Source organism: Anabrus simplex, chromosome 1, assembly GCF_040414725.1.
Source record: "Anabrus simplex isolate iqAnaSimp1 chromosome 1, ASM4041472v1, whole genome shotgun sequence".
In the NCBI taxonomy this organism is placed as follows: Eukaryota; Metazoa; Arthropoda; class Insecta; order Orthoptera; family Tettigoniidae; genus Anabrus; species Anabrus simplex.
Window position 1 is genome coordinate 1,193,326,602 of NC_090265.1, and position 288,358 is coordinate 1,193,614,959.

At 39.7% G+C, this 288,358-nt stretch overlaps 2 protein-coding genes and 1 non-coding gene across 3 annotated transcripts; 1 reads left to right on the plus strand and 2 right to left on the minus strand.

Moving 5' to 3' along the window:
• Nucleotides 1-5,812: 5,812 nt before the first annotated feature.
• Nucleotides 5,813-116,474, minus strand: Surf4 (Surfeit locus protein 4). The gene is made up of 6 exons (XM_067137542.2): nucleotides 116,328-116,474; nucleotides 115,843-116,106; nucleotides 115,113-115,245; nucleotides 67,093-67,187; nucleotides 66,829-67,008; nucleotides 5,813-22,451 (listed from the first exon to the last, which is right to left on the minus strand). The coding sequence occupies exons 1-6, from the start codon at nucleotides 116,376-116,378 to the stop codon at nucleotides 22,365-22,367; spliced, it is 810 nt and encodes a 269-aa protein (XP_066993643.1). The 5' UTR covers nucleotides 116,379-116,474; the 3' UTR covers nucleotides 5,813-22,364.
• A 140-nt stretch (nucleotides 116,475-116,614) lies between these two features.
• On the plus strand, nucleotides 116,615-139,643 carry ubl (Ubiquitin-like protein 5). The gene is made up of 3 exons (XM_067137543.2): nucleotides 116,615-117,169; nucleotides 117,469-117,667; nucleotides 139,388-139,643. Exons 2-3 carry the CDS (start codon nucleotides 117,490-117,492, stop codon nucleotides 139,429-139,431), a joined length of 222 nt encoding a protein of 73 aa, XP_066993644.1. The 5' UTR covers nucleotides 116,615-117,169; nucleotides 117,469-117,489; the 3' UTR covers nucleotides 139,432-139,643.
• Nucleotides 139,644-221,849: 82,206 nt separating this feature from the next.
• Nucleotides 221,850-221,969, minus strand: LOC136858875 (5S ribosomal RNA). The gene has a single exon (XR_011017744.1). It is a non-coding gene; the product is annotated as a 5S ribosomal RNA (ribosomal RNA).
• Nucleotides 221,970-288,358: the final 66,389 nt, after the last annotated feature.

Genomic DNA, 288,358 nt, shown 5'->3' on the forward strand with positions numbered 1-288,358 from the left:
CGTTATCAGACCTCACATTCAATAACATATGACCACTGCTTGTGTTTATCGATCTTTTGGTAACGAAGGAAACAATTCCGTACAATTCGCGTCATAATTAGGTACCGGTACTTCGATATATGACGGTGCAATTTGAAATTGTGACTAGTTGTACGCGACAACTTGAAGACAATGTCCGAAACGCAACGTAAGTCGTTGATGTCGGTTATTGTTAAGAGATGTCACATAGCAAAGCCCACTGTGTTGCTTATTCAAAAGAAGTAAATTACATCGGCAGAAATACTTCTGGGATGATCCGGCACTTACAAACGCATAATATCAACGAAGAAGTATAGTCACAGAATACCTCCGGCCCGGTCTGAATCACAAGAAACTACTCTGCCGACAACGATTGTGAGGCATCCAGGTAAGTTAACATCCTAATAACAGTTATTAACAAATTATACGGGTTATTCAGCTAAGAAGTCCACCTGACATAACTCGTGAACAATTTAAGATACTGGCATTCTGTATTCACTTTCGTTAATGGTAGTAAGGAGCTCATAGTTCAATATGCAGTGCTTTCCTAGGCTTTTGACAAAATTTATCGTCAAATACGTTTCGATATGAGAACTGCTGATGGTAACTATCAAGCTTACACTCGTAGTTACTGGAACGTTGCACAGCTCGCAGAATACGAGAATCGGTCTAGAGAGAGTTGCGTCGCCCATCACCCCTGCTGAAAGAATTGGAGCAAAGTCGGGCATTTTCGATTACACGTTCCACTCATGTGTAATGGGGGGTGCATATGTTGTAAAGTACATCTAGCCGTCTCAGGTTCGAATAATGCACGCCTCTAGTATCCAAGTAGGTGTGCATCCTATCTACAGTTAGCCTATTCACAAATTATGCATGGTTATTCAGCTAAGAAGTCCACCCCAAATAAGTCGTGAACATTTTCTTGCTATTTGCTTTACGTCGCACCGACACAGATATGTCTTACGGCGACGATGGGATAGGAAAGGCCTAGGAATTGGAAGGAAGCGGCCGTGGCCTAATTAAGGTACAGCCTCGGCATTTTCTAGGTGTGAAAATGGGAAACCACGGAAAACCATCTTCAGAGTTGCCGACAGTGGGGCTCGAACCCACTATCTCCCGATTACTGGATACTGGCCGCACTTACGCGACTGCAGCTATCGAGCTCGGTGTGAGCAATTTAAGATACTGACATTCTGTTTTCACTTTCGTTAATGGTATTGAGGGGTTCATAGTTGAACATGCAGTACTTTTCCTGGCTTTTAACAAAATGTATTGGCTCACACGTTTTCATATGAGAACGTTATTTCACGCAATAACATACTACCAAATTTACAGTCGTAGTTACTGGTAGGTACGTCGCACAGCTTGCACTACAGGAGGATCGGTCTCTTCGAGAATCTCGAGAGTCTCGAGCGAGAGCGTTGCCCATCACTAATGTCAAGTACCACATCCACTGATGAAACAGAGGAACCTGCTCCTGGTTTCCAACTACCCTTCGCTACCCGAAAACCTCTCAACCGACTGCACACCATGGCATCGAGGGAAGTGACACTACCTAGAAGATGATGCTACGTGCCAATGTGGATAAATCCAAGATGAAGAACATTAGTCTGTATGAATCTGAGTAGAAAATGCTCTCATGATCTCCTTTCATCCAATGACTAAGCTCTATATGTTGCAAAATACTGGCAGGACACAGTTTAACTATCATGCCAGATGATGTACCGTACTGTAATGTAACTTCATCCATTGTTTATTGGATACATTAAGTTTGAAAAATACTTGAACACCACAAATTTCCATGTTGGTTGACTGTTGTTTCATGTGAACTGACAAAAATTTGCTAGCCGAACTCCTTGGCAATATCAATATACAGCAAGTAGACACCAAATCATATAGCTTACAGTCACGAAGTATAATCAGCTGCATCTAATTATTTTTTATTTCAGCCATATAACCAGTTTACACGACACAAGATGTAATGCATCACTGTGCAAAGAACTCTTGAATATGCATTGTAGGACACAGCTTCAACTTTTAAATATTTAGGACGCCATAGTACATAATGGTTGCAATATTATTTTATGGTAAATTGGTGCTCACTCTCTATTTCTGATACGATTCATACGTACTCGCAGCACTTGCTTCTTATACATTACTATGAAGTACAGTAAAAGGAAGTATGAAATATTTTACTAAACGTGTTATCTTCCTTGACTTATAACGAAAAGACAAATCCTGTTCCTGAAGTAGACAGAGCAGTCAAATAAAAACAAGTCACCTGTAAAAAAGCAAGGAACGATATTTTGTGCCTCAAAAGTAATCACCAGAACTGTTAAGACATTTATCCCACTAGGTGACAAGATTGTCAATCTCACAATTCTTGAAAACATCGACAGGTTTTAGACGAACCACATGTGTACTTAGGCACACCTCATTGTCCGATGAAAACTGATGTCCACGACACACTCCCTCTCTCTCTCTCTTCAGCTCAAGCAAGAGGCCATAATCAACGAATGCACTGTAAAGACACGATACAGAAACTGAGGCATGCTAACCAAACGCTTCACGACGACACGACACCCGCTCCCACAATGAAAACTATGCGAGAAATACATTTCACAAATTTTGGTAGGAAACTATTCAACAACCATCCTAAAGCTCAGACCTCTGAGGACATTGGTTTATGACATACGACGACGTGTGACTGTTACATTCAATAAATTTCATTAGTGATGGGCAGTCTGAGATGAGGTCTCGAGATTTCTCGAGACTAGCGCAGTCATTATTTCTCGCGAGAAATTTCGAGAGCGTTGTCGCCACAATGTGCGGCGAGCAGCGTGTCGTAGGCCTGGAGGTAGTCGGAGCTGAATGTTGTTTGTTCCGAATATGCGAATAGCCAACCACGGGCCTTCTCATTTTCGTACATACGTGTCAACAAGCGACTAGGGCGTTCATTTACACCGAGGTCTATTTTGACGAAGTATAACATAATTATAAACGATACGCAATCGGGCATTGTATGCACTGGTAGGTACACGAATGAGTGGTTCAAGTACAGAACATGACGGCTACTGTAGGTACACGTAACTGGATACTAGAGGCGTGCATTATTCGAACTCGAGACGAGGCAAGATGCGCCTTGCTGCATATGCAACCACCATTACGCATGAGTGGAATGTGCAATCTAGATTGCTATAGTCGAATTGTACGCGGCAACTTGAAGACGATGTCCGAAACGCAACGTAAGTCGTGGATGTCGGTTATTTTTAAGAGATGTCACATAACACAGCCCACTGTGTTGCTTATTCAAAAGAAGTGAAATACATCGGCAGAAATACTTCGTGTATGATCCGGCACTTACAAACGCATAATATCAATGAAGAGGAATCGTCACAGAACACCTCCGGCCCGGTCTGAATCACAAGAAACTACCCTGCCGACGATTGTGAGGCATCCAGGTAGGATTGCATCCTAATAACAATTATTAACAAATTATACAGTTTATTCAGCTAAGAAGTCCACCTGACATAACTCGTGAACAGTTTAAGATACTGGCATTCTGTATTCACTTTCGTTAATGGTAAGGAGCTCATAGTTCAACATGCAGTACTTTCATAGGATTTTGACCAAATTTATCGTCACACACGTTTCCATGTGAGAACTGCTGATGATAACTATCAAGCTTACACTCGTAGTACTGGGACGTCGCACAGCTCGCAGCACACGAGAATCGGTCTCGAGAGCGTTGCCCATCACCCGTGTTACACGTTCCACTCATATGTAACGGGATTGCGTATGTAGCAAAGCACATCTTCCCCGTCTCAGGTTCGAATAATGCACGCCTCTAGTATCCAAGTAGGTGTACATCCTATCTACAGTTATTCACAAATTATGCATTGTTATTCATCTAACATGTCCACCCCAAATAACTCGTGAACAGATACTGACATTCTGTTTCCACTTTAGTTAATGGTATTAAGGGGTTCATAGTTGAACATGCAGTACTTTTCCAGGCTTTTGACAAAATGTATTGCTCACACGTTTTCATAAGAGAACGTTATTTCACGCAATAACCGCCAATGATATACTATTAAGTTTACAGTCGTAGTTACTGGTACGTCGCACAGCTTGCGCTACAGGATCGGTCTCGGGATTCTCGCGAGAGCGTTGCTCATCACTAAATTTCATGACTAGGTAAAGATGTACCATCGACAGCCTGCCGGCTTTTTCAAGAATGGGATGACCATCTCATCACCCAGTGGAATAAATGTCTAAACAGTTCGGGTGATTGCTTTTAAGATATGAAATGTTCTTCTATACTTTCTGACAAGTGACCCATATTCATTTGACTGCCCCTTATATGCAAGCCTAATACATTTTTTTCTGTATGCCCAACTGAATTTATTTAGCAGGTGTGCACTTCTTTCTTTCCCTAATCTCTCTTCCATCATCTCGCTGAAATTTTTCTTGGATTCTTCAGCCTACTTTTCTTTTTGTCTTGGTTTTGTTGACTAGTGTTACGAACGTATATTTGTCCTGAACATTTACACCTGTTAATTTTTTTTTTTTAAGAACTAATTTTTGAATCTGTTAATTTCAATATGGAACGAATTATGATGCAGTATTCCTGGGGGTCTCTTTCAATTTCAGTTAGCTAATTGTTGACTTTCAATGAGAGGGTAAGGTTGAGAATTCTTTTGGTCAGTCTATCATTCACTCTGCAAATGGGACAGCAGAATTCCAGTTGCTTTTTTCTGAGTGCTCACTTTTTACAATCTCGGTTTATAACCTGATGTTTTTATTCCACCTAATCCAATCAAGGAAATAAGTTTGTTGCAAGTCCAAAGCCAAAATTACTTACAATAGGCTTTATTCATCCAAGTTAACCTGCCTGGTGGCCATGATCGTGAATGTATAGAGTCCATATGGTCTGACATCATGGTTAGTTGGTTCAAGTCCTGCTGGTATTTAAAAAAAATTCACCACTTGAATGTTGGCTGACTGGGTAAAGGTGGTGGTATACAATTTCTAATCACTACACTGCATGCCAAAGGCCTAGATTCAATTCCAAATCTTTCCACAATGTTCATATAGAGTGAAGCCATATGACGCTGTTGATGGCAATTTGTCCATCGGATGGGGGCGTAAAGGTTTGAGCAGACCCTTTGGTCTTAGTCAATACAAGTCGACTACATGCCGACATGGGTTTCACCCTCGCCCTACCTCATTATCATCCCACGCCCATGGGCGTCAAATAGAAAGACCTACATCAGGTGAACTGAACACTTCTTGGACATTCCTGGCACTAAGAGCCATGTGGTAAGTAAGTAAGTAAGTAAGTAAGTAAGTAAGTAAGTAAGTAAGTAAGATCCACAATATCATGATCACGACCACAGGACCTTCAATTTTACATGGAATCCAAACTACAGGGATGTGGCTTTTCATTTCCAAAATCCCAAACACACATTGGCCAAGACAGAATTTTGAAATAAACAGCTGATGTATAAATTATATGTTCATATAATCTTTTGTAGTATGTCAACTAGATCCTATAGTATTTTAGTCATTTTGCAGAAATGAGCAAACTGGCTCATTTGCATATTATTAACAAACATTTAAACAAGTGCTTCTTGTATTTTTTTTTTTTTGTATTTACATGTATATATTTAAGCTTCTGATATGATAAATCAACGTTTTGAGGATGAACCAATAGGAAACGGATGAATGTGTTGAAGTGAGGTAGAGAAGGGAATTTGATATCTGTATGATCACTTTGTTTTTTAATAGTGAATTGTTATTTTAAGGAATTTATTCAGTTATGTCAAGGAGCAACCTTCACCTTCATGAAAAATTAATTAATGCTAACATGACAGAACCAAATGTGGAAAACATCTTCACTCTGTGTCTACACTTGTGAACAGATATACACATGCACTCCTTTCAGAAACTTAACAAGTGATGCAAAACTTCTTTCATTTAACATGCATGGGAGAGCAAGACTATCCCCTGAATTAAATGTACAAGTCATTCTTGGTCCAGAATGAGTTAAATTAAGACTACCATTTTGCTATGATCTATCCCGTGTACAAGTTCAGTTAATTTGATATATTTTCACAAAAACAGAGCCATGTTAAAATTATATGAACTTCACACGAACAACAAGCATGCTTTTCACTTTGCATATTCAACAGGGAATAAAATCTCTCTCACTGATTGATAATATAACAACTGAGGCTTCATTTGGACTGCATAAGGATTATTTCAAGAAATCAACAACAATCAAATTTTATAAAATATACAGGGTTCAATAAACAGACAAATACATTTAGATTGTTTCAAGAACTTCAACCAACAAATTTTTTAAAAAACATTTAGAGTGAAATTGAAGTTTGCTGGTAAAATAGACATAAAAACGTATGAATGGTGAGATAAAAAAATTCACCACAGGGAATGGGACAGCAGTGCATCATTACATGCTAACACACATTTTCTGTTCACAGTTACCATAAAGGAATTTTCACAACATTTTACGAGATTTTGCAAGAATACAACCTATTTTCAAAAATATCACTTTTTACTACAATGTCATGAAATACATGTCCAACAAAACTTATTTGAGTTCAATGAATATGAATGATTTATATATATACACACACTAGTATGAACACAACTGCAGTGTTTGGGAATGTTTTGTTTCTCATGGGATGTTTATTATTTTGAGATGTAACATGTTTTACACGGCTCCTTTTCAAAATTATTCTGTAAATATTATATCCATACTACATAATGTACTCTCTCAATAGAAGCCAACACCATGCAAAGACATAACCTGAAGGCAAACTTAAAGACATAACCAAGCATTTGCAATGCTTTTTAAAACTAGAACATTATTATTTTCTGAATTTCCATAGGCCTATATTGTGTACCATTTAAATTAAGTTCTCAAAATGTTGCAAAGCCATACAACAGAACTGGAGCAAGATACCAAGGTGAACAGTTATACTGGCCATTTTTTAAGATAGAATATAACATAGCACAGATCCAATCTACCATGAAAACTAGCTAAAGTTTTAAAATAATTCCTTCATGTAATATTCAGGTGGAGTACTTAAATTTAAAAAAATCAGAAATTACATCCAGAAGTAGAATGGTCCTATCCAGACCAACTCTCAATGGCTATTATGATAATTTTGTGTTGTGTGCAATAAGACTTGTAAATGGTTTAAAGAACTATTATTCAAATATTAGTTATTACATTACAATACATTGTATATTTCTGTTGTCTAGATATATCAATTTTGTATTGGAGTTACTTCCCAATAAATCCATCAACATTACATTGAGAGGGAATTAAAATATTTAGGAAACTTTCAATCAGAGAGCACAACTCAAATGGCCATTTGTTACTCAGAGTTCTTAGTATTAAAAACTTTCACAACAACGTAGGCCCTATGCGTGCAACAGAAGATATTATACAAAAACTGGTAACACAATGAGCAAATACAGCACCCTAGAATTCTATCAATATACTTCTTTTTATGAGATTTGTAAAGTTATGCTGAGGAAAAAGTACAATTCTTTTCTGTGACTCAGTAGGTACCTCTCACAAGGAATGATCAAAATTCAAGAGATTCCTCATTAATAGAACTGAAATCTTATTGTGCAGAGAACTTAGTCTTACTATATACAAATTATTAATATTACACGTAAGTTGGTACTTTGAGAAAAAATAGGAGAAATATAAAGCTTAATTACAGAATAGAGAGAACACTAAGAATGCTAGTCCTTTTGGATGTCTACTTCTTTCCTATGTGCCCAAGAGAAATAGACATTTCCTCATCTCTAGTTTCCACACCTTTGATTCCATTGATGAGGACCCAAAGATGTCTATTTCTACAATCTGAGAGGAGGAACAGACACACAGGACAAGTTGAAAGCAACATAGTACAGGGTTATTCAAAAGGACTGTCAGGGTTTCATGATATTATTTTAGAAACAATGGAAAACAGTATTATTGTTGCAGTGATGGTTAGACAAACTCTCAAAGTTTTGTTCTGCATCAATTATAGTGACATCAGTTACCATCAGATAGCAGCTAAAGCAGTATTTATAAAATTGCAGTCAGTGGTAAGGAGAAACTGTTTTGTACTCTTGAATATCATCAATATCGGTCTGTTACCATAGTACAGCACCATTTTCGGAACTAAAAACAGGAAGGACCCTTCCTCCGACAACTCTGTTCGCAGATGGTATGTTCAATTTGTGGACACAGGTTATTTGTTTACAGGAAAAAGCAGTGGGTGTGCTGCTGTGTCAGAAACGTGAGTGAATCGTGTCAGGACTGCTTATATCTGTAGCCCTAAGAAATAGAAAGCAGTGGGTGTCCTGCTGTGTCAGAAGCGCGAGTGAATCAGATCACGAGCACTTATATCTGTAGCCCTAAGAAATAGACTACAAGAGGCAGGAGGGAACTGAATGTACCTCAAAACACATTATGGCACATGTTACGAAGGAGCCTGAAGATAAAGCCATATTACTTACAGTTGTGTCAAGCTTTAACAGGTAATGACAAAGTCCTGATTCGAATTTTTGCTTCGCACTGCAAAAAAGTTGTGAAGACGGTGATGGTTTCCATAACAGACTAGTTTTCAGGAATGAAGTAGTGGAAAGGTGAAAATACAAAAAGTTTGAATTTGGGGAGCAACAAACTCCCGTTGTTACGTGGAACGTGTGCGACTCCTCAAAGGTGAATGGGTTCTGTGCCGTTTCGAAGACGAAGGTCTGCTGGCCCGTTTTTCTTCAATGAACAGACAGTATCAGAGCTGATTTGCCTGGACATGCTTATAAAATGGCTGTTACCCTAGCTGAGTGACGACAGGGACGATTTATACTGCACAGTACGGTGCACCACCTCATTTCCACAGGGAGATCAGAGTGTTTTTAAACCAAGAACTGCCATAATGATGGATCGGACGTGGAACAGATTGTGATCAGATGCTCCTAACCTGGCGACCACGTTCACCATATTAAACACCATATGATTTCTTCCTGTGGCAATACGTTAAAGATCAAGTGTTTGTTCCTGAACATAACCGCTGACATGTTGGGGAGTGTGTGGGAAGAGATGGACTCTCCAGTAGATGAGTGTAGAGTGACAAAATGGGGACATATTGAGCATTTTTAATTTATGTAGAACAAAAAAAAAGGCTCAAGGGTAGATAAAGAACAATCAAAGGCATTTATGTTGGCAATTGGGCTACAGTCAGAATTGATGGCAGAATGAGTTCTTGGTTCAGGGGTCTTACGGGGGTTAGACAAGGCTGTAATCTTTCACCTTCATTGTTCGCAGTTTACCTGGATCATCTGCTGAAAGGTATACAGTAGCAGAGAGGGATTCGGTTAGGTGGAAATGTAAGCAGTACGGCCTATGCTGACGACTTGGTCTTAATGGCAGATTGTGCCGAAAGTCAGTAGTCCAATATCTCGCAACTTGAAAATAGATATGGTATGAAAATTAGCCTTTCAAAGACTAAACTGATGTCAGTAGGTAAGAAATTCAACAGAATTGAATGTCAGATTGGTGATACAAAGCTGGAACAGGTAGATAATTTCAAGTATTTAGGATGCGAGTTCTCCCAGGATGGTAATATAGTGACATTGTATGAAGGTGCAGTAAAGCTAATGCGTGAGCTTGCAATTGCGATCAACAGTATTCTGTAAGAAGGAAGTCAGCTTCTGGACGAAACTATCTTTACATCAGTCTGTTTTCAGACCAACTCTACTTACGGACGCGAAAGCTGGGAGGACTCAGGATATCGTACTCGTAAGTTAGAAGTAACAGACATGAAAGTAGCGAGAATGATTGCTGGTACAAACAGGTGGGAACAATGGCAGGAGGGTACTCAGAATGAGGAGATAAAGGCTAAGTTAGGAAAGAACTCTATGAAGCACTATGCATAAACTGGTTTCGGTGATGGGGTCATGTGAGATGAATAGGTTACCTAGGAGGATAATGGACTGTTCTGGAGGGTAAGAGAAGTAGAGGGAGACCAAGATGACGATGGTTAGACTCAGTTTCTAACGATTTAAAGATAAGAGATATAGAACTAAATGAGGCCACAGAACTAGTTGCAAATAGAGGATTGTGGAATGCTGAAAGGCATAACTGTCTATAATGTATGTATGTATGTATGTATGTATGTAAAAAACAAAAAACACGTTATGAGTTACAGTACACAATAAAACAAGATTTGTATTTGTATGTCAATTGGACTGTGTACTATGAATTTTTGAAACCCCCGACAATCATTTTGAATAACTATACATACAGTAGAGATGAATTATGAGATGGCAATTATCTCTCGTTTTCCTCTCATGAATATTGGAGGAATAAAAGCCTATATAATCTTTCTGGCTAACACAAAGGAAGACCTGAACAGGTGCACATTCTTGCAAACATTGTCCTGAGAGCTCTACTTAGATGTCTTGAAGAGGAGGCATATTTCAGTGAACACTCCATGTGAGTTGAAGATAGAAACAACAGGACTTACGGATTGTAGAGGAATCCCTACACTACCAAAACATTGACCAAGAAAGTGAATGCAGTGAATTTTACTCTTGGAAACAAAACTGATTATTGAAGGTGTACTGTGTATTCTGGTACAAGTCCTTGTGCACACAACACCGACTATAATGTACTGACAAGATTATGAAAGTGCTACTAGTGGTCAAAAATACCAAGCTAGAGCTGTGTAAATATTGCCATAAGATTAGCTCAAATGGGATGATAATATTGCATTTATTTTTGGGGATAAAAAGTAAGTGTTCATATACGAATCTCCAAATTGAATTTCCAGAAATGCTATAAAACTATTTTTAGCCTTACACAGGCAGAAGTATGTGTATATATAATCTACTTTTCTTTTACTCAGGGCAGAAACATACTGTACGTTCCATTCAAATTTTATGGCTTTACTAGCAAAGGAGGTACACAAATATACTCATACATAGCAGAAGCTAATCCTTACACTGTGTTGATATGGGAAATCTCCTTCGTATCTTGCAATGTCTTTTCTCCTGTTTGTGGCAGTGCATAATACATTGCACAACTCAGTTTTTGCGTGTGTATGCTTATTACTAGGGCATTTTGCCTATTTACCCGTTTTATTCCTTTGATCTGAAAGATGTGCTTTTAAGTTGAAAACCTGTTTCATGCTGAGAATCTAAAACTGTAATTTTATAGTGCCTATAAATGCCTATTTGATACATTAGTGTCTGTTTTAGGCCGTTGACACCTAAAACTGCCCTTTTCAGATAATTTGTCCTCTTTTCACCACATTCTCTTAGTACTCGCAATCATACTGAAATTTAATGTATACGTTTCGAGAGCTTGGCACTTCCTGCAAACTGGTATGCAATTTGAAACCTTGCACCAAGAAAGGATGAACTTGCTCACTGATCTAGGTATATTTATAATGGTTTCTTTTTATAAGTTGCTGTACGTCGCACCGACACAGATAGGTCTTTTGGCAACGATGGGACTGGAGAGGACTAGGAGTATGAAGGAAGCGGCCGTGGCCTTAATTGAGGTACAGCCCCAGCATTTGCCTGGCGTGAAAATGGGAAACCACGGAAAACCATCTTCCGCTGCCGACAGTGGGGTACGAACCCACTATTTCCCGAATACTGGATACCGGCTGCACGTAAGAGATTGAAGCTATCGAGCTCAGTAATGGTTGTTTGAGCACAACTCAGGTCATTCCATATTTATTTGTACTTCTGTGCACATCCACTGCAGGAAACTGGAGGTGAAAATGGCAAAGTAGAGAAGTTTTAGAAGTGTGTTATTGAAGCAATAGATTGCCACCGATTCATCCTTTTCCACAGATGGAAGAATAATTTCCTGCCAGGCTTCTAAAGTAAGTTTAACACTTTGTTTAGTTATTCTTTTATTATTATTTCATTCTCAATTAAGTGAATCATTACAAGGACGCCATTGTTTTAGATTAGATACCAAAATATATCACTTAGAACAATACAGACATTCATGCACCAGAAAATTATTTACTCCCATCCTATGAATATGTATTAATACATTAACTTAGGTAAATAGGCTCATTTTTTTTAGAACATTACTGATTTTTCTGTTACTTCGATCACAATATTTGTTGTGTGGAGGGTGTCTTAGATGGAGTACTGTAAGTATACTAGGAATTAAAATAGAAGTGTTATAGTAATAATCAAATTTTCTCATCTAGTACCTTTTTTCTTTAATTTTTCATAAATTTTATGTAATTTATTGAATTTTGAGTGCTTTTATGGTGCATACTTGTTGAATTTATAGTCCTTTTTAAGAGTCTATTTCTTGAGTTTTCAGTGCCGTTTTAAAAACATTTTTGGAGCCTATAAATCTGCACCCTACTTACTATTGTGGTTTTCTGGTGAAATGGCATTGCAAGAAAGGATTGTTGATATCAATATGGTGTCAATATTGGACGTAACAGATGAAGTACTTGATTATAGTATATGTGAATCTGAAGAATAAAATTCTTTCTCCAGCTCATATGAGAGCAATAACCACACAAGTGATACTGACAGCAACAGAGCAGATGGGACGAAAGTAGTAGCAACCCTGGACCCATGATTATTATTCCCATTTGTATTATTAACCAAGAGTCAATGTTGCCATCAAACTTTTATACTGCAACACACCCTTAACATTTTTATTTATTTGTGTGCAGCATGGGTTCAACTGATTAGACTATTTTTTGACTAATTTTTCCACTTTTTGAAGAATGGGACAGAAAGAAACCAAAACAATGAAAGTAGCTTTCTGTACACATATTTCATAATGTATTAATGTGTACTACACAAAGCGGCTGCATTATGGCTATGGAACAGAACTCTGCATTCGGGTGATGCGTGTGTTCCAACCCGACCGATGGCTGTCGTGAGAATTGTTTTCTTCGGTTTCCCATTTTCACTTTCAGGTAAATGCTGCAACAGTTCCTATTCATCGGTCACAGGAGTTTCCTTCCATGTTTCACTCACCACAATTCATTTCATCTTTCATTAGTGCCTCAACTGAGGTTGGCATCGGAAATGGCATCGGGCTATAAAAATATGCCATATAAATTCATCTTAGTTCATCCCTGACCCTGTATCAGGAAACAGAACTAAGGGGTAGACATACAATGGACTAACATGTACTTAAGCTAACCACTATCAGATCATGTATTGTACTTTGTGACATTTTTTCAGTGAAAAAAATGTGACATTTATTTTGTCCTCAAATCACTTCAAAGTTTGATTTCCACTCTAAATAAGGTATGTGGTTTATTTAGAAGTATATTCTGCATGGAATTTTTATTTTACAAATTTTTTGCTGTCTATGGCCACGAATTATTATTGCCCGTGAATGGTTAATACACATTCTGTATATTCAAGTATTTTCCTTTGTAAATGTTCTCTACAATTTATAAGCTATTAAGACAGAATGAGAAAATTTCCTTACATTTTAAGAGTATAATTTTTGTTTTTGATGTGCATGATTTTGTTGCTTTGTTCTTCCAAACTTAATGTTAAAAAAAAAATCTTTAATACAATTCACACACATGAAAAAGCACTTAATTTCATTCATTCAGATAAGACAGGGAATCAGCCTTAATAATCAAAATCCACAACCTGTTTTCAGTTTCACCCAGGTCAGGAACGGAATGAATGAATGAATGAAGTCCCCATCTTGTGGTGAGGGTAGGAACTGTGCCGGCTGCCAAAGTCTGTCACACTCCTCTGCGACAATGATTAAAGACTGACAGATTAAATGAAATGATGGTGTTGCTGGAATGAAAGATGACAGGAAAACCTGGAGTACCTGGAAAAATCCTATCCTGACTCCGCTTGGTCCAGCACAAATCTCACACGGAGTGACCGGAAACCCTGGAACCTAGCGGTGAGAGGCTGGCGTGCTGCTGCCTGAACCACGGAAGGTGCAACCTTAATAATAATATATCTTATAATTGTCTAGTTCCCCCTTCTTTTGCGATTCAACAGGTCTGTTACAGAATACTGAAATTAAGACATATTATGGGAATATTATATAGGCAGATGGTAAACAGAGCACAGTAGAGAGCCACAATTGACTTGAGTGGTAAGTTAGCAAGGATAACATGCCTTGAAGTTAATAATGATTAATGGCAAACATTTCAAATAATAGTAAAACAATGGGACAAAGAGGATTCTTATGCAATCTGAACAGTTGGTAATTAACAGAAACATAGTGTTAGGGTATTTAGGACCTAAAAATAGCCCAAATATGCAGGCAAATATGCTGTTAAAAATAGCTAAATATGGCCCAAAAATGAAAAAAGTGACTAAACATATGTACTTCCAATGAATATTTTTGCAATTAGTTATTTTATATTAAAGAGAGAATTCATTATACATTCCACTACTTCAGTGAATTTCCTTACTAGCTCTTTGACTTAATTCCACTAGACAATCACAAATTCATTTTCAATCATTAAACTGTGGTCAGTGCCAAAAATATTTTAAATTAAATATTGCAGCCTTATAGAATGGTAGCTGGCCCCCCCACAGTGTAGGGGTAGCATGCCTGCCTCTTACCCAGATGCGCCGGGTTCGATTCCCGGCCAGGTCAGGGATTTTAACCTGGACCTGAGGGCTGGTTCGAGGTCCACTCAGCCTACTCGATTAGAATTGAGGAGCTATCTGATGGTAAGATAGCGGCCCCGGTCTAGAAAGCCAAAAATAACGGCCGAGAGGATTCGTCGTGCTGACTACACGAGACCTCGCAATCTGCAGGCCTTCGGGCTGAGCACCAGTCGCTAAGTAGGCCAAGGCCCTTCAAGGGCTGTAGTGCCATGGGGTTTGGGGTTTGGTTCTTACAGAATGGTGACAGAGACCATATTGCTGCAATATCAATGAAAACCGTATTAGTTATCAGAATTAAGAATGCACCGACAGTCGTTATAGGCACAAAATATATAATTCACATAAAACAGAAAAAAGTACATGCCTTGTATTTTCCATTCATCTCAGAATTTTTGTATCTAGCAGTGCTGCTATGCTGATGGACATTAAAATGCTTATAGCACTTTAGCTTTGCAGAAAAGGATTTTTCTTTTGGTAGAGAAGCATTCCTACTCCAACTATTTAACAAAATTTAAATTTCTTAATTTAACACTTTCACTACACTTTTTTAAAGTAATCCTTATGTCAGCTCTAACGCTGTTAATACAACTAGGAAACTTTGAAAATTGTCCCTGTGGAAATTTTTAAGGTGAGGGGAGAAAGGTAATTTAGACGCTACCTGAAGTGATCATGAGCCACAAGTGCTAATACAGATAAAAATATAAGTTTTTTTTTTTTTGCTATTTGCTTTACGTTGCACCGACACAAATAGGTCTTATGGCGACGATGGGATAGGAAAGGCCTAGGAGTGGGAAGGAAGCGGCCGTGTCCTTCATTAAGGTACAGCCCCAGCATTTGCCTGGTGTGAAAATGGGAAACCACTGAAAACCATCTTCAGGGCTGCCAACAGTGGGGTTTGAGCCCATTATCTCCAGGATGCAAGTTCACAGCCACGTGGCCCTAACCACACGGCTAACTTGCCCAGTAAGATAAGCCCTTGTAGTATTTCCTTGTCTCACAACAAGGGTGACATTCCAATAGACGTAAATACCTGCACTGCAAGTCTTAATTTAATGTTACTTGATTTACGTCCCACTAACTACTATTTTAAGGTCTTCGGAGACGCCGAGGTGCCGGAATTTAGTCCTGCAGGAGTTCTTTTACGTGCCAGTAAATCTACCGACACGGGGCTGTCGTATTTGAGCACCTTCAAATACCACCGGACTGAGCCAGGATCGAACCTGCCAAGTTGGGGTTAGAAGCACTGCAAGTCTTACTCTAAAGGAAGTTATTCTAAAACTAGTGATGTAAACAGAGAGAGATACAATAAGCATGAACTATTCACCTTTGAGGCCTGAGCTTCAGGTTTCGATTGCAATGCCACAAACACAGTTACACAGGCAACATTGGACATCACATTCGAAGTACAGTACATTTTCCTGTGCAAAATATAACCAGAATATGACCTTAACTATTAAAATGACAAAAATATGACCTAACAATAAAATAAATGGTAAAATATGCATTTATATGCCATAAAATAAGGCTAAATATGATCAGAAACATCCAATTCATGCTTAATTCTAACAAATAGCCAAAAAGGAAGACAGGAAAACAATATGACAATTTCCATAAATATAAACCCTATTCATAAAACATAGTTAACAGTTATTCATTTTATATTACTGAGCCCATGATACATCTCAAAATAAATAATGTACTGTTAGATATTTGTTTTTAAACCACGCCTGTTACATCAGTTTTTAAATCTACTAACTGATACAGTGAAACTCCTCCTTATGGACACTCTTCAAATAAGGAGAGATCTTTATACTGTAACTGAAATAATTATAAAATCAACTCCTGTTGATGGACACTCGTATGTACACAGACAGCTGTTGTCGAGAGTCCCAAAGTTTGCTTCATCTTCTTACTATGAACAGAACTGGGATTGAGACATAATACAGTGTTCAAAAGATGGGAAAAGAAACGTTTTGAGGACTGTACAGAAATGTACTGAAATGGCAAGAAGAAAATAACTAGTACTCTACCTGCTAGCCCTCCAGACTGTTAGAAGGAAGCAGGTGAATAAAGTAAATTTTAGAATGTTGTCTGATGGGTCTGAAGTCCAGTTTAGGTAATCAGTTCAACACCTGTAACTTTATTTTTCTTTTCACTCACTTGTCAGTTGTTTTGTCTTGAAAGTTATGGTATCCAAACAAAAAGGTTTAGCAATCCGTGAAAAAGTTGAAGTTATCAAGCGACAGTTATTCACAAGTTAATACTGTAAATTTAAAATATTAAACAACTTATTTTAGGCCTAGAATAAAATTGCAGAATACTTTACTTTCCTTTGACCTCTTCTCATCCAAAGTTTTGAAGCAGTCTTACTGTAATCAGAATACACCCATTAGTGCTCATCAGCAACTAAAGTTTCCAAGTGATATTTCATGGTTTAGTGATAAAAGAAAATAGTTGGCAGCATAGGATTTGACCTTAACACTAACAATAGGACCCCTACTACCTGAATTTGAAACTTATTTATTTTTCATAAATTATATCAACAATTTATGGATGGCAAATGAAGAAAGGGCACAGCAGTGTTCCCATCTCCAATGGTTAAATATATACTGTATATATAAAATATATTGTTGATCCAGGCCTTGGTGAGCAATTCTTTAGCTATTGTGCATTAGTGATACTTGCCAACGATTACAGAGGCTCAAACATGTAATTTTTATCATCCCTAGAGACAGAGATGCTTAATATCCTTATTTGCTTATTTAGAAGTCTACAGAAGTGAAGTAACACGCAAAGTAACAAATTTATGGAATACTGTGGTGTACAAAAGCACTGTCTACAACAGTGGCAGCTTAAGTTGCAAGGGAACACTAAGAATATCAAATCTGCAGAGTTTTTAGTACGTAAGACCTTCAATGGAAACAGGTAGCACTTGTGTGTGTGTTCTTTTTCTTTCACAGTTATTGGTGTGATGTTCTTCACAGGTTAACATACACTTCCATCCAGAGGGTTTAAATAGAGTGAATCAGACATGCCGAAAGCACTACAAAGAAAACTGAACATACCTTCATCAGGTCAATAACTATGAAAATACCAGAGAAGATTGCACGTTCGAAATTCAATTTCTTGAATACTGTATTTCATTCAAGATACTAAGGCCTGGTATTACCGATTAAATAATAGATGATAGTGCTTGTTTAAAGGCACCTAACATCTAGGTCATTGGCCCTGATGAAATAATTGATTAAAGAACTGATGGAAGTACCAATTCATTCACAGCAAGCCAATAAGGTTTGGCTACAAACTATCGTTGGATCCTTCTGGTTATGTACTGCACGCAGAATCTTGCTGTGGCATGTCTACTCAACTTCCAAACGCTATCTTAGGTCAGAGTGGTGATGTCCTAGGTTTGTTAAGATTACACAGACCCAGTTCCTAGGATTAAGGCATACTTTGATAATTTGTTTACCACCGTGTCTTTCCTGGCATTGCTTTTGCTTACTTGTGCCAGGCTCCTCACTGTCATCTATCCTATCCAACCTCCCTTGGTCAACTCTTGTTCTTTTTTAACCCCAATGCTATTTTGTTTGCGAGGGCTAGGGAGTCTTTCATTTTCACGTCCTTCGTGGGCCTTATCTTTCTTTAGCCGATACCTTCATTTTTCGAAGTGTCGGATCCCTTCCATTTTATATAGAGGATGGCTGCCTAGTTGTGCTTCCTCTTAAAACAGTAATCACCACCACCACCTCTCTCCTGCAGGAGGGCCCCGCGGTGTAGGGGTAGTGTGCCTGCCTCTTACCTGAAGGCCCCGGGTTCGATTCCCGGCCAGATCAGAGACTTTTATCTGGACCTGAGAGCTGGTTCGAGGTCCACTCAGCCTATGTGATTACAACTGAGGAGCTATCTGACGGTGAGATGGCGACCCTGGTCTAGAAAGTAAAAAATAACAGCTGAGAGGATATGTCGTTCTGACCACATGACATCTCAATCCGCAGGCTTTTGGGCTGAGCAGCGGTCGCTTGGTAGGCCATGGTCTTTCGGGGCTGTTGTGGCATGGTATTTTTTCTCTCCGCCAGGAGCCAAAGAGGAAATAGAAAAAACTGAAAATTCCGAGAAAACAGGTGCCAATTAAATGTGCACTTTCTGGACAAGAAGGCTTGGAGAAGGAAGTCCTAATGTGAAACTTGCACATAGTCAACCAAAAACTCCTTGATGGTAACATAAAATGGCAACAATGATGTCATGGTTGCCTCCTAATTGCAACTGTATGAAGCATACAAACTTTTTTTTTTTTTGTAGAGGTACTCGCAAATGCTGTCAACTGATGTTTCCTGTGTACACAGATGGCTCTTGTATTGCAGATATTAGCCCATTAACACCGCTGGACTTCTGTTGAAAGTGTGCTGTATGTATTCTGAAATCTTTTGGAACACTGCAGCAAACTTCAAGTATCTGACCAGCATTTGTATACTTACTAATATTAAATGACTGATATAAGATGAGAAGGGAACATCCGAGTACAGGTGCATAGAGAGCAAGGGAAGTTGCACAACTTACTTGTGTGAAATGTGACACACCTCAAAATCCAAACAGATGTTTCACAGCATTCCACACATACCATTGCTGTGGATGTGAGATAATATGTGAACTGGAATATGACAGACATCCACCTCCTGCTCCACTTTCCCTTATAGGCTGTAGTTTAAAGTCAGAGGTCAATTACAAATAGTAATAAGTTTCTCTCCTTGTGATTACAAAGAAATAGCATCCCCTATCCCCCCCATTTCTAACTACGTATGTTTTTCTTGGCAACTGAATTGCTAGTCAAAAATAATACTTTAAGAATAATTTTTTTCTCTTCAGATTTTCAGTATAGACCTTTTATTGGGACCCAGAGAAACCTCATCTTCCTTGTCATCTTCTTTGTATCCTTCCAGTAAGATGAGTACGATGTTTATGAATGATGTCTCCATTTTGCTCTTCTTATACTTCTTATTACAGTTTCTCAATTTTTTTCTCTAGTTTCAAGATCATCTTTGATCTGATCCAGCCACCTCTTTCTGGGTCCTCAATTGGTCTTTTCCCCTGTACATTCCTATCCATACATTTTTTTTCCTAATTAAGGATGACTAATGGGTTCAAGTAAATAATTTCATTTAAAGGGTGAAGGTATACATACTGCACGTTATAAATTTACAGTTAGACTGGGCAATCTCCTTTCCAATAAAGGACACTTCCAGATGTGGACAAATTTTTACATCTCTTCCATGTCTGCAAATGAGAGGTTTCACTGTATTTGTTTTGTTGCAATGCAAATTTCATTCACAAAATACACCATACTGGTTTTAAAGATCTGGACATGTTATCCTTCTTAAAAAATAGCAACTGCAGTAGCACTAGAAAATAAATTGTTTCTGTACACATTCATCTCATCCACATGCATGAAATCAATCAACATAACAAAGATTAAAATAAAACCTGTGTGAACTGGATATAAACTTGAGCTTGACTTTATTTCTTAAGACTATATGGATCATGGAACTAGGATAAAATAAAATGATACGGGGTTCCATTAAATTAGGAGTAATTTTCAATATGGCATACTTACATTACTGGGTTCCCCAATAACTTTAATATATTAAAAATGATTTTATCCTCGTAAGAAGAGTAGGCTACTTTGAAATACACACTCCACATGTGTATACTACACATAGTTTTTTGAAAGATAATACAAATCTGAAGAACTAATTCATGGAAGAGAATTCTTATCAACAATTGAAGTTTATTATGTATTACCTTCAAAAATAAAAAATTTAAAAAAGCCAGTAAACTCTTATCCAGACAGGAAGAACTATACTTGGCTAATAAACCTTGAATGACACACTTGTCTGATAAGTCACACATTCAAAAATCAAGCACTGTAATCCTTTACCACAAAACAACAATGAGGAATGAGTCAAACCTTAACACTGATAAATATTGGATAAAATATTTAGCATTGCATTGCATTAAAAAGGAAGAGACTCCTGTCCAGAAAGATTGCACATCAGGTCAGGTCAAAATAATTCACATGGTAGAAGAGAGGTATGTATTCTAAAGATGATTTAATTCAGATTTGAAGTCATCTTACTGCATAGGCTGAAACCAACAGAAATTTGCCCTGAGCAATTTTGAAGGTGATTGTCACCTATATCTTCTGGGAATAAAAGCACATTACACACTTCAAAATCAAGCACCTCATTCAGAACTACCACATACCATAAGAAGTTCATATATAATTCATCTTGCAGTTGGTCGAACAGATTTCCTATAACTGGCAGTTATCAATTTTACCAACACTCAGCTAATCAGCCATTAGTATTATTACTTACAAAATTAAAGGTTTACAAAAATAAAAAATCTGTTTATAAATATATGTAAATATATCTTGTCAAATTACAGTTTTAAGCACAGTTGTACAATATTCTCAACAGAGAACATCAAGGTTCATTACTTTCCATTCATTCAAGTCACTCAAATATTTAAACACAACAGGCCTCTGCTCTTGCCTACTTTGACTTGACTATCCTACCACTATACCATTTAAATTCTATTTATGCTCAGTGATCTTAAAAATACAGATTTGTATGTACAAACAGCCCTACAACTCTTCATGAAAATTAATCACATAAATTGACAATTTGGTCAGCAGTCTGAAAATTGAAATGAAATATTCCTCTTTCAATATAAGTACATCATAAGAGAGCACTTAATTTATGTTAAAAACTCTCAAATTGAGAATATCTATATTACAAATAGATCTGCACATATAAAATCTATTAAAACTGTCTCTTATTCATTTTGATAGTTATAACTAGGACAAATGTATTTCTGTAAGTGCTATATTTCAAGAGGTTAGGAAAAGTTTTTATATTAAATAACCAGGCACTAAATACACATCAAAACATATTCAGTGTATGCTATAAAAACTGTACATATAAGCATAATTTTCATAATAATATTAGAGAAGAGAGTCAATAAATGAACTCTGCAGTAACTTTTCAAATCAGTACATAAATGAAAATAATTGTGCAAGTAGCTTTTATGTACATAACATTCAGTTCAAGACTAGATCAGCATCTCCTCCTCTTCCACCAACTGCTAGATGAATAGCTCAGTCCACTACATTTCCCAAGAACCCAGTTACTGATTTCATTCACAATTTGTTTCCAATAAAATGCTACCAAACTTTATTTGAAAATGTTATAAATTGTAACAATGTAACATTCTCTTTTACACTGCTACTTCATGCTAAAATGTAAACTGCAAAAAGGAAGAAACTTTAAAACTAGTTTAATTAAACAAGTGGATTAAAATATTTTTCATAGTTCCTCAAAAAACAATATCCAAATCAACAAACCTGAACTCTTAAAAGACCATAAAAGAACCATACTGAATGCTTTCATACACAGTACAAAAAGACAGTCTCCAATTTTATTTTAATGTCTCAAGTAAGATAAAATATTGTACTAGTGACCCTCTGAAATCATCAAAATGAACTTCGTTTATCATAACTTCAGTTTCTACTATTTTACACTCGTGTGTCATCAGAATATCTTCATGAAAAGAGTCCCACACGAATAAGTAGACACGATAAAAAGTCTATGCTTAGATTTTTGCAGCAGACCCTTTTACCACTTCTTTTTATGTTCGTCCATGGAAACTCCTCCTGGACCCAGGTAAACAATCATCAATAAGCCACCAATAACAGACAGTGTCTGGAAAATAAACATACATTAATAGACTCCACAGATATCTAAATTTGAAACACACAGAAATACACTTAAGATAAGAAATAAAATATGGACCTCTTCTTTAACTAACATGCTCATTCTTCAGCCTTCTCCTACAATTAAGGTAAATAAAGACTGATCTCATTTTGACCCTTTGAAACAACTGCCATCAACAATACCAGCAAGAAATAATCTTAGCTCTTCATGTTCTAATACTTCCGGAATCCACCAGTGCAAAAAACCACCTCGCCATGAGACACAATAAAATTCACATGTATCTACGCCAGATCTATGCTTAGCAGATGGCTTTTGATCAGCATTTTCGTGGTCCAAGATACCCAACATCATTAATGATTTGTTCTCGGGATATCGAGCAGGATATTTTGTAAAATATCAAGAATAAAGATTAAGCCCAGCATTAGATAAAAAAGTTTTACTCATTGGAACAAATACTTTTCAGAAAACTACAGTAGTTGCCAATCTGCCCTCTTTTCTAACAGCTAAATTCGTTAATAACTGTATGTTGATTCTGAGACTTTTTGAAGAATTCTAAATCCAAGAAAATTTCACTGCCCGTTACACATGGGAGTAGACAGTCATGGTAAACAACAGGGCACTCCTTAGTTTATAACTGCATGGCTACTCAAATTTCTTGTATGTCCCATTTCAATATTTATTAGTTTTTGATGCTGTATAACCATAACGCAGCAAATAAATGATTTGGTATACATGTTCTTTTGGCAAATCTTGGTTTAGATGTGCACACTGAGTCCATTAAAAAAATGAAATGTCGTATGGCTTTTAGTGCCGGGATATCCCAGGACGGGTTTGCCTCGCCAGGTGCAGGTCTTTCTATTTGACGCCAGTAGGCGACCTGCGCGTCGCGATGAGGATAAAATGATGATAACACATACACCCAGCCCCGTGCCATTGGAATTAACCAATTAAGGTTAAAATCCCCGACCCGGCCGAGAATCGAACCCGGGACCCTCTGAACCGAAGGCCAGTACGCTGATCGTTCAGCCAACGAGTCGGACTGAGTCCATTGCACTTCATGAAGCAGTTACATCAGGTCCAGAATACCCAAAATTGGCAATAATGAATTCTTCTAGGGATACAGAACAAAGATCTTTGCAAAATTATAGAAATAAAGGCAGGTCAATTCATATCATGCACCATAACACCAATATTGAGCCCAGCATTAAATACAAAATCTCTACACACTGGAACTCCTTTAAAATCACAAATATTATACTCACAGGCTAACTTTACTATGTGTAGTATGTGTACCATTTTGGCTGAAATAGAAATTCAGATGGCTCATGGTGTGGGTTACTGTAGTCACGTCCTAGTTCGTGAACCATGGGCAACGGCTGAATGGCCTAGTAAGTGGTCCTGAGAGTCGGGATACCAGCTGCTATGGAATGGGAGTAGGCATCTCGGACATATTCTGAGTCATGGCCTTCCATTTACTCAGGCGGCTAGGACTATACAATTCACAGATAGTCCCTAGATAGATAGATTCTAACTTTTTCATCATCAGGTTCTATTGGTTCCAACTTGGATTGGGAATTTTCCTCACACTACAGCAAGAATGCAGTATATTATAAGAATGTCGCAATCAATCACTACTGATCTGCATTTAGGGCAGTCACCCAGGTGGCAGATTCCCTATCTGTTGTTTTCCTAGCATTTTCTTAAATGATCGCAAAGAAATTGGAAAATTATTGAACATCTCCCTTGGTAAGTTATTCCAATCCCTAACTCCCCTTCCTATAAATGAATATTTGCCCCAATTTGTCCTCTTGAATTCCAACTTTATCTTCATATTGTGATCTTTCCTACTTTTAAAGACACCGCTCAAACTTATTGTCTACTGATGTCCTCCCACGCCATCTCTCCACTGACAGCTCGGAACAACATACCTCTTATAATTTGCATACAATTAGTATATTTTTTATTTTTCTATTCCACCTTTGCAATACAATTGATTTTGTGTTGTTAGAAGTTCACATTGCTTCAACACTACATTAAAAGGGACATGTTTCTCTTGGTTTCAAGCATCCTCAGCCTTTGTAATGTATCTCAAGGTTAAGACCTGTCATTGTTAATTTGCTTATAACTAATTTGTACTTGATTATGATTCTAAAACCTAAATGGTAAAATACATAAACATAGGCATTTTTAAACACAATGGACAGTTTAACAATTTAAATGACAGTGCTAAAATTGGGACACTCGTTAATTCTAATAACATTGACGTCCAAAACACAGTAATATGTTCACAATAACAAGGTTTGGCTAAAATTCTAAAGTTCTTAAAGAAAAAAAAAAAAAAGAAAAAAAATTTGTTAGTTGACTTATTGTATTAAAATTTGAGCCGTAAATTCCATTAAAACTCAATAGTGTCTAAAGCTTAAAATCTAAAATGCATTGGAAATCTTCTGCTTCATGTGTTGAATTGAGGCATGCTTCTGTAATCTATTAGTTGTAGACAGTGAAATGCAACTATTAGTCGTTTCCTCGAACTAGTCTTGATTTGACGAGCAGATTTTACATGGGAAGTAGATCGTTTTTATGAGAGCTTAGTCAAAAGGGACGTCAATCCGAGAATCTTGAGGTGTTTATATTTTCTTTTTTTACAATATTTAAATGTTGGTGTGTCCCTTTGACTGCTACTACAATGCCCCGTGGTACTTGTTACATTATGGTGACTGCTTGCTTCTTAAAATAAATTACAAAGGCTGAGGATGCTTGAAACCAAGCAAAACATGTCCCTTTTAATGTAGTGTTGTAGCAATGTGAACTTCTAACAACACAAAATCAATCGTATTGAACAGGTGGAATAGAAAAATAAAAAATATACAAATTTGTATGCAAATTATAGCAAATTTCAATACGGGTCTAAACATGAGATTAGTTACATGTAACATACCACTTAATCGAGCAGTTCGTCTCCTTTCTCCCATGCACAGTGCGTAATTTCAGGAATCTAGCCGGCCAAAAATCGTATTTCAGAAACTAATGGACCAATTTACATAAAACTTAGTATGTAACTGCTATTATTGGAGATAATTAATGTGTGGCCAATCAAGTACAAAGAACAAATTACTACGCCAGGAATAGAATTAGTAATCTTTGTAATTTTATTCACTTTTCGTTATAGATTTAAGAAATGAAATAGATGTTAATAGTGGGACATGCTGTTTAGAATGTTTAAAAACATATACAGGAATACATGTACTTGCCAAACATTTTAGTCATTAGATGCCGTTACATCAGATTCGCTAACATCACTGTCATTATCTCCTTCGGCAGAACCAGATACAGGAGGCTCAGACAGTAAGTTGAGTACTTCTCGTGAAAGCGGAATCAACTTCCTCCTCCTTGATTTCCCTTAGCTGGTAATATAAGGGTCCGATGATATAAGCAGCCTATGGAAAAGGTCAGTATTTGTGTCTTTCTGGAAGGTTTTCCATTATCTTTATTCCTGGTCTCCTGGGCTTCCTCGAAGAGTTGTCCAATAGGTATAACACAGTGCCTAATGACCTCCTCTCCATGAACCAAGAGTTTTTGCAAAGTTACAGGCATGTAGTACGATTTGTATTTTTGTAGGTATAATTGTATAGTTTCCTTTGCGTACATGCCAAATGTCACTTTATCACTGGCATACCCACACGAAAGAGTTTCTAAGATGGCACGTAGATGGTTTAATAAATTTATATCTACTTCAGTAATATCTGCAGAATTGGAAGCCTCTCTGAAGAATCTTCTAGCAGTTTCCATCATTGGTGTTGCCAGCACTTTGCTTCGGATATCAACCAATAGACGCGTTTCCTCCCTGAACTTCTGTAGTGAAGTCATCTACAGTATTTATTTAATGCGTGTGTATTTTAGGCTTTAAATCAGTGCGTAAATGTATTGTGTTGAGTGAGAGTTATGCGATGAGCCTACGTGTGTGCATTAATACTGTGATCTTTTGTAGTCATCTGCAGTATTTATTGCATCCGTTTTCTAGCTTTTATTGTCTGGATAAATTTATTAAATGCAATTAAATACATCCCCCGCCCCTCGAGCCCATAAAATTATTTGTCTATTTTCTCTCGCAATTTTCCTTATATTTCAGTGCTGAGGTTTCTTATGTGCCGTAGTTTACCTCTGATTCTGTACAAATCAAAAGTGGCCCCTGTAAACCCCACGTCCCCTTTAGTTCATAAAATTTGTAGCTTAGTTTCTTCAGCCTTTTGTCTTGAACTTACATACTGAATTTCACAAATTTATGTGCCGCCGTCTATGGACTCATGATCGGAGCTCGAGGCACAATCCCTAAATTTCTTGTACAGCTATGAGATTCTCTCGGTCTCAGCCAGACAAGACTTCACGACATCGCTATCGCCGCAATACGAGGTTCTGTGACCATACTTCACAATCATCTACATAACATCTGAAGAACCACATTTGCAAATTTATTCCTGAGCCTTGTGGTGTTTTTTCTACCTGGTACACTAGCAAAGTCAACAGTAACTTAGAAAACAAAATACTGTGTAGTCGACATACTTTGTCCTTGTGGCAGCCTCCGCATGGGGAAGTTGTAATAATAATTATTTTATTTTATCTATAACAGTTCATCAATCCACCATTTTACATGTACATTATCGCATCACATACACAGTTCATTCTTTTAAATTTCATTTCCACAATGTAACCCTGTCTTAGGACTTCAGCAAATCCATAAGTGTATCTTAGTTAAGCTGATGATGACCCATATAGAGTCTAAACTAGTCCCTTGATAACATATTGTAACGTATTTATAGACATTGCAATTACTGTACAGTATTGAGTAGGTGGAATAAACTTTGTAAATCATATGTAGTCCCTAATCTGTTAGAACAGAGATCCTCATTTGATGATGATGATGATGATGATGCATGTAGTTTAAAGGGCCTAACATCAAGATCATCGGCCCCTAATGGTACAAAATGAAATAGCAACAAAAATTCAAAATCATCCACTGACCAAAATAAGAAAATGTCATGAAGAATGAATGGATGGACACGAACCCAAAAAAACAAAACAAAAAACAATAATCAAACAAAAAACCAGTGGATCCGATGCAAAAAAAAGGTCATAAATAATATTACTGACCAAGGGACCACTTATAAAGCATAATCCTGAATCGAGGATGCTTGATGTGTAAAGGGGTCCAAAATGCATGTCTACGGCCCCACAGAATGGTACATATCGCAAGTAAAGTAGAACCACGGTATTTGTCATGTTAGGGTACTAATCAAAAGTAGCAAAGACTCACGGTGTTCCACACAAGATGGAACTACTCACAAGTATTGTACTTCGTATAGGTAACGCAAACCTATGGCGTTTCCCACACAATGGCGCCACAAAAAGCCAACACAAGCCGATGAGGTTCCTCACCTAGGTGTACTAGTCACTGGTGCCGGTATTCCCGTGGTGTTCCTCACATAGTGGGTACTAATCACAGGCAACGCAGACCCACGGTGTCACACATATAGTGGTACAACTCACAGGCAACGCCCAGACCCACGGTGTTGCTCACATTTGGTACGACGCACGGGTATTCGAAAACCTCAGGCCAGGCTCGTGGCTGCTAATAATCACAAACCTATTTCGTACCTAATATACTGGTACTGCTCGCAAGTACAGGCAATCTATGGTGTTCCCCTCGTGATGGTACGAATCAAAAGTAGTTTCATGGTTCTAATTCAATCATCCCCTGGTCGCCCCTTTTAGTCGCCTCTGATGACAGGCAGGGGATACCGTGGGTGTATTATTCGTCTGCGCCCCCCACCCACAGGGGGTAAAGAGAGAGAGAAAAGAAGAAGAGAGAAGGGATCCGTCACTTTGAAAGATGAAGTAACGGACGAAGAAAGGCAAGGGCCGCGAAGGTCGTGAAAATGAAAGACTCCCTAAGCCTCGAATGCTCTAATACCGTTGGGGTCAGAAAGAACAAGAGTTGACCAAGGGAGGTCGGACAGGATAGATGAAAGTGAGGAGCCTGGCACAAGTAAGTGGAAGCAATGCCAAGACTCGGCTAAGGGCCCCGTGGTCGCCAATCCACACTCCCAAGTTGAGAGGCCCTTCGGCCCCTTTTAGTCACCTCTTACGACAGGCAGGGGATACCGTGGGTGTATTCTTCATCTGCATCCCCCACTCCCAGGGGGTAGTGTGTTTGGTTCGCGAGAGGTATTTTATCTCCCTCAAGTCCGCCGGCAAGCCGGTTAGGACCGCCCTATCCGCCACCTGGGACGCGCCACGTGGGAGTATCACCTCTCCCCCTGCTATGCCAGTGTAGTTGGTTCGTGGGATCCTCATTTGGACTATACAAGTGCACATGCATAAAGAAAGCAAACAAACTGATATTACACAAACTGTTGGCACTTGAAACTTCGTTGTTGAGTGTATAAAATTAACTGTAATTTACATTTATAGTGATGGATTTCGATCTGTCTTAATATGTTCATAACATTCATATCTGGTTCATACCATTTAAATGACAAACAACAGATATTTATGTCTAATGTTGGCAGTAATGTTTGAGGAATTTATGTTATAGGTTAATTACGAAGGCTGTTTTTTTCTTTTCAATTTTCAATCATGCATCAAAGTAAAGAAGATAGTCGGGAGCCACGTCTGTGCGTAGTGTGACTGCGCAATATTCCCTCTACAATCTCTGCCACTAAGTTTCAATGTGCCACTTAGCTACTGCCAATTCAACATGGCCGCTAAGATCGATACTTCCACCAAGTATGAGTTGCAAAGTGTGATACATTTTCTGTACGCAGAAGGATGTAGCACTGCTGAAATCCATCGCAGAATGAGTGTAGTGTATGGTGAAAACCATATGAGTGATGGTAGTGTACGGGAATGGTGTCAGATTTTTTTTCTAGTGGCTTTACGTAGCACCGATACAGATAGGTCTTATGGCGACGATGGGATATGAAAGGCCTAGGAGTTGGAAGGAAGCGGCCATGGCCTTAATTAAGGTACAGCCCCAGCATTTGCCTGGTGTGAAAATGGGAAACTACAGAAAACCATCTTCAGGGCTGCCGACAGTGGGATTCAAACCCACTATCCCGGATGCAAGCTCACAGCCGCATACCCCTAACCGCAAGGCCAACTCGCCCGGTTATCGGAAATTTAAAGAAGGGCGAACAGACATATATGACGAAGTTGGGCAAGGATGCAAGTCACGTGTAGCTACTGTACCCATGGTTGAGCGCATTGATGAGTCTGTCCGCGAAAAATGGAGGTTTACGATCAGTGAACTTTCCACAGCAATTCCAGACATTTCAAGATCTTCTCTGTACACAATTGTGATTCAACACTTCGTATACCAGAAACATTGTTCACGTAGGGTCCCAACAATGTTGTCTGACAATCACAAAACTCTGTGAATGGCATCAGACGTAATGTTTCTCATGTGATACCATAGTGAACGGGAAGAGTTTTTAAAGTCTATTGTTACTGGCAATGAAACTTGGGTCCTGTATGACACTCCAGAAACCAAAGAACAGTATAAGCAGTGGATGCATCCTTCTTCTCCAAACAAGCCGAAAAAGAAAACTTTTAAACAACAGGAAAACAATGGCAATCGCTTTTTGGGACCATAAAGATGTCTTTAGGGTGGACTTTATAGAGCAGGGGACAACAAGAACAAAGGAAGTTTATTGTGAAACTTAACATCACCTCCGCAGAGTGATTCACCAACCGGTGTGGTTTTGATCCACGATGATGTTCGACCACACTGTGCTTAAATGATGAAAGACCTTTTCAAACAATTCAAGTGGGAAGTTTTCGACCATCTACTGTATAGTCCAGACATTGTATATAGAGATCTTTATTAAAGGGTGACATTGTAAGCAAGAGTTGGATTTTCTCCAGATTTACAGTTTTCCAACCTTAATCTCTATGGACAAAACAGAAAGAACACAAAATCAAATGAAGAAAAAATATAAAACATTATAAGGTTACAATACGGACTAAAAAAAAATGAAATTCTTAAATTTAAAAGTCTAGCTGCTCCATGCTGTGACCTACCTCACCGTACTAAGATCTTGCTGATTCACCCCTTTCCTTCCTATAACCTGCTGAGCCACATGCCTCCATTCCTCCTTTCTTCTTACTACCTAGAAACCCAATATCGACAACACAAGATATTTAACCATCCAAAAACCACTATTCCAGAATCCTACATACACTGTCTTACTTATTTAATTTCATGTCCAACTGTCTCATTAGCATTCTCAAATGACCACTTCTTTTAATTTCTGTACACAATTTCTTCACTGCACTAAAATACCAATTCAGATTCCCTACCCTATTCCATTCTTTCATCACCCACCCAATAATTTTCTGACCACTACTCTGTTTTGATAGTTCTTGCTGATTTACACTCAATATTTTCACTCTCACTTTTTCTGTTTCTTTACATCTTCCTAGCAAGTGCAGGTCTTTATTCACTTCTCCACACAAACATAATTATCTTTATTTCTAATCCATCCCTTATTTTTATATAAGCCCAAAATTCACCACAGTAAACCTCCTCTCATAGCTCGCTCTATCCACATTACCGATACTTATCCTTGATGGACTTATACTATTAAATATACTTAGGGATGCTCTCTTCCTACATTCTTCCATCTGTTGTAGAGCTGTATCCCCTTTACCCGCATTAAAGTCATTCTTCTTCTACTACCTCTTTTATTCCAGACCGCATGCCATATGTATCCCACACTCAACCTCTCCACGTACATTTTGATCTTCGCCAACCAGTCCCAGCATACATACTTTTCAGCTGTTGCTGATAAAGCCGATTGTAGCACTGTACCCCCCCCCCCCCCAATCTCTTTAATCTCATCCAATAATTAAGTATGCCCTTCACATATTCCACTTCTATATACTCCCCACAAATTACTATCGCCCCCACATTTGCTGTACACTGCGGGAGTCGCATCAACGTCTTACTAAATTTACAAGTAATCTGGTTTAGCATATTTCTTCCTTCATCTAGACCCCATAGTTCAGCTCCATAAGGTACTCTGATCAACACTTAAGTCTTGAATGCCATCCTTTGAATACTAACATTTACACCCGGGTACTTGGACGCCAAAATCTTAACTGAGAGAGCTGCCATCCCCTTCCATTTCGCTCTCTTAATATGTTCCTCCCATACCCCTTTTTTGTTTTTAAGCACTCCTAGATATTCCAACTTTTCTACCTCTTCAATCATCTCCCCCTGGACCAACCATTTACTCTCCTCCACTCTTGACCTGTTCTTTCGAACTACCAACACCTTCGACTTATTACAGTTGATTTTTAGGGACCACTTACTTGCATATTCAGAAACCACACTTAAACTTCTCTGAAAACCCCACCCTGTTAAGGTCAATAAGATCACATCAGCAAAAATCAATCCTGGGAGCGCTTATCGTTTACAACCTGAGATGACCAGTTATTCTCTCCGTGACCTTGCAGAATGTCATTTATAAATAATAAAAATAAAATTGGCGATATTTTACAGTTCTGTTTTAATCCCATCTTACATTCAATCCAATTGCTTACTAAATTTTCTTCCAGTTTAATACAACAATTTTTATTGTATATAGAACTTGTGAAAATTTAGATTTTATAGTTCCACCTTTACAATACTGTAATTGTCTTTATTAAAAAGACTACATTAAATTACACTCGTGAAACATGTTTCGTCCTCTTATAGGACATCTTCAGTCACAAATACAAATACATAACATAAAAAATAAGGCGAGGACACGTTAAAATAAGTAAGTGCAAAGTCTTTGTATCCTGTGACGCGGCGTGATAGCATCTTGTCAATCTTCAATGTTAAAATGGTGCAGCGTGAACACGATATGAAACATGAAGTCCAATTAAAATCGTACGTTAAAACTGTTGTTCAAAACAACGAATTGTCAATTATAAAACACCGTAAGTGGCTATGCGAATAAAATTATGTGCATATTGTACATAAAACAGTGTTGTGATGATGCCACATTATAATAGCTTTCTTGATTAGGAGGTGGAGTTATACTGATGCAAGTTGAACCTGATCGTGTGTTGACAATAGGGGCCTAAAAAAGAAAAAATATGAATGAACTGAAGAATAAAATTCCGTTAAAATGTGAACTAAGTGCCCATCCAGTCACTCACCTCCTTGCCCGTCCTATGTCGACCACTCCACCTCAAGTGCTAAGGCTAACTGTGCGACGTCCTCGAAGGTCGTTGAGGACTGACTGTGAGGGGAGGTCGAGAGGAGTTTGACGTAAGGGGAGAGGTGTGAGGTAACGTATTACTCACGCGCCTTCATGAAAAGAATTTATTGATAAACTCCTCGAAAAGTATATTGATGTCCTCCGATATCTCATTAAGATTATAAATCGGGTTACATTTTTGATCAATATTTATAAAGATGTTTTCTAAAATATTCAGTAGATCTCCTTTCTTACATAAACGGAGAATTTGAAGGTCTTGTTGCATGCCCGTGAATGTATGTATGGTATCGTCCATATGAGAACCGAATGCTGAGAATCTGCCATACTTTGACGCATTAACATGTTCATTATAACTTATGTTAAAATTGTGGCCTGTCTGTCCAATATAACTGGCGGGACACTGCTGGCACTTTAATCTGTAAACACCTGATTTCTGAAATTTGCTATTGCCATTATTGATAGTGTGTTGATTGAAGAAAAGATGAGCATTGTTATTGGTTGTTTTAAAAGAAACTTTCATATTAAGTTCCTTGAAAACATTCGTGATTTCGTATATTTTACTGTGACTACAAGTAAAAAGGGCGTAACTATCTTCTTTCTTTTTGGTATCCTTGGTTAATGTGGAAAATGATTTTTTCTCAACTTTGTTAATAATTTTATCCACAAATTGCCTGTTGAACCCGTTTCTTTTTGTTATAAAATAAATAGTATCCAATTCATTTTTATGATCTGCTTCTGACATGGGTATATTATAAGCTCTATAAATCATACTGTAAAAGGAGGTCCTCTTATGTGCTGCCGGGTGTACGGAATTTTGTTTAATTACGTTTGCCGTTTGAGTAGGTTTCCTAAATATTTTAAACTCAAGTTTATTAGAGTCATTAATAATTGTAATGTCAAGAAAGTTTAATGCTTTATTATTTTCACTTTCAAAAGAAAATTTAATCTGTGAATCCATATTGTTTAATTGTTCTAATACCTCCTGTCCATTAGTAATGCTATGGTCAATTATTGTAAACGTATCATCTACGTATCTCAACCAGCTTATTATTCTTTTAATGTTGTTGATTTTGCTATTTTCAAGAAAATACATATAAATTTCCGCCACAATTCCCAAAGCTGGGGCCCCCGTAGGAAGACCTTCTTGTTTATATATTTGGCCATTGAAAGTAAAGTAATTATTAGCAACGACGAATTCCAAAATATTAATAAAATCGGGTATCTCTTGCCTACTCAAATTACTGTATTTAAGTAGATTATTCTTTACAAGATTTATAGTTCTTGATACTGGAATATTCGAGAACATATTTTTGACGTCAAATGAATACATCTTATGGTTCGATTGTATGTTTAAATCTTTAATACGATCGCAAAATTCTTTGTAATTCTTAATAGACCTATTACCCTCAAATCTATAATGTTTTTAAAAAAATTGTGTATAAATCTAGAAGTCATATATAGGGCTATTTCTGAAATTAATGATTGATCTTATAGGTATATTCTCTTTATGCACCTTCAGTAGTGCCATAGCCGTCGGAATACCCGAGTTCATATTAATAAGTTTTTGGGACTCCCTTTCATTAAGGATGAAAGAAGATTGTTTAAGAAGTGTCTTTAAGTTTCTCTGAATGATATTCGTTGGGTCTTTTTTTTATAATTTTGAACGAATTCTCTGCGAAAAAAGTTTCGGTTTTCGGTATGTATGATTCTTTATTCATAATGACCGTCTCCTTCCCCTTGTTCGCCTTAGTCACAATCAAACCATTCTCTTTAATTTTCTGTTTCAATGAAGCTTTTTTTTTTTTTTGCTAGGGGCTTTACGTCACACCGACACAGATAGGTCTTATGGCGACGATGGGACAGGAAAGGTCTAGGAGTTGGAAGGAAGCGGCCGTGGCCTTAATTAAGGTACAGCCCCAGCATTTGCCTGGTGTGAAAATGGGAAACCACGGAAAACCATCTTCAGGGCTGCCGATAGTGGGATTCGAACCTGCTATCTCCCAGATGCAAGCTCACAGCCGCGCGCCTCTACGCACACGGCCAACTCGCCCGGTTTCAATGAAGCTATTGTTTGGTTATGATGTGTAGAAACTCTATCTTTGTTATTATTTATTAAATTATAAAGTTTTCCTCTATATTAAATCTAGTCTGTTTGGTTCTCTATTGGTAACTTTTGTATTGCACTTTAAGCTTCCGCCGTGATCGTGATCGCGTCTAAGTTTAAATTGAACGGGCCAATTAAATTTGGGACCTTTCCCTATAACACTTATTTCAGACTTATCAAAACAAGTCTCTGAAAGATTAATAACCGGCTCTTGAAATACAGGAATGGTTGAATGAGTCTGATTATTATGACCTTAGACGAGGGAGAATCAGTCTCAGTTCTCTTACTACTATGCCTAAGTGCATTAGTTTTTTTGACTAACTTGTTCTATTTATCTACAAGTAGGTATGTGATTTTATCATTTACATAATTTTCAAATGAACTCCATTCTAATGGGGCAATGGAGGCAGACGCGATGAGATGGGCCTTGTATAACTGAGTGTTAAGTAATGCTTTTTTCCTATAAAGAAATTTAATTTCGTTCCTGATCCATAGAATGTTGGATTTATCTTGTGTCTTTCTATGCCAGTATGACAATACATTGTTGTTTTGAACAGATTTCAAAAAATTACGGACGAATCCCTCCTTGAGACAGTTGTTCAGGAATAGAATGTCCTTACTTATTTTCGCAATTTTGGTCTTAAGATTTAAATATTTGTTAGCTCTACATGCCTGGTTGGCATCAACATTGCACGTTATAAATTTCATATTAGAGCTCGTATTCTCAAAGTATCAACTTGAGAAAATTTAGATTTTATAATTCCACCTTTACAATACTGTAATTGTCTTTATTAAAAAGACTACATTAAATTACACTCGTGAAACATGTTTCGTCCTTTTATAGGACATCTTCAGTCACAAATACAAATACATAACATTAAAAATAAGGCGAGGACACATTAAAATAAGTGCAAAGTCTTTGTATCCTGTGACGTGGCGTGATAGTGTCTTGTCAATCTTCAATGTTAAAATGGTGCAGCATGAACATGATATGAAGCATGAAGTCCAATTAAAATCATATGTTAAAACTGTTGTTCAAAACAACGAATTATCAATTGTCATTGTAATTTAATGTAGTCTTTTTAATAAAGACTATTACAGTATTGTAAAGGTGGAATTATAAAATCTAAATTTTCACAAGTTGATGCTTTGACAATACAGGCTCTAATATGAAATTTATAACGTGCAAAATTGTATATAGACTCAATCACTCAGATAATCTTTCCTGAAAACCCCACCCTTCCTAATCTTTCTAACGTGCTTTTGCTCACTGTATCAAAAACCTTTTCAAAATCAATGGCGGCTAGATATTCTTTACCTCCTTCCTTATTCAGATATTTGTCCAGGATCATCTTGACTGTCATATTATCTATCACCCTTCTACCCTTTCTAAAACCACCCTGAAAAATTGACAGTATGGACTGTGTTTTTGCCCAAACTCTCAGTCTGTTTGCTAATACACCTGTATAAATTTTACTCAAAGAGTCCAGTGAAGTTATTCCTCTATAGTTACTCGGGAGATTCCTCTCACATTTCCTTTTGTAAATTGGGCATATGACCCCACTATGCCACTCTTTTGGAATTAATATTTAGAAATTTCATGATCCGTATTGAAGTGGGATTACAATAATTGAAATTAAAAGGGTTCCTCCTATTCAATACAAAGATATTTATTAACATGAATGAATCACATATCGTTTACATGAGATACTAGTTTCGGCACCAAACTGTGTGCCATCATCAGCCAACAAGTCAAATCGGGCAAACACAATATAACCTTAAAACAACTTTAAATAAACTATAACACCTGCATGGATGAATATGAAATAAAATATGGTACATGGTGAATCATAATTTCAAATCTTTTGGAAACCTACCACGCTTGAAAATCTTGTTGAATAATTTTACTATGCCCACTATCATCTGACTATATTTCCCTACTTCTGTCCAAAATAAGTTATTGATACCACTGCTTCCTCCAGCTGACTTGACTTTAAGTTTTTCTATTACCCCTATTACCCCCTCTTCTGACATTTCTTTAACAAGCTCATATACGAGGATTGGGGCAAAAGTCATGGCAACTATTTTTTTCTTGTAGATATGTGAACGGATCACAAATGTATATGTGCCATGTGAAAGTTCTGCAGTCATAGTGTGTATGCAGAACAATAGATGGGTCTGTGATAGCTGGTCATAGCGCAGCAAAGGGTTGTGAAATTAGTCAGTTGGTGAGTGTAGTGTGAGATGGAAGTAACCCATGTTGAGCAGCGCACTTACATTAAAACAGCTGTTCTCCAAGGGAGAAATGCGATGGAATGTCACAGTGAATTAGTGGAAGCCCTTGGGAATAATGCCCTACAATACCGTGCAGTAGCACGGTGGGTAGGAAAGTTTCAGCCAGGATGTGTGTCAACCAGTGATGAGCAACGCCTGGACGACCTGTCAGTGTGCGGACCGACGTGGCATGTGCCGGCATCGAGCAGCTCCTGGATGAAGACAGACGATGGACACTACTGGAGTTACAGAGGGAAAGTGGCATCGAGAAATGCACCGTCCACAGATTGCTTAATGAGCTGCAACTGCGCAAAATCGCATCGCGGTGGGTACCGCATGCACTGACGGAAGTTCAAAGGTGGGTGCGCTATGCAATATGCTCTGACCACCTTGCACCCTGGCAACAGGACAGCTATCAATTCTTTTCACGAATAATCGCCATCGATGAATTTTGGGCCAGGGCATATGAACCAGAACAAACGTCAGTCCGCGGAGTGGCAACATGCTGAATCACAAAGGAGGCAGAAGGTCCGTCAGAATCCTTCCCCAGTCAATTTGATGGTGATAGTCGTGTATGACGTCAGGGGCATCATTGTTTGCCACTTTGTTCCACATGGCAGAACAGTGACCGCTCAGGACTACAGGGACTTCCTGGTGCGACAGGTACGACAGGTACGACGTGACGTTCGGCAGAAACGTCCGGATCTTGTGGACAGTGCAATAATCCAGCACGACAATGCAAAACAGCATAAAGCAGAGTGTGTAGGACAGCTACTGCGACGTTGAGGATGGGAAGAATTGGAGCACCCACCGTACTCTCCCGACATTTCACCCTGTGACTTTGATCTCATTCGAAAGATTAAGGAACCACTACGTGGTAGGTGGTTTGCAACACGAGAGGACATTGCTAATGCTGTGCGCCAACAGGTGACCCAATTCACACATGGTGGGCAAATACTGAGCCAGATGGTATTCAGCGCCTCCCACATCGTTGGCAGCGTGTGGTGTGAGTAGCAGGGGACTACTTTGAGGGTCTTTAGGCCCAGGTTTGTCATGTCAACTTTATGTGTACTGTGTTGTCATTCTTTCACACCGGGAAGGCCATATTGCCCTGTATAATACCGCAACAAATTAGTGTATTATGATATTTCAGTGCTATTCATTGTACACACATGTAGTTAAAACCTTGTCCTTTCATCTGTATATGTCACATTTTCAAACCAGACTGGTACCTTCACGAAAAAAAAATAGCTGCCATGACTTTTGCCCCCAACCCTCGCATCTGTATATCCACTTCCCCTCTCTATGACCATCTCCCCCCTCCGTATCTTTCCATCTATCCGTCCCTCCTAATAATTCTCAGTAGTAGTTCACCCATGATTCATAGTCAATATTCGGTTTGTCAACCCTATTCCCCCCCCCGCATTATTAATTTTATTTAGTCTGTCCCACACTCTTTCAGGTTGCTTCATCTTACACTCCCTGTTTATTGCCTCTGCTTGTTCTCTAAGCCATAATTTCTTCCTCTCAGCAATTTTAAGCTTGTATTCTTTTCTTAATTAACAAAACTCTTCTCTTTTTGCACTCCCTCCGTGCTTTCTATATTCTTTTAGAGACGTCATAATTATTTTCCTCATTTCCTTACTCTCTTTATTGTACCACCCATCTTCCCCTCCTATCTTTCTTTTCTTACATCTAGCTGTCTGAGTTACCCTCTTAATTGGGTATTCAATTAATTCCAGTGCTCTGTCAACATTGTCTTCCCTCAACACTACCTCCCATCCACACGTAATTAATTGCAGTTCATTTTCTATAAGAACATCTAAATCCCACTTTACATTTTCTGACCTTTTATATTTAATATATCTTCTACCCTTCTCAACATTCCTCTTTCTCTCCTTCCTTTTCCTCTCTCTCACTTCTTTCCATCTTCACCCAAACCGGGGCATGATGGGGTTCAACCCAGTCCCCTATTTCTAATTCTCTCCAGCATGTCTTCTGAGTTAATTATTAAAACTATAACACTTCCACTCAGCGATGTAATATACGTCAGCTTCCCTTTCCTATCCCCTCCCCACCAGACGTTCAAAATATAGAATTTGCCTGCGGCACATAATTCTAAGAGTTTTAACCCATAACTATTCCTTTCTTTATCTTTGCTACATCTTATTCCCATCATCAACTTATCGTCTTTGCTGTATGTTGGACAAAGGTCACCTATCCTAGCGTTCCAATCACCGAATAGTAACATTCCATCTTCTTCATATTTTCCCCCAATGACACTAATAAAAAAAAAAAAAAAAATAAATAATAAAAAAAAAAAAGTCATTACCGTATGAGGAACCCTTGGGTGGCAATATAGAAAAGCCAAGTACACCTTCTTTTCTCTTCCTTTCTGATTCCCCATATTAAACCTGACCCAGACCACCTCTTCCATCTACATTTTCAATGTCTTCAACTAATTCACTAATTATACTATAATCTATCAGCTTCATGTCCGTATTGATAATTTTAGTACACAAGTATGAAGGATGAGTTGTCCACCTAATCAATACTTTATTTTACAAAGTGTCTAGAATTTTTACATTAAAAGACAGTACCAGTTTCGACCTGCAAATAGGTCATCGTCACCTGCTGATGAACCTGCTTAATAGCGATTGTGCAGAATAAAACACTACTAAAATTAAACAAGATTGCCACTATTCTAATAAAATACATAATGTTATGTTATTTACATATGGTACAATAAAGGGCTTTGACTTGCTAGAGTTTTATGAATGCCACACTTTCCAAAAACAGTATTGCTAAAAGGTTAAAAATAGGTTACTGTTATTAGAGTGCAGTGAGTGTAGTGTAATTCACTAATTCCTTCCTTTATTAAGACAACTATACCCACTGGCATCCTACCCTTGGTCCGGTCTTTCATTTTTAATTTGTACTTGACCACAAACCCCCTCCATGTTAACACCTTCCCTATTTGTAACCATGTCTCTAAAAGTGCTACAATATCAAAAGCTTTCTACTAATTTTATTACTTCTTCATTACCTACCTTACTTAACAATCCTTCAATATTTACAAATCCTATTTTCCAATCTAGTCATAACCTATCCTCCCCTACATCACCACTCCCCCGCACCTTATTTTTACTCCCCTCTGCCATATAACTTTATTTATTTTTATTATTATGGCCATCTCGCTTTCCACTTCCATTCCATCTTTTTTGGACATTTTGTGACGCACTTTGCCTGCCTTTTTCTCCAAACCTTTAGTTTTCTTTTCCCGCAGGTCCCTTAAACTCAGACTTCTCTCTCTGCTCAAGGCCTCTCTTCCTTTTGCTTCTTCTCCCGCACCTTAACCTTTTCCATGTATGTGGGTACTTGCAGATTCTTCAGTTTCTCCCAGCACCAAAACTTCTCTTTTCTGTTCCTGAGCTACACTGGACTCTCCTCTGCTATGCACCCACCTCTTGCCTTGTCATGGACCCTCTGTTCGCTCTGCAACCTTCCTTTCACCTTACCTCGTCACCATGCACTCTTCCTGTTTAAGCTTTTCATCCATTTCCTGAGCAACTATCCACGTTCTCACCCATCTACCATTTGCACAACCAGCTGTTGGCCCCTGATGTATGCTCTCAGTCCTTGGTGCCTGGCTTTCACTAGATGTCTCCTCAGAATTTTAAAGCTCTTACTACCTTCACTCACCAAATCTCTTTCCACCCATACTTTCTCACCTTGTAAATTCCCAGCATTTCTCACCACAATATCAGCCGTCAAGGTAGATAACGCTGCTTGTTGTTTTAAGGGGCCTAACATCGAAGGTCATCGGCCCTAAGGTAGATAACCTGACGTTAACTGGCCTATGACTTCTCACTTTGCCTACCCATTCAACGTCGTCAATGTCCACTTCACCGAAGTTCATCTTCATTTTGTTTTGTATCACTTTCCCACTTTGTATACTATGTCCACATTATTCTCCTTTGCTCCTTCTTGGACACCATATATAAATTATACATTTCTTTGTACGTTCTTGACTACTGATTGCTTCCTCTTTCTTCAGATTGACCTACTCTTCCAGATTTGTTATTTTCTTCCTCATTACTTCCCAGCTTGGAGATTGTCGCACCCATTTTTTCTTAAATACACCTCTTCATGTCATCAAACTCTTTTGATTGATCCTGTATTTTTTCCTTAATTTGGTCCATTTGACACGTTTCTTTAACCACCTCCTTACTGGTTTCGAAATCACCCCAACTGATGTTCCACTTGTATTCAGGCTGGGATTCAATTCCACGCCCCCAACAACTAGTAAAACTGCAACCACACCTGCCACCAATACCACCTCTCTCATACTTTCCAAATCACCCTTGCACTCCATTCTCCCTGTTTCTTTTCAAACTCCTCTGCCATCTTCCAACTGTGACTCAATATTGCTCCACTGAAATCATGTCTCAGAACTCACCACTCAGCACATCCACTTTCACTGCTTGCTTAAGCTAGACTGCGGTCCAGACCTCGTACCTAGTGATTTTAACCTCTTTCGAGAATTGAAGGCAGGGACAGACGGACTATGCCTCGCCACCACCGAAGAACTTCAAGAGGCTGTCCAGATGCACCTGTCCTCACTGGCGGCAGACATCTTTGCAGAGGGCATGGAAAGCTGGTGACCCGATACGACAAATGTCCAAATAGTTTTGGCAATTATGAAGAAAAAAAAAAAAATATGTAACTACTAAACTTTCAGTAATAAAATATTTTTAAGTCAATGTGTCTTTTTTTTATAGCCCATCAGAGGTTGAAGAAAAAACCAGCCCTCATACAGTGATTTTCTCCCATTGAAACCTTACAAAGGGCAATTCAATATGTTGAGTGGTATTTGTAAAAAAAGAAAGGCAATTTAACTCCATCAAAAATTATCATAGCTATGAGAGTTTAAAGTGCATGTTACATTAAAATACTCAAAGTTTAAATACTGTGTTTATGTTCCTGCATCCAGTAATGGCCGGCCATTTAAATTCACCGACTCTGAAAAGTTAATATATGGAACCGTTAAAGTTTATTACAATGGAATTGCCAGGGTTTCTCTTATTTTGTAGCCTAATACCCAACCACTTGACATGAGCAGTCCCAATTCTAGCAGTCACCGTAAAAAAATAAAATTGTGTGCGACTATTTCTAGCCGGTGCAGCCCTTGTAAGGCAGACCCTCCGATGAGGGTGGGCGGCATCTGCCATGTGTAGGTAACTGTGTGTTATTGTGGAGGAGGATAGTTTTGTGTGTGGTGTGCGAGTTGCAGGGATGTTAGGGACAGCACAAACACCCAGCCCCCGAGCCACTGGAATTAACCAATGAATGTTAAAATCCCGACCCGGCCAGGAATCGAACCCGGGGCCCCTCTGAACCGAAGGCCAGTACGCTGACTATTCAGCCTATGAGTCGGACAGCTGTCACCATCATGTAAGTTTACGGCCATAGGTTTGAATTAATCCCTACAGCATATTTCTTTTAAGAATCACTCTCATAACTTTTCACCACGTTTCACAAAATCATCCGATTGTTTTTGTGTTATTTCATTAAGAATTTCACCAATAACAATTTCGAAGTAGAATTTTGTTTCCCTACCAACCTCTGACTACAATTTAAGGCGACACTCCAGAGATAAAAATAGATATTTTAGTCATTTTGGTAAAAAAAATGTTAACTGAAATAGAAAGGATTGAGTTTCTTGTCACAAAGTTATGCTGCTGAATTCAAACAATTTATCACTGTAATAATGCTTTGTTTGCCAATTGTAATTTTACATTTAAATCCAATTTTTCTCCCATAATATTCTGCCAAATGTAACAAAATTTATATAGTATATGTATCAAAGCTATATTAAGAAACATGTGTATGGAATTTTTGATCGCAGAATTTTTTCAAGGAGTAGGGATTTTTTAAGTCAAAAATTTTAGAACATAAAAATTACACAAACTTTAGTACGATATATCTCCTTATATACATTTGTACAGAAAAATTGATATGTAGTGTTTTTAAAAGAAGTATTATCTACCTAATTATGAATATACATTTACACGTTAATTACATTCCTTGAAAAAAATATGGAATTAAAAATTCCAAAAGAAAAAATATTTCGGAAAAACCATTAATTCCATGTGAAACAAATGTTCGTGATATCTCTACTTTTATGTAAGTGACATTCCCACAAAGTTTCGTGAAAATCCATGAATTAGGTAAAAAATATCTTTATCTCCGGAGTGTCGCCTTAAACATTCCATTAACCGATGTTCAAGAACGAAGTATGGGCTTTCGTAATAGGTAGAGTGATAGGTGAAATTAATCACATGTAATATTGTTAAAGCCATACCTTTGGAAATTGTAATAGTGATGAGGTTATATTGAAATAATTGTACTAAATATAGTACTGTGTATTGAAGCATCGGTCTCTCACTACTCCTCATAACCTCTACAACAGAGTCCATTATTCTCCTAGGTAACCTATCCTCCTCCATTCGTCTCACATGACCCCACCACCTAAGCCGGTTTATGCATACAGCTTCCATAGAGTTCATTCTTAACTTAGCCTCTATCTCGTCGATCCGAGTACCCTCCTGCCATTGTTCCCAAATGGTTGTACCAGCAATCATTCTCGCTACTTTCATGTCTGTTACTTCTAACTTATGAACAGGATATCCTGAGTCAAACCAGCTTTCGCTCCCATAAAGCAAAGCTGGTCTGAAAACAGACTGATGTAAAGATAGTTTTGTTCAGAAGCTGACTTCCTTCTTACAGAACACTGTTGATCGCAACTGCAAGCTCACTGCATTAGCTTTACTACGCCTTGATTCAATCTCACCATCCTGGGAGAACGAACAACCTAAATACTTAAAATTATCTACCTGTTCCAACTTTGTATCACCAATCTGACATTCTATTCTGTTGAATTTCTTAACTAATGACATCAATTTAGTCTTCGAGAGGCTAATTTTCATACCATACTCATTGCACCTATTTTCAAGTTCCAAGATATTAGACTGCAGGCATTCAGCACAATCTGCCATTAAGACCAAGTCATCAGCATAGGCCAGACTGCTTACTACATTTCCATCTCACCGTATCCATCCCTGCCACTTTATACCTTTCAGCACATGATCCATGTAAATTATGAATAGCAAAGGTGAAAGATTACAGCCTTGTCTAACCCCTTTAAGTACCATGAACTAAGAACTCATTCTACCATCAATTCTCACTGCAGCCCAATAGTCAACATAAATGCCTTTGATTGATTTCTATAATATACCCTTAATTCCATAGTCCCCCACTATGGCGAACATGTTTTCCCCTCGGTATCCTGTCAAAATGCTTTCTGTAGATCTACGAAACAAACACAACTGTCTATTCCTCTTGAAACATTTTTCAATTACATGGCACATACCGTAAATCTGATCCTGACAGCCCTTCTGTGGTCTGAAACCACACTGGTTTTCATCCAACTTCCTCTCAATTACTGATCGCACCCTGCCTTCCAAGAGGCCAATGAATACTTTGCATGGTATACTAATCAATGATATACCTAGATAGTCGTTGCAATCCTTCCTGTTCCCTTGCTTATAGATAGGTGCAATTATTGCTTATGTCCAATCTGAAGGTACCTTACCAACACTCCATGCTAATTTACTACTCTATGAAGCCATTTCATCCCTGCCTTTCCCACTGTACTTAACCACTTCAGGTCTAATTTCATCTATTCCTGCTGCTTTATGACAATGAAGTTTATTTACCATCCTTTCCACTTCCTCAAGCGTAATTTCACCAACATCATGTTCTTCCTCCCCTTGGTTGTTCGCGACACCGCCAGGAATATTTCCTTTTACGTTGAGAAGATTTTCAAAATATTCCCTCCACCACTCCAGTGATTCCCTGGGATCTATGAGTTTACCAGAAATACCCAAAACACTGTTCATTTCATTTTTCCCTCCCTTCCTAAGATGATTTATTTCTGTCCAGAAAGGTTTACCTACTGCATGACCTAGCCTTTCCAGGTTATTACCAAAATCTTCCCACGACTTCTTTTAGGATTCAACAACTATTTGTTTCGCTCTGTTTCTTTCATCTTCATACAATTCCCTGTCTGCATCGGCCCTTGTTTGGAGCCATTTCTGATAAGCCTTCTTATGACGTTTACAAACTGCTCTCACCAAGGGCCCCCATACCCGGGGGCAAGGGGGGTTGCGGCCCCCCTCTACCTCTCAGGGAAAGGCAAAATTCTAACGTAGTCAGGTATTTTTTTTTAAGAAAATGATTTAAAAGTCAGTATTACGGAGAAGCGGTACTACCGCATCCCACCAACAGGCAGAGGATAACGTGGGTGTTATTCTACTATGGAATACAGGTCACCATTCAACTTCCAAAATATTAAAAATACTACACACTCCTAGGTCTAGGCCCCCCTCTAAAAACTGTCATATGGGCGCCCATGGCTCTCACTTCATCATTCCACCAATATGTTAGCTTTTTCGCATCTTTACACACACTTTTAGGTTAAGTCAATATTCCACCTTTACAATACCATAAGTTTATTGTCTATTTATTTAAACAACATTATTAACTATGACGGGACATGTTTCGTCTAACTTGTAGACATCATCAGCCATAAGCACAAAAAAGACAAGGACAGAACAACACATTAAAATAAATCGGGTTGCCGAACACGTCAACCAAAATAGGGAGTATGTTCCAGATTGTTCCAAGTACGAACATTCAAAAGCTGTTGATGAACAAAATTAAAATCATACACGTAAAACGATACAGTAAAGCTTGTTGTTATTGTTCTTCTTGTGGGTGCCGTGGACATGCAGCATTCAGGTGCGTCGGCAAAAGTTGATAATGAAGTGCATAATGTTATTTGTAGCAGAAAAAAGACGATCAACGAGCGTGTGTAGGGAATCCAGTGAGAAGATTTAAAGAACGTCATATTGGTGCAAGGTTGACATTTTTTAATTAAAACTAGGTGGAATATCAGATCGTATGACGTACATAAAAATACAGTGGACGGCCCTAGAATGAGAATAAAGATTATTATAAAAATTTTAAAAAATTGAAATTAAGCAAGTTTTAACGATATAAAAACAAAAGAATGAAAAAAGGAAGATTGTGGCACATCTGATTACTTGCGTTCTCGCTTCTCAAAGAGTAATTAGCTTAGCATGGTGGTTTTTTTTTTCGGTTGACTGAGGATGAACTATGGAGGACGTGTGTGATGGGAGCCGGTGTGAAGGGAAATTAGGGGAAGTTCGGAATCAATAGACGGGGAGTGATCAAGTCAAAAAAAAAAACACATGCTAAGCTAATTACTCTTTGAGAAGCGAGAACGCAAGTAATCAGATGTGCCACAATCTTCCGTTTTCCATTCTTTCGTTTTTATATCGTAAAAGCTTGCTTAATTTCAAATTTTTTCAATTTTTAAAATAATCTTTATTCTCATTCTAGGGCCATCCACTGTATTTTTACGTACGTCATACGATCTGATATTCCACCTAGTTTTAATAAGAAATGTCAACTTTGCACCAATATGACGTTCTTTACATCTTCTCTCTGGATTCCCTACACATGCTCGTTGATCATCTTTTTTCTGCTACAAATAACATTATACACTTCATTATCAACTTTTGCCGACGCACCTGAATGCTGCATGTCGACGGCACCCACAAGAAGAACTTTAACAAGAAGCTTTACTGTATCGTTTTACGTGTATGATTTTAATTTTGTTCATCAACAGCTTTTGAATGTTCGTACTTGGAACAATCTGGAACATACACCCTATTTTGGTTGACGTGTTCGGCAACCCGATTTATTTTAATGTGTTGTTCTGTCCTTGTCTTTTTTGTGCTTATGGCTGATGATGTCTACAAGTTAGACGAAACATGTCCCGTCATAGTTAATAATGTTGCTTAAATAGACAAATAGGCATGAAGATCGGAGCGTCTGAAGAAGTACTGGGAGGACCGCAAAGCCCGAACAATCCCTTCAAAGAGACCTGAACGACGGACTGACTAAAGTGATCCTATGTGGTCATAAAAGAAGAAGAAGAAGAAGAAGAAAATAAACTTATGGTATTGTAAAGGTGGAATATTGACTTAACCTAAAAGTATATGTACGACATTACGGACTTTACGATGAAATTTATTTTATGTAATCCTTATACACAGTCGTTCCTAGGCATTCCCTTGGTGTTTCTGCTACAACATCCCTGTATGCCACCCATTCTCTTTCTATATCCTGAACCTGCTTACTGTCCACTGTTCGAAACTTTACACTAATCATATCCATGTTCTTCTAATTTCCTCATCCTGGAATTTCTACCCTTATTCGCGTGGAGACAGATTTCACTTTCTCTATCCTAGGTGTGCACACTGCTCATTCCAATCAGTACCTCAGAGTAGGGATTGAATAGCTCGAATGCTATGATGAACCAGAGGAATGGCATGCTAAAGAAGAAAGTTATTCAACTCCCCTGCTACATCCTGCCAATATTCAGGCAGGCTGTTACACTCAGTACGAATGGGTGAGTTAGCCGTGTGGTTAGGGGCACGCAGCTGTGAGTTTGCATCCGGGAGATAATTGATTCGAACCCCATTGTCGGCAGCCCTGAAGATGGCATTCCGTGGTTTCCAATTTTCACACCAGGTGAATGCTTGGGCTGTACCTTAAGGCCAACGCCGCTTCCTTCACACTCCTAGCCCTTTCCTATCCCCTCGTTGCCATAAGACGTATCTGTGTTGGTGCAATGTAAAGCAAATTTTAAAAACTCGTTACGCAGCAGTAATCCTATCTATCGGTGATGAGTGGCAACAGAAGACAAAAAGCACATCACAACAAACAATGGTCAATGTAATGTTATTATTGATTAGTTTTATGAGCTTTCTATATTGTAGGCCTTCACATTTAGTTTTCTTTCAACCCTGTGATATTAGTGTCTCTTATAAAATTATTTATAGCGTAGACTGTAGTTCCTTATTCTCCGACTTTACATACAGAATTTCATAAAATTCAGTTAACCCACGTTCTCGTGATTCGGCGTTGATATGAACTTAGTAACAAAAATCCAAATTCATTAATATCTCTTTGATCATAGTCGGTACAGCAACAATGTATAAGAAATAAATGATCGGAAATTTACGGCTATATAAGCTTAGTTATATGGTATTTACCGATACGACCACTAATAACATAAATATTTGAGAATTATTTTTCAAGTCTTCCCCTAAACTACCATTTCACTCAGCGTTAATAAAATTATTTATGGCCTAAACTGTAGCGACTTATTTCCCAACTTTGTCCACTGATTTTCTTTAAGCTACGACCACTAATAAATATTTGAGAATTAAATTTGGGCCTTCCCCTAAACTACCACTTCACTGTGTGAATACAATTATTTATCTCCTTTTTTATAGCCACTTATTTTCTGACTTTGTATACCGATTTTCATTAAAACACGATCACTAATAAAAAATATTTGCGAATAAAATTTTAAGCCTTCCCCTAAACTACCATTTCTTTCAGAGTGAATAAGATTATAGTTTATATTGTAGTGACTTATTTTACAACTTTACATACCGGTTTTCATTAAGATAGGACCACTAATAACAAATATTTGACAATTAAATTTTAAGCCTTCCCCTAAACTACCATTTCTCTCAGCGTGAAAAAGATTATTTATGGCCTAGATTGTAGCGACTTATTTCCAGACTTTACATACCGATTTTCATTAAATTCTCTTCAACCGTTTTCTCGTGATGCGTGTACGTACATACATGCATACAGACAGCAGACAGACAGAAATTATGGAAAATTAAAAAATGCATTTTCTTGTTACTATGGACATGACTGACAAAGAAATACCATCCTTTTTTAAATTTTGAGCAATGTACAGACAAAACTCTTATTTTATATATATAGATGGATCTCGTACCCCTAGCCTCCCATGTGTGGCGGTAAAGAGCCCTATGTTTGAAGAATGTTCTCGTAATTGCTAAACCCATTAGAACTCCAGCAAACACTTCCCATTCCCATTAGCTTCCATAACTTCCCCACATTTACCAATCACCCTTTCGTATCCTTCAGTTCTATTTCCAACTCTTGCATTGAAATCGCCCATTAGCACTATCCTATCCTTGCTGTTGACCCTGACTACGTCACTTAATGCTTCACAGAACTGGTCAACTTCATCCCCATCTGCACCCTCACATGGTGAATACACTGAGACAATTCTCGTCCTAATTCCTTCAACTGCCAAATCTACCCACATCATTCGCTCATTTATGCGCCTAACAGAAATGATGTCGCATGCAATAGTATTCCTGATAAACAGTCCTACACCTTACTCTGCCCTATCCTTTTTAACACCCGCCAAGTACACTTTATAATCTCTTACCACTTCCTTGTTATCTCCCTTTACCCAAATATCACTTACTCCTAGCACATCCAGATGCATCCTCTTTGCTGACTCGGCCAGTTCTACTTTTTCTTCCATAATGCCCCATTAAATACGGATAGCTCCCCATCAAATTCCATTTCGTTCGCTAAGTTTTCCCAAGGAGTCCCTTGCCTGTCAAATGATAGTGGGACTCCATTACTCCCATACGTCTGAGGCTTGCTTAAAATGTTCTGAGCTCTTTACATTCATGAAGCAGGATGCTATCCTACTTACACATAGTCCAAATGTGGATCTCTCCTCTAACAGTTACGGGACCACCGGTGGATTGTATAGTCCTAGCCGCCTGAGCACAAGGGGGGCCACGACTCAAAACATGTCCGAGATGCCCACTCAATTTTAACTAGTATCCCAACACTCAGGACCACTTACTACGCCACTCAGCCGTTGTCCATGGTTCAGAACTAGGACGTGACTACAGTAACTTACACCATGAACCATGATTATTATTATTATTATTTATTATCTGTTTAAAATGCCGCTGGTTCTTTGACTGTGCTGTAATCTATTCAGGAAAGACAAGGCATGAGTGTAGAGTTTTTATCGTTTGGGACTACATGTCCCTAGTATCTATTTTGTAGCGTGTCCTTGTGTTCAGGAACTAGAACCATTATTGAGACTGGTTGGGTTTCAAAGTTGGGTAACCTTACTGCCTTTCAACTGTTATCATGGTGCTTTCGTCACTGCTCTTTACCTTTTCCCGCATATCGGAGTTCGCCTTCTCAAATGTTTTTCCACCAATAAGAAAAGTCATGATATTCTGGAAAGATTTGCCAGTCTCCTATATAAACTGAGTCCTTTTTGAGCCAACTGTTTAACTATCATGGATCGTTGAGTGTGCTATGTAATGGGAGGTCTCCCTTGGAGAGACGTAATGGTGGGGGCTGACAGACTGGTGTATGAAGGCAGCAATAATTTAAGGTATGGCAGAATTTAACTATGTGAACTCTCTGTATGTGAAGATAGGGAAGATCCCAGCATACCCATTTAGCATGTAACTGTTAGGCTGTCCAGCTTTCTTAAATTTTAGTGTAGGGTTTTCTCTTTCCAAACTGAAATTAAATGTTGGTTTCTATTGCCAGTCTTCAAACTTTGCAAAATTATTCCCTAATGAGAACTACTTAAAATATAAGGAAGCATGAGTGGTTACACTTGTTTCCCTTCTTTCTACTTCATTTTTGGATGACCAAGTTCTTTTTTTACTCCATGTTAATTTATTATCCTATTTTTGGCCTTTATATTTTCCACACTTACTCACTTTGTAGCATGGCTTAGCCTCGGTATCAGCGGGCCTTATGCCCAGTTATGTGTTTTACAGTTAAACTTTTGAAGTACTTGGTTTTTGCCTCGGGTCTCATTTTTGTTCTCGGACTTATGAGTATATTCTTCCCCCCCCCCCCCCTCCTTTTTCATGGCCGTGTAGTGTGGGCCTTCTTGCCCTGTTCACTATGGATCTTCTAATCCTTTTGTATGTGGCTTCCCTAACAAAGAGGGTACCGAAAGTAGTGATTCATTTTGAGGGTATAATGCCCCTTCTGCTTCAGGAGTCTGGTGTCCGGCAATTGTGATCAATGTACCTTACTGGGCTGATTATGGGGGTTTGTAAAATCAAATTTAAATTGAACTCTTGGGTTCGAGACCCGTTTGATGTAAAGTTATTGTAGAAGCTACGGCTTCTTTCATGATAGGGTACTGACTATACTTAATAAATCCTGTACAGGCTAGTTTCCTCCTCTAAATGTAAAATGTACGACACTGCTGGGTCAGAAAACTGACTGCATCAGTTGAAATGGGAGTTCTCCTCCCCTAAAATTGTAATGTTTTTGAGCTTTCGTACCCGCCTATTATAAAAACCTCCTGAGCTTACGAGCTCTCTGTTTATAACGTTTTGAGTTTCTCAGCTCTCTGTAATGCACTCTTTGTAATTCAAGTGTGGTTGATGTTTGAACGTTTCTTATATGGGAAAACAAAAAAAAAAAAAAAAAAAAAAATACAATATTTCTCAAATTTTGTAAGCAATAATAAACTCTTAGAGGGCAGAATTTAATATATTAAATCCCATTACAGGTTGCCAGGGAGTGAAATTTAATATTTTAAATGGTCAAAGATCCAGATCCAGTGTTACCGGTGGACATAGTAAAAAAAAAAAAGCTCAACAGACGGCAGTAAACGACACTTACAGGTCTCCCTGAAATGGGAATCCTCTAATAGAGTTGCGTTATCACCCAGCTAGCTTTTCAGAAGCTCTGAGAGGCTATCATATTCAGTCAAGCACGCGTCGCAAGTTTTGAGACGATGTTTTTGCGATTTAAACAGCTATTTTGCAACATTTTTAGTAAGAAGAGATTCAGTGAGCAATAGATTGCTTCAATTTTAGACTATGGATGTAGATGAAAGTGATTTTTCATTTGAAGAGCCCAAAAAACAGAAATTGAAGTAGTGAGTGTTCTCAGTGAAAAAGTGGCTCAAGCGACACAGAGAACAAAACAGCTGATGAAAGAACTGACATGATTTACTTGGATCCAAGACCTTCCAGTACCATTCTGATATATAATATTACAGAAATATATAAATTGAAAGCCCACCTTAGTCAATACACAAATGTTAATTAGAAAAAAACAATTAGCAACACATGTTTTGGCCCTTTTAGGCCTTTTTCAGTCTTGAAAAGAATATAAAGTTTGTAGAAAAGGATCTAGAGAAAACACTACATTAAAAGTATATATAAAAAGTTATTGAAGGGTCATGCTGTGTTATATTGTAAGAAACAAAACATTACCAAAAAACATAAATATGAAAATACAAAATACTTGTTCTTGAAGTCTTGTAGAAATATCAACTGTATCAGAATATCGTGTTGCTATCGAGCTCGCTCCCTCCAGGGGTTTCATGTACTGAATGATTGAGCTTTGAACGACTGTGTGAAAGATCTTGCTTTATTTGGTACTTTCTTTTATTAATAATTTCATACTCTTGTGTACTCGTACATTTTTTTCCCCTTTTGCTTTGACATTGTGATGTCAAGCACCCCAGAGCGGCATAAGCATTCTTTATCCTATTCCTTGCACTTTTTCCTATTTTGACGCCATGTCAGCCCCGCTCTACCTACGCTTTACACCTAGGTTTGGACAAACATCCTTTGGGATTTGATTATGTTTTAATGGCGTGGTTACAAGGGTGATTTCGAGAGGGAGAAATTGATTAAAGTGAAATTCCCTCTGATAATCGGGAGGCTCCACTGAATAAAGATCTCTGAAGTTGCACCATTAACCTAGATGTACCTTTTCCTTCACTATGTCCTTTCTACTCTGCATGTGTATGTCACTGAAACGTGTTTATGGGCTATGGGCCATTTTTTAAAAACATATATATGAAGGTAATTCCATTAGTCATGGCAACTATGGTATATGAAGAAACCATTTTGTAGAAGGTGCTTTGCAAACAGGGCGGATATCATCATGGTATACAGTAACAGGTGGCACACATTGATGGCAATGCCGATGGCATTCAATGCCTTCCCCATCGTTGGCAACGCTGTGTGGATCCACTGTGAAGACTATTTTGAAAGACAGTAGTTGAGTTTGATTTTGATTCATTTTTGTTCCATTTGTACTCGTACACAATAAATTTACACACAGTTTCAATGTGCGTTTCATTTCAGCCTTTGCCGTGACCTCCCATACTGGAACCCTACTTTATGTTGGCATTCAGATAGACACTGCTTTACCAATTATAATCATTATAAAATATCAAAGCCATTTTGACAGTGCTGATATAATTATTTTATTATTATTATTGATATTATTGATATTGATATTATTATTGATATATACAGTCGTATCAGCACACCCGTTTTAAAAACCAGTTCAATGCACATCATGGAATTACCATGTTGTTGCATTATCGCAAGATATATCACGGTTGCCATGACTTATGGAATGACCCTCATATATCGATGATTAAATTACTGGTCACTTTTCTTTGTTTAATTTAATGTGTATGAATTGTTTTCCCTTCTTTAATAAATCATTGTGGCCTCAGCTTATCGTTCTATGAAGTACAATAGTTTGTTGATGCCTAGTATAGGTCCTCAGAGCCTGGATCCAGACAGTATTTCCATCTGTTCTAAGCCAACAATCGCAGCTGTATATTATATACTATTAGGTAGCTGGGTATGTGGTACAGCGCACTTATTTGAAGGCTCGAGTGTCGAGCCTGTCACACTGACGACAGACATCGGGATCCAAACCCCATCATAGTGCCAGTGGAACTTCAAAACCATCAGTGATGACATGGGAACGCACAATCCTACTTTCAGGAAGACAGCAGCTTCCCAGCCTTAACATTAAGTCGACGTGTGAAGGTGTGAACCTTTGGTGTGCAGCTAGTGAAATGTATGTAATGAGTGGTTAAGCCATCATTAGGCCATGCTAAAAGGAGAAAAATGTTCCACCTTTTCAATACAATAACACTGTTGCACGAATCAATGTAGCAACATATTTAATTTATTAAGGGACCGGTTTTGACATCTGTCCATGTCATCATCAGCCTACACAAAAATGGCAAGAAGTCAACACAATTGTAACACTTATGACTTTTCTTGAAGTGTCATAAGTGTTACAATTGTGTTCGACTTCTTGCCATTTTTGTGTAGGCTGATGACATGGACAGATGTCAAAACCGGTCCCTTAATAAATTAAATATGTTGCTACATTGATTTGTGCAACAGTGTTATTGTACTGAAAAGGTGGAACATTTTTCTCTTTTTAGCATTGTAAGTATTAGTTCAATACGGATCAATGATGAAGTTTTTAACTTTAAATCATTAGGCCATGTCCGGAGGATGGCCTGATCACAACACTCCAACAAAGAGGAGTACTCTCTGACAAATTATTAGCATAATCCCATACAGTTCCCTTATATGATGGTTTAATTTTAACATAAATAATTCTCCTCTAATGCCAAGAAACATTTTAATGTTAGTTTTGCTTGTATAGAATGAGATGCGTGAATCTCAAAGGGTGGAAATTTTTAGTATTCCATTTTTCCAGGAGTGAATAAATAGCTAATTCATTATTTTATTTCATTTCCTTAGCATTCTGTATTGCTTTTATTCGCGTTACAGATGTACGATAGTTATTTGTTTGATGAAACACTAATAAGGTAGGAGGAACAAGATAGTAGTCTGATGGGTAGGTTATGTATTTTGAGCGAGATGAAAAGACCTTCCTTTAAACATGATATTTAATTATGACAGAGTAGAACAGTAGGGTGTTTCACTTATAACTGTAAATTGTATGGAACTACGTACACTACACCTAATGGTAAGGGATGTTTTATTCATGAAGAGAGAAGAATGAACTGATCGAGGTACGAACATGCACTAGTAGAGAGCATGTACGCAATGTTTTACAATAGATTTCCTTTGGTAGGAGTCTTCAAAGTTATTTTTAAGAGCATATTTTATTAGTATGGATTACAAGTTCATGTGCGTGTATTTGACGGGAGGCATGCAGTAATTACATACCACAAACTTAATAATGTTTCCGTATTGTCACTGTAAAGTTTATAAGAGAGTTCACAGAAGTCCCATCTTACAATACAAACATCAATTGAGGATTCACTTGCCTTGGTGCGGTAATAATATAATAGTACATAAATTAGCGCTAACGTTATGAACACTAATAAAATGCAAGTCCCATGCCAGTAATAAAAAGAGCGCTGATCAAACATACCGGTACACTTTATTTGATATTTCAGCGTTGCTCTCAGCCGATGCGGAATCTTCACATTCAGAGGAGTGTGATTCTCTGTTGTTCCATAAGTCCTCATCTTCGAGACCATCCAGCAAGTTGGATATTCCCGTTTTCCTGAAGCTCTTCATAACCATTTCACATGGAATTAAATTCCAACTTCTTATTATCCACTGGCACATTCGTTCTAAAGAAGGACGTCACATCTTGCCACTTGGAGTGAATGTGTTTTTGCCCACTGCTCTCCATTCCTTATAAAAACGCTGGATATGATCCTTAAAACGTTTGTTAATTGACACATCTAGAGATTTTAGAACAGATGTCAGTGCACCGAGAATTACTACCACATGTGTTCTACCTTCGAGAAGAGAGTCCTTGCTTCTTGCCTGAGATATCCCCTAAAGCCGTCAACTACTAACATTTATGGTAGGCGAAGTAGAGCACCAGGGCAGCTTTTCCAGGCAGTTTTTACCCAGTCTTTAATTAGATTGCTGTCCATCCAGCCCTTTACTTGCATGTGGACATGTATCCCATGTGAAAAATGACATTTTGGCATTGTCTTTCTCTTGAAGATAACATACAGTGGAAGTTTTCTTCTATCTGCAGTAATTGCAAGCATGGCGGTGCATCGTTTTTCTGTGCCTAATGTCTTTATTAATACACTTGAAGTTCCTTTCTCTTGCAATGCTGTATTCCTTGGTATTTCAAAAAACACCAGCGTTTGGTATGCATTGCCAATTTGCAACAATAAATACAAATTGTGTTCCCGCTGTCTAATTAAAGTCTAATTAACTACTTGTGCTCCTCGTGTTGTATGTGTGTCTCCGCATCTGCGGGGCATTGGGAGGGGAGGCAAACGAGGGCAGCGCTCTAGCGAATGACGTGATTCTTGGAGGGGAATGTTCAGAATTTGTGTGGAGGGGTGTTTGTATATTCGTATATTGACTATTATTGTTATTCAGGATAAAATTGTTTGTTTTGTACTATTGAGTTTGAATGTTTGTATTAACTGCGGAATTTGTTCTATTAATGGGTTTTTTATTTCTATTTCGTCGTTCAGGTTTTTATCTTTATTGAAGTATTTGTCTAGGTAAATATGTATGTATTCTAGCTCTTTCATTAATTTCCCTTTATCGACCCTTCTGATTATTTTTAAATCCCTTTCTATTGTAAAATGGTGTCCTTTTTCTTGCATATGATTAATAATTTTGGGATATTCAACAACTTCAACAGATTATAAATGTATTTATATCTGACTAACTTGTAACATTGTATTTCAAATTTAGAACAAAGTTTTTAAAGTTTCAAACACTACAAATAGTGATATTGTTTTAATAAGATGATGTAATAGATAATGTTTTATATTCAAAAGAATTTTAATAGTTATTATGATTAAGTCTGTTAGCAGTTAAACAATAAGTTGCAAATTATTAGAATAATGTTACTGATTTTAACCTTGTTAAAAATGTGTATAGCTGAAGATGTTCAATAATTGAACGAATTATGTCCTATGTTTTTAATAATTTAGCAATAAAATAAGGATGAGATCCTAATTTTATAATTGCTTTCAAAGCATTGAATAGGTGGAAATCAAAGTTTTATTGTTCTACTTTAAGTGACTTTCAATACGGAAAAATGAGGATAGTATCCTGCAAAGAGATGTTCTTCATAGTACAATTTTATTTCGCCTTATCCATCTGTGTACCCAGCCACGGGTTGCTTTGAAATCTGCTCTGGGTATACTTTTCCATGCAGCAATTTCATGTGCATGATATTGAAGCATTTCATGTGATACCCAAGTTCCATTATTTCTTAATTCTTCGACGTACATTACGAGCTCATTATCTGTCTCAGGATATTTTCCACGCCTTGGACCTTTGAAGGATCACATACTTTTCTTACCACTACGTAGGGCCGCCTCCTCAGCTGTATAGTTGTTATATTTCTCCATGCTAACTGATGAACTGTAACACGGACACTTAGCACACTAAGACAATGTACCGTGTACTGCCTATTTACGAAAACTTGCGGTGCTGTTTCTTAACACACTACTACACAGAACAAATTACAGCATGTATCCATGTAGCACCATCTTACTGTGCTCTAAAAACAGAACTACTGATCACAAAGCACAGACCAAGGTATAACTCCAATCATGAGGATTGGAATGTAGTTTCACTCAAGGTCAGACTAGACTATGGCGGGTGGTGACGTCAGAGGGTAACTTCACTGCTTTCAGCGCTCAAGCTAAGATGCTGAGTAGCCTACAGTTTGAGACAGTGACAATTAAGCGGGCAAAATGAAAATCCTAATAATTACTCATCAAACTCGGGGGTGCAAAAATTATGCAACTAAATATGGTAATAAGGAATGATAGGGATGCTAGCATCCTTCCTACCAGAGTGTCCACCTGTATGGAAAACCAGTGAAACCGGGAAATGTCAAGGAATTCAGAAAAATCTGGAAATTCGTTCTACAGCCATATAAAATGGACATACCATATTTATCCACATAATAGAAGCAGATTTTTTCCAGTTTTTATAACATTAATGTCGGCCATGTCCTTTATGCAAGAAAAAATTTTGTAAAGAAAAATTAATAAACATTTTTAAAACGGAGCCTCCATGGCTCAGGCAGCAGCGCGCCGGCCTCTCACCGCTGGGTTCCGTGGTTCAAATCCCGGTCACTCCATGTGAGATTTATGCTGGACAAAGAGGTGGGACAGGTTTTTCTCCAGGTACTCCGGTTTTCCCTGTCATAATTCATTCCAGCAACGCTCTTCAATAGCATCAAATTTTATCTGTCATTCATTAATCATTGCCCCAGAGAACAGCGACAGGCTTTGGCAGCCAGCACAATTCCTATCCTCACCGCTAGATGAGGGCTTTATTCATTCCATTCCTGACCCGGTCGAATGACAGGCTGTGGATTTTCAACAGATAGCATCAATAGCTATGAGGATAGCCTATAGTAAGCAGTAGCGACTACAATCGATCGAGTTTGTAATGTTTTGATCTGCTTACTACTGAATATTCTGTGTTGTTGGAGAATGGCGAGCTTGATTAATTATACGGCGTTCGTAGATTTTCTAATCACTTAAATGCGATACATAGCTTCCACCACAAAATAAGTGCATGGACAAAATTCCACAACCCAACGGATGACGTGTGTTTGTTCATTGCGTAATGATGTGTGCGATAGTTATTAGGTTATGAAATGTAAAAAAGAAAAAAAAAATGCTGACTGAATTCAGCAAGTGTGAAATTCACTAAAACTTAATACTCAGATGAGTTCTTGTTATTGTTGTTATTATTATTATTATTATTATTATTATTATTATTATTATTATTATTATTAACTGCGCTGACATACGCGAGGCTTGTGTAAATGTGTAGTGCAGTGCGACACCGTTCGGGACGTGCCATGTTGAGTTTCTAACCTATCTTTCCCGTGGAGGGTTCAGAAGTCTCGACTAGTAGTTTGTAATATCTTGCATGTGTGATTTTGAAAATATAGAACAAGATTTGAAATGAAGTTGTACGCATAAACCGTCTTCGGTGGTGGGGTCATGTGAGGTGAATGGAGGAAGATAGGTTACCTAGGAGAATAATGGACTCTGTTATGGAGGGTAAGAGAAGTAGAGGGAGACCAAGACGACGATGGTTAGACTCGGTTTCTAACGATTTAAAGGTGCCACAGCACTAGTCGCAATTACAGGATAGTAAATTCACAGAAGCTGTCTGTGGATTTCGGTACTGTTTGCCATCAGCTTTCGATTATATTTACTGCGATTATGGAACCAGGCGCAGGAAATTATTTGCAATGTTAGAGAGTATTTCAAGAGGGAGAAAAAGATAACTGCGCGCTTTAATTGCCTGTTGCCAAAGCAGTTCAAAGAACAGCGGATGCAACCAAGATTAATAGGAACACAGTCATAAGCATAGGGAAGGAAAAGTACTTTGCCGAGGGACAGCGGGGCCGTCCAAAGTTGAAACACCAGGGAAGAAGAATAAGACTAAATCGGTAACTGAATTATATTCTTTTCAACAGGATGCAATTCACTGGCATCTTTACGCCTGTTACCATAGAAAGAAAACACCCTAGTCTTGAGAAACTGTTTCGTTCACTGAACGATAGCGATGTTTTTAGTGGGAGCAAATCTTCCTTTAGAAAATTAATTAAAAATCTGGGTTTAAGGTACAGGAAGGTTAACAGGCAAAGATTGCTGATGAAGAGAACTAATACTGTGATGTGGCGGGGCAGATTTCTGAGGTAGAGACTGAGAATTTTGATTCTATTGTATGGCTGGACGAAACTTGGGTTAATATGCTTCTCATTACCAGGGCAAAGGCTGGACATATGATTCAACAGAGAGCACTATGCCAGCACCTGTTTGAAAGAGGGACAGAATCATAGAGATTCACGCCAGTACTGCGCAAGGTTTTGTGCCAATCTATTGTATGTGTTCCGGTTGAAGAAAACTGGAGATTACTACAAGGAAATTAATAGTGGCATACTCCAAAAATGGTTTGAGGGAAGACTGCTAAGCAACTTTCTTGAAAAGAGCATAATAACTATGGACCATTCCCCCTACCACTCAGTCATTCTTGACAAAGCACCAACAATGGCGCCTGGAAAGAATGAGTTGAGTGGTTGAAGGAACACTATTTTGGTTTGCAATGACATGAGGAAGGGGGATCTCATGCATCTTGTGAGACAAAACAAGCCCCAGTGGGCCCAGTTTATGTGGTGGATGAAATAGCCAGGAGGCATAAGCGTATTGTAGTTTACCTTCCACTGTACCATTGTCATTTCAATGCCACAGAACTGATGTAGACCCAAGTGAAGGATTATATAGCTGCAAATAAAAGACTCTTCACAATTTCGGAAGTTGAAAGACTTCTTTTGGAAGCTACAGGTAAGTGCAGAAGACTGGAACAAGGTTGTGAGAGACAAAATACGAGATAAGTAAATCTTGGGAGAAGGAAAGCATCACAGACGATGTTGAAGACTTATCTCGTTAGGGTCAAGCGAGAGTGAAACCTCAATGGATGATGACAATGCTGATAGTGACCTAAAAACAAGTGGTGTACTCCCTTTGTAGGATTTTTTTTCCTTCCTTAGGAGAAATTGAATATATCAGCAACACTAGCTCTTCTAGATGGTGAAAAGAAACTTCATTTAATTTTCTTGCGTTTTATCTATTCGAGCAATGACCTATTTTTATCTTGAAGCCTTATCGTAAATGTGTAAGGCTCCTCATCTACTGGAAGCGACTACGCGCGATTACGGGATGAGGTGACTACATGCGTACTAGTGCGACTGATCCCACTGCATAGAGTTAAACAAAACCACGTCCACTGCAAGTGACCTCGAGCGGCCAACTTCACGCGACTACAGCTGACAACAGGTGACAAGTGACTGATCCCCCTCGAATGGGATTTGCTGCTTGTAGTCACCAGTACACTATGGTTCTTACAAGCACTTTGTCGTCTCCCGTCGTCATACACAACATTCTTCTTCTTCCTCATTATTATTATTATTATTATTATTATTAAAAACACCCCCATGAAAGATAAACACTATCATTCTCAACACATACAACACAAGCTATGGGTGAATGTTACACAGGAAGTGGGTATTGATAATGGTATATATGTCAACCCCTCAGTCTCCTTTCATGATGTGGGGTCGGGGATGAAGCGAGATGAATTTACATGGCGTGTTTTACGGCTAGATCCCTTCTCGATGCCAACCGCAGTTGAGGAGCTAACGAAAATGATATAATGATGAATGAAACTGGATAAGGAGATGAAAGGAATCGGTTGTGGCCTATGAATAGGAACTGTCCCGGCATTTGCCTGCAAGTGATAAAGGGGAAACCACAGAAAATCATTCTCAGGACACACAACAGTGGGGTCGAACCCACGCCACTCTCGGATGCAGAGCTTGGCTCTCCAGCCGTAGAGCATTGAGACGCGTGACCACACCGCTCATTGGGCATTTATAACGGTAAGTAGTCTTATTAAATGGTTATTTATAATATATGTATAATTTCAGTAACATGCTGTAATTGATCCACATCAGCGTAGCTCTTCTGCTGAACAAACGAAATTGGGGCCTCCAGCAAATAACACCAAATGGCATAAGCGAAGGAAAACGAACGATTAAAAAAACTGATGAACTAAAAATTCCTTGAAATAAAGAGAGAAAAGTTACAGTTACTTGTCGAAAGTGCCTTTAAAGATGAGAGCGATTACCAATTTTTGGTAAGCCTTCTTCCTATATGAAGAAGTTTCCTGATAAACTGGCTGTGAGAAATAAGCTCCAACATGTTTTAAAGAATGGGATGAATAATGTCGAACTTCTCTGCACATGCCGTCTTGTACAAATACATACGATCTCCGCCATCCTGAACCATCAAAATAAACCAGAAACAAGCCCACCCAACGACACTCTTGAAGTGGAATTTGGCCCTGTGGATGGTTGGCTTATGACAATTGTTTGGTAACTTTTCAGGGGCGTCCTAACAAACATGTATGTGATGTATGTTGTGGAGTTACGAGCATTTCTTGAGGATTATAAAATTTAAAAAAAAAGGAAAATGGTAGAAAACAACACGACATTTTCAAAATTTTACAATTTGCTTTACATCGCATCATTCAGATAGGTCTTATGGCGACGATGGAAAAGGAAAGGGCTAGGAGTGGGAAGGAAGTGGCCGTGCTCTTAAATACAGTCCAAGCATTTGCCTGGTGTGAAAATAGGAAACCATGAAAAACCATCTTCAGGGCTGCCGAGAGTGGGCTTCGAACACAACGACGTACAGTGACCGTTGAGATTAGAAATAAAGGTTTTATATTTCTGTTTAACTCTTCTTACGTGGATCTTACTGACGGATGTGTACTTTCCTTATTTTTGTATGTTGCACTGATGTCTTAAATTACATACTTAATTCAACCTTAGATTCTTTTAAAATTCAAAGCTTTTAAAAAATATTCATATCGCTTGCTATCAATTCTCAGTTAAGCGTTTCAAAGGCGTTATTGTCTCTTTGAAGCGTGGCATTTTGGCTGTTCTTGGTCTATTGCATTCAGAACGTAGTTTCTGAATTTTTCTGGATGCATCCCATAATAATCAAAGAACTTCTCTGTTCAAATCTTCGAACAGATGGTGGAATCTCCCATTGGCTTCCTTTTAGCTAGTGTCAGGGGCGTAGCTAAGGAGAGGTTACTGGGGTGTGGGGGGGGGGGGGGGGTTAGACCCCCCCATGGTAGTTTTACAAAAGAAAATAAATGGAAACTGACAAACAAGTGAAAGTCAACTTAAAGTGTTGGCTCTGTTGAATCTATTTTCTAAGAAGCCTCGAAAGTTGGATTTTAGATTGTAATCTGAACATACCATTTGCTGAAAAACTGTTGACCTTGATCGTATTGTTCTTGTTCTGTATTTTAATGTAAGATTTTGTAATGTACTGCAATCTGAATATCAACATTATTAGTGTCCTTAGCCAAGTCATACATGCGCACACCACACACCTACAAGCACCTTCATTATGTTCTGTCATTATTTTGTAACTATGAACAATCCCCCCTGTCCAGCTCCATAGTTAAATGGTTAGCGTGCTGACGGTTGGTCACAGGGGTCCCGGGTTGGATTCCCGGTAGGGTCGGGAATTTTAATGAGGCGTTGTAATTAATGAATAAACCTGAAATCTGTGTACATCTTCGTATATCTACGTAATATATTTGGCCTTTTCGTATGTGTTGTTGGACCATTTGCACGGCACATTTGACACTCCTATGTTGGAAGCATAGTGTATTCAACTGCCTGAAATGTGTACATTAACACTATCTATGTACGCGCAGTGGAACTTGTGTTGAGTTTGAACGCTGTTAGATAGCGCCTGACTCTCTGAACTGTCTGCGGCTGCGCCGAGTGCTCTAAAAACGACTGTCTGTTTGCATTTTGAACTCGCTTGAGCATGACGCTGAGACCTGGATCTCTCATGCCAGCTGGCGTATTCAACATGCCTAGTTCAGGCATTGGGTGAAAAATATTCTGTATCCCTTTCAGGGATTGGGAATTGTAAATAATGTGTATAACATTAGTGTATAAGATGAATATGGTGAGGTATTTGTTTTAAGGTGTAGTGTTGTCTTGTGGGTGATAGTGATTGTTCGGTTGCTTAATTCATTATGGATTATTTGGTAATGTAACTTTCTTCATTTCTGTAAGTACCGTCTCTCTTTATTTGTGGATATGTTTTTTCTAAATTTTGTATGCGCCTCGTAGCTTGGAGTTCATATTTTTGTGAGCCGTAATTTATGTTCGTTCATTTCTGTTATGTGGACTTTGGAGCCGTTGCATGTGCATTGTGATGTCCGCTGAACTCTTTGTGTGTTTTGATTGTTTCCCATTTTATTTTTTATCTTATTTAGTTTTATTCTGCTTAATTTGTGTGTGTTTCTAGTGATGTTCCCTTCATGCTGGTGTTTTCATTTGATTTATTGCTGCCCATACTTGTAAATTCTGCCGGTGTGTGACATTAAATTTTATTGTGACATCTTGTTCTATTTATTTTCATTATTTTAACTCATTGCGGACCGTGGACGGCGTAAGACGTTTAAGCTTGCTCCTATGCTGTGGGCCGTGGACGGCGTAAGACGTTTAATGTTCCGCGCGAAGCAATGCTGTTTATATTCGTCATCTATGCATTCTTACACCTTAGTCAGCGTTACTGGTTGTAGCAGGAAGTTGGTTGACCTTTTTGAGATAACCCTGGCGTTGAGTGGGCTCATATTTATCTTAGCTGTTTTAGCGGGAATATCTTAGCACTTCCTCGCGCGTCAAGACGGTACTTGAGATTCCAATGCAGTGCGTGTCATTCTTACCGAGTGTAGTATAATGGCTTATAAAACAAAGTTTATTACGGAAGATTAATTATTAGATATTGTTCACAATGATTATTCTGGTGATGACCTTTTTACTGAAATAGACTCAGATAGTGAAAGTGAGAGTGACGAGGAAATTCCGATTCCCGAATCCCATAGGCCTATAAAGGAAAGTGAAGTGCCTGATACATATCATCCTAGTTAGTGTCCACCTGTTCCATCGTTTAGAGAGAATTCAGGTATAAACATTCAAACAGAAAATGAGCAGGATATTTTGAGTTAGGTGAGTATTTTCATGAATGACGAAATTTATCAGTATGTGTGTGAGCAAACCAATCTATGCGCGAGTCAAGTGATAGGCGCGGCGCCCCGGCCTTTCACGAAGAATTCTTTCATGCAATCATGCAAACCGATTATTCCAAAATTCTGATATAAAAATGTACTGGACCGAAGACTCTGTTTTTCATACCCCGATATTTTCTAAAACAATGTTCCGAACATGCTTCCTTTATATTCTTTCCTTTCTTCACTACAGTGACAGTAATCATTATGCCAAAAGTACAGATAGGCTGTATAAAATTAGACGTATTTTGGAACCTGTGACACCAGATATCACACCCTAAATATTTACTAGAGTTTAGCACAAAGTATATGTTTCTAACATTTATAGTTCAGGAGTAATGGTAAATTTTATTAAGTAATGCATGTCAAGAGGGCCAGGCATGGAAATGGCTGGTCCAGGCATTCAAGTGTCCCGCTCAGAAGCAGGTACTGAACGTGTTAATACGGGTTAGTTCTCCTCGGTAACTGTACATTTTGAATTGTGCACCAAACAATCTCTGTTGACACTCATTTTCCAAAATAATAATAATAATAATTATTATTATTATTAAAAGTAATTTAAAGTAGATGGTTATATTTTGGGCTATTTGGTGACAGTAAATTTCTGTATTATTCATTTTACGTGTAGTGCTTCTGTAGAATGTAAGGACATTGTTAATGGAGGGTTTTAATAACGTTTGCGTTCTCATTCTTGCATTGTTGAGTCAGCTTATCTCCTCAAACCGTGTCTGTCTGCCATTGTTTATTATCTGCCCTTATCTTTTCCTGGTCGTTACGTAACTGTTGTATTGTTATTATCATCTTATCACGTGCAGAGTCTGCCTCTGGATGCTGTTGCGTACGGATCTCTCAATTGTTGTTGCTCTCTTATAAGTGTGTATTTGAGTATGCGATTACTAACATTTTGGAATTACCTGACCGGTTCTCTCTTGAAGTGTACGGCATATGATCGATGACTTCTCGTTTTTGTTTGTGGTTTTATATTGGTGATGCTAAATTTTACTATGCTATTCGGTTCTATTTCTGGGGTATGCTATGTGACTGATATTTTTCGTCAGTGATGTCTTGGTGATTGATTCGCGCGACGCATTTTGCTTTTATCTTCTACTGATACGCGTTCGGTGTAGTGAACCCTCCATTAAGAATGGGCCTTAGACAATTTATTTATTTTAAGTGTAGATAGCAGTTTATATGATATATTTTAGGTTTATTCAAGGAGCTCCTTTTTATTTTAGTTAGGTCGCTAGGATTAGTATTTGGTTTTAAAAATTTATATATTTTTTAAAATTTTCTACTATTTACATAAATAAATTATTTATTTATTCAAATTAAGAGATGGTATATTTATTTGTTAAAAACCTCACCTCAGAACTCATCATCCATCTCGCAGAAACTTTAATGATCTTAATAACTTGACAACGCCTACTACAGAAACTCGCACAGACCTGTACAGAGTACAGACGTCAACTGACAGCCGCGCGAAGTTGCTTGCAGTGGACGAACCCCAGTCACGTGTCATCGCATAAATCAAAGTGGCTTGCAGTCGCCTCATCTCGCAATCACGTGTACCCGCTTCCAGTGGACGAGCAGCCTTATGCATTATTGTTCATCTTATGTATCTTATGTATGTTGCTACAAAGAATAATTGGTTTTGGACTTATATTACGAGTATATACATTTCCGTTCGTGTTGTCTGTCGTGAATTAGCTGTTTATGTTCGTAACAATTTGGCAACACCGCCTGACTGCTGGTTAACTATCAAGTCAAAACTCAAAGACGGAACTATAATCATTAGTAATGTTTCAAGTTTTAAACTGTTAAAAACTGGACTGTTTTGATTATGTTTAGGATTATCAGTATTTCTGCAAAACTTTCTGGTGCCATGAGGGTTGTGTGATTTAATTGCTTTAAAATGTCTTTCACCTTGTTTTATATTCAGCATTTACTTTTAACATTTCGCTATAACTAATGTGTAACACCATAAACATGGGTAACACACCATTTCCTCAACTACACACAGAAAATATGATAAATTGCTCATTTCACTGAAAGTTCAAAACATAATTATTGAATCAAATTTTTAGGACATAGTTAAATTTACTACTTACAGTTAGTTACAGAGATTCTGGATAAGAAAATGAACTAAGAATGAGTTAAATTGACACGCCGTAATGAGATGTGTTATTGGATATTTTTTGAAGGTATCAGAATTTATAGTTGCAAGCAAATCTACCGGTACTCACCTGGAAGAAGTCATACTTGAGAAAATCTCTAAGAGGTTTATATGAGGGAATGTTCCACCAAGCGTTGTGGTACAAGTTGAGACCACTCAGTAACAACACCAGTATCAGGGCACTCAGCTTTGTCTTATAACCAACAGTCACAAGGACCATAAGAATAGATCCCAGGATATCTTGTAGGATCTGGAACAATCATGCTTACATGTAATACATTTACTAACATGCATGCTGCATTGTATAAATTAGGTGAATAAAGATGATAATTACCTGTAAGGAGATTTCAAATCTTAGGAGAGTAATAAACATAAACGCCAAAAGAATTCTCCCTGTTAGCTGTAAATAATTCTTGGGTTTGTTATCACCTGCAAACAAAAGTCACACAAAAAGAGTTAGACTTAATTTATAAATTTACAATTGAACACAAAAAATGCTTTCCTATCTGCCACTGGTATACATTAAACAATCAGAACAAAATACTGGATAAGTAACAAGATAATTTAAAACTGATATGAAAACCAATAATATTGAAGAGGAAAAATTAGAACATTAATTACGCAACCACCACCACTTACTTTTAACATTTCGCTGTAACTAATGTGTAACACCATAAACATGGGTAACATACCATTCCCTCAGATACACTTTGAAAAAATGATAAATTGCTTATTCCACTGAAAGTTCAAAACATAATTTTTGAATCTAAGTTTTACGACGATTACAAGAACGTATATTCAAAAAAGAAATTTTACAACGAAAGAAGAATAAAGAAAAGTACAAAAATCAAGAAAACTGACATTTTAGGAAAAGTGTAACATATTTCAAAGCCAGAAATAAGTACAAAATTTGTAGAAAATAACTTAAAATAATCCCTTGCAAGTAGTCACAACATAATTATGCAGTCAGTTAAAAATTTATCTAAAATTTACAAAATATTGCATTAGAAGTAGTGTACTGTTGTGTCCATCCCAGATTCAAAGGCGGTGTTGTGTCCGTCCCAGATTCAAGCTCAGGACAACCATGTCTTCCGAGGATCGAACCCGTGGTCAGGAATGTAGGAGGAATGATGTCGCTGAGTTATGACTAGGTATTAATGGGAGAATATATATATATACACCTATGTAGGGTAATAGTTGACACACGATGAGTGTGCATATTATTAAAGGATAATTTGATATAAAATTTATGTTAGAATTCAAAATATTTTAAAATATGGGAGAAGTATTGAGTCTGAAAGAAGGTAACGAGCAGTCCAGTTGTGCAAGAGGGTGACATGGCTTGGTCAAACAACAGCTAGTCATGTGAACGGTGAGTAACCGCACCTACCTGTAACACAAGGGTATAGATCGCCTTCTAGAAGTTACGAGTCACGTTGAAAGAACATGGGGGTTTTAGCCCTCTAATTGGTGGAACTCAGTTCCAACGTAGTGGAGAGTTTCTACTCCCTTCGAGAACCTCGGGTGTGACCGGTGGTAACTGACCACAAACCGCTGAAGTGGGTATTTAATGTTCAAGATCCATCATCCAGATCGATTAAGTACCAATTAAAATTAGCGGAGTATGATTTCGATGATTATGATATAGTGTACAAAGAAGGCAAGCATAATGGCAACGTGGATGCCTTGAATAGGATTCCAGTTTGGATTTATGCACCTGAGCAGGAGGTGCGAATGGTTAGGTCTGGTGATTTCACCCAGGGGACAGGTTACAAGAAGCGAAATGCCAGAGGGACACAAGTTCTACCCGCCAGTCCAGGTGATAATGTGCAAACGCGGAGACTCAGCTCTGAATCCGAGGACGCTTTGGCAGAGGTGACAGAGCCTGAGAGTGAGAATGAGGTAGTTAATGAATGGAAGGAGTCACCTGAGCAGGCTAAGAATGCTAGCACAGGGTAACGGAACAGGAAAAGTTAGAAATTATCAAAGAGTGTCACAAGTCGCTAGTGTCAGGCCACCAGGGCACTGCGAGACCTTCTGGCCGGATGAAGGATGGCTGGATCCAGTGGGATGGGATGCAAAAGGACATAGAAAAGTATATTCACTCATGCCCGTTGTGTCAAAAGAATAAGATTACCAGGCCAGAAGTACTAGTACAGTGTTTGAAAAGGTCGCCATAGATGTAGTTGGCCCTATGATTGTAACCGTGGCAGAGAGCAAATATGTAAAGACCAACTGTCTAAATACCTAGTTGCAAGTGCCATGCTGGACCAAAGTGCCAAAACTATAGCATGAAGTCTGATTAATAATGTGATTAGTATTTTTGGCATACCAAGTACTACAGTATATTGATAGATCAGGATGAAAACCTTATGGCTGATGTTTTTAAGAAAATATCCTGTGCTTTAAAAATATGGCGGGGATTGTGGGGGGGAGGTGTGGTGTTATCTTTCACTCAGGAGTGCACACTTCACAGGACACAATTCTGTGCTCCATGCAGATAAGCTTGTTGGAACTGCAGCATGATGTCTTGAGTTTTCCTGTCCTTTTTCCAAGGGCAAACTTCACAGCGACTGGAATTTCTCAGTTGTTTCTTGGGGGAAGGTTCAACTTCAATACCACTGATGCGTTTCACTGCTGCCTTCAGATGAGCCCAAGATGCTATATGTGCTTTTATGAGCTGCACACCTAATTATCTGAGAAAAAGTCTTCTAACTATTGTATTCTCTAGTCCAGTATTGTTCCTGTTACAAATAATAAAAGCATTAATAGCTGCAACAATTAGCATTCCAAAAAACTGTAAGTGGCCAGCGTTTACACTTTCTAGATACAGTACATGTTCCACTGAGCTTGTCAACGACATCAATTCCGCCCTTATTTAAACTGCAATCAGTGATCATGACAGGTTTCAATTGAACCCCACTTTCAGGATCTATTCTGTTGTCATGATTCATTGTCGAGGTGATCACAACTACTTTTCCCGGCTTTGGAACATAACTTATGGACATGTCCTTAGAAAATGCAACGAGGCTAAATATTTCTCTTTGTGCTTTTTGTCTGTCAGTTGCCCTGGCAGATCCCGCTTACTAAGGCGCATAGTTCCACTGCAAGTGAGATTGTGTTCCTTCAGCAAGTCCTTAGCGAGAGGAACACTCATAAATCAGTTGTCTAAAATTTGTTCTGTCCACTGCCATTGATGGGAGCAATTAACAGTTTCATTACATCAGCTGCAGAATTTGATACACGATATGGTCCTTCTGACTGTACGCCAACATACACTTCCATATTACAAGAGTATAACCACCGAGTCTGCTAGTCCAAAAATCTTAATACCATATCATGCAGGCTTACTCTTTATGTACTCCCGGAATAGACATTTTCCTCGAAAAGGTTCAAACTTTTCATCACACATTACATATTCTGAAGGGGAGAATCCATGCTGAAAATTCTTGACGACCATTTCAAAAACATCTCTTATGGGAGCTAGTTTATCCACCTTTCTTCGCTCTTCACGAGTTTATATTGTCGAATCGCAAGCACCTTAGTGGGAAGTGAAATCTATTTATTCCCATAGATGCAGGAAATAATTCAACTCTACTGCCATCATTACTCCACAGTTCTTTGGTGTTCAAATTACTTGATCTTATCACACCGGCAAAATAGAGCAGTCCCAGCAAGGGTTTCAATTCATCTCTGTTAGTGCATCTCAAACTCATGCGTACTTTCCGCTGAGAGAGCTTGTGTAGATATTGGTGCATGTAACAATGGTGTCAAGAATATAATCATCTATCATACATGATCAGGCATCAATGGGTGTTTTTACTGCCTTAGCTGCGGTTTTCACTGTTGGCAGACGTGTAATGACAATATTTCCGGCTCTCATTCTAACAATTTGTGGTGAGGATGTTTCTTCCACACAGAACCATCCTTTCCTTTGTAAATATCCATCCTCTGAAGTAGAGGTAAATCATCTCCCCCCTCTTTCACTGGCTAAATCTTTGCTTTCACACTCTTGTTCAGTTTCTGTATCATGCTCACTTTCATTTCGAACATCCTCTTCTTCATCATCACTACTGTCATCTGGAATTAAATCTTCATCACTATCTATAGCGTCAAATAGATTCCTTATTCTCTCCTGGCCTTGCTCAAAGCTATCCATTCTGTACTGATTTCTGCTCGTAAAATATTGTTCATACTGAAAATAAAATAAAATTCCTACTCAGAACTGAAGTCCACATTTTTACTACAGTAACACTACCACACCGTACCTAAATAAACTGCAGAGAAGAAAACACAATGGTGGACATTTACTTACCGTAACAAAGACAAGCACGCGAAGAGAATGCCTGTACTTCACCTTGGAGTGACTGCAACTCAAGGTGATGACCAGCAAGTACTTTGGCTATTATGGACAACCCGGATTGGTAAAATAGCTTAAATGTCAGACATTCACTATTTTTGAACGAGTATTGTGAAATTTGGCGAGAATTTGGCACTTTGTGAAAGAGGAATATTAAACTTTTCATAGGAAAGAGCAGTTTTGGCACCAATGGACAATCCCAAATTTCTCTGTTCTTAATTTTTGTGAAAAAAAACAAAAAACAAACTGAACTATTCTGGAATGCCTCTGCCAGTTCATATGAAATTTCTTATTTTTGCACACTTTTTATGTATTTCATGCACTTTTAGACATATTTTTAAAGTAATTCAGCACGGAGGGTTCTGGTAGTCTCTTACAATATTAGCAGCGAAAAGGTTAATAACAGGTCAACAATAGTCAGTAAATAAATATTAAATTATAATTTACAGAAATCACCAGTAATTCATATCTCAGCAAGAATAACAAACCTAGGCAAGAAAGGCAGCTTTGAAATCAAATTTAAATTTAACTCTCGAGCACTCACGCTGGCGCACTGAGTGCGCCACATTTAAATAAACGGATGTCCAATGACGCACCAACAATCTGCTGACCTGTGTTGTTAGGTATTCCTACAGTACAGTTTTAGCTATCTGTGTGAAAAGTCAAATAAATATTTCTCCAACAGAAGCGAATTAAACTGCGTTTTAAGTTCACCGTGTCACAAATGGCGCACTCAGTGCGCCATGCGCGTCATCATGTAAGTATATTTTTATTTACAAATTACTTCTGTATTCACTAGAATTGTCTTGCATTAGTTTTCTGTGGACTGTTTGTTGATTTCTACGTGAGTCTCCAATAATCGTTCTGTTCATTTAGGGCTGCAAGATATCTGTCAAGTCCACAGCTGAACTGGTTATTGAATGATCCTGATTTTGACAAAGCAGATGACTGTGAAAATGAGGAAACAATTTCCAGTGAGCATAACTCAGAAAATGAACAGAATTATGACTTGGGGACAAGTGATGAAAGTTCTGGTAAAGTTGTGTTAGCCAAAAGTGATTGATTCATAGGAAGAGAAAGATTGTGTATGGAAGAAACAATGTTCTAGTGGATCCTCTAAGACTAAAGAAAAAAATATTGTCAAAATAATTCCAGGACCAAAGGGTGAAGCTCGGGGTGTAACAAGTGAACTGTCTCCTTTTCACAAAATTGACTTCACGAATTTGTAGATAGCTACCAGGTTGGGATAACAATATTATATTGTAATGTAATTAGAGAAGTAAAATAAAGACTAATATTATGAAAAATATTTCAAGAATTAATTGATGAACGATAAAATACAGAATATAGGCTCTGAATTTACTTAACTTCGATGAAAACATTAACATACTTAATGGAGCACTCAGTGCACCACGCGAGTGCTCGAGTGATGAGAAAGAACGCGAGCGCTCGAGGGTTAAACAATGAAATCCTACAACAGTTTAAACAAAGTTCAGTTAATACTGACATGAATCTAACAGTTGCACTTATCAACTGTGTACTGTCTTGTTGGCCATGTTAGCATTATACCAGTCTGGACCAGAACATGTTGTTTCAGTCATCAGTCCATTGACTGGTTTGATGCAGCTCTCCATGCCACCCTATCCTGTGCTAACCTTTTCATTTCTATGTAACTGCTGCATTCTACATCTGCTCTAATCTGCTTGTCATATCCATACCTTGGTCTACCCCTACAGTTCTTACCACCTACACTTCCCTCAAAAACCAACTGAACAAGTCCTGGGTGTCTTAAGATGTGTCCTATCATTCTATTCTTCTCGTCAAATTTAGCCAAATCGATCTCCTCTCACTAATTCAAATCAGCATCTCTTCATTCGTGATTCTATCTACCCATTTCTCCTTAAACATTCTTCAGTAACACCACATTTCATAAGCTTCTATTCTCTTTCTTTCTGAGCTAGTTATCGTCCCATGTTACACTTCCATACAATGCCATGCTCCAGATGGAAGTCTCCAAAAACATCTTTCTAATTCTTATCTCAATATTTGAAGGGAGCAAATTTCTTTTCTTAAGAAAGGCCTTCTTTGCTTGTGCAAATCTGCATTTTATGTCCTCTTACTTCTGCCATCATTAGTTATTTTACTACCCAACTAAAAATGATTTCCTCTCCTTGGATTGTGACTCCCTTTCCAAATACCTCTTTGATTTCCTTTACTGCCTGTTCTATATAAACAGTGAAAGGAAGGGGGGACAAACTGCAACCTTGCCTCAATCCTTTCTGGATTGCTGCTTCTTTTTCAAAGTCCTCGATTCTTATCACTGCAGACTGATTTTTATATATAAAGATTGTAGATAATTCTTCGTTCTCGCTATCTGATCCTGATCACCTTCAGAATCTCAAATAGCTTGGTCCGATCAACATTATCAAATCGATGGCCTAGATTGAATACCTCGTATCTCAAAAAGTTCTTCCTATCCATTATTTCCCTTAAGACTGGTCACGCCTCCCAGCCACACATGAATATGCAGTCCATCAGAACAATGTTCGTTGGGTTTCTTTTCCTATGCTCACGTGTAAAGGAAAATGAACCTTATAAAAATTATACTCTAGGAGTTAGTAAATATGTCACGCAGACATACTTTCTTATAGTTCGGTACGGTAAGGTCCATTTTCCTTCACACGTCGGCATTGGAATAAAGAACACAACGAACATTGTTCTGATGGACTGCATATTCATGTGTGGCTGGGAGGCATGACCAGTCTTAAGGCAAATAATTGCTAGGAAGAACTTTGTGAGATACGAGGTTTTCATTCTAGGCCATCGAAATGCCTTTTCAAGATCTACGAACGCCATGTATGTGGACTTGTCCTTCTTAATTTGATTCTCTAAGATCAGACGTAAAGTCAGGATTGCTTCACGTGTTCCTACATTTCTTCTGAAGCCGAACTGATCTTCGGCCAAATCAGTTTCAACCTGTCTTTCCATTCTTCTGTAAATAATGCATGTTAAAATTCAAGGTGCAATTTATCAAAACAAATGGCATCATTTTTCTATGTGCCGTCTGAGAAGTAAATATTGCAATCGATGGCAGGCATCAATGAAATAGAGTAAACCAGAACATCCAGTACAGTAAACATCTAAAGAACACAACTTCGCAAGTCAAAACCTAAGCAAACTACTCTGATACACGCCTTTGCTTCAGGACCTGAAAAGCAGCGGTCATTGCAAGAGTTCTTTGCAGATCTTGCCGTGGCATTAGTCAGTCAGGAATTCCACTCCACAAGGTAAAAAATCCTGCATTCAAATCATTCCTTGAGAAGTACACACAAAAGTCAACACCAGATGAGAGCACTCTGAGGAAAAATTACATACAGCCAATTTATGAGAAAGTCTTCAAGAAAATAAAACATTAAGTAGGATTCATTTTAGATTAAACTACTGATGAGCTGCAAAGATATATTTTGAATGTGCTGGTATTTCCATTATCTGGTGAATGGGTGAAACGTATGCTTTTTTAAATATACCAACTCGAGAAGATAAAGGCCTGCACAATAATGCAATCGTTCAATGGCTCGTGTATAAACCTGTGGCCAGATAGCATACAATACAAAAGATTCAGTCTTGTGGTGATTGATCAATCATGCTACATGCTATCAGCTTTCCAACAATTGAAAGGTAGGATGATGCTTGTTGTTTAAAAGGGCCTAACACAGAGGTCATCGACCCCTAATTGTATGAAATGAGACGAAATGTTAAGACAAATTAAAAGTCCAAAATCCTCCACTCACCAGAATTCGAAGGGTGAGGACGAAGAATGAATGAATGAATGGATATGTATTTAAAACGATCAGTGAAACCGGCCCACAATAGCTCACATGCACAGAAGCTGGCACAAAACAGTAGTATTACTGACCAAGGGACTGCTTCTATAGCACGATGCTGAACTGATTATGCTTATAGTCGAAACGGGTCCAAAATCCAGGTCATCGGCCCCTCATATTGGTACTTGTCGCTAGGAAAGTATAACCATGCTATTTGTCATTTAGCGGTACTAATCAAAAGTAGCATAGACTCGCGGTATTCCACACATTATGGTACTATTCACAGGTAGTGTAATGCGCACATGTAACACAGACCTATGGTGTTTCGCACATTGCGGCGCTATTTACTGTACAGGCAACGCAAACCTATGACGCTCCTCACATAAGTGGACTAACCACAGGGACCCGGAACTATCCCGTGGTAGTCCTCACATAGTGGGAACTAAGCAAAGGCAAGGCAGAACCATGGGGTCGCTCATCCCATGGTGTTGCTCATATAGGGGTACGAATCACAGGTACTGTAAGACCCTCATTCTGATTCACAGGCAGTCGCTACTAATCACAAACCTATTGCGTACCTAACATAGTGGTATTACGTACGCACAAGTAAATGCGACCCATGGTGTTCCCTGCGTGATGGTACTAATTACAAGTAGTCTCATGGTTCTAATTCGATCATCCCTTGGTCGCCCCTTACGACAGGCAGGGGATACCACGGGTGTATTATACATGTGCGTCCCATACCCGCAGGGCTTCTGAAAGGTATGTACCTCAACCTCAGCCATGTGACAGGTATTGCACACGGACTATACTGTGTTTGTGAATGTATCAGGGAGAATTACAGCAGGGTAATTGACTTCATCGCTACTCTGAACAAGATTCTCTTAAACGTTCCCAGTCAAGTTTTGTATCAAGAAGTGACTGGGCTCCACACTTCCGTGTCACCACAAGGAGGGGTACTTAGATAAGATGCACAGTTTTCTTGTGCAAAAACTTTGATAAAATCAAATGCTTCGTATGTGTCCTAGACACAATGGACACAGCGGTCATCAAGCAGACCCCACAATTACTCAACAACAAAGACGTAGTGTTGGAACTATTTTCAGTGCATGGCTACAAGTATTTGCTTGATGTGATTGTATGGAGAAGAAGGAAGAGTGAAAGAAGTTGTTAAGTGTTAGAGACAACCTTAATGGATTTGCTAAAGACAAATTCGAACAAAATTTGAAGAACAATCCAACTTGCAACTTTGCAAGTGTAGGAACTGTGGGTGTGGCGAGGCATTGAGGGGTATGAGGGAAGAGTTGGAGAGTTTGAGGGAGACAATTAGGATTCTCCCAGAAGACAGGAAGGAAGATAGGACTCCCTCAAACAATGTACAGGTTACAGTAGGTGTACAAGAGGGAGGGGAAGGAAAGGGGGAAACTGTAGAAGACAGGTGGTCCAATGTTCTAAGGGGAAGGAGACTGCAGGCTAAGGGCTCTATTCACGATCAGAACTCAGGATAGGTGTCTGTGAGAAATCGGTATGAGCCACTCCCGGTATAGCAACAGAGGGAAGATGAGGAACAGGGAACTGTTGCCGAGATGTGTGGAAGTAGGAGGAAGGGAAAAGGTAGGAAAGGAAAATGTAGAGTAGAGGATAGGAAAAGACAGGTGGAACAGGGTCATGGGAGGGAGAAAAGGGAGGAGGAAGTAGCTTCTGCAGCTATCAGGAAAGATAGGGCTGACCATGAGGGGAGGGGATCAAACGCAGTGGGTAGGGTTGAGGCTCTGGTCATGGGAGATTCCATTGTTAGACACGTGGGGAAAGTGTGTGGAGGAAAGGGAACCAGGGTGGAGTGTTATCCAGGAATTAGGTTGAGGCAGATGTTGAGGAAAGTAGAAGAGAAGGAAGAGGGAAAGGAGAAGGTGGTAGTGTTTCACGATGGTACCAACAACGTGACAAGCTGGTTTAATTACCAACATAGTTTGGGATGTGTGAGATTTGGTAAATGCAGCACGGGTGAAGTTTAAGGAAGCGGAGATTATCATTGGAATACTGTGTAGGAGGGATACTGACTTGAGGGTGATTGGGGATTTAAATGAGACTATGGAGTGGGTATGTTGGAAACTGGGAGTGAAATTTCTACATCCTAATGGGTGGGTAGGAGATAGGGATCTGCACTTAGATGGCCTTCACTTAAACCGCAGTGGTACATGTAAGTTAGGAAATTAGTTTGGAAGGGTAATAGGGAGGTACATTCAGGGAAACGGGGTGGTCTAGGGAGCGGTGATATGGGTATAGAGATCTGGAAGTCATGTAGGGATGACATAAAAATGTTAGAGCTCAACTGTATAAGTATTATAAAGAAAGGAATAGAATTAATTTAATAGATATATACTTACCAGATATTGTAATAGAAGTTGAATCATGGCTGAGAAATGATATAATGGATGAAGAAATATTCTCACGGAACTGGACTGTGTATCGTAGAGATAGGATAGAAATGGTGGGAGGGGGAGTATTTATTCTGGTGAAAGAAGAATTTGAAAGCTACAAAAAAAGTTTAAAGATGACAAACATGAAATTCTAGGTGTAAGGCTGACTTCTAAAAATAATAGGCAACTTGATATTTTGGAGTGTACAGACCGGGAAAGTGTGGCTCTGACACGGATTCAGAATTATTTTATAAGACAAGCAGCTATGTGTGAAACGATAAGGAAAGGAACGTGATTGTAGCAGGTAATCTCAATTTACCAAATGTCAATTGGGAAGGTAATGCGAACAACAGGAAGCATGACCAACAAATGGCAAATAACCTAATATGGAAAGAACAGCTGATTCAGAAAGTGATGGAACCAACTAGAGGGAAAAATATTCCAGACGTGGTGCTGGTAAAACAAGATGAGCTCTATAGAGAAACCAAAGTACTGGATGGTATTAGTGATCATGAAGCAGTTTTTGTCATAGTTAAAAATAAATGTGATAGAAAGGAAGGTCTTAAAAGTAGGACTATTAGGCAGTACCATATGGCTGATAAAGCAGGCATGAGGCAGTTTTTAAAAAGTAACTATGATCAGTGGTAAACTGTAAATAGAACTGTAAACAGACTCTGGGATGGGTTTAAAGCAACTGTTGAGGAATGTGGAAAAAGGTTTGTACCTTTAAAGGTGGTTTGAAAAGTCTGTGCAAAATCCGAGAGATGGCACCACAGGCGCGTATCGTGGTCATCTTTAGTTAGTAGCATCTCTTGAATGAACGCACACCAAGTTTCAGCCATATTGGTCTATTTCTTTGTGTTTGGCATTCGTGTGAATCAAGGATGTTGAGTGATTTTCAAGAAATGGACGAAAAATAATTTTGTGCGGTGATTAAACATTACTTTATGAAAGGCAAAACACCTCAGGAGACTAAAGAAAAGCTTGATAAACATTACGGTGACTCTGCACCTTCGATTAGAACAGTTTATAAGTGGTTTCAAAATGGACACAAGTGACGCTGAACGTTCTGGATGGCCTATGGAGGTTACGAATCCAGAAATCATTGATCAAATCCATGATATGGTGATGGATGACAGAAGAGTTAAGGTGCGTGAGATTGCTAGTGCTGTGGGCATCTCGACTGAACGGGGACATAATATTTTGCATAAACATTTGAACATGAGAAAGCTATCCGCAAGATGGGTGCCGCGATTGCTCATGCTTGACCAAAAACAGAATCGTGTGAAGTGTGCCAGGATGGTTTGCAGCTGTTCCAGAAGAATCCGGAGGACTTGAAGCACCGTTTCGTCCCTGTGGATGAAACCTGGATACATTACTATACTCCTGAGACCAAACAACAATCTAAACAATGGGTTACCAAGGGGGAATCTGCACCAAAACAGGCAAAGACCACTCCTTCGGCCGGAAAGGTTATGGCGACTGTCTTTTGGGATTCGCAATGGATAATCCTCATCGACTATCTGGAAAAGGGTAAAACTATTACAGGTGCATATTATTCATTGTTATTGGACCGTTTGAAAATCGAGCTGCAAGATAAACTCCCGCGATTGGCCCACAACAAACTAGAACATCATTGGGCGAAGTGTATAAGCCTAAAAGGAGACTATGTCGAAAAGTAAAAAAGGTTTACCACAAACATGTAAGTAGTTTTTATTTTTGCACGGACTTTTCAAACGCTCCTCGTAATATAGAGAAATAAAGAGACTAAGAAGGGTGTGCAGACTGGAAAGAAATGGCTGTGGAAGTAAGAAGAAATTGAAGAAACTTACTAGGAAATTGAATCTAGCAAAGAAGGATAACATGATGGCAAGCATAACTGGCAGTCATACAAATTTTAGTGAAAAATGGAAGGGTATCTATAGGTACTTTAAGACAGAAACAGGTTCCAAGAAGGACATTCCGGGAATAATTATGATAATGCTTGCTGTTTAAAGGGGCCTAAAAATCGAGGTCGTCGGTCCCTAATGCTACGAAATGAGACGTAACTGAATGACAAATTAAAAGTGCTAAATCCTCCACTGACAAGAATTCAAAACGTGAGGATGAAGAATGAACGGATAGATATGAATTTAAAACAATCAGTGGATCCAACCCACAATGTCTCGCATTCACAGAAACTGACGTGATACAATAGTATTACTGACCAAGGAACTGTGTCTATAGCAGAATACTGAATCGATGATGCTTTTAGTCTAAAGGGGTCCAAAATCCAAGTCGTCGGTCCCTCATAATGGTACGTATCGCTAGGAAAGTAGAACCATGGTATATGCCATGCTGCGGTACTAATAAAAAGCGTAGACTCGCGGCATTCCACACAGTATTGTACTACTCACAGGTAATGAAATTCGCACATGGAATACAGTCCTAGGGTGTTTCGCACATTGTGGCGGCATTTAAGGCAACGCAAACCTATGGTGTTATCACAAACGTGTACTAACCACAGGGACCCGCACTATCCCGTGCTGTTCACCATAGAGTGGGGTACTAATCATAGGCAAACCAGAACCATGGTGTTGCTCACCCGTGGTGTCTCTCCTAAAGTGGTACTAATCACAGGTATTGTAGAAGCTGGCAACGCACTCTGTTGCTACTAACCACAAACCTATTTGGTACCTAACATAGTGGTACTGCGTGCAAGTAAAAGCGAAGCCTGGTGTTCCCTGTGTGGTGGTACTAATCACAAGTAGTTTCATGGTTCTAATACAATCATCCCTTGGTCGCCCCTTACGACAGACAGGGGACACCGTGGGTGTATTCCTTGTCTGCGTCCCCCACCCACAGGGGATAGGAATAATTAATGAACAAGGGGAGTGTTATGTGAGGATCTTCCAAAATTTACATATAACAATGACATTTACAATAAGATACAAAAGTTGAAAACTAGAAAAGCGGCTGGAATTGATAAGATGTCTGGGGATATACTAAAGACAATGGGTTGGGATATAGTACCATATCTGAAGTACTTATTCGATTATTGTTTGATTGAAGGAGCTACACCAAATGTATGGAGAGATACTATAGTAGACCCTGTGTATAAAGGAAAGGGTGATAGACATAAAGCTGAAAATTACATACAATTTTATTTGAACCATTTTAATTAGAACTATTACGTAGTTTTATTGGAAGAAGTTTTAGTCTCTGACTAGATAGTTTTAGTATGATAACTGACAGTGTTCCATTAGCATGTTTTTATTAATGTATCAATATTCACATTCTATGTACCAAATTTTAGTAATTAGCTAATCTTTTAGCTTCTCTTGTAATATTATATGTACTTTTGAAATTTATATTTTAGGCTGAAGATGCCCCTAAATTAAGGGTGAAACATGTCCCAATTATGTGTTATTGAGTTTATGTAACTACAATACCTGGAAATAAAGTATTGAATAGGTGGATTAGTGAACACCTTTATTATTTTTGAACTGTAAATTTTCAATAGGGCCAATAATGAGGTTTATAACATGTAATAAGTGGTATGTTCCGAGCGGTCAGCGGAGAGAGGGTGTGGAATGACATTAATAGAGGAATGAGTTAGAGTGGCATCTTTAAAAGTAAGAAAGATCACAATATGATGATGAAGTTGGAATTCAAGAGACAAATTGGGGCAAATATTCATTTACAGGAAGGAGAGTTAGGGATTGGAATAATTTACCAAGGGAGATTTCAATAAATTTCCAATTTCTTTGAAATCATTTAAAAAAAGGCTAGGAAAATGACAGATAGGGAATCTGCCACCTGGGCGACTGCCCTAAATACATATCAGTATTGATTGATTGACTGAACTCCCTTTACAAGTGCTGACAATACTGTATTTACTTGCGTATTAGATCTCTCCTTTCCTCACTTTTACAGCCAAAATAGTAAAGGGGGTCCAATATGGGGTAACCTCAAATTTTGTGCAGTGAACACATTACTTCTTGGCTACAGACAGCTATAAATTGTACATGTAAACATTCTACACTCTTCTTTAACAAACCTATGAATGTATTTGAGTTATATTGGCTATTTTTGTTGGAAGGCAGTATTTCTAAATGTAAAAAGTCAAATGGTGAACACAAATTTTAGGTCTACATATAAAATAAATATAATCCGTTTTAGTTACTCATATCACGTCATTCCTTTAATCTCATTAATTCCTCTGATGAAGTCGACGTCAGGAAGGGCATATGGTAATAAAAACTTGCTACAAAAATTTGTCTCGCTTCATACTCGACCCCGCAGAGAAAAGGGATAAGGGTTTCGTATTATATTATGCAATATCGATACAAAATAACTCAATAGCCAGTTATTTGTCTCTGTCAGTTGAGCAGTAGGCCCACCACACAGTAAACCTGATCACTGCTTTCATTTGAATTGTCTTGCATGCCAACTTCCCTGTTACCGGTGTGTCGTCATTCCAAGCGACGTCATCTTTACTCTCATCTCGTGTCAGCCATGCAATGCGATCAAAAGAGAGAGCATTCGAGGCCCCGTCTTTTTTAACTTTTAAAAATAACTTTGTTCCTGACTATAGAGTCGAAACTGAGTGAAGCTGTTCCAAAATTGTTTCTGGAGATGGTCTCTGATATTCCCAGCTGGTGTATGTGTAGCAGAAGCCACTCCTGAATAAAGCCGTGTTGTTGAAAGTGTGCCAAACCACCAGCTGGTAACTAGTGTATTTCCGAATGAAATACATAGTGATTGGAAGCATTCTTTTGAGAACTGCGGCTGTTGAAAGCCAAGCCTTTATTTTTAAGTATATTTCATGCTTGCTGTCTACATTTATCACATGAGGATTTATGTAAACGGCTGTACATGAGATAAGAGAGACAGCATTTTTTAGGTTAGGTATGATATCGCCTGGATAGTGCCAAAAGTTCAATGACAGAAGGAATAAAAATAAATAACAGGAACGTTTGCCACATTTATGGATATCTACAGGTGTGGCGTTTATGTATTTTATTATCATAATGTTGAATTTTGTATGTTCATTGTCTCACATTTGTTTACCCTAGTATGTTTTGTTTGGCGCCTCCGAAAATCGTTGAAAGCGTGGACATAAAAAAATCTATATTATTATTTTGTTTGGTATGTTGGCAAGTAAAACAACTGTGATTGGATTGTTTTTTCCACGTTTCAAACCTACTACTCTCCCCCCCCCCCCCTGCCCCCCCCCCCAAAAAAAACTATACTGGGCCAAGTTACGAGATTTTAAAATCTCTGGCAATACAGTACCGGGAATCAAACTCAAGCTTACGAGAAAAGCAGCTACAGTAATTGTGTTAACTGTTATGCTGATGGACATTCTTAACTACAAAACACAGACATATACACATGACTGATGTATGCTTGAAATGTGCAGGTCGGTCACAAAACTATTCACTTATCTGTGCGACATCATCAGAGCTGCAGTAGGCCTACGCTACAAAGGCAGACATTTCTTAACTACGAAACACAGATGTACTGGATGACTTTGATGTGTTTTCATTGTGTGGGTTGTACGGAAAAAGCTATTAAAAAATTTGGGTGATGTCATCAGAGCTGCATAAGGCTTGTAGCCGCTACGAAGCAGAATAGTTGTTCTTCTCCAATGAATTACATCGGGGGTTCTTGTATGCGAGATTTATTTTTTTCATTTTCTTCGTCTCGAAAAGCCAAGGAGGGCGGAGGGGTCTAATACACGAGTAAATACGGTATATGCTCCATTGGTTTCTATACTTGTTTAGTGCAGTTTCTCTCTATACAAGGACGGTTTGAAAAGTTCTCGGAATCACCGTTAGATGTCAGTGCTAGAGCAACGAGGTTCCGGCGCAATAATCGCACATCCTTTGTGAGTGAACACGTGGTGCATCAGTGCTCAAGCTGCAGGAGTGTGGTAGTGACGACTCTTTGTTGTTCCCGCGTAGTGATTTGTAACAATGGAAAAAACTGAGATTAGAGCAGTGATTAAATACTTAATAAAGAAAGGTATGAAAGCAAAGGAAATTCATGTCGACTTTCAGAACACACTGAGGGACTCTGCTCCTTCATTTTCAACTGTTGCCAAGTGGACCAGCGAGTTTAAATTTGGTCGGGAGAGCTTGGATGATGATCCGCGTAGTGGACGGCCAAAAAGTGTTACGACCCCAGAATTTATCGCAAAAGTGCATAAAATGGTCATGGAGGATTGTCGACTGAAAGTGCGGGAGATTGCTGAAGCTGTAGGGATGTCTTCTGAACAGGTACAGTATATTTTAACCGAAGAATTGGGTATGAAAAAATTATCCACAAGATGGGTGCCGCGGCTCTTGACATTGCACAGTAAACGCACCAGATTGGAAATGTCCGAACAAAGTGTGGCCCGTTTTCAGTGTAACCAACAAGATGTTTTGCGTCTGTTTGTGACTACAGATGAAACTTGGGTCCACTACTATACCCCAGAGACAAAACAGCAGTCAAAGCAGTGGAAACATGCTGATTCACCACCACCTAAGAAAGCAAAGGCAGTGCGTTCGGCCGGAAAGGTCATGGCCTCAGTTTTCTGGGATCCAAAAGGCATTCTGCTGATAGATTATCTTCCTACTGGCCAAACAATTACGGAGCAATACTATGCAAACCTCCTAGACCAACTACAGGAAAAGATACGCGAAACAAGGCCTGGTTTGGCAAGGAAAAAGGTCATCTTTCATCAGGACAACGCTCCGCCACACACAAGTGTTATTGCCATGGCAAAACTTCATGAACTGGGGTACGAATTGTTGCCACATCCATCTTATTCACCTGATTTGTCACCATCAGACTTTCATCTATTCCCCAAGCTGAAAATTTTCCTCGGTGGACAGAGATTTTCTACAAGGGAAGAACCGACAGCCGAACTGGAGAGATATTTTGCAGGCCTGGAGGAATCTCATTTTCGAGATGGGATCAAGGCATTGGAACATCGCTGGACCAAATGCATTAGTCTATAGGGAGACTACGTTGAAAAATAAAAGCAGTTCCACCGAGGTAAGATACTTAATTCTAGTACATTCCGAGAACTTTTCAAACCACCTATGTATAAGGATCTACTGAGGTCAATAAGCCAGAGATTTACTGTCAAAAACATTAAATTGCTGTGTATAATCCAATAAAACTAGTTTATTAACTAGTAAATGGAATACAGAAAGTGCACGTAACTGGTTTAAACCTTAACAAAGGGATTTCAACAACACCTTTTTTGCACCTTTTTGTGTGCATTTTGAACCCTCTTTCCCCCTTTTCTGATCATACTTTCCACTTGAAAAACTTTTCCCTACTGATTATCATGTTCATTTTGTAATAAGGTGTTAAAATTCATGAAAAAGACCCAGTTCACTGCCCGGGTGCATGTTAAAATATGGCAGTGTTGAAAGTATTAACATGTTCCTGGTAACAAATAAAAAAACTTCGGCCAGTTTGCTCAACATATGAAGCTGGACATTTGGGTACATGTCAATTTGTAAACACCGGAGTTAGAAAATTTGTTAAGTTTGTCCTTAGTACAGCGATGATTAAAAAATAATTTGGAAGTATTATCGTTTTAAAGGCTAAGTTAATTTTGTGTTTTTCTAGAACGTCTGTTACCTGGAAAATGTTATTGTTAAATGATTTAAGGTGTTGGCTATTTATCTCATCATGAGAGTCCCCTGATTTTGTCTTTGACTTGAACACTGATAGTGCTCCAGGAACAAAACCTTCCACACTGCCAGCATGAACCATAATACATCTCTGCCTAGCACTACCAGATGTTAAAACACCGGCAGTGTCATCATCCTGCCAGCACTTTTTAATCGTATAGGTTGAGTGGATATAAGTTTTGTCGAGATACATGACTGGCTTTTCTTTTCTCCTTATCTGTCATTTGCCCGCAGAATTCTTAGATAACATGACCGCTTGATTGCACGTTATAAATTTCATATTAGAGCCCGTAATGTCAAAGTATCAACTTGTGTAAAGGTGGAATTATAAAATCTAAATTTTCACAAGTTGATGACCGCTTGAACACGCCACTTCATTCCATAAGCATTTTTTTCTTTTCTTCTGGCAATTTTAAAACCGAAAACCGATCGAATGCACTGTTTGCCTAAGATGTTCCTTGCTTCCTCTGTATTCAATATCTTTTTGCAGCAATGCACGCAAATTTTTTAAAGTCGGAACCTCCTTCACCGTATAAGATTCATATATTTTTCTCCAAATAATACATTTGCTCCAGTACAATGCATTTATTAACATTTCGTTTCTTACCCAGGGTGCTTAATTTTATTTCACTCTCCCGGGACACAACTCCTTTCTAATTTTCTTTATAAATATTACCGACTTGCTGGTTGCTTCTGAACCTCACGTTGTTGCTTGCAAAACTGGGAAGCCAAAAGAATGTCTCACTTTCTCTGAATTGCAAAAAGCTGTAACATTTGCCACAATTTCTCTCCCTTGACTATGAACAATTTTATCCTTGCTGCCGGAAGTGGATATTGTGATAAATGATCACTAAAACAGATTCCTTTAACAAAATCAGTCATCACACGCACTTATGCTGCTGTCACATTTGCTTTTCACACCGAACAAGGAAAACAAGCAAGAGATACTGGAGATATCGAGGTATGTACAAATTATATTGGAAAAGTATTCGCATGTGCACACCAGGGCAGTTCAGTGTTGCACACTGCCAGTTCTTAACAAGAGTGCACAGCAGATGAGCCAGAATGCTCGCCTTATGGAACTTTACTACGTGAATGCTTGTTGTGGAATGTGCATAGCGTAATATCTGGCAGCACTGCATGCAACTAACTCCTATTGGTTTGTGCTGCGCAGTGGTGTGGAAGACACACCAATTGTGGGAACAAGTAACAGTGAATCTTGTAACAATTAAGGCTGAAGGGCGAAGCGAGGCCACCAGTTTCCCATATTTTACGGGTCCTCAGTTAAATCTGCTGGGCTGTAGTCGTAGAGAAGGAACACTCATTCTTGAAATAATAAAATACACTTACAATGTGTTTACATGATCCTCCTCCTCCTGCAGGACATGGGTATTCTCCACTTAAAGCATTGTGCTCTGAATCAATCTACACAAATTCAAATAAAAATTAGAAGTTTCATATTTACTTACTACAAGTATATGGAATGGATAATAAAAGTATGCACAATTATACAGTTGCTTGGAATTTTTCTCTGTACGGTGGTAGTGTCACAAATGTTTGCCATATTACATTTACAGAAATACCTGATACATCATCTCGTCTTATTTCCTTCACTTCACATGTCCACTTGTGCACAATTTTTCACCCTTAGAAAGTGATGCAAAGCCAAATTTTGTACTTTTGACGGGTAAAAATTCACATTCAGTGTTCAGATCCATGATTTCAAAGTCACTCCAGAAATCCTCAGTAGTCTCATAACCCATTTATGCCTAGTGATGCATTATTGCAACATTTTATTACAAGTTTCAACCAGGTAGGAAATGCTATTTTATTAAGATGTTCACTCAGCTGTGTTTAGTAGTTGAAAAACAGTTGTCTTCCAGATCACATCAACAATTTTGACAAAGAGGCAGTTCGTTGTTGTCAGTGGGCACCTTTGTTATATGGTACATTTTTTCTGAGTGTAATGTGTGCAACATGTCCAATCAAAGGTTTGTATACAGCTTCTCAATTAAAGGAAGTCGGTTTTAAGTGTTATACCAATTTAAAATATGGAAGATGACTTCTAATGTACCACTGTTGTTTTACAGACACTTTCTGCACAACTGGCAATTATGAACATTGTGTTTTTGCAACACTAGGCACATGGGGTTCCACAGAATTCAGATGTAAGTATAAAATTTTGTTTCTGAATGGGTGCAGGGAAGGTAGAGTATATATTCATTGTGATGTAATTCAGGCTTCTCTATGCAGAGATTCTGTCCCATGGAATGATGTAGGTGGTATACTATATTGAAGGAAGTTGATGACAAAGTGATCAGTGATGTCAGTGAGCTAGACATTTATATTGAGCTTTTTTTTATTTTAATAATGATGAACTGAGCTCTCATATTGTGAAACAGTGTTCTATGGGATGCAAAAAGGCTGCCAGTCTCTTACATTGTGTACGGATGAGTTGAAAACATTCTTAGGAATTCTCATTGTTAGTGGATATTTGCCAGCACCAAGGAGACGAATGTATTGGAACAAATTGCCGGACACTAACAAGGAGCCAATTAGCATGAGAAGATTTCGCTTTGAAGAAATTATGCGATATCTTCACTTAAATGATGATTTTCTTGACAAAAATGACCGAATACGTAAAGTAAGGCCAAAAACAAGCTGGGAGTTGTTCATCCTGCTGCACATCTCACCTTGAGAGAACAAACCAACAGTAGTAGAGTTGAGACATGTTAGAGCTGTACATCTTGCTACGCATCTCGCCGTTGACCAGGAATCAAACTGGTTTGATATTTCAGGATGCAGATGCCTGGAACTCGCATTGTGGTTGGTTGTCACAAGGTCCCACAACAACAGCAATAGCTACAGCACCGGTACAAAAATATAGACAAGGAAGAAGTTACCACCAATAATCTATATTCAACCATATCCAAAACCAAGACTTCAACATCTGCTTCTAACTCTTGAAAACAAATTTACAGCAGAGCCAAATATTATCTCTATCCACAATACTGGACCATTTAATGACTTGGGTTTTATAATAAGCATACATGAAGATATCTTTTATAGTCAAATAGGACATTCTCAAGAACCTACACCACTGTTATGAGCTCAAAATCAATCAACATAAACATAGGCACACAAGACCCTAACGAGGAAGTCTGGAGAAGGAATACGCAAGACATGAACTTTAAATTCACCATGTGTTTTGTTTTCAGTGTTTTTAATGTGTTTAATGTGCACGTACAATTAGTTTTAAGCTTAGGTTAAGTTTTTTACTACCACATTTTAATCTCAAAAACAATTTTAATCTCACGGAATCACAAATGAAATGACGATAATATCCAACTCATCCCCATTAGACATCCAGATGTGCTAATGGATGACATCTTTTTAGATTAGTAACACAAACCAATGCCTAATAGATGTAATACTATGATTTGTCAGCTGATGATAACCAACAGAGTCGAAACCAGTACTGAAGTAAATCTACATTTACAATAAACAGTACTGACAGGTGGAATTTATTTCTTATCCATATATGTATCGTCCCTTCTATGCGATGACACATTGCTATTATACTGATGGCCATGTTGTGTCGTTAACACTGCACCCGTGGATAAGATGTGATTAATAAGCAATACTTTCTGTGAAACTGCTAAATGGAATTAGCGTCACAAATTGTACCATAATAGATGCGTTCAAGATAAATGTTATCGATGATGATGCTTGTTGTTTAAAGGGGCCTAACATCGAAGGTCATCGGCCCCGATAAATGTTGAAAAGAGGTTGTAGCCAACTGTAGTGCCACAGGTAACAATGATGAATAGTTCTCTATATTGGCTTGCATTTATTTTGATCTGTTTACTCATGCACGCAATTAAGGAAAAATGAAATTAGAAATCAAGTGAAAATTTAAATTACACATAATATAATTCATTTATCAGCTGTAATGACAATCTATTACACTCTGTAATTTCTACAATACATACATCAAGCTTTTTCAAAATATTAGAATAATTAATTATTACGTATTTGGTCTTAGTACCAGATGAGTGGGCAGTGGGGTTAGGGGCGCGCAGCTGTGAGCTTGCATCCGGCAGATAGTGGGTTCGAACCCCAATGTTGGCAGCTCTGCCGATGGTTTCCCGTGGTATCCCATTTTTACACCAGGCGAATGCTGGAACTGTACCTTAAGGCCACGGCCGCTTCCTTTCCTATCTCATTGTCGCCATAAGACCCATCAGTGTCGGTGTGATGTAAAACAAATTATTTGGTCTCAGTAATAATGCCAAACATGGAAACTTTGAAATACCTGTGAAAGGTACAGTATATTTAGAAATTCATGAAAATTGCACCTGATTATTGTAACTTTTCCTTAACAGGAAATAATAAACTCATGAAATTAAATTAATGAACATCCGAACTCTGACATCACTCTGGAGGATGGGATCTCTGCAATGCCATTTGTTTATTCTCTCTGTTAATTACTTTATTATGGAGAAATCAAATAGCTTTAACAATAGCTTCTGCATTTCCAGAATATTTCTGTTGCTTTGTGCAATATTCTTTCAGGGACAGAATACCAAAGTTGCATTCCACCGCTTTTTGCGCCACCAACAGTTTCTTATTAAATAGCATTTTCTCTTCATCTAGATGTTTAGGAGCATGTGATTTCAACAAATTCTCATATTCAAACGTGTAAGAAATTCTTCAGCAGGGATATTTAGTGCGAGCTTTTCCATTAATTTGTAAATTACTTATCTCCAGAAAGTTTCACCATCACTCTGTTTTCTATATGCTCCGATTTCATATTTTGCTGTGTGACTAAATATTATTACTCAATGTATTAAATGGCGGGAAGAGTGACAAGGAGAAATGCATCAGTATGTTGTGTTGAAGCAAGATGCGTGGTGCATGGTGAGATGCTCGGCAAGATGAACAAGATGTATTGATTAGGTGGTCTAATAAATAACTTACTGTTATTATTTCAACCAAGATGAACAATTCCAACATATTTTTGGTCCAAGACCTTATCTTGAACATCAGAAGGTGGTTTCCTTAAAGAATGCTTAAAGAAACGTCTAGTGGCCAAATTTGTAAAGCAGATTCAAAAAGAGCAAACGCCATCCTTGCAGCACTAAGACCCAAAACAGAGTGAATAAAATTTGGCTAAAAAACAAAATCAAGTTTTTGCACATAAAGAAAGCATTTCTTAATACACAATTATATAAAGCACACTTGAACGCCCCTTTGCCACTGGCCCCTCTAGAATGGAATTCCTTTCAGATCCACATCCAAAATAAAATGGAAACCATCTTGATTACTAAACAAAAGGTGTTAGAGAGAAAGCTAGCACATCTCAAAGGTCCTTCTGACGAAAACACGGCTCTTACTCCTAACAAAAATAAAGTACAGACGTTACAAAACTAAGTTCCACGTGCATGCACAATGTCCAGCCAAATCTTTAGCACGCGGAGATCTGAAATTTTTTACGAAATTGGATGGAAGGGGATCCAAATGCACCTCAAAGCCGGATTTTTCATTTTCACGTTCATGGGGGAGTTATGACTGAAAAACCGGCTGAAAACATGCACACGGATGTGATAATCCTATGTGCTGTCACCAGGATTAAATGTATAGATCCACTGTAGCTAGGCAATGTACATAAGAGAGGTATTCCATGTCAATGAGCCATTTTAAGTCCATGGCAGTCCGACTCGTTGGCTGAACGGTCAGCGTACTGGCCTTCGGTTCAGAGAGTCCCGGGTTCGATTCCTGGCCGGGTCGGGTATTTTAAACTTAATTGGTTAATTCCAATGGCACAGGGACTGGGTGTATGGGTTGCCTTCATCATCATTTCATCCTAATCATGACGCGCAGGTTGCCTACGGGCGTCAAATAGAAAGACCTGCACCTGGCGAGCCGAACCCATCCTGGGATATCCTGGCACTAAAAGCCATACGACATTTCATTTCAGTCCATGGCAAAGGAAGCCATTTTCGGTCCCGAAACCATATACCAGCAATGAAACCTGAACCATAGTTTCCTTTAACTAACTCAATCTTATATTTTATTACTTTATTTAGAGGAAAATATAAAACATAAGATAGATAATAATAAACAAGGAAAAGAGTAATAATTATGGTATATCAGTCAAGGTGCCATTATATATTTTTTTGCTAGTGGCTTTATGTCTCACCGACACAGACAGGTCTTATGATGACTATGGGATAAGAAAGGGCTAGGAGTGGGAAGGAAGTGGCCATGGCCTTAAGGTACAGCGTCAGCATTTGCCTAGTGTGCAAATGGGAAACCATCTTCAGGGCTGCCGACAGTGGGATTCGAACCCACTATCTCCCGGATGCAAGCTCAGCTGCGTGCCCCTAACCACACGGCCATTATAAATTCAGAGCACAGGAAGCCATTTGGCATCATTGATACGAGGAGTCACATTCTGTCCGGGATATACAGAAATGTCTTTCTGCATGTATATGTGCAATGCTCAGCCAAATCCATGGCATGCAGAAATCTCAAATTTTTAACATACGCGGGCACAGCATTTCAATGACCAGGGATGGCTGTGTCAAATATTAATTCTTGCTCCAAGAAATGAAGCTGTCAACATCAGCAAGCAACGTTTATAAGAATTATCCCATGTTCTACAAATTTACAAGTCTATTGACATGACATGTAATACAAATGAGTCTCATCTGCACAACAGAGCTTTTGAACAACTGAGTCATTTGGAGTACCCTCGACTCTCTTGGAGTGGATGATTATGGCATGGATTCTCCTCAGGAATATGAATCCTCATTCCCGCTGCAATGGAACACGACTCTCAGTCAAGAAACTCATGCCTAATATTACTGAAGCCACCATCATGACTGGACATGCCGCGAGCGAAGTAGCAATCATTCCTGGATTCAAATCATCCCTTCGGATATACAGTTTCAATTTAGACGTCTGCAGTTTCCCCGTTCACTTTAGTTTCGCCATGTGCATCAAGAAGGCATGGTCAACTATACATGAGTTGTTCAAGAGTGGAAAGGCAAACACACTATACATCTTTGCTCCAAATGGAATGACACTTAATATTCTTTATCCGGAAGGTCTATAAAGAAAAAAATAGTTAAAAAAAATATATTATGTCTTTTATATTATTTGTACCATCCTCGAACTCGGTATCTTAAGCACTGAAAGTAACAATATAATGTAAGATAAAATAATTCAATTCATGTAAAACAGTGTGTTAATTTTTTATTTTGCTTTTAAATAATAGTTAAAAAACACCTAACGGACGAATTAATAAACACAGGTGAAGCTGCGGGTACATATTAGTAACCCAGCTAAAAGAAATGGATGAACAGCTGAGTTTATCTACTCAGGAAGTGCGTCCGCTGCCGGAAGAGCAAGGAATCTGCAAATCAGCTATGAGCGTGCATTCTGCTAACGTAAAATCAGATGATAAAGGTGACCTTCGCACTATATGGCAGACAAACGGAAGAGGACAGACGGATGAACTGGCAATGGAGGGGGACAGATGACCAGTTGACCGTTGAGTAGACTACTCTAGGGCCTAGTGGATCTTCAGAGGACAGAAGAAAGACACTGGTGGCTAGATGGAACACTGAGTTTAAAAGACTTCTGGGCTAAGAAGAGCAAAGGACAGGAAGACAATTTGGACAAAGAAATTATTAGACCAGAAGGTAATATTTTAGAATTGGAGAAAGAGAGAGTAACTAGAAGTAAGACTAGTAACTTGACAAAGGATAAAAGTAAGATATAATTAGTAAAAATATGTTTGGTAATTTCTAAAACGAACAATACTAGTTGCGTGTGATTGTGATAGGTGGGTGCTATCTCCAACAGTTGGTCATCCGTGAGTGGGTGGGGAAGGGGATTCCGTTCAATGTCTTTGTCCATTCAAATGTAGTATGAATATATAGGAGGAGGTATCGAAGACTCTGTATCGTGATTAAGGTCAACAAGCTAGAAAGAAGACTATAGAGCGGCTATTGCACCACCATATTTGAATCCACTTGCACATCTAGTCTGCCATATTTTAAACGACCAAAACAAGTAAGCGTAGTGATAAAGCAAGACACAGGCTACAGCAATAAAGACCGTTGCACAGTTTTCTTTATTAGGAAACCACTAAAGTGCATAATGTGTTCTTAAAGGATGTTAAAATACCAGACATACATAATTACATATTGCACAAAGAAGGTAAATGAACACAAATTTCCAGTCATTGCACAGTCTGATAACATACGGGAGATGCCTCTTATAAGGGCTTCTGATAAGTTCACCTGCATACCCCCAGCGTCAGTGGGTAGGGTCTGACACATACCACTCTGATGAGTCTAGTGTCAGACCTAAGACGAAACGCTGGTTAATAGAGCAAATGCCTGAAAAGCCTTACATCTGATATGTTTTTTGACATTTTTGACACGCTCTATTGGTGAAAAATATCTAATTCCCTCCATGGGAATTTAGAATTTTCCATTAGGAAATACCACTGCACTAATTCAGTGAGCAAATCGGTGCAGAAGTGACTAGTGACTCTTTATTCCTGTCTGGTACAAACACATTTTACACATGTTTCGGGTACAGGACACGTGTTTCCTGTGATCTCAAAATTGTTTGTTAGGCCACAACGAGCAAGTATTCGAGTAATACTGCATCATATAAACTCGCGGTGATTAGTTACGCTGAAACATACGGGAATAGTACAGCGAGCCACAAGTGTTCCATGTCCGAATGCAACGTGCGCCACCGCAGTAACAGATAAGTGCACTTCAAGCGACCAACAAGTCTCGCAAAGCATTTCGCGTACAAAAAAGCGGCAAGTTTCCGCATTTAGAGCGGGTATGCTCATAAATATATGATTTTGTTATGCAACGCTGAATATGCCCTTTCACGCTAAATGCCGTATTTTAAAGGACGAGAAATAGCTGCTATACATGGAATCAGTGTCTTGGATTTGAAGGATAGCCACAGCTGGATAATTTTATGAGGAGAGATGGATTTTCTCTTTGACGAAGAATAATATTATGCCAAAAATTGCTGGATGTTTTCAACCAAAAAGTATTTTATTTTCGTCGCTTTGTGATTTAGAAAGATTTACATTAAGGAGTGAGGGTAATTATTTCCACCTATTCAATGCTGCAACAGTGTGAAGTCATTAATACATCACATATTTTTCGTCAGAAAAGTGTGTTAATTACGTGGGAAAATATGGTATATTGCTCAGAACTGATGTAATAAAATGATCTACTGAAATATTCCATAATAAAATAAGCAATAATGTACTTACAATTACAGTAATAACAAAACCGTACAGTACCAATATCATTATTATATTATAATTAGAGGAGAAAAGCAGTTCGCTGTGTTCTTGGTAATAGTGGACAATACAAAATTCCTAATAAGGATACAGAAAATCATTTTTCCCACATTTTTTTCTGTCAGTAATGACTGTATCAGAAGTTTCTATTCAAAGCAATTACCTGATCCTCAGAGAATTATTGTAGATGATACATACCAGCACATCATTTCGAAAGAGGAAATTCTGTCAGCAATTCAGAAAATAGCGGTTGGTACGTCACCCAGACCTGATCACGTGTTATGAGAGCTGTCAGAGAGAACCTGGTTGCTGAATAATTACTCTTATATCTACCAGTATGTTACAGACATCACATGTACCACTTTGCTTCAACAAACCAAAAACAGTATTAATATTTAAATCTGGAGATAAGAAGTCAAGCTCAAACTGGTGGCCAATCACAATTGTTTCAGTCCTCAGAAGAGTGATACGAGAGTCCTTGACTGGAGGTCCACTTCCATTTGACAGCCGAGGGATCCTTGGAAACAACTTGGTGAACGAAATGGAATTCAATGGGGAGCTATCAATATTAACGGGGCTTATGGAAGACAAAGTAGAACTGGCTGAGTCAGCAAAGAGGATGCATCTGGATGTGCTATAGCTCATTCCACTTTAAGAAAACATTATTGTTCTTACGGACCTACAAGGAGTGAACACACCCCCTCTGAGAGACCCATACTTTCTCGTGATTAAGGCGTATTATAATGTGTTGCATTACAATACATTAGTATTATGAAAGAGAGATAAAAACTGAAGCATATTTGCCTCTGAGTTATTAAAATAACTACATAAAATTCCCTTTTCATAAATATATTCACAGGGAGAAAGCACAATAGCAGGAATAGCCATCGCTTCATTGCCTTCCTTCATTTTCCTTCTTCTGTGTTGCGCTGGTACAAGCCTCGAGTAATCCTTCACTCTGTGAACCGCCAGCAGCTCACTTCTGTAGTGAAGTTATCTACAGTATTTATTTGTTGCGTGTGCCTGTTTTAGGCTTTAAATCAGTACATACTTGTCTTGTGTCGAGTGAGAGCTGGTTGTATATTGCGTAGTATTTGTGTGTGTTCTATTATTTTCGTACTGTACAGAAGTTGTTACCGAAGATTTTGGTGTTGTTGAGTGCAGTGATATATCATAGCGTAAATTGCACTGATAAAAAAATGCTGTGTGTCTTATTTGTGCTTGGTTTTGTTATTTAGCTGTTCTTTCTTAAGCGCATTTCAATTTTAGCACTTATTTCACAACCGCATTTAAATGTTACTATTGTTTTTGTGAACGACACGACAGCACGGTAATACCCCGCACTGGCTAAGGAAATTCATTAAATGAAATTAAATGCATCCTTCACCCATCAAGCACATAAAAATATTAATTTTCTATTTCCTGCCCCAATTTGCCTTACACTTCATTGCTGAGCTTTTTATGTGTCGTAGTGTACCTCTGATTCCATACAAACCAAAAATAGCCCCTGTAAGCCACCCGTCCCCTTCAGTTCATAAAAGGCATTTGCAGATTAGTTTCTTCTGCTTTTGATCTTGAACTTAAATACCGAATTTCACAAATTTATGTGGCGCCATTTTCCTGGGACGGTGTTGAGCAGAGTCATTCGATATGGCAACAATGTTGACATATGAGCAATACTGTTTTCTTAACATGGAATGAACTATAGGAGTAAGTGATATTCGGGTAAGGGGAGATAACAAGGAAGAGAGAGGAGATTATAAAGTGTACTTGACGGGTGTTAGAAAGGTAAGGGCAGACTATCGGGTAGGACTGTATATCAGGAATACCACTGCACGCAACATAGTTTCTGTTAGGCATGTAAATAAGCGAATGATGAGGGTAGATTTGGCAGTTGGAGAAATTAGGACGAGCACCATGAGGGTGTAGATGAGGAAGTTGATAAGTTTTACGAAGCAATGAGTGACATCGTGGTCACATTCAACATCAAGGATAGAATAGTGCTAATGGGCGATTTCAATGCGAGTTGGAAATAGAACTGAAGGATACGAAAGTGTGATTGGTAAATGTGGGGACGATATGGAAGCTAATGGGAATGGGAAGCGTTTGCTGGACTTCTGTGCTAGTATGGACTTAGCAGTTATGAATACATTCTTCAAGCATAAGGCTATTCACCACTACACATGGGAGGCTAGGGGTACCAGATCCATAATAGACTATATCTTAACAGACTACGAATTCAGGAAATGTGTTCGGAATATACAAATTTTCCGGAGATTTTTCAATGATACAGACCACTATCTGTCTGCAAACGAATAAGGGTAGAAAATCTCCAGGACGAGGAAATTAGACAGAAGTACATGGATATGATTAGTGAGAAGTTTCGAACAGTAGACAGTAAGCAGGTTCATGATATAGAAAAAGAATAGGTGGCATACAGGGATATTGTAGTAAAAACAGCAAGGGAATGCCTAGGAACAATTGTGTAAAAGATGGGAAAAGACAAATATCTTGGTGGAATGATGAAGTGAGAGCAACTTGTAAATGTAAAAAGAAGGCTTATCAAAAATAGCTCCAAACTAGGGCCGAGGCAGACAGGGATTTGTAAGTAAATGAAAGAAACAGAGCGAAACAAATAGTTGTTGAATCCAAAAAGTCGTGGGAAGATTTTGGTAATAACCTGGATAGGCTAGATCAAGCAGCAGGGAAACCTTTTTGGACAGTAATGAAGAATCTTAGGAAGGGAGGGAAAAAGGAAATGAATAGTGTTTTGAGTACTCAGGGTGAACTCATAATAGGTCCCAGGGAATCACTGGAGAGGTGGAGGAAATATTTTGATCATCTCAACGTAAAAGGAAATCTTCCTGGTGGTGTTGCGAACAGCCAAGCTCATGGGGAGGAGAAAAATCATGTTGGTGAAATTACACTTGAGGAAGTGGAAAGGATGGTAAATAAACTCCACTGTCATAAAGCAGCAGGCAAAGATGAAATTAGACCTGAAATGGTGAAGTATAGTGAGAAGGCAGGGATGAAATGGCTTCATAGAGTAGTAAGATTAGCATGGAGTGTTGGTAAGGTACCTTCAGATAAGACAAAAGCAGTAATTGCACCTATCTATAAGCAAGATAACAGGAAGGATTGCAAGAACTATCGAGGTATCTCCTAGATTAGTATACCAGGTAAAGTATTTACTGGCATCTTGGAGGGAAGGGTGCGATCAGTAGTTGAGAGGAAGTTGGACGAAAACCAGTGTGGTTTCAGACCACAGAGGAGCTGTCAGGATCAGATTTTCAGTATGTGCCAGGTAATTGAAAAATGCTACGACAGGAATAGGCAGTTGTGTTTATGTTTTGTAGATCTAGAGAAAGCATATGAGAGGGTACCGAGGGAAAAGATGTTCGCCATACTGGGGGACTATGGAATTGATGGTAGATTATTGAAATCAGTCAAAGGCATTTATGTTGACAATTGGACTGCAGTGAGAATTGATGGTAGAAAAAGTTCTTGGTTCAGGGTACTTACAAGGGTTACTGTTCATAGTTTACATGGATCATCTGCTGAAAGGTATAAAATGGCAGGTAGGGATTCAGTTAGGTGGAAACATAGTAAGCAGTCTGGCCTATGCTGACGACTTGGTCTTAATGAAAAATTGTACCGAAAGCCTGCAGTCTAATATCTTGGAACTTGAAAATAGCTGCAATGAGTATGGTATGAAAATTAGCCTTTCAAAGACTAAATTGATGTTGGTATGTAAGAAATTCAACAGAATTGAATGTCAGATTGGTGATACAAAGCTAGAACAGGTCAATGATTTCAAATATTTAGGTTGTGTGTTCTCCCAGGATGGCAATATAGTGAGATTGAATCAAGGTGCAGTAAAGCTAATGCAGTGAGCTCACAGTTGTGATCAACAGTATTCTTTGAGAAGGAAGTCAGCTCCCAGACAAAACTATCTTACATTGGTCTGTTTTCAGACAAAATTTGCTTTATGGGAGCGAAAGCTGGGTGGACTCAGGATATCTTATTCATAAGTTAGAAGTAATAGACATGAAAGTAGCGAGAATGATTGCTGGTACAAACAGGTGGAACAACGGCAGGAGGGTACTTGGAATGAGGAGATAAAGGCTAAGTTAGGAATTAACTTAATTGATGAAGCTGTACACATAAACCGGCTTCAGTGGTGGGGTCATGTGAGGCGAGTGGAGGAGGATAGGTTACCTAGGAGAATAATGGACTCTGTTATGGAGGGTACGAGAAGGGGAGGGAGACCAAGACGATGATGGTTAGACTCAGTTTCTAACGATTTAAAGATAAGAGGTATAGAACTATATGAGGCCACAGCACTAGTTGCAAATAGAGGATTGCAGCGACGTTTAGCAAATTCACAGAGGCTTGCAGACTGAACACTGAAAGGCATAATAGCCTTTAATGTTGATGAATGAATGAATGATTCAAAAAGCCTTCAACAACACAGGCCCTGAATGTCTTAGAAGTACAATGGAAAATTCCACTGCTCCTTCAAAGCTTTCTTCTCTGGTTGTCTCATTACAAGAAAGAAATCAAACAAACTGAATGTCATCACTTCAAAACTAAGCCAATACCGCTAAGAAGAGGAGTTCTGCAGGGATCTCCTTTATCTCCAGCATTATACAATCTTGTATCGGATCATAATTTGGAAGAACTCAACGAGAAACCTGTTGCAACAGAATATGGATTTTCCATAACACCCGACCTTAAGCCATTAACTGTCATAGGCTTTGCGGATAATACAGTCATCATCGGCAAAGATAAACAATCTGCCCTCGAACAGGCAATTCAAGGATTCAATGAGATTGGTTTGAATATTAATCTGTCCAAGTCAGTATGTATCAATACTGTTCAAGGTAAGCTCACTGGTGAAGATATCTCAACTTATGGAGGAGATGTCAAAAGTATCTCTCCAGGAGAATCAATCAAATATTTGGGAGTGAACTTTGAGAGTATTATCACATTCAATTCGCTTCTCAAGCTTCAAAGATTAATCTAAGAAACGAGTTAGAATTTCTGTCGTCCTCACCTCTTTTGCAAATTAATCAAAATTCTGTGTTCTACATATCTCAATTTGTCCATCTCTTATTTACCAGTTCCAAACAATTCCCTCTGAGTGAATTCCTGTAAAATTCCTTGAAGATTCAGATAAAATGATCAGATGCACATAGAAAGAGATCCTACAATTTTCCAGTGATAGGCTGGACAGCATACTATACAGTCCTAGAATATTCAAGGGACTAGGGCTATACCGTTCGTATTGGGAGGTTGTTCTTCAATGGATTAATGCCCTCACAATATTCTTTAATTCCAGAGATCCTTACATGCTAAATACAAGAGAACCAAAAGAAGAAAACCTCAACTGTTTGAAAAGGCTTCTTCTAACACAAGATGACAGTGTATTGAATAAAAAAAGATGGTTTTCTAGCTCCCCAGAAAATAAGAACCAAGCTGAGAGAAGTTTCTTTGATAAGTGGTGCAATCTCCCACAGAAAGGGAAAAAGGGTGTTATCCTTTTTTTTTTTGTCAAGAGCCTCCAGCCAATCAGTGGGATAGTCGCCTTGAAGGATTATTTTGTTGCGAACGGCATGATGCCTTGAAAATGACAGGCAAAATAGTGGCTGTACGAGATATTCCAGGCAGGACCATGGATACTAATTGTTGTCATTGTTGCCACAACGAGACAGAAACTCTTGCTCACATCCTGGGTTGCTGCTCGCATGGAGAAGCTCTCCGAAATACTAGGCACCATAAAATACAATCTGCCATTGCTCAAGCATTCAGGGACTCGGGCTTTACAGTCTTCAAGGACGTTCATAGTCTCTGTTAGTGGCAGCAACCGACGAATTTACATAATAGTTTTCGAAGACCACCAAAATGGCTTTATAATAGATCCAACGATCAGATTTTAGACATCCAAAACAAAACCCAATAAGGTACATGTAGAAAAGAAAGCTACGTATGAACCAACCATCCCATTCTATCAACAGGAATACCAGGTGAATGATATTGAAGTCGTAGGTTTAATGGCTGGCGCTAGAGGAACCCGTTCCTCTCTTTTTCATTTAGTTCTGCAGATCATTTAGCCTCAATCAGGCATTAATAAAAGAAATTGCAGTGTGTCTTGAAATATTCCATCCAGATCCTGAAGAACCATATCTCTCAACTATTCTATGTAACAAAATACAGTATGTCAAATGTGCTAACCCACCCACAATTTGTTAATACTCATTTTTGTCTCTTTTTATACTTTGTCCTTAAGAGAGTCTCCAGTTGGGGAAATAAATAAATAAATAAATAAATAAATAAATAAATAATAATAATAATAATAACAATGGCATATGGCCACTGGAGAGACCTGGTGTAGGTCTTATGAGTTGACATCCTAGGGTGAGTCATGTGTCTGCGAGGATAGAGCCCTCTCTATATGATGATTTCTATTGTTGAAGACTGCAGATCTAGTCCCCAAGCCGGAGGAATTAAGCAAATGAGGTTCAATCCCCGACCTGTCCAGAATCAAACCTGGCCAAAAGGCCAGCATGCTTACAAGTTAAGACACACAGGCTAACCTAATAATAATAATAATAATAATAATAATAATAATCAGAACAAGAATTTCTTGGATAAACCAATAAAATGAATTATTTAAAAACAGGATAGTCTTCCTTGTGTTAATGATGTTAAATCTAATATTTAGGGTCAGTCAGGGTAATTATGAGACAGACAAAAAAAAGGGGAAAAAATGAGACACTCAATTTTTTCTGCTCTGATTAATAATCTCAAAACGTTGCCTGAATGATATTATATATTAGTCTTATATCCATTATGGTAAAATAATTGGAAAGTGTCTGCACTATATATCTAGCAGGAGACAAGTTTTTCCTGGCTGGTGTTTGTTCTAACCAAAAAACTTTCGTGCATTACACTTTGTATTTTGTTACCCTGGCTCAACCCAAATATCCAGGAAAGTGTTTGTGGTTTTATTTGGTAGTGTAAGGGAGAACCTTCTTTTTCAGCTTGAAAACACAATTTTAAGTTTTTGATTTGAGAAGAAAATTAATTTTTAAAAAAAGGGGTAGATATGAGACATCATTAGGGTAAAAGTGAGACACATCTAGGGGGAAAATGAGACAGTTGGTACACTTGTTTCTGTACCTAAATACTTATGTTTTGCATTTGTTCATCTCTGAAAATTTTTTTGAATGTTGGTACCATTGAACTATAGGTAATTACCTACAGTTCAATGGTTGGTACCCTTACATTCCTCACTTCTTTGTGTGTAGTCATGCTGTGAACTGTATTTTTCTACTTGTGTGCTGCATCTTATAGGCCTAATCTAGGAAAGGAATGATTATATTATTAAGATAGGTGAGTTGAAGGCATGTATTAGTTAAAGTGCTCATTGGTAATATATTTCTCCTTCTCTTAAAGCCTAAATTACTGGTTTCACTAGTAAGCACATGCTGATATTTTAGGCCTAGCCCAATTGATTATAATAAATAACAACCCATTTAGAGCCTATACATATAAAATTACCAGGCTGTTTGAAGATTGCATTGCAGTAAATCTATAGATCAGGGAATATTTTTTTCAGAAATGGGAAAGGTTTACAATAAGAAAATAAAAAAGTATCCAGAAGAAGAACTGGAAAGAGCAGTTAAGGAAGTAGGCCCTATCTGTTGTGGAAAAATCAAAATTACTAGGGAAATTGCCAGTTCCAATTATAACAGGGAAAGGTAGAGGCATTACATTTGCATTCCCAGGAACAGTTGATGTCTTTGAAAAAAACTAGAACTTCTACACTTTCTGTTAAGACAGTTTTAGCCAAGTGATATGTCTCATTTTTTCACCATTCTGATTACAATGGGCACTATGTAATTATTTAGTATAATTAAAATGTAACATAAATTCAGACATAAAGCTCGGGTACCATTTAATTAGATGGTATAATGTCAACAACCTATACTATGTAATTTTTGTCAGGAATAAGTATAAAAATGTATCTCAAGCCTAAATTTGGTGGTATCGAAACATAGCCATTTTGTTCCTATAATAAAACTGAGGAAAGTGTTGCAAACTATTACACCCAGATTTTTTCCTGTCTTCCTTTGACCCTAATCTGTCTTGCAGTTACCCTATTAATTCTCCAACATGATTTTACAGTCTGCTACAATACTGTCTCACTTTTCCCCTGGATTGTCTCATAAATCCCCCTTTCGCAGGTTAAAAATGGGACACACATTTATATTTATTTTTCAAAAGTTAATGAATATACAGTAATCTGTTGTTCCCATTGCTTTTTGTAACACCACTCACAACTTCTTATGATTATTTGTATAACTGTCACTGTAGTAGTTTGTAATTTATAAGTTGTAAAAAATGTCTCATATTTACCCTGACTGACCCTACCTGAATAATTCAATTTCATGTTTCCGGAGGAAGATCTTGGTGGTGGCGATTCTTTTTATTTGCCTTGTGTTTGACCAACTCAAACACAACTTATGTCTATGATGGAATAAGAGAGGGCTATAGCTACGTAGGAAGTGGCCATGGCCTTAAGGTACAGTAGTCTGAGCATTTGCCTGATGTGAAAATGGGAAACCACGGCAAACCATCCATCAGGGCTGTCGAAAGTGAGATTAGAACCCACTATCTCCAGAATGCAAATCTAACTAACATGTCTTGAACAGTGTAGCCAAATTGCTTAGTGCAGTGGCAATGTAGGATTGGAAAATCCTCACGACTCCAGTTTCGTTGGTAGAAGTGACTAGGTGACTAGGAAATTCGGAGTATTGTAGATATGGTACTGGACATAAAACATCTTGCTTACTACATATTTATCTTCAAAATGCCTTGAACCCGAGAATCTATGCTTTACAGGATACCCTGTAATAATAAAGTTATCAGTTTTTCGTCCTACCAACTACTTTTATAGTTTTTAGAGACATGTAGGTGCCGGAATTTTGTCCCACGTGTTCTTTTACGTGCCGTAAATCTACAGACACAAGATTGACGTATTTGAGTACCCTGAAATACCACTGGAGTGAGTCAGAATCAAACCTGCTAACTTGGACTTAGAAAACCAGTGCTATACCGTCTAAGCCACACTGCTAGGCACATCGGATTATCACTTTTCACAGTTTTGTGTGTTCCTTATTTTTCAAAGGTAACCTACAAGAAAAGGGAATTAGGCATATTGTATCTATGCTGGATTCTGTTACAAACACAGGCAACATAAGTTTGCTAATAACCAAAAACTTTGTACTTCACTGAAAAATTACCTGAAATATGATGCATCCTTTGTGTTCACTCCACGGTTTGTGCAGTTGTACGCCGTGCAGATTTATGCAGTTATTTTATCATATTTTATTCGATCTAATCTACATCATCATCATCATCACTGGTGGTCTGCCTATCGGCAGATCTTCGCATGAATTCTCCACGCTGTTCTGTCTTCAGCCATTCTCTTTGTCTTGCAATAGCTTCTATTTACCTTTACACAGTACAAAAAATTAGGGGAACTTGTTTTTAAACGTATGTTATGCTCCATAAAACAATACCTCACACTCAGGTATATTACAAACTACACCTTTACTCTTTACCGCTGAAGTACACAAAAGAACATCAATGGATTCGCATTCATTTTCAGAACACAAATGGAAATGTCCAAATAGGGGTGAAAACAAAGTGGTAACAGTCCTCCAGGGTGGATTTTTATCACAGTTGCAGAGCTTCAGTATGGTGTATGCCCCCCACAAGCATCTATCACAGCTTGACACCTAAGTGGCATGATCGGTATAAGTCGATGGAGGTCACGTTGTGGTATCAGGTTCCATTCTTCAATGAGAGCCTGTTCGAGGTCTTGGAGAGTCTGTGGTGGAACCAGACACCCACGGACACTTCTGTCAAGCCTATCTCACACATGCTCGATGGGATTAAGGTCGGGACTCACTGCTGGCCATTCCATCTCTTGAATGGCCAGTTCTTGCAAGACAGCTCTAATGATGCATACTACATGAGCCCTGGCATTGTCATGCACGAGTACGAATTCAAGGCCAACACCGTATGCTGCATCTAAAACATGCTGTAGCAGTATTTGCTCGATGTACCACGCAGCGGTAAGATTACCATGGACGACAAGATCCGTACAGCCATCAATGCTGATGCCACCCCACACCATCACAGAACCTTGTACAAATCAGTCGCCTTCCTGGACAATATTTGGCATGTATAGCTCACCACGGCGTCTCCATACACGCTGATGTCCATGAAGCTGTGTCAGGGGAAATCTGGGCTCGTCTGAACAACACAGGTCTCCATTGGCAAAGTTCCCAGCTGACGTGGATACGGGCAAACAGAAGGTGAGCTGCGCGATGTTGCTGCATTAAATGGGGCAATCGAACAGGACGTCTGGGTCGTAAGAACACTTCTTTTAACCTGTTCCTTACTGCCTGGTCAGCCATCGTGACTCCAGTGACCCTCCTCAAGTCCTGTTGTAGTCCTCCGGCAGTTGCTGAATGACGTCGCAACGCACAGATGGTCAAATATTCGTCATCCTGTGGGGTTGTCATGCGTCCACGACCTTATCCAATCCTCCTTGTGAACTGGCCTGCCTCATTGTAGTGATTCCACAAGCGTTGAATAACTGCTGGAGAGACATTGAGATCCACAGCAACGCGACGAAAAGTCAATCCCTCCTGAATCAAAGCGACAGCCTTTGCGACTTGAACCTCATTATGTGCTGGTTTACGCACAACATACTCAAATGACCGCAGTAGTCCGAGTACCTCACAACAACACGAGGATGAACCACTATTCACTTTATTTTGAGGGGTCACATGACAGTTTAAAGCATGGCTAAGCCTACAGATGGAGTATAACTTCCATTTGACATACCCTGAGTAGCTAAGGTCTCTAGGTATGCTGTATGACCATTGGAACCCCATCTACCCAATTAACATTCATATAACAGACGTTACAACATATGTTACCTTAATTTTTTTGAACTGTGCATTAAAAGTAACACTATAAAAGTAGATGAATCTATACATAGGCTGCTTAAAGTATGTCATCACTATTCCGGCTTGGCACCACCCAGAGCACTGTAGCAGACATGCTAGCCACTCTATAGTCTCCTTTCTAGCTTGCTGGTTAAGGTCTAGGAAATGCCTCGGAAGTCTAAGTTTGTATAACATTTATTGCGTATGTAACATATATTTCAAACATTCTTGTAACATTTCGCTAAGGGGATTATCTTTGGTACAGTATTTTGTAGTACTATCAAAAACTAAGTCCACGTAATAATTTGGATTACAATCTATATATATATAAAAAGAGAGTTTTGTCTGTACATTGCTCAGAATTTGAAAAGAATGGTATTTCTGTATTGGTCACGTCCACAGTAACAAGGAAATGCATTTTTTACTTTTCTGTAATTTCTCGTATGTATGTACACGCATCACGAGAAAACGGCTGAAGAGAATTTAATGAAAATCGGAATGTAAAGTCGGGTGATGAACCACTACAATCTAGGCTATAAATTATTTTATTCACGCTGAGTGAAATGGTAGTTTGGGGGAAGGCTTGACATTTAATTCTCAAATATTTATGTTATTAGTGGTTGTGCCTTAATGAAAATCGGTATGCAAAGTCGGGATAATAAGTCGACATAATCTCGGCCATAAATAATTGTATTCACGCTGAGTGAAATGGCAGTTTAGGGGAATGCCTAAAATTTATTTTTCAAACATCTATATTATTAGTGGTCATATCTTAATGGAAATCGGTAGACAAAGATAGGAAATAAGTTGCTGCAATACAGGCTGTACATAATTGTATTCATGCTGAGAAAAATAGTAGTTGAGGGGAAGGCCTAAAATTTAATTCTCAAATATTTATTATATTAGTGGTCGTATCTTCACGATAATTGGTATGCAAAGTCGGGGAATAAGTCACTATAATCTAGGCCATCAATAATTTTATTCACACTAAGTGAAATGGTAGTTTAGGGGAAGGCCTGAAATGTAATCTTCTATACATATAAAATAAGAGTTTTGTCTGTACATTGCTCAGAATTTGAAAAGAATGGTATTTCTGTATTGGTCATATCCACATTAACAAGGAAATTCACTTTTTACTTTTCCGTAATTTCTGTCTGTATGTATGTATGTATGTATGTATGTACACGCATCACGAGAACACGGCTGAGGAGAATTTAATGAAAATCGGTATGTAAAGTCGGGTGATGAACCACTACAATCTAGGCTATAAATTATTTTATGTATGCCGAGTAAAGTGGTAGTTTAGGGGAAGGCCTGAAATGTAATTCTCAAATAAGTTATCTATGTTATTTGTGGTCTTATCGATAAATACTTATAACTAACATAACTTTAGTTATGTAAGAAGTTATTAAATTTCCGATCACTTATGTCTTATACATTGTTACCGTACCGCATATAATCACAGAGATATTCATGAATTTGGATTTTTGTTACTAAGTCCATATCAGCGCCGAGTCACGAGAAAATGGGTAAACAGAATTTAAAGAAAATAGGTATGTAAAGTCCGAGAATAAGGAAGTACAGTCTACGATATAAATAATTTTGTACGACACCCTAATATCACAGAGTCGAAAGAAAACTAATGTGAAGGCCTGCAATATAGAAAGCTCAAACTTTATCAACAATAACATTACATTGACCATTGTTTGTTGTGATGTGCTTTTTGTCTTCTGTTTCCACTCATCCCCGATAGATAGGATTACTGCAGCATACCAAGTTTTTTAAGCTTTACGTCGCACTGACACAGGTAGGTTTTATGGCGACGATGGGATAGGAAAGGAATAGGGGTGTGAAGGAAACGGCCTAGGCTTTAATTAAGGTACAGTCTTGTGTGACTGGTATGAAAATGGGAAACCACAGAATACGATCTTCAGGGATGTCAGCAGTGGGGTTCGAATCCACTATCTCCCGGATGCAAGCTCACAGCTGCCCGCCTCTAACCACAGGGCCAACTCGCCTGGTCATACCGAGTGTAACAGCCTGCCTGTATATTGGCGTGAAGTAGCTGGGGAGTTAGATAACTTTCTTCTTTAACATATCATTCCTCTGGTTCATACATTTTCTGATATTACTGGTACGTAACACACTGGTTCATCATAGCATTCGGGCTATTCAATCCCTACTCTGAGGCACTGATTGGAATAAGTAGTGTGCATATTTAATGGAATAATGATAGAGGAGTGTTCACGGCAATCTGCGACCTGGTTATTCCAGCTCTGGAACTTTGGACTGTTACATCGGCACTGTAGTACTTTTCGTTGAAAGTGAAAAAATGTGCGGTTTTTCATTTGATCAAGTATTTTATATGATAAATTACTTTCAATCGCTACATTCCTACTGACTTTTTTTAATGCGCAATTATGCTGACAATAATGAAGATTTTTCATTTAAATAAACAGTTTACAGTGTTTACATTTTAATTTGGAACACATAATGACTGAAATATGTGTAGCCTCCGTAGCTCAGGTGGCAGCATGCCGGCCTCTCAACGCTGGGTTCTGTGGTTCAAATCTGTCATTCCATGTGAGATTTGTGCTGGACAAAGCGGAGGTGGGACAGGTTTTTCTCCGGGTACTCCGGTTTTCCGTCATCTTTCATTCCAGCAAAACTCTCCACTATCATTTCGTTTCGTCTATCAGCCATCAATCATTGCCCCAGAGGAGTGCGACAGGCTTCGGCAGCCGGCATAATTCCTGTCCTCACTGCAAGATGAGGCTTCATTCATTCCATCCCTGACCCGGTCATTGACTGGAAAACAGGTTGTAAGTTTTTAATGACTGAAATATGTATTAATATCAAAAACCGAGTGAGTTAGGAGTGCGCAGCTGTGAGCTTGCATTCGGGAAATAGTGGGTTCAAACCACACTGTCGGCAGCACTGAAGATGGTTTCCCATTTTCACACCAGGTAAGGTTGTACCTTACTTACGGCTACGGCCGCTTTTTTCCCCACTCTTAGCACTTTCCTATCCCATTGTCGCCATAAGACCTGTGTCGGTGCGACGTAAAGCAACTTGAAATATTATGTAACTAGCGGATATCTAAGTTATGCTGGCTGGGCGGTGCGCCCATTAGAAAGGTCCTAGAGAGAACACCGATATCAAATTTTCTGTACATATCTATTAAAGAAAATTCAAAACTAGCTCTAGAGGTGGTGTCTGAGGATCCTGATGGAGCCTCGGAGGACGAGAGTCGCGACTTCGGGGATGAACTTCATTCAGAGTTGGAAGCACTTCCATGTGGTGACGAAGTAACTAGGTATGGTACCGCAAGCTCCGACCATTATCCCTATTATTTAAATTTTCTGAAGGTGGTATTTAGATTTATAGTAAGGGATAGTGGGTTTGTATATGTTAATCTTTTCTAGATTAACCTCCTCTGGCTGACCGCTATGGTGCTCGAACCTGACATTCGGATCTAATATGAATCCTTGAGAGCTGTTGTCTTTAAAGGCTATGATGTCAATTCTCTGCAAACTACCATTTATGGCCAGTCTGTGTACCACCTCATGTACATTGAATCCCTTCTTTCTCAGTTCTTCGGCAATGAAGGATCTGATCTGGAGGTGCAGTTTTCCTTAGGAGCTCCCCGCGTGTGCAGAATTGCAGGACATGACCAAGAGTTTCTTTCTCTCCACGGCAATGCCGACAGAGGTTGTTGTCCAGGGATCTGCCTGGCATCGAGCGCACCGCAGAAACATTAGCAGTCATCTTTATAGCTTCTCTCCACTCATTACAAGACAGTCCGGTATGATCTCGCATCCAAGAGTTTGCTGGTGTATACTCTTTGTAAAGTTGTATTCTGAGTCCTTTTGCTGTAGTGAACACCAGGAAGGGATGTCACGTTCTCGTAGCTCTTAACGAATCTTCTTAGTATCATATAGGCGGTTTTTGGCGATAATGGTGATCCCTGCATCACACCTTTCTTTACGAGGATAGGTTTCGTTTTACCCTTCTGCGTCTCGATTTGAGTGATGTTCCCGGTGTGAAGGTTGGAAATTACGTCCGTGAGTTTTGAAGGAATTCCTTCGAACTGTAGAGCTTTTAGAAGGTGGCTGTGACATATTGTCAAATGCCTTTCGAATGTCCAAGAAAATTACCGTGATGTCTTGTCTCCTCTCTTTAGGAGATTTTAACAATACGCCAAAAATGGAAGTATTTATAACGGTGCCTGGAGTTGAACAGAATCCTCGCTGGTGTTCATTATAGTGGATGTACTCACGTAGGCGACTGTCAAGTACTCTTTCTATTACCCTCCTAATGACTGAACAGATAGTGATGGGTCGCCAGTTCGACACTGCCTTCAGATCGCCTTTCTTATATAGCAAAATTGTTCGTGCTTTCCGCAGACATTCAGGAATTTTGCCAGTTTGTAGCATTCTGGTTGCTATTTTTGCGATGGTAGCCTGTACGTCGTCGTCTATAAGGGCTCTCTTCAAAACGCGATCTGGGCCCAGTGCAGTATCCACTGCGATATGACGGACGGCAGCAGTAATTTCCTCCTTCGACACGGTGGGCACGAACATTTCATTCATTTCCATATGCTCCGCTTCAGTGATTTTTGAAGGGTAAGTTTCCCTTTCGTGTAAATTTTCATGGGAAAATGTATCGAAAAAGGAGCTATGGATGTTTCCAAAGTCGATTTTACACACCTCGGACTTGTTTTCCAACACGCGCCTCACTGCCTTCCGTCTCCGATTGTAGAAGTGGTATTGGGTCAGTTTGTAATATTTCTTACGCCTTTTTTCGCGGGCACGTTTGTCTGCACGCCGTGCATTTGACGAGTGACTGTGATGTTTTTCGTTAAGAGCTAGACAGCGTTTCTTCCTAGCCTCAAAATTTTATTGCTGCGTGTTTGGGGCCAGGCAGGAGGTTAATCGATGTGAAGAGGAATGATGCGAAATCTTGAACCAATTTATTATAGCCATGATCATTGTACAAATTTTGATTCCCAAACGCAAAAATTTCTTGTTTGTACTTTTAGAGATGAATTATCCGATATACCCCCATTGTCGCTAGGACTGAGATCTTCACTAGGGACTGGACTGGATGTATCTGTTTGAGATACTTTGGCTGTGTGATTCTGAAGCAATCTTTTGCGATGTCTGTCGGGATGAGAGCGACTAATATGGATGGATACGCCCCTCTCACCACGAAAATACTGGCTACAGTATTGACATTTGACTTCCCGAGGCTCTTGTGAATTGTTTTTGTACGAATTTGCGCTCCCGGTTTCCTGGGTATCAAGGCATTCGTTAGGTGTTATTATCGAATGTTCTTTGGTTGCATAAGACACGATGTGCGTGCTTGATGTCACGTTGTGATTGGGATGTGCGCACCTTAACACGTCGACTGTCAGAGCGGAACATTGTACTGCTGAGTGAGTGTCTCAGGAGGCCACGGTGGTACAAAGTACCGCTGACAGGTGTTGCTATCAGACTTTCTCTGCCGGGCCGGCGGACTGCTGAGCTGTTGAATTCGCTATGCTAGCGTACCGCTTTGGCCTCGGAGCAAATCCCGGCATGCTTGGTTTCCAAAATAGTCTTTATTTTTATTAACCCAACCTCCTTTTACTGGCAATATGCGAGTATTTGTCCAATCATTTTAGCCATGCGCTTAGATGTGCCAAGTTAGCTAACTCGCAAGCTCAAGATTTTGAAGATTGTGCGTTTGAATCCTACTGTCGGGAAACCTATATTTCAAATTTAATTTTGTGAAGAGTTTTTTGTGTTGCAAAACGTAATAGATCAGTTTGACATGGACACTACCGGTACTTACCAGAATTCTCATACTGAAGGGCTAGCGTCATTATCTTTTGAGTTCGAGAAGAAAATGGTTTCATTTTTATAACTAACCTCTCCGTTTACTGGTGAAATAACTTAGAAATATCTCGCAAGTATTTCACACACATCCTACAGTAAAAGAATGAGTGCCTTGCGATTGTAATCCTAAGCGCTAGTAAACAAATCGTAGCTCGCTCTGTTATCTACAATGTGTACTATCAAGCAATGCAAGCTTCTGGTACTGCTAGACTGTACCGCTCTGGCCGTCTAGGCAAAATCATGCAGTGAACTTTTCTGTGGGGCCATGGCCGTACCTCGGAGTGCTGGGAATTTTTATTGTATTTCGTACGTACATTGAATGCTTAAGTGAAATATTACATCGAATTTTGCTTTATTGCTTAGCCTATTTATTACATGCACTGAAGAAAAAATTATTTGGCCACTGGGACATGTCTTGCTATGTGTCCTGGCAGTCAAGTTGTTAAGTGTACAGAAATTCCTCTCCTCATTTCCCCTTCATATGTATTATTTACATCTCCACGTTTCATCCGGTTCTTGTAAATGGGGCGATGATAAAGATAAGTCGACATCTTTCAACCCTACATTTGGGTCAGGTGTAGGAGTCAAAGAGGTCGTATTTACAAGTGATTCACAATATTCTTCTGGATGGGCTTTGATAATATGAATTTTAAGTCCTTCGTACTGTTTACCACAATACTGACAAGGAATTTTCTGGTCTTTATAACTGTCACAAGTAATATCAGTCATATTGATGGTTATATATAAAGGATAACTCAGGATGAAATTAAAGTCTGGGAACTAATGATGTGTCAATGAGCGTTGCGGGTAATGAGAGGTTATGTGTTGCTTTATGGTTAGTTGTCATTTATAGGCCTATATCAAATATTCATTCCTAAGCTCATTCGAGTTGATACGAAAGGAAGGAATACCTAAAAAGTGTACATATTATTTCTGTACTGATCTTATGCTGAATGATACATCCGTTCTAGCAGCTATTGAAGAAAAGGATTATAAAATATGTGTATAACTTCCGTGCCAGATAATTCTTCCGTATTGATCTATACCTAGCTGAGCTTTATCATTCCATTTTTTAAAAATATGCAAAAATATATACAGGATAACAAAATATTGTCGAATCGAGAAATCTTCAATATAAAATCGTGATGTAAATTTCTGTTTCACGATAAGTTACATGAAGAAATATTTAAAAAATAACCAACTTTAACCTTATACCATCTATAAATACAAAATAACAGATTTGTTTGTACATTGCTCAGAATTTGAAATAATAGTATTTCTGTTTCGGTCATGTCCATAGTACCGAGGAAATGCACTTTTTACTTTTCCGTAATGTCTGTCTGTATCTATGTATGTACACGCATCACGAGAAAACGGCTGAAGAGAATTTAACGAAAATCGGTATGTAAAGTCAGGGCATGAGCCGCTACAGTCTAGGCTATAAATCATTTTACTCGCACTGAGTGAAATGGTAGATTAGGGGAAGGCCTAAAATTAAATTCTCAAATATTTATATTATTAGTGGTCCTGTCGATAAATACTACATAACTAAAGTTATATAGAATTAAATTTCCGATCATTTATGTCATACATTGTTACCGTACCGGCTTTGATAACACACATACATTGTGTATTTTTGTTGCCAAGTCCATATCAATGCCAAACTACGAGAAAACGGGTTAACAGAATTTAATGAAAGTCGGTATACAGAGTCGGGGAATAAGAAACTACAGTCTGAGTTATAAACAATTTTATTCGCCCTGTATGAAATTGTAGCTTAGGGGAAGGCGCCTAAAATTTAATTTTTAAATACCTATGTTATTTGTCCTATCGAAAAGTACTACATAACAAAAGTTACATAGAATACAATTTCCGACCATCTATGTTTTATTCAATTTTACCGTACCGACTATGATAAGAGTGGTAGGCCTATTTCAGAATCGGAAGAAAACTAAATGTGAAGGCCTACAATATTGAAAGCACATAACATTGATCAACAATAACATTACATTGCCCTTTGTTTGTGGTGATATTCTTTGTCTCTTATGCTGCCGCTCAACTCCAACAGATGGGATTACTGCTGCGTACCAAGTATAACAGCCTGACTGAATATTGGCAGAAAACAGCTGGGGAGTTAGAAAACTTTCTTCTTTAGCATGTCATTCCTCTCGTTCATACATTTTCTGATACCAAACTGCTGGTACGTAACACACTGGTTCATCATAGTATTCCAGCTATTCGATCCCTACTCTGACGTGCTGTTTTGAATGAGCAGTGTGCACTCTTAAGGCAGAGGCTCACTTAGTAGTATGACCTGGTCTGGAATTAAAATTTAGGCATATTCCAAATTATAGCACCACAATTCACTAAATAACTCAAAATTCAACCCTGAAAAGGGCCGTTTCTTAAAAGAGCTTCTTCCTCTTCACTTTCATTAAATTCTACATTAATTTTATTCAAAATTAGCAGTGGAGAGGGGTTTTCTCCTCTGGCTTGGAGGGAAAAATTGCCTCCAAGTCAGATAGATTTTTCCGCCGCCAGTGTAGTGAATTGGGATTTTCCGACTCATCGGGTACTACTAGGAAACAGATTAGTAAAACGGCATAGTTTTTGCCCTGGGACTCTCCATTATTCGAACCTCCCCTCTGAAAAAAGACTCAAGAGTGTTCACGGATTACGGCTGTCTGTGGCCTGGTCATTCCAGCTCTGGAACATTGGACTGTTAGGTTGGCAGCGTAGTACTGTTCGTTAAAAGTGAGAAAATGTGTGGTTGTTCATTTGATCGAGTATTTCATGTGAAATCATTGCTCTTACTCGCGCCATTCCTACTGATGTCATTGTAATGACCTATGTTCATTTCAATTGGGAACACCACTAAGGCAGTCTTTCTGAGGATGTAAAAAGGCAGGTGGAGTGTAAGTGTCTGCCATTATAATGCAATTCCCCAACCTGATTGTGACTGATGGTAGGCAAGTAGGCCTACCATTACAATGAAAATTCCCTAATGCGGTCTTCATATGAGAAAAGACGTTTGGTGTTTTCTCCATTGCGTTTCCAGGGTAACGTTAAGAGCTATGCAATTTAATAGCCTTGCTCACAACGTGTACTCTACCTAACCTACTATTCTGTATACAATGTAGAATTCCGTAGCGAAGCACGGGTACATCAGCTTGTCTCAAATATAGGAAGCATCATCACTTTCCATCCGGTCAGTTCCTCCAAAGCCACTCAACTGGTTATTTGCAGCCATGATGCTGCAATGTGTTTACATTCAGTAGGCTGTCTGTTCTGTCTAAGAAAATGTTTTAAAAAAACCACTATTTTTGCATTCTGTGCATGTCAGATGTATCTAGGAAGCATAGGAAATTCACTGGTTCCAAGAAGTTATATGTTTAGGAGACAGATGGCAGAGGAAGTCTAGTACGCTCTACTATGCAACCCATGGGAGACAACGTGAGACTCCAGCACGCTTTACTACGCAGCCCGCGGGAAAGAATTACATACGGAGCAGCCCCAGCATTTGCCTGGTGTGAAAATTGGAAACCACAGAGAACCATCTTCAGTTCTGCAAACGACTGGATTCGAACCCACCATCTTCCGAATGCAAGCTCACAGCCAAACGACCCTAACTGCAGACATTAGTTCTGCTAAGTTCAAAGCTGCGTTATATCAATATAGCCAATGAGTTATTAGCTTATTTTAATTTTTTTTTTTCAATTGGTATTAATAGCTTAGTAATTTTTAAGTGCAATTAAAGTAGCCTATTCTTGAGCCTCAATGTCTCATTCTAAAGAATATGAAATATATAAATTTGCATACCTAGGGATGGTACTCCAGCAAAAAGACTTCTACCTTCTACACGACTTTCTGCAAGAACAAGGAGTAATGCTCCAATAAGGGCCAAATTTCTGAACAGAAACTGCAGATCCCACAGAATACTGTACGCAAACGTCTGAAAATACAAGGCAAAGTATAATATTAAATCAGAATTTCATAACTATTTATATTTCAGAAATATTGTCACAAATATAACCAATGGCAGCAATTGTTTGGATTAAATATACACACATTGTATGTCATTTATAGCAACTTATTCACCAACACATTTAATTGCAATGTCCAAGAGATTTTAAGATTAAAGTATACTAAACTCCTTTTGTACAGAAGTGAGAGCAGATAACACTGCAGTAAGCTGTTTAGAAAAATACATTTAAAAATGTAGCCTGCATGTGGTGGTGAGAATTGTTCTAAAAATATCTAAATGGGGAGGGGGGTGTAATAAATAATTGAGCACTGGCACTCCACATACCCAAGTGGCATAAGCATAATTTCTACATAGTACTCCAGGTCCTACCAAATTACTGCTAGAAGAATTGTCATAGCCTATGCAAATTCAATCTCCAATTATTGTGTCCAATGACAGTGGCTTAAAGGAAAATATTGATTAATAAGGTAGTAACACTTTGGTGGATATCCTATACAAAGAAGTGTTAACAGTTAAAATGTTAACTGATAAAATAATAATAAAGCACAAAATAATACTACTTACTTGCAGAACTACAATAAAGAACAGTATGCCACAGGCTATTGGAACACGAAACCTGCCTAATACCATAACACAGCCACCCAACTGCCCTACCAAGTTAATAAGCACAAAGAGAGTAGCCAAAAATTTGCCACAACCCCACGACATGTCCATATATTCCTGCTGCTCTGACCACTGGACCCACATTCGGATTCCATCCTCCAGGAATGTTGATATGAGGCATAATCTAGCAATTGTAGGCAAGACATGTTTGCAATGGCGTAATATCTGAAAATAAAATAATTTTTATCACTACTATGGTTAGATAATCTATAGATAAACATAATTTGTGAAACATATTTATTAGAACTAGGGCAAACGCTGTGACAGTCGGTAATTTCAACTACTCCTAGCGATCAAATACCAATAATTATTTTAAAACTGACCAACTCTGATCTTCTTAATTTCAGGATATTAAAATTATCTTAATGACGTACACTACCACTTACTTGATCGGCAATATCTTCGGCCTTAGATATCCACTCCTTCTGATGGACCATGTTGCCAACAGCTAATCTCGCACAAGGAATGATGTGGAGAATAACAATTGAATACCTTCCGGTTCAGTACCTATTTCGATTGTCTGTAACTTTCTGATGTGCAATAGAACGGATAAAACACGTCATAGAAATCCCAATTTTTTCACACACTACACACAACTCAATAAAAGTTATGACAGTTGATGACTTTACAATAAAAACTAGAATTGAAATTTGCGAATAACAGATACATTTATTAGTTCAGTACATAGATAAAGGTAGGCAACTTAGTCGGAAACAGGTTTAAACTATTTTATATTCGTTAATGAGAACTGAGCGCTTGTATTTTTAGTGAATTTTACTACCGTTTACTATGGAACAAATTCCTGTCTATTTCTTTTTTCATATACAATAAAGAGATACTCAAAGTGAACCAGATTCTCACTACGTTGAATTATAGGTTGGCAGAGCTAGTACTGAATAATTGGAACTGACAGGCCGGTGTTCTGTGCTTGCAGGCAACGTGAAATTGTGAAGCGAGGTTCCTTCTGCATTTCTCTGGAGTGTAGTGGTAGATTGATCGAGTGTTACTGTTCATTTTATGCACATACTTAATTTCTACCTTGTGTTATAATGTTTGATGTTCAGTGCACACATCTTTCTTAATAGTTGTACGGTAAAGAAGTTACATATATTCTCCTTTTTAAGCGTTGCGCGTGTGGCGTTCGTTATCATATTCTTTGTTCGTTATACGTTATTCAGACAGTGTCACTCACGCCTGCAGAGAGTTGGTGTTCTATTAAAGCTGGAAGGTAATTTTTACGCTGAAACTAACTTAATTTCCATGCATTTCATAACGAGCAACTGTGAATCTAACCTAAATTTGACAAATTTATTTCAGAATATTCTTGAAACTTGAGGTTAGGAACGGGGTTATTAATACACTGCTAATACAGTAAATCTATATAGGCTACACTTATTATATTATGCCCTTGCTTTTTTTTTTTTCTGTGTTTACCTTTCCTAGCCTCATGAAAGTGTATCTTCAAATTTAAGTTACATTTATTACACACTTCCTATTACGTGGTCTTATTTTTAATTATACTTTTAGGATCGACATTCCAACTCAGAAATGCTGGAAGTAACGTGCAACGACCGATTGGGAAAGAAAGTAAGAGTTAAGTGTAATCCCGATGATACTATCGGCGATTTGAAGAAACTAATTGCTGCACAGACTGGAACACGGTGGGACAAAATTGTTCTGAAGAAGTGGTACACAATATTCAAGGATCATATCAAGCTTCAGGATTGTATCCTTTATCTCTCTCTCTCTCTCTCTCTCTCTCTCTCTCTCTGTGTGTGTGTGTGTGTGTGTGTGTGTGTGTGTGTGTGTGAGAGCAGCTGGATAGGCCTATAGCGTACATTTGATGACCGTTTCTAATTACACGCGTGGTCCTCAGGGATGTTTAAAATTGGTATTTAGAAATGTCATTGCACAGTATTAACTTCCACTTTTCAGCAGCTTTGACAGGATTTTCAGTTTAGTGAGGACTTATATTTCTGATATTATTAAAAGAATTGCACACAATATGCATCATTGTTTAGCATAAGTTTCTCTTTTTGCAAAACAGCAAGTGATATCTGTGACAACTTTCATCACACAGTTCGCATACACATGAGTCACAAGGATCATGGAATCTCTTATTAGTGCAGACTATATGATGGAAGCCATGACAAGCATACCGGGTCACCACATGTCTTAAGTCGTAGTTACGTTGTGTCCACGCCTTATCCGTCATGGCGTCATTGGCATTAAACTCGCACCAAATGTCAGTTTGTTTTTGTTCTCGCTTTCTTAATGCATTTTGGAGGACAATCGTTGATGGTAGTTGCATAGTATTTCTGATTTCTTGAATTAGATAGTCTTCTTTCTTTAGGACATATACGAGTCTCAATTGAGTGAATTGTGACACACCATGTGTTCTCTTAAGAAATGAAGCTTTCACTTTTTCTAGAGTTTCCAGATCACGTATTTTTAAATGGTCCCATATAATTTCTATTCCATATGTCTAAATTGGAATTATTTTCACTTGAAAAAGTTTCATTGCTGTGGACAGACAATTTTTCCGGGTTTGGAATGCCTTTCATGGCTCTAATCGCTGCTGTTACTTTTTCTTTAACATGTATAGAGAAGGTGGTCCGAGTCGCCTGGAGACAAATGCCCAGGTATTTGAATTGGTTCACAATTGCTAATTTGTTTCCTTCTAGGTACAGTTGGTCTTTTAATGCATTCTTTCCTCCTTTCCGAAAAGTCATTCGAACTGTCTTCTTAGTATTAATTGAGAATTTGTTTTCAATTGCCCATTCCGAGAGTCTATTGAGTGTATCTTGGACGTTTTGTAGGATTGGCCCTCCTATGACAATGTCATCGGCATACATGTACATCACGACGTCCTTATCCATCCCACGGGTGATTCTTGTTACATCAGATGTTACGATATTGAATACTATACCATATTTTAGTTCCCTCAAACCACAAAAATCAACAAAATTATGATTGGGCCTACAGTGTAAAGAAACCATGGAATTCATTGCAGAATATTAATATATTGTAGAAGGAATATAATTGTTCTTACCAAATTTAAGTTTCGGCAAAACTATACTACCGAGCCTCAAGGATTAGTAACACAAGCCCCCCCTAGATGGCGTACGCGAGTTTGACAGCCGTACTAGTAGTGCTGGGAGGGAACACCGAGAGGAACGACAATGCTACCATCTGTTGCTTGGGGACCCTTTCTATTCTACAGTATTTCTTGCATTTTACAACTACTAAATGACCCTTTTTCTTGCTGTGCGGACAGTATGCACCACGGCGATAGAAAAGACCGTCTCGAAGGGCGTGTGGCCCCACAGCGGCAACTGTTCTCATGACAGAGATTGGCCTGGATGTGCAAAAATACGTAAAAGCTAATAAATAACCTTTATTAATAATGTTTTTCTTCTCCAATGGTTGGTATTGCAAGCTGTCCACTTCATGACCGTATCGATGAGAAGAATCAACAAATTAATTTAAAAACCACCTAATCGATCCTTGGTGTCAACGACGTCATCCTCTTCCATACGTAAACCAATCACAGTTATAAGCAATGAAGTATGGCGTCTAAAACAGTATTTTTGTACTAAATTTGTTATAAAAATAAATGTACTTCTAGAGGTGGATGGGTTGATACCTGGCAAGCGTATTGAACACATCTCTCTTCCACGATCATTTTAAGGTGAGAATAGCAGCTATTAAAGTAATATTATATGTAATAATCCTTGAGGCCCCGTTACTATATTTTTACCAAAGTTTCTGTAGCTTTTATATGTAGGTACAATTACATTTAACACCTGGAAGAATTTCATTATTTATCCATAATTTTTATTCTGATGACATTAGGCTAAATTGTTCACTTTCACCATTTCAGAAAAATTATTGCCAGAAAATGTCACACTATAACTTCAGTAACGGTACGAGAGATAAAGAATATTATATTGATCATTACTTCAGCCCGGTCGACAAGACTTTCACACACAAGTAACGACTGTCGTTTGTTTAGACGCTCACGGCCTTCTTGGGAAGGATGTTGTCAAGCGGTGCTCAGAGCTGCCAACCTCTGTACTAGGAATTAAGTGAGTGGTGCTTCGATAGCTGGTGGTGGTGATTATTGTTACATGATTGGTGAGGAGTTGTTCTTGCCGTGCGGACATTAGGATAGGACCTGGAGAAGACCAGTGATATAGGGACAAGCAAAGGGGGTCTGGGGGCATGAGCCCCCAGGTTAGAAGCCGCAAAACCGCCCTTGAGCTTGAGTTTCATGTGGAAACACGATTTGTTTGGACTCGTTCTTGCCGTGTGGACGGTGAAGATAGGACCTGGACAAGACGATTGGTCTGGAGTGGTTCTTGCCGTGCGGACGGTTAGGATAGGATCTGGACAAGACCTCTGATAAAGGGACAAGCAAAGGGGGTCTGGGGCCGTAAGCCCCCAGGTTAGAAGCCGCGAAGTGGCGCTAGGCCTCTAGTTTCCTGTGGAAACACGAATATTACATTTTCTTGCGCTTTTATTGTACTGGGGTTGTTAACGGATTATGATTAAAATTATAGACGGGAACGACATCACGTGCTACTTTGCATTGGCCAATAGGAATGCAAGTAGCTACTTCAGAAGTGAAAATGGCGTGTAATACTCTTCATTAGGTTATAAAAGTAAATGTGCTTTTTGGGTCGGGATGGTGGGTTCCTGGACATCACATGAACACATCTCCCGTGTGAGATGCTCTCCAAGTAAGATTTAATTAATTTTCACTTACTGTACTTATAACATTATAAATATGATGTCGACAGGGCTGAATTAATACCCAATAATGTAATAGGAGTTGAATCCTGGCAGAGAAATTATATAATGGATGTAGAAATTTTCTCACGGAACTGGAGTGTGTGTCGTAGAGATAGGATAGGAATGTTAGGAGGTCGAGGGAAATTAAGACCCCTAGCTGTCGCTCCCTCTAAAATTCCCACTGAGGAGTTAATTACTTCCGTTGAGGCAGCCACCCACAAACTACCTACGGATGAGGCTGAGGAGTCAAGACAGAAATGTGTGAGACTCATAAGGTCTGCTGTTGTACCCGCGCCCAATTTAACAAGAGCCAAAAGGAGAGCTCTAAAGGAACTTAGAGATGATTCTGAACTGACCATTCTCTCAGCTGATAAAGGTAATGCAACAGTGGTTATGGACACTGACGAGTATAAGAATAAGATCTCGGCTTTATTGTCAGAGCCTGTTTACAGACTGAGCTCACGTGACCCCACCACTCGTGCGTCCAACGCCACCTTGAAGCTCTTAAGGCAATCTTCAATTCCAATAGAGGAGGCTAAACATCTGTCCCTGGGGGATGCAGTGCCACCTAGAGATCCATAAAAAAGACGTTCCCTTCAGACCTATTTATAGTGCGATAGGTTCTCCTATGTGTGCTCTGGCTAAATACCTAAGAAAATTGCTTCAGCCACATAAGACGTACTGAATCATACACCAGGGAATCTCGGTATTTCGTTAACAATCTTTCAACCATAACCCTTCAACCTAATGCACTTTTGGTGACTTTAGATGTGGAGTCCTTGTTCACTAAAGTGCTGATTGACTCGGTCATGTTTCTCATTGTACACCTGTTCCCTGAGGACATCACTAAGCTATTTTACCACTGCATGACTTCCAGGTATTTCTTGTGGGGTGGGAATATTTACGAACCGACAGACGGAGTGGCTATGGAAAGTCCACTTTTAACCCTAGTGGCTAATTTCTTTATGGAGCATTTTGAGGAGGAGGCTATTGTTTCGGCGCCCGTCAAACCAATGATATGGTAGAGGTATGTTGATGATGCATTTGTGGTCTGGACAGAAGGTCAAGAGAAACTTCATCTGTTTCTAAACCACCTAAATCAAACAACATCCTTCAATTAAAATCACTATGGAGATGGAGTCGAACGGATGCCTTCCTTTCTTGGATGTTCTAGTAAGAACGAAACCGGACGGCTCATTAAGACGTACCATCTATCATAAGCCCACCCACACAAATCGCTATCTTCATGGAGATTCTCACCACCATCCAAAACAAAAACAAGGCATTCTCACGACACTCGCCAAGAGGGCAAGACTAATTTGTGAGCCATCAAATAACCAGGTGGAGATGGACATGTGCAAGGGTACTCGTTACAGCGATTTGCAGATTCATAGAGCCCTGCATCCCAGAGAAACAACCAAGCATAGCTTGCAGAAGGAAGAAGTAAAGGGAACTGCCTACTTGCCTTACATTCACAACACCACAGATCGAATTGCCAAGGTCCTCCGCAAACACAATATAAAAACAGTGTTTGGTACCGCCACTAAAATTGCTCACAGTCTAAGTAAAACCAAGGACAAATTGTCCCCACTTTTACATCCTGGGGTATACGAAATTTCCTGTACTTGTGTCAAGGTATACATCGGCCAAACATGCCAGTTCATTGGTACCCGTATCGAGGAACATGAACGTAATATTCGTCTCAACCAGCCAGACAAATTGGCGATAGCTGAGCACAATCTATCGTCGGGTCATGTCATGTTCCAAGATGCTCAAGCTCTTACCCACATTAGACACTACAGATCCAGGATTATATGGGAAGCTGTGGAAATATATATGGAAAAGAAAGGATTCCACCTGATCAATACAATTTATTATACTTGTAGTCCTTACAGTACTGGTTTCGGCCTATTTGGCCATCATCATCTGACTAATGTTGATGTTCTGCATGAATTACATTAACCCTCTGCACGAAAGACCTCTCTAAATAACACTTAGAGTAAGATCGATCTCGAAGACCGGGCTTATTTAACTACTGACACTACGGAAAATCCAAGTCTGTTTAGTTGATGATAATATATTATAAACCATAAAAAACACATTTCACAATAAATTAGTACAATCTAAGGGTATTAACAGGTAGAGAAAATGGTCACAATTGCAAACTTCAAGCTCAAGATTACTGGAAAAGTACAGTGTTATTTTACAAATTATTGTTATGGTGATATTATCCTTTCACTCCAACACAATTGCACTGTAACTGACAAGTTACCTAGATCTTATGAACAAGATCGGCAGATTTTGTAGGAACATTCCAAACATATTGCTTTTGCACATCTAATGCACGTGTACGCTGTTTTCCTCTTCTTCTGGTATGGACACGTGCTGCAATTTTCTCAAGTCTGTCAGTTATAGTGCCTTCTGCAATAGGTAGGTCATCTTCGATGTTAAGGACTTTTCAAATATTGTTCCTCAATTTAAGTGGGAAGTTTGGTGTGGAAACTTGTTCGACAAGATGAGGTTTCACCATTTCCTTCCCAAGTTTATGAACAAAGTCAAACCTCTTCACAATTTCGTTCCCCGAGTAGCACAAGTATAGAATATAGCTATTGACCACAGCTTTTTTGAACAGAGAAAAGAATACTGCCATGGGCCATCGCCAGGTTGTTCTATTCGATGAATAATTTGTGTACTTCATGACAAGTGTATCCACACCAGATTTAGTTGCATTGTAGTAACTGTTGATTTCTTGCATTCCATTTTCATCTTCACATCAGCTGTGATGCATTGATGAAATAAAGATTACAGCTCTCTTCTTCTTTGGAACAATAGACAACAGTGTCATATCCTTAGTAAATCCATAGATAGCGGAATTAACCTTTCTTGAATGTGATGGCTGGAATTCCTTTGGAATCTCTCTTTTGTTTTTCCTCACAGTTCCCACATATGGTAGTCCCCAATTTTTTAAAACGTTTGCCAATTCCACAGATGAAAACCAATAGTCTCCTGTTATATTGCGATTGCTTTTCTGCACAACCTTTGTAACTCTCAAGACGGACTGCGTTGGCTTTCCTAATTTACGTTCTTCACCTGTAAGACCTATCCCATCAGAATCTTTACCTGTATAAATATAGGCATTATACAGGTACGAACACTTGGCATCTGTTAAGCACACTACCTTTATTCCGTATTTTCTCGGTTTCTTTGGCATGTATATTTTAAATGGACATCTACCCCTGAATGGTATAAGCATCTCATCGACACAAACATTTTCTCCCAGGACAAATAACTTTTGGCAGTTGCCCAAAAATTTCTTGAAGAATGTAAGTTAGATATTAGAGTCACGTGATCTGTCTTCCTCCTGCTTTCTCTGTCTCTAGAGTCATCGAAACGCAGAGCGAGTAGAAGGATCTCGAACCTCTTCACTGACATTGTGCACCGAAAAATTGGACATCCTGATGGTCCAGTAGAAAACAGAGTGCATATTCTCGCGACCTGACTTGAAAATGGAAGATAATGCCAGTAATCCAAGGAGAGTTTTAATTTCAACAGAATTGGTGTCCCTATAATTAGAAAGATTGATGGATTTTGAATTTTATCCCTATGTTTGATAGCTTTTGATTTATCCATAGAACAATTTCATTAATCATATAATCATCTGAAAGAAGGTTGCAGATATCTGTAGGAGCTGCTTTACTACCCAAGGCTTTAGCAGAGGTAGTAAGACCAGGCAGACCTCGAATAATATTGTGTGCAGGTGTTCTTCTAGATTGAGTTTGTGGCTGGCTGTACCAGACATATTTATTTTTGCCTAGATATACATCATTGGTTGTAGCAGAGTCAGGTGAAATGGTTGTTGTTGTTGTTATATTTTCATCTTCACGGCTGGCTTCGTCAGGGTTCAGCATTTCTTCTTCTAATACCTCAGTGTCTGAATCAGATGTTATACTGTCACCCATATTGCTGATGATGAACTCTGGATCTTGGTCAGAATCTTCCACCTCATCGTTATCATCTTCCAACCATTCTCCCAATCTTGCGCAAAAATCAACATCAGGGGCCTATTCCACAAAAGTATGGTCTTGTACATTACAAGTTACTAGTGTGGGTTCTTGTAATGTATGGAGTTGTATATTTCTGTTCCACAAAAGATTGAAAGTCTCTTGTATATTACCAGTGAATTGTTACAAGTTTTACAAGTGACGACATATCAATAAACATACGTGATAGCATGAATCAGCTGTTTATCTTCGTATTCCATTCATTGAATTAGGTTATGCTTGACTCATTTATCGTAATATCGTATTTTAAGTTATGCAGCAAAGATTCAAAGAATGCTAATATTTCTGTGAATTTCGTAATGCTACAATGTTATTTTTCAGTTTATTTCTTTGATGTTAGGAAATTCCCCCGTTATCACCCATTCTGTTAATCCGCGATCCTCGCATATGTTCCACGATAGTCTGACGTACCTTGGTCTGTCATTAGGAATCAGATGCCGCTAATAACGATATTCAGCCGCCAAACTTAATTGTTACAAAATTGTTAAAATGGTGTCAAGAGAAATAAAGTTATTCATTTTCAAGGAAATACAGCTAAAAAGGAGGAAAGACATTCTTTTTGGTGCATTCAGCGAGAGTCTGAAGAAACAAGACAAAATAAATGGTTGGATGGAAATATTTGACTTGGGAAAAGCTCATGGAGCTTTTGGGGGGGGGGGAGTTGGACGTACCGTATGCAAGAGATATTCTGCTCATTAATGATTTCAGGAATGTCCTTCTTGGAACATGTTTGTTCAGTATTTTCAGGCCAATGAACAATTTGAGGAAATTTTACAGTTACCACAGAATGTATTGACCTACAGACTGAAGATTTTGCCATCCCATGCATATCTGCAATACCATGGTACTGACCACCATTTCCTAGCCATTGTATTGTTGTTAGTAACTTTATTTAGCAGAGAGAGATTTATTTCTGTTCGTAGGATGTTTTAACCTATGCCCAAGTTCTTCCACTTGTATTGTGCTTAACCTTAAACGCTCATTGTATTCAAAGACTGTGTTAAACTGGAAATTTATTCTTTCTCTGTACAGACGGTAGTTTTCATTTTCATCACTATCACTACTGCTAGACCACATATTTATAAAAATGTATCAGAAATAAGCATATTTAAATAGCACTAGTACATTTATATATTATTGTCCTTTCACTGGTAGAGAATACTGCCCAATTCACTAGTAAGTTACAAGTACTAGTACTTCTGTGAAACACAACCATAAAAAATCACTGGTAATTTGTAAGTATGGAGTAGTAAAGTACAACTGTAGAAAATTATTTTGTGGAACAGAAACTCTGGTATTTGTACTAGTTACTAGAGAATTTACTTGTAATGTACAAGACCATACTTTTGTGGAATAGGCCCCAGTTGGCCTCGTTGCCATTGCAATACGGTGATAGACATTTTCCATGTCTGTGGAATATAGTAAGTACAATTACCTAAGATAAATCTCCCTCAAATAGAACTTACAGCTATGTTGTATTTGATAAAAACTACGTAATACGACATACCGGTCTGTAAGACTGACAAGTTTAGCACGGAGCAATGACACACTTGACAACCATGATAAGAATGCACTCAACAGTTTTGAGACAACAAACACACTGTAGCTTATTAGACGAAAGGTCGAAGAACACATAGCTCGGACAATGTAAAACATTTACCATTGTTGTCAATATCGTAGAAATAAAATTATCTATCGGCCTGACAGACCGATCCTTCGGGTTGAGGGTTAACAATATCTGAAGGAGGTTCCCATCTTTGATTGGCATATCCAGATATGTCTAATGGGGCATATAAGTGGTTTATCATTTAAATCGCGGTACGTAAGTATGAATGACCTTGAGGTTTATGGTTTTAAATACTTAATCTAAACTTAAGAGCTAATCAGTTGTACAAACACATGAAACACATTAAAATGTACTAAAACATACGTAAAGCACTGGTTAATGTTTATGTCTTGCATATATCTTTTTGGTAAAATCTTGTGACAATGAAATATATCAGTTGATGCTGGTATTCGTGGATGATGATATGATGTAATGGAGTCTAAAAATTGGCGAGTTTAATTGTGCATATCTTGCATGTGTTTTCTTCTTGTAGTTGTCATGGTATTCATCATAGATTTGCGTCCGTCGATGCTATGTAATACCAATATAAATGGTCCGTTATTGGACATTATAAATTTTCCAGCTAACTCATTCCTGGCTGCCAGCGTTTCGCCCCCGTGTGCTAGGCTGGGCTCATCAGTTGGTACCTAGCACACCTACCAAGACGCTGGATAGTGCACACCGTGGAGCCCACTGCGTAGGCTAATTGTAGCCACCGGCAGTGCCAATGCACTATGAGAGACATTGTCTCACCAACAAAAAATTGATGCCTGCTTGGCCATCAGATGATGTAGATGTTGATGTTGATGTTTCTGATTCCCTATGGGAATCAACATCTACATCAGATGCTATGTAAGCAATGAAGAATTTCTATGATGTATCATAATTTAGTGGTTAATAGCTGGATGTATTGTAATAAAACATTTGTCATTAAAAAGTCTGCTTTGGCTTCATGGTAGATAAAATCTTATTTGTTTAGGTTAGAAGCATAAGATGAAGATGTAGTATTGTATGGTTAAAATTCTGACAGCAGTGGCGGTTCCTTTCTTGTCTATATTGTGTCTGGTATTATGGTTATCTGTAAAAGATAAATATGTATGAGTTATGGATTGTGGACTGAAGGAATACCTGAAGACGTGTGTGAATTAGAAAGTGTATTTACTGCTGTTGTTGTGGCTGGGTAGTGCTCTGTTTCGGAACTCGCTGCGTATTGCTGCGGGTTCGTCTTGGGCTTATGCCAGCTGTGAGGAGGGGCATGGACGGAGAGGTAGGGAGATTGGTTGTTATGGGGGCAAAGGTGGGGTTGGGCTTGTCACCTGGTGGATTTGTGGCACGTGTTGTGCTCTGCTTATTTATTATTTTGAGGTAGTTTTACATTTCTTTAGATCAATACGCTAATCCCAACTTCAATATAAATGATATTACAGAAAAGACCAATATTATCTTCAACAAAGTCATTCCTGCCCTAAAAAACGACTACAACAACAAGGCTTATTATTATTATCAAAAGACTCGGCTAATGTGACCATGTTCACGTACACACAAAGACACTGTCATTTATCACATCTGACATTCAAATGTTGAATATTCGTCTAATATATCAAAACATTGCTAAACACACTACCGAATTAAATTATCTGAGGACTAATTATAACATCTGTTAAATAATCAATGAATCCAAGAAGTCCACTCAAAAGACTCACAATATCAATCACTTTAATCCATTACAGTATCTCACATAAAACACGTGGTCAGAAATAGTGCAAAGGGTCACACACATGAAATAAACCTTAATTTGTAGATATCGAAGATCCAATTTAACATTCATTGTCGTACACTTTTACTAAAACCAAACTCCATGGCACGACAGCCCCGAAGGACCATGGTCTGTCAAGCGACCGCTGTTCAGCCCGAGGGCCTGCAGATTATGAGGTGTCGGTATGGTCAGCACGTCGAATCCTCTTGGCCATTAATCTTGGCTATTTAGACCGAGGCCGCTATCTCACCGTCATATAGCTTCTCAATTGTAATCGCGTAGGCTGAGTGGACCTCGAACCAGCTCTCAGATTCAAATAAAAATCCCTGACCTAGCCGGGAATCAAACCCGGGCCTCCGGGTAAGAGGTAGGCATGCTACCCCTACACCATGGGGCCGGCACACACTTTTACTAAAGCACTCCAAAACTAAATGATTACCAGATATCTGAATTAACATCTCGATGACACTAAGTTCGATCACCACGGTGTGTGAATATAAGCTCCCAGTAATACAAAGATATTGCTCGAGAATGAAAAATATCACCACATTAGATTCACATTACATATGTCAGTTCTCAAATGGCATAACATTCCTTAAATGTTTAACGATGAACAAGATAACACACTGATAAACTATCAATGATTCACCACTGTCATAAGAGCGTAACACATAGTTAGGAAAACCTGCTATCCTGCATGACTGAAATATCCAATGTTAGAAAACCACATTTCAACACAATTCATATGGAGAAGTAATTAATAGAAGAAATATGAAGGGAAATAACAGCAGGCAATTAACTGCAATACCACACAACAAAAGTATGGGAAAATATACAACTACATAGAACAGACACCTAGTATAAGATGTAATAGACTTAAGTTGGGCTGCAGACTTCATGTTGAACGATGAAAAGTCGTCCTTAATTGATATGTTTAAGGCGGATAACCATGCATTTCTCCTCCATTGGCGACTGTCCAATGATCTAGCAGTTCATAGTGGAATGAATGTTGAATACTACAATGAAATCCATCCTCGTATTCTAATAACTGTAGGGGTCCTCTTCACATGGCAGCAGTTCCATAGTAATGCGCTGAAATTTGTACAAGACAATTAGAAGTATTTCTGTATGCAGTTTCTTTCAATATTATGAAATAATACGTACTTTCTCACAAGTGACTAATAACATTCGATGATGTCTGTTGGTTTAGTAACTTTATATTTGAATCACATAAGTGAGCACACTTCCTTAAGCTCCAGACGGGCGTTGAATATGTCGCTTCACTATCTACTGTGACACCCAAAGTTAGTATGAGAGTTCGCTGCGACGGCCTGAATCAGAATGAAAGTGAGCTCATGCACTATCCATGGTTAAGTAGAGCACATTCCATTGATTACCGGAAGTACATGTTCATTTCAGATACTGAATTCTTGTATTATCGTCACATTCATTTAACACTAAATACACTCGTAAATTGTCATAAAATTAGGCCCAAATTATCTTCTAAATGTTGTAATTGACACACGACTTCATTACCACGTATATGACCTATTTTGATATTGACACGTGCATTCGTATTTACTGCCCTGTTAACTTCTTCCGATGTTAATGTTCCACTACCCTTTCATTTATCAGGTGAAAGTTAGTTGTTGTGGGTGCATGGTTTTATTATTTTCTTTTGTATCATTCGGGTCTGTCTCCTCTCAAGCGATAAAAATAGCTGCACCAATAAAACAAATGAAACCTCGCTTGTCATAGTCAAGGCACGTGCCACGCCGACAAAGGCAGAGACCAGGTGATGCACACTCGAATAAATCGATACATTATTTTCTCATAAGCAGCATACTGTCACAATATATACTTAATTTCCTACTGCATATTCATTCTGTCTGTTGATAGTTAGCTAGTCATTCATTCAATCATTCCTGTGCTCACATACTTCCTTTCACTATACCAATCATTCACTCTTTCACCCACACAATCACAGACCCATGAAGCAGTTCCACTAAGTTACATTTTTCTTTATAAGCATTAAAAATGTTGGGAGAGGGAAGTTCTTGGCATCTCCTGACAGCGAGTTCAATGGCTTTGCAGAACACCAGTAGAAACAGTTCTGAATGACCTCGTTGAATTGAGCAATAAACAAGCGATAGGCATTGGAAGGCATCGATTTCTATAGAGGCAGAGAGGCATTTCTGGAGAAAAATCGGGTAAGTTCATTTGGCTGTTGTTTCAATGGAATGTAACCTTATTGGATGGGAGGGGGAGTGACAGTTTATAGCCTTAAAGCACAGTGTACTGTAACAGGAAATGCCCACTTTTTAGGCTTGAAAAGCACGAGACTTTGTGCAGGGCATGTACGGTACATTAGTTGGAGTGGTACAGAGAGAGAGATTTCAATTTAAATGGAGTTCGAAGAATTTTAAAACTGTCTGATTTATTGAGGAAATTCAAGTTTATATCACCTCAGTACAGAAGAATAATGGGGTGTGACCTTTCCCTGTCCTGTGGCTGGCGATGTCCCTCGTTGATCCGCTACTCCTCTCATCTCACCATGGATCAGCTCTCGGCACCATGGAACCACGACTCCTCCAGCGATAGGAGCTCTAGAAGTTCTAGAAATTCTGGAAGGTCTTGGAGGTCTAGTAGTTTGGTACGTTGAGATCGCTCACTTAGAAGAATGGCGTGAACTCGCGTACTTAAGTGCTTGGATGTGTTGACCTGAGGCGCATCTTCTGCACAGAGAAAAATAAATGAAATGATGAACTTGAGGACAAAATGTTTCTATAACACCAATAAACAGTTCACTCAAAAGAGTAAAATATTAGCTCTCACGCAGTAGTATGTTAATGAAATCGAACCCGTGACTTAAATTGGTCACTTGAAAACAGAGAAATAAACTTTTATGTTGTCGAATGTTAATGGAATCAATCATGCTATCAAATTGTTTCACTTGAGAAATAAAGAAATAGACTTTCGTACGGTCAAATGTCAATGAAATCCAACTCGCGAACAAATTTGCCACTCGGAAGAAATGAATGCAGTACACTTTCATGCGGCCAGATGTCAATGAAGTCGACCTCGCAAACAAATTTAAAGTACAAGGTCATACAATGTGGTAAGGAAGTTGTTTGCGAGGGGATTTTTTGGAATAGGTACTGAATATTGCCGTTTTATATCTAGATTGCAGTCACCTGTTATGTAAATAGCTTTGTAATGGTGCTAAATGTGTTGCACACTACTGAGTGACTGTAACAGTTGATCATTTACGTATATATGCTGTACTGATTTCAGGGCTCAATAAACTGATCCTGTGAGAAACTTTGCACCATTGCTTGTAAATTCCTCCCCCATGGCCTCGGTGTCAGTGAATAGGACACAGTTCCAGTTTCATGGTGATGGTCTTGTCTTAATACATGCTGTGTCGATTTAGTGGATGAAATGTAAGTTTGACATTAGGTCCCTTAAAAAAAAGGATAATAGAGGACTTGGGTGAGAAAAGAACCTGGACAAAAGAATGTGACCTAAGAAGAGGACATGTCTGGAGAAAATGAGGGTGTCTGGCAGCCCTACTCATAGCATGCTACAATATTCACAATCATTTTCCTTTTGCCACTATAAAACATATGATATTTCCTTTACAAGGAGTATTGGGATTTTCTGAGCGTCCAGGAACAGCCTCTGCCATTTTAACGTCAGTACCTTGCTGTCAATAAAATCTCGATGGAAAAAAAATCCACAGCCTGTTTCCAGTTTCAACCAGGTCAGGAATGGAATGAAGCCCCATTTAGCGGCCTGAATAAGAACTGTGCTGGCTGCCGAAGCCTATCACACTCCTGGAGCATTGAATAATGACTGGCAGATGAAATAAAATGATATTGGAGAGTAGTGCTGTAATGAAAAATGATGGGGAAAACCAGAGTACCTAGATAGAAACCTGTCTAGCACAAATTCCACATGGAATGACCCAGTTTTGAACCACGGAACCCAGTGGAGAGAGGTCGGCGCGCTGCCACCCGAGTCACGTCAACAAAATCTAAATACCTTGCAGAAATACCATATTCAATCACATTGTTTGACCAAGCAAGCACTACAGGCAGGGTGTCACAGGAGAATTGTCTGCACTGCCCTTTACCTGTGCCATTCTGAGTTTCTTAACTGATCCATCACAAGGACAGAACTGTGGAGTGGAGAGCTTTTAAAAATTTCATAAGAAAGGCAATGAGTTACTTGTGTAGCATATTATAGGCTAGCAAAAGTAAAGTTGTTTTAGACATGATATAGGCTTTTGGACTTATGCCATGTCAAGAAAATAAGGGCTGTGAAAGCATCAATGGCAAAGTTGTTTTAGTACGTTAGAATGTTTTCAAAGAATAGTGCCCAACTATTATTAATGTTCTCCTCGTACGAACACATGCATGGCTGTTATCACCAATACCCTTCTTTTATGCACTGGTTTGTGATGTGTTTATACTGTGTCCCTGACCGGTAGGGTGTCCCTTATTTTTCAAAGTTTTAATTTTGCAATGCATAGGTTATGGTTTTATTCATTTGGGCAAAAACACCCGAAAACAATTTTTTTTTCCTTATTTGGAACAGTGCATCCCACGCCGACTCGTGCGCAAACATGTCCATACAAGTTGCATCACAAGAGTGGCGCGCTCTCATTGTTATTGTCACTTGGTTTTAGCTTATTGGGTAGCTATCACGGATTGTTTTATATTTCGAAGATGTCAGTGGAACTAAGGAGGAATAAAAAAAAGCATTTTCTTGGTTGGTGAAGTAAATTACCAAATAACAGGCGCAAAATTACCATCTAATCGTCAAGTTCTCGCAGTTCTATTTTTCAACATACGTGAGGTTAGTGAAAGCACAAATCTTGTCATTCGGGAGTGCAATATATTCTAGGAAAAGGCTAGAATACCTACTAGAGCTGTGCCTAATTGTGTTAAGAAGTTAGTGGATCTTTATCAGGTCTGGCGAGAAGTGCAAAAAAAAAATAGCAAGAAGATTCAGGATTTACATAGGTGCCGCGAAGAGAACTTTCAACTTGAATTAGATAATTAATTCGATATCGTACATGCTGATGCTCTTGAAAGAATAAAAATCAATGAAGCAGGTGTTGACAAAATGTTGGCTGATATTGAAGAAAGGGCCAGGCTGAGAAAACTCACAGAAGATAAAAAGAGACTAAAGCAAATGCCTTCCGGGAGCTCATTGGAATCTGCAACTTTACAGACTTTTGATACACATGAAGACATAGAAAAACAATCCACAAGCTCTGAAGAAAGCCTGGAAGAATCTCTGCCATCCACATCTCAATCTGTAAGTTCTTTAGCTACGTTGACAAGAAGAGGAAGAAAAGATTTTATCACATCTAAATTAGTTGCAACTTTAGACAGATGTCAACTAAGCATCAGAGATTCTGTTTATATAATTCAGTCTGTAGTAGAAGCACTTGGTCTTAGTTCTGACAGTTACCTGATCAACAAATCTTCTGTTAAACACGTTTGAACACAAATGAGAAAAAATAGAGCGAGATCCATTAAATCCGATTTTCAGAATAACGTGCCCGAAGTAGTTACAGTTCATTGGGATGGAAAATTGTTACCTGCTCTGGACGTAAGAAGTTCTAAAGAACGCCTACCAATTATTATTTCATATGACGAGGAAGAACAACTTCTTGCTGTACCGAAGTTAGACAACACTTCCGGCAAAGAGCAAGCAAAAGCAGCATCAAATGCCCTTTGTGACTGGAACCTGGATGATAAGGTACAAATAATGTGCTGTGATACAACAGCATCTAATACAGGACGCTTGAACGGAGCTTGTGTGCTTTTAGAGTAAAAACTAAAAAGAGAGTTGTTACTGTTTCCTTGCCGCCATCATATTTACGAACTGGTGCTCAAAAGTGTGTTTGAATCAAAGATCCAACAAATCACTAGCAGTCCTGATATTCCGCTGTTCAAAAAGTTTAGAGACAACTGGAAGAATATTAATCCTAGTGCCATCGAACCGTGAACTGATTTTGTCCAACATCTCTGTGAGGCAAATATTGTTGAATTGCTGACTTTTTCTTACAATGAGCTGGCAAAATCGACTGTACGAATGATTATCGCGAGCTCATACAACTCGCTATTGTTTTTATGGGTGGAGACATTAAAAATAAAATAAAAATCAGACCTCCTGGTGCAATGCATCAAGCACGATGGATGGCAAGAGCTATTTACTCCTTAAAAAATGTGTTTACTGAAGTCCCAGTTTAAAATGAGCGCTAAAGACAAACAAGCTTTACAAAATGTTTGTTTATTCGTTGTGGCAGTTTACGTGAAGCCCTGGCTTGGATGTAGTTCGGCAATAAAAGCGCCGAATCAAGATTTTTTTTTTTTTTTTTTTAAGACCTTAAAAGATTACCAGAAAGTTGACAAGTTGATTTCCAATGTGGCTTTAAACAAGTTCAGTCAACACTTGTGGTACTTGTCAGAGGAAATAGCCATCCTTTCAATTTTTGATAATGAAGTTGATGAGCAGACTAAAGGAAACGTAGAAAACTTACAAAAAGAAAGCTTTGGTGATTCTGGAAAGAGATATGTTCCATCCAGAGAAGAGATGTCTGGCTGTCTATATGGTACGTAGTAGACTAGTACCGTTTAATCTGGTATTTAATTTAGAACTTATTTGTTTTATTTATAGGCACTACAAGTATTCTTTATCTTGTTTCAGGGAAATCTTTGAGTGATTTTGTTTCTGTCGAGAGTAAAAGATTTATTTTCACGACTGAAACTTGACAGTGGTTTCCTTCAAGAAATTGTATCTTCATGGAAAGACAACATGGCGTTTGTGGAAGCCAAAAAGAAGGTTTTTACCTTAAAAGCAGTTAATGACACAGCTTAAAGAGCTGTTAAACTGATGACAGACTTTCATTGTTTGATTATCGTAGATGAAGAACAGAAGCAGTTCTTATTACATTGTGTGCAAGAACATAGAAAAATTTACCCAGACTGTAACACAGAGACTTTGAAGAGGAAATATCCAAATGAATAACTGTAAGAATTGTATTTTTTTTTTAAATGTTACTTACAAGAAGAGCATTACATAATTTTCTGTTTTCACTTATATTTCTCGTAAAATAATTGTTTTCAGTGATTATCTACAACTACATTTAAGTGACCCTTTAAGCAGCTATTTTCTAAAACTTTTAGGCCCCGTCGGCACGGGTTAAAATTAATGTAGGAAGTTGAAATTCTGTACTTGGGTAACTAATAGACTAATAAACACAATAATGGGGTATGCGTTTCAATAAGTGAAAAGAAAAAAAAAAATTTGCCCTTTTAAGGGACACCCTATTGACCAGTCATGAAGTTGTTATTCCTTGTTAGCTCTTATCATCACTACATAGTGGATGTCAGCATTGAAGAATTCAAGCCAGTATTTGACACCCATGCCAATCAATCTACAAGCTGTAATTAAATCCTCTTGGACTTGGCATTTTGCAAGTATCACAAAATATCTTATAACTAGAGAACCAAGGACATAATTTAACAAAATTTTCAGAACAGTTATAAGCTATAAATTTCATTTTTGTTCCGTATTGAAGTGCAATTGTCTGTCTGTTAGGTCATCAGCCCAGAGGCTGGTTGGATCCCCAAATAGCACCACCAAAGGCTATGCAGTTATAGGAAAACCACAAAAACCATTGGCAGTACCAAAATGAGGCGTACTAGGCAAGATGAGGAGTGAGGTAGTTTGCCATTGCTTTCCTCACTGAGCCAGGCAGTGCTATTGTGCACAACTGACCCTATTAGCAACACCTTTCATAACACTCTGACGCACTGGTTGTGCTCTGAATGCCATTACTTAGCACGACCCACACCCCAGCAGCTTCCATATTGTCACAGCCATGGATGAGACTGGGACTTCAGTGGAAGCTACACTTTGCTCTGGCCTGTGCCAAGAGATGGATGCAAAAGTATGCATCTATCAAGAAATGACAACAGGCAGAGAATTATAAGAAATAAATTGACAATACAATATATCAAATAATTGATATTACATCAGTCTTGGGACTAGTTTCAGCCATTTAATGGCCATCTTCAGCCAAATAAAAATTAAACAGATTATGTGATAACTAAAATATATGTATACCAGATAAAGACAATGTTGCAGGAATAATACACTTTAAAATACACACAGTAACAAAAATTATGGTCATGGTCATCTTGTCATAACGTCTGTGAGTTGCCTTAGGAACTCAGGTAAAAATGTGCAGTATATCTAATGTCTGCTTCCTCCAGCAAGTCAGTGCTTGTGCATTTGTTAAAATTTTCAGAACAACTTAACAAGACTTGAGATTAAGCTGTGGTGGAGTATGCCAGAAGTCTTAACTTATTTTCTCTGTGACAGTGGTGTAAATATAAATATTTGTGTACACTTTCCGGTTGCACATAAAATATATTCCTAGATACTTCTTCATTTATTAATGAACACTACAGTATATACAGTAGAGTTTCTTCCTAGTCTGCACGTTATAGGTCCAACTTTCAGTGGAAATCCTGTTACGAATCTTCACACTTATGGCTATGTTTCCCAATCCCTTTAGGAATCATCAATCAATACCAGTATATTCCCAAGTATTAGCAGGAACATCATTGCAAATATCAACAAGAGATCGATGCATAAGAAGTGAAACACTCCTGTGAATACGTTCTAGTGTGCAAGGCAAAGAACTCAGCAGAACAGTGCACAGGAAAAAGTGAGATATACGAATGTCATACTTCAAATGTTGACAATCATTCAAAACATTCAGCAACATAGATCATGGGCCTTTTCCCAGGAGGAATTTCTGTAGTAAGTACATGTTAAACCAAGGGAGAGGGAAAACAAAAAGAGAACTCCCAAAACACAGGTTTTAAAAAATTGAACAAATATATATTGAATCAGTTTCATTAGATAACATATGTTTCCACAAGAGAGGGTAAAAATGGACCCAACGGGAATTTTACAAATAGATTATTATTTGGCTTTGGCTCATATAGATAGTTACAACAGAGGGTCAATAACCCGTAAATCACACTTATCTTTGATATGCACAGGTACGAAGTGAGAAGTTAGACCAGAATAAACCAATATTCTCAACACATTCAAGTTCCAATATGATGGTATTCTCATAGACCGAAACAAAATTAAGCAAGAACAAGTAACAATTATTTTATGTTAAAGAGAACCTTTCAATACTAAAGGGGTTTACTTTGCGAAATGACATCACTATCCCCCAAAAACCTAACACAGCCTAGATAAAATAGGGAACACACAAACATCCAAAATATAAAGAATAGATACAGCGTAAAAGTTAGCAGACCACGATATTACAAATTTGCGTAGTAAACATGAGAAAATAGGAACGGAAATGATGAAAAGGGGCGGAAAGACAGGAGCAGGACAAAATAACAAAAAACAAAGAGGAGGGAAAAGGAGATAAAGTACTGATCAGGCTGCCAAGTCCTCTCTTTATATCAATGTAAGGCTAAAAGTTCACATGACAGGTTAAGGTTAGAGCTGACCAAACATCGCTTGTCCTGATCACTTCCTCCACCACAATCGCACCACAAGTTCAAAGTTTTCAGTTTAACACAGCGTTAATCTCGTAGTGTCCTGAAGGGACTAAAGTTCGAACTCCAAGCAACACGTAAGCTCAAATGAAAAGAATGAGAGCAAAATCGAATGGATGTAAAATTTTAAAAAAATATATAAAGTCTGCTCACCCAGTACATACAGAAGAGAGAATTAAAACTGAAATGCACACGGCCCAGCCGTGTACACTGCCAGAGCTTCCACTGCCTATCACAACATTTCACTCGCACCTGAACATCGCACAAGCAAAAGCAGGCCATATATATATAGAAGCAAGGCGAGCTGGAGAACATGCTAGAAGCAAGTGACGTCACAGCTCGCGTAGAGCAAAGAAACAGTCCAAGCAGTGGAGTGACAGGCTTGAAGGCAGACAGTTCGTATAGCGACGGAGTGCACTGGGTCGAACGTAGAAGAAAAATAAGGTAAGCGAAATTGCACTCGTTACAATCCTTAACTTGTTGGCATACTTTGCCGCCTATCAGGCGGCCGCGTGTGTACTGACCATTCATACAGGCGCCTGGCAGGCGGTCTGCTGAGAAGTAAGCTTTCTGCAACTAGTTCAAGCCTTCTGTCTGTAAGCTGAGAATCTGCTCTCTCACTTGAAGCTGGAATGAACATCACAGAATCATTGCCATAAGACCTATCTGTGTTGGTGCGACGTAAAACAAATTCTAAAATTCAAAAAACATCATCACAGATTGCATCACACAGCAGGCAGTCGCTCTCCAAATAGGCTGATTACCCACTTGATAATCAGTAGAAATGGCTGGCCATAGTAAACATTGTATTACAAGGAGTAAAATCGAACATATACTGTATTATGGGATAGTCGGAGTGAATTGGGCAGTGATGTAGTTTTAGAAAAATAATCAATTTTATTTACTAGCAGTGAAAATTATAGCAGTAAAAAAATTAACATGACAGTGATGACACGTTTGAAAGTGAAGATGATAAAGTCCATCCTGCCTACAAAGAGACAAAGGAAAGTGGCTGGGAATGGAGTAAAACAGATCCCTCCCATCTACACGTTTCTCAACTTGTGATTCACAACTAGTTATGAGATGAGATAGCTACTGAAAGAAACAGTTTTGCCAATCTGTTATTCACAGAAAAAAATCCCACCTCGCCCTCTATTTCACTGGGAACATTTCAAAATACTTATATAACCTTAAGCCATGCTGTGGCTGTGTTGAAAGAAAAAGTGTAATGAGATATGACTGTGAAAGTATTTGGTGGCTTTGCATTTCCAGGAGTACTTTAGGGTATTTCACACCATTAAAACTTACAAATTGTTCTTTTGATTGCTGCACTTCATTACATCATACTAGGGCATGATTGAAATCCTGTATGTTGCAGATTACATGTATAAATCTTAGTATTTTAAAACTGTATCCTATGCATGAAAAAATGGCATACATGTGCATGTTCTGTACATTAGAATGAGAATGTCAATGTGTTAAAATAAAATTACATCAAATATCTTAACTTTGCAATTATGACACCATTACACTGTGCATTTGATTAGTTTTTCTTTGTAGCAAGGGAATAATTCTTGTCTTCATTTTAGGTGTACATAATTTTCCTTAATTAATTTTCCAGATGAAATTCATGATGGAATGAATTTGGAACTTTATTATCAGTGATCAAGCAGTGGACATCTTTCTAAAATATGCTATTTGTAATTAAAAAGAAAACGATATGTACTATATGTTACATCTTGTCTGGTCTTAGTCTCTTTAATTTTCAAACATTCTCCAAGTCTTGTGATTATAGTCAGAAATGAATGCAGATGTTAATTATTGTGTAAGATTTGATTGTAAAGAGTGCAAAATATAAAAATTATTTCAAAGTTGTATTTATTTGTTTTAAATGTTGCAATGTACCATTTTGCAGAGAATTGTTATTTGATCAAATTTAAAGGAGCTTTCTAGCCTGTGAGGTATTTGAAACTTAATATCTCAGTTAGTAGCACTTGTAAATTGATGTTCAGCATGTACCAAAGATCTTACCCAAGAAGAGTGTACCGTATTTTTTAAGATGAAAAAGAAATATACCATGTTGTCTGTGCTGACTTGTGAAATAATTATGGTGTAGACATGTACCGGTATATTATAAATTATATTTAACCCTTAACTTCCCAGATTATTTTATTTGAATTTTTCTGTAATGTTTTGGGATAAGTAACTTCAAATGCATCTAAAACAGCTTTAGAATATGTTATTTAAAAAATTTATTGCACAGAATTGGTGAAATTGAATGTGTCCATATGGACACACTGGGCACTTAGTCATTATATCATGTTAATCATGAGTTACCCTGGATTGATTCTAAGTATCATACAGATTTCCTGCTATAAATTTATCACACAAGAGTGTGAAAATAATGCATCAGAGAGACATTGTTGGCAGAAACAATCGATTTTATCTGTATTCTGAGAGTTCCTTGTTATTGTAAAATCAAATAAACATTGATAGAAGATATTAGTTAACTTCTTGCTGCCTGCATTGAAGATCTGTCCATACATACAGTCAGTTCATTGGCATTCATGGTACTTCGCGAAACATTCCACACAGAGTCCAACATTATATTTACCACATTTAGTGCGTACAGCCGATGATTTTTTTGCACAGCACATTCCTACGCACCTTCTCTTTTCAGTCTTCACAATGTAGTGTTTGTAGCCATCGTACTTGATGTCGTGTGGAACTCACTTCTTAGATGTGGAACCTAAGCCAGCAGATGGCCTACCTGTTGCACTGATGGGATTCTTGTATCGATTCAAGTACGTTAGTACAATTTCTCGCCTGAAATCTAGTTGGTTTAGTCTGACTCCTCCTTGCCTTTTCAACTGCCAAGCATTATGGACCGATACATCAATGAGCCAGGACAGAATTAGCCAGTGCCATTTCTTATTTCTAAAGTTTATCCTGTACATGCCAGTATTCTGATCCATTCAGTCCACGCCACCCATAACTTGTATCCTCCAACCATATCAGGATGTTCAATGCAGATAAACTGTTTATCTTTTACCGAATATCTCTTTACTGAAGACAATGGATGTACACCAACGCAGGTTGATGCCACGGCCACAACAGAGTTATCCACCCATTTTACTACCAGAACCCCATCGTCCTCACACAGAGACTGTTCAAAATGTCCCCTCTTTTTCTTGATCATACTTTTATTGGGAGGTAAAGGACAGGTTTTGGGAATCCTGTTTTCCCTAATTGTACCTGTTCCACCCTATCCTTCTTCACGTAGAAATGACAACAGGTCAAAACCTGTAAACAGGTTATCAAAGAAACACAGGAAGGGCAACCTTTTCATTTCAATACTTAAGTCAGAATCAACGGCATGGCTGCCTTTCCAAAGTGGGTCTCGTATTCGGTGTTGGGATGGCGACACTTTCCTTGATAGATAGAAAAATTAACCAAGTATCCAGACGTTGTGCAACACCATGCCTTGTAGCTAAACTGGATTGGTTTGCCCCTAATAAATTGTTTGAGAGAATGTCTCCCAAAATATTTTATCATAGACTCATTGTAAGACAACTGCTGTTCAGGGACAAAGTGTTCTCTGCATTTTAGTTGTATTTTGTCAAGGAGAGGTCGAAGTTTCCACAGCTTGTCATTTAGATCAATTTTGTTGCTGTCTATACAGTGGAGGAACCAAAGGGTTTGTTCAAATCGGTTTCTTCTCATAGCATTTGTTACAAGCTTGTTTCTTGTATCATACTTAGAATCCCAATATAATCTTTTACTAGGGAGAGGGTTGTGACCACTTAAAATAAGGATACCAAGGAAGCAACGCATTTCTTCACAAGTTATCAACAGATTTGGACAGTTTTTGAAAACAGTATAGTTGTTCGACTCTTCAACCAATAATTTAACAATGTCATCATCGAAGAATTCTTCAAAAATCTGAACTGGGGTTTTTGCACAATAAATACTAAAGTTGGGATCAGGAAATGTCCTAAGATTACACTCTAAATCACCATCTACCCACTGTTTTTGCATGTGTTCGGTTAAGTAATCAAGGTTTCGTGGCTCAGTTTCCACTTCCTTGTCAGCTAGTCTCACTTCTGCTTGAGAACGAAGTTGCCGAGAATTTAGGTTGTCAGGTATACCTCCATCATCATCCCCTGAATCTTCATCCGTCAAAATTGCTGGATCAGGAGGTGCTATGAACACTGTATCTGTTTCTAGGGGTACTGTCATCTTCTTTGAAGAGAATGTCGAGAGCCTCCTGAACCGTTAGATCAGAATTTAATATTCTTGACAGCAACCTACGGAGATAATAGAACAGTAGTACAGGACTTCAGTAGTACTCCGTCATGTTCATGATAATAGTATCAATAAAATTTATATTATTATATGTGCTGTTATATTTATGTCCGAATACATATTATTGCATATAACACAACTGCAATGAATAGAATTTGTGACTACATCTGCCCACTGTGATGGACACGGTAGAATAAGCGAGGTCCTGAACACTAGACTAATTGATAATTTGCCATTTAGGTACATAGCCTGTAATAACTACAAAGTTTTATACTGCCACAAACAACTAAATAAGAAACTTAAACAAATATGAACTAAGAAAGCTATTTACTCTGTGTCAATGTCCATCATTTCCACATCAAAGTTTAAACTCCCAACTCAGAAGCTCAATAACTGCCACTAAACAATGAACCAGCAACAGAAAATGAAACAATAGATAGATTCAACTTTCCCTTTCCAATTTGAATTGTTACCAACCCAAATTGTTAGACAAATATTACCAATGAAGAATTAGGATGATATTACATACGTGTCCATATGGACACGCAGGGAATTTAAGGGTTTTAATTATACACATACAATTATGTACATGTAATACTTTGTATTCATATAGGTTTTTATCTGTCTGAAAAGTAAGGCAATGTCTTTTTGTTACACTAAGATCAACAGGATCAGAAAAGAATGTTATTTAGGACTTGAGGTCTTACAAGCCAAAAATAATAGGCTTTCGAAAATAAAAATACCTTGATCTTGCATGGATAAATTAACTGAACCTGTTATGAAATTAAAATGGCTAAATATTATTTAACTATATTACTATTAAGCATTGTGTAGTGAATGTAAAACAATTTAAAGTAATAAGAACCAAAGACTAAAATCTAACAAAGCTTAAAGTCTAAATTTTATTGATATCGGTAAAATTCTTCAACAGTAAAAATGTTTGATGAGATTTGAAGATGTGTTTTAGTGTACAAAGATATGAACGACGTTATCAACATTCTGTTGTGCCCTTTCATTTTCTATTGACATCATAACCAAATGACTTATGACTTAGGTGTTCTTCAATCATACAACTTCTAAGGTAGTTTTTGATTAGTTTCATTTCAGAAAATAACCTTTTGGCTTGTTTTGTAGCAGAAGGTTGGCTTTTGTATGTATTTTCATAAAGATCCTCCGTTAAAGAGTATGAATCTTTCCTTTATTAGCATCAAATCCAACAACTCCGCACACATGATTTTGTAATGCCAAGAGTAGTGATGGGTCGTTCATGAACGAACTGACTCTTTTGAACGACTCACTGGAGAGAGCTAGCTCTCTCAATGAGAGTCGACTCTTGTAAGAGCTAGCTCCCTCCTTGCTCCATGAGAGCTAGCACGAGCCGACTCTTTTATCAACAGCTAGTCGTTCAATTACGAGTCGACTCTTGTATGAGCTAGCACGAGCCGACTCTTTTATCAGCAGCGACTCCAAGAAAGAGCTAGCTCGTCACATCGACTCTCGTTCATTTCTAGCCAACGCCATGCCTCAGATAATCACGTGACGTACTGAAGCCGCTTTCTTTTTTATAGGCTGCCCAGTCTAGCCTCTTCCCGCATTCAGTCAGTGCTCTGAGTGCAGTGGTTGTGGGCTGTTTGTTAGGTACGTTTTTGTGCCATAGTTCTAGCAACTTGCAACGTAACGAAACAATGAAATGAAATAAACAACATGTTATTGAGCAATACTTACCTGTTCACTTCCTGTATGCACTCATAATCTATGAAGGATGTAGAGCCTAGTATAGATCCAGTAGGTTAGGAGCAAATAAACGACACGAAGTTCGGGTTAACTAACCTCAACTAAGCACGAACAAACAGTCGCTATCCAGAATACTGAATATACCACTCGGCAAGTAGAAACGGCGAAGTTTTATTCTGTCTGAAATAATTAAGAAATACTCTGATAAATCCTCATCTGTTTCTTAAATGAGTTCGTAGTTATGAATTAACATATTGCCAAAATCTTTCGGTTTTACGGTACAGTGGATAAAATAATATACCGTAGTTTTAAATCGAATTAAGGCAAAAAGAAAATAACACTAGCTTTGGCTTTAAAATATAGGCCAAATAACTCATACCAACGTGTATACCGCAGTACATTTTCAAATAATTTTTTATTGACGTGTAAGAAGTCCGACTCCTTAGCTGGATGGTCAGCATTGAGGCCCTCGCTGCAGAGGGTCCCGGATTCGATTCTCGGCCAAGTCGGGAATGTAATTCTTCTGGCTCGGGAACTGGGATTTGTGTTTGTCCCAACACTTTTCTCTTCATATTCAGACAACACACCACAATACCAACCACCATAGAAACACGCAATATTGATTACATCCCTCCGCATAAGGTTAGCGTCAGGAAGGACATCCGGTCATAAAACAGGGCCAGCCGGGCTGAGTGACTCAAACGGTCAAGGCGCTGGCCTACTGACACCAACTTGGCAGGTTCGATCCTGGCTCAGTCCAGTGGTATTTGAAGGTGCTCAAATACGTCAGCCTTGTGTCGGTAGATTTACTGTCACGTAAAAGAACTCCTGCGGGGCTAAATTCTGGCACCTCGGCGTCTCCGAAAACCGTAAATGTAGTTGGTGGGACGTAAAGCCAATAACATTATTACTTATTATAAAACAGGGCCAAATCCACATTTGCGGAACAGTTCGCACCCGCGAACCCACAAGTGTAGGAAAAGTGGTCGAAGCGGAAGAAGAAGAAGAGGAAGTTTAGATAGTGTAAGGAATGCCAATATATCGAACATATACGACTCATACGGTTTAATCGTTCTTAAAAAAAAAATAGAAGAGAGTGTGACCATACTGTACACGAAAAATAGGCAAAATGCTATGCGTACTGTACTGTGTAGAGATGAGAAGAATGCAAGAATGAGGAATGTGGCCTGCAAGCAAGAACTTCCTGTTCTGCCCAAACAGATCGGCTCTTATCTGCTACACGAAAACATTGACTCACACTCTTCAGTTTGCTGGATTACAACTGACAAGAGCGAAGAGTTGCCAGTAGAAGCTAATATAAATTCGCCTGGGTAGTAGCAGAGTTGCTATGGTAACCATTGCGTCACTAGCTCTGCTGGTTAAAACCCCTTCGCCCCGTGCCTCACCGGGCATGTGCATTCTTCTGATCTCCCAACAATAGTATACTTGGTTATATGTACATTTGTGCTGATAGTAGTTTCCATTATTTTCGTTAAAGATCGCGCTTAATCAGCTACGTTTCCTACGCTGCATTAATGAATGAAAGAATCTGTTGTTCCAACGCGGAATGTCAAGTGAGAAACTTTCTGCAGCTCCAGTCGAAAAAGGATATTCTGATGACATCTTTTGAGTGAAATGTAAACTACGTGCACAGGAATAGATATTCTTCTTATGTTTATCTGGATTGCCGGGGTCGAACGGAAGTATTGCCAATATCTCGAACATACGTCCCGTACGGTGCATTCAATCTTGAAAGACATCATTTTAAGGAGAATGGAACTTAGGCAAAGTAATATTAGATGTCATCAATCAACACTGTATATTTGTGACACGTTTCTTCGTTACTGTGTATAAAACTTTATCATTGGATTAATTGCGAATGTTGGCAGCAATGTACATTTGTTTTATTCCAAGAGTAGCGTACCAAACTGTACATTGTGTTGCCATCTGTTGTGTAAAAGGTGAACTATCTCTCACCATCTCGCTCCTTCAAATAAAGTCATGATTAATCCAGAAGATGTAAAATCACGATATTTTGGGCGCTTCTGAATAAAAAAACTCATGGCTTAGTGTATACTATAGTAACTTACATCCCATTACATTCTTAAACAATTATTTATTAACGTTTAAGTATTGCCAATATCATGAACATACGTCTCGTGGCGGTGCATTCAGTCTTGAAAAGCATCATTTTAAGAAGAAAAGAACATGGGCAAAGTAATATTAGATGTTATCCATTAATACGGCATATTTGTTAAACATTTCTTCATTACTGTATATAAAGCTTAATCGTTAGATTATTTGCCAATGTTGCCAGGAGTGCATTTGTTTATTTGTTTTATTTCAAGGGAAGCTTTCTGAATTAGACGTTGTGCTGCCATCTGTTGTGGAAAATATAAACTATTTGCGCTATATCGTTCGTTCCCGGAAGTCATACAGAGCGACCGGAAGTCATAAAGAGCCGTCTGCCCTAAACCGGATGAACGAATGATCGAACGAACCTGGAGCGGAGAGCGGCCTCTGACTTCCTGGCTCGCTCCTACCTTCCCGCTCCCAAGAGCCGACTCTTTTGAACGACTCTCAGTTAGGAGCGGGAGCGAATGAGCTAGCTCCCTCAAAAGAGCTAGTTCGACCCATCACTAGCCAAGAGTTGGAATTTTACCAGGTACCGGTAATGCTTATATAAGTTAGATTTAAAACTACTAAGTTCATGTGTGGTAATCACAGTTAGGGAGCTCCAAGAACCTAGCTACGCCATTAGTCGTTATTCTGAATTGCTGTCACAAAGCAACATTTCTGATATATCATCATCATTCGGCTCTCTGTGAAAACAAACCATTGTACCATATGTTGTCCACTCTTGAAACCGTGTCCACAGAGCAAACAGCTGGTGTTTGGCCTCACAGACATAATAGTAGCATTGATACTAGTGAAGCAGGAAGCTTACGCCCACCACCGTCTTCCTTTGCTACAGGTTCACTGTAAACATGTTAATTACTATACTACGGGAAGTTTGGTTTCTGTTGTTTTATGCGCACTTCATGTTAACCTTTCAGCACATCACAGTGGCAAAATGGTGAATACCTGTATTGTGTATGAGTGTCAACTCTTTCCAAGTAGAGAATAAAATAAGCGTAAACAAAACCATGTGATTTCGACTGCTTCACGCTTCTTTCCTTCTTCGTCTGCCCAGAAAGTAGTCCATTTCGAAATTTAATACGAGTGCCGTTTCTGAAAGTTTGAAGTTCAAAGTTGAAGTATTTGATGCGAAAGGGTTTTATCGATTGACAATATTATAGTTCTAAGATTCTGGTCAATAACTTAAGTATCCGATATCTGCTCGCGGAAATCGCATTTTATCTCTTATTGGTAGCTGTCAGCCGCGAGGAAAGTCACGCGCGATTGTACGACTTGTAGTTCTTTTCAGTCGCGCGTCAATGGCTGGTGTTGTGAAGCATAAGCGAGGGAAAGTTTATGGAAACATATCCCGACAGTTCAATTGACGATATCGTGAAATTAAGACTTCACCGTTGTCTCTTTCGAGTGTGTGCGGTGCACGGGAAGAATTTGCTACTACCGGCCGTGTTACCACATCGAGTAAAAAGAGGCTACGTATTAGAACTGTTTTGGACGTGGAGTGCGATGAATTCGTTCGTTCTGCTATCCAGAGGAAAATGCACATGTTTTTAAAAAACAGTGAACCCCCTACGATTAATAAAGTGTTTATCGGCTGTAAATTCTGATTCTGAACTTCGATTTTTTTAAATCCTCCCTTCACACGTTACTGAAAGAAATAGGTTTCGAGTTAATCAGTACAAATCGAAAAAGCGTCGTAGTGGACAGATATATTATATTGTGGCGTAGGCGTTATCTTCGCAAGATAAGAGAATTTAGATAACAGAGGCGAAAGTTACACTATTTGGACGAGAGGTGGATTAACGAAGGTCATGCAACATCAAAGAAATGACGAGACACTACCGTAAAGTCGAAAAAACAGGCATTTTGTTCGGCTTGAAGCACAGGGCTAAAAAGTCCAACAAGTGACTGATAGTGTTAGGCTACACAATGGAAGAGATTACGGTTTTGTAGAAGGTGGTGATCTTGTGTGCGACTCTAGAAAAAACTGAGACTATCACATTGAAATGACTGGTGACGTATTTAAATTGTGGTTTGAAAGAATATTACCAAAACTGGTGCCTGGTAGTGTTATCGTGTTAGACAACGTTCCTTATCACAGTGTAAAGTTAGAACAAATCCTGGAAGCAAGCTGAAGTAATTTCATGGCTGAGAAGTATGATTATCATCGTGTAGCATTTACTAGCATAACGTGTAAAAATATACAATAAACATATAAGTTAAAATAGAGAAATAAATAATTAAACTAGAATGTCCAGCTTCGACAACCAGCCCAATGCACTTTGTGTCAATACATGCAGAGCCTGTAAGCCGCCCTTAAATGCTGACAGTGGACAGCTCTCAACAACCTGAAGCAATGCTTGCTTCTCAGCACCACACTCGCACGCAGCGCTTTCACAATATCCCCACTTTTTCGTCATATATTGCCACCTGCCATGGCCTGTTCTGAAACTGTTGAGTTTTGACCGCTTATGTCCAGGAAGATAGAAACCTGAGAAGTAAAAACTTAACATGCGACGAAGGACTTGTTAAAACCAAATTGTTGGAATTGAAATGCCGAGAGGCCTAGTGCAGGTCTTCCGATTTGACGTCCGTAGGCGATCTGCGCGTCGTGGGGTGGTGGTGGTGGTGATAATTATGATGAAATGATAAAGGCGGCACATACACCCAGCCCCCGTGCTAGAGGAATTAACCAACTATGGTTAAAATTCCAGACTCTGTCGGGAATCGAACCTGGGACCCCTATGATCAAAGGCAAGCACGCTAACCTTTTAGCTATGGAGACGGACATTGCTGGAATTGGTGAAGACTCGCAGGCCTCGGTTCGAGAAATATGTAATGGATGACATAGCCGAACAAGCGGGCCACACTGTACTAATTAAGCGCGGCCAGTATTCACGAGATAGTAGGTTCGAACCCCACTGTCGGCAGCCCTGAAGATGGTTTTCCGTGGTTTCCCATTTTCACAATGCTGGGGCTGTACCTTAAGGCCACGGCCGCTTCCTTCCCTGCCCCATTGCCGCCATAAGACCTATCTGTGTCGGTGCAACGTAAAGCAAGTAGCAAAAAGAAAAAGCACACTGTACTAAGACTGCCCCCGTATCACTGTGAATTAAACCCAATAGAGACGGTGTGGAGCTAGATCGAACGTTATGTTGCCAGCCTTAACACCACTTTCAAACTTCGTGACGTATGTAGCAATCTTGACAGCATTTTGTTAGGTGAGAGCTGATCAATGGCGTTCCTATATCCAGCATGTGGTGCGTGAAGAGAAAACGATGCGGGACCTGGAAAGTGCTATAGATGCTACAGTTGAAAAAATGGTCATCAATTTAGGAGAGGATTCTAGTGATGCAAGTGACAGCGAATCGTCCGATTTACAGGGAATAGAGCCTCTTGCAAGATCGGATTAATGAAATGTCACGGAAGTGGGCACACCGGTACTTTTTAATTTTCATGGCAAATATATGTTATAGCAATGATGTGCCATGCACCACAAAACAAAACCTTACACCCAGGTATCTTATCAACTAATCCTTTAAACTTTACCGTTAAAGGATACAAAAGAACATCGATGGATTCGCGTTCATTTTCCAAACACAAACGGAAATGTCCAAATAGGGGCGAAAACAAAGTGATAAGTCTTCCAGGGTGGATTTTTATCACACTTGGAGAGCTTCAGTATGGTGTATGTCCTCCACGAGCATTTATCACAGCTTGGCACCTACGTGGCATGCTCCGAATAAGTCGACGGAGGCAATGAGAGCCTGTTCGAGGTCTTGGAGAGTTTGTGGTGGAACAAGACGCCCACGAACACTTCTCTCAAGCCTATCCGACACATGATCAATAGGATTAAGGTCGGGACTCACTGCTGGCCATTCCATCTCTTGAATGCCGAGTCCTCGCAAGATTGCTCTGGCGATGTGCGCTATATGAGCCCTGGCATTGTCGTGCATGAGTACGAATTGAAGGCAACACCATATGCAGCAACCAACACATGCTGTAGCAGTATCTGCTTGATGTGTCCTGCAGTGGTAATATTACCACGGACGACGACAAGATCCGTACGGCCATTAATGCTTATGCCACCCCACGCCATCACAGGACCATGTCCGAATCGGTCGCCTTCCTGCACAACATATGACATGTACCGCTCAGTAGTGTTGGGCAGTCTGAGACGTGGTCTCGAGACTAGCGCAGGCACTATTTCTCGTGAGAAATTTCGAGAGATCTCGAGAGCGTTGTCCCCGCATTGTGCTGCGAGCAGCGTGTCGTAGGCCTACAGGTAGTCGGAGCTGAATGTTGTTTGTGCCGAGTATGCGAATAGCCATCCACGGAGCTTCTCAATTTCGTACATACGTGTCAATAAGCAATTAGGGCGTTCATTTCTATCCAGGTCTACTTTGACGCAGCATAACATAATTATAAAGGATACGAATTCTGGCTTTGTATGCACTGGTAGGTACACGAATGAGTGGTTTAAGTACAGAACCTGACGCCTGCTGTAGGTACACGTACCTGGATACTAGAGGCGAGCATTATTCGAACTCGAGACGAGGCAAGATGCGCCTTGCTACATATGCAACCACCATTACGCATGAGTGGAATGTGTAATCTAAAATGCTTCAGTTTACTGCAATTCTTTCGACAGGTAGGTGTACATCGTTATCAGACCCCCACATTCAATAACACATGACCACTGCTTGTGTTTATCGATATTTTGGTGACGAAGGAAATAATTCCTTACAATGTTATAGAGTATTCGCGCCATAATTAGGTACTTCGACATATGACGGTGCAATGTGAAAGTGTGTCTAGTTGTACGCGACAGCTTGAAGACTATGTCCGAAACGCAACGTAAGTTGTGGATTTCGGTTATTTTGAAGAGATGGCACATTGCACAGCCCACTGTGTTGCTTATTCAAAAGAAGTGAAATACGTCGGCAGGAATACTCCAGGGATGATCCGACACTTAAAAACACATAATATAAATGAAGAGGACTCGTCACAGAACACCACCTGCCCGGTCTGAATCACAAGAAGCTACCCTGCCGACAACAATTGTGAGGCATCCAGGTAGGTTTACATCCTAATAACAGTTATTAACAAATTATACGGGTTATTCAGCTAAGAAGTCCACCTGACATAACTCGTGAACAGTTTAAGATACTGGCATTCTGTCTTCACTTTCGTTAATGGTATTAAGGAGCTCGTAGTTCAACATGCAGTGCTTTCCTAGGCTTTAGACAAAGTTTATCGTCACACACGTTTCCATGATGAGCACTGATGATAACTATCATGGTTATACCGTTGCACAGTTCGCAGCACACGAGAATCGGTCTCGAGAGCGTTGTCCATCACCCCTGCTGAAAGAATTGGAGCAAAGTCGGATATTTTAGATTACACGTTCCACTCGCGTGTAATGGGGGTTGCATATGTAGCAAAGGACATCTTCCCCGTCTCAGGTTCGAATAATGCACGCCTCTAGTATCCAAGTAGGTGTACATTCTATCTATAGTTATTCACAAATTCATGGTTATTCAGCTAAGATGTCCACCACAAATAAGTCGTGAACAGTTTAAGATACTGACATTCTCTTTTCTCTTTCGTTAATGGTATTAATGGGTTCGTAGTTGAACATGCAGTACTTTTCCAGGCTTTTGACTAAATGTATTGGCTCACACGTTTTCATGTGAGAACGTTATTTCACGCAATAACTGCCAATGATATACTATCAAGTTTGCAGTCGTAGTTACTGGTACGTTGCACAGCTTGCACTACAGGAGGATCGGTCTCGAGATTCTCGCGAGAGTCTCGAGATCTGCTACGTTAGTCTCGAGAGAGAGCGAAGCCCATCACTACTGCTCAGCACGGCGTCTCCATACACGTTGACGTCCATCATTCTGTGTCAGGGAAAATCTGGACGCGTCTGTGGACAACACAGGTCTCCATTGCCGAAGTTGCCAGTTGACGTGGGTACAGGCAAAGAGAAGGCGAGCTGCGCGATGTTGCTGTGTTAATCGGGGAACTCGAACAGGACATCTCGGTCGTAAGGACACTTCTCTTAACCTGTTCCTTACTGTCCGGTCAGACACCGTGACTCTAGTGACCCTCCTGAGGTCTTGTTGCAGTTCTCTGGCAGTTGCTTAACGACGCCGCGACGCACAGATGGTCAGATATCGGTCGTCCTGTGGATTGTCATGCGTCCACGACCTTGTCCAACCCTCCTTGTGAACTGGCCTGTCTTATTGTAGCGATTTCACAAGCTTACTGGATCAAAGTGACAGCGTTTGCGAATGCTGACTTATTGAGCATTCACCATTTTACCACTCAGGCTTGATGCTCTGAGAGCATTGGACTGTTGGACAGACCAGCTGTGTGTCGGCTTTTTGTCCAAGGACAGGCTGGCATGATGACGTTTTCCTTTGTGGTAGGGGTAGGTCTCCGAAGCGCGCACTCCCCACGTGGCGATAATCTCAAGCTAGATTACGTCCGACACGCTGTTATTTCTAAGAAGAGAAAGGGACAGCAAGGAAGATTGGAAAGAAGTGATACTGTAGGAAGTATATGCCTGTCCCCATGCTGAGTACGCTACCAGGCCAGATGAGGTGATGAGGTGTCATAGTGGTGTCATCGGGTAGTAAGGATGAGGATAAAACAACATAGGAAGAAATAGAAAGAAAGATGTCTACATGTAAAACCTGACAAATTGTAGATATATAGGCTTGAGAAGTCTAAGTAAAATTGTTAGTTAGGTACACACGTCACGCACAAGTCGGTAACCTACAGTGATTCACATAATTATTCGGACACATTAATTACAGCCTTTGCTACACACTGGCCCTATGGTTCAGAGAAACTATTCTACATGAAAGCTAGTGTCTGATAGAATCCACTTTGACAGATTCAACACGGCGTTGAAATGTGTACTTTTAGAATACAGGAGAGAACAAGTGACGGTGGATCTCAGAACGCAGTTAACGTGCGTCAACAAAATTATTCGGACACAAGTCAGTTGCCATACAGAGGTCGTGTGTAGAAGAGCTACGGCAGTGTGAGCGTAAACATTCAGTGCGTTAGTGTGCTGTGTACAAATTAAGTGAAAACGGGCCGCAGAGGAAGAGAGAGTACAATCGAACAGCGACAGCTAGTAATTTTTCATCATGATAAAGGTAAAAGTTGTCGCGAAATTGCTGAAATGTTACAAATCAAGAAAAGTGCAGTCTCTAATTTTATCACGAGATTCCGGGAGGAAGATAGGATTGAACATCTACCGCATACGGGACGACCAAGAACGTTTACTGTGAGAGAAGACTTATATCATCAGAAAAACAAAACAAGAACCCAAGTTAAAAGCTCCAAAACTCGCTACGGAAATTGCCGTAGACACCGGAAAGAAAGTGCATCCCAAAACAACGCGGAGAGTGCTCAAAAGAGGTAACTTTCACGGCCGTATTGCAGAAGGAAGTCATAAATCGAAGAAAGAGAATGCAGTTTGCCAATGAGCATGTTAGAGAAGACAATGAGTGGTGAATGACGTTATATTTGCTGATGAGAGTAGATTTAACATTCTTCAGTCTGGTGGAAGGATAACAGTTTGGCGGCGTCCTAATACTCATCTTCAAGAAAAAAAATATGAAAACAACTGTGAAGCATGGCGGTGGATGTGTAATGGTGTGGGATTACATGTCGGCGAATGGAGTTGGTGAATTGTTTTTTATTGAGGGTAAAATGGACCACTTTCAATACCTTAGAATACTGAGCGATAATATGAAAAAGAGTGCCGAAAGATGGAGATTGGTGAACATTTTAAGTTTTATAAAGATAACGACCCAAAGCATATGGACTGGAATGTAAGGATGTTGTTATTGTTTATATGCCCAAAATGCTTCATATTCTCCCTCAATCACCAAACTCGAATGTGACTGATAATCTTTGGAACAAACTTGATAGATAAATAAATAAATAAATAAGAAAAACAATAATCACAACTAGAGAACAGCTGAAAAACAGACTTCAAGAAGAGTGGCAGAAGATATCTCCTGTTTACACCCGGAAATTTGTGGAGAGCAAGCCAAGTCGACGCAGGGAAGTAATTCAAATGACAGAAAAGCCTGCCACTTACCGAATTTTTAGAATTATAAGTAAAATAAGGGAAAGTGTCCGAATATGTTTGTGCAATAATGGTTTTGATTTTTTTGTTATTTAATTATTATATTTTCATTGACAGTGTTAATTAGAAGAATGCTGGACGTTTAGTTTTTACATTTCTTACAGAAACTTGTATTTATGTCAGTGCTTTATTATTACTGAAATCAAAATACAAAGAAAAATATAATAAATCATCCCTGTCCGAATAATTATGCGATTCACTGTATTCTAAGCCAGTTCAGTTATTCGGGAATCCAGTCCTTCTGGACACTGCTGTGACTAGCGCAGGCCTTGCCAGTTACTAAGCCATGACGCGAGAAATCTAAGATCTGCTGCACAGCCTGGGCCCCTTCGGGTCTCGGATAATGCGATCACGCCCGCCGTGGCGAGAACCCACTGGCGTGGGTAGGCACATGGCGACGGGCCTCCTTCCTCTTTGCCCGAGCCATGGCTCTATACTTAACCGGGCAACTGCGATGAGAGGCCAGATATTCCCCGCGCAGTTGGTGAACATCGGCGCCTCCCTAGGTGCCGTGCAAGCTGTGTGGTGGTGAGCACAAGAACAGCAATCGCAGCGAATCGCGAGCCTACAGCTAACATTATTATTTTATTATATATTATTAATTATTATTAATAATATTAATAATGCGGAGATTTTGTGGAACAGAGAGGAGAAAGAAGGCACGGGCATGAATGTGTGGATATAGAAAAGATGGAAGATTAATTTTTAAAAAAATTAAAATTTGTAATTATATTTGTCCCTTTTCTTTTCAAAATTTACACTTCACTAAGCAAATAACAAATAATCAGCTACAAAGTCTAGCTCGTGAGCTTGAGATACAATATTAGGAAAAATCAACAACAATTTAACAACATGAGCTTGAAGCTCCCCAATTACCAATTTACCAAGAGCACTACTGTTCCCTTCAACCAACACTCAAGGGGCCCGAGTTCCAGAATTTACAATAGTAGAAATTATTCTCCATGAGACTTTTCTCCAAAATTTACAGGTTTAGGCCTCTTAAATGTGCATTCTACATTGAACAAAATCTAACAGTAGACTCTAGTGTTACTGCTCAACAGTCAAATTTACAGGTACAATTACTGGCCGAAAGTCAAGGTGTTAGGAGTCGAACACTTGTACTCCTCTAAAATACACTTTAAAATACCTAAAACCCTATTTGGGCTGGTGGCCCTAAGTTACAGAGGCTAAGCATATACTGCGGAGATGACTAGATGAAGATAATTTTTTTAAGTTACAAAATTATGAGATCAGTTTAAGTTTTACGAAAACATAGTCACCTCAATATCAAGTTGAAGGGGAATGCAAGAGGGTACCACTGGTTATTCCCTTAGACTAGAGTCTCCAGACTTATTTCAGATTTACACTTAAAGTTTGAAATTTATATTAGCGAAGAATTTTGAAACCTTCTCCTTGAACTAGCTTTCAGAGACAATTACATGCTTACGGAAAATATGCCATTACCTTGAACTTATCGGCCTTCCGGAGACGGACGAGGCAGGCCCCTCCCACACTTGCCTCTCCTAGGAACACATTCTAAACTTCTTGACTGGAGCGATCACAAAGACAACATGGCCCGAACGGTCCCGGCTTTTATAGAGGAGAGGAAGATTCCAAAATACTCTGGGCCAAAACCCTGACACACCCACAATTTTCACTGGACAATCAAATAAATATCATAATTTTCTCATTGGTGAATAAATAAATGCACAAAATTCCTTTTTGACTACAATATTAAGGTGGCGGGAAGAGATAGAATTGTTGATAACTTTAGAACACCAGAAACAATCTACAAGCAATTCAGTTTTACCAAGTAATTACAACCAAATTTATTATGAATTTTAATTGTCCACGCTTTCATCAGAGGAAGTACCTAGTTAGCATAGCAAAGGGTTTGTTCAATTCCTTCACCGATAGGTAAAGGCCGGCCATCAGCCGAACGAGCCGCTCTTCAGCCTTCGAAATGGAAGGAGAATATATTGTATTAATTATACAGAGAAGTATGTTCGTACATGCCAAAAGGGTGGGGTGATGGAGGGTTTCTGGCGCAGGAACTACCGAAACCGTCAAGGGAGCCCCCAGAGTGCACCCGCATCGCACTCGCTATAGTTTCCCCCCGCTAGACCCTGTTTATTGGCCAAAAAGAGATACAGTGTAGTACAAAGATTTACAAAAAAATAATGTACAAAGTTGTTATGAGGTGCCTCTTCTATAGCACTGTGGGAAAAACGAAATTAAGTCCAAGTAAGTCTTTTTCCACTTCGTCAGCAGGAAGAAAAGCACATATTTATATATATATATATATATATATATATTGTGACGTTGGTGACGAGTATTAGCTCTCCCCAACCATATTTCGAATACTGCATTTGTGTTTTTTTAAAATTGTGTCATTCCGAATTTCCGAATTATTTCAGTCTTGTATTTTACAAGTACCGGTACTTTCTATGTGGCCTTACCCAATTTATTTGGTACCATCTCGGTCATTGTCACCATGAGATTATTTTACCTTAACATTTTCTCTCTGAACCCTTATTATCTTGGTCTGGTACGATTCCGCGCCGTATGTTGTAGTTTCTTATTGAGAGCGAGTCTGTGAATTTCTCTCTCTCCGTGCGGTGGGCCATGCTCATTATCGGTGTGGTCCGCCATGAGTAATCCTTGGAGTACGATGGAGGCAAGACGTGTTTCGTTCCCTCACCTGGGTCGTTTTCCGATCCACCACATAGATAAAGGATAACAGTGTTTCTACATAAGGACTTCTCCTTAGTGCTGAACTATCAACTTTGGAAACGTCTTCCTTTTATTATAAATTGGTAACTTCAAGTATATTTCATTTATGTGAGTAACGGATAGTAGTACACTTCTCCAACTCCAACAAAGCAAGTAAGTCTTTTCTTCATTTCTGTCTTGGATTTGCTTCCTGCTGCGTGAAGAATTATGAGCGAAATTCTTTCATCTTGAGTATCGTCGTCTGTCTTGGATTTATGATGTCGTCCAGTTTTTTTTTTTTTAGGTTACCTTAGGTTTTTCTGAATTGGGTTTCCAAACTGTATCAAGTTATACATGGGATCCGTTGGGTGAAAAGGAAGTGTAATTAATTAAAAACCAATTTATTTGATAATACTAATGAGTAACTATGAAAAATCTCTGTGTATAATCTTTAAACTACGCGAGATTTCACTTGGGTACCAGTCTCTTTATTCGTTTTAATTTCTTGTTTACCTCTGTTTCTGCTCATTTAATTTTGACTGTGCATTGTTATCTTTCCCTTTCCCTTCGTATTTTGGTTGGACCTGTGTGTTATTTGGGTTCATGTTTTCGGGGTTGCCAAGGACTCTTGGCGTGTTTGTCACCATGGCAACTGGTCACGGTTGTGATTGTGTTTGTTGTTGTTTGGTGGCGTTCGGCTTCTCTTAATTATGCATGTGAATTTTGGTCCGTTTCTTGGGGATTTTTCATTTGTTTTCCATACTTTCTGTAATTTTATGTATTCCCCTTTTATTGATCCTTATATTTTTCTGGCCTTCTGCCGGTTTATGTCTGCTATTTTCTCATCCGCGTGGCATGTATTATACTGGGGGGCCGTGTGAAATCTCCGTGGTGATTAGCCTAAGTGTTTTCGGTGTAATGAAAATATTTATAAGTTAAAGGAATGTTGTGAAAAGAAATATTTATTGAAGACGCAATGCATAAAACATGTTAATACTTCACACGAAGTTGGGTTGGTTTGAAGTTATACAAAATGTATCAGGTAATTTTATTTTTCCGTCCGGACGGCACGTTAAGTTTTTCCTTTCTAAATTTATTTGTAACCCAGTTTGGGTGGTTTTAATTTTGGACGCTTCCCTGATAGTGATGGCTTAATTCGTTTATTCTTTAAAATAAATAAATATGTAAGTTATGTCCATTATGAAAAACTTGTCCTCTTTATTGTAGATTAGAAATTTTACTGCCGTACCAACATTCATTTTGGTTCATGGTCTCTGGGTAACGGATTGTTCAACTAAGGTTGTGGTATGCTTTGATGGTAATGTATTATTTTGCTACTGTCTTTAATTTTCTTGTCCCTGTTTGACTTCTACTGCTGACAGTCGGTAAGGCGGTAGAATATACACACACAAAATATCAGACACTGGTATGCGTAACATTCCTGCAGCAGAGTAGTAATAACGAAAATTAAACAAATACATCAGATCACTAAATAGGAATATATGGTGCGCCTAGTCTGTGGCCAAATAAATGCATAAGTTATACAGAAAAACATAATAGAAATGAAAAAGCAGTCGTGCCGCCACTAGGCACAACGAAATAAGAAATAAAATACGTATTATCAATTGCAAGGAATATCTTCTTGCCATGTATTTGCCTGAAAGAATGACATAAAGGAAGAAAACAACAATTAACACAAATATAAAAGAACGTTTCCCGTGCCACGCTTGGGCACAATACTGTAATGGGCGGTTTCTGGTACACCACAGTTACCTGTGAGTTACCTAAAAGCGCTTGTAACTTTAACTGTGCTGCTAACTTTAATGAGTTTCCGGAAACTTAAATCCAGATTTATAAGCCCTGGCAATAAACAATACAGTTTCTTTTGCTAGTTGTTTTACGTCGCGCCGACACAGATAGGTCTTACGGCGACGATGCGACAGGAAAGGACTAGGAGTGGGAAGAAAGCGGCCGTGGCCTTAATTAAGGTACAGCCCCAGCATTTGCCTGGTGTGAAAATGGGAAACCACGGAAAACCATTTTCAGGGCTGCCGACAGTGGGGTTTGAACCTACTATCTCCTGAACTGTACAGTTATCGTCATGTTTAGTACCTCTCGTCCTCCGATAGATGTATCTACGCAAATGTTTTTAGGGTTATTTTGGTAAAATCTAGTTACTTTTACTAGCAGAAGTTTTCAACAATGAAAGATGGTTGTCAAATATGTACACAGTCATGTCAATCAGTCTGATTCAGCATGTAATAATCTCATAACATGAAAATACGTACGATCTAATGATGCAAAAATTAGGTATATATTACTTCCTCTTCTTTCTTATTGACAGTATGCAGACATTGTCTTAAATTTCACCTTGAACGTTGTCGTCAATCAGATCACTTTTCATTGATCTAGAACAGAACAAGCGTAAACGAAAATAATAACATAAATGAAAACGTGCCGCACACTTTGGAACCTATCATTCCGACACTGAAGTTCTGCACTGATGGTGCTATATCCATCTGTTCTCGCTGCAACTGGTGATTTTTTTTCTTTTTGCACTGACCACGCAACATGCATTGACAAAAATACTCTCGTAACTGCTGACGTGAAGTCCACTTGAGAACTTCAATCGAATGTAGCGAGCTAACCCTGACTCAGGGTGTGAAGTGTGTTGAAACAGATAAGAAGATGACAAACTACAGCTCCCTGCAAGACTTTTAATTAAAGAAGTCCAGAAGTTCTATGTTTATTAGGAGTCTATGAGACCTCACGTCACCGGTTAAAGGATATAATAGCATTAAAAAAGCAATGAAAAATTGATATTTATTATTCAGCAGGTTAATATTAAATGCATACCGGTACCTAATATATTTATTAGGTATTTGGTACAAATGTAAATATTAATGGTAAATCCTCCATAATTTCAGATTGTGTTCACTACGATAACTGTTGGTGGGACTCATGATTCAAAGCATGACGAAAGAGATCTTAACATTTTAGCTGCACTGAAAGATCAATTAGAGCCTGATGAAAATCCGTTCGACTCGAGTTCTATTTTATTTGACGATTCATTTCCCGTATTGGAAGATATATCTACAGTAGAGGCGTCATGCTCCGAGGAGATTATAACCTAAACAGCTGGGACAGATGACACCATACAAGTGTAATAAGTGACTAAAGCCAGTGATAACATGTAAGTAAACGTACTAACCGAAATATTGTCGAGTCCAGCACACCCAAGCACGTTAAAACTACAATGAATGACTGCAAATATATTATATTCACTTCATTATCACGTTCTAATGTTTACGAAACTAATAGAAGACCTTGTACGAAACGATATGGAGTGGCGCCTCATAGCGGTATTTGTTGGAATCAGTTCTAACATAGAGGTAACTACAGCACTAGTTGCAGTTACCAGTCTTTGCGGAGATAACTGTGAAGAAGCCGATAACTGTTGTTTCGGAAACTCATTTTAAACGTATCACCATCTTAAGTCACTGGTAACTACCCATCTACAGATAACTGTCATTTCAGAAACCGGCCATAAGGTATTATTCAATCATTTCTTTTTTTTTCTATTGGCTTTTACGTCGCACCGACACAGATATCGATCAGTCAATACTGATCTGCATTTAGGGCAGTCGCCCGGGTAGCAGATTCCCTACCTGTTGCTTTCCTAGCCTTTTCCTAAATGATTTCAAAGAAATTGGAAATTTATTGAACATCTCCCTTGGAAAGTTATTCCAATCCCTAATTCCCCTTCCCATAAATGAATATTTGCCCCAGTTTGTCCTCTTGAATTCCAACTTTATCTTCATATTGTGATCTTTCCTACTTTTATAAACGCCATTCAAACTTATTCGTCTACTAATATCATTCCACGCCATCTCTCCGCTGACAGCTCGGAACATACCACTTAGTCGAGCAGCTCTACTTCTTTCTCTCAATTCTTCCCAACCCAAACATTGCAACATTTTTGTAACGCTACTCTTTTGTCGGAAATAATCAGAACAAATCGAACTGCTTTTCTTTGGATTTTTTTCCAGTTCTTGAATCAGGCAATCCTGGTGAGGGTCCCATACATTGGAACCATACTCTAGTTGGGGTCTTACCAGAGACTTATATGCACTCTCCTTTACATCCTTACTACAACCCCTAAACACCCTCATAACCATGTGCAGAGATCGGTACCCTTTATTTACAATCCCATTTATGTGATTACCCCAATGAAGATCTTTCCTTATATTAACACCTAGATACTTACATTGATCCCCAAAAGGATATTCTTATGGCGACGATGGGACAGGAAAGGGCTAGGAGTGGGAAGGAGGCGGCCGTGGCCTTAATTAAGCAGCCCCAGCATTTGCCTGGTGTGAAAATGGGAAACCACGGAAAACCATCTTCAGGGCTGCCGACAGTGGGATTCGAACCTACTATCTCCCGAATACTGGATACTGGCCGCACTTAAGCGACTGCAGCTATCGAGCTCGGTATTCAATCATTTTAAAAGCATGTTTCTGAGCCTTCGTGGCTCAGGCGGCAGTGCGCCGGCCTCTCACCACTGGATACCGTGGTTCAAATCCCGGTCAGTCCATGTGTGATTTGTGCTGGATAAAGTGGAGGCAGGGCAGGTTTTTCTCCGGGTACTCCGGTTTTCCCTGTCATCTTTCATTCCAGCAACACTACATTTCATTTCATCTGTCAGTCATTTATCATTGCCCCAGAGGAGTGCGACAGGCTTCGGCAGCCGGCACAATTCCTATCCTCGCCGCTATATAGGGGCTTCATTCATTCCATTTCTGACCCGGTTGAATGACCGGAAACAGGCTGTGGATTTTCATTTTTGTTTTCGTTCTGCACAGTTTTGAAGTTAATAACATTTTTTGGTGTCATATTTGACTTTATACCATTTATACAAAAACAATGATCAAGAACTGTAAGGCTACTGGAACTAGGGAAGAATGAACAGTAACGGTCACGGATTATAAATATGAATACAAACCCTATGGCACTACAGCCCTTGAAGAGCCTTGGCCTACCAAGTGACTGCTGCTCAGCCTGAAGGCCTGCAGATCACGAGGTGTCGTGTGGTCAGCACACGGAATCCTCTCGGCCGTTATTCTTGGCTTTCTAGACCGGGGCCGCTATCTCACCGTCAGATAGCTCCTCAATTCTAATCACGTAGGCTGAGTGGACCTCGAACCAGCCTTCAGGTCCAGGTAAAAATTCCTGACCTGGCCGGGAATCGAACCCGGGTCCTCCGGGTGAGAGGCAGGCACGCTATCCCTACACCACCGGGCCAGCATAAGTATGAATACAGTAAATTAATAGTGCCAGTTTTATAAAGTACCATATCATCAAACTAGAGAGTATAAGTATAATGAATAAGTTTGAGTGGTGTCTTTAAAAGTAGGAAAGATCACAATATCAAAATAAAGCTGGAATTCAAGAGGACAAATTGGAGAAAATATTCGTTTATAAGAAGGGGAGTTGGGGATTGGAATAACTTACCAGGGAATTGTTCAATAAATTTCCAATTTCTTTGCAATCATTTAAGAAAAGGCTAGTAAATCTGCCCTAAATTGAGATCAGTAGTGATTTTTTGATTGAACCCTTACTTACCTTCTAACAGTTATTAACAGTATGTATATAGTGCCAGCTTATAAAGTACCATATCATCAAACTAGAGAGTATTTATTTATGATCTAACTGTTATTAACTAAATTACAAGAGGAGAATAGTAATAGCTATTGAATATAACACAGATGTACTTAATATTATAATAATTATAACTCACGTTGCAAAATAACCTTGATACCTGAGTGATTACTTTGGATGATAAAGCATGTACCGTAATAATTTTACAAATAATTTAGTGAACATGGTATTATGTTTCATTACGTTTCAGGATAAATTTCAACGAGCCTGCTTGAATCACAAGCACATCAGTCACATACTTTGTTAATATTAGTCTGCATATTATAAATTTGAATAACCTTTCACTCAACTCAGTTCTATCTGATCCCAAAGAATTAGTCCTGTTTATCTCTCTTCCTAAAACAGTACACACAAAGAAAACTTAAGTTGTAACTCCATGTACGAAAATATGGATATACAGTAAAGAAAATATAAAAGTCACTGTATGGAAAGTACACATAGGAAGACCAGTTGATACTAAATTTATTTTAATGTTATCCAAGTTCCTAAATTGCTTCATTTCCATTAATATGTATTACAACAAATAAAGTTAATATATTGTTTACTGGATTTCACATGGTATCAGAATCTCAAAGAGGCAGAAAAGCTTATTACATGAAGTAGGTAGTAAAATCTACAAGTAATCATAATATCATACAGCACTATACAGAAATAGTACGTTTTGAAAAATATAGTTAAAATACCAGAACAAATAGCTGCTGATAAATTTATCAATATGTCTGATAGCGAAAGAAGGCCAACCTGAAAAGTAGTTAAAAGTGAGCTTGGCCTAGAACGAAGCATACACACAGAACTAACAGGGTCAAATTTGTACATACACTGCATAATCAAAGTAACCGGGCACCCCCATGTAATACTGATTTGAACCCTAGATGTCACAATATGCGGAACCGCCAGTATAAGAGGAGGCGAGGAGTACTGTTTGTCAGTAGAGAATCAGTAACAGCAGAATGGGTCAGTCAGGATTTCTCAGCGATATCGAACGTGGACTAGTCACTGGATGTCACCTGAGTAACAAATCCGTCAGGGACATTTCAGCAATTATTTCACTAACATAGCCAAGGAAATACATGTAACCAGTCCAGCAAGATATAATATGGCCATATACGCAATGTGTGGATAAATACTTGTCTACCTCATGAAAGAAATTAAATTTAGAACCTGCTACAACTGAAATATAGTATTATGGGAGACTTATGGACTACTTGCATTTATTATTTCAAACGTTAATGAACATGTCTGTGAACCATTGGGTCAACTGATAAATCAATCATTCAGAGTGAGTGTTCCAGGAAGATTGAATTATGCAATGGTTTTGGCCTATCCATAAGAGAGGGACGGATGTATTAGGTAAACTCAGGCCTTTATCTATATGAAGTAATTTTTCAATTATTTTATTAATAAATGCGGATCATTGCTTAATCAGATACTAAGAAAGCAATAATTTGCTAACATTCAACATGGTTTCAGGAAAATACATTCAACTAAGAGTGTAGTGATCAAACTTTCTAATGCAGTATAGCTACCTGTAGATTCAACAGCACAGTTGACAGCTGCAATAGTATACGATATATCAAAAGATTTTGATTGTGTTGATCATCAAGATCTGCGAAGAAAATTTTAAAAAACATGGAATAAGTAGAAAAACTTCAGATGGTTCAATCCTTACTTACAAGGGCACAAGGAATGGGTAAAATGGAATTCAATAAAACAGCTTGTACATTCTCCATGGAAAAACTATAACAAGATGCATCCCATAGGTCACTCTTCCACACACAATTTATAACACAACATTTCATAGTGGCAAAAATCTATAGAGGTAGATGCCATGAACAAATATCTTTTTTTAATGTTTCATTACAACATATTCACATTCTGATTTCTGCTATTTGTGAACTGATACTATCAGGGTATTGAGACTGCTTCGCAAATACAGTTGTTTAAATTCCATCGTGTTTATTAAATTATCAATGCTCCTTTATCAGGAAAAAAGATTTGATTTATACTAAACAAAAACTTACAAGTGTACTTTTTGTGTAAAAATGGTGTTATTGGGCAAACTGGGTAATCCCTGTGAATTGACACTGGATTACAATGCTTTTGAAATTGCCACTTACTTTTATGGGCGTAAAAATATATTTTTAGAAGTGAATGTACATCTTTAGGTTCCCCCAAGAACACAGACAAACCAGAAAAATGAGTTCTCTGCCCAAAGTCGGGCTGAGTGACTCAGACGGTTAAGGCGCTGGCCTCCTGACCCCAAGTTCGCAAGTTCGATCCTGGGTCAGTCTGGTGGTATTTGAAGGTACTCAAATACGGTAGCCTTTTGTCGGTAGATATACTGGGACGTAACAGAACTTCTGCTGGAATAAATTCCGGCACTTCGGCGTCTCCGAAAACCGTAAAAAGGTATTTAGTGGGACTTAAAGCCAATAACATTATTATTTCGGGCTTACTTCCATTTCATTAGGTGCTGAATATAAGAAATTGTCCACCAGTTCAAAATCAAGGCAACAAATTATGTTTCATAATTCTCATGAGAGTAAATAAATTAGGAATTTTACACCTTAATTTATAATGAAACATTCAAAATGATGTTATAAATATCATTAGAACAGTTTTATCATGTATTTTCATCTATCCAGCGAAGAGAAATTTAAGAGAAAACCTTATTTGACCAATTTAAATTTCTATATAATCTGTTCGTTGTTCTCTTTTCTAGTAGAATATATGTGATTCTAGTCGATTATATGTGGCGCGTACTGTTTGCGATGCGTTTTCAAACGTGAACGAGTTATTTTCTCTATGATGTTGCATTTATCATGTTAAATTACCGCCGTTGGTATAATATGTATGTGATATTTTTTGTTAGACAATACAACAGTCCGGCTATGTTGGCCGCCATGTTTGTTTTATATTTTATATTACGGTCTGAGAATTGGAGTCAGTCTTGACTCCACACATACTTAACAACGTTCCAGAGATGTTCCTTGCTGGATATATGAACTTCTCTGATAAGTCCGTCCACTTCATTCCAAACCATTTCAATGCGATTACAGTCCGGGCTTTTTGGATGGCCAAACCATATCTTTCAGTACTTCCTGTTTTCCTTTGTTGCAATGTACTCATTTCAGAACGCTGACCGATATTTTGTATATTTATCCTGTTGTAAGGTGAACCCTTTCTCTATTAAAAGCATTCCACATGGTAATGTATGATACTGAGGTATGAGGTTGTAGTGCTTCTGATCCGTACAGCCTTCTATTTTCACAATATCTCCGTAACATAAAAGAACATCCACCGTGTTTAACCGTAGAACGCATTTTTGGGCCATATTTTCCCTTTCACGTCGACGAATAAATATCCTCCTTCCGTTTCCAAAAAGCTTGAGGTTCGATTCAGCTGTGAATAATACTTTCTTATATTCTCCATGTGTCCAACTGCGATGTTTTCAAGCCCATTCGAGTCTCTTCTTTTTATTTATGGTCTTCAGAAGGGGTTTCCTTGCTGCCACACATCCTTTCATGTCGGCTTCAATCCGTCTCCTTTTTACTATTGCAACATATATCTGTTTCTTGTTCAGTTCTACCAATTCTGCGCGAATTTGTTGCGCTGTTTTGAACCTATTTCTCTTACTAAAGTTATCACTTTTAGTTGTTTATTTGATGAGGTTTTCATGGTCGTGGTCTGTCCTTATGGCTACTTGTTACCGTCTGGCGGTGAAGGGTGTATTGCACTCCTCCTATAGATACGATATATTGTTTCGCAATTTGGCAAATTGATAAACCTGCTTGTGTGTGTGCTACAATTGCAGCACGTTTTTCGATAGATATCTCCACTCTTTGAGCCATAATAACAATGTGCTCGCTGTCAGCTGCCACTAAAGTATTAAAATGTAGGAACCAAATAGTATGTACCTTAGCAATGCTTGAATTACAGCGCAGACATCACAACACTGCAAGGGAACAACAGAGGTGCATCGAATGGGCCTTCAGTCATCAACTAGGTAAACAAGCTCACCGTACCATTTCAGGTGTCTATCGTTTATATACACAACATTCTTTCGGCTAAGGTGTTGAACTGCCAACCATACACCACATAGATCTTCGTACTTAACTAATTAGTTTCACTTTTCAGTAACTACAGAACTGTACTCTGCAACCGATACCACCGAGCTCGATAGTTGTAGTCTCTTAAGTGCGGCCAGTATCCAGTATTCGGGAGATGGTAGGTTCGAACCCCACTGTCGGCAGCCCTGAAAATGGTTTTCCGTGGTTTCCCATTTTCACACCAGGCAAATGCTGGGGCTGTACCTTAATTAAGGCCACGGCCGCTTCCTTCCTACTCCTAGCCCTTCCCTGTTCCATCGTCGCCATAAGACCTATCTGTGTCGGTGCGACGTAAACCAAGTAGCAAAAAAAAAAGCAACCGATACCGAAGTCTCTGTTATAATATTTGATTAAAACACACAAAAATACACGAACGATATTAAATCAAAAACTGTCAAATAAAGTTCGAAAAATATCAAACCGCACAACTCATAAATCTAGTCTAATATTAACTTCGGGCAGAGAATAATAATGTTATTGGCTTTACGTTCCACGAACTACTTTTACGGTTTTCGGAGACGCCGAGGTGTTAGAAATTAGTCTCACAGGAGTCCTTTTAGGTGCCAGTAAATCTACCGACACGAGGCTGAAGATTTTGAGCACCTTCAAATACCACCGAACTGAGTCGGGATCGAACCTGCCAAGTTGGGATTAGAAGGCTAGCGCCTCAACCATCTGAACCACTCAGCCTGACTTCGGGCAAAGAACTCGTTCAAAACTGAGTTACTACAACAACTTCTTATTGACATTATACATCATTGTCAAATAAACGTGTGCCAAATTTGAATGATCAACAAAATGCGTGTGTAATACGATCTCACGTGGACTATGCATCAACAAAGTATTATTTGCTAACTATAATGCGATATTTTGGTATCAGTTTTCATTGCTTTATTTTTCCAATTCTTTGGTGCAGGTCTTTTGGGAAGAGCGTGTAGCAGTGTTGCGAGATATGGCGAGGACAGGCATTGTTTATGGCTCTGCTGTGTTATACCAAACACAATAAACTGCTACTAGATGTAACCAAGTGCCAATTCCTCCACGTATAATTAGAAAACAACATTCCATTGATTCTACAAAACCACCCTGATATTTTCCATTTATTGTTTTTAATGTTATATGAGGAGTCTGCGGGACCCCTTTAATGCCCGGGCCCGCCTGCATTGCAGGATCTTCAGGCCCTCACGTTACGCCCCTGGATAGAACGTACACCTACCTGAATACTAGAGGCGTGCATTATTCGAACTTGTGACGGGGAAAGATGTGCTTTGCTGCATATTCAACCACCATTACATATGTGTGGAACATTATTATTCTCTGCCCGAAGTTAATGTTAGGCTACACTTATCAGTTGTGCGGTTTGATACTTTTTCGAACTTTATTTGAACAGATTTTGATTTAATATAGCTCGTGTATTTAAGTAAGTGTGTGTTTTAATCGAATAAATGATTAAAATAGAGCCTTCGGTATCGGTTGCAGAGTACAGTTCTGTAGTTACTGAAAAATGAAACTAACTAGTTAAGTACGAAGATCAAAGTGGAGCATGGTTAGCATTTCAACAGCTCAACCGTTAAGTCACGGAGGGAGTCAAATGAAACATTAATTTTAGTAATTTTAAAATAACGAATTATCCCTTTGTATAACTTGACAATACTTCTGCTTGCTGTAATTACTTTTATATTAATTAATCACAGATTTTTACATTTTATTTCAGGGGAGGCCGAAATTTTATTTTGGCAGGCGGGCCAGTATCGCATTTGTTACGCCTCTGATACTATCTACAGTTATTCACAAATTATACATGGTTATTCAGCTAAGATGTCCAACTCAAATAAGTCGTAATTATGATGGCGTATGGCCTTCGGAGAGACGGCCTATCGGTCTCACTAGCATTGCACATCACCCTTGTAGAAAGAATGTTGGAGCAAACTGAGGCATTTTAGATTACACATTCCACTCATGCGTAATGGTGGTTGCATATGCAGCAAGACGCACCTTTCCCCGTCTCGGGTTCAAATAGTGCACGCCTCTAGTATCCAGGTATGCGTACCTACAGCAGTTTCTGTACCTAGTCTACTCATTTGTGTACTTACCGCTGCATGCAGTGCTAGAATTATGTTATACTGCGAATAGACCTCGGTAGAATTGAAAGAAATGAACGCCCTAGTCGCTTGTAGACACGTATTTATGGAATGGTGAAGGCCCGTGGTTGGCTATTCCCATACTCGGTACAAACACAATTCAGCTCCGCCTATCTGCAGGCCAGTGGCGTATGCTGGGAGCAAGACGCGGGCTACTACTAGACTTAGGTAACCTCTTTTCGATGGTCAAGAACGTCAAGCCTTCAGCGTTTTAAGCTGTGTTGTCAAGGCTGCTTCACAAGCTACTGTCCAGGCCTCTACTACTGCCAATGTTCAACCCATGATCAATGAAGACGGTAGCCTAAGCTTTAGCAAATTAAAGTGGCTAAATGGATAGAATGCTTGCCTTTGGTCCGGTGGCCCAGGTTTCAATTTTCAGAATCAACCCCCTCATACTGATAATTCCCCTGGCTTGAGGACTGGATATTTATGACGCCATCGCCATTCATTTTATCCTCATTAGGTCACCACCAAGCCTATACAGATGCCATGCAACAAAGTATGATTATTATTATTATTATTATTATTATTATTATTATTATTATTATTATTATTATTATTATTATTATTATTATTATTATTATTATTATTATTTATTGGTTATAGAATGTCCCAGTGAGCTAGTGGCTCAAGGAGGGACTGCCCTTCACAATCACAGCTTGGCAGCTTTCAGTTTCAGTGAAGAGATAAGGTATACATATAACAAGGAATATTTTACAAATATTGATTTACATCATAATATCATTATTTTACATGGAAAAAAGAAGATATTCAACATAAACTAAACGTAGGTGGAAAAATACACAGTGGTTATCAATTTATTCTCCAGCATATTGTTCAAGGGAGTACCTGCGTACTTCTATTTTAAATCTGTACACCTTATTGATTTGTTTCAATTTTGGAGGTAAATTGTTAAAGACAGTGCTTGCTGAATAAGAAATGCTTTTAACACCATATTTGGTAGTGTTTGTGGAATCTTTGTAAAACTGGTTTGCTGATCTTGTGTTATGGGTGTGAATATCTTTGCTGTATCGTAGTTCTGTATTAACAGAAATCGTATTATTTTTATACCTGAACATAAATAAAGCTTGAGAGTATTTAATCTGACATTGTACTGGTAATATGTGTGTTTCCTGAAATACTTCCACAGATGGTTTTAGTAAATCATATCCATACATAATTTTTAAAGCTCTCTTTTGGAGTATTTCTAGTTCCTTTACAGCTTCCTGTGTACAATTTCCCCACATTATATTCACGTACATAAGGTATGAATGTATGAGGGAGGTATATATGTTTCTTAAGTGTTGGTTGTTTATTCCATAGTCCTTCAATCTTTTTAGTAATCCAATTACACTAATATTGTTTTCTTTACAGTTGAGATATACTCATTCCAACTTAAGTTATTGTCTAAAGCCAGGCTTAAATATGAAAACCGCTTTACTCTTTCGATGGGCTCATTGCCTATTTTCACTACATTACAGGTATTGATAATTTGTGTTGGTTTATGGAATGTAATGTATTTTGTTTTCGAGCTGCTTATTATAGATTATTTTTGTTCAGCCAGGATGTAAGTATGTCCAGATCTTTTTGCATATACTCCATAATCTTTTGTTCGAAACTGCTGTCATAAAATATAAATATATCATCTGCAAACAGGAATATCTTACCAGTAAACTCTAGATAACCTATTGAACCCATAATTCTACGATGAGAAAATTATTTTTTTATTTTTTCAATATTTATCTCAAATAACAAGCTACTTTTATTTTTGAGAGCATCCATGTTCGCATTTCAAGAGCCTCTCTGTAGCGTGGGAACGAACTCACCCGTGGCGAGCCGAGCCGCAAGCTCGTGAAATACCGTGACACCTCGGTGGACTTCGAGTACTCAACAGTTCTTCAAATTCATGGAATTCTACGTAACAAGAGATTTTGGCAACACAGTAAATCCGGAAATAAATAATCTAAATTATTCTTAAGCCCTACGTGAAGACAGAACCCCCAGAGTAAATATAAATGCAGTTGAGCCTAGAGACAAATCCGCGTCAGATCCGCGGACTGCCTACACGTGCCGAGGTCAGTGAATGAAGAAAACCCGCGAAACGCCCGGGCAGAAATAATTTATTTCGTCTGTTGCGAGTGTGGAAAAATTATGAAATTAACGCTTAAATGAATTACAAGTCTGTCCGGAATTATGGAACAAATTTCAGAAAAATCGGTCTATTGGACGCGAAATTAGCAGATTGCGTAATCAAGCTTAGTGGTGTGAGTGGCGTCACCCCATAAGAGTATAAAAGAAACCTCCCTCTGTATATTTCTCAGTGTCCGTCTGGTTACTGGAGTGGCGAAGCCCTCGGCGCTCGTCAGAAGAAAGTGCGAAAATTTGGTCTCCAATATAGCTCAGTACATGTTCGTGGCTATGGTTAAAATATATTATTTAATGGAAGATGATAGAAACTTTCTGGAGCTGCCGCTAATGAAACTTTGAAGGTCTAGAAGTAACTGAATTTCTCTCGGTATTCAGCGTGTGTTTGTTGTAAAAGAGTTTGAAGCTAGCTACTGCGTCTGGTGTCTTATCTGTTTGTAACACCTGGCCAAACCAGAGCAGACTCCTGGGAAAATTGTGTCAGTCGCCATTTGAAGGGCGAGCTCATCACAAGGTGACCGTGTCGAAAGTGTGTTATAGAATATTGTGTAATCTAAGCTGTATATATTTATAAGAAGATGATGATAAAGTTAGCCATGGCAGGTTAAACACCCGAGGTTTGCTGGTTGAATGCAGCCAGAATCCAAGGCGATGGCTGCGATCACAGGTCGGTAACTTTTAATAATGTTGTAGTTAGAATGTTGTTTGTCCCAACCAAATTTCCAAGCGTGTGTCGGGTTGGTATTTTGTAATGATCATGCGAAAGTATATTTCTGGTCAGCGTGTGAAAATCTTTAGATTTGCAAAATCAAGGAAATATAAAATGCGACGTTTAAATCTTGTGTTAATGTTCTTCGAGATATTGTCCGAAGTGAGGAAAATTAGGAAGGTGATCATGATAAAGTAGTCGTGGCGAATGTCTTCATTTCGAATATCGTTTGATTTCAGAAATGTATTTGTCGAAAATAATAATACTAATACTAATAATAATAATAATAATAATAATAATAATAATAATAATAATAATAATAATAATAATAATAATAATAATGTCTACCGCGGGATAAAGCTTTCGAATATTAAAAGTGGATTTAACAAGTATGTCCTACAAGGATTGCGGACATTTAGAAAAATTCCAGTGAAATTCGATAAAGTAATGTTTTATTCAAGGGAAGTAAAATGTTGTGACATCGTGTATGTCGATGATAGGGAAAATCACGGTTTGTTGTTGTATTCTCGAGGTCCGGAAGTTGTAGTAACAGTAAAATAAAGAGGTGTATTTTCGAAAAGTTATTGTTTTCTCACAAGAGGATTGAGATTTGAAAAGGAACTTGAAATATAAGAAAATCGATTGAGAGCGAAGAATTTATATATGTAGAGATGAGAATGGTAGAAATTTTGAAGCCAAAAGGGAGCCTGGATTTTACGTAATACCGCCGCGGGGAGGCGAGGAAAATGAATTTTTGAGACAGGCTATGTTTGCCGAGGAAGGGTTTTTGAGACAGGCTGTATATTAAATGTGAGATTTATGTGGCAGGCTGTAGTATATTCCGCTAACAATCCGAAAGCTGGGACCTGGAGACGATCTGTCCGAGATCATTATTGTGTGAAGCACAGTAAATGTCAAATAAGATACCAAGTGGAAAACGATTTTTGGTTGGTAACACTGTATAGTAAAATTTCAAGTGACTAGTTACGTAAAGTCAGTAATGGATATCAGAATAATATGACCTCAAGGATAAAAGAGCATTTTGTGTACACAGTTGGTGTTGTTTGGCTGTAAGGACGAGTTTCCAATCAGCAGATTTCATAAATTACAAGGCGGTAATTTATCAGTAAATAGGAGCATTTGTGGAATGAGATATTCGACGTTTTTAAAGCGATATGTTTGACTGTGTAAATTTATTGAATTTAGTTTCACTGGATAGTCATGGATACATATATTTGGAAAATGACGTTAGGCAATCTGAGGGCTTCATCCTAAAATTATAATATAGATTTCTGCGCTGGTGATGATTATTATTTTGACGACATCCACTAAATGTAGACGTGTGTTGGAAGATATTATTATTTCCTAAACTTCATTGCGCAGGCTGAGATCGTGTTTGAGTTGGGGGATTGTTCGCCACGTGATATTTATTTTCAAGTTCACGTTGTTTTTTGTAACAAGATAGAAACTTATCGCATTTTTCGACTTGCATTCGTTCTGTGGCAGAAGTTGTTTCGTTATGTGTTATTCGTTTGCGACCAGACTTACAGTTAAAAATATCAGAGTTTGTTTGAAATTACGGGTTCGCCTGATATGCTGATAGCACGTCACATGTTATCCTAGGAGTATACTGATGATGAGACGTCCTAGTTCACGCTCAACGATAGAATTAGGAAGAATTGTTAGTGTTAGGGTGTGCAGATGTTAAGTAGGCCCGACGATAGGTCTGGGATGTCAGCTGTACATACTCAAGTCTTAGATTAGATGTTTTTGCTAAGTGATTTGGGCGATGGTAGCATCTGCAGTAAAATATAAAATATGAAGAGGGTTAGATCGGTAATAATGAGGCCAAATTTGCGCGCAGCTCCCAACAGCTGGAAGGTGTCCCCTAAGATTATGGGTCCGCTATCGGCAAATGAGGTTTGTCCAACATTGGGTACTGAGCTAATGGTGATTGAATATCTTGCTGTAGTTCACCATGCGTGTTGAGTTCAAATAACTTCGATATTTTATTTTGTTTTACGGACTTAATTGTTTTGTCGTTCTGACGTCCGTTTCGCTTTAATAGTGTGCATATTGACACTCAATGTATTAGTGTGAGACTTGAGTTACGAATACGGATTCGATTCGTCAGCCAGTAATATATTTTATTTTCAATCTTTGTCGTTCTTTCATTTTATACGTAGTTGAGTTCGATTAATTGATAGCATTGTAGGTAGTGTGTTGGGACAAACAATAAGTAGATGGATCTGTGATGGTAGTCATTGTCAAGTAGGAAAGAATTCTTCAATTCTGTAATTTGTGTATTTTTTCTCTGTGGACTTGTAAGTTTATTAAGCGTAACGTAACCATTCATAACCTGAAAGTCGGTATTATAATGATATTTTTCAAGTGATTTGCCACTTTTTAATTAACTTCAGTCTTTGGCATTTCTTCTAAATGCGTGATGAATAAGTCTTTCCTGCATTTCGCAGTTTTGTTCCTTCAGAACGACGTAACGTAAGATCCTCGCGGATCATTTTGTTGTTGGTTCCTTCTGAACAGCTGTTTGGGTGATGCACGTTTAGCATCGGGTTTATTTTATCACTTAAATGTGTCATGAAATGACAAATACATGGTGGGATTTTGTTTCAATTGTGAATGCTGTTGTTAACTGGTAGTGAACACCATGATTTCCGATAATATTTCGCAACCTATCCAAAGCAACTGATAGTCAATTTGGTTCGATTAAGGGTCCATTCGGCGGGTGTTCCGTATCCGAAAGGGTATTCGACTGGTGGATAACCTTAATTGAGTGTAAATCATGCGTTCTACTTGTTGAAGGTCAGATTTTCCACGGATCGTATGGATTAATTCTCAGTTATCGTTTGGATTAATAGGTGCCCGAATTTTCAGGTTTTTCCTTTCACTTTTTCAGTTTCGCCGTCCGCTAATTTATGATATTCCTACGTTCACCGAAGCAAATACTTCGATATTGTAAAAGAAAATATAGGCGCTATGCAATGTGACTGCGCTGAAACATTTCATAATTACTAATTGATTGTTGATCAAGGATTTATAAAATAAAATAATTTTTTGTGCCATTAAGAATTTAATAAAAGTTAGTAAGCACATATTTGCTCCTCATTTCAAGTAGTTAGGCTCTCTTCTGAACCCCATCGTTTGGTTAAGATCGTGACCGAAACATTCCCGCAACGGCCCCAAGATTTAAGAGTTCGATATTGCTCTACTGTAGTAGCTGTGGCCGGCCAACGATGGAACGGTAAGTCAAGGGTTCACTATGTCATTAATAAATATTAGAATCAGTAAAGGTCCCAGCACTGACCCTTGTGGGACACCATGTTTAACATTGTAGATGGGCACTTTAGTTTCATTGATATTAACATATTGCTTCCTATCAGTTATATAATTTTTAAACCACTCAAAGGCTATTCCTCTAATTCCTGCATTTGCTAGTTTATTAAGTAATAGGATATGGTTAACTGTGCCAAATGCCTTTGCAAGATCTATGAAAAGTCCAGCTGCTATTTTATTATTATCTAATGAATTCTGTATAGGGGACACTATGTCAAAAGCAACTAAATGTGTGCTGTGTTTGGGTATGAATCCATACTGAAATTTGAAGAAATGTGTTTTTGTTAGGAAATTCAAGTACTTTTGCTAGTGAAGTTACTATACATAGTGGCCTGTAATTACTGGGGTCAGACTGTGTTCCTTTCTTAAGAACTGGTACCACTCTTGCAACTTTACATTTATCTGGTATTACTCCTGTACGCAATGATATTAATTATCTCAGTGAGCAAGGGGGCCAGATGATTTACACACTTCTTGAGGAGTATGTTATTTATTCCGTCGTCTGTATAGTTATTCTTGTTGGCTAGTGCTTCTATGATTTGTGTAACTTCCTAAACATCTGTTGACCTAAAGTACAGAGAGTTGCAGATCGTATGATTGGATAGCAAAGATGGGTTACATGGACCAAGATCTTTAACCAAGTTTTCATTAACGAAAAATGTGTTAAAAGCTTTACAAATATCTTGACTAGAAGTGTGTTGAACATTTTCATACACAAGTTCTCTAACTTTTGGTTTACTATAAGTTCTACCAAGTATCTGGTTTACTGTCTTCCACATTTCTTTATTAGTATCCCCTTTTCTAATTACATGATTATAATATGACCTTTTTAATAATCTTTTCATTTTAATTAAGTTCTTGCAATATCTTGTGTACTCTTCGATTGTTTCAGTAGAAGGGTTTTTGCTTTAGTTTTTGCGTATAGGATATTTTTTCTTTTTACCACTTCTAGGAATTTTTGTGTTACCCATGGCTTATGTGTATATTTTCGTGGTGGTTTTTTGAACGATATTTGAACTAGCTACGCTAACTCCCTCACTAATAAAAGCACAGAGCTGGTCGTATACTTCCTCCACGTCAGCAGATAGATTTGAACAGGTATTTCTTGTGAAAAAGTCATTTAGCTTAGTGTTATTCATGTTCATGTTTGTTTGTACATTTGCGTCACTACTGGATGGAGTACCGGTACTCTCTTTAATTTGTGTTGTTACTTCCAGAATTAGAACATTATGATCACTAAGGTCACTTATTACATTATATAAATAGTAATCAGCAGTGACAAGGTTTGAGTCAATATAGGGTCAATTAAAGTTGAGGATGTGGGCGTTATTCTTGTTGGTAGCCGTGTATTGCAGGGATAAAATTGTAGCAATTCAATAAAGATGTATAGTTCCTATAAATATTGCTATCTTTAAAAAATCTACTTTATCATCTCCTATAAGCAATGAGTTTTATTTTCGTGTATTGCACAAAACAAGTTCAAGGTCTATCATAAAGTTAGTAGTACCGGTATTACTCTCCTTTGGGTTGTAATATGAAATTACGTTATATCTATGCCTTTGCTGGCGAGATGTAGTGTTTACAGTGCACTATGTCTTCTGGTATGGGCTATATCAAATTTGTTACTTTCATTGACCTGTCTCAGTCTCACCCTTGGCTTTGACAATATGAAAGTGACTGAGGTATGAGTGATGCTAGTAATACCATTGCTTATACAGCCAGTCCCTGTTATGAATGGTGTGAAGATATCGCTCATAGGGTCGGTTGGTGCATGCATTTCAGTGGGCTTGGCAGACTGATATGTAATAGCAGCGGCTGGCTCGGTGAGGAAAGCAACGGGAAACTACCTCACTCTTCATTTCCCTAGTACGCCTCTTCAGTGACGCCTAGGCTATTTATGGCAGCTGTTGGCGGAGCTGCAGAGGATCAAACCAGCCTTCGGGCTGAATACCCAACACACACGCGTTATATCTTCGGTTTTGCTAAATACTTCTATTTGGAGAATACTGTGATAACTGTTAATGATCTTAATGAACAACCGAATGGCTTCAAGGGACCTCACAGTATACCTCGATAACACTCTCCTCCGCCACAATAGACGCCCCAGATATCTAGGTGTTACACTCGACAGAACACTGTCATTCCTAGAACATCTGAGAAAGAGCGCTGCCAAGATTCGGACACGTAACAACATAATTCGAAAACTATGTAGTTCTTCTTGGGGTGCAAGTGCAAATACTCTACGCTGCTCAGCTCTAAGTCTAGTTTACTCTCCTGCGAAGTATTGTGCCTCCGTCTGGATGAACAGTCCTCAAGTGAAGAGAATAGATGTTAAGATAAATGACACAATGGGAATGATCACGGGCACGATCAGATCAACTCCAATTCAATGGCTGCCCGTACTAAGCCATATTCCTCCACCCCACCTCCGTAGATGCACTGCTCTGATGAGTGAATACAATAAGATCAAGAATAACCAAAGATTGCCCATTCATGAGGATATCCCCCACCTACATATAGACAGACTTAAGTCAAGATGTCCACCCATCTGTACGGCGGAGAACCTTATAGCCAGTCATTTCAATCTGACTGAGAGATGGTCTAATCAATGGAGACAATTTGCTTCAGCAGAATCATTAGATATGCCGTGCATTACACAGAAGGTACCTGGCTTCGAACAACCTCGGAAAGTATGGTCCAAGTTAAACCGGATCCGGACTAACCATGGTGTGTGTGCAGATCTGCTGTGTAAGTGGAGGAAAAAGTCATCATCCTGCTGCGACTGTGGTGCTGGGAGGCAAACTGTGAACCACATCACACAAGAATGCCCACTGAGACGTTTCAATGGAGAAACGAGTTAATTCTTCCTGGCGACGCCACAGGCGATTACCTATGTAAATAATGTAGATATAAACCTGTAATTTATTGCACTGTTCATGTATTTGCCATACGATAAATAAATTACTTTAGTTGTCCTTTTTTATACATACACTGAAAGTCCCCCTCCAGTACCATCTCTAGCTAGATGGTAAGTTTCAAAGCTAGGTATATTATAATAGGATGTTTCTTCATCTGATAGCCAATTTTCTGTTATAACTATAATGTCAAGTTCTGTAACCTCATCAGTAATAAGCATAATATCCTCAAACTTATTCCTAACACTTCGTGCATTGATATAGATACATTTAAATTTAGAATTTAGAGCTTCATTCTTGGTTTGTAATTTATAGTTTTCTATAGTATCACACTGGATCTCAACAGAACTTAATATTTCCTTATTCCTATAAATGTTCTCTACCGTTTAAAATCAGTATAAATTCGTGTGAATATTGTACCTGCAGTGTCTACTGTCCGTGTTTATTCTCGAGGTGTGCGATCTTTGCCTCGTTGCTGATGAGCATGCTTGGTCCATCCCTAGCTTCGCGGACGTAGATCTTGCAGTCCCTTGTCCATGTGGCAAATATTTTGCCATTCTGCTTCAGTAGCCTGCACCTTCTTGCAATGTTCTCGTTCTTGGGAGAAATATGGTCGTTAATGAATACTTCGCGTGATGGGCAGTTCAGTCCAATATCCTAGGTGTTTAACCTTCTTTTCTGTAATCTCGCACTCACTATTTCGTCCTACTTCCACCTGTTTGTGAATTTCACCACAATTCTTCCAACGTCTCCACCTCTTATCGGCAGACGATGACCGAGGTCAATCTCCTGAATACCCAAATCAACCCCCAATGCCCCGGCTGTTTGCATTACCAAGTGATACACATTTTCTTTTGCCATTTCTGGCATTCCACTAATTAGCAAATTGTTCCTGAAGGTGTACTGTTTAAGGTCTTTGAATTTTACAGCGGTGGTACCCATCGTTCATTGGTTAATTAGCTTCATCGGGACATAAGTGGTGTTCGATTCCAACGAATGAAAGACAACACTTAACATGAAAGGTTGCATTTCATTTTAGCAGATTTTTTGCTATATCTTTTACGTCGCACTGACGCAGATAGGTCTTGTGGCGACGATGGGATAGGAAAGGCTTGGGAATGGGAAGGAAGCAGCCGTGGCCTTAATAAATGTACAACTCCAGAATTTGCCTGGTGTGATAATGGGAAACCACGGAAAACCATCTTCAGGGCTACCGACAGTGGGGTTCGAACCCATTATCTCCCTATGCCAGCTTACAGCTGCACGCCCCTATCCGCACGGACAACTCGCCCGATTTTTAAGCAGATCTACCAATAAAAAGAAAAATACATTGCTTCTATAACAGCAGCCATGCAGAGACTCCCTACAAGGATGTAGAAGTAAACGGGAGTTAAATGCCAGCATTCTGGTATCTATATACACTGACTGACAGTGACAATGCAACACCAAGGAGGAGTGGTTCGAAAGGGATGCAAGTTGGGGAAAAAACAGAGACGGCACGGATGAATAATTGATGTTTATTTCAAACCGATATGCAGGTTACACAATGCGCACGGCATCGACTCAGTAGGATGTAGGACCACCCGAGCAGCGATGCACGCAGAAACACGTCGAGGTACAGAGTCAATAAGAGTGCGGATGGTGTCCTGAGGGATGGTTCTCCATTCTCTGTCAACCATTTGCCACAGTTGGTCGTCCGTACGAGGCTGGGGCAGAGTTTGCAAACGGCGTCCAATGAGATCCCACACGTGTTCGATTGGTGAGAGATCCGGAGAGTACGCTGGCCACGGAAGCATCTGTACACCTCGTAGAGCCTGTTGGGAGATGCGAGCAGTGTGTGGGCGGGCAATATCCTGATGAAACAGAGCATTGGGCAGCCCCTGAAGGTACGGGAGTGCCACCGGCCGCAGCACATGCTGCACGTAGCGGTGGGCATTTAACGTGCCTTGAATACACACTAGAGGCTGAGACGATATTAAATAATGTGAGCCTCCCCCTTATAACCATTTTGAACTGGCCCTGCGGCCTAGAATAATTTGTGTCAAACGGCTTACGCCAGCATACCATTTTTTAAGTTACTGTACGCAGCGGCCATCGTTTGGCCTGGTGTTGGTTGCGCATAACTGCGCATGCGCCGGCCTACTTCCAGGCAGTCTGGCTCCTTGCTCGCTTGCCGACGCGAGACAGTTCGCTTCAGTCAGCCATGACGCGTGCTTGGGTATTTGAGTGCTACACCATGGAGAGGTGGACTTCTAGAAAACCCCCGTGATACCTCCATTAACGGGGATTTTCCCCGTACGAACTAGTTGAAGACCTCCTGCCTTTTCTTCTGAGCATTTTTTGGATTTATTTTTTCATCTGGATACTTCACAACTAGGTCTAGATGCCGGCGGCGTGACTGCATTTCTTCGTCAACAATGTCAGGTTAAAATTCCTCTCATTTTCTTCATCACCAAAGGTATGTACCAGTGTTTGAAATCATTCTAAACGTCGACCAGAAGAGAATTTTGATACTTTCGGAGATTTCTGGAAAAGTAAAAATAATAATAATAATAAATATTTGGACTTCGTCGTTAAATTAATATCAATTCGTGTGTGTGGTATCGGAAATCTGAAAAACAGTTTCGGCAACTAATCACAGTAATGTGGAAGGTTCACCATGAACTAAATTGGAATTATTAATTTAAAATTTTACTGATCTACTTTTGGCACTTAAATTGTAACCTTTTTGTAAACCAAGGTACAGTCCCCAAGGTACCGAGCTTTACCTTTCTTTGGTTTTCTGTTTGCTTTCCTGTGTTTTGTTTTCTAATTTGTTTGGTATGTTTTCTTCTCCCCTCCCCCTTCTGGGGTTTTTGGGTGAATTAAATTATTTTCTCTAGCCTATTTTCCTCCGTGTTTTTGGAGGCGTTGCTTTTGTTTTGGTGGTTACCTTGGCAACGGTTCTTGTGGGTTTTGTTGTCGGATTAAGCGTTGTCTGGCGTGTTGTGCCTGTGTGGATCTTGATTTATATATTTCGGGGTTGAGTGTATCGTTTACTGTTTAAATTAATTTATTTATTTTCTCCTCCTTTTTATGTTGTGTTACCATTTCCTTGCCCCGCGTGAGGAGGTATTTTAACGTAAAATTCTGTTTGTCTTGGAAACTGTCCTTGGTGGAAACTGAACGATTTCAAATTTGGTAATTATGAGAAGCGACCGCGTTGAAGATCCATTTTATGGAATAATTGTTAACTTAATACTTTTTAAAATTTATTTAACTATCCGTGATCGATCACATTTAATTTAAAGGTAACATTTATGTAAGAAAGTCTATTGGTTTTCCGTTGTTTTCTGATCACATTTAATTAGGTACGGAGGTCACCCTTTCTTTCTTGTTGTTTTCATCAAGTTCTCTATTTATTATCTGTTAAAGAGTATTTATTTTTCATTAATTGTTATTTAGTAATGAATTAATTTTCTTTTAAACCCCACCTGGGTATATTCTAATTTATTTTACTTATTGTTAATTTCCTTTTCCATTTTTCAACCTTACGTTGATTTTATTTACATTTTGGCATTACGTTTTAAAAATAAACTTAGGCTTTATCATCTTAATGACTTGGTTTGTTACCTACCTTTTGCCCTTCCATTAAATTTTTTTTTTCAACTTAATTGAAGTGTCGGTTTTCATTCGCCACGTTCGGTGGAGCACTGCCACCGTTTTTCTTGTGCATTTATTTCCACGGCCTTTAAGTCGTCTTCCTACGCTGTTTCCGGTAAGTTTTTCTATGGTTCTTGTTTTTTTTAATATTGTGACTGTACTTGTTGTTCTTCTTGTGCCCATCACCCTTCCTCGTGTTCGCTATAACTCCCATTTTGGGGCGGGCACGCTAACAACCTTCTCGCCAGGGTCTCCATCTATCTCTCTCTCTCTCTCTCTCTCTCTCTCTCTCTCTCTTCCTCTCTCTCCTTCTCTCACCCTGGTGGGTAAGGTAATTCACCTCATCACCCCTAGGTGGTACCGGGGTACTAGAGGGTGGTGAGCGGTGAGAGTGGTAGCAGAGCGTGGTTGTTTGTTGTTCCACTGTTGTTGCTCTGCTGCCTAATCTCTGTTGTTCTGCCTTGTGCAGCCTAATTTTCCTCCCTTTCTATCCTTGCTTGGTGCAGTGCTGTAGTGAATGTTGGTGAATGAAAATCAATGACTTAAGAAACAAATGGTGTTGTTGTCAATAACTATTGTAAAAGGAAATGCAAGGATCTCGTGTAATTCCCTATGTTATTTGTTTCATGTACCTGTGTTTTGGAGTTCCCTGTTGCTTTCAACTGTGTTTATGCTGAGCTGTATGGACTTACCTACTTGCTGACTATGATTTTGAAACCCTATGGGTACCTGTGCTGTGAATTCTGCTTCTGCCTTGCTGTTTCGAGGTGACCTGTAAATTTTTTTCTTCCTTTTCCTGGCGGATTTGGTGAGTGACTGCATCTAATTAATTATTCTGGGTTGGTGGAAGTTGTAATAATTGAACAACTTGTAATGGAGTATGACTTGGTTGACTCAGGGCTACTGGTGTACTACCGCCTGGTACATGTCCTGTATTATGCGTACTGGCTGTCAACCTTGTATTTTTGCTGCCTACCTGCATACTGTGGTTGCGATTTCGGTGGGAATTAATCTGGTTTAATCGTGGAGAGCTTTTCTGATCATTATGTGATGTGAAGGTTGCTCGGTTGCTTTTGGAGAGTGACATAGTGTGTCCTGGGATCACCTTGTTGTGTTACCTGTTCTGGCCTTGCCTTGGGCTCCGAGACTTAATGTTGTTATTATCATTTCTAGCATATTTCCTGTATGGTACCTCGGTGGTGTACATGCTAACCGTTTATTTGTCTTCTAAATTTAATACCTTCTTACTGCGTTAACTCTAGTGTGTGATTCTGATTATAATTTGACCTGGCCACTAAGCATGTCCAAATATGCCTACTTATATGTGTAATCGGTTATGTGCTGAGGTGTACGGTGATTTGTTATGCCCTTTCATGGTTTTGAAATGTGACCCGGTGTTTTGGCATTGATGGTTGTATGTGCTTTTCATTTAATTGGGGCTGTGTGGGTAAGTTATTTGCCCCTACTAACTTATGGCTAACCTCTGTTGTTTCCATGCCAGTAACCGTTCTTGGCTGTTAGTAGCTGATAATCTAGTGGGCAACATCATGGTATTTTGAAACTTTTCAAGCCTGTAATGCTTCTGTGCTTTTTGGTTGGCTTTTAATTTGGAAATTGCTTATCCTCACTTGTCCTTTGTTATTTCTTTAAATTTGATTTGAGTTACTGTTATCTGAAGTGTAGTTAGCTTTTACTGTGCCGTTAAATATGCACCCTTGTGAGATCATGTCTGGTTTATTTGACCTGTTACTAGAGACGTGTTCCCGTCCTTGTGTGGAATTTGGGTATATTGAATCTGCCTATATAATGTGCCTCAATCATTACCGAGCTTTGTGTGTTTGTGCCTTGGCTGAGTGCTGTGTGTTGTCGGCTTGAGTGTCCTCTCATTTAATCATCCCATCCGTGAATATGTATGTATGTCTGGTCTTGGTTTGTGATTGGAGTTATCCTTTTGGTCAACTGTTTGTGAGGCAGTTATCAGTTATGGTTGGGCCATGTTGGCCGGTATTAGGTTGGGATAACTGGATGGCCTTGTGCCTGAGCTAGTATAGTTTTAACTGGTTTTTTTTTCCTTCCTGATTTTTGGTCGAGCGTGTTTCACTATTTCTGGTGTGTCGTGAACCATCTTCCTCGTGTAACCTATCAACTAGTTCAAGGATATTTATCTGGTGTCTGGGCCACTTCAAGTTTTGCTACTCGTAACTTGCCTTGCTGTGTAGTAATTAATCTGACTGACCTTTTCTGAACTACTGCTTTGGATTTCATCCTGCTGTAAACATTACTTGGTGGTTTAGTGTTTCTTATGCCCGATTATTCACTCCATTTTGGTATCGTGCACTACCGCGGTAATTATAGGCCTAGAATATGTGTTGTCAAAATTTTGTTAACCTATTGGTACTTATCTAATTCCTTTGAGTTGTGGGTTCAAGTATTCCCTACCATATCTACTTGTCGGGTCTTGTGTTGTGTTGTTGATGATCCTCTGCCTGAGGGATGGTATATGCCCTTTTGAACCTTCATTGGGATGGCTTTGGACATATGTAAGGTGGTTGTGTTGTGACGGTACCGTGGATTATTTTTGGGGAATTATTTTGGGGTGGCATGAGAACTACACGGCATGTTGTTGAGGATGTTTGTGTTCCTTTAATCCCTTTGTGGAGCTGACACATGTCCGGTGTGATTTGTCATGGTTGGGTTATTCTTGGTGTTGTATTATTTGGTGATGTTGGCACCTTGGTATGGGCAGTGTTCGTGTCTGTCTTTGATTTACCTCCGTGTTCTGTGGATATGGCCATTTCTTCTACATGAATCTACTACTCTCAGAATTAGCTTGTTGGTCTTCAGTAATGTGTCTGTTTGGTTTGCTCGGGTTTTCCTTTCCCTGTCTCCATGCATTTCCTATTGATCTGACGTTGTCGTGTCTGTAATTTCTTCATCTGTAAAGCTCATTTTAATTTTACCTACCACTCTATGGTGTTTCATTTTTCTCAGTGGATCTCTTAGTGTCTGTTGACATTGGTGTTTGTCATCTTACCGTGCTCTGGGTTTGCTACTCTGGTATGGGACGGAGTAGTGCTCCCTTGGTCGGTACTGGAATCTTCCTGCGAGTAGATTATGGGGTCTTCTTGTAGAGTACTGCCTTCTTCATGCTACTGCGAGCATTTTCCATGGACTCGCCTCGTATTCCGCCACTTATGTTTTATTTGCTTGCTCTCCTGGTGGATAGGAGAAAGTACCTGTGGCCGTACTGGGACAGTGTGATGGGAAAGTCACGTATTTGTAGACCGGGTAATGCCGAGACCCTATTGGGTATCCGGTGGTGTACGTTGTGTGCGTCATTGCTCGATATTTTCCATTTTGGTTTTCCGATCTGAGGTTTTATTTTGCCTTTTAATTTGATTGGCTGGCCATGGTGAAATTAATTGTATTTAAGGTTCGGTGTAGTAGGTTGGTTACTGATTCCAGATTGTGTTCCCTCCTGTGTTTCTTCTATCCCTATTTCTGTTCCGTTAATTCCAGGTTGCTTATTTGTGACTAATGATGTGTGCGGTTGCTTGGTGTTGCTTGGCTGATTTGTTGTCGATGACAGACTGTTCGCGAACCCTCCATCTGGATACCTTAAGAAGTCTCCAACAGGTCCAGTCAATCCTTCCCTTGCTCTAAACATGTTTACCCTTTTAAGCCTTGGATTTTCCATATTTTATATCCTAACTCTGACTTCTTGAAGCTGGATTTATCTATTGCGTTTTGGTTTCTTGTCCTCACTCTTATTCAACTAGGTGGTGTATTTTGATGTGGGAAGTTGAACCCGTATTTGAAATTTTTTTGCCCTAATGCTCTTGTCAGTGGATCTCGGAATCTGTTAGTGGTCGATTCTTCACTGTCTCGTAGCCCTGTATCTACTAAATTCAAAATCTTGGACTTAACTTGCTTTCTTTGGGGTATGCCTGTGTAATGACCTTTGTCTAGATGAAAAACCTTCTCGACCTATGTCATATTTATTTATGTTTAGTTAGTGGTGGTAAGACGTTGTACTGTTGTGATGGTACTTGTGGACTAGGTGTTGTTTCACTCAGAGCTTCTGATCTGTACTTCTGTGGAATATTGCTATTTGGCACTGCGGTCATGGCACCTTATGTTGTGGTTGATGCTCTTGATTATGGGTTGTTGTTTTTGCGGTGATTTTAATTCTGGGTATTTGATTGTTAACCGAATCGAGTGTCGAAGTTTGAGGTCTTGTTTGGCTATGGTGATGGGTGTGGTTGCTCGTTCCATTCTGGTATTATGGATACTCCGTGTACTAACTGGTGCTTACCTCGTTGACTACCTACTGCTGTGTTTTGAGTGGTGTACCGTGGCCCTGACTCAATCAAGCGTAACAAAACTGTGTTGATCTAATATTTGCGGTTCACTTAATTTGAAGAATACATTCACCAATTGCGCCTTCTTTGGTCCTCCCCTGATCCCGTTGTGCGTTTCTTTCCCCTGTTGTCCCCCTTTTGCAACCCGAGATCATGCATTCCCTTAATATCATGGGAGACTTGTAAAGGTATTCATGCATTAAAAATTAATTTACCACCGTGCTTGAGAAAATAACCTGGATGCGTGGACTTATAACCATGTGGTTTTTGTTTAATTTTGGTCAGTATATCTGTGATTAGTGTGAGAGTGGCCGAAACTCAAGGTGAACTGCGTCATTTGTCATAAACTATATCATTGTGTGATGCATTGAAACAATGTGTATTGGGTGAAACTGAATATTTGGTGAACTCTGGTCATTGTGCTCTCTATTTGATGATAAACATTATTCTGGTGATTTACCGTGTGCTCGGTTAACGTTTCTGGACACTGATGTTGATCGCACCCCGCCTATTATTTCTAAAAACTATGTGATATGGAACTGTGTCTTGGACTATTAACCTGGTCATGTGAACTCCTAACTAAAACGAGTTAGTCTTGGTGGTCGTTTTCTGTTGGACAACTCCGCCCAAATTTAGTGTATGTGTGACCACCTCATCATTGATGACATGTGCATGAGGTTTTGTCGTCGATTCGGGGCGGGAGGGCTGAGACGATATTAAATAATGTGAGCCTCCCCCTTATAACCATTTTGAACTGGCCCTGCGGCCTAGAATAATTTGTGTCAAACGGCTTACGCCAGCATACCATTTTTTAAGTTACTGTACGCAGCGGCCATCGTTTGGCCTGGTGTTGGTTGCGCATAACTGCGCATGCGCCGGCCTACTTCCAGGCAGTCTGGCTCCTTGCTCGCTTGCCGACGCGAGACAGTTCGCTTCAGTCAGCCATGACGCGTGCTTGGGTATTTGAGTGCTACACCATGGAGAGGTGGACTTCTAGAAAACCCCCGTGATACCTCCATTAACGGGGATTTTCCCCGTACGAACTAGTTGAAGACCTCCTGCCTTTTCTTCTGAGCATTTTTTGGATTTATTTTTTCATCTGGATACTTCACAACTAGGTCTAGATGCCGGCGGCGTGACTGCATTTCTTCGTCAACAATGTCAGGTTAAAATTCCTCTCATTTTCTTCATCACCAAAGGTATGTACCAGTGTTTGAAATCATTCTAAACGTCGACCAGAAGAGAATTTTGATACTTTCGGAGATTTCTGGAAAAGTAAAAATAATAATAATAATAAATATTTGGACTTCGTCGTTAAATTAATATCAATTCGTGTGTGTGGTATCGGAAATCTGAAAAACAGTTTCGGCAACTAATCACAGTAATGTGGAAGGTTCACCATGAACTAAATTGGAATTATTAATTTAAAATTTTACTGATCTACTTTTGGCACTTAAATTGTAACCTTTTTGTAAACCAAGGTACAGTCCCCAAGGTACCGAGCTTTACCTTTCTTTGGTTTTCTGTTTGCTTTCCTGTGTTTTGTTTTCTAATTTGTTTGGTATGTTTTCTTCTCCCCTCCCCCTTCTGGGGTTTTTGGGTGAATTAAATTATTTTCTCTAGCCTGTTTTCCTCCGTGTTTTTGGAGGCGTTGCTTTTGTTTTGGTGGTTACCTTGGCAACGGTTCTTGTGGGTTTTGTTGTCGGATTAAGCGTTGTCTGGCGTGTTGTGCCTGTGTGGATCTTGATTTATATATTTCGGGGTTGAGTGTATCGTTTACTGTTTAAATTAATTTATTTATTTTCTCCTCCTTTTTATGTTGTGTTACCATTTCCTTGCCCCGCGTGAGGAGGTATTTTAACGTAAAATTCTGTTTGTCTTGGAAACTGTCCTTGGTGGAAACTGAACGATTTCAAATTTGGTAATTATGAGAAGCGACCGCGTTGAAGATCCATTTTATGGAATAATTGTTAACTTAATACTTTTTAAAATTTATTTAACTATCCGTGATCGATCACATTTAATTTAAAGGTAACATTTATGTAAGAAAGTCTATTGGTTTTCCGTTGTTTTCTGATCACATTTAATTAGGTACGGAGGTCACCCTTTCTTTCTTGTTGTTTTCATCAAGTTCTCTATTTATTATCTGTTAAAGAGTATTTATTTTTCATTAATTGTTATTTAGTAATGAATTAATTTTCTTTTAAACCCCACCTGGGTATATTCTAATTTATTTTACTTATTGTTAATTTCCTTTTCCATTTTTCAACCTTACGTTGATTTTATTTACATTTTGGCATTACGTTTTAAAAATAAACTTAGGCTTTATCATCTTAATGACTTGGTTTGTTACCTACCTTTTGCCCTTCCATTAATTTTTTTTTTTTTCAACTTAATTGAAGTGTCGGTTTTCATTCGCCACGTTCGGTGGAGCACTGCCACCGTTTTTCTTGTGCATTTATTTCCACGGCCTTTAAGTCGTCTTCCTACGCTGTTTCCGGTAAGTTTTTCTATGGTTCTTGTTTTTTTTAATATTGTGACTGTACTTGTTGTTCTTCTTGTGCCCATCACCCTTCCTCGTGTTCGCTATAACTCCCATTTTGGGGCGGGCACGCTAACAACCTTCTCGCCAGGGTCTCCATCTATCTCTCTCTCTCTCTCTCTCTCTCTCTCTCTTCCTCTCTCTCCTTCTCTCACCCTGGTGGGTAAGGTAATTCACCTCATCACCCCTAGGTGGTACCGGGGTACTAGAGGGTGGTGAGCGGTGAGAAGGTGACGTGGAATCATACGCAATAGCGCCTCAAACCACGATACCGCGTTGTATAGCGGTAGGGCGCTCCACAGTTACTGCCGGATTTGACCTTTCTCCACGCCGAAGCCACACTCGTCTGCGGTGACTATCACTGACAGAACAGAAGCGTGACTCATCGGAGAACACGACGTTCCGCCATTCCCTCATCCAAGTCGCTCTAGCCCGGCACCACGCCAGACGTGCACGTCTATGCTGTGGAGTCAATGGTAGTCTTCTGAGCGGACGCCGGGAGTGCAGGCCTCCTTCAACCAATCGACGGGAAATTGTTCTGGTCGATATTGGAACAGCCAGGGTGTCTTGCACATGCTGAAGAATGGCGGTTGACGTGGCATGCGGGGCTGCCACCGCTTGGCGGCGGATGCGCCGATCCTCGCGTGCTGACGTCACTCGGGCTGCGCCTGGACCCCTCGCACTTGCCACATGTCCCTGCGCCAACCATCTTCGCCACAGGCGCTGCACCGTGGACACATCCCAATGGGCATCGGCTGCGATTTGACGAAGCGACCAACCTGCCCTTCTCAGCCCGATTACCATACCCCTCGTAAAGTCGTCTGTCTGCTGGAAATGCCTCCGTTGACGGCGGCCTGGCATTCTTAGCTATACACGTGTCCTGTAGCACACGACAACACGTTCTACAATGACTGTCGGCTGAGAAATCACGGTACGAAGTGGGCCATTCGCCAACGCCGTGTCCCATTTATCGTTCGCTACGTGCGCAGCACAGCGGCGCATTTCACATCATGAGCATACCTCAGTGACGTCAGTCTACCCTGCAATTGGCATACAGTTCTGACCACTCCTTCTTGGTGTTGCATTTGCTCTGTCAGTCAGTGTAATTAAGTACGAAGTATGCGGTGAGGAAGTATATACGATGAGTAGCGCACGGTTGATAGCAGTGGCGACCTGACGGACCGTTGCCTAGTACACCTATACGCCCCTGTCCTTTCTCCTGGCCGATATACAGCATAAAGCCGCGTGGGGCGAGTCAAGGGAAGAGAGACGGGAGTCTAGACTGCAATATCAGTCTCCGATGCCTTGCTCTCAGAAATAACTGCGACATTTCACTGACTGCTTTTAAGTTTTGTAAATGGAACAATGTGTCAGATGCTTGCATTTAATGTGCTTTATACTTCCGTCATTCTCAATTGAGGTTTGGGCTTCACTGATAGCCTTGGTAGCCCTCAGTATACGCCACTTCTATAGGCCTATGACACACTGCTCGCCACACAATGTGCGGACAACGCTCTCGAGCTCTCTCGAAATTTCTCGCGAAAAACGGTGCCAGCACTAGTATCGAAAAATCTGGAGACCCCGCTTCAGACTGCCCATCACTAAGATCAAGTTTTCGGCGAGCATAGCAATCTCGTGTGTCATTTGCCTAACCACTCTGCAGATGGTTGATTTGTGAACCCCTGCCAAGTCGCCCAAAACAATCTGAAAACTCCCGGTAGTGAAAACCAAAGCTGGTTCATGGGAGAGTGGTTATAGTTTCTATTTGTCTGTCTAAAAATAATTTCCATAATAATTGACAATAAAAAATACACGAGTCCTTACTTAAATCTTTTTACAAACTCACTTCCATTACACATAAAAACAGTTCATGTCTATCATGAAAAATTCTCCTTCTTAATATAATTTATTCACATTGTTCGAAGATTTTTTCATCAGAAGAATCCGTATTAATAAATTACCTGTACTAGATACAACTGTAACTACTGAGTGGCGAACAGGCCACGATATGCTGCATGATCGGAGTACGCGCGGTACGAATATTAAAAAAAGAGTAAACAAAAATGTTGCGGATAGGTTGAAGTTTTATCACGTTGACTTATTAATTCCAAAATGTCTGGTTTTACATGGGTATTTTGATAGTATTTGTATTTATTCTTGAACATAACAGGGGTTCAGCCCTAAATACATGTTCACAATAAAAAACAACTTACAAAAACAGGAAAAAGGAACAAAAAGCAACAACACGAGACTCTTAGGGCATGCCATGAGGTCCATCATATACTCCGGAAACGTGACACTCCCTAGGGAGGATCACAACGGCAGTCATCCTCAGTCCCTACATGCCACGTCCATTGACCCCACTAGATATAAAAATATATAAAACAAAAACTGCTCCTGTCCGGCCTTGTCATCATCCCTGGTGAGAAAAATACCGCCCTCCCATGATGACACGACCGGCCCTATCCGTGGGGCCCATAAGACGCCCCCAACCATCCCTACCAGATGACAGTGCAGCTTTCTCACCATTCCATTAGTGTTCGACCTTGTGAGGCTCTAACCACTCTCCTACTGTACCCCGCCTCTCTCCCATTCGTTCCGCATATATCTCTTTTTTATTTCTAAGGTGTAGGCCCGTCTTACCCCCTCCTCTTCCGGGAATGTCCTACTCTCGCTAACCATCTACTCCTTACTATCACTTACTGTGCATAAATCGTGATAAAACCGCACCTGTCCAAATCTAAGAGTATAATAATAATAATAATAATAATAATAATAATAATAATAATAATAATAATAATAATAATAATAATAATAATAATAATAATAATAATAATCTACTAATAAAACTAAACTGAAGATCCATATACTAATTGGCTACCTGAACTAAATACTCATTAACTATTACATGGATATTAATATGCCAGAGATAAGTATTTATTGTAAGATTTCGTTGGTATAAATTAACTCATTCCATGTTCAATATTAAGGTTGTATTTCATAATAATAACTACGGAAAACATAATAGTACGTCACTCAAATCGCATTGTCTACATGAACTTCAATGTATTTATCATTGAAACGTTTAATCAGATGTATTTTATGAAAGAATCGCATCCTTGAGTTTAAAGATAACTTCGAAAAATTCTGTGATATGAAGGACTTAAATCTATCAATGAAATTAAAGCAGGTTTTAGAACATGAGGAATTGCACCGCTTGAACCCAATGAAGTTACTGTATTAGTAGGCTGTGAGATTCCACAACACATCACATGGAGGCAGTATCACCTGCAGTGTCAGATTGCGTCAAAGAATGCTTAAGATAATGAGCCATGGGGGAATAGGTAACTCAAAGGTCAGAAGGAAGAGAGTCAACGTTCCTTCTGGAATAGTAATTACTGTTGAGGATTATGAACCTCAGCGCCTCAACGATTTGGCAGACTTTCCTAAAACATCTAGTAAAATGAATAGGAGAAATTTTTCTACATCCAGCAATGAAAGCAGTGAAGTCAGTCTGCATGTTTCATACATGGACACTTCTGATAATGGGACTGAAGATAATGAAAGCAGCAATTTCCAACCAGGTGCTGAGAATGGCACTGAGATGACAGTACTGGTAGAGACGGAGCCAAAATTAAAAATAATTTGTTTTGCGATGGTTAGGGTTCCTAAAATTAAGGAGAACATCTTCAAGAATTATGTAACTGAGATTCAATATTGCCTCTGAGAAGAACTGTTGTCAGATATTTGAGAAAGTTCAACAAGGAGTTTGTTTGAACTGTGTAGAAGATAAGGGTACTGTAGGCCAAAGTGATATTGTTCTCTCAAATCCACACATACCGACACAAGGATTCTTTTTTAATTTAAAAGGATTAAGTTGATTTCTTAATTTTGTGCTAATTCGTGTTTTGGTGGGTTATATTAACTGTTGTACCCTCAAATATGCACCTTTTAAATAGGTACGTCAGTTTGTGAACAACTGAGGAATTTTGGGGTACTGTAACTATATTTTACGTTGTCCATTCAGTTGTCAATTGTTTTAAATAAAAGGTATAAATCAGAAATGGCTGTGGAAGTAAGAATAAATTGAAGGAACTTGCTAGAAAATAGAATCTAGCAAAGAAGTTAAGGATAACATGATGGCAAGCATAATTGGCGGTCATACAAACTTTAGTGAAAAATCGAAGGGTATTTTTGGGTACTTTAAGGCAGAAATAGGTTCCAAGGAAGACATTCCAGGAATCATTTATGAACAAGCGGAGTGTGAATGCGAGGATCTTCAAAAGGCAGAAGTGTCCAGTCAGCAGTATGTAAAGATTGTTGGTTACAAGGATATGGTCCAGATAGAGGAGGTGACTAATACTAAAGTGTTAAAATGTACATATGATAACAATGGCATTTACAGTAATATACAAAAGTTGAAAACTAGAAAAGCGGCTGGAATTGATAAGATTTCTGGGGATACACTAACGACAATGGCTTGGGATATAGTACCATATCTGAAGTCCTCATTTAATTACTGTTTGCATGAAGGAGCTATACTAAGCGAACGGAGAGTTGCTATAGTAGCCCCTGTGTATAAAGTAAATGGTGATAGACATAAAGCTGAAAACTACAGGCCAGTCAGTTTGACATGCATTGCATGTAAGGTTTGAGAAAGCACTCGTTCTGATTATATTAGGCATGTTTGCGAAATTAATAACTGGTTCGATAGCAGCAGTTCGGGTTAGGAAAGGTTATTCAACTGAATCTCAACTTGTAGGATTCCAGCAAGGTATAGCAGACAACATGGATCCAAGTGGTCAAATGGACTGTATTGTGATAGTACATATATCACACCCCCGAATTATATGTAGAAGTTATAGATATTATTGTCAGTATTCGATTTATTATTATTATTATTCTTATTGTCAGTATTTCATTTGTATATTTTGCCATTTATATTGGTAAGCTGGAAGATATCCACATATGTAGGTATGAGTAATTTGTTTTGCATCAGTGGGAAAACATTGCTGTAATAACTCTGGTAATTTGAATGAGTCATCTGGCTACCCCAGTGTCTGTTGTGATGTACTTGTGTCAGGAAATTCCATTACTCGTGTATATATCCCAGCCTGATGAGATAAGCTTGTTGTTGTACCAGGAAAGTTTGGTGATTCATGAAAACTCCCCAGAGTTTGTTATTGTCTTGGGAGGAAGAAGTAGTTCAGGGCTTGGTCTTGATTTGAGATCACTCATGATTGGCTGGCAAGCACCAATCCAGACGTCTCATCTGAGAGGAGGGGGATGTTGATGTCTATAAAGGTTGATGATACGGCGGCAACCAGAGGATTGTATGGGGGATTAGGACATTGTAAGGAGACATTGTAAAGGTGATTGTAGAGGTAAAGGAACGAGAAGGAAGATAACTACAACTACAACTGACGGACTGTACGGGAAGGAAGTGGTGCTGATACACGGTACTGGAGTGACACGGCAGCAATGAACTGGACTTAAAACGTTCGTGGAGCGTAGTCGTGTTATGTTTGTGGAAAGTGGCTGATTGTGGAGAGTGCTTGCGCATTAAGTATTGTAGCACTTGTGGCGGCCTAGCATTATATGTTGGTGAAAGCTATCTCAGACTTTCCATAAATTTATATGTTGAGGATCGACAGACGTGTGTATATATCTTTACAACAAGTGTTAAAATATGTGAACACAGTAGTACAAGGTACAGTATCTGTGTGATGTGATAACTGCCGATTATGAGAATCGGTAAGTCGAATTGATAAAGAGACAGTGAAGGGTATTTATCTTCATACATGTACATTGTTCATCAGACCATCTACAAATGGTAGCTTAGTTCTCACTTTCGTTTTCCCACGGTTTTCATTATTGTTGTTGTTGTAAATATGGAGTCTTCCAGCAATATTTTATGTGTGTATTATATGTATAATGTTGTATGTTGATGAGGTGCTCATGCACGGAATTTGTTCAGAATATAGTTAGCTATTTTAGAATCAGTGTTATTGATGAACCTAGGTGCAGTTCCTACCTAATTAGTCGTTTTCAGGAGGTTAGGTAAGGCCTGCAGCAGATGTACCAGTACGCAGCATTATGTACACGCCCTGGGATATAAAGTTTATCATGCTCTTATCTAAATTCGAGGGATCCATTCTGGTGAACTCTGGCGCCCATACTACGGACATTTCGGTTAATTATGCTCATTAATTTTATTAAGTTTTTGAGTAATTTTATTTATATATTTTATTCATGATTTTATTTATTATTATCATCAAATTATTACAATTGGCTTCCCAACGTGTGGCTGAATGATTGGTACATCTGTTAGGCTGATAAGCGTAGGTGCACTTGTCAGGTGTGGATGGAATTCTACAAACTATGTCAGTGAAGTGTTTTATATGTTTCATGTGTATTTTGGAGTATGAAGAAATGTTGTAGCGAGTCTAGTATTATAAAATTGAGAAGTAGAGAGGTTGTTAAAGTTGTTGATACCATGAATCAGGATAGGAGAAGTCAAAAGAATTCCACCACATTGAGTTTATCTAATTTAAGTGAGAGTAGCGAAATGGCTGATAGTAAGAAAGATCAATCGGCAACGATATGTGAGGAATCTAGTACCCCGTCTCAAACTCAGAATGTAGGGAATCAAGGGGAGGCTTCAATACTCAGTATGCTTAAATCGCTACTTGATAGTCAGAGTAAAGAGTTGAAGAGTGAATTGAATTCGATTAACAGTAAAATCGATAATAATAATGTTGAATTGTCCAGTAAAATCGATAATAATAATGTTGAATTGTCCAGTAAAATCGATAATAATAATATTGAATTGTCCAGTAAAATCGATAATAATAATGTTGAATTGTCTAGCAAGATTGATAGTCAGAGTAAAGAGTTGAAGAGTGAATTGAGTTTTTTAAGTAATGAAATATACAGTATTAATAGTGAATTAAATTCAGTTAGTACGGAATTGTCTAGTAAGATTGAGAATCAAAGTAAGGAGTTAAATTTAGTGAGTGTTGAATTGTCTAGTAAAATTGATAGTTTAAGTAGTGCTGTGAATGGTAGAATAGATGAATTGAACCAGAAGTTTGACCATCAAAGCAGGGAAATTCAGGAAGTCAATAATAAGGTTGAATCTCAACGCTTGGAATTGACTGAGAAAATCGAATGCCGATTTAATGTTGTTAGGAAGGAATTTGTTGAAAACAGCAAGGAATGTGATAAGAGAATAAAAATAGTGGAAGATAAAGTCGAAGAAATAGATAGAATTAAATCCAATCAGAACGTCTTAGCGAAGCGTATAGATGAGAAGGATGAGAAATTGGAGAAAGACCTTAAGTCGGTAAAAGATGACCTCAAGTCAGTAGAAGGAAATGCCAGAATGGTAGTTGAAGAAGGAATTAAAGCATGTCATGTAAAGTTAAGGCAGGAGATCAGTCAAATCCAAGTAGGTAGCAGCATATGTAATAGGTACGTATCTTGTACGAAGGACTCTGAATTACCCAAGTTTAATGGTCGGCAGTTTAATCCGATGGAATTCTTGAAAACGGTGGAGAAACGGTTTTCCAAGAATCTTGACGATGGTTTGATCGAGTGGAGTATGGTTGATGAGATGTTGGATATTGCATTTGTTGGAGAAGCGAGATCCTGGTTCCAAGTTTATAGACAGGGTATTTCGAGTTTGGAGGAATTTAGGGAGAAATTTAGTTCTAAATTTTGGAGTGAAGCTATTCAGGGAAGGGAAAGAGATCGCGTGCTATTTGGCAAATATAGACCTCAGGAAGGTGTGTCTATGACTGAATATTTCTTAGCGCATGTTCTGATTAGCCAGAATATTGAAGGTCTAGCATCGGAGAGAGATACAGTCCGCCAGATGTTGAGGCATTTTCCTGAGAAGGTCGGATTAGCTGCATGTATGCAGAATATTGTTACGATCAAGGAATTAGAGCAGCTGTTAGAGAGGTTTGATGCTTTGGAAGGGCAGGGGAGGACTAGGCAAAGTGAAGGTAGAAATTACGGGGATAATGGGAGACAAGGTAATCAGCTAGGGGGAGATAGGAATAATCAGAATTTCAGTCATTCTAGGCAAGGGAATCAGGGTGGTAATTCCGGAAGGGGAAACAGAGAGTCTAATCAGGGAGTTAATCACCAGGAATATTTTGGCAGAAGACCTAATCAAGGGGAATCAGAAAGTAGGGGGCGTACGGATCAAAGACCTCCAGATCAAGTGCAGAGACATGATAACAGTGAACAGTCCACGTCAAGTGATTTAAACCGGAATCGGACTTCTTAGTTGGGTCAGATAGGCAGTCCGATACCGAAATTCCTATTCACGTGATGAAACAGGTAAGTTACGAGGTAGACGTGAAAGAGGAATTATTGTATGACCATGTGTTTTGTGTTCAGGGAGATTTTGAGAATAGGGGGCGTGATGAAGGTAAGAAAGCTGTGTCGGATGACTTACTTTGTGCTAGTGGTGATGGTAATAGCGGTGTTGCGATCGATAATCTTGTGGAAGTTTCTGAAATTGAAAGTGAAGTTTTTTGTGAAGTTGATGAAGGTTGTTTAGTAAGTGAAGAGTGTTTACGGAGTATACATCATGAGGATGTTTTTGTTGATTTAAGTGTACGTGAGGAAAGTAAAGTTAGGTCCATTATGTGTGAAAATGGTGACTTTGAGATTAATGAAACTTCTGATAAGAGAGTCGAAAGTAGCAGTGTTGTTGGCATGAAAGTGGTGCGAGTAGTAGCTGATATGGAAGGTGGTGAAGATGACTTGATTGTTGGGTCATTAAGTAGTAATGACAGCAATTTCAAAGTGTATTATGGTAAGATTTTCAGTAATAGAGTGAGCGTGAGTGAGAATGAAGTGCGTATGTTTGACAAGCGTGTCTGTAATGTTTTATTTAATTCTGAGAGATGTGTGAATAATGTGAATGACGTGCTGAGTGATAGCGATGTGGAAGGTGTGAAAAAGTATGTGATCTGTTTGCTTGCATTAATTATGGTTTTGTGGAAGAGTAAATGTAGTGAGATTCCCGCGCATTTCAGAAAGAGGGATTTCATGGTTATGAATGTCCTGAATGAAAGTTTGTATAATTCTTGTGTGACTGGATGGTACGAATCTTTGTGTGTGAGATAGAGTGTATTCTAGAAGTAGTTAGTTTTATTACGGTACGCATTCCTCGCTTATCGATGCCAATGTTAAGTTTATGTATAGTTTTTTCATTTATATTAGGGTCCGTATACTGTGGACAGTAGAATAGGCAAGTGTGCTTATAGGCTCCTAACCACTGACAACAAGGTTCTTGGAACATTTAATATCTATAGCCTTCGCAGATATAAGAGATAGGATCTGCACCTTGGATGTATATGTTATCAATGTTAATGTATGTGTACAGTAGCAAGAAGGGATTGTGTTCAATGCTATATGAAACAATCAGAGTTGTGTGTATATAGCCATATTATTATTATTATTATTATTATTGTTTGGACAAATTGTATTTCGTGTGTGCGAATACAATGCAGTAGACGCAATGTATATATCATTATTACAGTAAATTATGTGTTAAGTTATGCCATTATAAGGTTATGTATGAAGTTCTGTTTTATGGTGAATCATAATATATGATATCATCGATTCACCAAGGGGGCGTTATGTGATAGTACATATATCACACCCCCGAATTATATGTAGAAGTTATAGATATTATTGTCAGTATTCGATTTATTATTATTATTATTCTTATTGTCAGTATTTCATTTGTATATTTTGCCATTTATATTGGTAAGCTGGAAGATATCCACATATGTAGGTATGAGTAATTTGTTTTGCATCAGTGGGAAAACATTGCTGTAATAACTCTGGTAATTTGAATGAGTCATCTGGCTACCCCAGTGTCTGTTGTGATGTACTTGTGTCAGGAAATTCCATTACTCGTGTATATATCCCAGCCTGATGAGATAAGCTTGTTGTTGTACCAGGAAAGTTTGGTGATTCATGAAAACTCCCCAGAGTTTGTTATTGTCTTGGGAGGAAGAAGTAGTTCAGGGCTTGGTCTTGATTTGAGATCACTCATGATTGGCTGGCAAGCACCAATCCAGACGTCTCATCTGAGAGGAGGGGGATGTTGATGTCTATAAAGGTTGATGATACGGCGGCAACCAGAGGATTGTATGGGGGATTAGGACATTGTAAGGAGACATTGTAAAGGTGATTGTAGAGGTAAAGGAACGAGAAGGAAGATAACTACAACTACAACTGACGGACTGTACGGGAAGGAAGTGGTGCTGATACACGGTACTGGAGTGACACGGCAGCAATGAACTGGACTTAAAACGTTCGTGGAGCGTAGTCGTGTTATGTTTGTGGAAAGTGGCTGATTGTGGAGAGTGCTTGCGCATTAAGTATTGTAGCACTTGTGGCGGCCTAGCATTATATGTTGGTGAAAGCTATCTCAGACTTTCCATAAATTTATATGTTGAGGATCGACAGACGTGTGTATATATCTTTACAACAAGTGTTAAAATATGTGAACACAGTAGTACAAGGTACAGTATCTGTGTGATGTGATAACTGCCGATTATGAGAATCGGTAAGTCGAATTGATAAAGAGACAGTGAAGGGTATTTATCTTCATACATGTACATTGTTCATCAGACCATCTACAAATGGTAGCTTAGTTCTCACTTTCGTTTTCCCACGGTTTTCATTATTGTTGTTGTTGTAAATATGGAGTCTTCCAGCAATATTTTATGTGTGTATTATATGTATAATGTTGTATGTTGATGAGGTGCTCATGCACGGAATTTGTTCAGAATATAGTTAGCTATTTTAGAATCAGTGTTATTGATGAACCTAGGTGCAGTTCCTACCTAATTAGTCGTTTTCAGGAGGTTAGGTAAGGCCTGCAGCAGATGTACCAGTACGCAGCATTATGTACACGCCCTGGGATATAAAGTTTATCATGCTCTTATCTAAATTCGAGGGATCCATTCTGGTGAACTCTGGCGCCCATACTACGGACATTTCGGTTAATTATGCTCATTAATTTTATTAAGTTTTTGAGTAATTTTATTTATATATTTTATTCATGATTTTATTTATTATTATCATCAAATTATTACAGTATCAAGATTGACCTATCTAATGCATTTGATAGGGTACATAATGGGAGACTACTGGCAAAAATGAGTGCAATTAGATTAGACAAAAGTGTGACTGAATGGGTTGCTACAACGAAATAGAGTAGGCGAAGCTTTATCTGACCCTGTGAAAACTAAGTGTGAAATTCCTCAATGCAATATTATTGGACCTTTATGTTTTCTCATATATATATATATATATATATATATATATATATATATATGATATGAGCAAAGAAATGAAATCAGAGATAAGGCTTTTTGCAGATGATGTTATTATGTACAGAGTAATAAATAAGTTACAAGATTGTGAGCAACTGCAAAATGACCACGATAATATTGTTGGGTGGACAGTAGGCAATGGTATGTTGATAAACGGGTTAAAAGTCAGGTTGTGAGTTTCACAAATAGGAAATGTCCTATCAGTTTTAATTACTGCGTTGATTGAATGAAAGTTCCTTTTGGGGATCATTATAATTACTTAGGTATTAACATAAGGAAAGATCTCCATTGGGGTAATCACATAAATATGATTGAAAATAAAGGGTACAAATCTTTGCACATGGTTATGAGGGCATTGAGGGACTGCAGTTAAGGATGGAAAGGAGCGGGCATATAAGTTTCTGATAAAACCCCAACTAGAGTATGTTTCCAGTGTATGGGACCCTCACCATGATTACTTGATTCAAGAACTGGAAAAATTCAAATGAAAGCAGTTCGATTTGTTCTGTGTGATTTACGACAACAGAGTAGCGTTACAAAAAATCTGCGAAGTTTGGGCTGGGAAGAACTGGGAGAAAGTAGGCGAGCTACTCGACTAAAGTGATATATTCCAAGCTGTCAGTGAAGAGATGGCGTGGAATGACATCAATAGACGAATAAGTTTGAGTGGTGTCTTTAAAACTAAGAAAGATCACAATATGAAGATAAAGTTGGAATTTAAGGGGACAAATTGGGACAATTATTCACTTTTAGGAAGGGGATATAGGGATTGGAATAACTTACCAAGGGAAATGTTCAATAAATTTCCAAGTTCTTTGCAATCATTTAAGAAAAGGCGAGTAAATCTGCCACCCGGGCGACTGCCCTAAATGTAGATCAGTATTGATTGATAACATGCTCAAATGAAATTGATACATACAGTAACGTTTTATTTCTAAGCTTAATTTTGTTTATTTGTACTGTCAAATTTTGCTTATTAAAGCTCAACATTGAACAAAGCATGTGTTCAAGTAACGCTTACTACTTTTACTAGTCAAAGTATACATACATACATACATACATACATACATACATACATACATACTGTAACCGTAAAAGCTTAATTTGACGAATAGCTCTACATAAGACTCGGCCCAGGTGGTGACCGGTCACTATCTGAATGGTTATAGGTGAGAGGGAAGCAAAAAAGTATAATGGAGAAATAACTGTTTTTAAAAAGAAAAGTTTATTCATGAAAGAAAATCAGGTTTCAACATCACCTCAGCTCTTCAGTTGTAATGGATACCTCTCCCTGGGGTGGAACTGACTCTGATGCATTGTGGGTCAGAAAGTCTACTTATGGGGCCACCACCTTCCGAGCTGGTCTTGAACCTCTGGAAGGACCTGAGTGTCTCGAAGTCCGGATGGTCGAGGAGCAACTGTAGTTTTAGTTGTAATGTGGCACTGGACAGGAAATAGACCCTAAGTAACTGGCCTGTACAGAGTAGATAATGGTTAGTAGTGGTCTGCACATTTGACTTCACGATGGAATCCACTAATAAACACAGTTATTGCTGATGAATTGAACTCAAAATTACATCTGTAAGGTCTCAACCACGGAAATAAATAAGTCACTTTATCAAACTTAAAGATGAAAATTTGTTACCGTGTTTTTGTGGTAGTTATGCGTGAAAGAAGGTGCGGGGTGGTGAACAGGTCTCAAGCTACGAAAGTAAAATTAATTTAAAATTTAACAAGGTTATATTTTCTTTTCAAAATTAAGAAATAACAAGTACGGCAGGTACAGAGTAGCAAGGCAACAAAAGGTGCAATTACAGTATTTACAGTATTTGGGCTTCGAGCCCCGAATTCACACTTATAGGGCAATTAGCCCGACTTTACTCCAAAATAAGTTTTCCCAGAGCGGCAGAAAACCCCATTCATGTTCATGAGCACTTGCTCCAAATTACACAGAAAAGCCTCCTCGAGGCATACAACACTTAATTTTCAAGAAAGAGCCACACGCTCTCAAACTTTAAGCCTCTCAAAGGCCACACCAAACTCCACCTTCAAGTTGTCCTCTCAGGACATAGACACAGGGGTAACATACCCAACCTACTGAGGTCAATTAAATGAAAAAGGGTAATTACAATGACCTCTAAAATAACAATTTGGGAGGAGGCGATCTGCACTCCTAATGTATTTGTTTCAAAACCTAATTTGGCTCTAGGCCACTGATGCAAGGGCTAATCCCATACTACGGAGGTGACTTTAGAAAAGAAACAAATTTACATAATGTTAAGGAAGAATAGGTTGAGAAAATAAGTTCACCTCAAAACAATATGAGTGGGAGCTCGAGAGGGTTAAGCACTCTCTATCCCAATATGTAGTTTAAAAGATAGAATAGATACAAGTTTCTTTACATTTTAAGGAAGGTTACATAATGGAAAAACTTCGGACCCTCCCCGAGAGTTAAACTGCTGAGCAAGCAAGAAAAGAAGTAATTAATCGGCCATTACCTGGTTGTTGACTGCCGCCGAAGAAAGAGGCGCTTCCCGCCCCCTGCTATGTACTTTACACACGAAAAGATGGAACAGAAGTGGCCCGGAGACCCTAAAATCAGCAGTTTATATACTCTCGCGGAAAGTTCGAGGCGTTAGGGGAATGAGAACACCCTCCCACAAACACTTTATTGGGTAGGATACAGCAACATATTCAAGTTGGGGGAAGATACATCCGATTGGTCAGAAATTAATAAAAGAAATTCGGGATTGGCTAAATACAAAACAAGGGGAAAGAGAGGGGTATACAGCCAACTTAAACAATAACAGAAAGAAATTTAACAAGAAACAAACTTTTGAAATAAAAATTTCTCCAAAAAATAGTTCTTTCACGTCGCACTAGGGTGCACCATTGTAGTTTTTCAGTAGTGTCCTCTAGAAGAGAAAGTTCACACTTCTTACTACCGGTAAAACAAAAATACATCAAAAGTGGCACAGTTCAAAAACTCCAAACTTTCCACGTAGTGACATCTTCCGAGAAACTTGAAAATTAATACCGTCGATAAAGTTCAGACTTCCTCCAGCAGAGGAGTTTCAATTGGCGCACATTTTAAATTAGCGGTGGAGGTGTACCGCCCGGTACAGACCTCCCCCCCCCAAAAGTTCCTCCAGGGGTGACACATGCATTTTGTTTGGAAACAAGGTCCAAGTTTTGATGTTGATATGGAGATTAATTGCCGAAGTATTTATAAGATTTTCTTAATGTGGTTTGATTCAGTTTCAAAATTTTTGTTGTAATTGGTGAAGTAAAGTCTTTATGTTTGTAGAAGTTGAATTCAGAAGGAAAACTTTAGTTTTTAAAGTTGAGGAAAATTTTCTGAGTCCACCAAATATTGCAGTAGAATACCCAAGAAAAGGTAGTAAGTTTGATCTGGAATGTCCATATAGTTGATGTTGATTAAGTTGGATGGCCAGACCGGCCGTTGCAGCTTGGGTCCAAAGGCGGCCGCTCGGACCCCACAAGTACCCTGAGATACCGCTCGCCCGCACTATGAGGGGAGCAGTGGTGTTGAAGCAAGCCGCGCCCGCGGTGAACATATACAGGCTGCGGGCAAGTAGCAGGTTGTGCGCCGCACATCAGCCTTGGCCGGGAGGAGAGCTCCGGCTCGCCGTGCACATGTGGTCCTCGCTGGGGAAGAGGGGGCCCTTCCTATAACCCAGTCGCAGCACGGCGCCGCGCGGTTGCGGGGGCACTGAAACATTAAAGCTAGGCGGCAGAATTGTTGGACCATCATCATGTTTTGAGGGCACAGGCTTTGTGGAGAGGTTGAGGGGCCAGCGGCGTGCAGAAATTCATTTCAGATGCGAGCCACAGTGTGTAGTGGAGCAGGAGACGGGAGCGTGGTAATGGCCGTGGCAAGGACAGGATGGCAGTTTAATGGTTCGGGGCAGGTTTCACCAAAATGCTTACATATAAAACAAAATACTATAGAAAGGGCAGAAAGCCTTAAAAGTGAAAACTCAAAAAAAATATAACCTTCATATTCCTTTCACGATTATATGAGGCAAGTTAGCACAAAAATTATACAGGTTTCACCTGCGACAAGTGAACCCTAAATATCCTCTCGGTGGCTGGATTGCTTAATAACAACGTAACCGGCGTAAGGAAATCGAGAATGACACACAGCCCATGGAATCTGGGGGCAAGCTTGCCCGCGGGAACAAAATTCTTGACCATTACTTGGTCACCTACCTTCAACTGGGTGGGTCTCCGTCCACGATCATATCTTTCCCTAACCTTTTCATGAGAGACTTTAAGATTGGCTTTAGCCTTCTTCCAAAGATCTCTAATATTATCCGGATCTATTGTCTCGGGTAGAATGTCACTCAGAGACCAGAGGTTAGAGAGCGGCGTGTTGGGAACGAACTTGAACATCAAAGAAGCTGGAGTAAACTTGTGAGATTCATGAACCGCCGAATTCATAGCAAAAGCTAACCAATGCAGGGACGTGTCCCACCTGAAATGATCTTCATGATGATAGGCAATAAGCGCGGACCTGAGATTACGATTAACCCGTTCAGCCAGAGATGGTTGAGGGTAATAAGCAGAAGTTGTCACATGAGAGATGGACAGGTCAAAGCAGAATTTACGAAATAAATTAGATGTAAAAGCCTTAGCATTATCAGATACAATATATTGGCACGGACCAAAAGAAGCAAAAATAGAATTTAGGCAAGTAATGGTGGACTGAGCGGTAGCCAGATTAGTCGGAAATAACCAGGAAAATCTAGTAAAGCCATCTACGCATACAAAGATGAACTTGTTGGCATTTCCCTTTGACTGGGGGAAGGGTCCTACATAATCAATATACAGGCGTTTCATGGGGCGCGACGCTTGATGCGAAGACAAAAGGCCTACCTTGGTGGACATGGTGGGTCTACTGAGCAAACAAGATTTACAAGCTTTTACTAGTTCACGGATTTCACCGTACATACCTTTCCAGATGAACATTTCACGAATCTTCTCACGAGTTTTAAAGATACCAAGATGCCCTCCTAATGGGGTCTCATGATAATACTTGAAGATCATAGGTACAAGAACAGCTGGAACGACAACTTTCATCATCTTATCATGCCTCGATGGGCAACATAAAACACCATTCCTCAGATCATAAGGGACAACATGTTCCCCAGAAGAAAGGATTTCCATTATCGGAGCCAGCGTCGGATCTTCACGTTGGTATTTCTCGATATCCCTAAAGAGCATGGGAGCATCTGTTAAGATGGCATTAACATCAGATAGTATGGACTCGGAAGGAGATGAACTGTCGACCGGTTCATGGTCTCGACGTCGTTGGAAAACATACGGCTGAGTCCATCAGCAACAACATTTTCGGTACCTCTGATATGCCTGACATCGAATTGTAAGGCAGAAATACGGATTGCCCAACTGGCTATACGGCCAGTACGACGCGGCCTACCTAAGACCCAGTTTAAGGCTTGATTATCTGTCTCCAGGTCGAATTTGACATGTTCAAGATAGAGACGGAACTTCTCTAAGGCAAATAAGACTGCCAAACCTTCGAGCTCATAGATAGAATACTTGGCTTCTTGAGCCGACAAGATCCTAGATGCATAGGCGATGGGTCGCCTCCCTAGTTCAGTCTCTTGAAGAAGGACTGCAGCTACTGCTGACGACGACGCGTCGGTTTGGACGATGAATTTCTTTGAGAAATCAGGCATAGCAAGGACAGGGGCATTACAGAGAGCTAATTTAAGATCTTCAAAAGCGGCTTGTTGAGAAGGTCCCCACTCGAATTTGATGCCTTTCCTACGAAGAAGGTTTAAGGGCGCCGCTCTATTAGCGAAGTTAGGAATAAACTTCCTGAAGAAATTCACCATACCAATGAACCTGGCGATAACTTTAATGTCCTTGGGAGGTTTAAAATCACGGATGGCCTGTGTTCTAGAATGATCGACTGCTACACCATCAGGTGACACAATATGCCCTAGGAATGACATAGAGGGCTTAGCAAAGGCAACCTTGGACAACTTGACAGTTAACCCAGCTTTACGAAGGCGATCGAGAACTTCTCGCAGATGATCTAGATGTTCTTCAAAAGTCTCTGAAAATACGACGACATTATCCAAGTAGTGGTATAAGTACTCAAATTTGATGTCGGAGAAGACCCTATCTAGTAGCCTAGTGAGTACAGCTGCTCCCGTGGGGAGCCCGAACTGCACGCGGTTGTATTCATACAAGTTCCAGTCCGTGGCAAACGCTGTAAGATGTTTAGACTCTTCGGCTAGAGGAATTTGATTGTAGGCTTGATTCAAGTCCAAGATAGTAAAGAACTTGGCCTTACGAAACCATGAAAAACAAGAATGAAGGTCAGGAAGGGGCACGGATTGCAACACCACCTTCCGATTGAGAGCCCTATAATCAATGACAGGCCTGAAGCCTCCTTGGGGTTTCGGGACTAGAAAAATAGGTGACGAATACGCCGACTTAGAGGGCCTAATAATACCATCCTTCAACATTTGATCGATGATTTCTTTCAGAGCCTTCATTTTAGGTGGAGATAGCCTATAAGGTGGAAAACGGACAGGAATCGAATCCGTGACCTCAATTTTGTATTCAATAAGGTCAGTAACACCAAGAGTATCAGAGAACACCTCTGGAAATGACTGACATAATTTACGAATACTATCAGCCTGCTCCTCAGGTAGATGTCTAAGGTCTAACAACATCTCATCCTGGGTAGGCGAAATAGATGAACATGATGCAGAATTACACTTTAACAAGGGAATTTTACAATTGGACGCAAATTTGAATGTGCACGACCTACTCTGGAGATCGAGTACAAGACCAGTGTAAGAAATGAAGTCAGCTCCCAATATAATGGGGCAAGACAAGTGCTTAGCCACAAACAATTTGATTTTCCATGTAAATTTAAAAATACGAATTTTGGCATTTACAGAACCTAGAATTTCTAATGGAGATGAATTAGCCGAAACATATTGAACAGTAGATGAGCCATAGTCAGGTAATTTACAAACAGACTTCAATTTTGAATACCATTGGTCCGAAATAATTGAACAAACACTGCCTGAATCTAATAGAGCGGTTATAGGCTCGTTATTTAACTCAATATTAAGAAAAGGAACAGGTGCGGGGGTATCCGCCGCAATCCTAAGACATTCTTTGGGGTATTCGAAAGATGAATTTGAAGATAGAACATTCCCTGAATTTTCGACCTGTTTACCAGGGGCTGAGCCTCGGGAAGAGGGATTAGTCGACTCAGCCGAAGCCACTAGTCATTTTTTATTATTGGCATAGGTGGAGTTTGCACCAGAAGTTGAGCAGGAGGGGGTGCTATTTGAATTTGGGCAATTTTTGGCGATATGTGAGAAAGCCCCACATTTAAAACAGCCTTGTGATGAACCAGCTCCATTATTTGCCCTACTATACTTGATCAGTGGACACTTATTGCGAAGATGGTCAGGCGACCGGCAAGCATAACATTTACGAGGTGTGACTGATCGGCGAGGTGGAGGCCGAGTATTACTAAAAGAAGGCGGGGGTTCTTTCGCGACACGCAAGGAATCGGCGTACCTCACTCCTTCCGCTGAGACGGCCAACGCTTCAAGTTCAGAGAAAGTTTGCGGGCACGCCGCGAAACACAAATATGACCTATAGGGTGGTGAAATTCCTTCTACAATAGCCTGTACAATCTGATCTTCAGGAAAATGAAGGGCAAACACTCTAGTATAAAACTTAATGTCTTGTATGAAATCAGCCAGATTTTCATCCAATCTCTGTACTCGATAATAGTACTTCTGAATCAGAGATGACCTCGCGCGAGCGGGAATAAAATTTGCAAGCAAGTGTGCATGAAAATCTTCAATAGATGACTGTTCGGCTATGGCTCTTACTATTTTGTCAGAGAGAATACCAATTGCATAAGGATAGATGATTTGCAAAATTTGACATGGAGAAAGAGAAAACACAAGGGCATGATCCTGAAATTCAACTAAAAATCTTAAAAATGAAATTACGTCACTGGTGGTATTAACGGAAAACTTAGAGATACCTCTGAGCAACATTACCAATGGATGAGGCAAGCTGCTCAACCCGGATGACATAGTAGGTAAAGGTTTCAATGGCAAGGAAGTCAATTCCGAACGTATATTATTCAACGATGCACGGCGTTCAGACTCGTCCAATGGGGCAGAGGTTGTTTGAGCAGCGATGGTTTTCCTATTTACTTCTCCCTTAGGAGGCTCTTCCTCGCTACCTACATTCACTGTAGTGGGTAGATCGCTTTTGGAAGGAACCTCCCCAGTTAACAATTGAGTGACCTTGCTAGATAATTCAGAAATATTTTCAAGCAGCGTACTACCTTCCTTCTTCTGAACGTCATTCAACTTAGAGACAACAGATCGTTAACTCTATTTGAAAAATGAAACAGCCTGGCTTGCACACGCTTAATTTGATTAGGAGAAGGATCATTTTCATCAAAAAAACTAACTACAGATGCTAGCCCAGTAATATTCTCGACGATCGTGGAAAGAGAGTCGTCAATTTCTTTCTCTCCCAAGGTGGGGATGGAAAGGGGCAAATCAAGGGACTCTCTAAGCTTGTTTGTGTCTACCGCAACCGTGCCTCCAGATTGCACATTTCTAATAGTCAATTCATAGATCAACTCCTCCTTGCGCAAATAGTTAAGATGGAGAACATCGCAAGGGCCGGGCATGATGACAGAACAATTTTGAAAAACTCAAAAATTCCAGCAACTGAGAAAATGGTTAGAGTTCGGATCAAAACAATGTTTAGTCGTCAAAAGGGGCTAAAATAAGACCCATTCAACCACGCTCTGCTACCACTTGTTACCGTGTTTTTGTGGTAGTTATGCGTAAAAGAAGGTGCGGGGTGGTGAACAGGTCTCAAGCTACGAAAGTAAAATTAATTTAAAATTTAACAAGGTTATATTTTCTTTTCAAAATTAAGAAATAACAAGTACGGCAGGTACACAGTAGCAAGGCAACAAAAGGTGCAATTACAGTATTTACAGTATTTGGGCTTCGAGCCCCGAATTCACACTTATAGGGCAATTAGCCCGACTTTACTCCAAAATAAGTTTTCCCAGAGCGGCAGAAAACCCCATTCATGTTCATGAGCACTTGCTCCAAATTACACAGAAAAGCCTCCTCGAGGCATACAACACTTAATTTTCAAGAAAGAGCCACACGCTCTCAAACTTTAAGCCTCTCAAAGGCCACACCAAACTCCACCTTCAAGTTGTCCTCTCAGGAAATAGACACAGGGGTAACATACCCAACCTACTGAGGTCAATTAAATGAAAAAGGGTAATTACAATGACCTCTAAAATAACAATTTGAGAGGAGGCGATCTGCACTCCTAATGTATTTGTTTCAAAACCTAATTTGGCTCTAGGCCACTGATGCAAGGGCTAATCCCATACTACGGAGGTGACTTTAGAAAAGAAACAAATTTACATAATGTTAAGGAAGAATAGGTTGAGAAAATAAGTTCACCTCAAAACAATATGAGTGGGAGCTCGAGAGGGTTAAGCACTCTCTATCCCAATATGTAGTTTAAAAGATAGAATAGATACAAGTTTCTTTACATTTTAAGGAAGGTTACATAATGGAAAAACTTCGGACCCGCCCCGAGAGTTAAACTGCTGAGCAAGCAAGAAAAGAAGTAATTAATCGGCCATTACCTGGTTGTTGACTGCCGCCGAAGGAAGAGGCGCTTCCCGCCCCCTGCTATGTACTTTACACACGAAAAGATGGAACAGAAGTGGCCCGGAGACCCTAAAATCAGCAGTTTATATACTCTCGCGGAAAGTTCGAGGCGTTAGGGGAATGAGAACACCCTCCCACAAACACTTTATTGGGTAGGATACAGCAACATATTCAAGTTGGGGGAAGATACATCCGATTGGTCAGAAATTAATAAAAGAAATTCGGGATTGGCTAAATACAAAACAAGGGGAAAGAGAGGGGTATACAGCCAACTTAAACAATAACAGAAAGAAATTTAACAAGAAACAAACTTTTGAAATAAAAATTTCTCCAAAAATAGTTCTTTCACGTCGCACTAGGGTGCACCATTGTAGTTTTTCAGTAGTGTCCTCTAGAAGAGAAAGTTCACACTTCTTACTACCGGTAAAACAAAAATACATCAAAAGTGGCACAGTTCAAAAACTCCAAACTTTCCACGTAGTGACATCTTCCGAGAAACTTGAAAATTAATACCGTCGATAAAGTTCAGACTTCCTCCAGCAGAGGAGTTTCAATTGGCGCACATTTTAAATTAGCGGCGTGGAGGTGTACCGCCCGGTACAGATAACATGCTCAAATGAAATTGATACATACAGTAACGTTTTATTTCTAAGCTTAATTTTGTTTATTTGTACTGTCAAATTTTGCTTATTAAAGCTCAACATTGAACAAAGCATGTGTTCAAGTAACGTTTACTACTTTTACTGGTCAAAGTATACATACATACATACATACATACATACATACATACATACATACATACATACATACATACATACATACATACATACATACATACATACATACTGTAACCGTAAAAGCTTAATTTGACGACTAGCTTTACATAAGACTCTGCCCAGGTGGTGACCGGTCACTATCTGAATGGTTATAGGTGAGAGGGAAGCAAAAAAGTATAATGGAGAAATAACTGTTTTTAAAAAGAAAAGTTTATTCATGAAAGAAAATCAGGTTTCAACATCACCTCAGCTCTTCAGTTGTAATGGATACCTCTCCCTGGGGTGGAACTGACTCTGATGCATTGTGGGTCAGAAAGTCTACTTATGGGGCCACCATCTTCCGAGCTGGTCTTGAACCTCTGGAAGGACCTGAGTGTCTCGAAGTCCGGATGGTCGAGGAGCAACTGTAGTTTTAGTTGTAATGTGGCACTGGACAGGAAATATAACCTAAGTAACTGGCCTGTACAGAGTAGATAATGGTTAGTAGTGGTCTGCACATTTGACTTCACGGTGGAATCCACTAATAAACACAGTTATTGCTGATGAATTGAACTCAAAATTACATCTGTAAGGTCTCAACCACGGAAATAAATAAGTCACTTTATCAAACTTAAAGATGAAAATTTCGGTGGAATCGTGACGTAGGAAATACAACATTCTACACAGTTCAAGTACGAATTAGAAACAAATGAAATCAAAGAATTTATTCTGGGAGGAATTTACTCCCGCTCTCGATAAATGAAGAAACACTGTCTTTTCTAGAACAGTCCTGGGTTCGATACGAGAAATATTAACTATATCAGTTTATTTAACCACAGTCTTAAGGCTGGAAATAAATCTTAAGTTCAATGGCATTGTTAATTTCAACTACCTGTGTCAGTAGCTTGTAAAAAACGTATAGTATCACTGTCACTAAATTCAATCACCTGTACTGAATTACGTCACTATCGGCACAGGTTTATCACTCGTTAGGACCAAAGACAAAATTATGTACAGTCGAAGTTTCTCGAACGACAAGGTTAGCAGGCAATGTGAAGTTTAAATACTGTCATTCAATTTCTATCATCACTGGTAATTTAAACTTTAAATTACATTTAAGTACTTGGTAACGTAGTATCGTACTAATTCAAATTGCACTGTTCCTGTAAAGAGTTACACGCCTAAATTGTTCGCGTCTTAACTTGTACACAACTCCTATTACCACACGCAAATCACACTGTAATTTTTCTAAGTCTTGGAGATGCGTTCGTAGAATCAAAACCCACTGATGCGCGAACTTGAACTCCCATCGGAAAGTCGAACTGGCGACGAGCATCACGGTGACAGCAGGACCAACAGCCGATCGACCGGCCTCGACTGTGGCACAAGGTACACTGATCTGACGAGTTTTTTCGGGGGGGGGCGAAGCCCGCTCCCCCCGCGTGACCAACGACTCAATCTACATGACCTCCGACATGCTATTATTTCTAAGAAGAAGAAAGAGATAGCAGGGAGGAGTGGGAAGTGATACAAGGAGTATCTGCCTGTTACCATGTCAGACACGCTACCAGGCGATATTGTGTTAGGTATATGGTATTGAAGGGTCAGGGAAAAACCACATAGGCAGAAAAAAGAAAGAGCCTACATGTAAAACCTGACATCTTTTGATAGCACATGCAAGGATGTGGGCTGGAGAAAGACCAGAGGTTGTGTTAGTTAGAAACAGGTAACATGCACAAAACATAAACCAATTCCTTGCCATTCCATCGCCTGGGGATCAGTCCGTCTGGGCACTGCTGTGACTAGCGCGGTCCTTGCCGGCTGCGGAGCCATGCGTCAAGTACCACTAGGGCCTGTCGCACGGCTCCACCTCCTTGGGGTACCTCGTACCCAGTCTCCGATCCCGGAGAATGAGGCCAAGCCCGCCGAAGCGGGGGCCTCCTGGAAGGGGGTGGGTCATGGCGCCGGGCCTCCTTCCTCTCTGCCCGCGCCATGGCCCGGTAGACAGGGCAACTGCGGTGGGAGGCCGGGTGGCCCCCCGCACAGTTAGCGCACACCGGCGCGTCTGTAAGTGCTGCGCAGGCCGTGTAGTGGTGATCACCACCACAGCGTTTGCACCTCACCTCAAGCCCACAGCTGACCTGACGGTGGCCCCACCTCAGACAGCGGAAACACTGCAAGAGCTGCTGAGGGGGACGTTTTACTCTCACCTGACTGCCGCTGCCCGCTGAGGTCCTCTCCTGATTGGCTCCTCGGTCGACTGCGGTCCTGGGAGCAGTCCTGGGTTGCGGCTTGGCGGTCCTCTCCTGGTGAGCCAGCGTCGCTTTCTGCTTCCTGGTGCGTCGTCGTCTTCTTCTTCTTCCCGGGGGTTGCTTCTCGGCGGGGGAAGAGGCCTCTTCCTGGTGGCCCTCCTCCCGGCCTGATGACCCCAGGGTCGTTGGTGGCTCCGCTGCGTCGCCATCTTCTTCTTTCTCCTGGCTGGCGGCGGCGTCGGTCGGTCGGTCCCAGGGGTTGCTTCTCGGCTGGGGAAGAGGCTTCGTCCTGGTGGCCCTCCTCCCGGCCTGGTGACCCCGGGGTAGCTGGTGGCTCCGCTGCGTCGCCTTCTTCTTCTTTCTCCTGGCTGGCGGCGGCGGTGGCGTCGGTCGGTGCTGACACTCGGCTGCGTTCCCTGTCCTGGGGGGCGCACATCGAGGTCTGCAACTCGACAGACGTACAGGCAGGCTGGACCTGGGCAGCAGTATCAGTACGCCAGGGGGCGTCCGTCTCCACCGCTGTGCTGCTTTCCACCATCTCGGGCGCGTTCCTGGTTTGCGCCCGGGTAGGCCTGCGTCTGCGACCACTTCGCCCTGGTTGGCGCCTTGTTGGTCTGCGTGTACTTCGTTAAGTACCGCTTTCCAACTGGGGTCGCGCCGTCGCGGCGCTCGAGAGCGCCGCCGTCGTCCCGGTCATTGGCTCCGTCTGCGAGGCTGCCTCCTGGTAGCCCGAGACGTCCAGGTGCCCCCTGAGTTCTGGTAGCCGGGCGACCTGGAACTGCTGGGACGCCCGCTCCTCGTAGGTCCGGAAGCAGTTTGCGTCCCTGGGGCGGAGGATGATCGCCCAGCCAGGTATTACATCGCTGATTGTCTCGTAGAACTCCTCTCCGATGGACGAAGCGGTGCGCTCGATGGTAAGGGTCAGGTAGACCGTCTCCGGGTAGGCGGGCTCCCCCCACCGGTTGAACACTACCAGCGCCGGAAGTCTGACGTCGGGGGCAGTCTCTGGACTGAGCGCCGCTTGAAAGGCCTCAACAGTTCCCTTGTAGTCGAAGTTGTCCGGTAACTCTATACCGATCAGTTCCTCCATCCTGGTCCTCCTGTAACAGAAGGTAAGAGAGAACGAGCACTGAGAAGTGCTACAGCTCAGACAATGCTCCTCCGAAAATGTACTAATAAGTACTAGTGCCTGGCTGATACTTGAAAAGTACAGAGCGCCTGGCAAGGAGAGATAGAGCAGAGCGACAGGCACGTACGACCTCTCGCTACGACAGTCAGCTGCTCCTTTGATCTGACGAGCGAAATGCTCGCCTATTTATCCAGTGTTCCCTGGGCGTCGTGAATACCAATATCTGTCGTATAGTTAAATGGATTTCCATAAAATTTAGGGGTTATAACTATAAAAATCAGGCTATGCAGTGATGTTGTTCATTTTTTAATACCATTAATTTGTCTGAAAGAAATTAATGATGGAAGGAAATGGAACATTCCACCTGACGTAACACGACTCTGGAACATGTTACTCAGTCGTGACGTTTCACTTCCCCGCTACGCGCAGCTGACATGGCCGCAGGGGAACGAGTTTGGCGGGTAGCATAACTCCGCATTCATCGGGACTTTGAACGAGAACCGTGTTACGGGTATAATACATACATACATACATACATACATACATACATACACCTACATTTATTTACTCCAGATCTGTACAGTTTTGAACCTAATGAATCTATTTGGAGAAAATACAGATAAAAATAACAATGAGATAAAATGCCAAAAGAAAGTTAACTAAAATGTCTACTTACTCTAGGCGTGTGTGAGCGTGGGTGTTACCTCCTATCCTCCGTCGCGAATGACCTGCAACCTCGGGCATCTGCTCTTATTCCATCATACTTCCGTACGTGACAATCTTGTGCTTACTCAGGCCCCCAATCCTCTTCACTCCCTCGCACGGATAACCAACTGTTCTCCACCTGACGCATCGTCTGTCCATTGAGTCAGGCGGCTGAGCATTCACCTAGGATACCCACTCTGACACACAATCTTTCACCCCCAATCGGCTAACCAACAGTGTGGGGAAACCTTGGTAATCTGCTGCTGATCAGCGTAGCGTACCTTTCAACGTTTTCTTCCTCTTTATAACAACAATAAACCACGACAAAGGAGGAAAACATATACAGTATACATCGCACTAACTACCTTATTTCTACCTCCTCCCTTTTGCTATAAAATTCCACTTCTTTTAATTTCTCTATACATCGCTTTCTAACTACATCTAAAAACTGACTTATATTTCCGGTGTTTTTCCATTCTTTCACTAACCATTCAATGATCTTCTGTTCGTTACCTGGCTGTGTCATGACTTTTAACTGTTTCTCACACAAGTATTCCAATCCCTTCATTCGAGTTTCCTTGCACACTTTAAACAAGTGAAAATCTCTTGTTTCTTCGCACAACATATCGAATTGTCTTTCATTCATGGCCATCCCTTATTCTTATATATATATATACATATATATATATATCCGTTATCCACCAAATTAGTCCTTTTCTCTCTAACCTATATACGGTACATCTCCTACTCTTATATTAATTACTTGATTGATTCTATTAAACATGATCAGAGTCGTACACTTCCTGCAGTCAGTCACGAACTCCTGTGCTTGAATATCGTTCATCCTTTTTATAGTATTCCTCCAACACTCTTCATTCCTCCTTTCCCAATCCTTCTCCCATTAGTTTCATAAACCCAACCTGTCAATAATACTTTTAACCAATCCCCATATTTACTCTTATTTTGGTGCTGGTAAGCCGTCTGCAGGAGTAATCCACCCCACCCATTTTAAATATTCTCCAATAACTCAACACTATCTTCATAATAACCTCTATGTACTCATTACACGTAACTTTAGTAGCTGCATTAGTCGTGCAATTGGGTAGGCCCATTACAATCTTACTAAAACTGCTAACTATCTGATTTAGTTTATTACGTTCCTTTTCAATTCCCCATATTTATACTCCATATAACACTCTTATTATCACTGTTTTAAACACCATTCTCTCAATATTATAATCGATACCCGGGAATTTATTTTTCAGTGCTCTTATACCTGAAAGTGCTGCTAACCCCCTCCAATTTGCTTGTGTAATTTGCTCGGAAAATTTATCATTCCTACTTATCCAAACACACAAATACTCTAGTTTATCTGTCTTCCTTATTCCCTCTCCTTTTATCACCCCTTTCTTCTTTTTCTTCATTTTCCTAATTTTATTTCATACCATCACTTTAGTCTTATTACTATTTATTCTCTCCGACCATTTACTAGCATACTCTGATACCTCATTTATATCTTTTTGCTAAACTATCTCCTGGCAGCGCCATCAAGAAGACATCATCTGCTAATATCAAGCCTGGGAGTTCTTGTTGTTCTAATACAGGAGAGTCCCCTTCTCCTCCAAATGCCCGCCTAATATGTCATTTATAAATATCAAAAATAGAATTGAATATATAGTTTACAGCCCTGTTTAAACCTATATTTTACTCAATTAAACCACTTACAACGCCTTACTCTATTCTAATGCTACAATACACTTCCTCAATTGCGCGCCTAATATTTTCTGAACTTCCCACCCTCTCCAATCTCTCATACAGCATCCTCCTACTCACTGCATCAAAGTCCTTTTCAAAATCCACAGCTGTTATAAACACATTCCTTCCCTCCTTCCTTCCTTCCTTCCTTCCTTCCTTCCTTCCTTCCTTCCTTCCTTCCTTCCTTCACATATTTACCTATTTTGTCTTAACTATCACTGCATTATTCATCGTCCTCCGCCCCTTCGTAAAACGACTCTGGTAAATCGAAAGTATGGAAAATTCTTCCGCCCAGTTTCTCAACTTTTTCGATAATATGCCCGTATATACCTTACTCATTGGGTCTAATAAAGTTATGGCCCTGTAATTACTAGGATTATTCCTTACCCCCTTCTTTTTAAATAGGACATATAATACATTTTTGACACTCCTTCGGAAATTTGACACCTTCGAACACCTTGTTAAATAACTTGAAAATACTCTCCTTTATTTTTACTGCTTCTTTCCAAAACACATTTGTTATTCTATTCCCATCCTTTGCTGTCCTATTTATCGCTTTTCCTAGAACTTCCAACACCTCTTTCCCTGATAGTTCTTTATCCAGCTCATAACTCCCTATCACTATCACACTCCCAATCTCCTTAGACCCTTTCTCTTCCTTCCACCCATTATTCCCTCCTTATAGTTTACTAACATATTCCACTTGCCTCTTCTACGCTATTAATGGGATATTCTACACTTAAGAAAATGGAAATTGCAACACCATGAAGGCATTGGTCGTTTGTGTTGATTTTCAAGATATGGAACGATGCTATTTAGGTATGTAAACGATCAAAGTTTCAGACCCATTGGATTGTTGCTACAGGTCTCCCCACGTGATTGGTCGCTGAGGAATCAACTCCAGCATACGGACTCTGGTGTAGCGTAGTTGACTTGCAGTCTGTGCAGTGAAGTGTTCCCCGTCAAACATGCCTCGATGACAGAGAAGAGCACGCTATCAACAACTGTCGCCGTTTGAGAGGGCTCGGATAATTGGGCTGTGTGAGGCTGGATTATCGCTAAGGACTGTCTCTACACGTGTTGGCCGACAGGCATCTACGGTACAACGTGTATGGCAGCAGTGGTCAAATTAAGGTACCCACACTCGTAGACCTGGCACAGGCCCAGCGCGACAGACTACTGTGAGAGAGGATCGCCGCATCATTCGGATGGCCCGGATGGAACCCCACGCAACAGCAGCGCAAATTCGAGCAACTGTGGCACCCCACGTTACACAACAAACAGTTGGTAATCGCCTACGTGCAGCTGGCTTACGAGCCCGTGTCCCTGCAGAAGGTGTTCCATTGACCCCACAACAGTGACGTGTAAGACTGGCCTGGTGTCGAGAAAGATCGACGTGGGTCGACGAATGGCATACGGTCGTCTTTAGTGATGAATCGCGCTTCTGTCTTGCCCGCAGTGATCGCCGGAATCGTGTGCGCCAACGTACCGGGGAGATGGGCCGCCCAGATCTTATTGTCGAGAGGCACTCAGGGCCAAGACCAAGCATTATGGTCTGGGGAGCTACTGGCTTTAATGTGAAATCACAATTAGTGCTTGTTGAGGGCACTATGACTGCTCGACAGTACGTTGATAGGGTACTCAATCCAGTGGTTGTCCTTATGATGGCAAACATTGCTAATGGGATGTTTCAGCAGGAAAATGCCCGCGTTCACACTGCACGCATCTCCAGAGAAGCTCTCCACGACATCACAACCTTAGAATGGCCCGCCATATCCCCGGACCTCAGTCCTGTTGAACATGTATGGGGCATGATGGTTCGACAACTGGCCAACCGTCCTCAGCCACCCACAACTCTGGAACAACTGACTCGTGCAGTGCAACAAGCATGGGGCACAATTCCTCAGGAAGCGATCCAGGGCCTTATTGACTCCATGCCTCGACGAATTCATCAATGTATTGCAGCTCGTGGTGGGCACATCCTGTATTAATCGTTGTCCAAACTTGCGGTCAGAGGGACCTGAAAATGTAATCATCGAAGCATAACCGAACACTCGTCCTGCATGTTGAATTGCAGCAATGTAGCACCACTCCTCCTGGGTGTTGCAACTTCCATTTTCTTCAGTGTAGTAACTCGACACCCCTATCCACATCATTACATCTTAAGGCTACTTCACAATGTAACTTAATAATTAGGAAATCATTTTCTATATAATTATTTAGTTTCACTTTTACCTCCTCTGTCCATTTATATTTAGTAAGTCTCATACCTTTTTCTCCACACTCGTTTCTCATCCCTCCCCTTCCCCATACTCCATTCTCCTCAGGTTTATAAATACCGGGGCATGGTGAGATTCAGTCCAGTCAACAACGTCAATCTCATTTATTCTTGTCAGCATGTCCTCTGAGCTGATTACCAAATCAGTAACGCTAACTCCTTGCCTCGTCATGTAAGTTGACTTCCCATCCCTATCCCCAGTCCACCAACCGTTCACAATATACAGATTATCTGCCCATAACAATTTCTCCCTGTATCTTCGCTCTCTCTGTGCCTCTCTCTCTCTCTCTCTCTCTCTCTCTCTCTCTCCTCATTACTTCCTTCGCCCGTTTGTTGTTTACTGGACTTAAAACCACATATTCTTGCATTCCAGTCTCCCACCAATATCATCCCATCCTGTTCATATTTCTCACTGATCCCACTAATTTCCTCTTTCAGCTGCTCGAAAAAATTATCATTAGCATATGCCAGGCATACCTCTTTTGCCTCCCCAACTCCCATCTTAAACCTTATCAAAATCACCTCCTGCATCGCATTTTCAATCAATTCGCATATTTCTTCCTTTATTAATAATGTTATTCCCCCTGGGTTTCTTGCCCGCCTCCTCTGTTTCCTTTCGTTCTGTTCTTTACCACAAGCCCCTTTCATGATAGACTATTTCCTACTTCAAAATAAGCCTCCAAATGGGCCAAAATACCAAAACTTTCCACTAATTCCACCACCTCCCCATTACCCAACTAGCTTATCACCCCTTCAATATTTACAAAGCCTGTCTTCCAATATATTTGTTCCCCTCTCCGTCCTCACCCCCTCCCTTATACTTGTTTCCTTCAGTTACATTGGTCGATTTACTTCTTGTTATCCTCGCTCCTTCTCTTTCGGCTCCCACTTAATCCTTTCTGACCATTTTCCACTCTCTTTACCCCTTTCATGTCCTGCCCTTTATATTTCTGTCCCTAAAGGCCTTTTAAACTTATGCTTCTTCCCTACCCAGTCCTTCTCGTCGTCTTCTTTCTTCTCCTTCCACTGCTCCGCTTGCGTGCGTCGGCTCCAAACCATCCTCCCTCGTCGTTCTCCCCGTTACCCCTTCTTCCTCTGTGCACTGAACTTTTTGGATAATTCATGGTTTGATATTTTTTCTGTTTCCTTGTATATATAGTAACAGTAAATGCCCGTGCTTTAGGCTTGAAGAGCGCGAGACGTTACGCAGGGCGTGTACGGTACATTAATTGGAGTGGAAAAGAGAGCGAGATTTGCTTCAAATGAAGTTCGAAAATGTTTGAAACTGTTTGTTTTATTGTGGAAATTCAAGTTCATGTCACCTCAGTACAGAAGAATATGAATAGGGTGTGACATTTCCCCGTCCTGTGGCTGGCGATGTCCCACGTTGATCCGCTATTCCTCTCGTCCCCACCATAGATCGGCTCTTGGCACCATGGAACCACGTTTCATCCAGCAATGGAAGCTCTAGAAGTTCTAGGAATTCTTGAATTTCTTGAAGGTCTTGGAGGTCTAGGAGTTCGGTACGTCAAGAACACTCACTCGGAAGAACAGCGTGAACACACATACTTAAGTGCTTGGATGCGTTAATCTGAGGTGTAATTTCTGAACAGAGGAAAATAAATGCAATGATGAAATTTAGACAAATGTTTCTCTAAGACCAATAAACAGTTCACTTGAAAGAATAGAGAAATTGCCTTTCATGCGGTCGAATGTCAATGGAATCCAACCAGTAACTTAAATCGGTCACTTGAAAATAAAGAAGTAAACTTTCATGCGGCCGAATGTCAATGGAATCGAACCTGCAATTAAATATGTCACTTAAAAAAATAATGCAGTACACTTTCATGCGGTCGAATGTCAATGGAATCGAATCCGCTATTAAATTTGTCACTTGAGAATTAAAGAAATAAACTTTCATGCGGCTGAATGTCAATGGAATCGAATCTGCACATGAACTAAAAGTGCGTGACATTTGGCGAAAAAATAGTTCACCTAGATTTTCAAAGAATACAGCACAATTGTTTAGAGAGTTCTAATATAATAAATAACGTTATTTGCTTTACGTCCCACTAACTATTTTTACGGTCTTCGGAGACGCCGATGTGCCAGAATTTAGTCCCGCTGGAGTTCTTTTACGTGGCAGTAAATCTACCGACACGAAGCTGATGTATTTGTGCACCTTCAAATACCACCGGACTATGCCAGGATCGAACCTGCCAAGTTGGAGTCAGAAGGCCAGCGCCTCAACCGTCTGGGCCACTCAGCCCGGCTAGTGAGTTCTACGGCTTGGTAATTATTTTACAAGTATTTACAAAGTTTATTTAACACTGAATGGCACTTCCACTTGTTAGAAGGAATTTAATGCTTTTCTTGTGAAATTAGTCTCGTTCATACACACTGTCATGAATAACAATGCTGGTAAATACTTTGATAATGAAAATTAGTTCTGTTCACAAACAGTCCTACGTGAAGTTATAAGTGAATTCACACGCGAAGTTTTCCTAACATTCAAATTTTACTAGAATAAAATTCAAGTCCTATTGCACTGTTCTAAGATTACTAAACACAGGAATATTTCAATCACTTGGAAGTATTAACACTCGAGAAAATATGAGTCCTAATGTGCTGTTACAGAGTTATAAAATTATTTCCATCACTTTGGAGCGTTTAGCGCCGAAGAAAATACAAGTCTTAGTGCACTGTTCTGAGTTTACTAACCGCAGAAATATTTCAATCACTTCTCGTAATTTCGTAGACTATCACATCGCGACGCGGTCCTCCACCAACCGACCATCCGTGCTCGACCGTGGCACTAGCTGTGTCGTGTTGAAATTTCGCTCCCCTGTTATAGCAGGATCGCGGAGATTGCATCTATTTCATTTCATTTAATATCTTCCTTAATCCGAAGAGGATTTTAACAAAACTTGGTGGTATTGAAGATATTACATGCGCATACGGTGACGTTATCATTATATTTGTATTGTAATTCCTATAAGAGTTATTTATGATAAGAAGGTTTCGAATGTTCGATGGATGACGTAACATAGCCTTGGCGAGCCTAAGCTGATTCCTACGTCACCCGCTCCGTTGGCGCGCCGCGCTTATTTTAAATTTGAAATACATAGACTCTATTGCTGGACCAGCGTTCCCGGTACAATATATATATGTGTGTGTGTTTGTGTACATACACACTGTTTATTAGACTCTTTTACATATATTTTTCTTATTTTATAATTCTTTCTTGGTTTTCCTTATATTTTCTGTTTTAGGGGACGACATACACTCAGTCCCCAGACCGACCCGGCCGTAAATCGAACCCGGGGCCCATTGAACCGAAGGCCAGCAAGCTAACCGTTTAGCTATGGAGCCGTACAAAAAGGGACTTGAGCCAACGGCACGTGGTGTTCTCAAGCGGTCACCCATCCAAGTACTGACCACGCCCAAATGTTGCTTAACTGCGGTGATCGGACGTGAATCGATGTATTCAACATGGTATGGCCGTTGGCGATTCACGCACATCGGTATTGCTAATCAATGCTCCTTCATCACAATCTGGACTTGTATCGACCTCCCTTTCACTTTCACCACCCGACAGGTCCCAACCTGCTGATGTTTGCTACCCATTTCTTGTAGCTTGTCCACCAACCATACACGTGACCATCTTCCATTCCCAACGACCAGCCGCTGACCTCTAATATATACTCTCAGGCGTTGCTGCCTAGCCGTCCATATGTGTTTCGTAAAATTATACATTCTTTACTTGCTTCACTACCCAAATCGCTCTTCAACAAAAGTTCTTCCCCTTTTACAGCAAGTTTCCTGCGTTCCTTACCACAATAACTGCCATCAGGGTGGATAATAGCGAAACCTTAATGGGCCTATTGCCCTTTCTTCGCCCTATTCTATACACATCGTCTATGTCCACCTCCCTGAAGTTAATCTTCATTTTATTTTGCACGATATCCACCACTTTATATTGTACACTAGACACACATTCTTTTCTCTGACAACTTCGTGCACTCCATAAATAAAAATATTATTCCTTCTTCTTTCCTGATCACCATTAGATATTTCCCTCTTCATGTTAACCAACTGCTCCAAGTTGTTTATCTTCTTCCTATGTATTTCTATCTCTTTAGCTCTTTCATCTCCTCTTTGATGCAGTTCTTTATTACCTTTGACTGCTCCTTTATCAACTCTCTTACCCCTTCCATTTGACATGCCTCCTTCACCATCTCCTTTATCGCGTCAGCTTCTTCCCATCCAGGAGAGCCCACTGGGATTGGACCTGGATTCATCTCCACACCCCTAATTGTTAGCAACACTGCCACCACCACTGCCAAAGGCAGCGCTGCTAATATCCCCTCTTTCAGATCCTTCATCTTCTTATTCTTTACATCTTTACTCTTCCATCAGCTCTGCCAACTTTCTATCGCAACACTATGTGCTTGCATTGTGTTGCCCATTGCTCAGCACTCACTCGGCGCATCCGTACTCTCTGCTTGCTCAATCAAGACTGCAAACACCGGATAACATTGAACACTTAGTTTCCTGCAGACACCCACCAGATTTTTCAATATTGGTGAGCACTTGCAGCTAAACTCTATTTACGTATTCAACTCCCCTATAAAATAATAAAAATCTGTATGTTTCTGTCAAAATCCTGATCAGCAAGCAGTGGCGTATCCTGGAATCTCCACTGAGGCATGCAACTAGTAACCATGCAGTTAACACAATGTATTGAGTAAATTTCAATTCTACTCACCCTAATTACATGTAGGTGAACTCGAGCCAAACAGTTTTACTGTAAGTTTCTGGATTGAACGTGCGTACACAATTCTTGTTTTCTCTTTTTAAATTTACGAGGGTCCGCCTCTGTGGTGTAGTAGTTAATGTAATTAGCTGCCACCCCCAGAGAACCGGGTTCGCTTCCCGGCTCTGCCACGAAATTTGAAAAGTGGTACGAGGGCTGGAACGGGGTCCGCTCAGCCTCGGGAGGTCAACTGTGTAGAGGTGGGTTCGATTCCCACCTCAGCCATCCTCGAAGTGGTTTTCCGTGGTTTCCCACTTCTCCTCCAGGCAAATGCCGGGATGGTACCTAACTTCAGGTCACGGCCGCTTCCTTCCCTCTTCCTTGTCTATCCCTTCCAATCTTCCCATCCCCTGCAAGGCCCCTGTTCAGCATAGCAGGTGAGGCAGCCTGGGCGAGGTACTGGTCATCCTCCCCAGTTGTATCCCCCGACCCAGAGTCTGAAGCTCCAGGACACTGCCCTTGAGGCGGTAGAGGAGGGATCCCTCGCTGAGTCCGAGGGAAAAGCCAACCCTGGAGGGTAAGCAGATTAAGAAGAAGAAGAAGAAGAAGAAGAAGAAATTTACGAGGGAAGGTAGAGGTCTCGCGGCTTTAACTATTTGCATCTTTTCATCAAACGAACGGCCAGTAAATGGCTTTTCAAACTGATTTACAATTATATCCGTTTTAGACTCATCCATCGTTAATACCACATTACGCAAAATATAATAAAACGACGAATAGCACAGGAACAGCACACACAGAATTAACTCACTAATCAGCAAAACACACAATGAATTAACTCACTAGTTAGCCACAACTTAAGCACTGGAGGTAAGTCACCCCAGTGGCATTGGTCAGTTTCGTCACGTTGGGTTCTCACGGGGGGTAATCTGTGGGTCCCGTTCGCTGTAAAGATGTCGACTTTCTCCAAGTTGCTAACAGATAGCAGAGGGTAGCACGGGTATGGGGTGACAAATTCTGACCAAGTTTCAATTGCAGCGACATCGTTCGGAGGGTTTCAGAACTACGTCTGCCACTGAATGCAATTTTAAGATTGAATGCCTTAAGCCCCATTCACAATGCAAACGTAACGTAACGTAAACTTAAAATTAACGTTAACTTATAAGTTAGCGGCCATCTTATCTAATGGAACCATTCACAATGCGCCGACGTAAACTTAACTGCGAGTCCGTAAAATTAAGGGATTGCAAACTCCAAGCTCTTGCGGTTAATTTTACGTTAACTTTAAGAACCAGCCAATCAGAGCAGAGGTAAACATTGTGTGTTGTGCATGATATAATGACTTCTTTCGACGAAACACTTGTAATTCTCTTTCAAAATAATCTTTGTGTATAGGCTATGTATGATAGAAGGAAAAAGAATTACAAATACGCTGTACCGAAAAATAATAGGTGGAAATAAATTTCCTGTAGTAATGAAATCTGACGGTAAATGGCGGGAGACAAGCTCGTAGCGCTGGCGAACGGACAAGAGACAATCCCTGTCATAAATAAAACAGTGTCCCTGTATATTTCTTAACATTATGACGGACTACTAGTTTACGAAAACGATATCATCCAAACAAATAGATCCAAACGTCTCATCGGGGTGTGATAGATAGGGTCATAGATGTCGGTAAAGGAGACCTTACATTTCTTTTTATTATAAAAGGGGAAGCAAATCGTAAGCAAGGCAAACAGTCCAGGTTTCATACGCATGTCCAAAAATCGCCCTGAGATAACCTTCTTTGATTCAAGGGATGAACCCATTTTCTGCACCGTTGTTTAGATCGCCTTTTCAGGTACCGTAGGCCTACACAGCTCCCAGGAGCAAAGCAATAGATGTTGGAAGTAATATGAATTCCGCTACCACGTTGTTTGATTCCATCGAGGTATTGAAATATAAAACTGCGAGATAGCCGAAAACCTGACTTCCGTACTCAATAACATGGCAGTGTTTTGATTGGCTGCTGTGTACTCTTTACGTTAATTTTACGTTCCTCCATTGTGAATACCACAAATTTTTCGTTAATTTTACGGTTACGTTACGTCGTTAAGTTTACGGTTACGTTTGCATTGTGAATGGGGCCTTACGTCGTTAACTCCTGCATTTGCTGTCTCTTTCTTCCGAGAGTGGAGTAGACGGCGAGACTACACCAGCACCACACGTAATCAAGCAACGGAACTAGTACAGTTGCGCGGACCTTTTGAACTTCTGAGAGATGAAATCGTTAATATTTGACCTGAAACAACCTAAAATCGTAAATCAGACAGTTCTTTGTGTTATCATAACGCATGCAATGAATGCCTTGCATTCAAGGAGAATACGCCCCTGTCAGCAAGTTACAATGATCGAAGTATACCCAGTTTATGGTACTCAAAGCAATTGGTTGCTATATTGTTGTCTCATAAGGTTAAGTAAAGAAGAAAAGAAATGGCCAGCGAAAAGTGCGAGATAAATTGCTGAAATAAGTGAAAATTGGTTAATACTACGCGTTGTAGCTAGTCGAAAGCACTGAAATTTCTAACAATGCAAACATTAACTTTCATTCGTTTTGAAAATACAATCTAGGATTTGCTGTTTAGTTCAATCTTACACATGCACGCAAATGCCAGAATCATCTTTGCGACGGTCCTCAACACTTTCATGACTCAAAATTGAGCTAACTGGAAGCAATACGTACGATTAACTAACGTGGTGCTAGAGCCTATTTCGCAAATAGAAAATTATAACTGCACATTTGAAGACTGTCGCCCCTCGTGTAGCGTGGACGCATTGTTGCATCCACTACGAGGCACTATAGGTCTTTTCTGCTCTGATGGCGGGCGGCCTACATGCTGTCAGGGGAAGCGGGGAGCATGGGGCCGACAAATCAAGCACGACGCGAGAGGCCGTTAAGTGAAAGAGACAGAGGCCACTATTACAACGTTGCCAGGAGCGCCCGCGCACGTGTTAAAGTTGTGTTGAAGTCCACATAACTTCGTATGTTATAGTTCGAGTATGGCCTGTGAATGAGTTTTATTATTTTTATTTATTTATTTTTATTTTATATATTTATTTATTTATGTTACGAGTTAATTAATAATGCATATAAAAAGTGCATTGACAACAGACCGAAAAATAATTCGTACAAAAGTACAGAGTTACACAACACATTTGTTCAGTGTCAGATATTCACCCTTTACGTAATAACTGAGGAGAGTTCTTTTTATTACATCTTTATGGAATCAGTCGATTGGCTTTGTTATACAGTTCCTTTCGATTCGTTTGCGCAGTGATTGAAATGAGATGGAACCAGATGACTGGGTACTGTCTTTACCTTCCTTTACTATAGGCTGCACGATTCGTGTACGAACTTGATAAGCTTCAGGCACTTTATACGCACTCACAAAAGGGTCATTATTTTCTGCTTCCTTTTGAAGATATTCATGAACATTGTTGATCATTTTTCTACCCTGGCTCCTTATCTCCTTCCTCTTCGCCATTTTAAGATATATAGTGCAGTTATTACATACAACAACAACAACAACAACATAAAGCAATGCAAATAGAAACAAACTAACCTCACATTACATGCCACGAACAAGCTATTGGAAGAATGCATTGAAGGACGCGGCAAGAATTACTCATAAAACAAGAATTATCGTAAACCAACTCTTCAAGCAAGCTCTTCGCAAGACTCACACGCACACTGCAAGGCTGCTCGGCAACACAGCAGTTCGAAGAGCGAAGTGAGCGCGGCGAACTCCCCGGGTGACTGAGTAGTTCTCAGCGTCACCACCAGGCGATCTATTACCTGACCAGGCAGTGACATACTGCCCGCACCCCACTTCCCCTGACAGCATATAGGCCGCCCGCCATCAGAGCAGAAAGGACCTATAGCAACTCGCAACTGCCCCCAGAACTGGATGATTTGCTGAAAGAAGCTGTGAACATATTTTTAATTTTTTTTTTCGTTAGAGGTTTAACATCGTATACATACATCAAAGGTTTTCGGCGACCCAACGGTAGTAAAGAGCTACGAATGGGTAGGTAGCGACTGTGACCTTGAAGTACAGCCCCAGCATTTCCCTGGTGCGAAAATGGGTAACAACAGGCATCCATTTTCTGTGTTGTCGACGATGGACTTTGAACCCACCACCTCCCGAATGCAAATTCACAGCTACGCGACCCTAACCACACGACCAACACTCTCGGTGTGAAAGTTATTAATTTTTATCAAAACCAAGTCTCTAAATTCCAGGTTATTTTTGGAGCTATGCAAGGAGACGGAGAGTGACCATGTACATTTGGAATTTACAAACACAGATTAGGTGGATGTCGAGGCAAAATTTTGATTCCCTTGTTTGAACTGACAGATGAAGTTAGGCTATTTCTTCTCAATGGGATATGAACCTTAAAGATATCTTCAACAAGTCCTTGTGGTTTGTGAGACTTTCTTACTTACCAGACACATTCAGTCACTTGAATTAAGACAACATGCTCTTCACAATCCAAAACACAATAGATGGAGCAATAAAGGAAATGAGCATATGGGGGCACCGAATTAGCAAAACGAAATTTGATTCTTTCCCAATACTTCATGATTTCTGTCTGCAAATGAAGAAATACCGGTACTACCTTACAGTGTTAGAAATATAGGTCTAATGGCGGAACACCCAGAACTCCTTGGATCCACATACAGACAATATTTTTCACCTCTGAATCTAGTGGATCCGAAATCCCTTCTTGAAACTGAGCATGAACTAACCTTCCTTGAAATAGATCAACTAGCTTAAGTATCTTGTGACTTCTTTGAAACCCCGTATTACAACTCCATGTCCCTGATCGATTTCTGGATTCATGCACATCCCCTATACCAGTGATGGTGAACCTTCTCCAGTTAGTGTGCCATTTAAAGTCTGGTTTATTAATCTCAACTGTTTATTGTACCACTTGTTATTTTCCTTTAAGGAATAGCTACAACCCCCCCCCCCCCGGACTTCCTTTCCTAATTCCCAATTATGTTTCATAATGTGTCATTTATTCATTTATTTAGTGATTTATTTATTTTAGATACATATCTTGTACTATATATACAGTACATTTGATTGCATGTTCCGTGGTCGTATATTGCAAATACAGCTTAAAATATATTTTTAAACATGTAAGTTTTGAGAATACTTCATATTACTTTTAAAAATATTAAGCTCCAATTGTAACACACTTCGCCATTAAATATTATTAGATATAACAATCAAAAATACTAATATTGTCCATGGACTTTAAGTGAAATGTCATTATCATACTTAGTGCGAAACTTGTTGCTAAATCTCAGTAGCCGTATCATTTAAGTTAGGTTCATAACTTGTTGTCTTCAATAAAACACAAGAAGCACCTAGGTCTGAGCCAAGACGGTTTCTAACTGTCGACTTTACAATGTTCACTGTAGAAAATAGCTGTTCGTAGGCGATTGATATCCCAAACAAAATAAATAACGCTGTAGTAAGTTTCTTCATGGCCGAAAACATTTGTGGGAGGCTATGCTACTGTCCTCCCTCCTTTGAGTGAGGGTGGTAGAAATAACATCTGTATTCCCCCCTATCGCAAGAGGTGAATAAAAGGGGCCCCAGGGGCTGTCAACTTGGGAGCGTGGGTTGACGATCGCGGGCTCCTTAGCTGAGTCCTGGCATTGTTTCCCCTTACTTGTACTAGGCTCCTCACTGCAATCTATGCTATCCGACCTCCATTGGTGAACTCTTGTTATTTACCGACCCCGACGGTGTTAAAGCATTCGATGCTTAGAGAGACATTCATTTTCACACCCTTCGTGGCCCTTGTCTCTCTTTGTCCGATACCTTTAGTTTTCGATGTGTCGGATCCTGTCCACTTTTTCTCTCTGATTAGCGTTATACGGCGTGCTAGTTGTATACGTGCAGATATTTTACTAGTCGGTAAAGAAAAGTACATCTCACAACACATGCTATGCACGTTTTACCTTTTGCTATTAGTTTCCCTATAAACGAGCCAAATATTTCAGGACCTAATGCGTTTTGAATTGCCACAGTAGGAAACGCCGGTTATGCCATACTGTCCTCGTGTCTTTGAGTCACGTGTCCAAGTACAGTAGCAGAGTATAGGGGTTGTTGAACCTGTTTGCTATCGGAGATCAATTCATGTTGCTGTGCTCTACCCCTAGTCGCTGGGGAACAGGGGAGGCAACACACTTGCGAGACGGGGTATAGTTGGGGACAAATCATGGCGACCTCGCCTCACACCACTACTTTCCTGCAGCAGCTCGGTGTCTATTAACGAGTTGCAGGATTTACTACCTCTATTGCAGCCAGAGTTGCCAAATCGGCTACTGAACTCTACACGAAGAAATGGTAAATACTAAAGGGAGTGAGGAAGAAAGTGGTTTGCCAGCCTCTCCAAAACAAACAATGATCACTTAGAACTCGTTAACTCAGCAGGGTGCAGGGTGTGATTGACTACTGGCTTCCAGCTCGCTTCTAGGAACTGAGGCCGTTATGTTGTGTCCCCAACTATATTGCTGTACTCGTTAACCGGTCTATCCTTCCTAATAATAATAATAATAATAATAATAATAATAATAATAATAATAATAATAATAATAATAACCGTGTGGGGATTTACCGGTTACCTCCATCGGGCGCGTCCCATTGGAATTGGGGAAGCTCGCTGGCTCTGCCGCCAGCAGAGTCAGAGGGTTGTCGGGAAATAAAATACCACCGTGAAAAAAATTGGTCCCTTGCCAGGGTTACGGCGAAGACTGGTAAATGACCAGAAGCCAGAAAACATCTTGAGGCAACCTCTAGGGCTAACAACCCTAGTTGTAAAAGGATGGGTACCCGTCCGAAGCAAAGTCAAGTCAAAAAGCATGATGGCACAACATTTCACGAAACATACACCAGGGGGTAAATCTTCGGATGAATCCCCCGTCGTGAACGCCACGGCGCACGAGTCTCGTTCGGATTCTGGGGGAGACTCGACATCATGCAAGAGACGAGTCGGAGCGTCTCGGTGTACCCCGAAGAGTCAAAAACTCAGGCCAAAATCTAAAACCTTTCTAGCAACTTTCAACATAAATTCACTTACACAAACTGGCAAGCTGAAAACCCTCACCAAAGCTCTTCACGAAAATCAGATATCCATACTGGCCCTACAGGAAACAAGGTACCCATATGAAGAGATTTTTGAATCTGAAGGCTACCGATTTTTCAAGAGCAAAGCGCAAAGAGGAATCCTCAATGGAGCTGTGATGCTTGGAACCGCGTTTGCTGTTAGAACCAAGATCCTTAAAACGGTTGCAAATTTCGAACCTGTGAATGACAGATTGTCTATACTCACAATTAAATGCGCGAACAAAACCTACGCCCTAGTTAACGCACATGCTCCTACAAACGATAAGAACAAGTCTGATCCAGGCGAAGTTGATAATTTCTGGGACCTACTGGATGAAAAATTGAACAAAATCCCCAAACACCATGTCCAGCTTCTTTTGGGTGACTTCAATGCCCACTAGGTCGTGAGCAGAAGTACAAGAAAGTTATAGGAAATTACCCTGCTCACAAAAGAACCAATCCCAACGGCAAAAGACCGGTGACCATGTTCGAAAATCTCAACCTGCAGGTCTTGTCGACCCACTTTCGCCATCTACCCAGAAAGCAAATGACTTGGCGTTCTCCCGTCCAAGCTCTCGGAGAGTTCCAAATTGATCATGTTGCGATCTCCAGCAGAAACAGCCCTGAGATTATGAATGTCAGGTAAAGAAAGGCATCAATGTGGCCTCAGATCAGTATATGTCTTTTATCAAATTCAAACCAATTCCCGCAAACACGAGGAAGACAACCAAACAGATCACACGCTTCGACAATGATAAACTTCGGCAAAGGGTCGAGGAGTTCCAGGAGAAGGCTAAACCAAATGACTGTGACTTTAACAACGCCAAAAGTCTCCTTGTTGAGGCCGCCAAAGACGTTGCAGAAATCAAGAGAAGCAAAAAGCATGCCTGGTGGAATAGTACCTGCGAATCAGTCCTCCAAGAAAGACTCAATGCGTGGAAACAGTACAACTCTACGAAATCAGAAAATGATTGGGAAACCTACAAAACCCAACGTGCCCAAGCAGCCAGGGTGTTCAGAACTGAGAAACGTAAATACGAAAAATCTCTCATTGAAAAGATAGAACAAAATTTTAGGAAGAATGAAAGCAGAGAGTACTACAGAGCCTTCAAACGCAAACTCACTGGCTATAAACCACAATCTCTATGCTTTGAGTGAACGGACGACACAATGGCGACGTCAAATGAAGAAAATTGCAGCATTCTGGCAGATTACTCCAAGAATTTACTTAATTGCTCTAAACCGCAAAGCGCCATTGAGACCAAGGAACCCTTACTCAGGTACCCAGATTCCAGACCACCCGACAGAGATGAAATCAAGCGCCACATTGCCCGTTTCAAAAATAACAAAGCGCCGGGGGAAGACTCAGTAGTAGCAGAACTATGGAAATATGCCCCAGAAGAATCACTTGATATCTTGCAAAAGCAAATAGAAGAAATTTGGAACAAGGAAACCCTACCCGAAGATTGGAAAATAGCTTTGATCCATCCATTACACAAAAAAGGCAGCATGAAGAACATCAACAACTATAGAGGAATATCTTTGCTACCCGTGACTTACAAAATTCTATCACTTGCCATCCTGGAGCGTTCGGAAGCACAAGTCGAACATCAAATAGGTGAATACCAAGGAGGGTTCACAAAAGGTCGCTCAACAGCTGAACAGATCCAAAATCTCAAAACGATCATCAGATATTGTACACTAAGGTCCAAGCAGTATGTGTCTGTCTTTGTGGACTTTAAGAAAGCGTACGACTCCATTGACCGGGAAGTCCTGCTAAACATCTTAAATGAATTTGGAGTTGATTTGAAACTGCTGGCATTAATTAGAGCCACCCTGACCGATACAAAATACAAGGTGAAGTTCCACGGATGTCTCTCGCATTCCTTTGACATCAAAACAGTAGAGTCCCCGATACTCTTCAACTGTGTTCTTGAAAAGATCATCAGAACCTGGCGGGTGAGATTACAGGAAACCAACTACAGTCCATTGAGAATAGGAACCAAATCCAAGGGGATCGCAACAGCCTGCTTAGCATTTGCCGATGATATTGCTGTTCTCTCAACCGACATAGAAACCGCTAGAGCTCAAGTTGAAATTTTAAAGGAAATTGCCGAACAAACTGGTTTGCAGATATCGTTTGAGAAAACAGAAGTAATGACTAACATCAAAGAGGCTCCACCAAAACTCCATACAAAATACGGGGACATCACCCGAGTAGACAAATTCAAATACCTGGGTGAGATCATCATGAAAAATGGACTGGACAAAGAAGCACTTCAGGAGCGAGTACGCAAACTGGAAATAGCCTACCAAACATCCCGCACAATCTACAACAAAAAATGCCTTTCCCAAAACACCAAGATACGTCACTATGAAACAGTTCTGAAGCCAGTAGTTCTATATACAGCCGAAACCCTGTCTCTAAATGCCAACAAAGGACTCCTTGAAGAACTGGAGAAAAGAGAACCCAAAATTGTGAGAGGAATCTTGGGATCAAAGTATAGAAATGGAATCCATCAAAAGAGATCCAACAAGAAAGTCTACAGCAAAATAGAGAAAATTACCGACACAATCAGAAAAAGACGGGCACGATTTTACGGTCATCTGAAAAGAATGGACAGAAGAAAGTTAACTAAAGAAATCTTTCACTTTTTTGATTCAAACCCCAAAACCACTTTTCCCTGGTTTAGAAATACCAAAGAAGACCTGCAAGTGCTACATATCTCAGCTGAAGACGCCTTTAACAGAGATCTCTTCCGCAAGAAAATATTGACGAACGGGCTAAACCGAGACGAGCAACCGAAGAGAAGACACGGTGCCCCTTGGACAGAGGAGCGTAAGCAGGCCCACTCAAAGTGAGGGAAATTTGGGCTCTAAAGAAGGCCAAGTTCAGTGTCAAATGCAACAAGACTTAACGTGGTCCTTGACGGCCCCAGCGAATTATATATAATAATAATAATAATAATAATAATAATAATAATAATAATAATAATAATAATAATAATAATAATAAAAATAATAATAATAATAATAATAATAATTGTTCCGAGGTATCTGTGGAACAGCAGAGGTGAAAGAAGGTGCTGGGATGAATAGGTCTCAACTTACGAAATTAAAGTTAATTTAAAATTTAACAAAGGTAATATTTTCTTTTCGAGATCAAGAAATAACAAGTATGACAGGTACTCACTAGCATATCAACAAATTAAGAAAGTACAATTGCAATTTGGTAATGGATTTGGGCTTCGAGCCCCCAGACACGCAATCCTTGAGCAGTGAGCCCAACTTTACCTAAAAACCAAGTTCAACAAAGGGGCAGAAAACCCCAATCATGCCAAGGAGCACTAGCTCCCAATTACCCAGCTAATCCTGCTCGAGGCACACAGAAACCAAATTTAAGAAAGAGCAACCCGCTCACAAGGTTCAAGCCTATTCAAAGGCCACACCAAACTCAACCTTCAAGCTGCCCTCCAGGCACACAAGAACAGGGGTAAAAATACCCAACCTACTGAGGCCTATTAAGTAAAGAAACAGGACAATTACATGGCCCCAAACTACCAACTTGAGTGGAGGCGTAACTTGCACTCCTAATACACTAATACACTATTAAAACCTATTTGGCACTAGGCCGCTTATGCAAGGGCTAATCCCATACTACGGAGGTGACAGGATAGGAAAACTTTATTACATTACAAAGAGAAGGGAAACTGTTATGAAAACGTAGTCACCTCAAAACAATATGAGTGGGAGCTCGAGAGGGTTAGACACTCTCTATCCCAATTTGTAGTTAAAGAGACAGAATTTATACCAAGTGTCTTTTACATTTTAAAGGAAAATTACATGATAAAAAAGTTTCGAACCTGCCCCGAGAGTTAAACTGCTGAGCTAGCGAGCAAAGAAGTTATTAAAAGGCCATTACCTGATGGATGAACTGCTGCCCGAAGAAAGAGGCGCCTCCCGCCCCCTGCTACATAATCACACCAGGATAGATGTTACTGAAGTGGCCCGGAGACCAGAAAATCAGCAGTTTAAATACCCTCGTGGAACATTCGAGACCTTTCAAGAATGAGAACCCACACCCCCTCAATTTTATTGGGTAGCATAAAGCAACATCTCCATATCGGAGAAGACATACGTTATTGGTCAAAAATTAATTAGAGAAATTCGGGATTGGCTAAATTCAAAACAAGCGGAGAGAGAAGGGTTATACTGCCAACCCAAAAAATAACTGAAAGAAATTTAACAAAGAACAAACTTATGACTACAAAATTTCTTCAAAAAAAGTTCCTTCACTTCGCACTAGGGTGCACAATTGTAGTTCTTAAGTAGTGCCATCTAGAAGATAATGTTCACACTTCTCACTATAGAGAAAACAAATATAAATCGAAAAAGACACAGTGGAGATGTACCGCCCGGTACAATAATAATAATAATAATGCAAGCAATCCATGTGACGTAACACTCAGTGGTGGTGCGTGATTCGCACTAGGGTGCACAATTGTAGTTCTTAAGTAGTGCCATCTAGAAGAGAATGTTCACACTTCTCACTATAGAGAAAACAAATATAAATCGAAAAAGACACAGTGGAGGTGTACCGCCCGGTACAATAATAATAATAATAATAATAATAATAATAATAATAATAATAATAATAATAATAATAATAATAATAATAATAATAATAATAATGCAAGCAATCCATGTGACGTAACACTCAGTGGTGGTGCGTGAACAATTGAATGCGGATGTAGGCTCCTCCACGCTACCTGCCCCACGGTCATTGCAGGCAAATTGTTGCTGCCTGTCTCGAAGTTGTGGGACAGTTGTAGAGCTAAAAACATCACTGTAGCCAACTGATTACACAATGGAAATATTTACATGTGACGAATTAGCTGATATTCAACTCGTTTACGGAGCAGATGAAGAAACTGCACATGCGGCGATTTCCAAACTACCGTATTTCCGATAGCCGAACGTTCGTCGCTCCGGGACTCAGGCTCTCTTCATCCTCGGATTGAGTGTCGTGGACCGCATCTCGATCCCTCGGAGCTTCAGCTGGAAGGATGTTATAAACTACAGGGTGGCCGACGGGAATCTGACGTTTTTGGCATGGCTAGTACTCTCTCGATAGGAGGAGTGGGGAGCGGAATTGTCAAGCAGGACACTCACCATGCGTTGCCGTTTCAGTAGCTATGGAGCAATGGTCGGTTAATATGTACGGACAACAGGATCTATTGTTAAAAAGACGCCACCAGGTCCGACTAAGACATCAAGAACACCAGAAAACATCGACCGTCTGAGAGCCGCGGTGACGCGTAGCCCTGGGCGCTCAGCACGTAAACATGCACGCCAACTCGTAATGAGCACAACTGAGATTCGTGTTGCGGCTGGGAACAGCACCACGGCGCCCACGGTTGAAACGCACACAAAAAAGTCGCTGCACTGTTATAATAGACCTGCCATTCTGCACAAATGCGTCGTACGCAAACAACGATGTTCAACCGACCACTGCTCCATAGCTACTGAAACGCCAACGCATGGCGAATGTCCTGCTTGACAATTCCGCTCCCGACTCCTCCTACCGAGAGAGTACTAGCCATGCCAAAAACATCCGATTCCCGTCGGTCATCCTGTATAAGCACGAGGAGCTTGGCAGGACAAGTAGTTACATCTAACTACACTGTTCATCGTACATTGCGTAGACAGCTATTGTACCCACAGCACTACAACAGAGTTTAGTATCTCACCGAGCAAGTAGCCGAATGGTTTGGGTCACGTAGCTAGTGATGGGCAGTCTGAGACCAGGTTTCGAGGTGTCTCGGGATTTCTCGAGACTAGCGCAGGCACTATTTTTCGCGAGACATTTCGAGAGATCTCGAGAGCGTTGTCCCCACATTGTGCGACGAGCAGCGTGTCGTAGGCCTACTGTACAGATAGTCGGAGCTGAATATTGTTTGTGCCGAGTATGCCTTCTCCATTTCGTAAATACGTGTCAACAAGCGACTAAGACGTTCATTTTTACCGAGTTCTATTTTGACGCAGTATAACATAATTATAAAGGATACGCATTCTGGCACTGTACGCAGTAGTAAGTACACGAATGAATAGGATAAGTACATTACTGACGGCTACTGTAGGTACACCTACCTGAATACTAGAGGCGTGCATTATTCGAACTCGAGACGAGGCAAGATGCGTCTTGCTGCATATGCAACCACCTTTACGCATGAGTGGAATGTGTAATCTGAAGTGCTTCAGTTTGTTCCAATTCTTTCGACAGGTAGGTGTACATCGTTATCAGACCCCACATTCAATAACATATGACCACTGCTTGTGTTTACCGATATTTTGGTGAGGAAGGATGCAATTCCTTACGATGTTATAGAGTATTCCAGGCATAATTAGGTACTTCGATATATGACGGTGCAATGTGAAATTGTACTAGGTGTACGCGAAACTTGAAGACGATGTCCGAAACGCAACGTAAGTCGTGGATGTCGGTTAGTTTGAAGAGATGTCACATAGCAGAGCCCGCTGTGTTGCTTCTTCAAAAGAAGAAAAATACGTGGGCAGAAATACTTCTGGGATGATCCAGCACTTACTAACGCATAATATCAATGAAGAGGAATCGTCACAGAACACCTCCAGCCCGGTCTGCATCATAAGAAGCTACCCTGTCGACTAGTGATGGGCAGTCTGAGACGAGATCTCGAGATTTCCCGAGACTAGCGCAGACACTATTTCTCGCGAGAAATTTCAAGAGATATCGAGAGCGTTTTCACCGGGTATGCGAATAGCAAACCACGCACCTTCTCCATTCTGTAAATACGTGTCAACATTCGACTAGGGCGGTCATTTCTCTCATTTCTAGTGAGGTATATTTGGACGCAGTATAACATAATTATAAAGGATACGCATTCTGGCATTGTATGCAGTGTAAGTACACGAATGAATAGGGTAAGCACAGAAACTGACGGCTACTGTAGGTACAACTACCTGGATACTAGAGGCGTGCATTATTCGAACTCGAGACGAGGCAAGATGCGCCCCGCTGCATATACAACCACCATTACGCATGAGTGGAATGTGTATTCTAAAATGCTTGAGTTTGCTCCAATTCTTTCGACAGGTAAGTGTACATCGTTATCAGACCCCACATCCAATATCATATTATGACCACTGCTTGTGTTTGCCGATATTTTGGTAACGAAGGTAATAATTCCTACTCTATTTGCGTCATATGTAAAGTTAGCATAATCACCCAACAACAACAAGAGTGCAATAAGCAATTCCGTGGAAAAGAAATATTACAAGAGGTACTACTAATTTAACATTCTAAATCCATCATCATCATCATAAATAAATTCAGTATTTCCAGTGCACAACACTAGAGCTGAGAGCGGAGCGAGTAAGACTGATGAGTAATCCGGTTGTAGCGGTAGAACGCACCACCGATCTCCTCCGCTTACAACTGCAAGTACTCGCGGAGGACCGGATCGAAGTTTCACAAGAGCAGACAATTGACGCCCGCAGGATCTTTTCCGAGGGTGGAGGCACATTAACAATTTTCTTGAATATAAAAACCAATATAACGTCAGCAACATAAATTGTTTACAGAAATTTCCGGTTACTACAGATGCTAGATGATTGTCAGTAAGTATAGTTTATGAAATCATCGGGTATGATATTAAACAATTGAACATCAACCTCTTTAGAATTCCAGGGGGGGGGGGGCGCTCGCCCCGACCCTCCTTGCGAGCACCCATGGGAGAGACCACGACGTTCGGATCACGGATTATCTTCCAACTTTGTACTCTTTTACTAGTCCGCGTCGAAAATGTGTGCGTTACGGTCACGAGCACGAGATGGCGACGGTCGAGTAATTAGCGTTCAAGCTCCTCAATCGCTGGGTCACTGGATCGAGTCCCGCACATCGCCTTTTTTGTTTTTCAACACTGGTCATATTCGTTCATATATATTGCCGGTCAAAGCGTCCAGGTGAAAAGCAGTTAAGGGTACCTTACCCGATTTCACTCTCAGGTATAAGGGGTTTCGCAAATCACTACAGGCGTACATTTTCAGGAAAACTTCATGCATGTTGTCGTTTACTTGTTGATAATTATAAATATTTTTTGTAGTCCACCTTTGTGGTTGAGTGGTTAGTGTGATTAGCTGCCACCCCGGAGGCCTGGGTTCGATTTGCGGTTTTGCCACGGAATTTGAAATGTGGTACGAGGACTGGAACAAGGTCCACTCAGCATCGGGAGATCAACTGAGAAGAAGGGGGTTCGATTCCCTTCCCATCCATCCTCGAAGTGGTTTTCCGTGGTTTCCTGATTCTTCTCCAGTCAAATGCCGAGATTTAGGCCCATACCTAACGTAAGGCCACGGCCGCTTCCTTCCCACTTCCTTCCAATCTCTCCATCCCTCCACAAGGCCCCTGTTCAGCATAGCGGGTGAGGTCTGTTGTGTTGTAACGTGCAAATGATAACTATGTCTTTCTTACAACACATTACTACAACATAAAAAACAAAAGGGGAATCTACAAGCGTAAAATTCCACTTAGTTACTAGTCTGTCCGGTATGTGTCATTTGCTTGTACATTCAAACCTCAACATCCTCCCCACCCTGATCGATTCCGAGAGGAATCACCAGTTGCACCGGTCGGCTGATTCTTGAACCATCTGGCAGACGCAGGATGGCTGTCCTCACTCGGCCGTCTCTCCCCTGAAGGACTTCGTATACTCGGGCTCTTTTCCACATATGGCTAGGCAGGACGTCTTCTTGTAAGAGGGCAACATCTCCTACTCGAAGTCTCGGATGTTTGCCGGTTGGAGACTTGACCTCATGGTAGTTCCGCAGCTGAAGGAGGTATTCCTTTTTCCACCTTCGCCAAAAGTCTTCAACCATTTTCATCTTCGTGCGAAATTCCCTTGTAAGGTCTTTCTTATTTACTGGCTCAGGTCCAACTGGAATGGTCGTGAGTTTCTCGCCGTTGAGGAAATGTGAGGGTGTTAACACTTCAGAGTTACTTTCGTCTGGAACAATGGGACGTGAATTCGGGGTGGCTTCAATGCTGATTAGAACTTTGCGGAGACCCTCTTCATCGACCTGTGAACGACTTAGAACCTTTCGAAGGGAGCGATTAGTGGAGCCAATCATTCTCTCCCACCATCCTCCCCACCAAGCTGCCCATGGAGGTACAAACTTCCACGTCACATTGTGATGTGCCATATATTAATGAGTCTTCGAACTGCTGAGCACGTCTGAGAGTCGGAGTTCTCTGTTCGCTGCTTGGAATGTTTGAGCATTGTAGGTGTATATAGTGTGTGGGACACCTCGTCGTCCTACGAAGCGTTGAGAAGCCATTAAGAATCTGTCGGTAGTTAAGTCCGTTGAGAGTTCCAGGTGTATAGCTCTCACGGTTGCACACGTGAACAGAACGATGTAAACCTTCTTGGTCGAGTTCTCTGACTTGAAATAGAGTGGGCCTGCGAAGTCAATTCCGCTCACAGTAAATGGTCGAATAGGACGGACGCGATCTAAAGGCAATGGGGCTTCTACCTCCTCACACCTTTTCTTGTAAGGATATTTTGCACGGCAGGCATCCGTGCAACACCTTTTTGATGATTTGGCGGGCTCGTAGAATCCAAAATTCATTGCGAAATTCAGTGAGTATTATGCGTACGCCCAAGTGATGGAGTCTGATATGGGTCTGCCGAATTAGCAGGTGCGTGAAAGTGTGCGATCATTCCAAAAGCACTGGGTGTTTCTCAGCATTTGTCAAGTCTGCAAATTGTAGGCGGCCACCAAGACGAATAATACCATCTTGTAAGAAGGGACTGAATCGCAAAATCTTGGATGATTTTGGCAACTGATGATTTTTTTTCAAGGCTGCCAGTTCAGCAGTGAAGCATTCCTCTTGAACCTGACGTATCAAATACTCTCTGGCATTTTCGATATCTTCGGCAGTTAAATAATTTCCGCTGTCCTTATCTTTCTTCTTCATACACATAACAAAACATAGGACCCATGCGGTAACGTGTAATAACATCCAGTACGAACTTAAACGTGACGCGAGGAGCAATGGTTCTGGAGCTGTGGCTACTAGGACTTGAAACGTCTTCTTTTCTTCTGGCAAGGTCATGTCCGGGACAGTGACGTCACGGGGCCAGGAGTTTGGATGTTCGGCAAGCCAGGAAAGTCCGTGCCACCATGAATCCCTCGAAGCTAGATCTTGGGCTGTAATTCCTCTGGAGAGGCAATCAGCAGGATTGTCGATGCCGGGGCAGTGTCTCCACTGACTGGACACGGTATGCGTCTGAATCTCTGTCTTCCAGCGATTTGGATTGTTGCGGATCCATCCTAATGTGACGGTTGAGTCACTCCATAAGGTGGCACAAGAGGATTCAACTCCAGTCTCTTGGCAAAAGTAGTGAAGAAGACGGGATCCAAGCAAGGCTGCAAGCAATTCCAGTCTGGGAAGTGTGACTATCTTCAGGGCGATAATCGGTTTTTACTGCAAACCAGCGTGACGGGGGAAGTGTTTTTGGTAGTCATCCGAACGTACAGCGCAGCACCATATGCCCTTTTGGAAGCATCACAAAACACGTGCACGGATAAATCGTCGTTAAATTTTGATATACCAATCCATCTTGGAATGCGGATGGAAGACAAATACGGCAGGTTAGATGTCCAAGCTTGCCACCTCTGGCTTAGGACAGTTGGGAGGATTTCATCCCATTGCAGTCCCTTGCACCAAGTGTCTTGGAAGAGGATCTTTCCGGTGATCAGGACGGGGGAAAACAGCCCTAGAGGGTCTTAAATTCTAGCAGTAACTTGTAGAAGGTGACGTTTAGTTGCTGGCTGGTCAAGTAGTACGGCGGTCATGTCGTTTGGAATTGCGGAGAGGTAGTCAGATTCCGTATTCGAATTAACACCAAAGACTCGTGTTTCCGATTTCACTCTCGACCTTCTGCTCTCCAGATGGCTCTCAGGGGCTCTGAATTTGTAAACCATTTCGACAGCGGAAGTCTGATGTGTCGAAGTAGGCCTGTGAGTTCATAATAGACGACGGCGGCCAAGTTATCATTATCGACGCTCCCTGCGAAGTCGTCCATAAAGGTACAACCATCCAGGAGTGCTGCTGCAGTGGGATATTTCTCCTGATGCAATGTAACCAGTTCTCGTAGAGTAGCGGACAGAAGGAATGGGCTGCAGGTAAGTCCAAACGGTAATCGATTGAAGCGATACGTTATGACGTCTCTAGTGATCTGGTACGTGCCGTCAGTGGTGGTTTGGACTCGGTACCACAGAAATATTGTGAGATCTCTTGTCGTTTTCATCTAGGGATAGCTGTAGAAAGGCTTGACTTCCACTAACTACTTTTTAAGGCCTTCAGAGACGCCGAGGTGCCGGAATTTAGTCCCGCAGGAGTTCTTTTACGTGCCAGTAAATCTACCGACACGGGGCTGTCGTATTTGAGCACCTTCAAATACCACCGGACTGAGCCAGGATCGAACCTGCCAAGTTGGGGTTAGAAGGCCAGCGCCTTAACCGTCTGAGCCACTCAGCCCGGCATATACGTGTAAAAGTGATTTTTCCTATGATGTTACATTTATCACGTAAAATTACCGCTGTTTATATAATATGTACGTGATATTTTCGTGTTAGTCAATACCAGCTATTCGGCTACTTCGGCCGCCATGTTTTTTATATTACGGTCTGAGGATTGGAGCCGGTCTTGGTATGTTCGTAGGTCGCTAGAACGCCGTCTCCCCAATAGGTGGATTGGTCGATATAGTCCTGTCAGCTGGCAATCAAGAGCCTCCGATTTAAATCCACTAGATTTTTATTTGCGGGGGCAACTCAAATAATTGGTATGCCAAGTGAAAATTGCCGATGAAGTAACTCTAGGACAACGTATTTTGGGATGCTATCGCAACTGTGAGAGGTGACGTGGAGATGTGGAGGCGGATGAGGTCCTTATGGTGTCACCACATTGAAATCTGTCGTCGAATTAACGGACGACATTTCGAGCATATGCTATGAAGGAAAAGAACAGTAACTTCCGACGTTCAAGTACATGTTCCAGTAATTTCGGAGTCACGTTTAGAATTATGATTAATGATTCGCAGTTACTGACAATTCACTGTTTTCTTTTTCGTGTATTCTGACTAATTAAGAGCTACAAAATTTGAGCGTGACGGTTAACTTATTTTAATAATAATGTTATTTGCTTACGTTCCACTAACTTCTTTTTACGATTTTCGGAGACTCCGAGGTGCTGGAATTTTGCTCCACAGGTATTCTTTAACGTGCCAGTAAGTCTGCTGATAGGAAGCTGACGCATTTGAGCAGCTTCAAATGCCACCAGACTGAGCTAGGGTTAAGCCTGCCAAGGAAGGACCAGGAAGCCATTGTTTTAATCGTCTGAGCCACTCAGCCCGTATACTTTTATTTTGATATGGTTAATAAGCACTGCAAACGCAGCAATACGTTATATGCATTATTTTACCATTAAACGTGTTCTTTTCGTTTGAAAGGACGAACTGTAAGTACGTACATCCGCCTCCACATCTGCACGTCAGCGCTCACAGTTGCAACGGCATCCCAAATACGTTGTCTTAGAGTTACTTCATCGGCAATTTTCACTTGGCAGACCAATTCCATATACATAAACAAATCAATCCATTCACATCAAAGAGGCGTATTGACAACTTTAAAAACATCCTATCCCTTTGCTCACGAAAGTAAATCTACTGCTTTCTTGACATTCAATCCATATACATAAACAAAGCAATCCATTCACATCAAAGAGGCGTATTAACCACTCTAAAAACATCCTATCCATATGCTCACGAAAGTAAATTCCGACGATTACTAAAAAATTGATATATATATTGGTTCGACACATCATTCTCGATTGCTACAAGAAATATCTGCATTCATACCCCTAACACTCTGTACAGTGATAGTTGCCTAGTTGTATTTCCTCTTTTAAAAAATCACCACCACTACCATCCCACAATTGATCTTCTCTGGCCACTGGAAAGGTTATCAACAGCACACCGATTTTCACCAATGCTTCACCAAGTTGTACGAATTTGTTCACCCATCTACTGCTTTCTTGACATTCATTCAACTCCGTTTCTAAATGATCAATAACAATTTGACCTTAATGTCACTCATTTGTGCAGTATGAGGTTTTGTAATAAAGTTTAATGTTTTCGCTTAATCTCGGAATTGGGAAAATCTCTTGGAAATGATTTGTTTAGAATTTTGTGAGACGTCCACGTACTTCTTACAAATACTTTTCCCCGTGTTTTCAAATGTTAACTGATCTGGAAAAAACTGGCATCAGTATAAATTTTAGTTTAAGTGAAAGTAATTAGCCTAAATATCTTGGTTTTCAACATCCCTGAGGAATACTTCAAATTTTCTCTGGAATATTTTCATGATCTCAATCTATCTGCAGTGTGCCCTTTTCCATGCAGTTCCTCATTCATATCATTGTATACTGCTGTCAAATCATAGAGAAACATTCAATCGCACAGTCAAATAGGGTCCGTAAGTTCTATGAATGCTTCCTTCTTTTACATCATGAAGGAGCGAATTTCGTCCAAGAGCTCGACAAGCCTCTGGATTACTTGCCCTTGACTCAACCAATGAACATCATTGTACATTCATTACAAGTCATCCGTAGTAAGAATCCACTTTATGTAACATCTTCACGAAATGGCGATTATTTAGAGCACGTGCAGGTATTAAGTTCACAATTTTAGCTACCCCCAAAAGTACTCTTTCAAATGACCGCATACCTTCTTTCGCACATAGGCCTTCCTGGTGTAACATACGATGGAACTGTGTTTAACTAACGTTTTCTTAAAGAAGTTTCACAAACCCATTATGAATACCCACCATACTTGGAGCAGCATCGATTGTCACAGACAATATTCTGTAAGTCAAACCCCCGGTTGTAATACAAGTTCTTGCTTAGCTTCCTTCATTATGTCTTTCTGTTGTCGTAGTTTGTAAGCTCAGCAATTTAACCAATTCCTCCCTCATCACATTTCCAAAGGAAATCGTACAAAAACAGCTATCCTTGCTTGTAAGGTCACATCCATGCTTTGATCAAGACACACAGGTACTGAATACATCTGGGCGTCACCCGAATCAGCTTTTAATTGCTCCGAAACATCTTCACTCATTCTTATTATTCTACACTTGATAGTATTTCTGCTGACGGGCATTTCTTCAATTCTGTTAATTATTTGTTGTTTGTTATGAAAGACTTCAAATAATGTCTCGCACATCGATACGAAAGTCTCTTTCAAAGACCTCACCGTCAGAAATCGGTTTCCCATGCTGTAATATGCAGTGAGACAGATGAAAACAATTGCACTGATATTATTCCTCAGCCTGAAATATGATACATGTGAAGTATTGTTCGACTTTTTTTTGTGAAACGAGCTCTCTTCTTTCATTTGGCATGGAACGAACATTTGGATGATTCGTCTCGAAATGGCGCTTTACATTAAATGTGCTGGATACAACTGTTTTCGAACACAGGCAACACAAAGCTTTATAGCTTCTTTTTATCACTCCGAATTCCCTTGTCCACTGTTCTTGAAGAATCCGGTCACTACCTTTCAGTTTGTTTTCTCGGCACCGAAAACATGTTAGTGAGGTCCATATACAAACGACATTCAACAAATAGTTACATACAAAGAATAATTCCGCACAACTGGCTACCACACATAAGTCGAACTTCACTCACTGACTGATTGACGGCCAGACTTTCTGTATTTATTTCTTACACGTGCAACGCTATGACTATACGATGCACGAGATATGTATCCTCCCAGTACAAGACGAATATAAAAACTTGAATATGTTCATGTAGCGTGACATCTAAATCGTGTTCGTGTAGCCTACGATTCGCCATCACCGCCCAATACCCTACCATTTCTAGAAAGGCAATACTATGCTTAATGCCTTTCACAACAACATACCTATGTGAGTGTAATTTTCTGCTACCACACAATGAAAATGAAGTACAGAAACAGAGCTAATATGGAGGCTGATCTTCGGCTTTAAGTGACTAAGCTTGAAGAAGACCTAAAAAGCTTCGTCTCAGGAAAACAGCTTTATCCCACTGATCCAACAACTGTAAAAAGTGAATTTTCTCAAGTACGTTTCCAGATACAGACTGTTGTAATTATTAGACAAGTGTTACATTCCTGTACAATTTTTATGCATTTAGGAGATATATTTATGTAAATGAAGTTAAATTAAGGAAAGTAAATATCAGGCCTATACTGCAAGAATAAAATTAAACATGGTAACATTACAAAATTCAAGCCTCAATTACTGTACGAAATTCGATCTTTTGTTTATTGAATTAAGTACTGTACTATATTCTATGGCTAGGGGGTTCTCAGACACAAAAAGCTAGGGAAACCCTGGTGTAGTTCTAATCAAGATGTGTAGTATGCCTTGTTATGATAGAAACTCAAAATTAAGTACATAAGTAGGGGAGTAGTGGGCGTTCTGAATCACTGGCGTCAGCATGTTTTCTGCTGATTCAGCACCGAAGTCATTGATCCCGGTCACGTGACCGTGACGTCATCACCACGTGCTCTTGTTTGTAAACAAAGCCACGTGATTTTTTGAGAGCCACGTGCTTTTTGACATCTGTCATCGACAACAACGCATCGCTAACCTCACTGCTGCCATCTTGACGGGCCTAAACCTCAGTGCTGCCAACTAAACCTCACTAGCGCGAGATTTGAATTAGTAAACAAAGCCACGTGCTTTTTGACAGCAATGTGCTTTTTGACAGCTGTTATCGACAACAACGCATCGCTAACCTCACTGCTGCCATCTTGACGGACCTAAACCTCAGTGCTGCCAACTAAAGCTCACTAGCGCGAGATTTGAATTGGTAAACAAAGCCACGTGCTTTTTGACAGCTGACATCGGCAACATTGCATCGCTAACCTAAGTGCTGTCCTCTTTACGGCACTAATCCTTACTAGCGCGAGATTTGAATTGGTAAACAAAGCCACGTGCTTTTTTGACAGCTGTCATCCGCCATCTTGCACCGCTAACCTTAGTGCTGCCCCCTTTACGGCACTAAACCTTACTAGCGCGAGATTTGAATTGGTAAACAAAGCCACGTGCTTTTTCACAGCTGTCATTCGCCACCTTGCATCGCAAACCTCAGTGCTACCCTCTTTGGGACACTAATTCTTACTAGAGCGAGATTTGAATTGGTAAACAAAGCCACGTGTTTTTTGACAGCTGTCATCCGCCATCTTGCTTCGCTAACCTTAGTGCTGCAATCCTTACGGCACTGCTAGTAATTTAAAATCCACGTGCTTTTTTGACAGCTGTCATCCGCCATCTTGCATCGCAAACCTTAGTGCTGCCCTCTTTAGCTACTACCGTTTGACATGTGGTGGTGGGTAATTTAAATTCCATGTGCTTTTTTGACAGCTGTCATCCGCCATCTTTAATCAAGAGAGCACCGTGCTGCTATCTTTATCGTAGTAGTGGACAATTCCACGTGCAGCTGCGACCATCTTTAATCAACAAAGGATCGTGCTGCTATCTTTAACTACATATCTTTAACATGTGGTGGAGGGCAATGTGCTTTATTGACAAGCTGCCATCTTTAATCAACAGAGCACCGTGCTGCTACCTTTAGGTACATACCTTTGAAATGTGGTGGTGGATAATTTGGAAAATTCCGTTAGCTAACATCATTAAACATTAGCGCATTCGCGAACCTAACCTCTCCTCTACCATATTGAAGGAGACTAATGATTTGCCTTGTTTTGTGCGAAAATAAAAAACCATACTGCCTAGCCAACTCGCTCAACGCACAGCTAACATGCTCAGTGATTGCAAATACACGGATTATCGAGCAGAACACTGATACACGTCATGCAAAAATCAAAAACCCATACTGCATAGCCAACTCGCTCAGTAAACGATACAGCAAAAGTTCATCTTCAATGATTTGCCTAGTCTTGTGCGAAAATCAAAAAACCATATCGCGCAGCTAACTCGCTCAGTAAACGATACAGCAAAAGTACATCTTCAATGATTTGCCTTGTTTTGTGCGAAAATAGAACATCCATACCGCGTAGCCAACTCGCTTACCGTACAGCTAACACGCTCAGTGATTGAAAATACTTGGGTTATCAACCAGAACACTGATACAGATCATGCTAAAATAAAAAAGACCATACTGCATAGCCAACTCGCTCACCGCACAGCTAACACGCTTAGTAATTGCAACACGGGTTATCGAGCAGAACACTGATACACATCACTCCTTTTTTTCGGAACACTCGGCAAAGAATGTTGCGAGATAGCACGTACACACACACACACAGAGATATATGAATTTCCTAAGTTACTTACATACGGGGGTAGAGGAAAAAGGTTAATTTTTTTTGCATGTAGTCTGCTCGAAGTTATAAAGGCAAATGAGAAGAGTACTGCTACTGTGTGTGCGGAAGTGACATGTTATCTCAACAAAAATGCACAGTAAACGGAAGTGACAGGCAAAAATATACATTACCTTGATCGCCTACACATAATGGATACTGCAATTCAATATCCCGGTCCTAGCGTCAAGAAGGACATCCTGCCGTAAAATACATTCTTGCTGAGCAGGAAAGGTAGAAGGGAAGCAGCCCCCAGCATTTGCCTGGTGTAAAAGTAGCAGAGCTGACAACCGTGTAGTTTGAACCCCGCTACTTTATAACGCTGTTAATCGTAATAGGCGTACACTGTTTGCAAATCCCGGTCTTGGTGTCAGGAGGGGCATCCGGCTGTAAAATAGATTCTTGTGATTTAAAATACCAGTCTTGGCGTCAGGATGGGCATCCGGCCGTAAAACAGATTCTTGCTGAGCAGAAAAGGTAGAAAGGAAGCAGCCCCCAGCATTTGCCTGATGTAAAATTAGCAGAGCTGACAACAGTGTAGTTTGAACACCGCTATTTTATAACGCAGTTGATCGTGATAGGCGTACACTGTTTGCAAATCCTGGTCTTGGCGTCAGGAAGGGCATCCGGCTGTAAAACAGATTCTTGTGATTTAAAATCCCCGGTCTATAGGCTTTTGGCGTTAAGAAGATTTAAAATACCGTCCTTGTGTCAAGAAGGACATCCGGCCGTAAAACAGAATGTTAAAAAGAAGAAAGGGCAGCGATCGTAGCTACCTCCCTAGCATTTACAGTGAAGTTCGATCCCCGGTATTTAGGCTATGTGCCAGCACTGGGTTTCGGATAAGGAGTAGGCTATGTTCCAACACCGGGTTAGAGGTGCGTAAGTCCCCCTTGGCAAGAAATATCATAGGTATGTGTGTGTTTAACAACAAACGTTGTATTAGAGTGAACTTCAAGCTGCTGCAGGAGTCGGCCCAGAGCGTGTCCAACTACTCGCTCGCGAACTGTACCATAAGTTACACACACACACACAGCTCTAGTAGCTCAGAGGCGCTGGCCTTTTAACATAACAAGTTCGATCGCGGCAGAGTCAGAAGGTGCACAAATACGTCCGCGTCGTTTTACTGGTAGAACTTCTAAATTCCGGCACCTCGGCGTCTCGTGTTGTTCTTACCGTAGCTCAAAGGTCGCCAACAGGCAGGGGATACCGTAGATGTGGCTTAGGTCAGTTCCCGAGGATCGCTTCTACATAAAACTCAGCTCAGCGCCCCTGTCTACCTACAGGCAAGGGATGCCGTAGATGATGACTCCATCTCTTTTTTCTCAGCTCAGTGCGCCGTCTACGTTCAGGCAGGGGATACCGTACATGTTGGCTTAGCTCAGTGCCCGACGATCGCTTCTACATAAAACTCAGCTCAGCGTCCCGTCTACCTACATCCAAGGAAACCGTAGATGATAACTCCCTCTCTTTTTGCTCAGCTCAGTGCCCCGCCAAGCTCAATCAGGGGATACCGTAGATGTGGGCTTAGCTCTGTGCCCGAGGATCGCTTCTACATAAAACTCAGCTCAGCGCTCCTGTCTACCTACAGGCAGGGGATACCGTAGATGATGACTCCCTCTCTTTTTGCTCAGCTCAGGCAGGGAATACCGTAGATGTGGGCTTAGCTCAGTGCCCGAGGATTGCTTCTACATTAAACTCAGCTCAGCTCCCCGTCTACCTACAGGCAAGGGATACCGTAGGTGATGACTCCCTCTCTTCTTGCTCAGTTCAGTGCCCCGTCTACGTCCCCTAAGTACAGGCAGGGGATACCGTAGATGTTGGCTTAGCTCAGTGCCCGAGGATCGCTTCTACATAAAACTCAGCTCAGCGCCCCGTCTACCTTCAGGCAGAGAATACCGTAGATGTTGGCATTTTGCTCAGCTTAGTGTCCCGTCTACGCTTCCTAAGTTCAGAGGTCGAGGATCGCGCGCTGGCCCCAGGTCCGATCCGCCAGTATTTAAAGGTGCTTAAATACGTCAGCCTGCAGAACTCCTAAATTCTGGCACCTCGGCGTCTTCGAAAACAGCAGGTTCGATCCTGGCTTAGTCCGATAGTGCTTAAATACGCCAGCCTCGTTTACTAGCAGAACTCCTCATTTCTGGCACCTCGATGTCTCCGAAAACAGCAGGTCCGATCCTGGCTCAGTCTAAAGGTAGGTACTCGGTAAATTTACAGAGAACTCTTGGTGCATAAACTTTTTGTTGCAACTGTAGTGCGCACGTCTGCAGATTTCATAGCCCGCCTAGTAACAAGTCTGTGCGAAGCGCACACAGTTCTCCATGTGTGTTAAGTGTGTGTGCATATACAATTCCTCTACTTTATCGCCTACCGTCTAGTGTAAAACAAAAGGTAAGATTGATTCTTTGATTATTATTATTATTATTATTATTATTATTATTATTATTATTATTATTATTATTTACGATTTCTTCTTTCTTTGTTTTTAGAAAATCACCGTCTGCTGTGAATATTATTCTAGTAACCATTCTTCAGTTTGCAGCCTTCAACTTAATGTAATCCTAAACTGATGGTTAGTGTTGTTTGCATTTTTGTCCGAAAGCAACTTCTACGCTAGCTAATAAAGATCTGTGTAAAGAAGGCTAGGCTTCCTGTTAACGAACCGACTTATCCTTTCCTATCCCATCTTCACAAGTGCTTCTACGCTAGGCAATAAACATCTTCGAGTTGCATGTTTGTAAAGATAGCTAGGCTAGCCGACTTGCCCTTTCACATCCTATCATCACTATGTGTGATGCAAGTGCTGTGTATGTAAACATGAGAATGTGCTAACGCTAATTTCCGACAGTTAGACGATATTTATAACAGGTTAGCTGTTAACAAACTAACTTACCATTTCCTATCCCATCATCACAAGTGCTTCTACGCTAGGCAATAAACATCTTCGAGTTGCATGTTTGTAAAGATAGCTAGGCTAGCTGTTGACGAACCTTGCCCTTTCATATCCTATCATCACTATGTGTGATTTAAGTGCTGTGTATGTAAACATGGGGGGGGGTCGAAGGGGTAGTATGTGGTCCTGTGGGTGCACTTCTTGCTGATGGGAGTGTACTAGCAAAACACAGGAAATGCCATTTATTCCTACCAAGTCCGATACATGCACGTCCACGCCGTGGCCTCTGGGCAACGGGTACATTCTTTAAGGTACACGGCTAAGTCATGTAAGGGCAGAAAGCGAGTTCCCGACGCTTAAATGGGGACCAATCAGCTAAGGGAGACAACCCTAACAGAAAACATCGGGCCTCCAGGATTGCTGGGGGTTGGAGCAATGCTAACAACCTCGCTCCGGAAAACCAACTGTTGCGAAGCCACAGAATATGCCTCGGAATGGTGGATTTAATAGACGACGAGCTAAGCTAAAGGCAATGGACTACGCAATTGGTACATGGAATGTACGCACACTTCTACGAGCCGCAGCACTGAAAGTACTGATGCAGAAACTAGAAGTCAACAAAGTGGACATAGCAGCCATACAAGAAACTAGATGGTCAGGAAGGGATGAGATATGGGACACCAAAACCCACACAATATTCAGTAGTGGGAAGTCAAGGAATACACAAGAAGGAGGAGTAGCATTTATAGTACGAAAACAAGCTAAAGATGATGCACTACAGTTTTTGGCAGTAAATGAAATATTGGCAACATTGCGTGTTAAAATGCGATTCTACAACCTAACAATCGTAAATGTATATGCACCAACGGAAGACAAGGAACAGATAGTCAAGGATCAGTTCTATGCTGAACTGGAACGAGTGCTAGATTCAATCCCATCAAACGGTGCTAAGATGATAATAGGAGACCTAAATGCACAAATTGGGAAGGAGGAGATATATCAAGGAATAATAGGGATTTATAGTTTACACAACAATACTAATGATAATGGACAGAGACTGCTTGACCTTGCTACCAGCAGAAACATGAAAGTGATGTCAACTTGTTTCCCTCATAAAGAGGTACACAAGCAAACATGGATATCGCCGGATGGAAATACCTGTAATCAAATAGACCCTGTAATGATGGAGAAAAGATGGGCATCCAATATCATGGATGTCAGATCATTCAGAGGAACAAGTTGTGGCTCCGACCACTTTCTAGTTAAGGCAATCTTAAGGTGCCGCATTATGAAAACAGGAAAAGAAGGAATGAGTAGGATAGAAAAGTACAATACTTGTGAACTGAAGAATAAGGAAGTATCAGAAAGATACGGGAAAAGAATGGCAGAAGTGCTGGTAGAGAAATATAATAAGGACCAAACAGCAACGGTCGAGACCAAATGGACTGCTCTGAAGGAAAGCATTAAAGCCGTGGCAAAGGACACACTAGACATTGTACCCAAAAGGAACACAAAGGAATGGTTTGATGAGGAATGCCAAGAAGCCATAGAAGAAAGAGATAAAGCATATAAAGCATACCTAGAGAGACCAACAAGGGTGAAGAAACAAGAGGTTGAAAAACAGAATAAGGAATGTATGTCGAAGAAAGAAGAGAAGAAAATTAAATAAGAAAATGGCTAGAATAGTGGAGGAATTTAAAGATAATAGCTACATGGCTTACAGAGAAGTTAAGGAAGTGAAAGAAGCATTCAAGGCAAGAACAAACATGTGTAAGGACAGAAATGGACAGCTTTTGGGAAATAAAGAAGGGATCCAAGATAGATGGAAGGAATATTCCCAACACCTCCTGAACCCAGTAGAAATGAAAGGGAAAACACCAACTACCTCAAGGAATAATACTGAGACAAATGAATCAGAAGTCACAGCACCATCTATGCAAGAACTGATAGAAGCCATACAGCAACTGAAAAATAATAAAGCACCAGGTATCGATGGAATCCCTGCAGAGTTGAGGAAATACGGGGGAACCACACTACAAGAAGCTATATATGATCTAATTGTGACTGCGTGGAATACAGAAGAAATGCCTGAAGACTGGGGCAAAGGCATCATATGCCCAATATACAAGAAAGGGGATAAGTTGGTATGTAGCAATTATAGAGGGATCACACTGCTGTGTACAGTATATAAGCTGTTCACCTCCATTCTGAAGAAGAGACTAGAACCCCTGGTGGAAGAAATTCTAGGAGAATACCAGGCAGGGTCCCGGAAGGGAAGATCAACTATTGATAAGATATTTACTGTGAAACAAGTGTTGGAGAAGTGTTGGGAACGGGGCATAGATGTGGTACAAATGTTTATCGACTTTCAACAAGCATACGACTCTATTGACAGGGATATTTTAATGGAGATATTAAGAGAGTTCAAGATACCAGAAAAGCTGGTGCGACTGGTGGAATTGACTATGAGAAATACGATGGTGGGAGTGAAAATTCAGACTGAAGTAGGCAGCTTCTTCGAAGTGAATCAGGGATTGAAGCAAGGAGATGGCTTAGCACCAATTCTATTTAGCCTGGCACTAGAGTCAGTGATTAGAAAGTTAAGGGTGGACACCAGTGGAACACTTCTGTACAAAACAGCTCAACTAGTTGGATGTGTTGATGACATAAATTTGATGGGAAGAACAACAAGGACAGTTAAAGAAGCATTTGAAGACTTGAGTAGAGAAGGCAAAGAGATTGGACTTAAGATCAATGAACAAAAGACGAAGGTAATGGTGCAGGCTCGGAGAAGGAAGTATACAAATGACCAACTTGTCCCTGAAGGATCCAAAGTGGAGGTGGTGGATGAATTTAAATATCTTGGTGTACATCTGAGCAAGAAGAATGAGGAAATGGTGGAAATACATGCAAGAATTCAAGCTGCCAACAGAGCATACTTTGCAGTACTACCACTTTTCAGAAGTAAAGATATAAACCAGAACTTAAAAGTTGTGCTATACAAAACCCTCATTCGCAGTATAGTGATGTATGGAAGTGATACGTGGACCCTCCCAAAGAAAGCCGTGGAGAAGATAGATTCCTTCGAAAGGAAAATTTGAGGAGAATTTATGGACCCATATGCGTACAAGGGGAATGGAGAATTAGATATAACAATGAACTATATTCCCTGTATGGGGAGGCACCTCTGTCGCATGCCATTCGAATGAAGAGACTTAAATGGGCAGGTCATCTAATTAGGATGGAAGAACACCGAATTCCAAAGACGGTATTCTTAGGAGACTTTGGAGGAGGAAGAACTGTGGGAAGGCCACGTAACGGATGGGAAGATGGTGTACATCAGGACGCAGCACATATCCTCAAGATCCGGAATTGGAGAGTAGCTGCACGAGATCGACAAGTTTGGCGGAGAGCAACTGGGGAGGCCATGACCTGAAAACGGGCCGTCGCGCCATAGGTAAGGTAAGGTATGTAAACATGAGAATGTGCTAACGCTACTTTCAGACAGTTAGACGATATTTATAACAGGTTAGCTGTTATGTTTTTTAACTCAGTAAAGATAGCTAGGCTAGCTGTTAACAAACCAACTTACCCTTTCCTATCCTATCATCAAAATGTGCGACGCAAGTGCTTCTACGCTAGGCAATAAACATCTTCGAGTTGCATGTTTGTAAAGAAGGCTAGGCTTGCTATTAACAAACCAACTTACCCTTTCGTATCCCATCATCACTATGTGTGTGATGCAAGTGCTGTGTATGTAAACATAACAATGTGCGAACGCTACTTTCAGACAGTTAGACGATATTTATAACAAGTTAGCAACAAACTAACTTGCCCTTTCATATCCTATCATCACAATGTGCGACGCAAGTGCTTCTACGCTAGGCAATGTTCGAAAGCAACTTCTACGCTACGCAATGAAGATCTGTGTAAAGATAGCTAGGCTAGCTGTTGGCAAACCGACTTGCCCTTTCATATCCCATCATCACTATGTATGAGGCAAGTGCTCTGTGTGTAAAAATGAGAATGTGCTAACGCTACTTTCAGACAGTTAGATGATATTTATAACAGGTTAGCTGTTAACAAACTAACTTGCCCTTTCCTATCCCAACATCACAATGTGCGACGCTAGTGCTTCTACGCTAGGCAATAAACATCTTCGAGTTGCATGTTTTAACACAGTAAAGGATAGGCTAGCTGTTAACAAATCTACTTACCCTTTCATATCCCATCATCACTATGTATGAGGCAAGTGCTCTGTGTGTAAAAATGAGAATGTGCTAACGCTACTTTCAGACAGTTAGATGATATTTATAACAGGTTAGCTGTTAACAAACTAACTTGCCATTTCCTATCCCAACATCACAATGTGCGACGCTAGTGCTTCTACGCTAGGCAATAAACATCTTCGAGTTGCATGTTTTAACACAGTAAAGGATAGGCTAGCTGTTAACAAACCAACTTACCCTTTCATACCCTATCATCACTATGTGTGATGCAAGTGCTGTGTATGTAAACATGAGAATGTGCTAACGCTACTTTCAGACAGTTAGACGATATTTATAACAGGTTAGCAACAAACTGACTTACCCTTTCCAATCCTATCATCACAATGTGCGACGCAAGTGCTTCTACGCTAGGCAATAAACATCTTCGAGTTGCATGTTTGTAAAGATAGCTAGGTTAGCTGTTAACAAACTAACTTACCCTTTGATATCCTATCATCACAATGTGCGACACAAGTGCTTCTACGCTAGGCAATAAACATCTTCTAGTTGCATGTTTTAACACAGTAAAGAAGGCTAGGCTAGCTGTTAACAAACTAACCCTTTCATACCCCATCTTCACTATGTGCGATGCAAGTGCTTCTACGCTAGGTAATAAAGATCTTCGATTTAACTCAGTAAAGAAGGCTAGGCTAGCTGTTAACAAACCAACTTACCCTTTCATCACTATGTGCGATGCAAGTGCTTCTACGCTAGAGAATAACAATCTTCGTGTTGCATGTTTGTAAAGATAGGTAGGCTAGCTGTTAACGAACTAACCTACCCTTTCATATCCTATCATCACTATGTGCGATGCAATTGCTAACGCTACATTCATATATTTTTGTTCTTTTGTAGATACATCAAGAATCATCCTCGACATTTATTCGGTCTCAGTTTGAAAGGCTTGAAAGTGCACATTTTAAGAATTATCGTTAATCATCCGAGTAACAGTTTACAGTCTGCAACATGAACATTTTTAAGGTATGTTTCAATCTTTTTTATCGATCTTATATGTTTACATTGATTTTTAAACCTAAAAAGATAGTATTCCGCTTTTTTGTAGAAACCCCATGGAGAAGATTAACCAGATAGGTCATATTTCAACTCCAACTACCAAGCCGCTAACAAGTCTACCGCTAAATGAGCAATTTAAAATGATTTCACTACGAAGATTACAAACGAAATTTGGAGAAAGAATTTTATGCGTCTGCAAAGATTTTCAAGTTTTTCAACCTAATAGATTTACTGTGTTAACTGATTTAAAATAGAACTAAATCAACGTTCTATTTGCATTATATATCGCGGAATAGAGAACAAATTCTGTGTTATTAGTTTTGTGGATGCGTAATAAATTAGGAAACTATACATACATGTTTTATTGTGTTAGATCGAAATTCTTTGCTATAAAGTTTTTGTAGAAAAATTTGCTGTTTATGCACATAGCGCTTAATCTAAACCTAAATAACAAATTAGTCGGTTTTTGTGTGCAGATTAAAATTTTCTTCTCGATTGGTTTCTTCAATATGGCTTCGTTAACTGCATAGAAATTTTAAAAAATGATGAAAGGATTTTGTGCGTCTGTCAGGACTTCGAAGTATTTCTATCCGGTGTGTTATACGAAATTCAGTTTTTCTTATTAGTCAGCTCAAAACAACTGGATGCACTTGTTGACGGTCCCCATCCGACAGACCTAGTTATTAGCAAGTGTTGTTTCTTCAATATTCACTATCAAACCATCTAAGTTTCGTATCGATTGGTTGTTTGATATAGCATTGTTCGTAGCAGCATGTATTGTAGTGCCGGAATTTTGTCCTGCAAGTGTTGTTTCTTTAATATTCACTATCAAACATTCTCAGTTTTGTATCGATCGGTTTTTTTATATAGCATTGTTCGCTGCAGCATGTATTGTACTGCCGGAATTTTGTCCTGTAAGTAATAGAAGAAAAACATTGTGTCCTAGAGTTTGCAATAAAACATTCTGCAGTTTTAACTTTTTTTTCTTAGAAAGCATGCGTTTTGTTGCTCTTTTTACATTTTATATCAGCACGTTTGCTTAGTCGGTTTCTTGACTATTGCATGTCTATAACACTCAAAAAAGCAAAAGGTGTACGTTAGCCGTTTACACCTCGCGATGTACTTACATCTAGGAATGTTCTATGGAAACATTATGTATACGATCGAACAAAATATATGTTTATTGCTCTTCCTCAAACGTGTATAGGATAGCGATTCCCTTACTAGTGTTCTATAGAGTTACAGCATCAACTAAAACTCGTACATACAAGAATTGCATTATTAATTTATGATACATCTTGTACATACAAGAATTGCATCCAAAAAAGAGAAGCACGCAAATATTACCACGGTAAAATGATTCAAGATAAAACTTGTACATACAAGATATAAATAAATAATGTAGAATTAGCATATTATTTTAGATTAGGTATTACCTTCTCCTCCTCCCCCTCCTTATTTGCAAGATAGAGTTTTGTTCAATACTATATCACTCGAGGAAGAAGAGTAAGTATATCAAGAAAGAAGGTGTTCAGCAGATTCGTAAGTATGTTATCGTCTTAGAAGAGCAGCTTAGTAACTATGTTGAGAAGAGAATTTTTTTCTGAACAGTGTTTAATTTTAGTCCTGCAATGCAGTGTTCTACATCATCGAACTATAGTATGTGTTTCTAGTTGTAATATGTTTCGAACAGCAGTATGTGTTCAAGTCTAAACATGCACAATGACGTTATCGCTGCACACTCTTGCTTTTGCAATGCATGTTCGATAGAGGTGTACCTTGACAGAGGAGGAGGAAGAAGAGCAGCTTAGTAAGTATGTTGAGAAGGATTTTTTAAAAACAGTAGTCGATTCTAGTCTTGCAATGCAGTGTTCAACAACATCAAAGTATAGTATGCGTTTCTAGTTGTAATATGTTTTAAACAGCAGTATGTGTTCAAGTCTAAACATGCATCGCTGCAGTTACGCGATATGCATAAAGGTATCCTCAGACATGTTGTATCGTGTTCTATTCTAGTTTTAATTACTTATTTAGTGTTTTGAACACATCAATTAATGCTCTGATTACATGTTGAAGTTAACGATATCGAGTACAGTGTTCAACTCTAGTCTTGTTATGTTTTAATCTGATCTTCTTTGAACAAAGGTACCCCCTAACATGTTCTAAACACATGTTGTATCGAGAACAGTATTCATTTCTAGTCTTGATCACTTAATTAGTGTTCTTAACACACCAGTCAATGTTCTAATCACATGTCAAAGTTAAGAACATCAGGTATAGTGTTCGATTCTAGTCTTGTTATGTTTTAATCTAATCTTCTTAGAACAAAGGTATCCCCTGACGTGTTCTAAACACATGTTGTACAGTGTTCGATTCTAGTTAGCGTTCTGAACACATCAAACAATGCTCTAACCACATGTTGAAGTTAACGACGCCGAGTTCAGTGTTCGAGTCTAGTCTTGTAATGTTTTAATCTGATCTTAAAACAAAGTTATCCTCTGACATGTTCTAAACACATGTTGTATCGTGTAGAGTGTTCTATTCAGTCTTGATCACTTATTTAGTGATCTGAACATAAACAATGTCATAATCACATGTTGAAGTTAACATCATCGAGTGCAGTGTTCGATTCTAGTTTTGTTATGTTTCAATCTGATCTTCTTAAAACAAAGGTATCCCATGACATGTTCTAAACACATGTTGTATCGTGTTCGATTCTAGTCTTGATCGCTTATTTAGTGTTCTCAACACACCAATCAATGTTCTAATCACATGTTGAAGTTGACATCGAGTAAAGTGTTCGATTTTAGTCTTGTTATGTTTCTTTCGTAATCTGCAAGCCTAAGCATGCCCAATGATGTTATCGCTGCACACTCTTGCCTTGGCGATGCATGTTCGATAAAGCTATGCCTTGGCAGAGGTAGAGGAAGAGATGTTAGCCATAACAGCCACCGCCATCTTGCGCTAATTAGCGTCGGAAAGACCATCTTGTCGTAAAGTAAGGATAGTCTCCTTCAAGATGGTACATGAGAGGTTAGGTTCGCGTATGCACTAATGTTTAATGATGATAGCTAATGGACTTTTTTTAAATTACCCGCCACCACATTTCATAGGTATGCACCGAAAGATAGCAGCACGATCCTCTGTTGATTAAAGATGGTCGCAGCTGCACGTGGAATTGTACACTACTACGATAAAGATAGCATCACGGTGCTCTGTTGATTAAAGATGAAAGCTTGTCGAAAAGCATATAGAATTTCAAATTGCCGCCACCACATTTCAAAGGCATGTAGCAAAAGATAGCAGCACGGTGTTCTCTTGATTAAAGATGGAGGATGACAGCTGTCAAAAAGCACATGGAATTTAAATTACCCACCACCACATGTCAAAAGGTAGTAGCTAAAGAGGTCAGCACTAAGGTTTGCGATGCAAGATGGCGGATGACAGCTGTCAAAAAGCACGTGGATTTTAAATTACCAGCAGTGCCGTAAAGAGGGCAGCACTAAGGTTAGCGAAGCAAGATGGCGGATGACAGCTGTCGAAAAAGCACGTGGCTTTGTTTACCAATTCAAATCTCGCGCTAGTAAGAATTAGTGCCGAAAAGAGGGCAGCACTAACGTTTGCGATGCAAGATGGCGGATGACAGCTGTCCAAAAGCACGTGGCTTCCTTTATCAATTCAAATCTCGCGCTAGTAAGAATTAGTGTCGTAAAGGGGGCAGCACTGAGGTTTGCGATGCAAGATGGTGGATGACAGCTGTCAAAAAAGCACGTGGCTTTGTTTACCAATTCAAATGTCGCGCTAGTAAGGTTTAGTGCCGGAAAGAGGGCAGCAATAAGGTTAGCGATGCAAGATGGCGGATGACTGCTCTCAATAAAAGCACGTGGCTTTGTTTACCAATTCAAATCCCGCGCTAGTAAGGATTATTGCCGTTAAGAGGGCAGCACTGAGGTTAGCCATGCGTTGATGTCGATGTCAGCTGTCCAAAATGCACGTGGCTTTGTTTACCAATTCAAATCTCGCGCTAGTGAGGTTCAGTTGGTAGCACTGAGTTTTAGGCGCGTCAAGATGGCAGCAGTGAGGTTAGCGATGCGTTGTTGTCGATGACAGCTGTCAAAAAGCACGTGGCCTTGTTTAAAACAAGAAAACGTGGTGATTACGTCACAGGTCAATTAACTTGGCCGGGGTCAATGACTTCGGGTGCTGACTCAGCAGAGCAAAATGCTGACAAGGTGGTTCAGAACGCCCACTGGTCCCCTACTTACATATTTTGATTAGATTATAATCAACTAGGCAAGTGTGGTGCTGATAAAACCAGATGAGCTCTATAGATAATAGATGGAATTAGTGATCACGAAGCTGTTTTTGCCGTAGTTAAAATAAATGTGAAAGAAAGGAAGGTATTAAAATTAGGACTATTAGTCAGTACCATATGGCTGATAAAACAGGCATGAGGGAGTTTTTAAAAAGTAACTATGATCGCTGGAAAATGGTAAATAAAAATGTAAACAGACTCTGGCATGGGTTTAAAGCAATTGTTGAGGAATGTGAAAATAGGTTTGTTCCTTTAAAGGTGGTAAGGAATGGTAAGGATCTACTATATTATAACAAAGAAGTAAAGAGATAAAGATGGAGGTGCAGACTGGAAAGAAATAGATTTAGAAATGGTTATGGAAGTAAGGAGAAATTGAAAGAACTTAATAGGAAGTTGAATCTAGCAAAGAAGTCAGCTAAAGATAACATGATGGCAAGCATAATTGGTGGTCATACAAATTTTAGTGAAAAAATGGAAGGGTATGTATAGGTACTTTAAGGCAGAAACAGGTTCAACGAAGGACATTCCAGGAATCATTAATGAACAAGCAGTGTGTGTATGCGAGGATCTTCGAAAGGCAGAAGTATTCAGTCAGCAGTATGTAAAGATTGTTGGTTACAAGGATAATGTCCAGATAGGGGGAAGTGAGTAACACTCAAGAAGTATTAAAATTTACCTATGACAAAAATTACATTTGCAGTAAGATACAAAAGTTGAAAACTAGAAAAGCAGCTGGAATTGAAAAGATTTCTGGGGATATATTAAAGGCAATGGGTTGGGATATGGTACCATATCTGAAATACTTATTTGATTATTGTTTGCTTGAAGGAGCTGTACCAAATGAATGGAGAGTTGCTATAGTAGCCCCTGTGTATAAAGGAAAGGGTGATAGACATAAAGCTGAAAATTACAGGCCAGTCAGTTTGACATGCATTGTATGTAAGCTTTGGGAAAGCATTCTTTCTTGTTATAGTAGACATGGTTGCGAAATTAATAACTGGTTTGACAGAAGACAGTTTGGGTTCAGTAAAGGTTATTCCACTGAAGCTCAGCTTGTAGGATTTCAGAAAGATATCCTGGATTCAGGAGGCCAAATGGACTGCATTGCGATTGACCTATCTAAGGCATTTGATAGGGTAGATCATGGAAGACTACTGGCAAAAATGAGTGCAATTGGACTAAAAAACGAGTGACAATGGGTGGCTGTATTTCTAGAGAATACAACTCAGAGAATTAGAGTAGGCGAAGCTTTATCTGACCCTGTAATAACTAAGAGGGGAATTCCTCGAAGCAGTATTATTGGACCTTTGTTTTCTTATATACATCAATGATATGTGTAAAGAAGTGGAATCAGAGATAAGGCTGGTTGCAGATGATGTTATTCTGTACAGAGTAATAAATAAGTTACAAGATTGTGAGCGGCTGCAGGGTGACCTCGATAGTGTTGTGAGATGGACGGTGGACATAGGTGCGATGATAAACGGGGTTAAAAGTCAGGTTGTGAGTTTCACAAATAGGAAAAGTCCTCTCAGCTTTAATTACTGCGTTGATGGGATGAAAGTTCCCTTTGGGGATCATTGTAAGTACCTAGGCGTTAATGTAAGAAAAGACTTTCATTGGGGTAATCACATAAATATGATTGTTAATAAAGAGTACAGATCTTTGCACATGGTTATGAGGGTATTTAGGGGTTGTAGTAAGGATGTAAAGGAGAGGGCATATAAGTCTCTGGTAAGACCCCAACTAGAGTATGGTTCCAGTGTATGGGACCCTCACCAGGATTACTTGATTTGAGAAATGGAAAAATCCAAAGAAAAGCAACTCGATTTGTTCTGGGTGATTTCCGACAAAAGAGTAGCGTTACAAAAATGTTGCAAAGTTTGGGCTGGGAAGATTTGGGAGAAAGGAGACGAGCTGCTCGATTAAATGGTATGTTCCGTGCTGTCAGAGAAATGGCGTGGGAGGACATCAGTAGACGAATAAGTTTGATTGGTGTCTTTAAAAGTAGGAAGGATCACAATATGAAGATAAAGTTGGAATTCAAGAGGACAAATTGGGGCAAATATTCGTTTATAGGAACGGGAGTTAGGGATTGGAATAACTTACCAAGGGAAATGTTCAATAATTTTCCAATTTCTTTGCGATCATATAAGAAAAGGCTAGGGAAACAACAGATAGGGAATCTGCCACCTGGGCGACTGCCCCAAATGCAGATCAGTAGTGAATGATTGATTTTCTTGTTTTTAACATTCTTATATTCCTCCTTTATGACATGTCATTTTAGTACATACACCATACATTCATCTTTATTATAGACTGTTATACCTTTCAGCATCAGTCTGAAATCCTTTGTGAATTTACTAAATGGAGCCGCAATCCTGTTTTGTAACTAGTCCTGTGGCCACCTTTAGTTTCATACACTTTTAAATCATAAACCGAGTCTAACAATCGTTGTCTCTTAAAATCCATGCTTGAGTCCATTATCTTCCTAGTTAGCCTATCCTCCATTCGCCTCATGAACTCACCACCAAAGCCGCTTAAATGTGGCTGTAAAGTATGGTGTAGAGTTATTGCCCGTTCGGTTTCGAGCGACAGATTTAGGAACTTCTTTCTTTCTTTATCTGCTTACCCTCCAGGGTTGGTTTTTCCCTCGGACTCAGCGAGGGATTCCACCTCTACCACCTCAAGGATAGTGTCCTGGAGCTTCAGACTCTGGGTCGGGAGATACAACTGGGGAGGATGACCAGTACCTCGCCCAGACTGCCTCACCTGCTATGCTGAACAGGGGGATGGGAAGATTGAAGGGATAGACAAGGAAGAGGGAAGGAACTGGCCGTGGCCTTAAGTGGAGGAGAAGTGGGAAACCAAGGAAAACCCCTTCCAAGATGGCTGAGGTGGGAATCGAGCCCACCTCTACACAGTTGATCTCCCGAGGCTGAGTGGACCCCGTTCCAGCCCTCGTACCACTTTTCAAATTTCGTGGCAGAGTCGGGAATCGAGCCCGGACCTCCGGGGTGGCAGCTAATCACACTAACCACTACACCACAGAGGAGGACAAGATTAAGGAAATAGGTGTTGTTTTTGGTTGTTTTGTACTCGTACCTCGTACCTGTGTCTGGCGGAGGGTCCAGCAAGTGACCACGATTTATTGAATTTAATGTTTCGTCATGACCACGAAAAGCTAGTTCTTTCTTGCTTACTTAAATAGAGCACTGCATCAATTACTAACTGAAGGAAAACCTATTTAAATGTACATTTTCACTGAACTGTACAATTACAATATACAGTCTGGCCTTTTCCTTCAGGACATCAGAGATCTTATTTTGGTTTGTTTTCAATGTCTTGAAATCTAGCTGCCGTATTTTATGTTCTGCAGAGTCTGAGTGCTTATGTAAAGAACGTGTTATGTTTAAAAGGGCTGAAAATCCTTCTTTATTCCAAACGTTATTTTTATTGGTAAAAGGCAAGCAAGCCCAACAAAACAACTTCTGTAGAGCTGGATAGGAGCACAACCATGGTAATTCCTTAAACCACTATCGTTTAAAACTAAGATTGTAAGATTTACCGGAATGTTTCACTTCTTTTGTAGCACCAATTTGCTGTGATTCAGTAGGGCGATCAAAACGTAGAACTTCATTCTGATCTTCGTTTCTCGAATGTGAAAATGGTGTTTATAATAAAATGCACACTATGTCATAAATAGGATACATATTTAAATAAAACAGCACAACACTACGAATGAACCACGATGCGTAAGTACTCGTACTTCACACAGGAAGACGCAGGGAAGACGAAACATTCCGATCTTCCGATAACTTCACTAGCATATTCCGCCATGTGGAAAGTACGCGGGTGACGTCACGGTTGTCATGGCAACCGCCAAAGCCAAGCGCTAGGTGGGAGCACTTGGGAGGTAGAGGCAGCTGCGAAATCTCTCGTCTTCACTCAGTCTCACGCGCCGTACTGTGGCCGACAGCCGGCACTTTTATGAATTCCCCTGGTTCCAAACGTCGTACAATAAAACATTTTCTTTCCGTAAAACCAAGAAATGTCATAAGAAAAATAAATTTAAGTAATTCATTATGGTAAAAATTAGTGAAGTGGCACTTCACCTACTTCACCTGAAAAGCCGCCCCTGCTGCTTAAAGGGTAAAGCTTTATCACAATCAAGTTCATTAATACCTTAGCCTTTATCTCCCTATTCCCAGTGCCCTGCTGTCATTGTTCCCACCTGTTTGTGCCAGCGATTATTCTCGCTACTTTCATGCCTGTTATTTCTAACCTATTACAAAGATATCCTGAGTCCACTCAGCTGTCATTCCTGTAAAGCAAAGTTGGTTTAAAAACACTGGAATCAAGGTAATTTCGTCCAGGAGTTGACTTCTTTCTTACAGAATACTGTTGATTAGTTCTGCTACACCTTGGTTCAATCTCACCTGATATACTGGAAGAATACACATCGTAAGTACTTGAAACCTGTTTCACCTTTGTATTACCAATCTGACATTAAATCCTTTTAGGTTTCTTACAGACTAACATCACTTCAGCCTTGGAAAGGCTAATTTTCGTATCATACTCATTGCAGGCAAAATTAAAATTGTATACTAGGTATAATAATCAAATGGAAGCAGCACAAGTTTTTTTCGACAACCAGCATTTGATGGAATTCAAGAATTTGAATCTACTGACTAGGAACAGGGAGTCAAGATGCAGGGAAGATAAGCAGCACAAGTCTTTTCCGACAACAATCAGCATTTGATGGAATTCACGAATTTGAGTCTACTGACTAGGAACAGGAAGACATGATGCAGGGAAGATATGATGTCCACTTCATGACTGCAACCAGTTCACAATTTAAGTGTCTTATAATAGCTGGTTAAGATTGGATACGGCTAACGCTAAGATTCTAGTCTTTTTTTCTGGTGAGCCTCTAATCTGCACGTTTGTGTCTAAACTTACGGCAAATTTTTAAAAAACTTCACAGTCACTAACTGTTGGCTTCCTGTAAATTATTGCTCCACCTCTCCTCCCATTACCAAAAGAATAGGAATTGTACTTTTTCACAGTTAGTTTGAGCCTAAGACACATATACTGCAAGTTTGTTTATTGATTGATACATGTTTTTTCCTTTTGAAAGTGCCAGTTATGTAAACATTCTTTAAGCATAAGGCTATTCACCACTACACATGGGAGGGTAGAGGCACCAGGTCCATAACAGACTACAGTATATCATAACCAGCTATGAATGTATTAGGAAATCTGTTTTGAACCTGTGGGTATTCAGATGATTTTTTGATGATACAAACCATCATCTGTTCTGCAGTGAACTAAGTATCTCTAGGCATAGGATAGAGAAAGTAAAATCTGTCTACAGACATATAAGGGTAGAAAAGCTACAGGACGAGGAAATTGATGACGATGATGCTTGTGGTTCAAAGGGGCCTAACATCGATGTCATCGGCCCCTAACGCTACGAAATGAGATGAAATGTTATGACCATTTAAAATCTAGAATCCTCCACTGACCAGATTCGAAAACATGAGGGCGAAGAACGAACGGATATGAAGTTAAAACAATCAGTGGATCCGACCCGCAATGACCCACATTCCCAGAAACTAGCGTTAAATAATAGTATTACTGACCAAGGGATTGCGTCTAAAGCATAATGCTGAATCGATGATGCTTGTAGTCGAAACAGGTCTAAAATCCAGGTCATCGGCCCCTCAAAATCGTACTTATCGCTAGGAAAATAGAACCATGCTATTTATCATGTTGCGGTACTAATCAAAAGTAGCGTAGACTCGCGGTATTCCACACGTTATGGTACTACGCACAGGTAATGAAATTCGCGCATGTAACACAGACCTATGGTGTTTCGCACATTGCGGTGCTATTTACAGGCAACGCAAACCTATGGCGTTTCTCACATAAGTGGACTAACCACAGGGACCCGCACTATGCCGTGGTGTACTAAGCATAGGCAAGGCAGAACCATGGTGTTGCGCATGTAGGGGTACGAATCACAGGTACTGTAGAAGCTGGCAACGTACACTATTGCTACTAATCACAAACCTAATTGATACCTAACAAAGTGGTACTACGCGCAAGTAAAAGCGACCCATGGTGTTCCCCGCGCTGTGGTAAATATCACAAGTACTTTCATGGTTCTAATAAAATCATCACTTGGTCGCCCCTTTTAATCGCCTCTTACGACAGGCAGGGGATACCGTGGGTGTATTCTTCGTCTGCGTCCCCCATCCACATGGGGTTGTGTGTTTGGTCCGCAAGAGGTATTTTATTTCCCTCAAGTCCGCCGGCAAGCCGGTTAGGAACCCCTATCCGCCACCTGGGATGCGCCACGTGAGAGTATCACCTCTCCCCCTGCTCGCCAGCATAGTACGTTCGTGGACGAGGAAATTAGAAGTACGTGGGTACGGTTTTTGAAATGTTCCAAACGATAAACAGTAAGCAAGTTCAAGATATACAAGAACGATTGGCATACAGGAATACTGTAGTAGAAACACCCTGTGTGTAAAGGTGAGGAAAAGCAATCTTGGTGGAATGATGAAGAGAGAGCAACTTGTAAACATCAAAAGAAGGCATCAGAAATGGCTCCAAAGAAGGACTGATGCAGACAGGGAATTGTACATTGTTGAAAGAAACAGAATGAAGCAAATTATTGTTGAATCCAAGAAGTTGTCTTGGGAAAATTTTGATAATCTGGAAAGTATGCAACACAGTCTTAATAAAACTGCTGAATATTGCAGAACATGGAATCTGAAAATAAATATTAAGAAAACAAAAATAATGATATATAAAAAAGGTAATAAATTAAAGAAAAATGAAAGAGGCTGGATATTAGACGGTATAGCACTAGAAGTTGTCAATAAAATAGAATATCTAGGAATTATGACATCGAATGGAAAGTGGAACGAGCAAATAAGACATGCTAAAATGAAACGGTTGGCTGCTTTGTCCAGCACAAGGTTCTTAGAGAGGACGATGCCTAATACTGAATATGTTATATAAAAATATCTGAAATGTGCTAGTGATTTCAAGAGCATTGTATGGGGTAGGAATACAGGACGTAATATCAATGAAAGACAAAATACTCAGACTGGACTAAAATACATACACAAACTGAGAATAGGAACTCTAAATGTGCTAACTATGACAGGCAAGAGTGAAGATTTTGCAGATATTGTGGAAAGATGGAAGATTCATATACTGGGATTGAGTGAGACAAAATGGAAACGGACAAATTCAAAATTATTAAGAGGAGGTTACAAACTGTACTGGCATGGTAATATAAAAGAAGCATGAAATGGAGTAGGTTTGGTACTTCACAAAGATATCACACATGTCAAAGATGTTACCTTTGTAAATATATATATAATAGGAGTTTTGTCTGTACATCACTCAGAATTTGAAAAGAATGGTATTTCTGTATCGGTCATGTCCAAAGTAACAAGGGAATGCACTTTTTACTTTTCCGTAATTTCTGTCTGTCTGTATGTATGTACACGCATCACGAGAAAACGGCTGAAGAGAATTCAATGAAAATTGGTATGTAAAGTCGGGGGATGAGCCACTACAATCTAGGCTATAAATAATTTTATTCACGCTGAGTGAAATGGTAGTTTAGGGGAAGGCTTAATATTTAATCTATATATATAAAATAACTTGTTCTGACTGACTGACTGATTCATCATCGCCGAGCCAAAACTGCTGGACATAAAGAAATGAAATTTTGGGCACAGATACATATTAAGATGTAGGTGCTCGCTAAGAGAAGATTTTTAGATATTACTTCGCTAAGGGGGTATAAAGGGGGTTGAAATTTTAAAATGAGTGTATCTATATCTCACAACTTTAAAAGTTTACAGATGTAAAAATTGGTATTTAGAATCTTCCTTAAAAATAAAGAAACACGTATTTTTTTTGTTTTCAAAAAATTTCAATAGGAGGGGTGAAAAACGGTGAAAAAGGGGTTGAATGCCTTTAATCAGGATACCGGTTATTATATCTCAGAAACTGAAGATATTACAGACCTGAAAATTGGTACATTTGATCTCTTTCAAAAATAAAGAAACACGTATTTTTTTTGTTTTTGGAAAATCCAATTAATGCGAGGGTGAAAGGGGGGTGAATTTTAAAAATGAGTGCATCTATATCTCAAAACTTTTAAAGTTTACAGATGAAAAAAAAATGGTATTTAGAATCGTCATTAAAAATAAAGAAACACGTATTTTTTTGTTTTCAGAAAATCCCAATAGGAGGGGTTAAAAGGGGTGAAAAATGGGTTGAATGCCTTTAATGAGGATACTTATATCTCAGAAACTGAAGATATTACAGACCTGATAATTGGTGTTTCGGATCTCCTTTAAAAATAAACACATATTTTTTTCTTTTTGGAAAATCCAATTAATGGGAGGGTGAAAAGGGGGGGATGAATTTTTAAACTGAGTGCATCTATATCTTAAAACTTTTAAAGTTTACAGATGTAAAAATTGGTATTTAGAATGTTCATTAAAAATAAAGAAATGCGTATTTTTTTGTTTTCGGAAAATTCTGATAGGAGGGGTGAAAAGGGGTGAAAAATGGGTTGAATGCCTTTAATGAGGATACTTATATCTCAGAAACTGAAGATATTACAGACCTGAAAATTGGTACTTTTGATCTCCTTTAAAAATAAAGAAAAACGTATTTTTTGTTTTTGGAAAATCCAATTAATGGGATGGTGAAAAGGGGGGTGAATTTTTAAAATGAGTGCGTCTATATCTCAAAACTTTTAAAGTTTATAGATGTAGAAATTGGTATTTAGAATCTCCTTTAAAAATAAAGAAACACATATTTTTTTTGTTTTCGGAAAATTCCAATAGAAAGGGTGGAAAAGTGCGTAAATGGGTTGAATGCCTTTAATGAGGCTACTTATATTTCAGAACCTGAAGATTTTACAGACCAGACATTTAGTACATGGAATCTCTTTTAAAAATAAAGAACATGTAATTTTTGTTTTTGGAAAATCCAATTAATGGGGGGGTGAAAAGGGGTGAGTTTTTAAAATGAGTGCATCTATATCTCAAAAATTTTAAAGTTTATAGATGTAAAAATTGGTATTGAGAATCTCCTTTAAAAATAAAGAAACACGTATTTTTTTGTTTTTGGAAAATCCCAATGGGAAAGGTAGAAACGGATGAAAAAGGGGTTGAATGCCATTAATGAGGCTACTTATTTTTCAGAACCTGAAGATATCACAGACCTGAAAATTGGTATTTGGTGTCTACTTTAAAAATAAAGAAGCATGTATTTTTTAGTTTTTGGAAAATCCAAATAATGGGGGGGCGAAAAGGGGGGTGAATTTTTAAAATGAGTGTGTCTACATCTTAAAACTTTAAAAGTCTACAGATGTAAAAATTAGTATTTAGAATATCCTTTAAAAATAAAGGAACACGAATTTTTTGTTTTCTGTAAATCCCAAAAGGAGGGGTGTAATAGGGTTGAATGCCTTTAATGAGGATACATACTAAGAAACTGTAGATATTACAGAACTGAAAATTTGTATATGGGATCCCCTTTAAAAATAAAGAAACGCGTATTTTTTGTTATTTGGAAAATTCAAATAATGGCGGAGGAGTGACAAATTGGGGTGAATTTTTCGAAAGACTATATCTACAGAATATTTGAGAAACGTAAAAAGGTTACAGACTTAAAAAGTGAGTATTTGGAATTTCCTGTAAATGTAAGGAAACATAGGTGATTTGTTTTTGGAAAATCCCCTTAAGGGAAAATAAAAAAGGGGTGAAATTTTAAAATGAGAATTTCTACTGTATATATCAAAAAACTCAACACGTTACAGAGTGAAAATGGTATTTTTTATCTCTATTAAAAATAAAGAAACGTGTATTTTTAGTTTTCGGAAATACCACTTGGGCGGAAGGGGGGTGGTGTGCTAAAAGTGACTGAAAATGGTGTTGATTTCTTTTAATTAGGCTACTGATATCTCAAAAATGAAGATGTTACAGGCGTGACATTTGATATTTGGAATCTGCTTTAAAAGTAAAGAAACACCTATTCACGGAAAAACCAATGAAGGGGGGGGGTGAAAGAATTGAAAAATTAATTGACTTAATTGTATGAGAATACATACATCTAATAAAAACTAAAGTAGTTACAGACGTAAAAATTTGTATTTGGATCTCCTTTAAAACAAGGAAAAACGCGTATTGGGGTGGAACCATCTTGGGGGGCGGGAGTGAAAAGGAGTTGAATTCCGCTCATGAGGACACATAAATCAAAAACTGTTAGAGTCGTGATAACTGGTATTTAGAAGATCCTTTTCTATTAAAGAAACAAGTATTTTTTGCCGGAAAATTCACTTGGGGGGGGGGGGGAGTGTGAAAGGAAGTGAAAAAAAAGTGAATTATTTTTATGGGGATACTTATATCTCAAAACTGAAGGTAATAGACGTGAACATTGGTGTTTGGAATCTCCTTTAAACATAAAGAAACACGCCTTCTTTTAATTTTTTTTTGGGGGGGGGTTAAATAAACTTAACGGCGGTGGTATATAAAAGGAGCTGAGACCAATTGATTTTACTGTTCATAATGTACTTACAAGGAGCCTCCGTTGCTCAGGCGTCAGCGTGCCGGCCTCTCACAGCTGGGTTCCGTGGTTCAAATCCCGGTCACTCCATGTGACATTCGTGCTGGACAAAACGGAGGCGGGACAGGTTTTTCTCCAGATACTCCGATTTTCCCTGTCATCATTCATTCCAGCAACACTGTCCAATATTTCACTTCAATTGTAATTCATCGATCATTGAACCAATTGCCCCAGAGGAGTGCTTCGGCAGCCGACACAATTCCTATTGTCGCCGCTAGAGGAGGCTTTATTCATTCCATTTCTGACCCTGTCGAATGACTGAAAACAGGCTGTAGATTTTCGATGTACTTATTCTGACCATAAACCGATCATTTTTAATCTTTCCTGGGTTCGTTTTCAACAGCCATATTTTTCCTTCGGAGAACGTCCTTAGATTACAGTAGATTCTCCCGGCATATAAATAAAAATTTAAACACATTTGAAATAAACGACAGGAATGAGATTGACCGTCAAATTGTTCACTTCTATAATAAGGTCAATAATGCACGGAAGTATGTCATTCGTATCGCCAGAAATCCCGCACACTTGCCTACGCGCGACAATGGTGCTGGTCACATTGTCAAGAATGGCAATGGCAGCAGACGTAATTTACCGCCAAGTAGCGGTCATGCATCTTGCTGTGGGGTCCAGAACATCTAAATAATAATAATAATAATAATAATAATAATAATAATAATAATAAAGTTCTGGACCGTCGTCAAATGTGCGGACCACGCTGGAAACGGGTCCTGGCCGGGTAATGACTAAGAATGCAGTCCGGCCGCGGGTTCAGTACCACCAAGGCCCCCAAGACGACACCACGCCGGATCTCCTGAAGGATTTCATCCATATTAAAAATGCTTATAGGAAAAGATGGCAAAGATTTAGGGACCCAACTGACCGGGTGGAATACCTGGACCTATCCCGGAAAGTACGAAATCGATTGCTGGAAAGAAAGATTGAAAAATGGGAGGAAACTTGCCGTCATTTATTACAAAACGAGTCAGATCGCGAATTTTGGCGGGTTCTCGCAGAAAACGAGTCAGATCGCGAATTTCGGCGGATTATGTATCTAAAACAATAAGCATTCAATTATAAATTTCAGTATAATACCGTAGCGAAGAACGGGTATCTTGCTAGTTCTCAAATATGTATATTATTAGTCGTCCTATCGATAAATACTACATAACTAAAGTTATATAGAATTAAATTTCCGAACATGTATGTTTTATACATTTTACCGTACCGGATATGATAACACAGATATTCATGAATTTGTATTTTTGTTGCTAAGTTCATATCAACGCCGAGCCACGGGAAAATGCGTTAACAGAATGTAATGAAAATCGTTATATGGAGTAGGCGAATACGAAACTACAATCTAAGCTATAAACAATATTATTCACCCGGGATGAAATTGTAGTTTAGGAGAAGGCGCCTAGAATTTCATTTTTGAATGCCTATGTTATTGGTACTGTCGAAAAGTAGTACATATCGAAAGTTATAGAGAATACAATTTCCGATTATTCATATTTTATTCGGTTTTACCGTAGCGACTGTGATAAGAGTGATATTTCAGAGTCGGAAGAAAAGTAAATGTGAAGTCCTACAATATCAATAATAACATTATATTGACCATTGTTTGTTGTGATGTTCTTTGTCTCTTATTCTGCCACTCAACTCCGATAGATGGGATTACTGCTGCGTACCAAGTATAACAGCTGACTGAATACTGGCGGGAAATAGCTGGGAGTTAGAAAACTTTCTTCATTAGCATGCCGTTACTCTGGTTCATACATTTTCTGATACTGCTGGTACGTAACACACTGGTTCATCATAGTATTCCAGTTATTCGATCCCTACTCTGACGCGCTGTTTTGAATGAGCAGTGTGCACACTTAGGCCTAAGGCAGAGGCTCACTTAGTAGTAGTAGTAGTAGTAGTAGTAGTAGTAGTAGTAGTAGTAGTAGTAGTAGTAGTATTGGTCTAGAATTACTATTTAGGTCTATTCCAAATTATAGGACTACAGTTCACTAAATAACTCAAAATTTAACCCTGAAAAGAGCCGTTTCTTAAGAAAAGCTTCTTCTTCACATTTATTAAATTGTGCATTACCGGGCGAGTTCGCCGTGCGGTTAGGAGTGCGCATCTTTGAGCGCGCATCCGGGAGATAGTGGGTTCGAACCCCACTGTCTGCAATCCTGAATATGGTTTTCCGTGGTTTCCCACTTTCACACCAGGAAAATACTGGGGCTGCACCTTAATTGGCCACGGCCGCTTACTTCCCATTCCTAGGCCTTTCCTGTCTCATCGTCACCATAAGACCTATGTGTGTCGGTGCAACGTAAATCAAAATAGCAAAAAGAAAAATATTGTACATTAATTTTATTCCAAATTAGCAGTGAAAGGGGGTTTCTCCTTTGGCTTGGAGGAAAAATTTGCCTCAAAAAGTCGGATAGATTTTTCTGCCGCCAGTGTAGTGAATTTTCTGATTCATCGGTACTTCTAGGAAACAGATTAGTAAAAGGGCATAGTTTTTGCCCTGGGACTCTCCGCTATTCGACCCACCCCCCCCCCCCTCCCACCGCGCCACAATAAAGATGAACAGTATTCACGCATCACGGCTGTCTGAAGCTTGGTCATTCCAGCTCTGGAACTTTGGACTGTTAGATCGGCAGCGTAGTCCTGTTCTTTAAAAGTGAGAAAATGTGTAGTTTTCCATTTTATCGAATACTAACTGATGTACCCGTGCTTCGCTGCGGAATTCTACAGAATTCTAGGTTAGGTAGTGTACACGTTGTGAGTAAGATTGTATTAAATTGCAAAGCTCTTAACGTTACCCTAGAAACCCGATGGCGATGTCACCAAACATCTTTTCTCATATGAAGACTGAGTTAGGGAATTTTCACTGTAATGGTAGACCCACTTGCATACCATCAGTCACAATAAGGTTGGGAAGCCTTCATTTTCATGGTAGACACTCACTCTCCACCTGCCTTTTTTACATCCTCAGAAAAACTGTCTTACTGGTTTTCCCAGCTGAAATGAACAAACATTACAGTGACGTCAGTAGGAATGGCGCAATTAAAAGCAATGCTTTCATATGAAATACTCGATCAAATCACAAACCACCCATTTTCTCACATTTAACAAACAGGTCTAAGCTCCAGATATTACAGTCCAAACTTTCAGAGCTGAGATGACCAAGCCGCAGACAGCCGTGATCCGTGAACACTCTCGTCTTTCTTTCGGCGGGGAGGAGGTCGAATAGTGGAGACTCCTAGGGCAAACAATCATGCCCTTTTACTTATCTATTTCCTAGGAATACACGATGAGTCGGTAAATATCAATTCACTTTACTGGCGGCGGAAAAATTTATCTGATTTGGAGGCAAATTTATCCTCCAAGCCAGAGGAGAAACCCCCTCTTCACTGGTAATTTGGAATAAAATGAATGTAGAATTTAATAAAAGTGAGGAGGAAGAAGCTTAAGAAACGGCTACTACTACTACTACTACTAAGTGAGCCTGTGCCTTAAATATGCACACTGCTCATTTAAAACAGCGCGTCAGAGTGCGGATCGAACAGCTGTAATATTATGATGATGCGGTGTGTTACATACCAGCTGTATCAGAAAATGTATGAACCAGAGGAATGGCATGCTAAAGAAGAAAATTTTCTAACTCCCTGGCTATTTTCCGCCAGTAATCAGTCAGGCTATTATACTCGGTACGCAGCAGTAATCCCATCTATCGGAGTTGAGAGGCAGCATAAGAGATAAAGAACACCGCCACTAACAATGATCAATGTAATGTTACTGCACATCAATGTTATGCGCTTACGATATTGTAGGCCTTCACCAGGACGAATAGAAGTACATAGTATGACGAATTCTGCTGTTTGATATGTTCCTACATTACGCGGCGCTGGTGTAGGTAAACAGGGATCAGCTGTCCCTGAACATGTGATTTTAAATGAGATCAGATGTGACTTAATTCGGAATTTATCGTTTAAAGAAATTATTTAAAAGTGTGTGTATTATTGTTATGTTTCAGGAATGTGCATTATCTTTACTGACCGATGACTGTGTTTATGTGCAATCTGTGTTTCGTGCAAATTAAGATCATAATGTTCCTTGTTTTGAACGTAATATGTGACAAATTCATTACATTTAGTAATGATTTAAATACATTACTTCTGAAATTGGTTCGTCATTGTCTTAACGAATATGTCAAACGGGTATGTGTGTATAGAGCTATTTCATTAATTCACCAAAAAATCTAACTCAGTTGCAATTATCAGCAATAACCTTAAAAAACACATGATCGACTGTTAGTGTACATGCTGCGTAATATAAACACATTAAAACTCTGCAGGCACCCACATGATGTTACGTACGGGTATGTCATACATATGTAATTCCTACATAACTACTTAATTTAAATTATATATTAACATGCTCAAATTAATGAATCTTATCAGCACTTCACCCCATCAGTCAGTTAACTGGACACCTTGGACATTTTCCGGACGTACAAGCTGGCATTTCTTTCCGTACTTTTTTTGTTCGGAAATAAAATCGGCATCGTATGTAATGAAAAATTAATTTTGGTACCAAGTGCTGAGCATGTTCAGTACAGCACTAAAGTCTATAAGAAACAGTAATTGAAGGTAAACTATCCAGGTATTCTTGAAATATTTCACCCCATTATGCTTCTTGTACATTAATATTTCTCGCAACAACTTCCTCTACGTGAGAAAACATCAATAATAATTCACTCGATGGATAAATAAGATAGTTGGATGCGTTAAAATATTCTTCTAGACTTGTTAGGTCCTCCTCTGTATTGTTTTGCATAGAACCAATACATGCTGTACAGCCTAACATTTCGCTTGCATGTTTAACAATATACCCACAGAACTGATGAATGACAATTTTTTAACTGGTGAAAGGAGCTATTTGTTCATCTTCCCAACTTGATAATGGTGGACCGAGCTAGTTGGTCGTACGGCCACTTCCTCCGAACTCCTAGGCCTTTCCTATCCTATCGTTGCTATAAGACCTACTGTGTCGGTGCGACGTAAAGCAACTAGCAAAAAAAAAAAAAAAAATGGTGTCTGATCAAAGGTAAGCGTGCTGTAATTTTTTTCCTGAGCTGTACTTGTGATTTTGGCATTCTCTTTGACAACCAGCTTTTGCCATCGCTCTAATCTGACTGAAAAATTATGTTACGGGTACTATCACTTTGAGGCAGATGTTGACGTGGGATAGCCTTCGACCACTTTGAGAACAGAGTGGGATCTTTTGGGGGTGAAACAAAAATGACGCTTATCGTTCGAATGTTTATTGTAACCCGAATTACAACCCGGGACATTGCAAGTTGTAGGCATATTCACATGCGGTAGTAAATTGAAGCATATGTCAAAGTATACTTCCTACTTTTCAAATGCATAATCTTTTTCACTTTTCAGTTCATGAAAAAATGCCAGCTATTTTGCACTTATACAACTGGAGAATGTATAAAACTACTGAAAAAGACCACAAACTGTTTGCACACTTCCACAGCAAGCCGACGAAAAGCGCGCGTACTTGGCCCTTTTATCGACAGCAGCGCTGCAGGTGGCGGAGAACATGTACACCGTGTCTGTTAACCACCGCCGTCTCGATCCTACTATACTGCCTGCTCTATGCCACTAGTTTAACCGTTGCCTACGCTATAATACAAGGCCTTGAAATGCACTCGTGGAAACGGGTTGCTTCCTAGTTCACCATTCAGCCGCTAGGATCGCGGTCTTGCCCCCTTGTATTCGCATGGCCGTATATGTCAATAAGTAAAGTATATATATAAAAAGAACTGAATGTTTTTGCGAGTATTGACAGTATTTTATTTATAGAGCGGTGCTGCATTGGCTTGGATATGTCATTGAAGTTTCAAAACTTTCCTTCTGAGGGGCTTTTTATCTAGTTTCAAAACTTTCTCTCTTCTACTTGAGTGGCTCAAAGCAATGTTGTCTAACAGAGGTATCAGAAATGTTCATTGTAGAAAGACAGTTGGTTTGTCGTGTTTACACTTTCCACACTTAATTTCACTGTCGAAAAAATAAACGTACACCTTTTAGTAACTCTCTTCGGGACAAGTACTGCGTAGCGGAAGTGACAAATTCCGTCGTTCACTGCAGAAGTGCCACAGACGATTTTCGGTATCTGAGGGCTCCTCGATCTTGAAAATGAATAAGACACAATGTTGGACTTTGAGTAGCTGGAGAACAGATATGTTCTAAACAGCCTTTACAGTCTATTTTTTTCTTTTGCCACATGAACCATAATATCATTGTATTCCGCTTGGCGTCTCAGGTAGCTGAAGAAGAGCTCGATGCCATAGCTCGTTCGGTTACCGGCAGCCCTGAAGATGGTTTTCCGTGGTTTCCGATTTTCACACCAGGCAAATGCTGGGGTTGTACATTAATTAAGGCCACGGCCGCTTCCTTCCCATTCCTAGGCCTATCCTATCCCATCGTCGCCATATGACCTATCTGTGTCGGTGCGACGTAAAACAAATAGCAAAAAAAAAAAAAAAAAATGCATAATGTAAATGTATACTTATGAGGTATTTTACGCAGGCCACAGTGGACTGGGTCGTCAAGATCTATGCCTGATACATTTCTCTCATGATTCTTTTTTTTTACTTTCTCTGAATGCATTTTAAGTTTCTTTATATATGACAGGAAATCATTAATTAATCAACTGAGGAGTTCATCTTCAGTACTAAAAGGTGTTTTTTTTTTGCTCGTGACTTTACATCGCACCGACACAGATAGGTATTATGGCGACGATGGGATAGGAAAGGCCTAGGAGTTGGAAGGAAGCGGCCGTGGCCTTAATTAAGGTACAGACCCAGCATTTGCCTGGTGTCAAAATGGGAAACCACGGAAAACCATCTTCATGACTGCAGACAGTGGGATTCGAACCCACTATCTCCCGGATGCAAGCTCACAGCCGCGCGCCCCTAACCGTACGACCAACTCGCCCGGTTAAAAGATGCTCGTTTGTTCTCGTTCCTGAATATGTCCCATGTGAGGTGTTGCAGACGTTATGCGCATTGAACAATTTAATAAAATGCTCCATAAAACAAATGGCTTATTTTAAACTGTATTTTATGCTCTCGGAACAAAACCACCTCCATACTTTACAAACCAGAGATTGTTTCAGGGGAAAATACAATATTTTTAGCTCTTGCTACATTCATTTTCGTGAAATTTGTTGGGAAAATTATTTTCCTCGTTGGTTTCCTGATTTAAGATTTCTGAGTTTGAAGATACCTCTTTAATGATTGCCGGTCACGGTAGCATAGTTTAAAAAACGTCCAGTGACAAATTTTGGGATCGCCCGATTCTTATGACGTAACTCGGATCAAAACTTAGGAACAGAGGCCTACTTCGATCAGCTTGAAGTCGTATCTCGTGCGTAATACTTCCTCTGTATAATGTTTCGAACATTGAACATTCACTGGAAACTTGTGAAACGAAATTCCACTACCTTTAATTTCTCGTGAATAAACCATGACTGGAACTGCGAATGGTTAACTTCAGACAAATACATAATACATTCACAACGAACTCAGTTAATAAACACGTTTACAGGCGCAAGGCTGGTAGACAGGGGGCAAGATAGCAATCCTAGCGGCCCGGCATTGAACTTCAGTGTAACCACTTCCATAGCGTTTTACGGGCTCTATTTCCAGGCCTTGTATTATAACGTAGGCAACGAGTTTAACACAGGCTGGCGCGACTACCAATATTTCTTCAAATCGCCGTAAGAGTGCAGCAGTAGACCGCACAATCTCTCCGCGGTAAATGCAAGTGCTGCACAGTGTTATTGATGCTTGGGTGTGAAAAGCTGAGCTATTTCGTACAAATAGTAAACATAGCTGTTGTCTTCTGTTATTGCATGTGATAACGTTGTGTAGGACTATGAAATGAATCAATCGTGCTATGCGTATAGATGTCTTAAAGGTACTTGTTCTATTCCGTTTGTGCAAGTTAACCCACATGTTTGTGCAGAACAGAGCCTTTATTAATTAATCGTGTTATGCTGAAGGATATTTTCAGGAATGGTCAATTGTTGTGTGCCATTTTGCAAATCTCGGCAAGGTGGTTCGCAGCCAAAAGAGATAAGATTCCACGAAATACCGTCTGGAAAAGAACTAAGAAAAAAGTGGTTGTCTGCTATATGTAGGCAAGGTCCCAAGAAGGGAAGTAGGTGGTTGCCCTCAGATTACTCTCGTGTGTGCAGCCTTCATTTTCGTAACACGGACTATAAGGAAAACGCAAAATTGAAGATTTTAAAGCCAGGCGCCGTACCAAGTATTTACCCTCAATATCCGAGTTATCTACAGTCCCGGCAGGTGAAGCCTCGTAAAGAACGTGCAACCTGTGCAACAAGCAACGATGCGATCGTCCATGATGATGACATTGGTAAGCATTTTTCGCATTATACAGTTTTAGAAATAGCTTCGAATAGTCATGAGTCTCTTACTTTGAAATAAAAAAAATTCAATTAAGCCTTCTACTTCTTTCCCCAGGTGGCAGTATTGATGAACACCAGGCGGCTAGTCAGTGCTATCAGGGTCAAGTCGATGAACTTCGAAATCGAAGGGAAATTGGAATTCAAGTGGATATCCTCAATGAAAACAGTTCAACTAATCGTAGCGGACCAATTAATAAGCTTCGGTGTCAAATATTTAGACTTCAAAGGAAGATGGCAAAAATGAGAAATGAACTGAAAACTTTGCACGAGAGACTAAATGAAAATCCTGAACTTGACAAAATCGCTGCTATTAAAAAAGCCGCTAATGAAAGAAATCAAAAGGCCGTTTATTTGATTGATCAGATAAATAATTTTGGGAAGAGTAAACCAGAATGGTCGGAGCTGAGTATTCGGTATTGCGTGGCATGGAGATCAATGTCTCTTAAAGGATACGAGCATCCAAGGCTTTCAAAATTATTCTCAGCCCCTTCGCGCAGCACGTTAGATAGGTACATAGGAAACGTGGAATGCGATGTCGGTATACCTCCTTTAATAAAGACTAGGCTTAGAACCGAAGCTGAAAACCTACAACCAATGGAGAAGCTTGTCTCTATTGTGGCTGATGAAATGGCTCTTAGAGAAAGACTACAGTATGACTACTAGTGATAAATTCTATGGAGTGGTAAATGCAGAGGGGGTATATGATCAGTGCATAGGTAAATGTCCCACATTAGCCAATAAGTTGCTCTGTTTTGTCGTGAACGGTCTCTCAAAAAAGTTCACTATCCCCGCTGCCTACTTTCTAGTGAGAAATTTACAAGGGTCCGAACTGTACACTTTATTTAAGAAGGTGATTAAAGCCGTAGAGGATAGTGGATTCCTTGTGATTAGAATTGTGACGGACAATCACAAAACAAACGTCTCCATGTTTAGACATTTTGGAAAGGGTGATCTGAAAAGTAGCGTGACGCATCCTTTTGATAACGAACGTCAACTTTTTCTGAGTTTCGATTATTGTCATTTGATTAAGAATATCAGGTCGCAGTTTTTAGATAGAGAGATGACTGACGGAGATGGAATAATCTCAGTGGTGTATCTGAATGAAATATATAAGATGCAAAGAAACTTAACAGTGAAGCCTGTGCGCTACTTAACAAGGAAACACATCGAACCAAGCACGTTCGAGAAAATGAATGTTTTATACGCCGTACAAGTTTTTCCTCCTGCCGTGACGGCCACAATTGAATTCATGAAGAATAACCATACCCGTTTCGTTACAAATGTCGATTTTTCGAAAGCGGGTTCAACTATTAATTTCATGAAGATAATGTATAAATTCTTCACTTTACATGATGTAAGTGACAGGACCCAAGGCTTGAGGCAACACAATCCAGATTGTATGGAGTTTTATTCTGCAGCCGATGAACGGCTAGCGTGGTTACAGCAAGATTTCGTTAATTACATCAAAACCCTTCAGACTGAATCGAAACGGGCTAAGATGAAAGGATTTACTAAGGAGACAGCTGAAGCACTCCTTTTTACGGTAACCTCTACTGTTGACTGTACAGTTCACCTTCTTCAGAATGGATTTTTCTACGTCCTCACGAGAAGATTTTCTGGAGATCCCGTCGAAGCTCTTTTCAGCTGTGTAAGAATGGGGGGAGGAAGCAATGACATTACCGATGCAAGAACAGCAGCATGTGCTATCAAACGGATTATGAAGTCTGGACTCGTGCTTCATTCCAAAGTTGCCAATGTAAGTGACGTTCATGAATTTTGCAGCGAAATCTTACCAACTGAAAGTGTGAATACCTACTCCATTGAGAGGGAAAGTGACGAAATTATTCTCCCGGATCGCGTCTTGATTCTTTTGGACAACCTCAAATATCCAAACGATAATGTTCCAATCAATCTAGAAACAGTTTCTCAAGCTCTAGTTTGCGGGTACTTGGTTCGTGTTGTTGAAGAGAAGATGGAGTGTGACATTTGCGTCAGCAACATCTCACTGCCTAGAGCTTCGACACCACTAATGGAACTGATTACCCTATGGGTCAGGACAGAGGAGGGCTTCGATACCCAAAACCTTGTTTTGTTTCCCTAATTAAGCACCTGCAGGAATATGTTGAAGCTGCTGTGCCCTACTGTCGGAAGTCCTCCAAACTTACGAGTGTAATACGAGGACTTGCTACTTCTTCCCTTTCAGAATGTGCTGTCTTAAAGTGTGACGTCAAAGAACATCAAAAAACTGTTAGTGAAATTATCTTATTGAAGTTTGTAAGACCTCTATTAACTGATATTGCGTTGGGAAGAACTCAAAAAGTTAGCCGTCCGGTATATCACTCCAAGCCTTCCTCCAGGAAAATTTTTAAATTGTGAGGTGAAGGGGTCTACTACTGCTTCATACAGGTAATAGACCCTATTACTAATGCAATTTACGAGCTTTTATGAACGTATGACTGTATTGCATCGGGTTCTGTAGACTGTCATCATAACAGTTAGTTAAGAACATTGTGCGTCTTTGTCTGCCATCTAGCGGAGAAAATTTGCCGCGGCGTAGTCGCAAAAAACCTCGCATAGAGCAGGCAGTATAGGAGGATCGAGACGGCGGTGCTGTTAACATGTGATTCAGAGGGAGTCGTCACACTATTCATTTCTATTCGTCCTGCCTTCACATTTAGTTTTCTTTCGACTCTGAAATACCACTCCTATCATAGTCGGTACGGTAAAACTGAATAAAATATACATGGTCGGAAATTGTATTCTCTGTAACATTTGTTATATAGGGTAGTACTTTTCGATAGGACCAATGGCATAGGTATTTAAAAATTAAATTTTAGGCGTCTTCCCCTAAACTACAATTTAATCCAGTTTGAATAAAATTGCTTATAGCTCAGACTGTAGTTTCTTATTCGCCGTCTCTATATACTGATTTTCATTAAATTCTGTTAACCCATTTCCTCATGGCTCTGCGTTGATATGGACTTAGCAACAAAAATACAAATTCATGAATATCTGTGTTACCACAACTGGTACGGCAACAATGTATAATACATAAATGGGCGGAAATTTAATTCTATATAACTTTGGTTATGTAGTATTTGTCGATACGACCACTATTAATATCAATAGGTATTCGAGAATTAAATTTTAGGCCTTCCCCTAAACTACCACATCATTCAGCGCGAATAAAATTATTTATAACCTACATTGTAGTGGCTCATTCTCCGACTTTGTATAACAGTTTTCAATTAGATAGGACCACTAATGACGTAAATATTTAAGAATTATAATTTAGGCCTACCCATAAACTACCATTTCACTCAGTGAGAATAAAATTATTTACAATCTAGAGTGTAGCGACTTATTCACCGACTTCGAATACCAATTTTTATTAAGATAGGACCTCTGGTCCAACCCTTGTCCCGTTTCCCTACGGGGTCGGGTATGAGGTGAGATGAATTTGTCGTGGCGGTTTTTATGACCGGATGCCCTTCCTGACGTCAACCTCATCAGAGGAGTTAATGAGAGATGAAATGAATGACGTGATATATGATAGTAGGGAGGGTGAAACCCGGTGCCGGCACATAGCCTACTCCTGTCGAATAGCACCAAGGGGTCTGCTCAAGGCTTAACGTCCCCATCCGACGGACGAATCACCATCAACAGCGTCATATGCCCTCACTCCATATGAGCACTGCGGAGAGGTTTGGAATTTAATCCAGGCTTTTGGCACGCAATCTAGTGATTGGAAATTGTATACCACCACCTCCCCTACCCTGCCGGCCAACATTCTGATGGTGAAAATTTTTTCGACCAACGGGACTCGAACCGGCTAACCTCGGTGTTAGACCGTTTTTAGACTTCAGCGATCATGGCCACCAGGCGGGCAATATTATAAATATTTGAAAATTAAATTTTAGGCCTTCCCCTAAACTACCATTTCTATCAGCGTGAGCAAAATTATTTATGGCTTGGATTGTAGCGACTTATTCCCCGACTTTGCACACCGATTTTCATTAAATTCCTTTTAGCCGTTTTATAGTGATGCGTGTACATAACATACAGACAAAAATTACGGAAAAGAAAAAAGTGCATTTTTTGTTACTGTGGACATGACCGATACAGAAATACCATTCTTTTCAAATTCTGACCAATGTACAGACAAAACTCTTATTTTATATATAGAGATTTCATATGAAAGCATTACTTTTATTCGCGCCATTCTTACTGACGTTATTGTAATTACCTATGTTCATTTCAGTTGGGAAAACCACTAAGACAGTCTTCCTGAGGATGTAAAAAGTTAGGTGTCTGCCATTACAAAGAAAACTCCCCAACCTCATTGTGACTGATTGTAGGCAAGCGATCCTACCATTATAATGAAAATTCCCTAACCCAGTCTATATATGAGAAAAGACGTTTAGTGACTTCCCCGTCGCGTTTCTAGGGTAACGTTAACAACTATGTCCTGCTCACAACGTGTACACTACGTAACCTAGAATTATGTATACTATGTAGAATTCCGTAGCGAAGCACGGGTACATCAGCTAGTGATAGAATAAAGAAAGCCAGAATATACATAGGGAAGAATAGTTTTACAATAGTCCACGGATGCAGTGATGATGAGAAAACAAGAGTTCCTGGATGATTTGGAAGATCAAATATGAGAAGACAGTGTTATGATAATTGGGGATCTTAATGCCTAAGTACGCCTTTGCTGGCAAGATGTAGTGTTTACAGTGCACTGTCTTCTGGTATGGGCTAGAATAAAATTGTTACTTTCATTGACCTGTCTCAGTCTTATACTTGGCTTTGACAATATGAAAGTGGCTGAGGCATGAGTGACACTAGTAATGTCATTCCTTATGCAGCCAGTCCCTGCTATGAATGGTGTGAAAATGTTGCTCATAGGGTCGGTTGGTGCACGCATTTCAGTGGACTTGGCAGACTGATGTGCAATAGCAACTTCTGGCTCAGTGAGGAAAGCAACGGGAAACTACCGTATTTCCCTAGTACGCCCCTTCAGTGACACCTAGGTCATCTATGACACCTAATGGTGAACCTGTTGAGGACCCAACCAGCCTTCGGGCTGAATACCCAACATACATACATACATACATACATACATACATACATACATACATACATACATACATACATACATACATACATACATACAATGCCTAAGTTGGAGCCAATAGATCTGGATACAAGTTGGTAATGGGCCCTTTTTGATATGGAACAAGAAATGTAGATTACCGGTACCAGATATGGCTGGGATGGGAAATTAAAGACAATTATTATGTGATAACTGATAAATTAATTGGAGAAAAGTCAGGGATACGAACATGTTCCAAGTGAAAGCTTGGATAGCAACCACAGACTTCTAGTAGTGGATCTAAATAGCATTCTTAAAGCTACACCTGCAATAAAGAGATTGCAAAAGATTAATGAATGGAAAGTGAAAAATGAAGAAGTCAAGGATTGTCAAAATCTGATAGCAACTAAATTGCCAAAATATGAGACAGGCAGTGTTGATGAAGAGTGGAATGCATTTAGAACAACAATAGTTAACTGTGCTATAGAGGTGTGTGATAAAACGAAAGGTAAAGTGAAGGAGAAAGAAACAAATTGGTGGAATGAAAGAATAAAGCATACAATTGAAGAAAGAAACATGACAAAGAAAAACAAAGAGCTACCGTCTTGGAAAGGTGTAGCATTCCAAATGATGAGCCCACTGCTACACTGGGGTGAAACGCTGGTAGTTTCATGACTGAAAAAGCCTAAAGACTTAAAAGAGCTTAAAAAAACCCCGAAGATGTTGAGGACATGATCAGGCTCAGGGAATTGTACCAAAGGACAATAAAAGAAAGGAAGACTAGAACAGGAATAGAAACTCCAGGATAAAAGAGTAGTGAAAGAATAAAAGGAGATGAGCTGGGAATTGTTCACCCAAAGAATTGAGGAAGATAGTAAAAGATATCAGAAAATGTTATACAAGTTGATGAAAAGTAAAATATCACATGTCCGGCCCCGCGGTGTAGGGGGCAACGCGTCCGCCCATCACCGGTGGCCCCGGGTTCGATTCCCAGCCGGGTCAGGGGATTTTAATTGTAAATGATTAATATCCCTGGCCTGGGGACTGGGTGTTTGTGTCGTCCTTATGTTCCTTTCCTCACATTCAACACTTTACACTTCCGCAATTTCCGAAGTACACACAGGTTCATAACATATGTTGCAAAGTAGGGGCAAAAGATCTTTCTAGGTGACGCCCCGAATAAATAGCATTTAAAAAATTATATAACACATAGAGAAGAAATTAAAGCTATTGAAATAGAGGATAGGATCATTATCAGATATATGGTAGGAATCAGAGAAGAGATGAAGAGTTATTTTGAAAAATTATTGAATGGGGAGTGTGAACAGGTCACTAATGAATTACGGAAGGAACAACCTCCAATTACTTTTAAAGTGCAAGAAAGTGCCCTGAAGAAAATGAAAAGTGGAAAGTCAGCGGGAGCCGATGAACAAACAGCAGACATGATTAAGGCAGCTGAAATCCCTGGAATACAGTGGCTGCATCAAACACTGGGAGTTATATGGAAAGAGAACGAGTTGCCACATGACTGGAAAAAAGGAATTATAACAGGCCTGCCATCGTTTAAAAAAAGTAAGTAAAAGGAAGTGCACCAATTATAGAGGCATCACCCTTTTGTCACACTGCCTTATCATGGAGATCATAGAACAGAGACTGAGGGAAATAATGGAAGATACATTTTAAGAGAAACATCACGGATTAAGAAGAAAAAGAGGAACCACAGGCCTAATTTATTCACTCAGGCAGCTAATGGAAAAATTTTTGGAAAAAGGGAAGGACTTGATAATAGTGTTTTTGGATTTGGAAAAAGTGTACGATAGGGTAGAGAGAAAAAAAATAAGGGAATGTTTAGAAAAACAAAACATCCCAGAAGCACTAATTTAAAAAAGTTCAGATGTCGTATGATGGTTGTGAAAGAAGTGTGCAAGTAGATGGAAGATCTCAGTGGTTTAAAGCAAGAAGAGGTGGTGTCCAACAAGGGAGTTCTCTTTCCCCATTGCCCTTCATTTCACTCATGGATACTTCTTGTCGTTTGGGCCTACTGAGGACCACGGGGCTCGTTTCGACTCCTTGTATGGAAATTCTGTTTTTTCTTCGCCCAGAAAGCTTTCATCTTCTGGCTGTGTGCTCGTTTCCTTTCCTCGGTCCACTTCGGTCGGGTGGTGCTGTACTCTGTCTGCTGGTGAGAGACTCTGGAAAGACACCTTGAAAGGTCAACTGCCGGAATAATACACGATCCTGTATGGTTTGGTCTGAAATCCCCAGCTGTTCTAAGTCGTACTTCACTGTGGTGATCCATTTATTTTTGGACGCTTTCCCTCTGCCTGTAGTGGTAAAGATCTTGCTGGTAAGTCTGCAAGTACTCATACGAGGACGGTTTGAAAAGTTCTCAGAATCACCGCTAGATGTCAGTGCTAGAGCAACGAGGTTCCCGCGCAATAATCACACATCCTTTGTGATTGAACACGTGGCGCGTCAGTGCTCTTTTTTTCTTTTCTTTTTTTTGCTAGGTGCTTTACGTCGCACCGACACAGATAGGTCTTATGGCGACGATGAGACAGGAAAGGGCTAGGAGTGGGAAGGAAGCGGCCGTGGCCTTAATTAAGGTACAGCCCCAGCATTTGCCTGGTGTGAAAATGGCAAACCACGGAAAACCATTTTCAGGGCTGCCGACAGTGGGGTTCGAACCTACAGTACTATCTCCCGAATACTGGATACTGGCCACACTTAAGCGACTGCAGCTATCGAGGTCGGTCGTCAGTGCTCTAGCTGCAGGAGTGTGGTAGTGACGCCTCTTTGTTGTTGTTCCCGCATAGTGATTTGTGACAATGGAAAACACTGAGATTCGAGCAGTGATTAAATACTTTGTAAAGAAAGGTATGAAAGTAAAGGAAATTCATGCCGACTTTCAGAACACACTGGGGGACTCTGCTCCTTCATTTTCAACTGTTGCCAAGTGGACCAGCGAGATTAAATTTCGTCGGGAGAGCTTAGATGATGATCCGCGTAATGGACGACCAAAAAATGTTACGACCCCAGAATATATCGCAAAAGTGCATAAAATGGTCATGGAGGATCGTCGACTGAAAGTGCGGGAGATTGTTGAAGCTGTAGGGATGTCTTCTGAACGGGTATATTATATTTTAACCGAAGAATTGGGTTTGAAAAAATTATCCACAAGATGGGTGCCGCGGCTCTTGACATTGGACAATAAACGCACCAGATTGGAAATGTCCGAACAAAATCTGGCCCGTTTTCAGTGCAACCAACAAGATTTTTTGCGCCGGTTTGTGACTACAGATGCAACTTGGGTCCACTACTATACCCCAGAGACAAAACAGCAGCCAAAGCAGTGGAAACATGCTGATACATCACCACAAAAGAAAGCAAAGGCAGTGCGTTCGGCCGGAAAGGTCATGGCCTCAGTTTTCTGGGATGCAAGAGGCATTCTGCTGATAGATTATCTTCCTACTGGCCAAACAATTACGGGGCAATACTATGCAAACCTCCTAGACCAACTACATGAAAAGATACGCGAAACAAGGCCTGGTTTGGCAAGGAAAAAGGTCCATCTTTCATCAGGACAACGCTTCGCCGCACACAAGTGTTATTGCCATGGCAAAACTTCATGAACTGGGGTATGAATTGTTGCCACATCTACCTTATTCACCTGATTTGGCACCATCAGACTTTCATCTATTCCCCAAGCTGAACATTTTCCTCGGTGGACGGAGATTTTCTACAAGGGAAGAATCGACA

Bases quoted from the DNA above. Each gene is read 5' to 3' on its own strand.
- Surf4 (XM_067137542.2), bottom strand. From the start codon at position 116,378: ATGGTCCATCAGAAGGAGTGGATATCTAAGGCCGAAGATATTGCCGAT. The intron at 116,107-116,327 runs GTAAGTGGTAGT...TTTTATTTTCAG, and splicing joins CCGAAGATATTGCCGATCAA to ATATTACGCCATTGCAAACA. The intron at 22,452-66,828 runs GTGAGTACCGGT...TTTATTTTCCAG, and splicing joins TCAAGTATGACTTCTTCCAG to ACACTGTCTGTTATTGGTGG.
- ubl (XM_067137543.2), top strand. From the start codon at position 117,490: ATGCTGGAAGTAACGTGCAACGACCGATTGGGAAAGAAAGTAAGAGTT. The intron at 117,668-139,387 runs GTATCCTTTATC...TTAATTTTCCAG, and splicing joins TCATATCAAGCTTCAGGATT to ATGAAATTCATGATGGAATG.